Genomic DNA, 261,062 nt, shown 5'->3' with positions numbered 1-261,062 from the left:
AGCTGTAGAACTCCTCCCACGCACTTATTACAAGCTAAGGACTAGATTGTAGGACAAGAGAGTCCTGCAGGATGGTATCGGCTAGGGCCAAGAAGGAACGAGTTCCAAATATGCTGAAATCTGCGAGCCAGGGTGCCATCTTCAACAGTGAAACCATAGGCAAGGGTCCATAATGCATTCTTCTGCACCTTGTTGAGAAGTGCAAAATTCACCTCCCTTGAAGCTTAGGGTCTCTGGGGTTCCAGTGGTTAACTTTCTTATTATTGTGTGTGTGTGCGTGCGTGTGTGCGCGTGCTCGCGTGTATGTAGTGTGTCCAGCATGTGTGTGCACACGCAAGCCTGTGTGCATGTTCCTGGGTGTCTGGGAAGTGATGTTGGGGTGAGTCTATGGGCCATCAGTGGGTCAGAGCTGTTATGTGGTTCCGAATTTATCGAAGTCAGTGGAGCATTTCAGTTTTATGATGAAGGCTTTGTTAGGAAACTTCAACCGTGGCTATGGCCACTGTCCATGCATAGTCATTAGTTTTCCATTAAGTTTTAATGAAAATTCCTTTCAGCTATTTTGGGTCATAGGGTCTCAATTCAACTTGAACCTTTGATGTTTATACTGTCAAATGCCATGGCTAGTGCCGTTTAATGACTGAGCTATGGGGAAACATAAACATGCAAATGTTGTTCAGAATTCCGAGCACTTGGTTTGCCCTGCCCCCGAAGACACATTACCCAAATTCAATTTGTATTTGTTCATTTATGTGGCACATTTTTTCTGTTAGAATTGATTGACTCCTTGCTTTCCCATTTTCCGTAAACAGCAAATCATTTAGCCTACTGGTGTCAAGAGACAGATGATAGGAAATAGAGTGATTCCAATCCAGGCCTAAGCTTTGTTAAGTCAACACACTATAATCATGCTAACCTGGCAATGGGGAACAAACAGATCAATTTGAAGGGAAGGTGGTGGAAGATTTGTGTTACGACAATATCCTTCTGCCATCCTATCAATGTCATTTATTTACAATAACCAAGCACATTACAGTGAATGGTGTGTGGCTCAATTGCATAATGTAGCCCAACCCCCTGCTGGATCGCAGCATGCATAATATTACCTGCTAGGTAGTACACATGATATACACTACAGGTGTATCTGACTTCAAAGATGTTAGTTGCATTGGAGAGCAGCTTGGACAGTTAAACAACGTTCAACCTGTCGTCCCTATTTTGGGCATGCCAATATAGGTATTTATTGGCTTTTTTATATAGATCAGCTGTTTTCGCCATTTGACGCCCGACAAATTATATGGGTGTTAAGTAGTTAAAAGACAAAGACTTACAGTTTGCACCGAGAGATAAATATCTCTAATGTCAAACATTATAATGTGTTGTGCTATAAACAGATTTATCTTCATTGACATTCACATTACAGTATGTCATATTTCTGTGTGCAAACTGAGCGGCCGCTGCTTCCAGGCAGTATCTTGAATAATGACTTGTAATGTAACTCCCATGTATGCAAAGTAATGTTCCTGTCATGTTTATTTTTTTCTTCATCATGCATGAGACTCACTGCATTGCTAATGCTAATTCTACATTGGATGTAACTTTAGCAGTGTCATGCACTGTAGCTATGAACATGCTACAGTGAAGACAGGAGGATAGGAAGAAGCTCTCTGGGGCATGAATATATACACACAAATATTCTAAAATAATCACTTTACGACTGTATAGAGTTTTTGCCTGGCACATTCATAGCAGGCAGTTTCTTGACATATTTCATAACAGTTTTTTTTCTCCCAATTTAGTCATTATGCCAATTCCCAATTTCCCCTTCACGTGTATAGTTCCTGTCATTGCTAACCCCCAGTTGGTCATGTGGGAGGGGGTAGACAGCCACATGTCTCCTCTAATACTCATGAAGTCCCCAGACCTTTCTTTTCACCTGACAATGAGTTTCCCCGGAAGGGCGTAATGTATGCATGTGGAGAAACGCTATCCACGCCTCCTACAGTTCCACACGCTGTTGAACGGAAAACAAAATGGCCGGTATTATTGCTCAACTCATGTGATATTTTAAAGTTAGACTCTACTGTCCTACTAAGGCCTTGAACACGATATCAGCTGTGACTTTCTCTAGCCGTTGTTTTGAAATTGAAAAATTCTAAACATTATCCAGGGAAGAGATTTGCCCCGTTGCTATTGTTACGCGCATTCGATTAAACTGTTTCTGTCCACTACTTACAAATAGATCTGACAAGTGCTTCTAACAGTATATTAACACACACTTAGGTTATACTAGAATGATCTTTAACTAGAAGCAGTGCTCTTCCGAGCACAGGTCTCCACCAGGCCAGGCGTCCTGGTGGTGCTACTGTATAAAAGGCCAGTGTAAAAAGGGTGGCATATGTTCTTCACCTTAGACCTTTCATGGCAATCGGACGCTGCATGCATGATTTGAAGCATTGTGTTCCAAAAATGTGTTTTGCTAAAGTCTACCTGCTGGTGGCGCTATAACAGGCCAATGTGAAAAGGGAAGCATTTGTTCCTTGACATAGTGGGAATATGTGTGGCAAATTCCACGGTAATTGCAAGCTGCATTGATGATTTGAGGCATTTTGTTCAAAAACGGAGCAATCCTGCAAACTTTGGAAGCTAATATTAGCCAATCAGGATGGAATATGAAATATCAGACGGATCAGACTTGATCACATGACTATAGAGATACTGTGTACTGATTTGTGTTATTTTTGGAGAAAATCTGAACAAGTAATATCCAAAAATGTGTTTTACATAAGTCGGCCCAAAGGTGGCGCTATAAAAGACTGATGTGAAAAATGCAGGGCAAAGGTTTATCCTTAGCCTCTAGGGAGTGCGCTTACAAAGTTTGAAACTGATCGGTGGAGTTATAGGTAAAACCACAAATCTGCCTGTTATAGCGCCACCATGAGGCTGATTTCAAAATTTTTAAGTGGCATTTCTTCTTCGACCTAGTGGGAACATGTGTGCGCGATTTCATGATAATTGCACTTTGCGTTTGGGATTTGAGGCATTTTGTTCCAAACGGCTCAATCCTACAAACTTTGGAAGCCAATCTTAGCCAATCAGGATGGAATATGCAAAATCGGACAGATCCGTGTCGATCACATGACTGTCGAGATACTGCCTACCGATTTGTAGGATTTTTGGCCAAAATCTGTAGGAGTAGTGCACCGAAATGTGTTTTGCGAACATCGGCCACTAGGTGGCGCTAGAAAAGGCCCATTTGAAAAATTTAGGGCAGAGGTTCTAGATTGGCATCCAGGGAGTGTGTGTGCTCACTTTGGCAGCGTCCGGGCCAACGGCGACTGAGATTAGGTGCTCACAAACTGCGAGGACGCACGGACGGACGGACGGACGGACGGACGGACGCACGCACCCACGGACGGACACACGGACGGACGGAGGGGAAAACATACTCTCCCCCATGCCTTCGGCTGGTGGAGACAATTAGTGACAATAATCAGGAAAATATAGTTCGCACTGAATCAAAGTTAAAACTAGAAGCAGTGCTCTTCCGAGCACAGGTCTCCACCAGGCCGTGCGTCCTGGTGGTGCTACTGTATTATAGGCCAATGTAAAAAGGGTGGCATGTGTTCTTCACCTTAGATCTTTCATAGACCGTGGGCCAGGACCCCAGATATGGGGTCATCGGTACCATCTGAGGGCAATAATTCTCATAGTGATTTTTGGGAAGGTATATATCCCTAGTACTTAGAAACATGTGATAGCATTGCAGTGGTGGTAGCTGTCTGTGTGTTATCACTCCTTTTATAACAACATGCTAAAAAACAGTTTTCAAAGTCCAAATGGAACAGTGTACTTCAAACTGATGGTTCTCTCTTATTATTGATCCAATCTCTTTGAAAAATGGTTTGGATAAAGCTCAGACTATATATAGTTCAGTAAAGTTGTAAAGATTTGCATATCTAGAATTGTTCTTTATTACAGGCAGTGACAACATAGTGACTATATAATTATGACAATACTCTGTGAGCAAGGGCCCCAAATTTGGGGTCATCTGTACCTTCTGGTTGCAATGATTCTCTTAGTGATTTTTGGGAAGGTATACATCCCTAGTACTAGGGAATATGTGATAGCCTTGCATCTGTGGTAGCTTTCTGTGTGTTATCACTCCATTTATAACCATGTGCCAAAACACAGTTTTCAAAATCCGAATGAAGAATTCAACTTCAAACTGATGGTTCTCTCTTAATATTGATTCTCTCTCTTTCAAAAATGGTTGAGATACAGCTTAGACTATATATTTTTCTAAAAAGTTGTTTCCATCTCCAGAAATGTTACAGCAGTGACAACATAATGACTACTAGTACATGAGAGTTACTTTGCATTTTTTAGAAAGATGTAACACAAAAGTTTCCCAAAGATTTAAAACCATCCAAGGCAATGTTTGATGAAATTCAATAAACTAAATATAGTGTAGGTGTGTAACTAATGCATACGATAACATTCTGTTTACCATTACATACATGAATATCACCTTTTAATCCATCCATTTAACGCCTCTATCTGTTCAACCTAGATTTTTTTCCTATGATGTTTTTGTTGTTGATTTGTATTCATATGGGGACCTAGCCTGACATTAGCCAGACAGATAACATGGATTCACTCACACGTTATCAGTCTGGACTTCGGCCCATAGGCAGCAATTATGAGAAATCAGAAAATGACCGGGCCAATATCTGCATATATTCCAACTCATAATGGAGATTAGAAAGTCCACCCACATCCTCCTGGACCTTCCCCTCCTGATTGACACACACACAATTATCTTACCCTGGTCTACCTCATCCTCAAAAGTATCCTCCATATCGACATCACTCCTCATCTGTATCTTGAACATCGCATCAGCCACGATCTTCACCAGAGAAATTACAGTAGCTCAACAACAACAACAGTGATACACTTCTTTCTCTGTGCCCTAAAGTGATACTGGACCACTATAATGGACCACATCACACCAGGTCATCATTAGCAAAAATGTTATCTCCCATCCAAAGTTGACATCAGTGAGCATGGCGGTCTGCCACTTTCCACAACTTCACTTGTATATGAGCCCTCAACACATGGTGCAACATGGCAACTGGCTGTTGTTAACTTGTGGCACCTACTTCACCCAGCACATCAGGGTAGCCTGGAACGTTCCCTGTCAGCAAATGTTTTAATGCTCTCATCTTGCCTTTGCATACAAATATGAGGTTGCACAGGTCTGTTCCATCCCAATACTCCATCTGTACTTTACACTGTACTGTAGGTCCACCTGATACACCCAATACACCAACAGGACAGTTTCATCCCTGAGCATGTGTATCACACCCTTTCCAGAGATGACAGCAGTATCCATCGTTGACACTTAAGGTGTACCCGTACAACTTGCTCACCAGCCTTTGCTAATTGTTATTGCTCATCAGGATGACATCTCATTTGGGTAAAGAACATTACTATTCACAGCATTCACAACAGAGTGGGTACAATTGATGGTATTGTTGAGATGAGGGCGTGATCTTTCAGTGGGTGATGATACACCCCAATCTTTTACAACCAAGACACACTAGTCCTTCAACTTCCCCTGTTTCTGCACATTTTGGGGAAGGTATCCATTCACACACAAGCTCAGCAGACTTTTCTGATCTTCTGCTCTTCTGCTCGTCATCAGAGACAATGTTGCAGAATCCATCATAGTGCTGGCAGACCAGGTCTGGCTTACCCTCTATGCTGGCATGGAGCACAATGCACATGTATCTTCAGCAGGTACTGGGTTAGATCTCTAGCATACTGTAGTCTACATGGCCAGCAAGGAAGTAGTACTTCATCAAGTGCTCCATGAGAGAGAAGCTCACCTTGTCACCAATGGTAGATGTGAAGTGTATGGAAAATTAAGTTGTCTACCCACTGTCAGCCAGTAGGATGGAGATGATGTGCAGTCCAGGTACTGCTCTATCTGTTCAAATATCTTTGGCCCAGTTGACAGAAACCACTTTAAGAGTCCTGCGGATAAGCTACAAAAGGCCATCTTTCATTCAGGACCTATATCTGAAGTTGCCTGTCAGCCCCTCATATGCTGCAACCACATGTATTTGATCCTTGCATCAGTTTTGCACAATTACTGTACATTGTTGAAAGTCACCATGTTTCCAGCATACTTGCTACACTGTAGATTACCACAAATAACTACATGTCAATGGTGAGGTGAATACTGTACATGTCATTCCCATGTCAACCAGTCAGATCTGCTGCCTGCTTGGATGAGAAGGAATGAGATAGACCTTGACCTGAAGCAACTAAGATTGACCTGATTCTATGTGACAATGTTGATAATTTTCAATCAAAATAGGCTAATTTGTTGTTTTTACCTAATTTAGTACAATGGAACATAACCTTGTGATGAACGCCATCTTGGATTTGGCAATACATAATTAATTGCAGGTAATTTCACTGATTCAGGCACATTTCTTGAGCCCTAAAACCTAGGGTTAGATACCAAAAGCACCTTTATAGGTTGAGAAGTATTAGTATTAGTATTATATAGCCATTTTAAGCTCCTGACAGCCAACTTGGACGCCATCTTGCCATATATACATATACTCCCCCAGATTTTCAGTATGTTTTTCAGCATGCCTAGATGTACCAGAACCAATTTGAAAAACCTTCTGTAATTTTTCTGGAAGTGTTAAGAAGTATGTTTTAATATATTGACCCATCTAATTTTCGCCTAGTGTTATATAAGTAAATTGCATGATAGCACCTATACAGCTACCACTGGTGCAATGCTATCACATATTTTCTAACTCTAGACATGTATACCTTGACAAAAATCACTATGAGAATTATTGCCCTCAGATGGTACCGACCAACCCCAGTGGCTCACGGTCTATCATGGCAATCGGACGCTGCATGCATGATTTGAAGCATTGTTCCAAAAATATGTTTTGCTAAAGTCTACCTGCTGGTGGCGCTATAACAAGCCAATGTGAAAAAGGTAGCATTTGTTCCTTGACCTAGTGGGAATATGTGTGGCAAATTTCACGGTAATCGCAAGCATGGTTGATGATTTGAGGCATTTTGTTCAAAAACGGAGCAATCCTGCAAACTTTGGAAGCTAATATTAGCCAATCAGGATGGAATATGAAATATCAGACGGATCGTACTTGATCACATGACTATAGAGATACTGTGTACCGATTTGCGTGATTTTTGGATAAAATCTCAAGGAACTCTATCCAAAAATGCGTTTTACATAAGTCGGCCCAAAGGTGGCGCTATAAAAGGCTGATGTGAAAAATGCAGGGCAAAGGTTTATCCTTAGCCTCTAGGGAGTGCGCTTACAAAGTTTGAAACTGATCGGTGGAGTTATAGGTAAAACCACAAATCGGCCTGTTATAGCGCCACCATGAGGCCGATTTAAAAAACATTAAGTGGCATTTCTTTCTCGGCCTAGTGGGAATGTGTGTGTGCGATTTCATGATAATTGCACTTTGCGTTTGTGATTTGAGGCATTTTGTTCAAAACGGCTCAATCCTACAAACTTTGGAAGCCAATTTTAGCCAATCAGGATGGAATATGCAAATTCGGATAGATCCGTGTCGATCACATGACTGTCGAGATACTGCCTACCGATTTGTTGGATTTTTGGACAAAATCTGTAAGAGTAGTGCACAGAAATGTGTTTTGCGAACATCGGCCACTAGGTGGCGCTAGAAAAGGCCCATTTGAAAAATTTAGGGCAGAGGTTCTAGATTGGCATCCAGGGAATGTGTGTGCTCACTTTGGCAGCGACCGGGCCAACGGCGACTGAGATTAGGTGCTCACAAACTGCGAGGACGCACGGACGGACGGACGCACACACGGACGGACGGACGGAGGGTAAAACATACTCTCCCCCATGCCTTCGGCTGGTGGAGACAATAACAAATCACATTAGTCATTGAATAATTCAGTTATACAGACTTGAATGGCTCTCTCATACAGTTTACTTCATCATTTCTTCTCCTTGAATTCTGTTGCAGCTAACCCCCACCCACTCTTCTCTTTCCGGAGATCTCCTTGTTGGCTTCACCTGGTCAGTTGTGTATAGAAGGCCACCACAGCAGCAGTTGTCTGTTGTCTCTTCTCCACTTAGCCTTCATCTTCCACATCACAACTCCTTCCTCCTCAGCCTCTGTGAAGCCTGCCTTGACCCTTGACACCAACGTGGTGCTCCATGCCATATCTGAATGCCATCAACACTGTACTCACTACACCAAAAAGTGAAAGAAGACCATACAGTGTCGTGTGAAAACAGCTAATCTACAAGCTGATGTGGAAATAGCATTGTGAAAGTAGCCCAGCGAACAGACTTGAGAACAGGAGAGGTGCATAAATAGCACCCCTGGTGACAGTACACATTAAGTGAATTCATTTAATTCAAATAATAACAAAATTGGTCTATATTCCGATAGTACTAGTTACTATAGAGTGTTTGGTCCATATTTGGACTTCAGCCTTATCCCCTGTGTGGAGAAAAAAAAGCAGTTTCAGTTGCTCCAGCAAAACTGTTGGGTGACAGGTTTTCCTCCAATCAGGATAGAGTGGGGCCTTCCTCCAATCATGGTCAAGTGGGGTCAGGCCTTACGCACACCAAGGCCCGCCCCCACTTGATCATGATTGGAGGAACGCCCAGCTGTCACCTACATGAAAACTGAAACTTAAAGAGGTGGTGCCATAGTTTTGTTCTTTTTCTGGTTTTCATGTGTCTGTGAGGTTACTTGACAGTACTTCATTAGACCCCCTGGTATGCATGGTTGTTATGAGCAATTATTAACCTTTGAATTGTTGATTTCTTCCTGGAGGCTGACCTTGTGGGTCAAAAGTGCCGATCCAAAAACAATAATTAAATGACATCATATAATCATCCCCTCCCCTTTTACCATTCACCCAACACTGTGGAAGTGGCTAACTTCAGCTGGGTCACCACCCACCTGTGTGGCCACATAAAAACCTAATTTTAACTATTTCTGTACACGGCATGCCTTTGGAAAAAAATCCTCCTCCTAGTATAATCATAATACCTGATAATCATGTTTTAGGGGGTAAATAACTCATGGCACTACATCTTTAAGTGAAATCACTTAACCTGCCTTTAAAGAATAAAGAACCACTAGTCGATGTCATGTTTATGTAACACTTATGCAACCTGATTTTTGCTTTTTACAATGCTCCAACCACGTCCATGACACCTTTCAACAAACACAAAAACAAGCCACTTTGCCAATCCCATCAAATCAATCCTCAACCCCATCAAACATTAGGCCTCTTCTCCACAGTATGGCTCCTTTCACTTTCAGCGATAAATAAATAATTTCTTGAAGTGTCAAAAGGAAGTTCTATATGACCATTAGCAAGAATATATTTTCCCGCCCACTCATTCCTTGAGTGATTGCATTTGATTATGAACACCAGCTCTCTGCTGAGTCTGCTCAACGTTCCTGGCAGCTCATCATTAGTAGAACGTAGATGGAAATATCAGAGGTGGATGCACAGCAGGCTTATGAAAAGGAGCATATAGCTATCAAAGCTTTTCTCCACACCTCATCTCACCATGTTCACCTGTTAGCTCACATAATTGCCTCGAATTCTGTTTGTCTTTTTCATGTCATGGTTTATTCTCCAGTGTTTCAACACTGACTCCTGCTTTACCTTCTGGCTCCTGTCTTGTCGGATTTAATACAGTCAAAAAGCTATCTAAAATTCATCCATGGTTCCATTAAAAGCCTTTAGTTTGTGTACACGCTGTAATTCATCTCAGTGTCACAGCAACATTCGAGCCAGCTTGTTTTTTGGGTGGAATCTCTGAGTGAGTTCTCCCGAAAATCAAATTAAACATTCTGCTCTAGTGACTCAAAGGTTTGAGATACTACAGGACAGAATGGATTGGTATTATCATTCCTTTGTGGAGAACTGCTTTGACTTTTTGCTACATTTCTTGGTAATCATCGTTGTCAGTGAGCAATAAAAACAAGCTTAAGTTGTCAACATCCAGTCCAGTAGGATTGATAGGACAGAGTGACACCTTGTCATCATCCTTCACTGGTGAAGGGAGTGAACGCACACCCACACTGTACTACATATATAGGACCATGCAAACAGCAGACCTTGGAGGCATTGCTGACAAAAGCTTCTGTAACCAATGAAAAAGGCCTGTGTTCAAACCAAGGTCTCCCGCATGAGGGGCCAAATTGTTAAAGCTCTGCTAAGATACAGTACAATCCCTGCTTGGCCAGGGGAGATATAGCACTTATGAGTTTCAGGCGGTACTACTTGTCAACCAGTAGGTGTCCCAACCAACACCAAGGGTCTACATGTCTCAGTGGAAGAGGAGACCATCACCACAAACCACTGCAGATATGCCAGCAGTGGTGGAAAAAGAACTCCAACGTTTTACTTAAGTAGAAGTATCAATACTGCAATGTAGAAATACTCTACAATTACAGGTCCGGAATTCAAAATGTACTTGAGTAAATGTATGGAAGTGTTAGCATCAAAATGTACTTAAATGTACCAAAAGTAAAAGATACAAAATGTTTGAAAATAGCAGATCTACAAGCTCACAACCCATCGCGACGCGTAACTTGTGAGATTGTAAATCGACTATTCTCAAAAATAGCCAAGGTATGAAATAGGGCTAAAGTGGTTTATGAATGTTTTATAATATTATAATGTATACCTGCAAAGTAACTAGTAACTAAAGTTTTCAAATAAATGTAGTGGAGTAAAAGTACAATATTTGGATCTGAGATGTTGTAAAAGTATTGGAATTTGGAAATACTCAAGTAAATTACAAATACCTCAAACTTATAATACTTAAGTACATTACTTAAGTAAATGTACTTAGTACTTTACACCATATGCCAGTTATTATTGTATTAACATGCTCTACCACACAGATTGGATACAATAAGATCTTATTCATTAAAACACGTTTCAGATTACAGCTCTAACAGTGAGGATTTTACCGTGTGTATGAATGCAAGCGGGAGGTGAGCTGTGCGAGACAAAGGCAGCTCCATGTGGGAACTCTTCACATTCAGTGTTGATCGCTTATTAATGAATTCTCCTTGTGCTTTGGAGGGAGCTACGTGGTCATACAGTATTCAATGCAGACTGAGACATCTGTCTGGATACATCTTTTATAAGGAAGCCATACTTAGAGTACCAGTATGCCACCTCCAATAATATCTACCACAGAAAATAAACTTGCAAGTTTACTATGAGAAACGCCACAGCTTGTCCGTGTGTAGACGTGTACACATTTTTACGGTCTATGGGTTTGCCACTCTGATCATGCTCTGATGTCACTGTGATGTCCGGCACATCTTGTCCACGTATCCACGTATCTGTGTATCTCTGAAGGCCACGCCTGACACTGTGGTTCCCTTGACACATCACTGTGACATCACAGGTGATATCACAGGTGACATCACCTATGTAAAGGTCCATATATGGGTATTCCCCAAAATCCCTTTTACGCCCATATATGAAGATCCCTGATGTCAATATATATCACTGGCCAGATGGCCAAGACATGGCCCATATCTGTGTGGCTGGTTCAGATAGGGATCTCCATGTATGGGCATAAAATATATTGTATGTTGTGATGTCATGGGAACCACTCTAACAGAATCCCTTTTATGCCCATATATGGAGATCCCTGATGTCATCAATATTAAGCCCATATCTAACAGGATTTCATATTAGAATGCCCATATGGAGGAAGACAGCCCATATCTGTGTGGCTGGTTCAGACAGGGATTTCCATGTATGGGCATAAAAGGGATGTACTATATACAGTACATGGATCTCCATATATGGATAACTGGTCCGATATACATCACTGGCCAGATGGCCAAGAATCGGCACGACCTCCGCATGTCGCCCTGAGGCATCTTACTAGTATACCTTATGCATCTAATTCACTTCATCTGAGAGGCAAATATTGTACTTTTTTCCAAAGACTTTAGTTACAAGTTACTTTTAGATTTAGATTATTAAAACATATACATTACCAAATTAAGCCTTATTTTATACTTTACCTGTTCAAAAATGGACAGGCTATACGGTGTGTGCATTGCTGCTCGCTATCAAGCCCGGCTCTTTAGCCGAGTGGTAACGTATGTGCCATCGGCTCTATAGATCCCGGGTTCGCCTCCCGGCTGAGGCTACATTGGTGGCAGTGGTATAAATACTGTCTGTCAACCAATGAGCAGTAAGGGAGGAGAAAAACTTAAAGTCACTATATAGCGCAGCGACTGAATATAGACCAGCTTGCGATTCACACAAGCTGGTCAAATTCGGAGTACTTCTACCACAATCTGTCACAATCAGTGAGGAGAAGCTTGGCAATCATTGCAAGCTACTGTGTGAGCAGAGGTTGAGGTTTGTACCCCTGGAGGGCAGAAAAGACCTAATCAGTGGACAACATTCTCAACACCACCACTACAAACCTGATGGGTACAGCTCCAAGGCTGGGTTTCTGCACTGCAATATCTCTAAAAAGAGTTCTTTCTGTCTTTCTCTCTTTTATAGATTTTACTTTTGCATTTCTGATTTATTGTGATGAAAGTGAACAGAGAGAGGAAAAGCATAAGAGAGGGAGAGGGGGGGGGGGGGGGGAGAGAGAGGGGGGGGGGGGGGGAGAGAGAGGGGGGGGGGGGTTGACACATGCAGCAAAGAGCTTTTGAGTCGGATTCAAGCCCAGGCCAACTGGGCTGTATGTGCTCTCTGTCTGTCTGTCTGTCTGTCTGTCTGTCTGTATGTATCTCTCTTTATTTCCTACCTTCTTTACTTCTGTCATTCCTTCCTTGAGGAAGTCCTTCCTTCCAGCTCTGACATAATGTGTAAAATCTTTTGCTAACACTTTGTCTTCTCTTTTCTCATTCTCAGGGACTCATGTCAGTGCCGCCCACAGTCAACCACGTGTTTTTCTTTTCTTTTTTGTGGTGTAGCCCACTATGGATGTCTGCTCGGCTGTACAGTATGGATCTGCTATACAGCTCTATAGCACCAAATGCGAACCGACACTCCAAATCAATTTTCCAGGCCATAGATCCAAGTCTTTCATTTTAGATCATTTGTACACAGTACACACCCAAGTGTAATTAGGTGACTATTCAATCGAACAGGACTAAATTAGAGCATGTCTGATTCACTGCAAGTTGAGCATACTATGGACAGAATTCTGTTTTTGTCCCTTTCTCTCCAAAGAAAGATGTTCCCGTGCTGAACAGCTGTTGACATAACGCATTCCTCCTCCTAGACTCAGACCCATCATCTTTCGTCATGAATTCCAGCGATGGAGGTTAGATATATTGTCTACAATATCTGCCACAGAGCTGCCACAGACAGGCTTTACAGGCTTGTTTTCTAATTAGGGTCACCCTACCCAACCCTCCAATCAATAGTTTTGGATGGAGCAAATCACCAAGAAATCAATGCAATGTTTCTAATCCAATACTGTAGGATTGTGTTACGCTATTCATTTTATTACGTTTTAGAAGTCTGTGGCATAACTATAGACATCTGTAAGCGTATAATTGCAACTACTCGCTCTGAAATCTAAATACATCCCTCTCGTCAGTCCCTCCTAATTTCAACATTGGAAACCTCTGCCTGACTGCAGTGGTCCTCCTGTACATCTGTCACCTGAGATTAACTGTGGCTCGCTGCTGGATTTTACTTTTTTTTTGGTGGTATCAAAGTATTTATTTGTATCCAAGATAATTGGATTCAAGGAGGTGTTTTTTGAATATTAACTTAACCTTTTCATCAATAACCTACCCAAAGAAGTTAAAGGAATAGAGTGTTTTACAGGAATAGAAAAAGACAATATAATAAGCATAATTAAAGTCTGAATAAATTAGTATTACCTTTTCAAAGGCTAGAGATGCACAAAACGGTTGGTATTTCCCTTCCATACTTTCTTTTACAGAACTATACTGGGGGCTTTCTCTATCAGATTAGTGTAAAAGGCCTTTTGGCATGTGACCTCCCGCTGGAGTAGAAATCCCAACATCCCTTCTGAAGGGGATGGTATATTCCGTATGGAGACAATAGACTATTATGTTATTGGGTGGATTCATTTTCTCCATCGCTGCGGTCTACTGAGTGACCATGTTACTTCTCCATTTGTTGTTGTCATACCTTTTGGCCTGACCCCTTGTCCAAATGACCCTTCACTCAATTTATGCATCTTTATCCCTTTATCCCTCTTTATCTTTATCTTTAACAACCAAATAATACATTTCATCACAGATTTTGTACACAGTTAGTACATTTCATACTTCAGCATGATCAATAATGGTGATTAAATGATATTATTCAAATAATTAATTTCGTCACGTCCAGCATCTATATGAATCATTACCCGTTGATTCATAGAGTTCCCCGTTCTTGACAACGCCTGTTTTGTAATGGCCCAGTACTCATCATCGGCATCGTGCCCCCACACCCTAGTGTTTGCGTGTACTGTGTAGGTGTTCTGTGGGTGTGTGGGCGTGTGTGTATGTATTACAGCAACATCCTCTCCCCAGATGTGTTGTTCTAGCAATGCCTTTATTGATAGGACAGTAGACTGACAGGGGGGAGAGACAGGGAGTGACATGCGGCAAATGTCTTCCGGATCGGGAATCGAACCGGCGACGCCGCCAGGCATCCATGCCTATGTAGCAATGCCTAAGTGGTATGCGCCCGGACCAGCAGGCGCCCCTCTAGCAATACAATTACTGTATACAGAAAACAACATTATACATTTATGTGATTATTGTAAGCTTATAAGCAAGGTTTATGAGCCATGCTGTGCTATACTCTTTCCTACTAAGTCTAAGTTAGGAGAAAACAGGATTGAAAGGCTGATTTGAAAGCCATGTCTTTCGACACTCATTCCAGCACGTCTTGTCAGTTTGCAAAACACTTCTGACACAGCACACCGGGTCATGTCATGATGGCTCTACCAAGTGGAGGTGTGTGCTAGAGCACTGTTTCCCAAGCACTGGGTTGGGACCCATTTGTGGGTCAGGGACACATTTGTGTGTGTCCCTTAATTTCCGACATTTTAGTTTTCAATTATTATTATTTCAAAACATTTGAAATTTTACCAAATAATTCCATGAATAAATAAAAGAGAAATCTAAGAAATCCATACAGTTGAAAGCAATATTTAAAAATCAGTGACAATAACAGATCATCTATAAGCTCACAACGCAGGGCGAAGCGACGTGTTGTGAGCTTATAGGTCTGCTGTTTTCACTAGTTTGGGTCCCGGGCAAATGTCTAATTACTCTTTTGGGTCACAAGCTTAAAGGTTTGGGAACCACTGTGCTAGATCTTTGGTTGGAGGTTCAACATGTGTCTGCTCAACGACCTGGGGTTAAGGGGAGACATACACAAGGCTGCCAAGGAAGTATCGCTAGAAGTATTGCTATGAATAACAGACCATTATTGCTATGGATAACAGACTGTTGCTATGGACATACTGAAGATCTAATCAATAGACTGAGCTCTTGGATCACATTAATCCACATTGCTCAGTTTTTGCTGTAGCCTATACAACACAGTGGTCAAGTAGCGAATGAAACGCTATACAAAAATAGTTTCTGAAATAATTTGAGGTGAGTCAATGCAGTAACAGATTCTTGATCCATATTTGATTAGCACTGACTAGTTTTAATATTAAAGTGCTTTTTCTTCCAGAAGCAATTAAATATTTTTTAAATCAATAAAATCATTTCCTGTTATGTTTTTTCTCAACTTATTGAATTATTTTGGATGTGTAAAGCAGGGAAATGAACAGTGATAATGAACAGGGTAATTCGAGACCACTGCTTTGTGTCGGGGTCCTGTGTCAACCTGTTGGGGTTCATTTCTCAATAATGACCACCTTTGCTGTTCATTATCGCCTTACATAATGAGGCAGGATTTTCTAAATTGGACATGCACAAACTCCCACGTTACTACTATTTCTATGCAACAATCTGAAGTTCCTTGCATTTCTAAATAAGAAAAGTGACGCTTTCATCATCAGAAATCTGTTTCCCTGGCTTCCGTGCTGGCTACATACATACATGAATTTATCTCCTCCCATGGAATACCGGGAATTTTTGATAATAGACACGGGAGCTCCATCTTATTGGTACCATTGACAGGTCAAAATAGAAATCCATAAACCATCCGTGACAGTGCATTAAAGTGGACACGTCCCCATGATTGAGGATAGGACCCAGCCGACGGATACCCTGGGATTGTTTACAGTGGTGGGCCCCAGGAATGACTGGACGTTTATTGCTGTCTGGTCCAGCAGTATTTCAACATTGTATCTCACTCCTTGGGAGCTGTCAGCAAAAGCAGGTTCACAAAACCACACACTTCCCAGCAAGCTCTGCTTCTGCCCGCTGCAGATCAGTGTTGGAAAAAGTACTCTAATTCTTTACTGAAGTAAAAGTTTCAATACTGCAATGTAGAAGTACTCTGTTACAAGTAAAAGTCAGGGATTCAAAATGTACTTGAGTAAAAGTATGAAAGTGTTGGCATCAAAATGTACTTAAAGAGGCAGTGCCATAGTTTTGTACTTTTTCTGGTTTTCATGTGTCTAGGAAGTTGACAGTTCATTAGACCCCCTGGTGTGGTTGTTATGAGCAATTATATATTCCCTTTGTATTTGGGGTTTCGTCCTGGAAGCTGACACCTTGTGGGTCAAAAGGGCCGATCCAAAAACACAGATAAAATGACATCATATAATCATCACCCCCTCCCCTTTTACCATTCACCCAAGACTGTGGGTGTGGCTAACTTCAGCTGGGTCATCACCCACCATGACAACCAGGGATACTTAATGAACTGGTGGGTGTGGCCACATAAAAAACACATTTTTACTCTTTCTGTACACTTTTTGGAAAAAACCTTCCTCCTAGTATAATTTGGGAGTTCAATGAGAATGGAGTTTTTTTCGCAGAAATCCTCTACTGGCATGAAACCGCTCCATTCTCATTGAAATGCATTGGCGGAATGGGGAACTTTGGTGTGGGTGCAGTCTAAAGCACCAAAAGTAAAAGTACAAAAATGTTTGAAAATAGCAGATCTACAAGCTCACGCGTCACATCGCGAGGAAAGTGGTAAATGTATGTTTTTAATAATACAATTATAAATTATAATTATTATAATTATAATTTATATCTGCAAAGTAACTTCTAACTAAAGTTTTCAAATAGTGGAGTAAAGGTACAATATTTGGATCCGAGATGTGGTGGAGTAGAAGTAAAAGTATTGGAACTTAGAAATAGGCCTACTCAAGTAAAGTACAAATACCTCAAAATGTACATTACTTGCACCACTGCTGCAGATACTGTATAAAGTAAACTACAGAGATACAAAGAATGTAATTTGAGATCATCTATGGTTAATTGTACATTATAGCCTACTGTAGCATCAACATTCCTCTGTAATTTCCTTTAGATCTTTATCCACTTTCAAAGGGAGGTAAATTGTGTTAGGTCTCAGAAACAAAAGCTAAGAAGAACCCATTCGGTGCATAATTAACTCGAATGCAATTTGTAGTGGGTGGGTGCCTATTCACATTTGGTGCTGGAATTTTACATCTGAAAGCATCCCCTTTTTCTCGAATCGTGATTTTGTTGCCCAAAACATGGTTATTTTTGCAGGGATGCTTGGAGTTTTAGCGCCCTGGAGGATGCAGTGCTCTCCGGTGTGGCTAAAAACTCCTCACTCTCTCTGCTGCTCATTATCCCCTCTAATCAGAGCATAAACAGCGGGTGAAAGTGACTGACAACAGCACGAGATGGATCATATAATCCTACCCAATAGTGACTTGCCTTCCACCAGGAGTTCTTTCATCGCAGAGGATTCAATGTCAGACTGAAGGAGCCTTGCTTCCCTTTGCTGCATTTTCTGTGGTGTCTGGTGTGTGATAATTCTAAGCTCTCAATGACCCATGGTCATGCTATTCACTGTATCTAAGATATAAGCACAGTCATCTACACAGAGGGAGAACAAAAAAAAACATCTATTCTGTCCACTTTGTTTTATAGCCTGAATCTGTGTATCTGTGTTGGATAAGCATGGCATTTGTTATGGTGGGATAAACTTGGTGTTATAGTGCATAGACAAACCAATATACAAACACATGGGCATTGGGTATCAGTGTGTTTGTTTCTTCTGCTTGAGCTGAAGAAAGAGACAAATGTCATTTCAACAGGACATCATCTGACTTACTGTCAGCCCCGCTGAGAGTGGGAGGATGTGCTTATTGAATTACTGCAGTTCTGCTGTTACATTCAATAAAGAGCGAGTCAAGCTTGGATGCCAGTAGTTGGTTTGATAAATCCTTATTAAAGATGGGGTCTAGGTTGAGTTAGTGTTGTCATACATTCAACATCCGCTCACATCCTGTGGACCAACAGCACCCAATCAGGTCTTGGTGCCCGCTGTCATTAATATTGTACGGCCATTTCCCCTGCTTGGTCTTGCTTAGTCTGTGTCTATCGCATGCAATGTTCGTTTTCCAATTTCCCACAAGAATGCTTGGGTTGCTCTAACTATTTATCTAGAAAAGTACTGCCTATCAGTGTTGGGAAATTGTTCTGGGAATTAGCTCACAGCTTCCTTGATTCTCTTCCTCAGAACTGTTGAATTGGAGGTGCTGCATAACGTTTCCACTTCCCACCAATGTCTGAACACCCTTTTCCTACCAGTTTATTATTTCCGCAGCATGCAATAGAATTACATCAAAGTGAAATTAGTTTTTGATGTTTGACTACATAATTGACACCAGTTGCTAATGCAGCTTTCATATTTTGACGAAAGCTTATCTGCAATGATTTGGCATAATACTATACTTTGAAGAAAAAGAACATATAACAGGAAAGAAAACAATGCCTGCTCATTTTAAAAGCTTGGAATCAAGCTTCCGTAATCAAGGTAATACATATTTTATATATTCCATGTAATAAAGCTTGGGATGTTATTTTTATTTATATTATATACTATTTTGTAGATATGGGCCCTTCATTCGGGTATTGTATCTTTTCAGTTGTGATGTATTGATACAATTGTACATGATTTCACGTTTCAGCCATATTTAGAGAATCTTGTGAAATAAGGAAAGAAAGAAAAACTGGTATTGCTAATTTATGCTTAATTAGTTTAAGAAACATTTGCATCAGCCTGTTGCAAGGCCATTTTCTAGAGATGTTTTTCATCATAATACATAATTTAGTTGGCAGATAAAAGATGAGCAGACAGATGGCTATGTGCAGATGACATGATGAAGTCAAGCCTAGTTCCCATGCAATATGCTCTGTTATGCTTTCTCTAAAGGTGCCTGATTTTGACTCAGAAGTCTGTGACAGAAATGTCCCCAATTCGTCAAAAAGGTATAACATACCGGTAGGCCTATACTCCCTGAGTAGTCTAAGAAGTTTCAGTGCCAGCAGTATATTGACCTTGCACACATTTAGTGCTGACATCAACAAAATGCTCATTGTGTCTCTTTAAAGCACACATGCATCTGTGGAGTGTGTTACATTCTGGTATAGGCTAAAACATTTCCCCTCAGCTTTACAATAACACTCTAAAAGAGGAAGATGACTGTAGACCTACTGCTTGCAGGGCAGAGTGCATTTGAATAAATAACCTGTGACACTATGAGAAGAACCTTTACCAAAAGTGTAATGCTGAAAATTGCACATCAACAATTGCAGAGCAACTAGCTCACATGTTGGACTGGACTGCGACACGTTGTGGCGCATTGTGAGCTAGCTGATGATACTAATAATAAGCAGTATCCTAACCCTAATCTCTCAAGAGATTTCCCTCAAGAGATTTCCCTCTTTATTACAGATTTTCCCAGATTGGCACAACCCTAACCCCTAAACCAAACCCTAATCTATCCCCAAACCCTAAACCTAACCTAACCCAAAGTCTAATAGGACCCTCCCAACATAGGACCCATGGGAACATAAGAACGACCCCATTATGGTCTAGGAATGTGTTTCCTTGCATTTCATGTTGGGGATTCTTCACCTGCCTCTTATCCTGATCCCAGTTGGAAAGCAAGAAAATAGGGCAGCAGCTCCCAGGAGCAGTTTGAACAAGGCAGAGAAGTGTAGCCTACTGTGAATGAGAGTGTTAGCAGTTGGCGGTCGGCTGCTGATGATTGCGTTTCAGTCAATTATCATTGATTGTGTAAAACGATCATGAACACACAGTTATCTGTACATAATATGAAACAGGTCTGCCTCTGTGGCTAAGATAGGACACCTGAAGTAAAAACTGCATGGTGTGAGATTAACTAATTTTGCAAATTTCTTTTAACCATCCTATTATCTTTGGGAATCGACTCAATGTTTAATGTCTCTAAATGATTTGGCTTCATAGTTTGTAACCTGTAACTTTGTACACATGGGGTCAATTTCACCCCAGGATGTATTAGATGTATGAATAAATAAATGAATAAATAAATAAACAATGCATTCATCATTTGTACCATTGTTTTTTGTAAAATGGGCCCCTCCAGCACATTTTGAAAGCCAATTGGAATGGAATATGAAAACTCCGACATCAAAAAGTCTGCTTTGAAGACAAAATGGCGGAAAATGTAGTTACAGTAGGTAGCCACAGGCTTTATGGAAGTTGTGTCATGATCAAAGAAATCCAGGAGAATACTGTTTTTGATTGTACAACCTGAGGTTCAAGAGTTATAAATGGTCAATGGTTTACTTATATAGAGACTTTATCCAGGCGATTTACAATGTGCATTGCATTCACCCATTCACACACTCATTCACCGGTGGTGGAGGAAACCATGCAATTCCATTTCAATTCAAAGGAGCTTTATTGACATGAGAAAACATATGTTTACACTGCCAAAGCAAGCGTCAATATAACATTATAACATTACAAAAAAAACAGTTTCATGACAGCACAAAAATCACTGGTACAAGGTCAACTAAAAGGAGATCCTAGTAAGCTTTATGGCTTATTTACACAGGAACCACTTTATGTATCTCATATAACATCGACAGACAGACGGATAGAACATAGTATTTTACATAGGATCAAAGAAAAAGAATAAAAATAACGTAGTCATTTTACAAATCACGAGTAGCAGCCGTCTGAAGGTGACTTTTCAGACCAATTTTGAAGGCGGCTAGGGATTTGCACTCCTTTGAGGCCTGCGGTAGGGCGTTCCACATTGTGTCGTTATATCATGCAAGGCACCAACCTGCTCATCTGGAGCAGTTAGGGGTTCAGTGTCTTGCTCAAGGACACTTTGCAACATTGACTCAGGGGGAGCCCGGGATCAAACTCGGAACCTTCCGGTTCCAAGCAGCCACTCTACTTCCTGAGTCACTGCGGTGAGCCACTTAAATGCTGGAAACGCATTAAACAACATAAGTGCTCACTCACCCAATGACTACAACGGTACACAAAGCCTATCTCCTCAGATCCCAACCCCCTCCCTGTCCCCTCCCCTTCCCTTTCTAAAGCTGAGGGAAGATGACTCAGAGCAGCAGTGAAGCAGTAAGCGGTCCCATCATGTGGTTCAGACCAGCAGATGGAGCTCTGCTAACAAGTGGTTTCCAGCACAACTCCAGTCATGAGAATCACTGAAAGCTGCTCAATGGTCCGATCCAACTGCAACGTCGCTCAGAGGATTGGCAGCAGCAGATACCGTGACATCACACACACACTTGTTGTGATAGCTAGCTACACCATCATTAAACCATTTGATCTTTCCCACAGGGACTTGTCCTAATCCTTGGTAATGTGTTTTCTCATGTTTATTTTTATGTTCACACTAAAGAGTCAGGCACTGGCTGCCACCAGGGTTAATCAAACGGATATGTCTCCCCCTTTCCACCCCCTGGGTGTTGTGACATGTGTGTGACACCTGAATGGAACTGTGCATACTGCTAATAACTCTTCTGTATTGCCCTGCGTTGATGTAAATGGCCTCTCTGAGAAGAGCCTGAGGTGATGTCGTCACACTTGTCCATGGACAGCTGTGGGAATGAGTCAGAGAGGGGTGTAAATGTTTGCAGGCTGAATGTACATGTGTTCCAAACATCATCGTCATTAACATATAACATCAGTTCAGCTATAAGTTCAGGTTCAAATACGTGACTTGGTTTGAATTCAAGAAAGAGTTGTAACTAAAGTGCTACAGCAAGAATGTCTTCATACAGTACATGCTTTAGAAAGACCTGAAGTGGTACAATGTTGTTGAGTATGAATGCAGAAATTGCAGAAATAACACTTAATAACACAGATAAATGCCATGCTTTTTTTCTCCTGTAGACTGTGGATAAACAACACTGTGATAACAAATGTACAGTAAACTGGAATATATCCAACATATTTCTATTCCCACAATCCAATACAGTGTGCCACACAACAAATTTGCATGTGCTCAATTATACATACAGTGTGTGATAAACATGTGCACGTCCTCATTATGAGAGGGAATTATTTATAGCATGCTGTCCTCCTATCATTTAATGGGTCCAACATAATACAAAAAGTTCAAGGACATGGTAACTTGTCCCCCCAACAAGCTGTTGTGTGGACAAACATTTATCCTTCAAGCCTACAATTCTAATCCCTCTTAACACAACAGTATTGATTGGACTAACACATTTTTGAAACACTGTTCTTCGGTTAACAGAAATAAGCATTACAAAGGTGGCACACTGTCACAACGACTGCAGGAACAGAAGATATCCATTACATACAAAACGCTTTACTTTATCGACCTAGTCAACGCACGCACACATGCGCGCACACACAAGGAAACTAATTTGTTCGCAGGTAAAAAATACAGAAAATGTTCACACCTTTCTAATATGATTGCGACCATCAGATCGCAAGTTACTGTTACTATGAAAACCTCCACCGGTTGTCTGTCAGTCAGTCACCTTCACGTCACGTCACACTTTTGGCCCTATACTCTTATCTCCGGCACTGTTGCCCCTATCCATGCCAAACTATTGCACCACCATGAGGTTGTTAGGCCAATTTGTGTATACATGCGACCTGACGGTCGCTTATCTCCCGATTAGGGAGTCTTACTGGTACATAGTATGACAGGGGTCTTCAATGTTTTTCAGGCCAAGGACCCCTTAGTTGAGAGAGAGAGAGAGAGAGAGAGAGAGAGAGAGAGAGAGAGAGAGAGAGAGATGAAGCAGGGACCCCCACTTCATATTGGATAAATGTGTGTTTTTCAGTCTGTTTTGATTTGATCTTTTTATTTAAATGAGGTAGGCAATATAAGCTTCGGCTTCAGCCAACACCTTTTTCGGGCCATCTTTAAAGTGCTTACAGACTACTGTATACTTACTGTACTATACTGTTTGTCTAAAATGGGACTGAAATAAACTAAACAAATAAACAAAACAAAAAGGGTAACCTTAAACCCTCAATATTTGTAAATGTACTTAAATTGGCTCGCTTTTCCCCCTGTACACCAAAACCTCTTTGCTGAAAATAGCCGAGCTAATGTTCCTCCCAGAATAGGAATTCAACAGTTCAAGTCGTTAATGAAAGCAGTATGATATCAGAACCACATACAATCAGAGCCTCATGATGACATGAGAACATGATCTTCAGGATTGTAATTCATGCTGCACTGCTAGAGATTCTTAATTGAAACTTACTCCATCCAGCTAATTGAAATGTATACATGTTTCAAGAGCCTGCAAGACAAGAAGCCATTATAATTCTCTTTTTGGCCCAGGCCACCACCCATGATTTCAAATGTTTGTCCCTAGACCCTTACAGCTATTTCCTCTGTATAATAAATTGTTATTGTATAGTATAGTACATTACATATGCTGCTTTGTCATATTTGATTGTTTATTTCAGCTGCGACTAATCCTTTACCAGTGAATGGGTTTATTGAGCACACACAATGATGGCAATGTGTAAAAATGTTGTGAAAGCTAAATTACTAACGGCCAGTTACCGTCACAGATACTTTATTTGGCCATAAAATAAATCTGGGTGTGGTAATGCTGTAAAAAGAAGCAATGCTGTTGCAAAAACAACACATTGACAGGAAATAAAGTGTATGCTCTGTCATCTTAGTAGGCCGTTTGTGTGTGTGTGTGTGTGTGTGTGTGTGTGTGTGTGTGTGTGTGTGTGTGTGTGTGTGTGTGTGTGTGTGTGTGTGTGTGTGTGTGTGTGTGTGTGTGTGTGTGTGTGTGTGTGCGTGCGTGCGTGCGTGCGTTTGTGTGTGTGTCTAGGCATCTGGTTCCCTCATATAATCTGTTTATGGCTTTCTCACTTCATTAAGCGTACACAGAAACTCTTGGCTCTTGAATATGTTCATCAGATTTCACATAGTTATTTATTGCCCTTGCAACTGCAACAAACCATTTAACAAAAGTGCTACCACTGCATATTGATTATAGCTTATATTGTTTAGTTTGGAAATCCTAATGCAGTTTGATCGCTGCCTGTTTTGGCACTGCAGTCCAGTCCAGAGTCAGACTGAGGTCAGAACATTCCTGCAAGTTTAAAATTGTTGGCTGTTATAGCCTTAGTTAAGGACAGTCAAGTTACAATGTTTAACACCACAGAGGAGGTCGATCGGTCTGGGTGGTAGGCTATAGAGGTAAAACACTGGCACACCACCGCAGCGATCTAGATTCATTTCCCAGCAGGGATTGCGTCCTTGTCACTGCAGGTGCGACTCCAACTGGTTGATCAGGGTACCTGTTCCGCATGTAATGCGTGAAAGTCCACATGCATTACCTGAAATGTAAACAAGATAACTCTTGTGTTTCAGAAAGTTGGTCGGATAAGCAGATCTCCAAAAACTACAAATACCAATATATGGAGTACCCTGATGTCATCAATATGATGTCATAGTACTGACTACTACTGACATGATAGACTGGCCTGGATCAATATTTGGGTATGCCTGACACGGAACACTACACTACAATGGTTAGGTCTGCATAACTGGGTGGGCCATGCATTCCAACTTGCATCGTTCCAATTTGCAGCCCTCCCGAGTAGGCCTAAGCCCAGCTGGCACTTTGGTCTAGTGTATAGCAAATAATAAGAACAACAAAATCAATAATACTGACTGATTATTTACCAGTAAAAAGTATTTTTGGACTTGAACCATTGAAGCAGGGGGTAACCCACTTTGAAATCTTGGAAGCACTTACAGTAGCTTACATCATGGAAACTTGAAGCACTGAACCAGGGGGAAACCCACTTTGAAATCTTGGAAGCACTTAGCTCCTACCATGCGCCTTAGTCAGCAAAATGTCATTCTTACATCATTCACAGCCAATTGAGCTCTCATTAACGTCATTTGTTTAATTTCCTGGGATGACATAGGTGACGATCTTAATTAACTATCAAATCTGGACACATGATTTGGAGTAACGAGATCAAATACAAAGAAATGCATTGAAACACCCTTTAACCGCATCTAAAAGAGATGGGTGCTCCAAGGCTGTCCCATTAATTTATTATCATACATGCTTGGCAACAATGATGGCCCTGCACCAGCATAAGAACATAATGGATACTCTAGTCAGGTCGTCCATCATGGTTGTACCAATCTGAAAAATAAAATGTAATAAATAAATAGCAGTGAAGTCATGATGTGACTCGCTCATCCCCCGGTTCATGCAAGTAATTTCGCTATGGAGAATAACATTTGGTCATCTTAAAATCGTCTCATATAAGCATTGTGGTCCAAAAATAAACAACCGGTTTGCGCGATATTGTCGGGGAGGTGGCTCTGTATGGTTTATGATAGTCATTCACTCATATTTGATAAAGCCTGTTTCTAGAGAAAATGTATCTAATTCGGCGACATTAACATTAGCGTTTTCTCACCATCAGTTGATTCTAGAGATGTTACCGATAGGGATGGTCCGATCAGGTTTTTTGGAACCGATCAGCGAGCACCGATCACAAAAGTTTGATCACCCGATACCGATCAATCACCGATCCGATCAAGTTATTATTTATATTTTCTAAATGTTAATGTTTTAACTTTAATTCATTCATTCACTCATGAATTCATTTATATATTTGCCTTATAGTTATTTACCAGCATTACTATGTATTTATTATCATAGTAACGGTAACTAGAGATGTTACCGATCAATCGGCAATGGATCGGATCGGGCCAATCAAAGCGTGATCGGCGATAATCGGTGGTTTAGATCAAAAGGTAAATTCACCGATCCGATCCGATCGGTGCATCCGATCAACCAGCCGTTCAGTATGCCCACTTGAGGCCATTTTGGGGTATTGATTTCCACAGTGCTGAAGGAATAATTAGTTACTGCTATCTAACATATAATTTTCCGAATGTCTGTCTGTCTGTCTGAGTGTCTGTCTGTCTGAAACCGCGTTTCTCCTCAGTGGCTGGAGCAATTGATCTGAAATCGCATCACCATCAGCATATGAACACACCTGACATAACTGTGAAGCCCGTTTGTCACACTTTCACAAATCGTATGCTGTATAATTGCATTTTTATGGTGTATCTATATCTATTTAGCCTACAGTACCTTTTGTGACCACACATGTTAAGGGAGGGGCGCTGTTGTTCAGGCCATGCACAATCACACACAAACCCACACACACACACACACACACACACACACACACACACGGGGGGGGGGGGAGTGTGTGTGTGTGCAGGCGGGCAGGCGGGCGGGCGGGCGGGGGGGGGGGGGGGGGGGGGGGGGTGGTGGTGGTTCTGGCCCTGTTACAGATGTTGTCCAAAATCATGCAGATCGGTACACAGTATCTCTGTAGCCGTTAAATGGAACGGGTATTTCTTACATTGATGCTCCTACATATTAGCATGCAAGCACCAGTTAAAGTTACTTTCCATCCCTCATATACTGTGTGCACAGTGCACATCCCATAATCCACACACTGCACATCATTTCGGAGCTCATATCTTTGAACGGGTAAGGACTAGTGATAATAAATACATAGTAATGCTGGTAAATAACTATAAGGCAAATATATAAATGAATTCATGAGTGAATGAATGAAATAAAGTTAAAACATTAACATTTAGAAAATATAAATAATAACTTGATCGGATCGGTGATTGATCGGGATCGGGTGATCAAACTTTTGTGATCGGTGCTCGGTGATCGGTTCCAAAAAACCTGATCGGACCATCCCTAGTTGATTCTACAACTTCATATCCATATGAGTCAAACCGCTGAGATCATTTGTTTGTATATGTTTAGAACACAGTTCTTATATGACGCAATATGAAAAAAGTCTATGGGAATTCAGAATGGGGTGGAAAATCGTGAACCAGGTAGGATGGGTAAATTACGTCAGACTTCACTGCTCTAAGATAATTGGACAGAGACAAAAAACATATTTATTTTGTTTATCTATCTATACTATAATTTTGCGAATGTCTGAGTGAGTGAGTGAGTGTCTGTCTGTCTGTCTGTCTGAGTGAGTGAGTGAGTGAGTGTCTGTCTGTCTGTCTGTCTGTCTGAAACAGCGTTTCTCCTCAGTGGCTGGAGCAATTGATCTGAAATCGCATCACAATTAGCATATGAACACACCTGACATAACTGTGAAGCCCGTTTGTCACTTTCACAAATCATATGCTGTATTTTCGCATTTTTATGGTGTATCTATATCTATTTAGCCTACAGTACCTTTTGTGACCACACACCTAACATAACTGTGAAGCCCGTTTGTCACTTTCACAAATCGTATGCTGTATATTCGCATTTTTATGGTGTATCTACTATCTATTCTGCATCTAGCTTGAGGCTAATCAATTCTGCATCTAGCATGAGGCAACATGTTTAACCAGCTCTGTGTGTGTGTGTGTGCAGGCGGGTGGGCGGGCGGGGGGGGGGGGGGGGGGGGGGGGTGTGTGGGGGGAGGGGGAGGGGGGGGGGGGGGGGTTGGAACACAGTATCTCTGTAGCCATTAAACGAAACGGCTATTTCTTACATTGATGCGCCTACATATTATCATGCAAACACCAGTTAAAGTTACTTTCCATCCCTCATATACTGTGTGCACAGTGCACATCCCATAACCCACACACTGCATATCATTTCGGAGCTCATATCTTTGAACGGGTAAGGGCTAGTATGTATTAATGCAAGTACGCTTAATTTGACAAAGCCTCTCACAAAGCCCTCTAGTATCCCAAACTGACCAAAACGGTAATTACTACTTTGGAGCAAGAAGGCTGGGTGTCAATGAAGGCCTTGTGGATACAGACCACTGCTGCAGCTAACTTTGTAAAGAGCAGTTGGGAGCAGCACTGGGTGTAACATTAAGTCGCCTTATTTGTTTAAATTTAAACATCTGTCAAATATCTTTCAAATGCAACATAGAACAAACATATTCATAGCAAACAACTCATAACTTTATGCAGGTGAGCTATTGGATTTTTCCCCAAGTAGATCATATTAGAGGTCTATTCAAATGAGCCTGATAAAGTTGATGCCATATAGCTCTAGAATGCTCCAACTTGCAAAAATAAATGTGTGAAGTGCAAAGTTCTTACTGTTGCTGTTCAGAATGATTGACAAAGTTTAAGCCCAAGTGTTACAAGCAGCTCGAGACATAAAGAATCAGCATTCATAAAAAAAGGGAATACTGCTCATACCGAGATGTTGGTGAGAAGGTCAGACATCTTCCCCTTACTGACCATAATGTGAAGTTCGATAACACAATGTTCCAGATTTCAGTTAATCTCCCAGAAGATTCAAGGAGGAAGAGTTAAATGAGTTGTGGATGGTTCATCATTCTTTGCAGCCTAGCATTGAGAAATTATTATGTTACTCCAAATGCTTTTTGTCTGTATTGTTATAATTTAAATATTATATTAAGAATGTATTTATATAGTATTCACTTTCATGTCCCTAATCTAGGACAGCATTCATGCCATACTTTTTCACATCATCAGACTCTTGTACACTAATACCTATAAGAAGTGAGACTTGACTTCTGCGAGACAGATACTAATATGAAACCAGGCTTGTGAATTGAGGTTTTTGAACCAAGTGGATCATCTCTCCTTTGATGCTTGATTGTTACCTCTATTTAATTAAGACACATCTGCTAATTGTGTGTGTGTGTGTGTGTGTGTGTGTGTGTGTGTGTGTGTGTGTGTGTGTCTGTCTGTCTGCCGGTCTGTGTGTCTGTCTGTGTGTGTCTGTGTTTGATAGCGTAGTGGCCGATTGACAACCAGCTGGTGTGAGTGGTGACTGAGTGGTGGCTGAACTTATGTACTTGAGTACATATAAAGTTGAGTGGCAAACACCACATAGTATTAGCCATATTATTATGGTTGGAAGAGTCCAGGGTCCAGTCCCTATTTTGCACAGTTTTTTTTAGGTACTACCAATTACTCCCACCTGGGGACGACAGATGTCAACTGACTTATTTATTGTGCATTGTTCATGTAAAAAAAAAAAAAAAAAAAAAAAAAGGAAATAAATAATTATTATAGGACATTCAGTACATACCGCTGTCCATTGAGTGCCACACCCAATCCACCCACACCCACCTGTGAACTGGCCGGGCCAGGGGGGGCGGCCCAGGAAATAGGTCATCGCCCTGACTACCATGCCAAATTTTGTGTCCCTGTTAGAATCTGTTTCGCCTAGCGGGTGCAACAAGCTTGAAACTGCAAGCCCCAAAACAGTTTGACTCGTAGAGGAATGTACCTCTCAGTGGAATGTCAAAATATTCTGTACCTCCCAGTGTCCCTCGCCCTTCCATTAATGTTGGCGGGGTAAATACTTTTATTTTGATTCAGGGTTGGCATAGACTGTGAAAGGGAATTGCTGCTACAAAATACCGTAGACGCGTTGTTTGCAGCGTGAAATCTTACCTTTTGTGGGCAGGCAGGTTGCCCACAGCAGTACACGTTGAAAAACCCTGGTTTCCGTTTACTGTTCATTGCTCAGATCCGGTCTAAAGCACAGCTACTGTATCCGCTAGTTTGCACAGTATCATACATGCACGCACAATGGACGTTTCTGTATCCGCTCCGGACCGGACATGCAACCAGCAAAGTGAAATTATCACACAGTCTACGCCATTTGTTCTCAAAGTGGGGCCCGGGGACCCTTAGGGGTCCTTGATGGAGTTCCAGGGGGTCCTCAGCTAAATAAATGATAAGAACAAATGGACCCTTATGGTTCTGTTAAATTAGCATTGATTTGACTGTATACATTGGGCCCCAATGTATGGGGTCCCAGAGATAGACATGTCATTAAAGGAGGGGGTCCTGCCCAATGCATGTCAAACTGGGCCTGGGGACCTGGGGGGCACTGCTAGTGCGAGAGCCATACAAATCTTCTCTTATGGGGTTCCCTGGCATATCTTTTCAAATGGGGGTCCGCGGGCTAATAAGTGTCAATGTGGGTGGGGGTCCTTGAAATGAAACACAGTTTGAGAAGCACTGACTGTTCTGAGAAAGGTAACTGATTCTGACAGGACACTAGATTTGGCACAACACCGTGTTGTTGCTCCTCCCACTCCTCCATTGTGTTTACTGGCTGGGAGTGACGGGACGGGACAGGACATCGAAACAATAATCCAACCACCATCGAAACTTTTCACTGTTGGTGGCCTAAACGGTATCCGCTATTTATTTGGAGTTTTGGGGATTTATTCTTCTTCTTTGTAAAGTGCGACCCCCCCAACGAGCCCACGAATACAGCAACATACGCGAAGCAAAGCAACAAGTTTACAGAATCAAACTTTGAGGTAAGTAAGTTCAGGAAGGAATTCCCTTGAAATTCCACCCATTCCACCATTTTGAACTTTTCCAACAGTTCCAGTGGAATGCCTTTTTGTTTTTATATCATTGTAATATATTATGGTAGGGCGGCAAACTATCTTTGTTTTTGACCAAATTAACATTTAAATAAATGTTAAACCGTAAAAGGACGCAAGAAGCCAAGTTGGGCGAAGTTAACGCTGAATGCTAAAGTATACCTCGTCAGTTTCGCTCGACAAAAATGACGTATTTATTTTCAACTGAAAAGTGTCTGTGATTTTACACGTATATTGAGAATAGTCATTCTAGTTGAAAATACGTTGTTTTCCCGCAACGACGTGAACGCGCGACGACGTATAATAGCCATAGGTTGAGGTAATAATTACTATTAGCAGTGTTTGCTAAATTAGCATGCGTAGCTTGAAAGAGCCAACTTAACTTCACGTTATCAACGTGAGTTGTTTACAGATGAAAATGATGTCTTTCGGCAAAGTTAATCAAAACGACAAAGTGTCGCTCTTCATTCAACCCACAACATTTACTAATATTAGATGGGGAGTGGACACAGTGGTCGAAAAAAGTACTCATATGTTTTACTTAAGTAAAAGTATAAATACTTTAATGTAGAGATACTGTTACAAGTAAAAGTCTGGAATTCAAAACGTAATTGAGTAAAAGTACAAACTTATTGGCATCAAAATGTGCGTAATCTATATAGAGCTGAAGTGGTTAATGTAGGTTTAGTAATGAAACCTAATAAGTAACTAGTAACTAAAGTTTTCAAATAATTGTAGTGGAGTAAACGTACAATATTTGCCTCTGAGAAGTAGTGGAGTAGATTTAAAGTATAAATTGAAAATACTCAAGTAAAGTACAAATACCTAAAAAATGTACTTAAATACTGTATTTAAGTAAATGTGCTTAGTTACTTTACACCACTGGGAGTGAGTGTTGATGAACATATCAGGTAGTTGGCACTACTAGTCCCCCCAGATACCTCGCCCTGGGCGACTTGGCTTCGAGTCCTGAAAAATACTTAAATTGTCTTTTCAATTTTCAGGGCTGAATTTAAACCACAATCCCCAAAACAGGTTTTCTTCATGGACCGATTCCCTAGTTTTGAAATTCACCAGGCTACACTCAGAAACTCCCAAATCTCCCATTCGCTTTTCACTTATATCCCTTTACATAGGCTAAATGTTTTTTAAAATGTCTAAGCTATAACTCAACGAAACATTTAGCGCAGTAGCTGTTCTGAGGTCATCCATGCTTCCAGGTCATTCTGGGATTAAAACTCAGTCGGACATCAGCTTGGCCTGAGACCAACAATGGCCTATTTCTACTAAACTGCTATTGAGTTGACCAGCTATTCTGCTGCTGCTGATAATTGTAATATGTTATAAATCTAACCGTGGTGATTTAATTTGATATACAAATGAGTGTGTGTATATGAGAACAAAGGGGTTCCACGGCACACCTCAGCCTACACGGCTAGTCTGGTGCATCACAGGAGCAGGGACAGACGAATGCAGAGGAGAGAGACTCTGGAGCTGCTCAGACAGTTTAGGCCTTTTATTCAGGTGCTAGTACAAAAAATACTGACTTGACTGACGTTTCTGACATCTTCCTCAGAGTCATGATGACGTGGACTCTGAGGAAGATGCAGCAGTAGCATCGAAACGTCAGTCAAGTCAGTATTTTTTGTACTAGCACCTGAATAAAAGGCCTAAACTGTCTGAGCTGCTCCAGTGTCTCTCTCTCCTCTGCGTGCGAATGTGTGTATGTTTTGTGTTAGGTTTTCTTGTATTGTAGGTTACTGTGACAAAACATATATGAGTTGCGTAATGGCAGTTTACATCAGCTGTGAGTAACTTGCATGAAAGTCTCTTGAGCTTGTGGTTTCAGTCCTTGACTGCCACGCCCTCCTCTGACTTACTCACACTGGTGGATCTTTTTGGCGTTGGTCAATCTATTATAAATATGCAAAGTTTGCAAACTACCGGTATATTATCTACTTGGCAGTTTTAGTGTATTTTGTTTGAGTAGTGTATAAAAGTACTTGTACATGGTCATGTACGATGTTGCAGGTGGCCAACCTTAATGTATATCAACATTTGCACAGGTATCTTTTGAATTTGGAATTGCGGATTTGTTATTTTGAAGTATTTATGTTAGCTTGACTATGTACTGTAGGGTAAGAGCTAGGTCGAGTGTTACCGGCACATTATAGCTGACCAACTTCTCAGATGAATCTGCTCGGCCCTCAGGGCTTGCTGATTATCCGTGCCCCTCAATGTGTGATGGCTAATCAATAGAGTTGCAGTTGCTGCCTGAAAAGGAAAATCGAAATTAGGCCAGAGTGTTACTGTGCTCTGCTTATGACTGTCAATCAAAAAGTGACTCGGGCAGCTCGGTCTCTACAGAGGAGCCAAATATTATACATATTTACACCCTCTGACCATCCATGATTACCCAGATTACCTCATCCAATTCCTGGATGAGGTAATATGGGTTGGCCCTCATTTGCAAAAATACTGGGCTTACACCACCATAGAAGCTTAGGAATGTAAATGAGAGATATGAACCCCGGGGGCACCCTGGTGGCTCACCTGGTAAGAGCACGCGCATACCACATGAATACGGCTGAGACCTGAGGCTCTTTGCTGCATGCTTCCCTCTCTCACCTTCCTATCTCATTGTATCAAAATAAAAGCAATTTAAAAGACAAATGTTTGGCCTTGGAATGCTTGGGGGACTGCCTATGTACATGTAATGCTTATGAAAACAACAGTCTGTATTTTTTTAGACCATTGGCATTGCACTAGAGAGACTAGACAGCCATCTGTCTCTTATCTGTGCCTGATTAATAATTTTATATTCTCAACCTAACTCCCAGGATCTGTGACAACATGACGGCCATCAACACCGCCAACATCAACTTCAAGTGGGACCCAAAGAGTCTGGAGATCCGTACTTTGGCTGTAGAAAGGCTGCTGGAACCCCTTGTTACCCAGGTAATTCACATACTCTGTGCCTAGTTAAAATAAATAAATAAATGATAATACTGTACAATAAATGACCATTGATTTGTATTTCTCACCCATTGGCTGTTGGATATTAAACTTAAATCTTGATTTAACACACACACACACACACACACACACACACACACACACACACACACACACACACACACACACACACACACACACACACACACACTTTCACTGGAGAGAGCGATACACAGCATTACAAAGATGGAGCGACTGGCACATACAAGATTATTGGTGAACCATTTTGGGTAAAAAAATATATATGAAAAGGTCAAATGCAAGCTGTGCAACGGCAGTGGATTTTTGGTCATTTGATCTTGGTCAGTCAATGCGCATCATATCATATAATTTATATAACATTTTGAAATCCCTCAGCCATTGAAACCCAAAATTGTTTTATAGATAATTCATGTAGCATTACAATGTGGGCTTTTGGCAACATAAAATGTGTCAAAGAGGGACCAGTTGTAGATTTAAATCATAATCAATCACTTTAATGCCAGAAAAACATGCTTACATCAAACAGCTTTTAAGTTTTTACAGAATAATACTTTAAAAAACCCATCATACAATATCGATAAGCCAAGCTACCCTGTTTTTCGGTTATTATTATCGCTAAGCATTACGCCACATTACTCATGCTACCCGCCTTGCAAGACCACGCGTTGGTTATGACGGGCTCTCTTCCCTTGCTGTGAAAATACAATGCAAGAACAGCTGATAAAAATCCTGTCGGTGCTAGAAAAATTACTGCAACCGGCAAAACAATTAGATGAGATGTGTTTTATGCATATTTCAATGAAAAAGAATGCAGTTATTTACTTATTTTGATTTTGGACAGAGGTGTTTTATTGAAGAGTTATTGAAACGGAGGAAACATTCGTGATAACGTCAATATAAAATGCTAGTCATTTAAGTTATTGCCGTATCGATTAATTGAACACGGCTCTACCGGGGTGCCTACTGGTCCAGGCGCATACCACTTAGGCATTGCCACATAGGCATGGGATGCCTGGTGGCGGCACCAGTTTGATTCCCGATCCGGATGACCTTTGCCACATGTCGCTCCCCATCTCTCCCCCCATTTCCTGTCAGTCTACTGTCCTATCCAATAAAAGCACAAGATCCCCAAAACAAATCTTAAAAAAAGAAGAAAAAAAAAAAAGAACACAGCCCTACCATGCGCCTAGCTACCGGAGTTGCCATCATCTAAGTGAAAAGCAATTTCGCTTCCCTGGTCAACATAAAATACTCCTCCTTTGCTAACTTGATGTACTTAAAATTGCTTTTAAAAATCAACTCAATCAAGCTTTCATTTCTCTCTAAAGGTTACCACGCTGGTCAACTCGAGCAATAAAGGCCCATCTAACAAGAAGAAGGGACGCTCTAAGAAGGCTCATGTTTTGGCCGCTTCAGTCGAGACAGCTACAGCAAACTTCCTGGATAAAGGAGAGAAGATTGCGAAAGAGAGCCAGTTCCTGAAGGATGAGCTGACTGCTGCTGTGGAGGATGTCCGCAAGCAAGGTATATGGAAAACACATATTGCAATAGTGTGTGTTTTCAGGCCTTTACATGGTGCTCCCAGGGCTGTTAAATAAATCATGGACTGTGTACACTGTCTACCTCAATCGTAGAGCTTAAATGAGAATAATCAGTTGTGAGACAACTAGATTTCCTATGAGAAGATACCTTTACCTCTTAATGGAGGCCCTAATTATTCATTTAAAGTTTTTTCATGCTTGATGCTGTGCATGCTTACAGGAACCATGCTACCCTGGTGGATTGTGTGTGTTCAGCATAAGGTTGCCCCGGGGCATCTGGTCTTGTACATCACCAACCCCAATTTATTTTGTCCAGTTGTTTGGATGTTATTCTTGTGTTTTTCACCTGCTTACAAAAAGGGAGCTGTTAAACCAACATAAGGAAGGATTATAAGCTGCTTGCTGCATTCTTTTATTTCCGCACGTCTGTTAGGGACTAGGGAACTGCAGCACATGGGACAAAAGTTGCAGCGTTTTTATCTTTTTATCGCAGGTGGGATGCATGCAGCCATGCTCATCTCTCACACATACGCCTGCTCGTAGTACAGTTAAATAGTCGCAACGTTTTGTTTTTCTACTGGGAAAGTAACATTTTTGAGACACTTTGTGAGCTTGCAGTTTCTCCTGAGCTCATAAGAACCACTGCAGTGTGTGTGTGGAAGTAGAGAAGGGGAGGACAGGACAGAGGGCTCTGGCCCCGTTCAGGTGTTTAGACAAGTATCTTGTGTTGTGTTTATAGCAAACTAAAGATGGTTATGTCCCCTCTCAAATGCACACTTGCCCTGTCGGGCAACCCGAAAGCAAACTCACTTGCCCACAAGTTTTATTTACCTGCCTCGGGCAGCCGTTAGATGTGTTGTGTACCTTCCTCCACCATTCGCCAATTTGTTGTCCATCTTTGTTATATTTATATTATTATAGATTAATTGTTAACATCCCTACTCCCAATGCTCATCATATGAGGATGTCATTTTGACACACTAGACCAGTGGGTTTAGGAGCCATGACTCGGGGGTGGCTATTATCACTTGGTGAAGTCATTGTCAGAGTGTCTCTCCTATTCCCTCCCAGACATCCAGCAATTTAGATGCCAGTACGTGTGATGTGGTTACAGTTCACACACACACACACACACACACACACACACACACACACACACACACACACACACACACACACACACACACACACACAGTCCCCAGATGCTCGTCATATCAGGATGTCTTGGCACACTTCGTAGACTAGTGAGTTTAGGATCCATGACTGAAGTATGGCTGTTAACTTTGTCAGTGTCTGACTTTCCCCTCCAGACATCCAGCAATTTAGATGCCTGTACGTGTGGTCTGGGCTGAGTTTGGAGGCGGCCACAGTGTCAAGAAATGGCCTGCATTGTGTTCAATGTCCGGGAATGTCACAGTAGCTTTGGTATGCTGTCATTGCACAGGAATCCCATGTCTGTTGTTAGCTGGTGCCTAGGCTTGGCTGTCAGTTATGCCACGCTGCTCAGCCAAGCGTGCATGGACTGATAATGCGGGCATTGAGCGGGGCTAAACCCTCCCATGGATTCAGAGGGCATTTTTCACCCAGCTGTGGCTTACCAGCTGTTTAACTGGGCAAGGGAAAAAAGCCTGATATAATCGTTAGGGGCGGGTTACATATGCTAAAGCCTACATATTAGGAGGCTGCTAGATTGTTGTTTCTTCTAGACATATCTTTATTTTATTGGGATTTCTAGCGCCTGTCAACACCCCATTCCCTTGGAGCATTTTATTCATCTATCAGCCATCCCTTAAAGTAGCAGTTCTCAAACTATGGGTCCCGACCCAAAATGGGGTCACAGGAAGGTGCCGTTGGGGTCACACGTTGGCAAACAAAAATTGAATGAATATATTTGAATCAAGAAACGCTTAAAATGTGAGGTGGTTGCGACCAGCGTGAAGCGAATGGACACTCCTCTCCCTCTAACACACACTTTGGGGGGCTTTGATGGGGTTGCCAAAAAAGGGTAAGCGGAAGGCCACGTTGATGACGTCACCGCTTTTTTTTAGGGAAAAAATGAAAGAGCCACAAAGAGTTGGTCTATGGGACGAGTGGTGGAAACTGGAAAGTGACGCTGGATGGGGCTCAGGGCTTGACATTAAGGCTTGTCCTGTTGTCAGGGACAAGTAATAAAAAAATATAAAACATTTACCGTTGGACAAGTGACTCTTGGTTTCACTTTTTCTGTGACGCTCCTGGCAGCTTTGTGCTGTATGCAAACTGTGGGACTTTTAAAACCGTCACAGAGACACTGCTTTTGTCCATTCCCACCTCCTTCTGATTTTACACACCAGTAGCAAATGAAGCAATAAGCCTCAAGAGGCGAGTGGTTACCTGGTATTTTACGCCAGCTGAGAGGCGTAGGGAGACACGAGGCGCAGCCGAGTGTCGTGGAAAGAAATAACGCGCCTGGGTTTGATATAAACTGATTCAAGGTGTGGGTTATAGTCTCATATACCACAGCAACCAGCCAATCAGAATCAAGGAATGGAACTAGCCGTTTTAGAATGTATATTAATGAGGGGCAATGAAGTCAGCTCAGATGTTATGTTACGACACATTGTTGCTTCAGCCTGCTCCTGCTGTTGACTGACTGTCACTGAGTCAATGAGAGCGGGGAGGGGGGAGGAGTGCTATCCAACCGTATGTAACCAAGAGAGCGGTACACATGAACGCCACATTGGAACGAAGTCCCCGGCAAAAATAAATAAATCTTTACAAAAAACCCCCACAAAAATAGCCGCTGCTCCTTAATGCATATAGGAGAAACAATGACTCACTGCAAGATATTTGTTCTGATTATGCTCTCGCTGAGCATTTTTGGCAACACCCCCCCCCCGCCCCCCTCAAAATCTGACGCAAGATCAGGCTTTGCTCGTCGAGAATTTGCTCACTGTGTGTGAAATCCTCTGCGAGAATATAATTGCGTGATTCGGCAAGAGCTTCCAGAGCATTTCTGAATATTTAGCAGGTTTGATGTTCAGCTCTATCGCAGACTGGACTGCGATAAGCACTGCAAGAAGTGAGCATCAGTTTCAACCAGTGGGAGAACGGATCCTCCTTTTCTTGGGTGCATGTGTTTTGTGTTGTGCCTTTTTTCTTTTGTTTTCATCAAAACCAAAACAAACAGCAGAGACTATAACAGTATGGCTCCGAACGACGCAGAAAACAAAAAGATTTACAACACCATAACAAATGGACACAAGAAAAGCAGGATTGACGGGTTGACGTCTGGCAGAGACATAATCCTCAGTGTATCGTTCCAACTTTATTCTCTGGTTTTAACAGTTTCACACAACTCCCAGCAGCGCACTGAGTGCACACACCAAAACATCGCTCAACCAATCCTTGAGGATCATGCTGCTAATGTGGAGTCCCCAACGACTCCTCCCATTGGCCAGAAACACCCAACAAAAAAAAACACCCATGAGTCCAGTGAAATTTCCTAAAGTGTGTGTGATCCCTTCTCAGCGATCATGTAGTGAAAACCACAACGTTATTGTGACACACTTCCGGTTTAACAGCAGACATACAAGCTCACGTCGCGTCGCAGATCTAGCCTGTTTTGAGCTTGTAAATCACACTTGGCCTCGGCGCCGGAAGCTCGGTACAGCGTCTGCGCAATGCACTATGGGGCGTTGGAAACTCGTGGATAAGAAATTTGTTTTTTGCAACAGTAGGATAGACCATTAACCGTTAAGAGTTTAGCAGTAACCAATTTCCTAACGGTTAAATGGTAACGGTTAACTGTTGGCTATCCCTAATTGGAGCCCAAGACCACACCACATTGACACCAATTTCTGGAAATCTACATTGAGGCTTACATATAGAGAATGAGAATCTTCCCTATCAAGCTAAGACACGTACTGTACATAAAAGGGGGATTTTAAGGATCAGTATAGTAGGCATTTAAGCAGTATAGTAGGCATTTAAGCACAATGCTAATGACAATGCCATCTATCTATCCACTTTTCTGCAATTTCTTTGCTTCATCTCACATCTTCATCTCGTCCTATCTGCAACATCTCCGACTTCCACTCTAATGCTTTATTATAGTCTATCGTATTACATTGTTGCACACTCTACAAACACAAATGCAGAGTAGTGCCACATGTGAGATTGTAGGTCTGCATTGCATGTCTGCATTTTCTGCATGTGACATTGTGACACCGTTGTACACAGGATAATGCATGTTTAACTGTGCCTCTGTTGTCCCTTCTGGTTATGTGGCTTATTGTGTGATATACATTTTAATCATTTCATGCAGAGTAGTGCCACATGTTGTGAGATTGTAGGTCTGCATTGCATGTCTGCATTTTCTGCATGTGACATTGTGACACCGTTGTACACAGGATAATGCATGTTTAACTGTGCCTCTGTTGTCCCTTCTGGTTATGTGGCTTATTGTGTGATATACATTTTAATCATTTCATCATGCACTTGGTTGGCTGCAGGTGAGGCGTTAGATGGATGGAAGTTTATTAAAGCAGCAACGATCACTATCTGGCCCTGAAAATGCCTTATTGATCTGACTCACCAGGGGGAATAACAGTCTGTGGGTGGGCGTGTGCTTTTCAGATGCATGAGGTCTATCATTTGCACAAACTGCCTTTTGCGCTCGGTCAGGGACCAGCATGGTCACAATCTACACAATCTCTTTAGTGCAGATTAAGTAGTGTGCCTGCTGTGTTATTGTCAACCACTTCTTGAATTCGAATGCCCCCCAGTCAAAGATAGTAAAACACTTAAATCCTATCTTAGGTTGAAATTGATGTTTTAAAATTGGCTGGACAATGTATCACAATTTATCAACATGTCTCCCGAAAAATTAAAAATTTCAGATGGGCAAATGTCCTTGAGTGTTAAATTAATAGATGTCTTGACATTTTGTTGGCCATGTGCTGGCAGTGTGCCCTAATAGCAAAATCTAGCAAATGACAGTTTAAAGCCAGCATCCTGCAATTTTGTGTGTAAATAAAAAAATTGTCGAGATAATACTGTCTTATGTTAATGTATTATGAGTTGCGATGTTGAGAATGCACCCAATGCAATGAATAGTGAGTCTGAGCAGTGTTCACTTTTTCATTCTCTACGGAGCAGTAGATCAATTTGACAAGCCAGATTAGTTGGTTGGTCTGTCATTGGTAGACTGATTTGTGTTTCACTAATGTAGACTGAGCTGGCATGAGAATCACATTATTTAAAAGTTGAAATTTGGCAGCAACCCCCCACTCCCCCAGCAAAACTGTTGTTGTGGTGTTTACTGTCTACTTGATAATGTGAGGCTACAAACCTCATTTGTGTGCCCAGTCAACTGTGTAGGCATTTCCAGTGTAGGACAAAGCTTGTTGCCGGATGACCCAGACAGGAAGGCTTTGTCATGCCTTTGACCTCTTTTTTGGGGGGGTTATAGTTTGTTTGTGTATGCTAGCGGTACTGGTCACTGGGTGTTGGGGAGATGTGTGTGTAGTTTGTACTCTCTGACATTAGCCGTATAGGGTAAATGTGTCAGACTACCCCTCTCTCTCACATCCCCGGTCTTCTCGAATGAATTGAATCCAGCGCAATTAACTTGTAGCCTGCAACCAACTGTTGGCTGCCCACAGGTACTTTGCTATAGAGCGACTTGGGCAGTCCTTTGTGCCTGCAGCCATCAGGCTACATGACCAAACACCCAAATGTTCTGTTCTCGGAATAATGACTCAGGATTGATGACTCTTGCATTACTCTTGCACATGGACTACCGGGATGTACACTAGCACCAGGACAGTTGCCTGCTTACGTTAACTGCTGTAAATGTTTTTCTACTGACAGGTGCTCATTATATGCTTTTGCTGTTGATATACTGTATATATTTATTATCCATACACTGTGTAGGCTGGTTACATTGTACACATATCAGGCTCATATCTACTGTCAACAGTCTGCACATATGTAGCCATTCTTTGATTAAAGCTCTAATGCTCATATTACTGGTCATGGTTTTTACAGTATCCATATGCCTATATTATCCTTACATTGACTGAGTTAGCATAATGAATAAAGTATTAGCCTAATAAGGCTATATGAAAATGGCTAGATCAGTCTGGCAATCTTTCTCTCTATTATTAATTACATTTCAGTACTTTTGTACTTAAATGTCCTACTCCTATGATGACGCCTGAATTTCCCCACTGGATCAGATAAAGGTATCTATCCGTACCTGTAGTGGGTACACTTATCTTTTTTAAACATAGTCCAGACTCATGACAGAGTTGTGAGCCTGTTGGACTTGCTACAACATGGCTAGACTCATGTATATCCGGGATTGAAGGTTGCCACAGGGAATTATTCATGTCGTTTGCAGAGAGAGATGACATCTAGTTGGTGTATGGACCACATGACGGAAAGGTGGTGCAGAAGAAAGGCACTTGCATGTGAATTAGAACTTTCTAAAAATGTATTATTTTCTCCATGTTAGACGTCTGGACATAAAAGTGCATTTGAACTCTTTAGTGCATAGCTTGGCAATAGTGAAGGGCCACATACAGTACAGAGCTTAATGTGTATTAGTAGTAGTGAAATGTTTTACTTGGCCCGGTAACATTTTAAGTGGCCCTGCTGCCAAAATGTAAAGCCATTTTTGAGAAATCGACAACGATTGATTTCATCCTTAAATTGGAGCAGAGCACCAAAATACAATCTCAAATGGACAATTTAAGACCTATTTTAGTTTGCTTAATATGTAGTTCCCCCTCTACAGTGTATACATCCCACCTATTTAATGCATAAAAAGTGGATTTCCCCCATTTTTGAATAATAATGCAGTCTAAAAGGCCTTTCCATCCTAGAAGCTGTGCTGTTCCTTACACTACCAGACCAGATGAAACCATTAACACTGCCATCCTTAGAGACCTGAGCTGTCATTGGGGTCAAAACGGAAATCCACCCTTAGATTATAATATTAGCTTGCGTCCAAAGTTGACATTTTGGCCTAAGGGTTGTGCTACTAGAAAAGGTCATTGTGTCAGCCACATGTTAGGCTTCATCCTCCGGGGAACATGAATGCACTCCGCAACTTACATGGCAATCCAGACATTCGATTTTGACATCTTTGGCCTATGTTGGCGCTAGAATAAAGCCATGGGGTCACCGAAGTCAGTTGGGTTTATAGTCTCTGAGCATGAAGGTAAACATTTAACTGTGCAAATATGGCTTGGTGTAGGATATCAGCTCTTGCTTGATACACCTCAAGTGCAGTTGAGGCGCTGCCATGGATACCTGATCCCCCATGAAGGATTCGCTAAGACAAGGGCACTGCGACACAGTAAAAACATCTGGCCGTTTTACTCCGAAAGTTTACTAATGAAACCAAGTGGACCTGCTTTTCGGTGAATCCTTAGCAAACCTCGCATTGTAACGTGTTGTGAGCATTTAGTACGGTTGTACTTTAGTGTTACCATCACAGATGATTTGACTGAGAAATTTGCCCAGTTTTCCACTTTGAATATACTGGCCAACCTTTTATGACTTGTTAATCTCAGCCTTGTTCAGTTCCTCAGAGGAAGCAGAACATCAGTAGCGATAGCATGTACCAAAAATAGCATCACAGACAGTTGAATGCAAAGTTGCCCTTGGAAGCAATTGGAAAATCGACAATAAATGTTAGCTGGCTATAATGTAATCATGTAATGTAAAGTCACTGCATTGATGCAGAATCGTCCACGCCCACATTCGTGCATCTTCAAATCAATCATTTCCACACTCCTAGTTGACACTGTTGTTATCACGTGATGTTACTTATGTTTGCTACACGCCACAAAGTGTGGCTACAAGCCTTCATTGTTTACATTTATTTATATAGTCTGGCTAGACATTTCAATGGATAATATCGGACTTATACTTTATGATTGCCATCCCAAATAGTTTTGGAATGTGAACTGATGAAGACATCGAAACGTCACGTTTTTTGCCTGCCCCCTGTTATTAACTCATTCGCTGCATTTTAAAAATCTTTTTGAAGTGCCAGGATGCCCCAAGTCTCCATAGACTTCCATGTAATTCATAGTGCACAGATCATGCACGCCCATGCATAGATCATGCACCACGTGTGTGCACGCTGTTCATAGCTTTCAAACCAAAAAATCTGCTAGGAAATCCGTTCAGGCATTCATGAGATAGCAGCCGTTAGGTTTTCTTGAAATGTAAACAAACATGGCAGCCATGTTTGAAAGATGGGGTTGGAATGGGGGTCAAACATGCAATTTCGCGATCGCGATCATGCCTAGTAGCTAGAAGGAAGTCCAAAAAAAGTAAAAAGAAAAAGTTCAAATTCAATTTTTTGCAAAAACGGCCCAAAACTCGGGGAAACTCGGGCGTGGCAGCAGCGGGGTACAGGAATAACTTTACAATATTGAATTGATGTTAAATGTAAATTGTTGAAACATATGTGACATGAATAAAGACATGAATAAAGATATTGAACATTGAGTAGTTCCTACTCATCAAATGTTTCTGAAAGTAAAATGAATGGGTAATGTACTACTATCAACTGAACATTACAACTCTTTTTCTGTCTCAGGTGAATCCATGAAGTTGGCCTCAGGGGAGTTTGCAGAGGACCCCTGCTCTTCAGTGAAGAGAGGCAACATGGTCCGTGCTGCCAGGGCCCTCCTGTCAGCTGTCACTCACCTTCTGGTGCTGGCAGACATGTCTGATGTGTACAAGCTGCTGCTACAGCTCAAACTGGTGAGTCCGTCACCTTCCTTCTGAGTATTTAGGACACGTTCTCCTTAATGCTTCAGAAAATGAAACCAAACTCTCCCATCCTCAAAAGGAAAGACCTTGAATTTAGAGATGATTACCTTGCCCGGAGAGAACTTATTCGCTGTGCCTTTCAGCTTTCTTTAGCACATTAAACTTTGATTGCTCGCCTTGAATGAGAAAATGGCATGGTTTGTGAGACAACAGGGAATGGCCCTTCCTGTTCCTTTTTAGTTTCTGCATAAAATCTTATCAGTGACCAACCTGCTCTTGATGCAATCACACGTGCCCAGACAGGCACAGCCAATGAGGTCATGTGAACTATTTCAACCGGCAAGACAAGCCTCTTGTCAGAGTTCCTAAAAGGGCCAGAGGCATCCTGCATCGCCATGTTCACAACGCAAAGCTCTTGAAAAAGACTTGGTTACTCCCCCGCATTTTGAGGCTTTGAAATGCCCACAAATATGTATGGTATTACAGTTCTTGGTGTCACTTGCATGGGGATCCACCCTGTTATTCAGTTGGCTTCCAGTTAATTTAAAACATAACTGTGTAGAACCTACATATGCGTCTCACTCTGCTGCCCTATCTTATCAGAGCTCTGTTTATAGCCTTCTACTTCATTATGTTCATCTCCTGCCGTTCCCTGTCGGAGAGCACAACCAGAATGTGGAGGCCACAGGGAAATGAACCGGCTAACATCCCAACAGAACCTTGAAAAGAATGCAGACTTCTATAGTGGCGCACCATGTTTCTGTGGGCTGCAAAATACATTTGGCATTTTATTCATCTATTAATTCTCTGTGGTGACTTGCAATATGGCAACCACCTTGAAACTTTTGGTATATTTCTCTATTGACCCCATCAGATATTTCTTGAAATATTTGTTATTCCCATAAATTACTAAATATTACGTAAAAAGAATTGTTACTTGTAATGTATTTTTGTATAAAAACTAACGAGTAACAAGAACCCGCACTAAGATCATTATCCATCCATCCCATCTAAACTATTCAGGTCGAGGAGAACCTTATGAAAGTGCGTAATGCGGGAACAGAACAAGACCTGGGGATCCTGTATAAAGCCCTGAAGCCAGAAGTGGACAAGCTCAACATCATGGCTGCCAAAAGACAGCAGGTAAAGTACAGTTATCCAAAAGGAGAGGGAGAGAGAAACTGGATGAAATACAGTGGTGGGTCACAAGCGATCTGGATTAGATGAAGGGTATGTTTGAGGTGAGGGATGGGTTGCATTAGCAGGTCGTTACCGGAATAGGTGTTATCAGCTTGATTTGTCGCCGTGTATCACAGGCGGCCCACAGACAGAGCAAGTGAGAGAGGGAGAGGGAGTACTCCATGCTTTTGCAAGAAGATTAGATGCTATAAGCATGAACAATCTCCTTATTACTGGTTACAGGGAGAGGGTGGAGGCAGGATGAGTGTGTATGCTGGATGCAGCATGGGTGACAAAACCCATTATCTCAAGATGAGAATTGGCGCCTGGGATTGTCTCTATTGTATCATAAGCGGTAGTCAGCAGTGAGGTGCATTCCATGATGAATTTTCTCAGTGACACAACTGAGTAATGGGATGAGCACTGCTTCCTTTCCAGTACAGATCAACTAGGTATACAAACTTCACAATGCTAATTATTTGCATTAAACACAGGGTGTGGCACTTTTGTTAACTTTATTTTAACTGTGTTTCACTGCCCCCTTGTCTTGATTATATTTTCACCAGAGACCTTTTCAGCTAGACTTAAATATCTATCAATGCTTGCAATGGAGTAAAACAATGGCTTTGACAAAAAGATTGCTGTGGAAAACAGGAGAAGTTTGGGAACCCTTGTATTTAACATTTTAAATACTTTGTAAAGGACTCAAGGATGATGGTTTGGGAGCTGTCATTGTTGCTCACAACAACATTTTCAAACATACCAGACTACGGGTCTGAATTCCTTGCCAAGTTAAATATTGAATAGAGAGAGTGTAACACACGCATTACATTGTTTCCCAGCTTTGAAAAATCTTGCACTTTTTCAATTATGCATATGAAGTTGTGCCAAGATTTTAAGCTGACAGATGAAAGACTGCATAGTAATTGTATTTGATTGCATTCTTATGGTGACGAAAAGTGGCCAATGTGGTGCTAAAACCATTAAAATGTCAAAGGCCTTCAAAATCATTCAGAAAATGTCAAAAGAAGTCGTCTCGTGGTATTTAAGAATACAACTGGCCTTCCTAACTTGATGTGGGGTCTTAATTTGCTGAGTTCATTAAACCCTCCCTTCCTGTTCTGCATGACATAAACATAACTGTGATACACAATACACATGATAAAGATTGAAGGTGAGAAAGTCCTCAAAACCTTTATATTTCATTTTACGGCAGTGTTGCTCACTGAAAATAGATAATCTACAAGCTCAAAAGAGTCACATCATGACGCATCGACCCATTTCCCTTAAAAGGAATAAAGTTAACTGTTGGCGCCAACAAACTGTGGGCTTATCAATTCTTCAAGTGAAATCCATTTGCATTTAACAGTTGCAGGGAATTAAAATAACAAGTGACATGACCGGAATCTACAGACATCTTTTGACATTTAGTTTGAATTCACACGCATTCTCATCACATGAAATTATGGTCATCAATTGATTTGTTTTTCAGGCTCATTAGTTACTGTTTCAACTATTTAGCAACAGGAAGAAAAACTGTCAAAAGAGACTGCTTCAACTCTAAATCCCGTTTTTAAAAGGGATTAAAAGCTTTTCTGATGTATTTGAAACCATTACCCTGCTTATACATCATCTCGGTAGGTAAGAAAAAGAAACTGCCACTTGTGAATGTTATGCAAATGGAATTTGCTTAAAATTGCAATTATGTAAATTAATTTAATGGATAGCAGAAATGGCACGTACATGAGTGCATGACATAATGTGGTTCAGGCAGTAACTTTTGTTTGACAGATGTCAGGGAACCTTCATGTGTGATTATTGAAAGCGCTTGTGTTAGAGAAAGCCAACACCGTCCACTGTTTTTATACCCACATATTCTGCATTCTAAAACCTGGGACTCGGCCCAAGTTAATTTTCCTCTGTTTTCAAAACAAAGTAATTCACATGTAAACCAATCAAAGTGATTGCATCGCATTCACACACTGCTACGGTTCACGTAAGTGCTAATGTTGAGCAAGAGTTTGAACAATCGTTGACTGCCAACCCTCTCCTGCACTGCTGGTGGTATCTATGCCAAATCGAGTTGGATGGATGGAGCTCACTGTAAAATTACAATAAACATAGGAGCAGAATTTAGAAGGTGGTGAGAAGCTTTGAAACGGCTAGGGTTGAAGACGGGACACTTGCAGAAAGTTGTCATAATTTACATGTACAGTAATGAACGTAAGTAGTAAGAAAAAAAAAAGACTGCAGTTTTGCAAGCACTTTAACCAACTAAGCCCTATTCAAACATTTTTTATTTATTTTTTAACATATTTTACGTGACCAAAATTGGGACGCCTGGTTGAATGGTTAAACTAGGGCTAGTCTCAGACCTCTTGAAATTGCATAGCTCTGAATGCATAATCTAACGGTTAACCTATAACCCCCAATTAACAGATTTGGACAAGAAATTAGCTTAAAAGGCAAGTATGTTTTAATTAATGGAAGAAATGGCATTTACCAAAATGAGTGCATTAAATGTGGTTTAGATGGGTCTTTTTGTTGAGTCTCAGGCAGTAGACAGCAACATTTAATGAGAAACTTTTATTTTAGTTCTGCAGCCTGCATATTTTTTAAGCCATATATCATTTAAACTCATAAGTGCATCCTGTAGTCCTTCCAATGAAAAGTTAATCAGAATATATAGTGCCGATGTCTGAATAGTAATGTATTAAATGGCAAAGGCGTATTGTAATGTCCCGATTATGAGTGTGTAGTGTTACCCCGGGGAACAGAAACAAATCTGGGTCATCTGGTGTAAGCTTTGTCACACTAAGTGTCTCCATGAGGGCATAACAGGCTCATTTTGAATCTAAAGTATTCTGCACCCTCCTTCCCTGTGGAAATCACTTCTCTACACCTGTTCCCCTGGTGCCTGTACCTATAAAGCATTCTACTCACTTTTCACTCATCTAACCTTTTCTGATTGTCCTCTTGTTTTTACACCCCCACCACCCCCCCACTCCCTACTGGTAGGAGTTGAAGGATGTCACCCACAAGGACCAAATGGCGGCTGCCCGCGGGATACTGCAGAGGAACATCCCCATGCTCTATACGGCGTCTCGTGCGTGCCTACAGCACCCAGACGTGGCGGCCTATAAGGCTAACCGTGACCTCATCTACAAGCAGCTGCAGCATGCGGTCTCTGGCATCTCCAACGCTGCTCAGGCCACTGCCACTGAGGACTCTGCCCTAAACCAGCCAGCTGGGGGTGGAGAGCTGGCCTACGCCATCAACAACTTTGACGTAGGTTCACTGACGTTGCCTTTGACCCAGTTGCTTTCTATTCACTTGCCTTTTGCACATCACTCGCCTTTTGGCACATTACTCACCAGAACAGTGAGTGAATACACCGCAGAGGGAGACCTTATTAACCAACAAAGAACCTTTTAAGCTATGCATGGGATTTCATTTGGTCTCTAGCTCAGTATGATTATGATTCACATGGATGATGGTTTGCATTGCTTACCTTATTTGAAAGGACATAGAGGCTAAACATTTCAAAACTGCTTAAATTTGTATTTGGGCTGCCCCCTGAAAGTCGATGATTGAAATCATCCATCATCTGTTAAACCGTTATCAATATCTGATATTTTAACCCCCTTCTCAGGCTTTTAGTCATTTAATAATGACATCTCTTAAACGGATAGCTGTGATTCTTCTTGCCTTGATGGTATCTGGTCTTATCTCTACTGTTGCTGCGGGGTAATAAAGGGGAAAATCCACTCCACAGTCCCATTCAGGACGAAAACGGGTCATGCCAACTCTGAGTTGTTACAACACTGCCTTTAGAGGTTACTTGAGTATTCCTTTGCTTTTAACGGTCACTCACTACCCGTGCTCAACTGAAAACTCTGGATCTCTTTCTTTGCTGTCCGTCCTGTTTATTCCGGGCCTCAGCCCTTTTTGATAAAACCCCCGTAAATTGAACTGCATTGCTTTCAGCATGTCCTTGTAATCCAGGATTGACTCTGATTAATTGTTTTTGGGGGTGAACAAAAAGCTTTGAATTTGGCGTGGGGGCAACCATTCAACCATCTAACTGCTCATTTTAAAATGTCAGGATTTTGATTTAACAGTTTCTATGTTGCATATTATTTGGTAGATTTAGGAATCAGGATTTTTGTATATTTCAGCTACGACACCGCCACATATTTAAGTATAGATGTGTCTTTACTGAGGCATATTCCCCATCCCTAGAATGAGCATGTAAGTTATACGGTTATTTTCTCCAATATTTGATTTCCTCCCTTCGTCTGCACAAGGTAACTTAGTAAACATAGGGACAAGCAGCGTCCAAGTTTCCCTGGACATTACATGAGCAAGGTTTCCCTGCACTCAAGCCCATGTAGTATAAAGTGAATGCCGATGTCTGTCTGACAGCATTGGTGAGACTGCCGTGTATCTGCTCCCTCAGAGCATGTTTTCTCAGCAGCCGACCTCAGGGTCAACTGGCTATCAGGCTGCTCCCACACCACGCCCGACAAACTGATCTTTATCAAAGTCCTAGTGCTATGGCCCGATTTCCTCCTTGATATTGAGAATATCTTTTTGAGCGGTGGTCACAACGCTCCTATACGTGGCCGTGTGTGTGGGTCTGTCTGTCTCCGTCCGTCCGTCCGTCCGTCCGTGTCTGTCTGTATGTAGCCTAACAGTACCTTTTTTTGACCACACATGTTAAGGGAGGGGCGCTGTTGTTCAGGCCAGACCAGACACACCAGACACACACACACACACACACACACACACACACACACACACAAGGATGGATACCAGTGGCGGCCTGAGTGACATGCATTTTATTATTAATATTTTGTTTAATATTGTTTTAATATTTTTTTATAATATATATATACAGGTATATATATATATATTTGTTTTGCTGTTGCGCAGCCTCCACGACCACCGCTCAGTTCACACGGGTGTGATTTTATTATCACGATACGATTAAATAATTGCATTTACGGCCACCTTAAATGCATTGAGTAAAACATGGGTAGGACGGTTAAAAACACTACATTCTCCCTTTTAGTGAATCTTTATAATCATTACTTAATGATGAGATAAGACCTTAAGAAATAAGCCAGCTCTCCACTTAATCTTTAACACCACTAATTTCCCACACACCCATTAGTTTTCCTTGGTCATGGCAACATCTCTGTGGCTCGATAGGATGTATAGGACTCTTGCATCACAGCTAATGGTCCTCGTAATTAAGGAAAATAAATTACATAGTGATATGCCCATCCTGATATACTCTTTGCTTCAGTTTATTGTAGATAATGTACCTCCTAGGCGGTTTTTAAGTTTGGGACCGTGTTTGTGTCATGAGTACATCCACACGGAACGCAATTATGACGCGACAATGAAGATGCTTATTGTATTTTTTTTAAACGAGGGCGATTTTGAAAGGAAGCATCACCAAATGATTTGAAATATTGATGCATTTTCTGATCTGTTTATGCGTCATGCTTGTGATGTGTAATGTACCTCATTCAGAAAAGAAAATGCATCACTTTATTGGCGTGTAATATTCGTTTTCTGTTTGTACTTGTGACACAAACAATAGACGAATTTAGTTTTTTGGGGTGAATTTATTGCATACGCACAAAAACACCCCCGGTGTGTTAGTAAGTGCCTTTAATTCTAAAGAGATACTCAATGGTGCTGTGTAATGGCTGTACAGACAAATTCCACCAAGTTCGTTAAACTTTGAGAGGGGGAGGAGAATGGGCTGTTTAAAGGTCGATTTGTACCCTGTGTACTTTACTATGTACTACTTACATTACATTGTTACATTTTATATATACGAGTACAAAGTAAATCAGTAAAATTCTTTGGTTTTGGTTCATCAGCATTTTATGAGCAAAAATAATAAGAAATAATAACTACTTCTTGAAATCTGTTCATCCATAAGGCCTTTATGTGCCACAAGGAACGAATTGGATGGGCAACAGGTAAAATGTTGTCCTACAAAAAAAGCGAGAATATAGCATTGCAATGCTTTGTTGGCCGATAGATCAGCCTTTTCTATATTCTTGGAAGCAAAATTAATTGGAACATTTTGAAACTTACAAATAAGGACGCAAAATAAGTCCTTAATATGATTAAGTATAGTTGTGAAAAATGAAGAAGGAATAAAAATAGGCAATGTATGTAGATTAGTTATGGCACACCTGTTTGGTTTGATGTGTTCAATGTTAGTACGTTATTGAAAAATAATGAGTGCTTTGGATGCTAATTACATGTCTAACTGCGGTTGTGCACAGTTGCACTGAATCTGAGACAAACAGTATTCACTGCCTCCTCCATCTCTTAATGCAGCAATCAGTGGAGTTTCCTCTCTTGTATCAATTGTTATCCATCACTCAGTTTCACGCAACCCTTGGGAGCCCATTGAATGACTATAATGAACAAGGTTGTGACTTTACCAATGTATCTGGTTGAAACACTCTGGGTAAAATGCTGCAGCTTCAATGTTTGATTAAATCGAGAATGTGAAGCCTGTTCATTAGCTCAATATTGTCATTTATTATTGACAGGGGGTTAAGTGCACATTACACACACTACATACAAAAAGAAACCCAATGGAACATTGACCTGGATTTCCTGGCTATAGGAAAGGACGTTTTTGTGTCATGATATTTTCAAGATCTATTTTAAAATACATAGTTTAAAAAGTAATTATCTGTTTGTGCTGGGACAGTTATTCATTGGAAAAATGCTCAGGTCCAACTTGACCATAATGCAGTAGCTCTTAGTCTAAAGACGAATAAACATGAGTTGAGCTAATCGTTGTAAGCAGAAAAGGTATTTGTCAAGGGGTATTCCTTAAAGCAACATACTTTTATGCTTTTTACTGTTGCTTACTTAATTAACCACATCAATGTTACTAGTTTGATCATGTCATTGTCATGACATTGGTGGAACATTTCTCAAAATGTTCTGCTGTCCTCAAATTAAGATTCTTCAAAATATTAAAAACAAAGTATAAAATAGAGCTTAAATGATTCAGTAGTCTGTGCATTGACTGCCAAGGCACTGGAACTTGAGTTGATTTTAACCACATGAACCCTCTCGTCGCTATTCTAGGGGAGAACATTCAGCGAAAATAGCAGCTCTACAAGCTAACAACATGTCAAGACTAAATGTGATATTTTCGGCAATGAGATTTGGTGTTGAGGGAAAAAATGTGGACCTAGTATAGAGCCCAGGGGACCCCAGTGAACTAAGTATATAGGGTTTAAGCAGTTAAAATGCTCAGGGTTGTAAAACCTCCAGAGGTGTCTCCCTCCCAGCAGGCAGATGGCATGCCTCTGTGAAGCTTCAGCAAATGAAATATGAGGATGAAGCATAAATGTACACGAAGCAAGACAGCAGAACTACTGCCTCTCGGATCTGATGCACCATTGATTTCCTGGTGACCATGCAGAAACTTTTTTTTAAGACAGACTTTTTCCAGACCAGCTCATTTCTGATGCTCAATTTCAAGCGCAAGGCAAAATTAATGAATGAGTCACACACACGCACACATACACGTTCTGTCTATCTCTCTCTCCCTCCCTCGGGTGCCTGTTGCCATGGCGATGTGACACGCAAGCAGAACAGGTCAGGCGAGATGGAATGGAGGCGGCTGGTGATGGTTTTGATAGAGGATGGGCCACCTAATAAAGCGGAATTCTAACAACTGAATTGTTGAATATTTTACTGTAAGGCACCGATGGTTGCGCATGTGTTTTTTCTTTTCTGTCAGGGTAAGATTGCTTTCTTCTCTTGCTGCCGCAAGCAACATTGTGGTACCTTACCCTCTGCAATGCTTCTCCAGCATGTCAACTACTTCCCCCTCTCGGCGAGCTTGCCCCCGTGAAATCAGACGTAAACAAGTGTTCTCTCTCCCATCCTGCAGATATAAGGGAGCAGAATGGGTTGCGATGCAAGTACAGCACCACTGTGACTCCTCTGAAAGGGCGTAATGAAACAAGGGCTATAAAATCTAATTCATCCACAAAAGAGCATTATCTATTCATAGGCTCATCTGTTAGCAGAAATGGCTCCCATTATCTGCTGTCAAGACCAGGAGCCCACTGCATGCTGTTTTGACTCATTCCTCATTCATTTATTAACACTTTATTGCAGTATATTAGGCTATGGTAGAGTAACCAAAATGTGCTTGTACTTTAAAAAAGTTTCAGCAAAGGATATTGTTGCTGTATTAGCCTACCAGTGTCCCCTAATCTTAGGAAGATTATGTTGTCTAGAGGAGTAATGAGAATATACTTTTTGAGCGGTGGTCACACTTTCTCCATAGCGTGGCCGTGTGTGTCTGTCTGTCTGTCTGTATGTAGCCTCTGGTGTAGCCTGAGTACCCTGGGTGACCAGAGAGGTGCTGTTGAGTCTAGCCTGCCCTGAGCATCAACTGCAATACACACACACACACACACACACACACACACACACACACACACACACACACACACACACACACACACACACACACACAGGCACCCCCCCCCCCCCCCCCCCCCACCACCGCTCAGTTCACACGGGTGTGATTTTTATTAGTATGATAGACTTGACAGCATTGCTTGCTTGGCCAAGACCAGCATCCTCATTAGCTCACATCCATGTTGGGTTTAACCCCTTTTAGTGCCTTTATGACGTCTGGCCTCTTATTATAATGTCTTAGATGTACAGTACATACACATTTGGTATTTGTCGGCATTCTGTGTTTGTAAAGTGATGAAATGTAATCTTAACGTTTTCAATTAGTATGAAATAATGTCACTTGCCTTTTGGCAGTCAAGTCTTTTAAAAATACTCCCTTGATGACCTGAAAATGCATCAAAGCGGTTGTGTTTGTACTTGGCCAATGCCTTTCAAGCATGTCTGCACTTGGCTTCTTCTCTGCTGTGATATAAATGACTGGTTCCCCCAGTTACCAACCGCCAACAAATTCTTTAATAGTATAAGGGCAAAGACTGTGTGTGTGTGTGTGTGTGTAATGAGCCATTTATCCCACAACCAAATCCATCTCCTGCTGTCCATTTGAGCCAGGAAATGAAGCGAGTGGTTTCTCAGACTCCTGTTTCATCAAATCCATTTCACCGTTTCACAGATTTTGGTCACCCTCGGCCATCTCCTGAAACTGTAGACGGGAGCATATTGTCTCTTGGCCCAAGGACTTGGAAAATAAAGACAGTTTAACCTTCAAGCTCTTCCCTCTAGATTTACCAGCCAGTCTGTCAAAATCTGTCAAATCAGCTCGCTCTCTTGCCAGCTGTCTCTCTGGGCTTGAGAAGGAGTGATAGACATACTATGATGGTGGCGTCTTTTTTTCCCCCCTTTTTTTAACACACTGTAACTTTTCTCCTTTTACAGAAACAAATCATCGTGGACCCCCTGGCATTCAGCGAGGAGCGTTTCCGCCCCTCCCTGGAGGAACGTCTGGAGAGCATTATCAGCGGTGCTGCCCTAATGGCTGATTCCTCTTGTACTCGCGATGATCGCAGGGAGCGCATTGTTGCAGAGTGCAACTCTGTCCGTCAGGCTCTCCAGGACCTTCTCTCCGAGTACATGGGCAATGTAAGTACCTCCACCTCTTGTGCCGCACCTTGGTAAACTTAGTACCTACTCCCTACTTCTACTACTTTATTACTTTCCTTCCCTCAACACTGGATCCCAGTGAGTGTCCCTTTGGCTCTGTTAAAGAGGAACTACACCCTGGCTGGCAGTAAACTAATGTTGCACTAACTTCCTCAGGTTGAAACCTTCCAATTAGGTTTCACTGCTGGCATCACCTGGCCACACCATTTTGATATATTACTTGTACCGTTTAACCATTGGCACATGAAGAAAAAAATAGACCATGTTGTCCACAAGTTTTTAGTTAACTGCAACAGCTAGAAGAAGGATGAAGTAGGTTCATAAAATGACATCTCACATGATTGCTCTGTAATGCAGCCTTTAAAACAGAAAATAGGTTTATGCCATGTACGATATTATGATATCCAAAATACCAGACGATATCTAGTCAAGTCTCATATCATGATATCAATATAATATTGATATATTGGCCAGTCGTAGTGGGTTGACAACTTTACTCTGCTCATTTATTCTTTGCTTGCAGGTGCTTCATTTTTCTTTCTCGTTTCAACACCTTCCCCCACCCTCATTTTACCTCACTGGTTGAATAATGGCAGTACTTAATCTCTTAACACCTCAACTCCTTATTCCATATGTCGTCTTGTTCTTCATCACTCTCGACACCATATGGCTGAAAAGAGATTTTTTGCAGATTTCAGTACCATGCCTTCGGACAAATTATTAGGTTGGAGTTAACAATCGCAACTGTCTTCCACAGTTAGTGGAGAAACTTGGCTGTCCTTACTGAAAACTTGTTTGTCTTTTTGTCTTTTTTTCCTTTTCATTTACTGGCAATGATGAGACATTTGATTTCCATTTCCTATGCTTTGATCTGTGACTGGCCTCTGCTAGCATCACGGTCTAAAATAGGTTTGAGAACTCCTATTAGGCTGTAGGATTCATTTTCTGATTATGTTCTCAAATCTGCTGCTTTTAACCACTTAAAGGAGTAGTTCACCCCATCCCCCCCCCCCCCCTTTTCTATCAATTACTCATCCCATGAAACCTCAAAATCATGGAGATTTTTAGTTTGTCGTATTTCTAAACCAACAATTTGATGACCGGGTCATTGGTCAGTAGGAGGTTCATCAAATTATGATGATTGTGACAAACGTATACATCCCTATGAATTCAAGGCTTCATGGGGTGTGTAATTGATAGAAAATAATGTTTTGGGTGAACTCCTCCTTTAAGCCGTGGGTAACTAGATTAGGAACCAAATGACACTGGGGGCTAGTTTCCCTGGTGTCTAGCTTTGGTAAACAATCGATGATATTCACTCTTTTGGATTGTGGGCATGATTACTTTAGGTTTGCTTGGATTAATTGATCTCTTGTAACTTAAATTAATTCTGGAAATAAGTGTTTTTTCAAACTGTAGTCATCATTTTATCAATAGGTTTTTCCTCTGCATTTGTCCTATTTGTTACTATTCACTCATACCAGGATATATAAAAGTGGGAAAGACAGTCGTTGTCTTTACCACACTCCAAAACCCCTCCCAGCATACATACCACTATCTTTGACCTGAACCATACGTTTTGCCCTGCACTGTTCAATATACCTTTATGAAACAGACATTTATCATTATGCATTATGTCTGATTCCTGAAGATAATATGAGCAACCTGGATTCACTCACATGGATCTCCGTGAGTGACTCCAGGTGTTGCTTGCTAAAAACAGCCGATCCACAAGCATCATGACATGTTGCGAGCCCGTAGATGATCTATATGTGGCGGACAACACCATCGGATTAATAAATGATTAGCTGACGTGATGTTGTTCTCTCCACTCGTAGCAGGAGATCATTAAAAGTTAATTCCATGACTGTATTTTGGAACTCTTCTTGCAAGATTTAAAAGCATAACATCCTTAAATCCTTATGCAGAGATTAAAAGTCTGTTTAATTGCCGTAAACTAAACTTTGATGTTCCTTGCGACAGTAACTCCCCCTTTCCCCGCTATGTGTGAGGAATAGTGACATAAGGTGCATTATTTTGCCTTGAGCATAATAATGAGACAATTAAGCGATATACGGTAATTTTCCCCCTAACGAAAGGCAGAAAATACTGGAACGTGTCGGAATCTATTTATTTTATTACCAACACAAAATCATGTTTTTACTGTACCGAAACCGTGACCCAAAAACCTATGTTTGAACCGAACCACAAGCTAACTGAACATTATACGCACGCGCGCGCGCGCGCGCACACACACACACACACACACACACACACACACACACACACACGCACACGCACGCATCTCCACCCCCTCACCACCTTGGGGTATCAACACAGTGTAGCCACCTGCTGCGAGACCATTCTGTGGAGAATGAAGCGTTTCTCCCTCTGCATTGTATATTTATCATTCTCCCCCTATTTAAAAACAGTCACCCCTGCATAAACAGCCACAGTCAGTACCCAACAAGTTTAGTGTCTTTTCCCTGCATGCATTTGTAATGCATTTATCAAGCCATTAAGTAACAGGGATTTCCTAGTCTCACACTAATTGCTCACACCAAAATCTATTTATCATTAAATGGGCACCATTATTCTCAGAAAATGACACATTTACAAAGTTGGTGTTTACTCTGTGATCAATCTCCATTGTATTTACTTGGTTGTTTCATGGAAAGGGAGCATGCTGCGCTAAGGAAATGTGCTTTGCGTAATCGATTTAAACTGGCATGTGTCCAAGCGCCACCTAAGCTTGTACGGATCAACGGTTTCTAAAGTATTTGAACTGGGTCTGGTCTCCTGTGTGCAATTTCCAAGATTTCTACTGTCACGGTTTCAGAATTGCTGCTAGTTTAGGTCCTTAACAGCTGGAAGGTCTTGGTGAATTATCTGTTCTATGCACCCTTCTTTTTTTGTCACTGTGCTTAATTAAGTGCATGGCCATATGGACAGTGATGTACAGGCCTTAACTCCTAAGCCACTCAGCTTTCACATGAAAGTTCACTACGGTGCCTGGGTTTGTTTCATTGTGTACCTGATCTGAATTGATTTGTTTTCCAACAGCTCAAGTGCACATGTAATCACTGTAAAAATCTTTCTTAATCCTTGTAAATAAGCCAGTGGAATCATTTAAGCTGTCAGGGGGCGTGAAAGGCAATGTATCCTGTTCCATTCTGGGTATTTCCATAATGAGAAGTTAGAATGTGCCTGGCTGCCACAGCCTCCCCAAGGGATTCCTGCCAGTAAAGCACAGCTTGTTGTCTGAAGGAAGGGTTGGTGTTCAGGGAGGAGCAATGTACCTTGGCAATGTCACATTTCTTCTCAGACATGTGCTATCTCGCTGTCTTCCCGTGTTTGTCTTTCTGTCCATCTACTGTTAGGATTGTCTCACACACGTCTCTCACATGTGTCCCTCCATTCTCTGGTCCTCATTCATGTTGGCCCTTTCCTTTTGGCCTGTGACATCTGTGTTTTAACCAGCCTCTGACTCTCCTCCCTGTAATTTAACTGTGAAATTGCTTTTTGATGTTGGATGCCAGACAATGAGAGAGTGAGCCAGCCAGAGACATTATATTACTCTGGTGTAATGCCTTATTTCTCACCATCTAGCACTTAAACCATCTTGCATGATCCATATTTTGACTGTGCTGTGTCCAAAACACAAACCGCGTTTACACAGCTTTTTCAATGCTGGAATGTTGCACCATTATTCAGCCTTGTTGGTCTGTATAGAAGGTACTGACATGAATTGGGGGACGTTGTTGTTCTGCCGTTAAGTAGGCAGAGGAGGTAGTCGGGGCCAGAGCAAAGCATGTCCACGATGATCTCACTTTGGGGGGGGGGGGGGGGGGGGGGGGTGTTGTGTGTGTATCTGTGAGATATTACGCTACCTTCTGCTAGAGTTATCACCAGAATTCAGATGCTGGGATTTAATTTGGTTAAGCAATTTTTTATATTTTTGACAACTGAGTGTGTTATGCAACTTTAATATCACTATGCCCTTAAGGTAAATGTATGCTTTGAGCAACAAGTGTCAAATGACACTTCCCACTACATGTCTCACAATGTTCTGAGCATTCATACTGTATGCAACTCGCCGACAGCGTTGCCAGCAACTCTTTGTACTTGAAACTCTTAATCTTCCCAACCAGTCGCAGTACGCGACATTAGATGAAGGGTCTGCAACAATTCATTTATGTGGCACCACTTAATGTACGTGACGGTGACATGTTACAGGGCTGAGGTAGGTTTCTTTTAATACCAATACACAATTTCTGAGTGATTACCATTAAGGATATCCCACCACATTGACGTACATTTAAAGATACGTTTAGGCATTTTTTACATTTTCCTTTTTTAGATTTGTTGTTCATGTGCAACCCACTTCTGAGTTATGTCATGTAAAATCGCAAAGAGACGGCATGAATGCTCTTTGTTTTGTTCAAATGCAGTAGGAGTGAAAGTAAATCACCAGTAAAGGAAGTTGGTTTCCATGGTTGCCTTTTTGAGCTAGAGTGCATCAACCCCCCAAGCCTTGTCATTGCAGCCAGAGCTATCGTTGTCACCCTTTGTCAAGGAGCTGCCATTCAAGTAATGCACAGTGAGCATGAGGAGGAATATGGAAACCTTATTCATTCAAGTAGACATTCAAATAGATGTGGCTCCTTTAAATGGTGCCTATTCTAGACATATTACATTTTGAATGGTTGTCTTGAATGGCACTTGGGTTTTTAATGGGACTTGGGAATTGTGCCGTGGGACAAGCTTTGGAAAAAGACAATCACCTATTGAGGGTATCGAAGGAGGATTAGATGCGTTCTCTGCTTATAACAGTGCAATAACCCCATTCTGAAGTTCATCCCTCATGATGGGACTATCATGAGACATGTCATTTGACAGTGCCTCACCTAGAAATAACCTTCATGCAGAGAGCTTATTCTTTATTCATTCATATTTGCCAGTGACAAGACCTCATGATATGAGGTCACATGGCCTGTCAATACAGGCATTGCAAGTCATAGCTCACGCTTCCAGAACGCTGGCAGTTTATTTTCCATCCGCACATTGATCTTGCTCTGTGTCGCAGAACGTAGAATTACAAAGGAACAGAGTCACCGTGAAGATGGTGTTTGAGCACGACAGGGGTTTGGCCACTCCGTCGGTCAGATGAAGGAAACTGATTAGAGAGACGTGGTATGAAGTTGTCTGCCATTGAATGTCATAGTAGAGTCTCCCAGAGGTGCAGCGCAGCATAGCGAGACAGCTTGGGTCTTGACCCGGTGTATTTAACCAATAGTTGACGTGTGACAGGTACCTTGGCAGTGCCTGACAGACTAAACCCCTCCTCACCTCAACTTGATGAGGATGCCAGCGCTGTCATTTTGAGGAACAACTGCCAATTATAGATAAGGTGTTGATTGAATGTCATTCACGCCCGACAAAAAATACAGCCAATTGGCTTTTAGACAGGTATACAAAAGACATGCTTGTTCTTGAGTTAAAACTCATATGTGGTGGCCTGTGGTGATTGAAAAGGGTTTTAAATTAACGGGTGGTGTAGCCTTTGCAAGATGCTGTTGAAATTCTATCATAAGGTTTTTTTCTCACAACTGATTCTGTTGGACTGCTAACCTGTTTTCTTCCCTTCTGCTGCTTCCTCAGTCTTCACGCTACTAACTATATTCAAAACCCTTCTTACCAGTTTTCTTTTTTGCCTGCCTCTTACTCTACCTTTCCAATTGCCCCAACATTATGGGGCCTAAAGAAATTTACTTTCTAACCAGGATGACCTAGTCTTTAGATTTGAGATTATTTGTGGAGAAATTCGCTCGAGCTTTAAAAACTAAAATCTATTTTTTTTTTGCTTAACTAATGCGATCTGAATGTTAATGTGCTACTGCACCCGAGGTCTGTATTTGACTGTCCTTGCCTCTCAATAATCCTGAATGGTTGCATAGAATTTAGAATGAGTTTATTCCCGCTCTATCGTCCCTGACATCTGTGTCTTATTATCTTATTCTCAAATACATCACGCTCTGATCTCAACCTTATTTTCATTTTACATCTCATTTTCTTTAGGTACTGAATTAATTCAGAAGTTGAATAAAAGATGCATTCTCTCTGTTCTTTCTTACCGTTCGCTTCAGTTTTAAATGTCAGTTGAAAATACTTTTTTTTTTGGGGGGTCATGATGGTATGTTTTTTTCATGATCCACTTTTGAGTTGTTGCCTTTAAATGCCCAATACAAATTAAATCAAAACATAACGGTAACGGCACGGTTTTGAAGTTCAAGGAGTCTCAAGCACGTTTGCTTGATGGTGCTTAGTTGTGACATGAATGAAGAGTCCTTGGTACCTTAATTCTAGGTTTACTGTGTCATCTCTTGTCTACAGCTCAGTACAGTTTTGTGGATATGAATTAGGCTTGTGCTATTGTGCAACAGGTGATGGTTGCGTAACTTGTTTTGATGTGAGGACCTCGAATTTTCCATAATTTAACAAATTGTAAGAGCAGCATATTCAGTAGCTTGTTGAGTAGAGGCGACATGTTGCACTCCTAGTCGTCCTGCTTGTTTGCAAGGCGACACAAGTGCCATGACCAAAAGCACATAAGGCTGGGGGATACTTGAACACTCAGTACTCCTTCTGTGATGCTTCACCTTGCAGCACACACTACCATTGAAGCAGCAAGTTCATTAACACTCTACAGCAGCTCTCATTATGGAGCTGGCATAGTTTAAAGGTTAAGGAAAGCAGAAGCTGGTGAAGTTTAGTGGTTAAGGAATGGCAAAACAATTGTAGTTAGGGGTTAAGGAATGGAGAAGCTGGTGTTTAGTTGTTAAGGAATGGAGGGGTTGTAGTTTAGGTGCCAAGGAATGTAGAAGCTGGTGTAGTTACACGTCAAGGAATGTAGGAACTGGTGAAAACTGAAAAGTAATGGAGGAGTTGGTGAAACAAGTATTTGGGGATGACTTATCTCCAGGAGTGTCATTAGCGGGGCTGTTAAGGAGAACAATACTTCAGTTCTGGAAAGAAGCACCACAATTTTACAGAGTGTACCTCTTGGGTCATTCTTTAGAAAAATCACATTAGACACTTAATTTTCAAAATGTCCGCCAGTTTTAAAGATGGCCGCCTTTTCGGATATGTTTTACAGTACGCCAGCCAGTTAATATCGAATTTTCATAATATTAGAGTTGTTTTGTAGGTTTTAAAACATCCTGAGTTCATTTATTACACTTTTAAAGCAGCCAGAATAACCTTTCTGACTTTTGGTTGGGGTCTTTCCTCACCTGGGACCCCCCAGACAGACCCCTGAGCCTATTTCAGTAATCGCTCTGCTCCTGCACCAGAACAATGTTAAATTAGATCTGAAATATGCTCTGAAATAAAAAATGACTAGTAGCAAATAACAGAGGTCTTCCACGGGGGGTCCGGGACCCCTGGGGGGGTCCTCAGAGCTATTACAGGGGGCCTGCCAAATCTCGATGAGATCTTTTTTTTTTCTTTTTTTTTTTACATTTGAAACTTTGAATGTTTTTATGTATCCTGGTTTTATGTATTGTACTTTGATGGTTTATTAGTATTCTCAGTATTATTTATAATGTTTTTTGTGTTAAAACAGTTATGGTTGACAGCTGTTACTGCAGGAATTGCAATAATGAAGGTATTGCAACTTTTCACTTTGGGTGCAGAACAACATTTCCATTTATTGCACTGCACTCACACTGACAACACATACATACACACACACACACACACACACACACACACACACACACACACACACACACACACACACACACACACACACACACACACACACACATTTTAACCATTTATTTATGTCCACACAAAGGAGATGCATACAAGGACACAAATAGTATAGGTGCAGTAGAGTAACATTTACAAAATCATGGCATTATGTCTTCATGATACAATAGCAAGGCACTTGGTACTCTACGGGTATAAGTAACAGCGTCTCCGCCATATGTGGCGGCTGCCGATTATAGCGGAGACGGAACAATACTTTGCCAGCCTTTTTGCCTCTTTTTTAGGCACTCCAAGTTGTTGAAACCCTCTAACAACCAGCCTGTGGGTATGTCCTAGGCTGCCAAATATGAAAACAAATAGTCTGCACCTGTACCCCAGCTCTGAGATCGTATTTAGGAGAGGTTGGTATTTAATGACCTTGGTCATGAAAGCTTCCTCTAGGCTAGGGTCAAAGGTGCAGGCCATCTCCAATACAGACACTTCCCTGGACTCTTCATCAACCACAACAACATCTGGTGTATTAGCTGTCAAAGATGCAAACATTTCCAAGTTATCACAGAGATGAAACATGGATGGAATGACACGGGAATGTTTGTACGTACACACACACACACACACACACACACACACACACACACACACACACACACACACACACACACACACACACACCTCTTTGTTATTGTCACCCCAAAACCCTCACCTTATCCTCTTATAGAGCCCATGGTTAATTACGCCCAAAGAGATTCACTACACTACAGTAATTTCAGACATGCAGGATATATTCGTCTTCATCATCATCATCATCTTCAATGTCCAACCTAATAGTGTTGACACAGTCTCCACCATAGCATAGAGTGAAAGGCAGGTTATTTGAGCAGCTGCACCGTCCCTTACAACCTGCTTTGCAGACACATTTGATGGGCTCAAGTACTGCCTTTGGAGCAGGGAGAGCAAGAAAACTGAAACCTGGAATATACCCTCCACTCTCTGAATTCCATCTATTTTCTTCGATTGGTGGAAGCACAGGGAAATTTGTCAGGTATGATTTATCCTGCATTGTGACGGAGTTGGCACGGAGGTAATGTGGTAGCAGTGCAGCACGAGTTGGAGGTAGCATCTCACCCTCCAAGTTATTTGACAGAAATAGTTCCCATCTGAGTAATCCCAGGGTTGTTGGACCTTTTGAACTGTAAACATGGCATGCAAAATGTTCGGACTGCAATGTTGATGGAAGCTCACAATTTATAAGCTCAGGAGGAATGGCCAATGACCTTGCCAAGGTCCTTGAAGCGGTTAGTGGCTTGGTCATCATCATCATCATCATCATCATCATCATCAAGTAGGCATTGACCCATGTCTTTTTGGTGATTCCAACAAATGTTCTTCCCCAGTCAACACCTGAAAAACGCAAAGGAACCCTTGACATTTGTAACATCAACTTGAACTCACTCGAATATATCAATTTCCTTTTTTTGTACCGGAGGCAAGGACTTGATAAGGAATCGGGGTATCAGCCTCTTCATGTGTTTGCACTTCCTCAAAATCATGTCCCTTGATGAAGGTATCGTATTATGATGCCTACTTCGTCATACCTGACAAATTGCCCTGAGCTTCCATCAATTGAAAAAATAGATGGAATTCAGAGAGTGGAGGGTATGATCCAGTCAGGTTTCTTGCCATCCCTGCTGCAAAGGCAAAGCTCATCAAATGTGTTTGCAAAGCAGGTTACAAGGGACGGTGCAGCTGCTCAAACAATAACCTGCCTTGCACTCTCCTCCCTGCAAATGATATAGTGGAAACTGTCAACATTATTAGGGAGGACATGTATAGTAGTGAATTTCTTTGGGTACAATTGACCGTGAGCTCTTTAAGAGGATAGGGTGCGGGTTTTGGGGTGACGATAACAAAGAGGTGTGTGTGTTGTGTTGTCAGTGTTAGTGCAATGCAATAAATGGACATGTTAGACTGTGCGCCCAAAGTGAGAAGTTGCAATACCTTAATTCTTGCAATACCTGTGAACCTGTCTGTCTAACACACACATGTTATAAATCATACTGAGAATACTAATAAAAACAGTTTCAAATGTAAAAATATATATACATATAAAAAAAAGGAACTTCCCCATCAAGATTCGGCAGGCCTCCTGTAGTAACTCTGAGGACCCCCTAGGGGTCCGGGACCCCTGTGGAAGACCCCTGGGTATTTGCTACTACTCATTTTTGCTTTCAGAGCCCAGTTACAACAACTTTAATGCTTCAGTTATGATCTAATTTAACATTGCTCTGGAGCAGGAGCAAAGCGACTACTCAGATAAGCTCAGGGGTCTGTTTGGGGGGTCCCAGGTGAGGAAAGACCCAACCAAAAGTCAGAAAAGTTATTCTGGCTGCTTTAAAAGAGTAATAAATGAACTCACGATGTTTTAAAACCTACAAAACAACTCTAATATTATGAAAATCGGACATTAACTGGCTGGCGTACTGTTCAGAGGCAGCCATCTTGGAAACATGGCAGCCATTTTGATTTTTCAGTGTCTAACGTGTTTTATCATAGGAACAACCCCTAAGGAGTACTTGTGAAAAGTTTTAGGTTTCTTTCCACTTGTGAAGTATTTTAGTGCAAAAATGCATTTACCTGCCCCGCTACATGTACTTGTCTGAGGGCAGCAACTGTTCTGCAGTCATATAGTAATTCTATGCAATGAATGCCATGGCTTGTGTTTATTAATCTACAGCCTTCTGTTATAGCAGAAGTGGACATCTTGTTATGCAATCCAATAAAAGAACAAACATTGTCCTTGCAGATTCTTCCTACAGGTATGACAAGAATTCTTTATCGACGTGTTCATGAATATCTATGCTAGTTTAGAATCCTGGCAAGAGTTGCACGCTGGTCTCTGCTGAATTGCCTCCGTAGGAAACCAAAGTCATTTTAATTCAAGGCTTTTATTACAATGTGGTGTGATTTCCATGACACAGTAGGCACACATGGCTCATTGATTGATTTGACTGCTTAGCATAATGCAAGGCAGCATGGAATTGTGAGTGGGTGACTGGCATGTTAGGTAGGTTGGTCCCGAAGGGTGCGACGGTTCAGATTTCTAGCAAATGTGTCACATTGTTGCGGACACGCCAAATAATTGGTTACAGTTATATCTCCCCTCTCCTCTCTGAGACATTGGAAAAGGTGCCTTGGTACTGTATTGTGACAGTAATCTCGTGAGACAAGGTGGCCTAGTCAGCCAGTCATGGGGGGTGCAGTCAGTGTTTGCCCCAGCACTGACACATGGCGTGACCTTAATTATTCCATATTGTCGTGACAGTTTCACATGGCACATGTTGAGTCAAACCTCTTCTGACACATTTTATTAATAATGTATAGAAGTTACCAACATCTGTAGGTGTTTTGTTACACAAGAACGGCTGATGCTGAGATGCTTTGACATATTAAGCCACTGACATTTAAAAGACTTAAACTTGAAGTCATACATTAGCTTTCAGCAGCGAACGGGCGTTGCTGAACACTGCCACCTCATTCAGAAAACAATTTAGGGGGACACACAGAAGGGGTGGGGGGAGTAAACATTTTTGCCACAATATCACTGGGGCTTGTAAGACCAATGCACACAGACAAGTTTGTAGTGTAGTAGACACATCATTAATAATAACTTCCACAATGGGATGTTGCTGTCTTGTCAGGAATGGTAATGCTATTGTCTACATGAGGCCTTCACACAAAGACAAACGTTCTAGTAGAAACATTATTATTAATAAGTTCTATAATGGGATGGTACTTGTCAGGAATGGTAATGTTATTGTCTGCATGATGGCTTAAGTCTGAACTGATTCAAAAACTAGAGATTTTCTCTGAAGTACATGAACCACCACAATGCAATTATTTGTCCAAGTCACAAGATTTGACGCAATTAAAAACTCAAGCAAACCATCCAACAGTTTCATACCGAAGCGATTGAAATATTTTTTGGTGTTTGACAAAAAATATATAAAACTAAGTCGTAGAACAATGTTGTGGCATTGCACAGCTCTGCATACTGCTCTCAATCTGGCCCACAAAGTTCTCAAATAAAAACAAAATAACCCCCAGAAAGATCTACATTCTAAAAGCCAGCATTTGTTAATGGTTTTGATGTATATGTATATATTTAAAACATAATGTGTTTGATAATGTGAGTGATGCAGTACAGCTGTAAAATAATAAACTACCCCATTGTCGGTCTACCAAATTCATGCAGTTTTAACCCAATTCAGCACCGTGTTTCAAGTTTAATTTAATTGTCTGTGTGGCCCTTTGCTCACTTTATCGAAGTCTATATGGCCCTCTGGAAACCAAATGCTGCCCAACCCTGCACTGGACAGTAGTTTTCCTAGCTCATTCTTTTCTTTAATACCTTTTCTCAATGGCAAGCTTCTGCTGCTCTCTCTTTGCCCTTTTCTCACATGCTCCTGCCTCTCTCCCCCCATGGATCTACGTTTGAGTCTCGCTTTACATCTTTCTCCTTGTCTTTCCATCTCTTCTGTCCCTCTTGTGTCCTGCTCTCTGTGTCCTGCTCTCTCCACAGCATGCCTTCTAAAGAGAGCAGATCTACAAGCTCACAATGTGTCACGTTGCAATGTGTTGTGAGCTTGTCGATTGGTTTTCAGTACACGACACCCGCACTTAACTAAGTATAAATCAGGATTTACTCTCTTCCCTCTTCTGACTCTGTATTCTGCCTCGGGCATCTACACTAACTGACAGACGGTTCTGTTTCATCCTTGTCCCTCTCTGCTCATACGGTTGCCTGCCTCAATGTGTTTAACTTCAGCGGATAATCTACCTTGCGCACCTGAAAACTCCCATATGGCTTTTGTCTCTCGGCTAACGTGTTGGCAGCCAATGAAAGATGATTAGCTTCAAGGTAACGTGGTTGGGACCGCTTCTTATTTGAAGTGGACACTGATTTGGCACTTGACAGCGCGTTCTGATTGACTTGCTCTTCACCTACTCTGAAAAAATATAATACTTGCTACTGAGCTCTCAATGTCCAGAGGGAGAGATTATAGCCTAGCCCTGGTCTCGGGGCTGGGTAGGGAACTGTGAAAATGGCTCAAAATAGATTTTAGCCATTGGTTCCTTCCTGCCTGTGGTTGTGTGAAGTGGAAGGGAGTTCAAAGGGGAGATGCCTAATGCAAATTCAGAGTGAGCACTTCAATTTATCTAGTTGTAATCTCATCTAAATCCATAATTAAAGCAAATTACTCCACACACAATGTATCAAGGACAAGATTTAATGTCCCAGAGGCTTTCCATGTATTTACAACCTCCATAAAACACTTGTCTGTCACTAACGGGCTGTCAGATCACATTTCCACAGACATCGTCTGTGACCTCTTCCTCTTGATGTCTAGCCCAGTGGTTCCCAATTTTTTTTATTGGAGCCCCTCTACTTACATCGGACAAAATCAGGGACCCCCCACACACGGGCTATGCACGCAGACACTTGTTTTTCCAGATCACTTAAGTGTTAACCATTTAAGCTATTTACTTCTCCTGTGCCAAATAGCGAAAATGGCAGATCTACAAGCTCACAGCTTTTTACAATATAATGTCATGCCGAAAATAGGGATGTCAGGTATTTCAGGGAAGCAGTGCACTTAAATAGTGTTGCATGTGGGTGTTGGCTATGTTCAGGTTAATAGATTATTTATGAGAAGTTGGACTGATACCACATTGAGAACATACAGGCAGAAATCAAGTTATAATTTTGTGCAAACATGATTAAATGTTGGACTACCTCCAAACAGACAAGGCCTCAAGCCTCCCCCCTCCCCCTGTAAAGTACCTCACTGTGGCTCTGCCCCCATTGTGAAATGGCAAAAACAGTGCAAGGTGTTGTTTGAGTTTGAGGATTGGCTATCTTTGGTATCTTTTAAAATTCTTGATAACGCCATGATGATATTTGTAATGACATGCTCAAATTAGTGATGCCAAGTTGCAAACTGGTTAAACTGGTACAATAACCTTATGAAGTTGAATTGAAATTAGTATTTAAAAAAATATATATAAATAAATAAACTCCCCTTTCCAAGTGGCGCCCCCTTGTGACCCCACTTTAAAGACCTTTAGTATACTATGTGACCAGCAGTCAAACAGGCTCTCTTTGTCCAGGCTCACTTGTTTCTCCTGAAATTGCTTTTTGTGCACACATGGCAAATGTGATGCCACATCACACATTCTTCTTAGTCCTGCATCATGGCTCTTCTGTGAATGAGAGAGGGAAAACCTCATCTGGTTTCTGTGGAACAGAGCACAGGTGCCTCTGAATAACAGTGCTCACCTTCATTGCATTGGGGCAGGTGTATTTAGTCTGAAACCTCTTGGGTTTTAACCCTTTTATCCCCCTTTACCGCAAAACATCCCGATGTCAAAATCTGATCTTGTCAGCTGGGTAGCGCCGTAGCAGCGTTACACTGAGAGGTACTGTTGAGGCTAAATGATAATCCTGGATTGCAAAATGATATCCCTGAACCTGCAATGGCTAACACTATAGGCAACATGTAATCTCTCTACAAGGAAGTGAGATTATACAGAATGAGCTGAAAAGGTACACTCGGTAGAGCTGAAGCTTCTGCCATGAGTCACGCCCCACCTCCCCCAATGTTCCCTGTCTGGGGCATGCAAGGGCAATGTTTTTGAGTTGTATGCCTGTCTGAAAATGCATGGGGCAACTATGAAAGTGCGATTCTAAAACATTTGGGGTGCCAAAAACAGTTCATGCCAACTTTGTCTCAGGAGTGAGATAAGTTGCTTTTTCTGGTCTATAGCCACACAGGGATGTGTATCCTATGGCATGGAGGGACAATTGTTCTGTCATTCATAAAAAAAAAAAAAGAAAACGAGAGTTGTCATCAGCTGATTTGAAATATATTTGGGAATTCAGGTTGTTGGTCTGCTGGCAGTCTGTACAAGAAATATGTTGCTGATCAGCCTAATACTTTGCAAGATTAGCTGCGGACAGACACACGTAAATGCAAGATCTCCGCCTGGCGGAGATAATAGGCTATAAATATTCACACCCCATACACCTCCTGTGTCCTGTGTGGCATTTCAGCGCCCTTGGTAGTTATTGTCAATGGTTCTGACCTTATTGAAATTTACTGAGTTGCTGACGATATGCGTGGCTGGAAACGGGGCGCTGAGCTCTGTTACAGAGATTTATGTGCTGCCTCTACCTCCTGCTTTGTCACTGTTTGTTTGAAGTGGGGAGAAATGCATGCTACTAAACAGAATAGGCAAAGAACCCAGCGATTTGTTTTGTTGACATATGAGGCAGTCTGTTTGATGCTGCAGGTGGCTTTGAAGGGTCCGTCTGTTTCCTCTGATATGTTGGCTGTATATGAATAACTGGCATATACTAGTGGAGCCCTTTGATGTATTAAAACAATTTAAAAATTGGTCTCTCTGCTCACTTGACAGTTATTAGTTATTTTTGCAGAGGAAAAAAGAAGGGGTTGCATTTTATTTCGGTCAGATTGAACTAGGTATAATTAAACCCTAATTGAAAAAAAAAAAATATATAGACATGAAATGGTGAATGGATGATTAACCAAAATAGCCACAAGCGTTATGTCATACCTCAGGTACTCAGGTATGCACTGTATAACTATACGGGACTGTGTGTAAATATGTAGATATTGTTTATTTTCATTGATATCTTCGCTTTGCCCCTTCCTTTTCTCTTATGGAAAAAACAAAAACAACTTTGTGTCACAAAAACACAAAATGTCACTAGATATCACGAAGCTTCCGAGGCTCTTCAATATTAAAGCGTAAGTGAGCGACGGCAGCAGCAACAGCTAGAAATGTTAGAAACCTTGGCTTCCCATGTGTTAAGGATTGTGGACACTGAAGTGCAAGGATATTCATTATTATGAATCCATATGCCGTCTGGGGAAACTATTCCAAAAGGTGCATTATACAAAAAAAAGTATATCCGCACAGGTTTTTTCTTTTTCTCCCTAGAAAGAAATGGTTATATTCTCTCTTATTATGAATCCATAACATCCCATACTGACAATGTCCGTTATAATATAGACATCCCATAATGAAATCCAAATGACTGTACACCTGGTTTTTTCCCCCAGTGTATACATAATCCAATGGGAAGTTACTGTGTTTTGACAAGTGAAATCTACAGTGTAAACATGTCATTTCTTTTTTGGGTGGAAATGAGTTGAAGTGAAGTTTGAATCACCTGTAGCCTGTGTTGCTGAGGATCAGCAGTACCCTTCAGCTGTTGTACATTGTTTTTGAGGAAGGCTGCCAACATCCCAGACCCGTCTCACAGCAGCCCAGAGTGAGGGAGTCTATTTTTAACTGCTGCCAGATCTGGAGAACAAATTCGTTGCTCATTGCTGTTGTGTAAGACAGAGGCTCAACTTGTAAGTGATGGCAAACTGGCATGTGCTGGAAACGGAGCTCAGGTGCTCTGTGAGATTTTATGATTTAATGTGAGTAACTTGATAAAGAATTTCACCAAAGTGAATTATACTCAGTGTCTCTGGGTTAATGAATTGTGAAACGTACACAGCACGTATTTGCATAAGCGCCCCCACTTCTATAATTATAGAAGACTTCATGACCTTTCCAGAAAATCAATAAAGTACTGTGCTGCCTGTGTATTTTGCCGTAACTCTGCAAAGGCGAAGGGGCCCATGGGTGTAGGAAGCATATCCTTTTGCCTTTGAATATCCTCCTGCATTCTAAAACTTGCAGGCACTTGATAACATCTTTGAATATAATGTTACACTGTGGGTATCGCATTGAGTGCGTCTTGAGTGCGAACTGCGAATGTACCTGCATTTACTTAACTTTGGTTGGATGCTGATAATGTGCTGATAACGTTTTGTCCACGCTTTGAAAGCATCGCTAATCTCTGATTCCTCTCTACCATAATAGAATATCTGCAGACATTTGCCGAGCACCACTGTTATTTTATCCCCGCTATAATCTAAAATAGGTCTGGGTGTACGATTGAAGGAGAGTGAAAACGTGTCATTTTGTGGGGGGGATTCACGAGATTAACTAACTGATAGGTTTTAGGTTAATTGAAGGTTTTAGGTTAATTGAGATGGTAAGATGTTGTTCAAGCCACTAAAGTTATTTTATGAAAGGATTAGAATCGGCAAGGAACAAGAGATTAGCACAAAACGGTAGGTCGGAATTAACGTTTTTTGTTAACTGGGGAGAGACGCGTGAATGCAAGTTATTTTTCTTATTTTCAAGAGGAAAAAAAAACATCTACTTAGTAAGTAAAGAAGAATATTTTCAATTCTACAGATACTTAAAATAAGGTAGTCAAAATGTATGAATAAGAGAAGGACTGTTACTTACAGTTTTGTGTCCCTGAAACGGTTCAGTTTTTATCAGTGAATAACTACTGTCTGCTATAGCAAAGGAAGAACTGGTGTCATCTGATGAAACACTGTGGCCTGTGTTTGAAGCCAAATCACATCTGGGATGCTTCATGTCACATTCTGTGTGTTCTTCATTTTGCTGGTGAAATGAATCCTTGTAATGGTAAAATTTCATGATGCTATTGTGGACAACATTATGGGTGGAATTCCTCATATCTACAACTTTGGTTGGATGCTGATAAAGTGCTGATTACGTTTTGTCCACTCTTTGAAAGCATCTCTAATCTCTGATTCCTCTGTTCCATAATGGCAAGTCTGAGGACATTTTGCCAAGCACCACTGTTATTTTATCCACGCTATAATGGGGAATGGGTCTGTACGATTTGAAGGAGAGTGAAAACGTGTCATTTGGAAATGGGGGAGTCATGGGGTGATGAAAGATGAATACCTTTTTTAAGGTTTTAGGTTAATTGAGATGGTATGATGGTGTTCAACTTCAAACCACCAAAGTTATTTTACGAAAGGATTAGAATCTGCAGGGAACAAGAGATTAGCCAAAAACTGTAGAAGTTGGAATCAACGTTTTTATTAACTGGGGGCATTTTGTAAGTTAAAGGAGAATTTCGTCCTAGGAGGCTATCTTACCTTTAGAGGTACTTACCGTATTTTCTGGACTATAAGGCGCACTTAAAAGCCTTTAATTTTCTCAAAAAACTACAGTGCGCCTTATAGTCAGGTGCGCCTTATATATGAAAACAGTTTGAAAATAGACCATTCATTGACAGTGCGCCTTATAGTCAGGTGCGCCTTATAGTCCAGAAAATACTGTAACTCCTCAAATGTGGTCCAGGTGTTTTTTATTTATTTTCTTCTTTCCATAACAGTAAATTTTGTCCAACCCGATCACGGTCAGTCTCTGCTCCAAACAGGAGTGATCGGTTATATTGTTAATCCGCTTATTTCTCTCTCTTGAAAATCTATTTCTTTCGGTACGTAATGTCTCTGGTTAATCCACGGTCTAGTCTCGCATAGTCGGTCTCTTTCGCACAGGGCACTGTTATTTTGTTTACAAGATGAGCTGCGCAGACAAATGCGATTTCGAATGAGAGTTCAAAGTTCACGGCTCGTAAAAAACAATGGCGTTGCGTCGATGGGAATAGATACTGTATAGTGACTAGTGGGATTACGTACAACATTTACCGGAAAAAAGAAGAAAAAAAGAATTGAGCGAGAGAAATGAGCGCATTAACAATACAACCAATCGCTCCTGTTAAAAAGCCGAACCAGCTGTGATCAGGTAGGACAAATGGACAAAATGTTCTATTGCAAAGGAAGAACTGGTGTCATTTGGTGAGTTTTTAAAGCCAAATCACAGCTGGGATGCTTCCATGTCAAATTCCGTGTGTTCATTTCGCTCTTGAAATGAATCCTTGTAATGTTAAATTATTCATGATGCTATTGTCGACAACATGAGTGAAATGTCTCATACAGGCAGTTTAATATCTGCCATCAAATTTGAAAGGTAATTTACTCTTAGATAGTACCACTCTACTTATCCCCTATCTCACCCAGTTCAAAGGTGTTTTGCCTTTATACTGTATATTGCTTTGCTCGTCCCCATGAATGTGTGTGCGGGGGGTTGCAGATTGATTTTAAAATGACTCTGAAGTTGACTCAGTGATTGCTATACAGTTGGCATGGGTGGCTAGGACTCGGATATAAAGCACCTCCGACAAAAGGTTATATAAAGGGAGGTGGCAGAGTTCTCCATCGATTGGTGAAAAATGAAAGTGGCTTTTTATTCATTTGTGAGGTAATTCGCTTTTTCTAAAGCTTGGCAGATCCGTTGTTGCTGGTGCTCAGTACAAATGTCAACCTCAGGTCTCTTGATGCAAAGTGAATAGATTTCTTTGCTTTAGGCCTGGCTCATTGGTTCCACAATTGATGTTTGAAATGCCAGCTGGGTTGGTTTTAGAACATGTTCTGATCTAGTTGTTTTTGTTCTCATATTGTCAAACGTATTAACAATAATTGCTGTTTGTTAGTGTTTTGTAGCAATGGCCAAAAAAGAAAAAAAAAAGAAAATGCCACAACAGCAAAGTACACATCTGTGTCAAGGGCAGTCTAGGGCTTAATGTTAAGTTGTTGACACTTGACTAGTTTTGAATGATGATCTTCCCCGTATCAAAGAGTTGAGTGGGAGGTTTATGCTTTGCCCTTTGATTCTGGCATTCTTAGAACATTCTCACCAGTTGTAAGAGACATTGAGGTGGTTTTAAAGAAACATTATTATATTTTAGATGCAGACCCTTCACTGAAAATGCTTCAATTGTCCAATGGTCATGATCCTTATAAAATACAACCCAATGTTCATAATACTGTATGCTGTGAAGGGGTAGTTGCCCCTACCCCTTCACACTTCCTCAAGCAGGTCCTACCTATAGATGCAGTGTCAATAAAACATACTTTCAACCGTCCACATTCAATGTATGTATTGGATAAACAAGATTCACTATATGCAGGAGAGCCATTCATAATTATGATACTTCTAGTCCCGTAGCTGTCCATTTTACTGCAGCTCCACACAACTCATCCACTCAGATAAATTAGCATTGGAAGCTATTAAATGTCCTCATAGAGGAGGTGACATTGACCCTCTGCTCTTGAGAAGAAAGCTATTTCAGATTTATATCTTGGATACTTTAGCACCAAGTGGTCACCCGATTATTTTGACTTGGATAGATAGACTTATGTGGACTTGAAATCAACATGGTGATGTTGATTGCGACCGTCAGGTCGCAGTTACTATCAAAATCTCCACCGGCTGTCAGTCCGTCCGTCCGTCCGTCCGTCCGTCAGTCAGTAGGAGCGAGATCATTTAAATCGAGCGACCGGGTCGCTAAATCGAGCGACCGGGTCGCTAAATCACCGACCACGCCGCTAAATCGACCGACCCGGTCGCTAAATCTACCGACCTGCCTGCAGTTTTAGGTCGGTAGATTTAGCGACCCGGTTGGTACATCTAGTGACCCGGTCGGAAGATTTTGCGCCCCAGTCGGTCGATTTAGCGACCCGGTTGCTCGCTTTAGCGGCGCGGTCGGTGATTTAGCGACGCGGTCGGTGATTTAGCGACCCGGTCGGGAGGTTGCGTGGCAGGTTAGCCTAACTGAGGTAAGGTTACTGAGGTTAGGTTTAGGGTTAGGGTTAGGGTTAGGGTTAGTAGCCCGGTGGTCGGTGGAAGCGACCACCGGTCGGTGGATTTACCTACCCGGTCGCTGGATTAGCGTCCCGGTCGGTGGAATTAGCGTCCCGGTCGGTGGAATTAGCGTCCCGGTCGGTGGAATTAGCGACCCGGTCGGAGGTTTTAGCGTCCCGGTCGGTGGTTTAAGCGTCCCGGTCGGTCGATTTAGCGACCCGGTCGGTGTTTTAGCGTCCCGGTCGGTGGTTTTAGCGTCCCGGTCGGTGGTTCTAGCGTCCCGGTCTGTGGTTTTACCGTCCCAGTCGGTCGATTTAGCGACCCGGTCGCTGAAAACTACCGACCACGTCGCGACCCGGTTGTAGGTCGCTAAATGATCTCGCCCTCTCTCCCGTCAGTCAGTCTGTCAGTCACACGTCACACTTTTGCCCTTCTCATATCTCCGCTGTTGCACCGATCCATACCAAATTTTGCACACACATTCATTGGCTACCAAATCACAACCTCCACCTCCACTCATTTCTCACATGGCCCTCTTCTAGCGCCACCATGAGGCAGATTCTTGCTAAACACATTTTTGGACACTGCTCCTACAAATTTTGCCCTAAAATCACGCAAATCGGTACACACTTGGTCTACACACATGTCTTCAACATGGATCTGTCCCATATAGCGTCACCATCAGGACGATTTTTTCAAACACATTTTTGGACACTGCTCCTACAGATTTTGCCCTAAAATCACACAAATCGGGACACAGTATGTCTACACTCATGTCATCAACATGGATCTGTCCCATATAGCGCCATCATCAGGCCGATTTTTTTCAAACACATTTTTGGACACTTCTCCTACAGATTTTGCCCTGAAATTACGCAAATCGGTACACACTATCTCTACACTCATGTCATCAATATGGCTCTGTCCCATATAGCGCCACCATCAGGCTGATTTTTTCAAACACTTTTTTGGACACTGCTCTTACACATTTTTCTCTAAAATCACGCTGCGACCTGACGGTCGCTTCTCTCCCGAGTCCCGATTAGGGAGTCTTACTGGTTATTCTTAATGCTGCCCAGTGGTTGTTGGGCTACTGGCATGTTGTATTTAAAAATAGTTGTCATTCATAATTTTTTTGTTAAATTCCTCCCCACACACATTTCTGTATGTTGTCAATGCTGTTGTAGCCAACTGACTCACCTGTTAGTTAGGGGCCCCCACCGGGAGGATTTGAAACCTCCGTCCTAATCCTCTCGCCCAAAACTCCCTGCTGACAGGTGCTGCCCCAGCCTGTAGGATTATAATTACTAAATGTCACCCTCCCCGCCTGCTTTCCCTCTCCCGAACACGTTCGTATAGACACTCGAAAGTGCTGGATGCGCCACGGTGGATTTGAACACCTTATCTTCGTGGTGGTGGGCAGCTGGTTCTTACATTTTAAACAACAATTTGATTCTACCAAAAATTGATGCCTTCTAAGCCGGGACGTAATTCTGAAGTGTGTACAGTATGTGAGAGGTTTTAGCCTGAGGATTACTTTTGTTCCAAGGTGAGATGGACTCTGAATTGATCTGTGAGGAATGTGTTAGTGAGGAGACCTCATGGGGAGGCAGGCGACATCTATGCATGGTTCACAAAACACACCCACGCACTTGCACGCACACACACACAGACACACACACTTGTGTCTTTGTCCTCGGCAGATGTGCAGTTTTCCCTGACCTTGGCAACGAGAACTTATTGTGACGCATATTTATATCCCCCTTTAAAAGTTGGGAATTAAATTGCGATGGGGCAAATGGATTGTTTCATTATGATAATTGTTTAAAATAAATATATATATATATATTTTTGACACAAGTAAATGTTATTTATGTATAGCCAAAATAATGTGTGAATAGCTCCCTCATGGACAGTTCCTGATTGGAACCAGTGTGCAGTATGTTCAGCACAGACTAAAGCGTAATGCAGTATACATAGCATTTCAGTCCTGCTTTAGTCACAGGGACGGTATAGAATTATCATATACTTTACATCAATGTCTTTGGAGAACAGTAACAATTGTAATATTAAAGATTATGAAATCAGCCCTGAATAGAATTAATTTGCCTTTTATTAAAATGAGAAATGGTAAGACCTAGATTAGCTTTAAGATAAGACTCAGAGAAGCAATGAAGCAGTTGCTTAGAAGACGGCAAGGGACGTGCCTAATACCTGGGAGCCACTGGGCAGACTATCTGATGTTCTCAAAGAACCTTAAAATAACACGTGATCCCGTTTCAGTTTTGAGGACACTTAACACCTCTGTCTGATAAGGCTTACATTATTTAGGCTGTGGACAAGCATGGTCAATGTACATGAAATCAAATTAAATGTAGAAAAAAAGTATAAAGCATTAATATACTATTAATTGTGTGTTCCGGGCATAACTCGGGCGCCTTCCAACCGAATGGCCTCACACATATGATCCGGGTGTGTGCAGAGCAGCATGAATTCGATTCATGAGTTTTATCTCTCTGTCGTCCTCAGACGAGCCTTCCATCGTCGCTTTATGACTAACTAATAAACCATGAATGTCTTTATCTGTCTGATGGCAGGTCTGCAGAGGACATCATCTTCCAGTATAACATTAACATTTTAAAATGTTAAATATTTCAAAAATGATATAAAGCATATTGTGGATAATATTTGGGTATTTACTTCTTGGCCTATTGGCACTATGTACAAAAGAATTGCTGAAAATCGGTGCAGTGGTTTGCAAGGTTAGCTGTGGATAACCGGAAGACACTGATTCTCTTCTAGACAGCCCGGCCACTATAGTGTCGCAGCATCAAAATTTGATATTGAAGTTTCAATGGTAATCATAGAGAATAATACCAAGAATCAAATCATTAGTCGTGCTGCTGTTCTGCTCCACTAATAATGGTATGATGTGAAATTTGACTCCACACTATTTGGAAACATAATAGGCAAAATTTACATAATGCTGCTCCTACAAGGACCTTTTATTGTATTTAATAAAAATCCTGGAAAATAACTAAACTGTTTCCTCACAAATAAACAAGGTTAGGCCAAGATTAATCGTTTCTGAACCGCTTTTCCTCAAGTAAATTAACTCTTCAACAAAATGTTTATCAGCTAAAATGGAAGGGAAACGGGCCTGGATGTTGTGGTAAAATAAGATTTGTGAACTGCTGTGATTTATCTGCTGACATATATTTTATGACTTGCATAGCTTACATTCATTAAAATGAAAGTTCCTGTTCTTTTGTGAGTAAATACTCCTATTTTTCTGTTGATTACAATATGATTCAAGTAATGTAATATAGACATAATTTAATTCTGCAATTTTGTGGCACTTTAGTTTTAACTGCATTCTGCTGCTGTTTGAATGACGGGAAATATTGCCTACTGTGGAGGCTTCAGCAGGGATCTTCAGAACTAGTTAATATGATGCGTTGCGTTGTAATATAAGTGAATAGTTTTGTGTGAAACTATTGACATTTTGATGTCACAATGTCAACAATGTGATGTCACAACAGCCTATAGGCATTGACTATAGGCGTTACTCACTCACTCACTCACAGAAGTACGGACAAGATGTGACGGTTTTCATAGTCAACTGCAACCTAGGGTCCCTAGTTGCTAGAGTAGTTGCAGTATGTTGTGAGCTATAGCTGTAAACTTTTTGTTTGCCCCGCCAAAGAAGAAAAATGAGAGATGCCCGTTTACCAACAACCTGTCTCTGTGTTTACTTTCATATGGAAGCATGGCAGCGTTCAAGCTACATTGTCAATGGGTATGATACAGACTAGGTCAATGGGTACGACACAGAATAGTTTCAGAAGAATGTCCACAGATCAATTTGATGAATTGAAAGACACACTGGAACCCTACATAAAAAAGCGCACTGTCATGCATAGTGCTGCCATTGATTTATCTGAGACTGGCATGAGTAATTGTGTGTGCTCGCAAATTCACTGCGCTCAATACTACACCACAGCCACCTTTTTGACTTTGAAGTATTATGTAAAAATATCTCACAATAACTTCCACCTTCGTGTTCGCTTGTATCTCTTCAGTTTTCAATGTTTTTGGTTTAGCTAGAAATTGATTGTTTAATGCAGCTGGGTAACTGACAGTGATTACAACTCCCAACTTCAAACACCGGTACTGGTTGAATATTAATTGTTAATTTTAGTCGCAAAGCCTGCAATTGTGGATAATTATACCACAGTATAAAGCCAGCCACCAGTATTAACTTATTAGTTGGTGATTCGACTTTTGTGTTTAAATACAAATTATCTCAGTCTTTGATGTTTAGGGCTATAATAGTTTACCTTTTCAACACACAAAATGGAATAAGCTAATAGGGTGGAAGCACTATTGTTTTGGAAACTTGCAGAGGCTGATGTTCTAGAAATGGCTTCCTTGCCGTTATTATGACAGATATTACCATTATTAAGTGCTCAGTGGTTAGCGAGGTATTGCCTCTGGTGCTGAGTTGACGCTGGCAACAAATGGCTCAGTGGAAGATGGATGCCACCTGTCAAACTTGGCACACTCGCCTCCCCCGCTCAGGAGGAGTAAATACCTGATGGACAGGAAGTAAATACCTGATAAACAAAGAGTAAATACCTGATGGACAAGAAGTAAATGCCTGATGGACAAGGAGTAAATACTTGATGGACAAGTCCTTGGCTTCTGTTGTCAGTCTTTTTGCAGACATGCACACATCAGGATTCTTCACTCGTATCCTTGTACAAGCCTGGGACGTGTTTTGCAAAAATGGCCATTTGAATTTATGAAACTTGTAATAAGCTGTTGTGATACTCTGCTGGACATATAAACAATGCAGACTTCTTGGACTGGGCTCAAGTGTGCCTTGAGAGTTTGTTTACATTTTAAGAAAATGAATTCTGAATTTAATTTCTTAAAAGCAAGCAAGGTCTCTTATTGGAACAGCATTTCACTTTTCATTACATGCACATTCGTGGAAGTTCAGGAACACTTTAATATTGAGCGCCCTGGGATTCTAGTGTCAACATGTTTTATTTATGTCTTTCCCCCAGTTTTCAATTTTGGTAATTTAAAACCAACATGATTTAATCATTCTTGTTTGTAGTTTTTCATCTAAATGTTCAAAACAATGAAAACATTTTCTGACTGCAAACCAATGAAGGTCTAGTTCTAGTAGTTCTATATTTGCATCATATATTTAAAAAAAATAGCTCTTTCTTTATATACATGCTCAGAACGTCCCGCGCAGATGTTGGCACATCCCAAGTTTCTATGCTTTTGGCTTCTCCAGTATAATGAGACATTTATTGTTTTGAGTAGTAAATACAAGTGGGAGGTATTTGATGAGATCCTAGACGAATATGTCGTTTCTAGTAAACATTTCTAGATTTATTGGTGACATAATGAATGCCTGAGGCTTACTTGGTCTCTCAGTCCTTGAACCCGTCAGGTCTCCAGGGAACTCGAGTCCATATCAGGGACCTCATCAGTTTAGTATCTATCTTCTGTTCGAGGGTACAGACTGCAGGTTTATTACTAAAGCTTGCTTCCCATTGGCCTGATCAGAGCAATTCAAATGGGCTTGGTCCTTACAGGTGGGCAGGGGCGTGAGCTCAGATTTATTGCATGCTCTGTGCGCTTCTGCCTTATTACTGCAGACAGCTCCACATAAATTGCCTTCAGATAGATCGTACTTCTCTGGAAACTTGTCTATCTAAAGGTTAGAGGTTTTTAATCGGGTTTCCTCCCAACTTGATATGTGTGTTGGGATCTTTCAGCTCAATTTTCCTGCAGTAAATTATGGGTTCTGCATTGGGACTGCATCTCTTACTCTGGATCGCATCCAGTTTGTAATGTAGGTGAGAATTAAGACGGCCTTGCATTGTTGGTTGGCAGCAGAGTGGAACCGGCCTTCCTTGATAATTTTGCAACATGCTGTTTAGCTTATACAGCAGTCCAATTTTATGACCACCTCCACTGTAATTGAAACCTCAAATAACCTCTTGCTTTAGTTGAGAACTGTACAAAGCAGTAGTTTTAGCAAAGTACATGCCATTAATACTATTGCACTCTGAGATTTAATAGCTTTGTGAGGATTTGCAAGTTTTAATTATATTATAGAATTTAAATATTTTAATGGCGTCACAGTACTGCAAACTTGTCGTCTCCTAATGGACTAAATTAGCATTCTCTTTGTGAGAATTCCTGATAGCTCATTGATTTGGCCGTTCAGTATAATGCATCATGGAAGTGAAACTGCCAGAAGAAGTAAGGAAGCACATTTATAGGTAGTTTCAGCTAAAGCAGTAGGATAATGAATTGCTTTGTCAGACGAACTCAGGATGGCTAATGAAGATTATTCTGAATGTACATCAATGTTGTTTCCTTGTGGGCAGTATAGAAGATATGCTATAGGTATCATTTCAATGTAATGTTCAGTTCTAAAATGTGTTTTCTTCTAGTGTAGATTTCCTCTGCATTCTTAATTACAACTAAATTAACACATTCCTTATTGCATATTCTTATACAATATTACAATATGTACAGTACTTGCACACTCGTACATCATTTATTTAGAACTAGCCTTTGTCAAATATTTACCACATAGTTACTCTGCAAACACTATTTCACGTTTAAACAAATGTGGTCTTTCTCCAACTGTGTGATTCTGGTAGGTCAGTTGCTATAATGCAGAAAGTTGTCATGGTCATGAATAGACTGGATTAAATTGAAATGTCATTAACCATCTAAACGTGTAAACTGGGTAAATGAAATTTCAAAGCCACTCAATACACATTATGCAGTGCAATGGGCAAGGAATTACCATCCAGCATGACAGTCTTTGCTTCTCATTTATAGCATGAATATAAACTTGAGAAATGTTTTTTCCATCAACAATTATGTTAGGAGTGCAGTTAGCTTTCAGAAAAGTCCAGCGTCCTTGTTACGCAGTTGAACCACACATTCACAACTTTTTGGAGATTTCCTTTGGAGTGTGATTCACACATATGTACAGGCTTCTTGGTTCTGACTAATAAAGCAAAAGGGGTGTACAAAGTCTACAAAGCTAAACACAAAAAGGCACCACTTATACCAAATGTATCCTTCCACATTCTTTCAAATTGTCTTGTAAGTGCAACCCCAGCCATTGTATCGTTTGTCAGCATCTTTGATCAGAGGATGAAAGACAACTACCTTTGGCCAGCTACTGAAAATAACAGACACTTCTTTTTTATTCAGCTTGATTTCTGTGAGCTCTTGGGAAGAATGATTCCGCTCTAACGTTACCCCTGAGTCTCAGACCATTTAATCAAAGACAACAGGGAAGAAAAGGACTCTTTCATCTTTTGTTAACATTACAACTACATTTATATTGGAAGCTAAATGAACACTCAACACCCCTCAGGATATGTCAGACAGGTTTTGTTTGGTAATTGGCTTCACAAACTATAGTAATTTTACACTTTGTAATTAGAAATTGTAGGAGAGAAAGTGGTACCTTATTTTCTGTTCATATTAAGGTCACGTGGGATGTTTTTTTCTAAATTAGATAGGGATATGGTTGTCTTAAGAAAATGTGAACATGAAAACAGAAGCCACATACAGTACTACAGCTCCTAAGTTATTTATTTATTCACGTTTCAGCATATTTGCCTTTTCTCAACATGAATAAGCATAACTGTTTTAGGAACAACTACACATTGTAGTGTGCAGATGTATTAATTCACTTTAGCTGATCTTTTTCTGTCCTGCGCTTGATAATCATACTGTCACTGAGGTTGACAAATAGGCAAAACAAGTAAATTATCTGCATTGGCAGATATTTATTATTATCCTGACAACATGACCGTGGATGTACATGTTCTATGCCTGCCTAGCATGTCCCAGGCTTATTGGTGGTAGGAGAGTAGGCGTTCAAGAAGCCATTGGTCTGGAAAGTGGTTGCAACTCCATAAATCTTAGTCCTTTCACACCAATTCCTTTTTCAGTATTTTTCTCCCTCCTTTCCTTGATAAAACCCCACAGGCAGTACATCTGTTATCTGTTGTTGTCTATTACTTTAGGTCACTTCTGACCATTTTGCAGGGACTGTTGCCCTAGTTGATCTGTATGTGGTTCAGTGATAAATGTCCCTTCAGCAAATGCTTTATCTAGTTGTAAGTCCCACACCAGTAATGTTTTGTGTAGCCCTATTTAAGACTCGGCCTGTGACTTAGATTAAACATTAAAGCAAATAGAAAAGAGGAATTCACCAGTTATTCTGCTTATTCATAGTCTGAAAGCAAAATATATTTATAATAATAACCTAACCTGGAGGTATTCACCAGGGCATGAAAATGAAATGTTTTACATGCAGTTTAAGTGCCGGGTTAGATGGGTGACTAATGCTGTAGATAGCCTTTGGATAGTTAAAGTCAGTTGTAGAGCCTACACAATTGGCCTCTTTGGACTAGTGTGGGTTTGGAAGAAATGGCAAACTGCTACATGGTGTGAACAGAATGCCAATTGTATGTTAGCAGTTCAGTTTTTCTGGAAGAAACATTAGTGATATCTTCAATGGCTGAATGGACACAGCACTTAGCAGCATGTTTCAAACCTCTGTGTGTGAATTGGGGCAGTGTTATATGCACATTCTGAAAGGTCTTCATTCACAGGAAGAATGCACGGAAATGAGACATGTAAGCCTCCAGCAAAGCTGCAATGTAATTCTTCTAATTTCTGTTTTGTTTAAATCGTATGTCAGCGGTTTAGATAATCATTTTAAACTACTGTCAATCATTTTGTATTCATCTTGGTTCCAGCAACACCATTGGACCCTTGGGGCTTGGGATGTCTATCAGAAATGTCCCAACATTTGATGAGAATTATTCAGGCAGTATGTACCGTAATCTTGGTTTATAAGGCAAGGAAAGTGCCAGAGCTGCATTAATAATGAATTATTTGCTCTAGATAGGCATCCCCACAACATTTGGTTTGTGCAATTTTGTGCAATCTTTTACTTTTAGCGGAATTTAGATTATATTTAACAGGATTTAGAATATAGAATGTGAAATTGCTGACACATAACGAGTGTCACTGGTTTAGACCATGTATTGGTGAAGCTAAGGGAATATAGACTGTCTAGAGCCTTTAATTTTCAATTAAAAACACTTGAGTGTTGGATAAACCAAGATAACAGGTTGTACCAGATAATTAAATAGCTTGTCCCATATGATTAGTATTTACTCTGTTGACATTACAATTAGAAGTGACACAAGCAAATAATCCCCTTAATTCTTCAGTACTCCGTAAACCTATTATCATCAACATTATGTGAAGTATGAGGTCATGAGGTAATCGATACATATCTTATCAATATCAAGTTCACCAGAAGTTGGGTTCAACAAGTAACCAATTAACAATTACTTCGTTAGCATAATTGGCTATTATTTAAAGGACCAAACAGAGGCGGGAGCATCCATCAGTTAATAAACACTCATTATATTGTAACCATTTTATTTAAAAAATATATGTTTTAAGGGGGAAAAGATATTTTTTTCCATTTTGCCACATCTTAGCCACTATACATATATGAAATTGTACATATTACAATACAAAAGGAACAGGGAAGAGAAAAGCATTCATTTTGCACAAAGAAGTTGGGTAAGAGAGGTTTCTCTCTTTGTCAATTTTTTCTTTTTCTTTTTTTATTGTTAGGCAGGGTGGGGAGCAGGGCTAAAGTATGACAAGAGGAACCAAAAAACAGTGGACAAAAAGCCAGAGTGCAAAGGGATGCATATTTCTACAAATTGTGTGGATTTCTCAGTCACTTAGTACAAGCCTTATCTTAAACAGTGAGATGTCAAATGATTGACATAATTAAAAAAAAAGAAAAAGAAAATCCACATACATCCCCCCATTCTTCCCATTTTCAGGAACGAGGCATCTCCACAATGTTTTCTGAATGACATTAATAAAAAATCAAATCAGTTTTTGACTGTTGAACATGCAACACAGTTTGGGAGGGCAATAGTAAAAACTGTGCAAAGCTGTAGGAAAACAAAATGGCAGACGATGTGGAAGTGCTTGGCCTTTAACACGGTCGATAATAGCATATTTTTTGTTCTTGAATTCAAACAAGATGTAGAACAACTGCTTTGGATTTACACTGAAACATTTTTTCATAGTGTGGTTGAACGCTTCGACTGCAACTGAACTGCTACACTTTGAATAGCTACACCAGCCCTCTACATTTACACCCCTTTTTTTAAAGCCTTGTCTGATGTCATTCCGCAGAGGTTTGCCAGTACTCTTCAGGGTGGAAGTTATCATTTTTGGGAATATGTAGTGAGATGCATTAACATTTAACAAGACATTTGATGTTTGATATCAAATTGAAATCACGCAGAAATCCCATAAAAAGAAATGTTCACCACAGATGATACTGCAGAAGATACTTGGAGCACGCACTCTCCAAGACACCAGTCTATGCCTTGCATCCTAATTTTGTGTAGTCAGGCAGATCCCAGCAGTCTCTTTCTTGTAGATGACTTGGCAGTGCTCACTTGTTTCATAAAATGAGCAAACTCTATACTCTTATCACTCTTGTCAGCATCATGCCTCATTCTAAATGCTCGACTCAGACCTTTACTCTTGACTATTTATTATTATTATCATCATTATTATTATCATTATTATAGTTTTCAGTTGTATTACGTTAAAGTATCTGCTGGCAAGTAGTGAAATGAGTGTTGTTGCTACTTTGTCAATTTGACGTTTAAGTCCCTGCATTTCAAGCCCAAGGTGCTGCCTGTCAATATTTGTCATTCCTTTCCCCCCTCCCTGCCTGTCTTGGCCTTATGGAATACCATTAATTGGCCGGAAGGACGCTCATTGGCTTCGATAAGCCAGGACATTACCCCACGGCTGCCCCTCTCCATCGTCCCATCAATTCCCCTCGTTTCCTCTCCCTTTCACCCTGCCCCCACTGCCCCAACTGAACACAAAGAACTGCGGAGCTGCAGCGGCGGCTTTAGTCTGATGCTAATGCACATCCTCCCCCTGCTGCATACAAATGTGTCTGACCCAGCCTCCCTGTTTGCTTATCACAGGAGCTGCATTTGCTCCCTGGGGGAGCCTCCACAGTTTAACTTTACACTGCTGATGCTCCCAATCCGTCCGACTGTCCTTTTCCACCAAAGGCATATGTCAACTTGATGCCTCTCTGACAAGAATGAGATTGTGAAACAAAGGTAGATGTTCTTGCCGGCTGTGGAGGATGTTTCTGCTAGAATTATTTCTGAGCGGCTGGCGAAGCTAAATCTTGCTGGATCAATGGTGTGGGTGACAGAATATCAGATTCTTTTTGCCTGGCCTTAATTGGTTCAATCTTGAGCCCGTCAGACCTGATTAGAGTCTATGCAGTAAAGAGGCTGCTCCAGGCCTGGGCTCCTGGGAAAGGTTTATTTTTAGATCAAGACTGTCTTCTTTCTGGATTTTTTGCTTTTCATTATCCATTTAGTCAGTGCCTTCACATTTACAAATGTTTCTAACCTTTGTTGTTGTATGTTGACAGGTTGTGAGTAAGTTAACAATGCTTACTAAGTTGAGCTGTCATAAATACTACTGTCACAGTGTGTATGGCAATTCAGAGCTGAGGAAACCACATACTGGTCATCATGTGTCACACACGATGGCCAGTGCGTGGTTTTCTCAGCTGCTGAAAGATAGTTTTCATTTATCTAAGTCTCAGGTGAGGAAGACATCCAGACATTGTGGTATACTGGACATGAACCTTACATGAACAGTGCTTAGGTTATTCATTTGATGGAAAGTGATGGATTTGGCCTAATTAAATTAAATTTGGAAATGGGTGCCATGATGGGTGTTTAGTGAACAGAACTCCAGGGCCCTGCTCTCATCAGGAGAGGATTTTCTTTATTTGTAATTGTAACATGATTACCAAACAAAGTTGACATTTAATTTTCACTTCAGATCGTGGGAGATAATAAAGTTTATATTACTCTCAAAACATCTTAATTAAAAACGAAAACCAAACATTTTATATAATTATCCAATTTGTCCAAAGTGATTGTGATTGGGCTACAGTGTCTATGGTGCATCTTATAAACTCAGATACATGCTTGTTTACTTTTTAACAGGAAACAAGACATACATTTTTAAATCTGATTTCTCCACCAATAATTAATGTTCCTTTAGCAGAGGACATTTTGGATAAATATTTACTCTGTGCTGCAGAATATAGTGACAATGTGGAGACAAATCTCACAGTTTACAATTTTACCCATTCAAAATGATTGCCCCTGCCTGATAAGAACAACCTTGCATTCATAGAAAAATAAATTTGTGAATATCTCTACATCGTCCCTTAACTGTCAAATCCTCCATCAGTCTGTCGGCATTCAATAACTCTCATATATCCTCGAAGCTCACTTGTAGAAATTATGATTTTTATATAAACTGGAAAAAAATCAAAAAAAGAAACCCTGTATCATCTGAAATGGTCAAATGGCAAACCATAAGCTCTAGGAATAAATAGGAGTTCATACTTCACACTCTTTATAAGGCAGTTGCTGACACTTGCACTGCCCATAGCCGTTGATGATGACGAGTGCCCCTTCCTCATGGCTGGGCTCGTACTCATTATATGGTACCTGTGTAGCCAGGTCTGCCATAGGCTGCCGTTGCTGGGTCCTCATCTGTCTGCGGTTCTGAATAGCCGAGCAGTGGCGTATCCGGCGCAGGGTGGGAGGGCAACACCTCCGTGAGATGTACACAATGAAAATTATGAGAAAGAAGGAAAAGAGCAGAGCCATTGTTCCCATGATGACTCTGTGAGTGAGAACGGTATTGTCCGTCTCAGAGAAGTCATCTGTGACAGCTGCCTCTTCAAGTGAGGTGGTAGTCGCTGTCGGAGCAGCACGTGGGGTTTGAGTCGTCGACGTTGTGATGGTGGTGACTGTAGTAAAGCTCCCAAAATCCTCTGCATAGTCCTGCGTTGGGGTCATAATTCCAAACAGGGAGCTGGTGACCTCTGGGGTCGTCGTAGCGTCCGTGGTCGTGATAATGGTCTGTACAGCTGGCGCTGAAAAATTCTGGCAAAGCTGGAATCCGTAAACGGCATCCAGTATCTCCTCGCCCTGGGCATATTCAGGACTGTGGCAAAGAATGGAATGTTCCCAGCGTCCCTTGAAGGTGCTCAGCCAAGTGGCCAGAGAGCAGATCCGTTTGGTACATTCCCAGAGGTTGCTAGAAAGCCCCACGGTGCCCAGAGACCGCCACATATCCATGACCTGGGCATCCAGGCTGGTCAACTTGTTGTTATCCAACAGCAGAACCTTAATGTTTGGCAGCGTTTCAAACACATCTGCCGTCAAGACACGAATCTCATTCCCCGTTAGGTCCAGCTTCTCTAGCGTGGTCCAGGTCCACTCCATGCCACATGTCAGATTGCTGATCTTATTCCACTGCAGATATAGAAACTGGAGGGTGACCAAGCGTGGGAAATGGGCCAAGTTGATCTTGGTTAGCTGATTGTGCTCCAAATGGAGCTCTCTGAGCTTAATGAGCCCAGCAAAGCCATTCCGTGCCAGGCTCCGGAGGCGATTGTTACTCAAGCCCAGGTATTCCAGGCTGCGACAGTCCCAAAAAGCCCGAACAGGGGTGGTGCGAAGTGAATTAGAGCGCAAGTGGAGAATCTGGAGCTTCCTTAGCCCATGGAACAGTTCTGGTTCCAACGCTGTCATCTGATTGAAGGACAGGTCCAGGATCTGTAGATTAATGAGGTGGATGAAGGTTGTGTTCGGCAGCTTGGTGATGCGATTAGAGCTCAGGTTGAGGTCCTTCAGCTTGTAGAGCCCTTGAAAAGCATCCTCCTGCACTGTAGTAATCTGGTTGTGGTCCAGATGGAGCCAGGTAAGCTGGCTGAAGCCATAGAATTGGTCCGGGCTTAGTTCGGTGATGCTGTTGTGGCGTAGAGATAGCCCCAGGGCCCCCTTGTCCACGCCATCTGGGGGTGCCTGGAGCCCCTGGGTGTCGCAGTAGAACTGCAGGTCCTCACAGCGGCATTTCTGAGGGCAGGTTGTGCACGACGCAGGAGGCAGCAGACACATCAGTAGCATGCTGATCACACACAGACACAGTGCCACTGGTGCACTTCCCACCAATGGCCACCTTGAATGGAAACCTGAGTGGGTTCAAAGATAAGAAAATGAACTGTGGGGCGGGAAAGCTAATCTATGCAGAACACTTATTGCTTATGTTTGGCAGGATGTTTTTTTTTTTTTTTTTTTTTTTTTTTAGCATTGCTCTCTCACCCCCTCCCTCATAAGTACACCTTTTTATATGAATTGTATCACATTTACAACTGCTCTCGTGCATCATAAACGTACGTGTGTGTGTGTGTGTGTGTGTGTGTGTGTGTGTGTGTGTGTGTGTGTGTGTGTGTGTGTGTGTGTGTGTGTGTGTGTGTGTGTGTGTGTGTGTGTGTGTGTGTGTGTGTGTGTGTGTGTGTGTGTGTGTGTGTGTATAAATTAAACATTGTTTTTCTAAGAGCGTGTATTATTGAAAGATCAGTTAAATATGCACCCTTGTTAAATTAAATGCTAAAAACATGGAGTTTGACCAGCTTATTGTGTTCAATGACATGTCATAGCATTTGATCAAACATGTTCTGTGGGTTGCTGTCATTCCAGTCATTGCCTATCGTTTTCATATTTGTCATGCATTAACCCTTCATTGCTTTGTCCTTTTCGGAGTTAATCATAGTTTATTTCGATTGATTATAGCTATTCATCAATCTTTTTAGAGGTTATGCACGTCCGTTATAAAATGCGCTTCCTATTATGAATTCAGAAATTCCTAACTTGGGTGTTGGCGAGGGTAAAATCAAGGACAATTGAACTAAATTGATGTGGCTCAATAGCCTTTTAGTCTTCAGCCTCCCTCCCTCTCACTCTTATTCCCTATTCAGGTCCAGACCTGCCAAATAAAGAGGGTAACTTACCCATTCTTTTGTGCACATCGGAGGCTGCATTCAACTGTCCTTTTCCGCAGACTCTTGGAGCAGCCAGATGGAACAAAAATCCAGTGGGAAAAAACCCTTTTGAGTAAATACAAAAGGAATCAGGCTCTTCTGAAATGAAGCAATACTGAGCCCTCCCAACTGAAATGAAATCCTAAATTCCATGTCCCAAGATGTTGTTTATTCCTTTCTGTCCCCTTTTTTGTCCTTTTAATCCTAGATTAAAGAAAAGGATGCATCCTTTTTTCCCTTCCTCCCTGGAATCCTTAATTTTTCGAAGTTGATCAGTTGCATCCCAAACGACCTCGGCGTCGAGACCCCCCCTCCCCTCCTTCCTTTTCACTCCCTCAGTTTCCTTTCCACTGCAATGTCGTCAGCTCAATTGGTTAATTGAAGATCAAGCTTCCCCCTTCATGGCTGGGGGTCCTTAAACCCTAACTTGTTGATGGCAGCCAGAGAGACCCTGCTCGCTCGCTCGCTCGCGTCGCCAGATCAGCCTCAGCATAGCCTCTGCAGCGCAGTACACGGAGCCCGTCGTCTGCTAGCAGAGACGCAGAGGAAGAGAAAATAGCAGAGCGGAGAGCCGCTGATGTTATTCTGTGCTCTTTGTTGCAGCCACTCTCTGCTACAGAGTGGTGGCAGCCTGGCGTCGATCATAAGCACAGTTTCTCTCTCTCTCGCTCGCTCTCTTTTCCCTTTCCCTCCCTCCCTCACTCTCACACACACTCACTTGCTCTCTGCCTTGTACGCGGTGCTTGTGTGCCTCTACCCACCCACAGCCCCCATCCCCACCTCCCTCCTGGCTCGTCACCATCAGAATATTGATATCTCCAACGTGTTGCGGCAGCTCACTATTGAAATTAACCATGGCTGTAAATCTGAGCCTCGCCTCACCTCTGCCTCTGTCTGCTGTTTACATATATGGACAAGCCACATAAACAACGTAAAATTATTAAAGCAAAATGGTCTTTTCACGAGAGACTGGACAACATAAAATTAAATGTGTGGGGGGGGGGGTCTGATGGCCAGGGTTGAGCAAGGGTGCACTGCAATGCCTTTCCTCTCAAACAGGAGCAGGTTTATTATAGAAATGCAAACATAGAAAGTCTGGTTGGTATCCATAATTTACATGTTCTGAGTGCAGTGCTTTTTAATTTGTGAGCATTAGCATGTGATGTATATGACCTGCTGCTTTAAAGTTGAATGGTAAGAATGCACAGTGGGCTTTGAGCAACCATTTGGCTCACAAACATGAGGTAAAAAGTGTTAATTCAACCACGGTAATTTTCTGAGTTATGCATAGAGAAATTCCATTTAGTTATGGTTGACTCATGGTGCTCTTCAGAGTTTCACTCCAAGAATAACTATCTATTTCTTTGGGTGGGAATGGAGAGTTGCTGCCCTTCATGAAATATTGAATTGAAGGGTGGATTCCTATTGGAGTTAATTTTAAGAGTCAACAGCCTGTAGCAGCAGTCTGCTTGACCGTGCATTGTAGTAATCTTGCCAGCAAGTTTCCTGTGCAAAATATTTACAGCACACCACATTTTGAACAAATTCATATTAGAAGTAATTCTGTTAAATTAAGCCTTAAGTTCATCTGAGCAAAATGTACTCAAAACAACAACTTAAAGAAAACAAACCAGATTCTTTTCTCCTAAATGTAATTACATAATCATGTCTTGGAGTGAGATAGCACATGCATTCTGTCTGTGACTTTCCAGTTGACCCGCTGTTTCACATCCTCCACATGTAGGCCCTTATTTCCCACCAGGACCTATCTGCAGAGTGTAAGAAAAGAAAATAACCACTTGTCTTAGTCATTAGTCATATTGGATACTCCGTGGATTCGGCCCATGTTAAATTTCTGATAAATGTTAGAGCACTGCTTAGTCATTATGTAGCTAAATTCTGATTGGACCTCCACCTGGTGTAGGGTCGATGTCACCAAGCTCAATATTACGATCATTTGGCCCACAGAGGACACTTTATTTTCATTCACATGATTCTCCCACAATCCAGGGGACTGGTGGTACAGTTGAAAAGGGGCCTTCCTAAATTCTGCCTTAGGAAGCCAGAGGGAGAGAGGGGGCGAGAGAGAGACTATCTAGTATTATAAAAGATGCTACAGCAAAGCCCCAACCATAAAAATAGGCACCTGAAGAAAACCTGGCGTGAAAATGAAATGAAATACAGGCAAACCATGAATGAAATGTGATGGAGAGAGCTGAGTGGACTAGAGTGATCCCACAGCACTGCATCCAACCAGCAAAAAATCGCAGAGGATTAGTACCGATGGAGCTCTCTGGCCTCTAACCATGTGTTACACCCCCCTTCCCCTCCCCTCCCCTCCCCAGTCCTTCAATGGGTAGAGGTTAGTAGCGGCTGGGAGCTGGTCCATGTCAGCACCATATTGGGAGTATTTCACAGGCTGCTTTGATGCCACTGGCATTACCACCTCCCTCTCCTTCTTCGCCTTTCCTTCGCATCTGATTTTCCTCTGATTTTGATTGTTTGCTCTCGTGTGTCTCTTCCCATCCTTCCTAAATGATTTACATTTTACTTTGTCTCTGACGCGGTGGAGAGACTATGATTAAACTGCTCTCTGCATCTAGTTGGGGCATGTGATCCTTGGTTGCCCCCTCTCTGTGTAAATGCCTCGGAATATGCAATAGTATAGTGTTAGACATGTACTGTAGGGCCATGATGCTGGGGCGTTGTTTGACTCAAGTACATTTTTCACATGAGAGAAGACAGATGGGAGGCAGGATATGTGGGGGAGGATATTATCATCTGAATCATAATTACTGATTCTGGACACTTTGTTGTCACATCAACTTTGTTACATTAAATCACTACATTTAGGCTAAACTGTCCATATAGAGAACAGTAGGACATTTCAGGATGTACTACGCAACTTGATCTTGAATAATTTGCTATTGGTGTCACCTTCCTCCTATACCAACCCCCTGCCATTATTCAGACCACTAAGTACCCTACTATTAGCCTATTATTGTCCTCTATGCTATTGTGCTCTTTTAAGTAGCTAAATAGATTTCTGTCCCATGTTTGTTTTAGCCAAACAGTTTTCATTTTTCAGCGTACATTTAATCTCACCGCTGGGACTTAGGCTCATTATAACGTTAGTACCTGTGTTATGTGGGGAATCCAGTGCAAACAGGTTGGAACTAAAACATCTGTTGTTAAGAGATACAGTACATATGGATTAAATGTGTTGATTTGAAATGCTGTTCTGTGTGTAAATGTAGTTTAGCCCGATTTCATACAAAATCACTCAACACACAGGACACAAAGCGTCAATATGCCCATGGCATCGTGATAAAATGTACTCTTCGTTATAAGGGAAAGTAAGTTGACAGAATGCCACCCACTCAACACTTCTTTCTCATCTCCATTTCAGGCTGGCAGGAAGGACAGGAGTGATGCCCTCAACACTGCCATTGACAGGATGACAAAGAAAACCAGGGACCTTCGCAGACAGGTTTGTCTCTTTTCTTATCTCTCCATCTGTCGAAACCAACCCCACTCCCTTCCCCGGTCCACGGAAAGGTTAATACTAGCAGACATAAGACCCCATAGATTTTTATGCGCTGGGCCATTAATGTAGAAATATGTTGTTTTCCTTGGTGAAACGAGAGGACTTGATTTTCTTCTGAAGTGTGGCTAGCTACTATAGCAGTCTAGCAGCCTTCCCTTATATAATTCAGCAGTCCACATGGCAAGAAACCTGAGTGTCTGCTTAACCCCTGATAGTGTAATGGAGCATGTTTACAGTCTGAGGTAAAAAAATCGAACCTCTGTTCGAAGTGGAGCTGTGTGTGTGTGTGTGTGTGTGTGTGTGTGTGTGTGTGTGTGTGTGTGTGTGTGTGTGTGTGTGTGTGTGTGTGTGTGTGTGTGTGTGTGTGTGTGTGTGTGTGTGTGTGTGTGTGTGTGTGTGTGTGTGTGTGTGTGTTGCAGTTGATGCTCAGGGCAGGCTAGACTCAACAGCACCTCTCTGGTCACCCAGGGTAGTCAGGCTACACCAGAGGCTACATACAGACACACATACATACACGGATACACCGCCACGTATAGGGAGCTTGTGTTCCACACAGCTCCAAAAAAGAAATCACACCCGTGTGAACTTAGCGGTGGAGGCTGTGCACCGCTGGCTGAGTGCTGCATGGGTTGAGGTATATGTATGTAGTAGAAGTAAGTCTCTAAACTAAAGGGCTAGTGAAATGTGTGTGTGGGGGGGGGGGGGGGTGGCTTGTTGGTTTAAGAAAAAAGAATGTTGCCTGATGAGAGAATCATGTGTGTGTGTGCGAGAGAGTGTGAGGGTGAGTGTGCCTGGCCTGCTCAACAGCGCCCCTCCCTTAACGTGTGTGCGTGTGGTCAGTAGAGGTATTGCCATGATACGGACACTGCCCCACACACACACACACACACACACACACACACACACACACACACAATATTTTAACATTGCCTTTTCGTTTCTCTACACAGCTGCGTAAAGCAGTCATGGACCACGTCTCCGACTCATTCCTGGAGACCAACGTTCCTCTTTTGGTCCTGATCGAAGCCGCCAAGAATGGCAACGAGAAGGAAGTTAAGGAGTACGCCCAGGTGTTCCGTGAACATGCCAACAAGCTGATTGAGGTACTGCAGTTGAACACGCTGACGTTACCTTATAGACAGTGGGCTTCTTGTACCACATAGCAGCCTCCGTCAGGTTCTTTTCTCAAACAGATGCCCTATTGAGATGCAGCTTTTCCATCTGAAGGGTTAGCGCTGTGTCTTATTATCTTATTTAATTTGTTGTGGGTAAGGAAAAGAAATGCATTTCTATGGTTTAGTTGGAAGCAACACATTTCCACCTCCATCTTTTTCTTCCTTCCATCTCTCTCCCTGTCTCTTATCTGTTTCACTCTCTCACTCTGTCTTGCTGTGAATTGAAGTGGCTGCAAGCAGATGCTGTTGTGCTATTGAGAGCAGACAAACACTCCATTGGTATGGATGGTCACAGCTCTGAATCAAATTTTAAATCCAGTCAAACTAAGGAGCAAAACATCACAGTCAAGGTTAAGTGCTGTATTGAGGAGGGGGCCGTGTTTTCAATTTCTCAGCGGTGTAACATCTTGTATGTGACTGCAGTAGGGGATGCAACTCTAACAATGATATTTAGAAAGATCATGTCTTCTTTTACAAAGCCTGTTGCATCGTGCCATTAACCGCTGGCTGTGCTCATTTCCTTAATAGAGGTGACACTCTTTGGAATGGCCATGCCTTTTAAATCTCCACTGCCGTGAACACAAAGTAAGAGGCGGAAAGTAGAAGCAAGAGTGACAGACCAGTGACAAGCTGACAGAAACATTAACTGTCCTCATTAGTGGTCTTTCAATCCCTCCCCTGAGTGCCTGTGTCACAGCGTCATAGGCTGACATTTGGAAATGACCTCTCCCCACAGGCGACTGGCCCCGGAGTGTCGCTGTGGGTGTGTGAGGCAGAGACAGAACGGTGTGAGAAACCACTGAGACATCAGAGTAAAAGGGGACCACATTGGGGAATGGTCCCCAGACCTTCTCCTGGGGGCCTAGGTGTCATAAATGGCATTCGAAAATGACATGAACGGACTCCCTGTAGCGCTTTTCTTCTGAGCAATGATTAACTTTGACACCACTTAGCAAGGCCAGAGGGAGGCTAAGATGTACAGCTTGCATCTCTCCAAGTCCCAAGATGGATTATATTAAACATGGATGATGTTTGTTAACACCAAACAAATAGTAACTATAATTGCATATTATAAAACCAGCAAATTGGAGTCTTTGAGATATGACAGGGCAATTGTTGTTTGTGTCCATAGATTCACAAGGGAATTAAATACAATCTGACATTTTAGCATCAGAAATTTACAACCTCACCTGACTGAATTTTATGTTTACGGTATATTAATTCTTTGCATTTATTTTATTCATTGTGCATATTTTTCTTCCAGCAGGACGAAGCTGATGGTTAGCTCATAGCCCCCCCCCCCTCACATTTTACATCACAAGAAAAGTTAATATCCATGTTCATCTTTGCATGAAACCAGTGTGTGTAATGCAGTGTCACATCTTATCTGTCAGTGAGCCATCTGTCAAGCAGGTGTCTGAGAGCCTTTATTCAAGTTAACATAATTATCATCAAAAGCATGCAATGGTTATTTATCTGAATTAATGTGCTTGTAGTTAAAGCAGTGGTTCTCAAAGTGAGGTCCGGTGACCCCCAGGGTTCCAACTTCCTTGCAGGGGCTCCAGGCGGTCTCCAATGAAAAGTTTGTACAGCATCAAAATCAGTTCAACCACTTTAAACCTATATACATTGGCTACTTGAAAATGGACCATCTACAAGCTCTATAATTTTTTTTTTCTATAAATACATTTTAAAACATTTTAACACAAATCTTGTACGGTTGTCCCTGACACAACATATTTGTCCACAGACATATTAATTTGGGGGTCCGACTCCTTGACATTAAAACATTTTATAACCACTGAGTTAAAAGAGCACACAGGCATATTTAAAGCTAGAGCCATATATGGAATCTGTGTGTGTGTGTCTCTGTCTGTCACATAGTTTGTCCTCTGCCTTACTCAGCTTCAGACTGATTGGTATTAAGTACAATTAGTACTTGGTGTGTGTGTCTAATATGAACCTGAGGTGTGCTGTGACAATTCGGATGGACAAAAAGTTTCTAAGAACCGAAAAACAACGAATATCTGCGGTTCTGAAGAACCGTGTGTTGGGGAGATTTTTCTGGATAGGTTTTCCAGTACGTTTTTTTTCCCTTTTTTTTTAGAGATGTTACCGATCAATCGGCAATGGATCGGATCGGGACGATCAAAGCGTGATCGGCGATAATCGGTGGTTTAGATCAAAAGGTAAATTCACCGATCCGATCGGATCGGTGCATCCGATCAACCAGCCGTTCAGTATGCCCACTTGAGGCCATTTTGGGGTATTGATTTCCACAGTGCTGAAGGAATAATTAGTTACTGCTATGATAATAAATACATAGTAATGCTAGTAAATAACTATAAGGCAAATATATAAATGAATTCATGAGTGAATGAATGAATTAAAGTTAAAACATTAACATTTAGAAAATATAAATAATAACTTGATCGGATCGGTCATTGATCGGGATCGGGTGATCAAACTTTTGTGATCGGTGCTCGGTGATCGGTTCCAAAAAACCTGATCGGACCATCCCTACTTTTTTTTCTTTTCCCCATAGTCACACAAACTTTACCAAACTAGCCTAATAATTGAGCCAGCGTTGGCCAAACATCCTTGGGCCGTTAAAGAGACGTGGACGTTTTAATTAAAATAGTGAAATCAATCTTTTCTTCTGGAAATATTTTCAGCTTGACTAACGACATTAAAGTTAAGTGTTGGATTACCTAATTACCATGATGAATTCATTTTAAGAAGTACATTTTATTTTTTCCCCCTGTAGCCAAGGTATGGCAGCTGCCATACCTTGCCATACCCAATTGAAGCCTCTGATACAAACATGGTTACTAATGTATACTACACCCTTTAACTCGTGTTACATATGCCTGTATCATAAAATTATACTATTCCAATAACTCAACAAGCAAAGCAATGTTATAAATGGTGGTATATGTAGTGTTTCAGGAATACTTACAGAAGGCACATCTTTGTTTTTGACCATCTTGAGAAGATTAAATTGGATTTCCAAATTATTGCATCATATAATTTAAAAGCCCCTCTCAAGTTAATTGAAAATAAGACACTGTCTGGTAGTTCGGCGGTCTGAAAGCAGGATAAATGTGGACACTTATTCCAACATTAGAGGCTTTTATCCTTAATAGAGGATAGTAAACAAATCCCTACTTATCTGCCTCCCCAAATCTTTACCTTTAAGATTTGTTGTGCAGCTCAGGAAACTGTGGACCCACAACAAAATCGGTCACCGTGAACTAGGTTCAAACCATGTAAGCCTTTTATAAATCTTGGACCCTGTTCTCATCTGTGTGCAACAGATACAGGTGTCACACTCCTTCCAAAGGAAATTAATAACTTGAGGTAAATTTCTGCATTGTGTGATGTACAGTAGGGGTGCAACAGTTAATTGATTATGTAAAAAATAATAATAATAATTATATAATTATGATGTGAAGCTGATTTGATCAATGCTAGCGGTCACCTCTCGGATTGTTAGCAATGACACACACACACACACACACACACACACACACACACACACACACACACACACACACAAATCTTTTCAGATCATTGGGGTCAATTGCTGTCCATTAATAATTACTTGTTGGCTTTTATTAGACTTTTATTGCACTTAACACATAGTCGGTGTAGTTGTCATCTCCTGCGTGTGTGTGTGTGTGTGTGAGAGAGACAAACAGAGCAGAGGAGGAGAGTAGGAGGAGACTGCATAAATATGCTTAGTTGTGTATGGGACTGTGGGTGTCACACTCCGACAATAGCTGATCTACAAGCTGCGACACGTTGTGAGCTTGTAGATAAGCTGTTTTCTAAATACAAGAAATATACATCAGACATGCATACGTATATATCAAACATACATTAACCCAGAGAAATTGAAAGTTAGTTACGTATAGGGGTTCCCGGTCTAAATGGGTTAAATCAATTAAAAAATTGTGAATTTGATTAGTCGATTTTATTTTATTTATTTGGTTTAAGCAACCAAATAAATAAAGGCCAAGCCGATATAACTAACGTCCAAGCTCTGCTTCCACGTTAGAATCGTAAATATTGCAATGATTGCTGCTGTCACTGCTGACGACTCAGTTCAGTGCTTAGCCTGTAGCTATGGAAGAGCTCAGACATTTTACAGTATGCAGACGTTTTTACCTATTGATTTGCCTGACATATCCAACATTAACGTAAGAAAAATGAACACTATATAGGCAAGCGAGGGGCTCTGTATATTGCATAGGCATCCTCTTATTTGCTTAGTTTCTCACTCTAGAGAGGTTATTAATTCACATGTCTTGCTTAAGAAATCCTGCCTTATATTCCAAGGCATGATATTTATATTTAGAAACATTTTCCAATGTTTAACTACGATCAGACACAAGCACACTGTTGGGAACTTTAACCTCTCTGTGCCTAGACCGAACCTTCTGCCTGGGATCAATATATTTATGAAGTCATATATATATATATATATATATATAAATGTATGTATGTATGTATGTATGTATGTATGTACATTAGGCTTGTCACCAGGGGTGAGATGCCATGGGCTTGTGCAATTTAAAAAAAAAAAAATCTTTAAAGAAAAATACAGAACTTCTTGAGGTAGATGGTAGTGCACTTTTTAAAGGCCTGCCTTTGATGTTTTCACATTACAAATAGGCCTTTAAAATAACTAGGAATAAGCCAAATTTGGATACACATAAAAGTAACGTTGGTGTAAACCAACGAGAGAGGTAAAAAGTTAAAAACTGAGTATTGATATTATCAATACTATGGAAAAGTCATATTGAAAATCGATACTTTTCGATAAATCAACTGGTCTTTACCGTGAGCCAAATAACATTTGTTAAAAACAATTCTTCCATTGTAGGATATTGATTTGTAGTTACAGACTACACTTAATATCATCAAGGTGGCTCTCCTTAAGGCCATGCCACCTCACGTTTGCTTCTACAGTACTTGCATGATTCACTTAAGCCTTTTGCTTGGAATCATAATTTATACTTGGGTAAATGCCAGTGTAACCAAGTATAAATCAGGCGTTATGTAACTTGTCTATGTAGAGTTTGGCCATATTGCGCTAACCAGCAGAGTCAGTGTCCATCTAAGCCAAGGACTTCCTGCAGTACCAGAAAATAACACTTGTTGTACGTTTGTGTTTCCATCTTGTAATTTCAGTCTGTCAGTATCAGAATTAATATTATTCTAAGAGTGGGAAGCCTTCTTTTGCTGCAACACAGTGGAACATCCAGGGATAAGCAGTATATTACACCCACTAAGGATGTTACATTTTTACCATGAGAAATTGTCCTGATTAAGAAACGTGGCATTTCTTTATTTAAAAGCATTGCATATGCTTATGTCAACTTTGGAGGTCTTTCTATCACCACAGTAGCATCCCCTGATTACAATAAATGCTTCCCATTGTAAAGGCTTTGTCCTTGCAAAGTATGTACCACTGAAATGCTGCACATTCCATCTGCCTTTGCTTTGAGGAGAATGGTGGCAAATCTTACCTGTCCATTTCCCGACATATGTTCATAGATCCAAAAGTTTATTTGAAAAATTGGTCGTTCCCTTTCCATTATACAGGGATACAAAATAAAATTGCGGTCCAAATCGTTGCTGTCGGTTGAAAATCTTGTATGTCCAAAACTATTACTTTCAGGAAATGGAGAAAAAAGAACCTGTGTTCCAATGAATCCAATGTAGTTATTATTTAGCCCCAAGCGTGTTAATACTTTTATTGATAGACAACCGCTTTCAGCCTGGCGGAAATGGATCTACAAGCTCACTACGTTGGGAGCTTGTAGATCGGATGTTTTCGCTACTTTTGCATGCCGTTATCTTACTATGATTAATGATGGATAGTATAAAAAAAATTGAATACATTTTTGGAGAAAGACAATGTGAAAAATGGAGATGCAAGGTTTCTGCCCGATGGCGACAAAATGCACCATCTTAGAAATAGGCTGGGAAAAATAGGCTGAGCTTAGTTCTGTTGGCTCAAAGCCATGTTGTTAAAGGTTCCAGTCTGCTGGGGAAGAGGTGGAGAGATTTTAGCACTGACTGAGCAGAGGAAGGTGCCATGTGTGCAGCCTTTAAAGCGATAGGCAGACAGAGAACCTTTTTTTTTAGATACATCCACATTTAAATCACCGTTCTTGGAAGAAGAAGAAAAATGTCTGCTTCACCTGACGAGACGATGACATGTCTGTAGAGATGCAGTGGGTTAAATCTGAAATGCAGAATTGTGTATCTCTTGACATTCTCAGGATGCTGTGCCAACCAACAGTGTTGGTATTAGACAGATGCCACTTTATATTTAAAACAAGTTGCTTGAACACGCATTCTGTTAACACTTTGACTGCCACAATGTTAAGGGTTTTAAGGGTAAAACCCTTGCCACCATAGACGGCCATTCATTTTTGACGGAATAAATTGAAAATGGTAGGATGTACGAAAATTGAAAAAAATTTCAGAGAATATAGAGTCGGAACCTTAGCTTTCACCATAAAAATTTCGTCCTGCTGTGGTGTTCTGCTGTGGAGAAACCTGAGGGAGAGCGAAAGCTGTACAGATGAAAAAGGAGCATCAGAAATTTACTTTCTGAGATAATTGAGGTCAAAGGAAAAAAACCTTCAGAAGCCCTAGAAACAAATTGGTAAATGGTACAAGAACACACAGTACCTCTAAATGAAGAACAGGGTGCAGGCCATAATAATGTAAAAAAAAAAGTTAAAAAAAGTTGTACCGTGGTCTAGTTATAAGGCAGGAAAGTGGAAGAAGCCAGGAGACTGACAGAGGCTCTTTTTTCATCTTCCCAGGATGAAGGAGAGACAGAGTAGAATCCACTGTGTTTTGACCTGGGATTTTTTATTCAAGCCTTCAGTTAGACATCAGACATCTCAAAAATAAAGATAAAAACTCTGATAAAGATAACAAAAAAAAACTTTACATTGCTGTTTCACTTCAGTATTGTAGATGTGTTCCATTGCAATCATCATTTTAGTCACTTCAAACTAAAACGGTCAAACTACCCTGAGCAATTCAAAGTCATAATACATAAAATTAAATAAAAATTGATGTACATTCATAGGGAAATGTTTGTATTGACAAAGTCAAGCCAACTGCGACAAACTTCACCATGTTAGAATCCAGACCAGGCAACTGCAAGTAAGAGTAATTATGAAAAAAAAAAAACATAATTACCATAAGGTATATATAATTATTTGCTATACATTTTATATACACAGGTACATATATTTCCAAAATAGCAGATCTACAAGCTCATAGCCCGGCACCGCGCTATGAGCTTGTAGATCTGCCATTTACATATGATGCCTAATAGCCGATCTACAAGCTCATATAGCCCAGCAAGGCACTATGAGCTTAGTATTTTCATGGCTCTCCTTTTAGTAGACCTTGTACCAGTGAACTGTACCGTCATGAAACTGTACCTTTTCCTATGCAAACTTCTAATAAAGTCTTCAATCAATCAATCAATCAATCAATCCCTTCTTTGTATTTACCTACTGTATGTTTTTATACTGTTTTTTATTTCCCCCTTTTTTCCTGACTATATCTACTGCATAGTACTGTGTTCTATCCGTCTGTCATTCAATGTTATATGAGATACTGCAATGGTTTACTATGGAAATAAGCCTAGTCTTTTCATGGATCTCATGATCTCCTTTTAGTAGACCTTGTACCAGTGAACTGGTACAAGGTCTGACCAATCCATCTCGCTGGATTGGTCAGACTGCGACGTTTGCGAGTGACTTATAGTGGTTGTTTTGCTGGGATGTGTTTGTTTTGCACTAAATGGAGCATCTGTCCTCCTTTCTCACCAAGCTAAGCTAAAGAGGCGTCAATTGGGTATGGCAAGCTATGGCAGCTGCCATACCTTGGCTACAGGGGGAATATAATAAAATGTACTGTAATCGTGCCTGTTGTAAAGGTATGTAACATGACTGGTGTCTTGCACGCGAGCCTCGCGCGCGTGAAAGACACCAGTCAAGTTGCCATAACTTAGCTTTTTCTGAACTGACGCCGCTGAGCTAAACGCCCTGCTCGATCGGTGGTCCGCGCGCGGACCACCTGTTGTGATCCGAGATGAGCATAATCATCTCTCATCTCATGCTTGCTCTCGGAGCGACGTCGCGACCCCCCAAACACGCCAATACACCACTGTATGTATCAATCAATCAATCTAGCAACAACCACTTACTTTATATTGCAGTTCTTTTCGCTGCGACGCCGCGGCTCGGTGGTCCCTGGTGGCCTGGTCGATGAACCATGACGATCCAGTAAAACTTTTCAGATCACATGTAACGGCTGTAGAAGTAGTCCTCAGTAGTATAGTAAAGCACTAAACTAAACCCCCCCCCCCCAAACACATGGCTGCTGCTTCTTTTCGCTGCGACGCCGCGGCTCGGTGGTCCCTGGTGGCCTGGTCGATGAACCATGACGATCCAGTAAAACTTTTCAGATGTAGAAGTAGTCCTCAGTAGTATAGTAAAGCACTAAACTAAACCCCCCCCCAAACACTGCTGCTTCTTGCCAAAGTTGCCGTCCATCCAGCAATCCCAGGCCTGGGGAGGACGGTCATGTACCAAATCACCATGGTAACACAAGGTAACACAAGCTGATTGGCCACACAATGGTAACCATGGTGATTTTAGTCATTCCAGGGCCCAGGACGGCTGAATCCAAGCGTCAGTGATACATATGCTCCTAATCTTGTGTTAATTAAAAAAAAGACATTCCGGCGTCATATGACGCCGGTGGCAGCGCGGGGGGTGTAAAAGCCTGACGTCATATGACCTCCGTGGCGGTCAAAGTGTTAAGTCTCGTGAGCTTAGAGCGACTATATCCGCATACACGGCAAGCAAACCAACCTGTTTTAGAAACATTTCAAACACGTGGGCTTATCTGTTTCAGCCTAGGAGAAACACAGGAAGTGGTGGGCCACCATCAAACGGTTTTCACTCCCTTCCAGCCTACAGCACCCCATGGTTATTAAAGGCCTACTGTCCTGCCTTCAGTGGGAATATGTTGTGAGCACACTGAAAGACACATGTCAAATGCTACCTACCACACACATGGATTGGCAAACATACAGTACTTGATCATACACTCAGTTGCCAAGAGATGGATATCATTACTGACTTTATATGCATATTGGGTCAAATTCACATTGTATCTTCTAGTTGAAAATCTGTTATTTTCGGCACAGTGGGACACCGCTCTTAGGTCCCTCTCCTACCTAACTGGCACATCGGCCACAGACTGCAGGTGGCAATTAAGTTGGTGTCTGTCTCTCAATCATGTATCTCAGCCAAGGAGATATACAGACTGCATGCAAAGCAGGGCAATATCAACACCATGATAATAGGGTTTGCCACCCTTTGAGCAGCTGCACCTGCCCCTATAGACATGTGCAGGCATGTACAAATGTACACAGGCATGTACAAATGTACACACGCATGCACACACCGTCTACAAGATGGCTGCAAGCTACAATTTGTGTGGGCGTTTTGTCCACACATCTCTTGACTCTTGAGTCTTCTGCCCCTCTGAGTGCCAAATGTTCAGGTTAAAAGTTCCGGGCACCGGGAAGTGCCCATCTCTCCTCAGAAGGACTCCTGTCCTTCTCCTGTGACTGACTTGTGCTTGGACATTTCGAATAAATGCATTTACACACTAGGGGGCAGGGGCATGACAAATATGCAATACAGAAATGATAAAACACTCACCAGTGAATATTTTCCATGAAATCTATTTGTATAGTTGATGCCTCATTCATACATGTCTTTAGTCACGTGCGAAAGCTCAGAAAAATGGAGCATGTTGGGGATAATAACTAGTTACACTATCGCGCAATATTCATGTTGTGGTGCATGGACTGTGAATGAAGCTGTGGGTTCCTCGCTTCACCTCCAACCCTGGGTCTTATCCATAGTGAGCTGTACAGCCCATGGTGCAGTATACTGTAGCTCCCTGCCTGCCACCTCGTTCACATGCCAACAAATGTGCTGTAAAGGCAGCTGGCATCTGGTAGCATGCTGAATGGAAATGTGCATGATTCCATGGAGGAATGTGACAGCTCAGTGCTCTGTATGGCAAATGTTAAAAGGATAGACTTAGTAGGGGATTATATTATGGGGAACATTTTTATTGAGCTATTGAGAAACTTTCATTTTCTTTGCATTGTCACAACATTATTTTGTGTCGGTTACAAACGTTCACGTTCGGTAAGACTATCGGTAAGGTAAGCTGTCATTTTTAAATGAATGGCTTCATAAAATATGGTTCATGCCTGGTTATGACTTATAGTAATTATGTTCACATTAGTGATTGACTGTAGAGTGATGGAAATAATCATCAAAAAGGTTTAATAGATGGAATCAATACGATTTGAATTAAAACCTGGAACTGGCCTCCATTAAAAGAAAGCTATGCATGTTTCAATTATAATTGACCTGTTGTGAACAAACTTATGGACCAAATTGATTTCCAATTCAATATCCACTGGTGTACCGTTCCCATCGTGTGTTAATTTAAATGGATGCATTTTGATAGATTTTGCACTGAATCAACTGCGTTAACTGTTGACTGGATGGTATGATCAATGGCAAGGCAAAATGAGTCAGTCATATACCCAGGGGCAGTGCAGGCATGGGTAGGCCTGTCACAATCTTTATATTACTACCTGTAGTATAAAAATATGTCCTTATATTGATGACATTGGGACGGGGATCTCCATATATGGGCATAAAACTTGGGACGGGGATCTCCATATATGGGCATAAAACAATGTTAATTAGTAAAGCCAAGCTGGGCCTTGGCGAGTTAGGGCCTGGGTTTGATGCCTGGGGTTCTCAATATATGGGCATAAAAGGGATTTTGTTTCTGGGAATGACCATATGGATTTTTTTATTTTATCTGATCCTTTATTAATATGGTAATATGTATCCATATACATACAATATATTTTATGCCCATACATGGAGATTCCTATCTGAACCAGCCACACAGTTATGGGCCATGCCTTTGCCATCTGGCCAGTGATGTATATCGATGACATCATGGATCTTCATATATGGGCATAAAAGGGATACCCATATATGGACTTTTACATATGTGATGTCACAGTGACAAGGGAACCATCCCATGGACTGTAAAAAGTTGTACTTACTGACTGACTGACTGACAAGCTGCGACATTTCTCATGGTATACTGCGACGTTCGGTCGCAAAAATTGGCATAAAGGAGGACTTGCCGGCCGGACCACGTTGTCACGGTCATGTCACTATGACGTGTTCCCAATGCAGCTATACCCAAATATGGAGTATGTATTCTAACTCAATTTGGGCGACAGATACAGAGATCTCCATATAGGGGTATTTGTTCAGATCGGTGTTGCAATGTAGGTGGCTCCAACTCTAGTGCTAATTATTACATAATTATCTAACTAAGTCTAAACACATGACTCACATGACTTTGTACCTTTAAGGCTGCCATTGAGAAGCGTCTGTGTCCGATAGTTTGTTGTGTGGTGTGCACTGCGCAAGTTGGTGCTAATCAGGTATTAGTCGAGTCACTCGATTCAGTATGTTGAACCGGTGGCAGAGATCACCGGAAAGTGAGAGCATTTCACTTGCATTTACACCTAAAATATATGCTGTATATGCCAACCAGAAAATAGTTTAAACAGCACCCACTAAGAGTAAAAGAGCGAGGCAAAGTGTGTGTGAGAGAGCGCACTCATTTCTGGTGAAAGAGTGTCATGATTGATCAGATGACAGACACCTTTTATTTGTAATGGTGGATATCACTCCTGTAGTGAGTTTTGTGCCCATAACAAAAACAGAAAGACATGCTCAATCTACTGGCGGTAGGAAAGGACTCAATCCTTAATGTTCTTTTTTTGTGTGTGTGTGTTTTCCACCTTAAAAAATGTAAAGGTGGAAAGTGGGAGTTTTTATTTATTATGGTATGGAGAGTTATTTCCTCTTGCAGGAACAGAACAGCACCAGCCACCGATAGTCAGCTGTAGTCTGTGCAGTGTGTTTCACCCAATCTGACCCCCCGAAGTTCGGGGACATCAGCCACTATATATTCTCTTTGAAATCACTGTGTAGAGCAGAGCAGCTCCACGCCTTGTATGTGTGTCTCAAACTATAGAAAAATTTTACGCTGCAAGAGATGAGCACACCATAAGGAAAACAAATGTTTTGTTGGAGCCACGTGTCTGGCACTGCGTCACGCGTGATTTCCACGTCAAACAGGACAAGGGGCCTCGAGTTGGTCAGGCCATTCGTGTTTGTATCTTCCAAACATGAATATCACAGAGGAAGTGATGTAGAGAGCCAGACACATAATCTGAATGTGGGCTGATGGTAGTCATGGAGATCATGGGGGTGAAAAGACTACAGTGCTAGTTTGTCTTTATATAAACATAATCTCCACACCCCCTCTCTGTTTCTGTCGTCACTGAAATTGCTCCCCTGTGGTGCATTCATGTCTGTTTGCATCGTTGTACAGGACACTGTATATGTTTACATCAAAGGTTCACTTGCACCCTGGCATAAGTGCTCAAGTCAGGATACAGGTTTTTAATGGTTCCGCACGATTCTCCAGAGAGGGAGTGAGGGATGGATGCTCACTGAAGGGTGGAGGAGGAGGAAAGGATTTTCTTCAGTCCTTTAACCACTTGAACCCTCAATACTTTGACTTTTGGCTCTGAACTTGGTCTGCTCTTTGCCAAAAATAGCTGATCTCACAACGGGCGTTGTGAGCTTGTAGATCAGCTATTGTTCCCCTCAGAATAGGATTTCTATGGTTCATATGGTTAACATATACTCTGCCATGAATCAAAATTTCTGATCATCTTTCGGATCAGACTTCTAGACTTATCTTACCTTTAAACGTGTACGATGGTGCACAGATCATGCAAGGATCATGCACCATGCGTTTGCAAAATCCGATTGGAAATCTGTCCAGGCATTCATGAGATAGAGGCTATGATGTTTTCTTCATATGTAAACAAACATGGCCGTCAAGTTTGAAAGATCAAGTAATTCCGGGGTCGAACATGCATTTCCGGTTGGCGATCACTGCCGAAACCGGAAGTAGGAAGTCAGAAGTTTAAGGGGGGGAGCTGTAGTAACTCTGACCCCCTAGGGGTCCTGGAGACCCCTGCTTTAGAGAGACTCCTGCTGCCAACGTTGTGTTAAGTAGCAGTGTCCCAAACTACAGTGTTTAACCACTTACCGGTAACTTATACTTTTGTCATACTGCAAATAGCAAAAATAGCCGATCTACAATTTCACAACACATCAAAATGCTGCCCATTTTCAGCTTGTAGATCTGCCACTTTCACTACTACATAATAATAGTATTTGATAAATATTTACCCACAATGACATGTCCAGAATAAAGTGGTTTTAAGTCACTTTCCCTCTGCTTTTTAGTTTTGCTTTTGCAATTCCAAAAACTACACAAAATAGCTGTGGGGGTCAGCATTTTGGCCTTTTTTCCCCTCCATTGTGTACTCGCCCTTTTGACTAAAGCATCTTAAAATCCTAAGCATTCAGACTCTGTTCTTTGTTTTTTATTTATATTTGTTTGGCCAAGAAATGTCGATCTTTAAATCCTGACCTAAATCTGGTGACCATAAGTGGATACATAATGTTACACTACCTCTGGTGAATGCAAAAATGTTTAGAAATTGCAGCGTGGGGGAGCTTGATTTGTTGGTCAATACAACAAAATTTACTCTCAAACTATAAATGTTGGCAGCAGAGAACGGCACTTGCTTAGCTCAGCATTCTGGCTCTCACCGGGCCGCTGGCTTTTTGAGAGTGTCAGGAATATTTGCCTCTCTGATTCTAGGAGGGTAATGGTGCTGTGGCAGCCTGGTGATTTAATCATCGGGAAGAAGCTCTGTCCTGGACTGTCAGCATCCAGTGCTGTATGAATTGTGAGAAATTAACTATTATCGTTTATTTAAAGAAGGAAGGGGGAAAAACACTTAGTAATTTGACAGCTTAGCTTTTATTTACGTCACATTCCTCTCCTTTCTCTCTTGCTTCTCTCTCCCGCCGTGGTGTCATACCGTATCATTTTAGCAGCTTTATGAATTAATCCCTGGCGCTGGGTTTTGTGTCCCACAAGGATTGATGGCGTTGCAGGGCTGCCCCATTTATAAAGAAACGCTAGAATGCTATTCTATGCTATTCTATTTTTACATATTTTTGTTTGTTCTTCTCTCTCCATCGCAGGAATATGCACATACTGACAAAATGCCTGTATGAAGCAGGTCTGTCAAACTCTCATGCTGTGCCTGACCAGTGTGATCTTTGTGTTTAGGTGGCCAACCTGGCGTGCTCCATCTCCAACAATGAGGAGGGAGTGAAGTTGGTCCGGATGGCAGCCTCCCAGCTGGAGACCCTCTGCCCTCAGGTATCTGATGCTAAGTCCAACCTCCTCGTTTGTTTCACTTCTATTCTTCTCCACCCAGAATGTCCCCCTAGACCCTTTGAGCGCCACTCTTTCATTGAGTCGATGCCCAGCCAGCACCCTTCCCCCATTTCCACAGTACTGTGCCAACCTCCATGCCTGGCCAGACCCCTGCAGCTCCACAGCACAGAAGTCACATGTTCTGCCAGCTCTCATACTCCCATAAACGCTACCGACAACAATCAACTATGGCATCTGTTTTTTAGGGTTTTTTAATTCCTCTGCCACGGTCCTCATATTCTTAACTTAATGGAAAAAGCAATGGGTATGTCAAATAGAGTAGTTCACTAAAAGCCTGAATGATCTGGAGTCTTATTGGCTCTAAGGGCGGTATTGAGCTTATCGTTACCCTGCCAGCCTCAGTCCCTCATCTCCCAACCCCTCTCCAGAATTCCACCGCTGCTTTTCTTTTTAATCGCACCTAATGACTCTCATTCATTCTCAGCTTTGATATCCACAGATGTATTTCCCCGCTGCAAAAACAAAAAAGCCATTCAAACAAGCAGCCATTCATGCCTTCACAACATTCTCTTTTCCTAATCAGTTCCCGTGATGACTTGGCTTCACGCCGCAGTCCAAACACAGGGGGTCGCGCAATCAACCTTTGCTAATGTTGTGGCTGTGGGCGCTGCCGTAATGGGGCTTTAATTGTTGTAATTGGGGTGCTTGCAGGTGATTAATGCAGCGTTGGCCCTGGCTGCCAAGCCCAACAGTAAGGTGGCCCAGGACAACATGGACCTGTTCAAGGAGTCGTGGGAGAAGCAGGTCCGTGTTCTCACCGACGCTGTTGACGACATCACATCCATTGACGACTTCCTCTGTGTGTCTGGTAAGTGGGACTTGCTCATAAGTTGCAGCCATACATGACACACATCCGGTGGCAGCTAACGGATGTTCTAAAGGTGAAAGCAGGAAATCTAAATCACAGGATCGCCTGCGCTATTGGACACCATTTAGATGAATATGCGCCAAAGCATTTAAGAGCATTGATTAAGAGAGCAGCAGTATTTGTCCTCCCTTGATGAGAACCATGTATGCTACATAGGCTGATTGGTCTTCACAAGCCAGACAAAGGCACTGACGTTGTCTGATATTGACATCCTGTCACATGTGTTAACACACACAAAACGGCCCGTCATTGCATGGCCTTAAAGAGTTCTCATTGAGCATTAAGCAGAGTGACTCCCTTCACCTCCAGTCAAGGGCGGACAGCAGTTTACACTGCGGACATTTGCATTTTTACAGGCTCCCTCCCCATTAATAAGCCGTCCGAGTGATTGTCTTCATTCTTCTCCCCTCTGCCCTTGTGCTTCCTATTAGCCATCTTAAGCCGGGGACAATGAAAACACAGCATGAAGGATGAGAATTTGCAGCTTCAACTTGCTGTAGCTGTTGTTTGTTGGCACAGTAGTTGTCCACGTCCTTGTTTTGGGGGGCTTCCAATTCAGGGAGTGAAAACACATCTGCATAAAGAGAAAATAAGATAGACGTGGTTGTCCAGTATGAGATTTTTCTTGGACACAGACACATACGGTTTATCTGCTGTTAAAAATGCATGGACACAGTGCATACATAAAGTACAGTACATAAACAGACTGCGCACAAATTGCACACTGCCCATTGAACATCATCAGTGATTGCTGGGGTGTTAAGGTTGCTTTGCAAGCACACTGCAGGTTTTTCCTGCACAAACACTAGTCAGGAGCCTGCCCTCTTTTCTAATGTTGTCGGTGCATCTGGGAAGAGTTGGTTTGCTTATTTGTAGAAATTAAATCTTAAAGCTCTAAAAGAAAAATAAATGAGTAACTGGTTTGTTGTTTTTGTGTCCCCAGAGAACCACATCCTGGAGGATGTGAATAAGTGTGTGATTGCGCTGCAGGAGAAGGATGTGGACGGTTTGGATCGCACTGCCGGGGCCATCCGAGGCCGCGCTGCCAGAGTGGTTCACGTGGTCACCTCAGAAATGGACAACTACGAGCCTGGAGTCTACACTGAGAAGGTCCTGGAGGCCACCAAGCTCCTCACTAACACAGGTACCAAAGAAACAGAGCTAGCATGCCGATAGGAAAATGCAACTGGAAACTGAGAGGAAGCCTGTTTTTTGTTATAATTTATTTGGGGTTTATCACAGTATACTTTAGATTGCTATGTTGAAAGGAAACCAACAAACCCAGAAGCCCTATACTGGGATCAATCTCTTCTATAAAAACCCTTTATAGTCCACAAGCTTCACTTGCAAGCTTTAGTTGTTTTTCATATTTTTTTCCTCACTTTCTGAGAAATGAAGCGCTTTATGTGTTTCTCTATGTTGCACTTTATGCTAAAAGCTAGTGAGCTCAGTGAAAGTAATGGGTGCTAGAATCAAAATGGAATACAGCAGATGAAACTAGAAGATAATGGGCTCTCCTGGGACACAAAATATCAGCCCAGTGTGATGAATGTTGAAGAGGGTCAAAAGTGGGTTTATACTGCCCTCCCTTTCTGTTAGCTATTTCCCTCTATAAGGGCCTCATCTACAGACTGGTTGATGTTATGTTTGACTCTGTATAAGTCTAATTTATGCTTTGTTCCACGACCCTTTTGAAACATGTAATTTCTGTCAAGCAACAACTATTGAAAGGTTCAAAGGACAAAAGTATATATTAGCCTAGAGCGTGCATGACTATTGAAAGGTGAGAGAATCACAATGATTGTTTACTAGATACATTTCATGTACTGGAGCTGATTTTAGTTTTGTAAGGGATGTTGAACAGCGAGTCATTATCAAGAAATAATCCCAGAAAGGGAGATGCAGGACCGCGAAGTGGATGGGGAATTGAATTGAAATTGAATTGATTTTTTTTTTTTTTTTTTTTTTCTCCTTATGTCAGATGATAATTAAATTGGATGGTTTATGAGCAGAATTTTTTGTTTTTGTTGTCAAACTACACATTTTTTAATCTGGGATGTATGACATATCATTTGTATATAAGCCCTGCCAAGCCATGTGGCACATAGGACAGGAGCCTATCTCCTGTTTCTGTAGCGTGAAGTGGCTTGATGTCCCAGTACTTCCCCCAGCCATGATGTACAAGTACATCCCCTAGCAATGATGTACAAGTAGACCCCTGGACATGACACTAGTATGTGATAGGGACTTACTCCCAATCCAACCATTGATGCGGAGTGCCAAGCAGGGAGACATTGGATTATGAACCGGCTAGGGAATCAAAACCGAGGTCAGGGCGGATACTTTATGTAAAATATATAAATCATAATAAATGTTGTAAGATGTCATGTCTTTTTCGTTATGAATCTTTATGATTTGTATGATGCCTTGATCTGCATAACATATTGTGCTTGTGCTCATGATGACTTAGAGACACAGCCTTCATAGAAAATGTTACCAAACCTTTTTGCTGGTACATGGACACAGTTTTGTATTTATTTTTTTCTCCTTGCCTCTGCTCTCCTCGTCACTGCAACTCTGGTGCGTCCATGGCCCTGCTGCTGAGGCCCAGCTAAATGTTAAATACTGAATGAGAAGTAGCATTAATGCAAACGTAGTCGACATCCCTCTGGGGCAGCCATTATATCATCCATGAGGCAAAATACATTGCCTTTGGGACAGCTTTGTAAAACATTGAAATGGAAAGCTGCTATGTATCATGCTAAATGAAGGCTGTAACCTCCCTCACACATTGACTAGTGGCCTTGTTTTATTTCCAGAATCCCACAACTAGTGTTAGTTGTGGCATTTTATTACTTAACCCCACCCCCACACAACTCCTCAACTTCCGATCCATAATACGCAGAAGATTGAATATATGAAGTTATGAACATATGCCAATTGTGAGAGCTTGTTATTACCACCACACTTGGCTGTATAAGGCGCTCTACAGACGGACAGCGGTTGCCGCCGGGGCTCCCGCTTGGATCTGCGGGGACCGCACCGCGGTGATACACAAACACACTCGCTCTGCGAGTAAACGCTGCGCGGTATTTCACAAAGATGAACACAATCCATCTCTCGCCGCCCGCGTACGCATGCACAAACGAGCACGCTCGCGGGGATTTTCACGGGACTGCGCCCGCTCTCCTCGCCGCCCCAAAACTTCGCTGCGCGGCTGAAAAAGCCGCCCGCCTCCCATTGAAAATGAATTGCTAGGAGGCGGTGACCGCGTACCGTGTGCAATCCCCTTTAACTGTTCAGAGGCTAATCTTTTTTAGTTTTTCACTTATACACCAAGGAATCTTGGATTTTCAACCACAGTTGGGATTTTGACTGCTTCTCAAGAGCCTGCCTCTTATGTATGTCTGTGTTGGTAATTTTATGTCAGAAAGCCTGAGATAGCCTATCAACTTGGGGAATGTCGTGAGCATGGATTAGAGCAGTAAGCTCTCATACAGCCGGATTGTAGGGTTTTATGCATGGTGCTTTCTCTGTCCGTCCAGATTCTTTCATATGTTTATGAATAATATTCTATGTAATGCCTGACTCTAGAGTGAGAGACGAGTAGCGACACGTTTACAGAACACATAGAAACAGTCTGTGGCCTCCATTGTCTTTTGACTGTTTATTTTGTCTGTGCACCCACCCACATCGACACGTGTTGGAGTGAAAACTCAATTGACGTAATTTCTCTCGCTCGGTCGCTTTCTCACTCATATTTTCTGTCTCTTCCATGCCTGCAGTTATGCCACGGTTTACTGAGCAGGTTGAAGCCGCAGTGGAGGCCCTGAGTGCAAACCCCTCCCAGCCCGTGGATGAGAACGAGTTCATCGACGCGTCCCGTCTTGTGTATGACGGTGTCCGCGACATACGCAAGGCTGTCCTCATGATAAGGGTGAGTCAATACCCCAACGTGTTCATTCATAGTTCCCACCTGTCGCCATGCTGTCACTACTATTAGGAGTGTCGCTATTGTGAAAACAACCCCCGAAGGACCAATCAAATGAATAAAGGGAGCATAGGCATGCATGAACCAGGCCTTCTTAGACTAAAACCCCCTCAGTTTGGAAGGATTCCAAACTGTCAGGAATAAATAATGTTCCTTTACGTTCATATTGTGCGCTTCAAGTTTATAGAAAGCCTTGCCTTCAGCATCACATATCCCTGATCACATTAAGAAGCTCTGCTTCCTTGAGAGCACTATAAGTCACATAAGATTTATTCACCTTGCATTGCTCTTATTTGAGCTAGGTTATTTAAAACAATTTAAACTGATGGACCCTGCTCTGCGCGGAACATTGAATTAGACCTTGTACTGAATGCTGTAGCTGAATGCTGTAGTCTGCTCTTGAAGTTATATATGGCGGTGCACTGGCCGCACGCACCATATGGTTATCATTTAATAATATGCGTGTGTGACTCTGTGTGCATGTGTAACTAACAGCAGCTAACGATGAACTTGTCTCAGGCAAGTGCCGACCTAATTGACCAGACTTGCAATACAGTGTAAAGGCAGCCTTAGTTGTCTGTGGGGTAATGGCCTTTGCCTGAGCAGAACTATAACGGAGACAGATGGTAGCTTGGTGCCACTCAAGCGTTACCCAATTGACTGACAATGAGCTGACAACAAACCCTCTCCAGCCATAAAGACAGACAGATCGCTCTTAAATGTTTTATTGTGCAACTAGGTTAAACGCTTTAACTCTACTTATTTTAACCACTTTCAAGCTGGAGTCCATAGTTTGGACATGTCATTATAGGGAGCTATTTTAAAGTGGATTTATGTGGATTATATCCGCAATAACAAAATGTTTTTCTTTGTTGTGCAGCTAGGTTACAATGATCAGTGGCCATCAGGTTTTCAGTTCCCACAATAAATTATTTTATGAAAAAGCCAGTATAAAGTATCCAATGAAGTATTTATTCATTGGAGTTACACCATGCTAGTTTATTATACCATCATCTGTCTTTTTTATTTTCTTTTCTCTTTTTTTTCGGAACTGGAACCATTTAGTCTTGACAACACATTGGGTGTAGACAATAGTGTTCCCAAACTGTACTTGGTCTCCCCATTAATAATGCTTCTCAGACTTGGACAAACAGCAAACGAGAGCGGAGCCATTATGCAGTATTTGCATTATAATAAGTAATTGATTTAAGACGAAGGTTTTAATTAGCATTCTTTAGCTGGGAGTGCGAGTCGGAGACCAGCATTCAATTTCCCCCTCTGCCCCACTCCACTCTTGTTATCCAGATTGATTAAGCCGTTAACACAGGGCCCCCAGGGCTGGCTGAACGCTACCTGGTGGCTGTGTGTTTGGGTGGGGGTGCGTGGTGGCTCAACACAACATTGGATTTATGAGAAGCCCTCGCTACTTATGAATCTATCAGTGGTTCAATCTCTAATCGACTCGGAGCAGGCGATCAATGAGGATCTCTGAATATTATTACCATTATATCTTTTTTGTGCACATTCAGAGAGGTTCACGCATTTCCCAGGTGAATGCTTGGCCTTTAGGATCGTCTGTGAGGAGTGATCGCCACAGGTTCCGTAGCGATTATTCAGCAAGTTAGCTAGTGTGTTTCAGCACTTTCTGTACAGAAGCCTGAACTTCCTCTTGGCTGCTCTGAGGTAATATTGGCTGTGTGTGTGTGTGTGTGTGTGTGTGTGTGTGCGCGTGTGTGCGTGCGTGTGCGTGTGTGCGCACGCACAGGTACACAGAGTTTGGAACGCAAGTATATCTGATGCATTTGCTTTGATCTAAAAGCGCTTTTCAAAATCCCAGGCATGACCGAGCTGCCCCACAGTGGCACACTCCTCCACACCAAACCAGGCATGTCCAGCTCGACAGTCTGACTGAATATGAAAGCCTGCAAATCAGCCAAGCTAAAAGCTCTGTGAAACAAAAGCTCTGGAGGGCACGCTCGCGCGCACACACACTCATCTTTATTGCACCCTTTGTGCACGTGCCACACAGTGCGTTTGCTCTTGAATGGGAACAGACAAGTGTGTGGTTGGGGCTACTTAAGATGGACAGAGTCTTTAACCTCTGTAAGTGGAGCACTGGCAGCCCTTGTCGAGCGTCCCCTGGGCGCGTGACAGGCAGGCAGACCCTTCCTCCCACCTACAGCGACACAAGAGGAAATGTCTCCCAGAAATCAAAGAAAGTGTCTCGGTGCTCTGCCGCTGACAGCTCGGATACACGGGGCAGCTGTAGCTACCAGGGATTCCTAACACTACTTGACTTTGAACAGCCCAAGGTGATATCTTTGCATTCGGTGTCCTACAAAGAAAATATGGCCTTTCTGCAGCTCCACACGGAGTGGATGGGGTCGGTATGTCACGAGAAGAAAAAGATGGAGGCTATGTACAGTTGGTATAAAAGTTGGTCTACCTCTGTCCGAGTGTCCGTACCATGGCAACCGATAGTTGGAGAACGCCACGATAAGCCTGAGGCCTACTGTACATTCCACAATCCTCAGTTGTCCTCTGCAGGCTATATCTTTCACCTTTACATTCCCATAGGGCAGCCAACCTTGGGCTGTCATTTTCTGAGCCTCCCAGTGCTCCCGCATTCTCAGTAGCTCAGGTCACATCAGGTGACATCTCTGCACTACTGTACAGCTTTGTCGGAGTTGAAAGAGATGCCCATGTGTCACTTTTTGTCTGTATCTCAAACCCATAACCCTGCTTTCCCCCCCTCTGGGGGAAAAAACGTGAGCTTCTCCATGTTCCATAAGGCTGCATATGGTTTGTTCAAAGACCTTGGGCTATTTTTAGAAGTGAAGTTTTCCAAATCCATTACAGACAGGAGGCATAGAGACAGTCGGATAAGCACAAGTAGCGGCACACGCATGATAATGCACTTTTATCTGTCCGCCACATCTTCCCGCTGTGCGTATCGCCACCAAATGCATTTCCTTGTCAGTCGGGTTTTGTGTTTTGCTTTGAGCATACCCTACCGAGTTGGCTTCTTTTGCATACTAATATATGGAAAGAATGCTGCTCTGGGCTCGCTTTGCATTCGGTACATGACTCGGGGAGCCGTTAAGGATCAGGGATATGGTGGCAGCACACTATAAGAGCACTACTCTACAGATAGCAGCAACAGATGGAGCTCTGATTGAACCGTTATACTCCCAATATTCTTCCTTCTAGCTCGTAGCTCTATGGCCCCTCTCAAAATGCACAGGCAGCACATTACACTTGATTTACAAATTCATTTAAGAGTTTACAGTTTCCCCATACGAGACTATGGGGGAAGAAGACATTCATCTGATGCTGCCATACTTGGCAGCGCCTCTGCATTTTGTCATAGATCATAAGCAGGCTGGTTATTTAACAGTGTTCTAATGGCTCTCTCACACTGACACTGAGTTTTTTTTTGTTCTCTGTATTCTTCCCTCCATACAACTTATTTTCTTTCTTTCAACCCTGTCCCCCTTTTCTCTGTTTTCCGCCTCCTTCCTTCCCTGTCCCACTCACTTTTCTTTCACCTGACTTTTCCTGCTATTTTCCCTCTTCCTCTGTGTCCTGGCAGACTCCGGAGGAGCTGGACGACTCTGACTTTGAGACTGAGGACTTTGATGTTCGCAGCAGGACCAGTGTGCAGACAGAGGACGACCAACTTATTGCCGGCCAGAGCGCCAGGGTGAGTCTACTGCTTCAGCCCCCATCTGCAGGCCCTAATCCCTGGAGTGCCCCATAACATACAAAACATAACGCTGCTTGTGAATACATGTCCAGAGAGAGAAACAAAAATCTTTCTGAATGAATAATCTATTTTCCTCACCGAAAGCACTAAAGGAAGGAGTCATACGTTTTGGATTTGTGTCATTTAGGATATTGGTTTCTTCAATGGCCCAATGAGCAGATTAGTACTTGTATTATTAGGTGGTCAAACACTAACTCATAAGCCTCCCTTACATGCCTGACTTGAATTGACTATTACACATTCAGCTGAAGTGAATTAATGCGGCATATTTGATATTTGCCATTTAGGAAAATGTAATCACTTGCCGCACTGGGTAATATTGCTTCATATTGTTGCATGTCAACATCAGCAGCAAAGGCAGCGGTTTGCAAACGCCAGTGTACAGATATGGTGTGTATTGTGTAATTTAATATTGAAACAGCTACTTGAGTACTTCTAGAGTTACACAGTTACTCATAATTTTATCTTCCACAGAGCCGTTTGACATGTATTCCCTGACCATGCCATACTGTAACAGAGTACACATTTTAGTACTTCTGACAGTGCATTAACATTCAGCAATGGTTCCTGTCAACAGAACATTCAGGTTAATGTGGGCCCAAAACCTCTGATCCCTTCTCTCTCACTCGCTCTGGCTCTCCCTCTCTTGCGCGTCCCCCCTCTTTCTCTCTCCTCTCTCCTCTCTCTCCTTCTCACACTCTCACTCACTCACTCACTCACACACACACACACACACACACACACACACACACACACACACACACACACAGGCTCTCCCGTCTCCTCATCTCCCCCTCTCTCTCCCTGTCAGCCCTGCCTCATTCCGCAAATATTTACAACTTGTGTTGAGTTGGCCTGGAACCATGGTTAATGTCACTCTCAGATTCATATTAAGAGCCTCTCATGTAGCTCCAATAAACAGGCCTCTTATGCTGTTCCCAAATGCCCTCCATCTCTCCATCTATTTCCGTGTTGCAGTCGGTCTTGTTCCTCACTGAATTCTACTTGAATCCAGAACCTTCTTTAAGATCTAATGTCCAAATGCTGTGCTTTCTGGCAAGCATAGAAAGTACGATTTGCTTAGTACTGCACATTATATAGTTTGTTTTCCCGTAAACATGGCTTAACAATTGCTTGAAACTTGTGATTCATGCCAAGTGTTTCCTGAAACCCAGGGCAATTGAGTATATAATAAATCAGGTGTACTTCCTCATGTCTCCAGACAAAAATATTAAAGAGCTCCCTGGTGGGTTTTTGAAATAAATTGTGTGACAGTCTGCATTAGTGGTAAATGGGTCGGCATTACTTTTTCCGATCACCATTATCATTCTTTTCCTGCGTGGCTGGTAATTTGCTCTGTAATTGGAATGTTCGAGAAGCATTGTTACCAAGTGGAGCGGTGTTGTAAAGCCATTTTTTACTGTATTGAATTCATTTAAATTGTTTTTTGTAAGTGGGAATTCCAGCCCGACTTTGCTGGCATATTGGAATCCCTCTGAAGAGCCTCTCGTCAAACATGAATAGGTCTCATGGTTGGCCCTCTTCCTTGAAGAAGTCTAGTGGAGTGTGACTGGAAGCTCCTCTGCCGCCGTGCTCGTTAGTTCTGTTGTCTAGGGTGGTAGTTGTACAACGATGAGCTTAACGAACCCGCGGTCTTGTCATTGTGTCTTTGTTCCCATTATCGCCGGGAATAGTCTGACACTCCTCACGGAGTAGCTTTAACCTCCCCTAACCTCACGTCCAGCTATAACTCTTAATTATCCGTACGTCTATTAGAATGAGCCAGGATGAATTCTTCTCAAATGTTCATCCCATGTATTAAACAAAGTGGTCCCTCGTTAGATTTGAATGCCTACGCCATTTGTTCAGTTGGCCTTCCTAAGATCGGCTGACTATTGTATTAAATGGAAGTCCTTCAGCCTAACCTCAGGGAGCTGCTTCCGTTAAGCTTAGGAGGCCCCAAGGACAGTAACTATTTACATGGGTTAGATTGAATATCCTCTCTGGTGTGTATGCACCTAGTCTGGATTCCTTGGATCATTGCCTGAAAGTCCAACTAGCCGGGGAGCCACTGTGCCAAAATGAGAGAAGACCTGTGATGTCATGACATACTCCACATTTTAGTTTTTCCTATTAATTTGGTCAATAAGGTACACAGAATGAGAAGCCTGCTCTGCATGAAACACTGCGAAAAAACGTTTCCCATTGACTTCACTATACTGGAAAAAAACACACCAAAAAAAGTAGCATGTGAGGGGTCAAACTAAGGGTTCTTCATGATTCTGAATCCATTGCAAGCATTTGTTTTGCATGAAAAACATTCCTTGGGCTAGATTTCAGCCTCTCAAACCTGTGAAAAGTGATGAGTCATCACTTTTCACCTTTATTTTGGTCAGTTTTCTAGCCCAGGGAATGTTTTTCATGCAAAACAAATGCTTGCAATGGATTCAGAATCATCAAGAACCCCTAGTTTGACCCCTCACATGCTACTTAAAGCATATTTTGTTGGTGTGTTTCTTTCCTGTATATTGAAGTCGAGGGAGTGAAAATACAAATGGCCATAACTTTTTTTCGCAGAGTTTCCGGCAGAGCAGGCCTCTCATTCTGTGTACCTTAACTCACTGAACGCCATAAACGTCTTATACGTCTTTGGACCTCGGTGCCATAAACGTCTTTTACGTCTTTTTAATTAATCAAAAGTTTTATCATTTTTTCATAATTGTAATTTCAAAAAAATCGCTCTAGAAGTTGGCCATATGCCTCCGTGACCTGAGCGATACGGCCGATTTGACTGTAGCACCAGTGTAACACAGTCCGGCGGAAAATCGGTATAGCCGAAGATTGGTTCCGGCCGTTTAAATGTTATCTAAAACGTTCGTTTATACACTTTCCCGTGCATCCCTGACGAACTATAAGTACTCAAAAAACGCAGAATTCTCAGGATTCCAGCGGTGCCATCCATTCTTCTCTACCTATCCTTGATCGCGATCGCCAGGGTTCCGAAGTGTGTAGCATGCTAGCTAAAAGGCCTGGCCAAAATGTAAACAACAGGCCCAAAACCAAAAAAAAGATGGACGTCTTCTTCCTTCTTCTGTTAGTTGATCAGATAGTAGGAGACCACCCTCTGGTGGTTTTCAAATGGTATTGCACTCCAGATTGCACACAGGGCCCATCACAGCACACACATATGATGATGATCAAGACATCTTACACATGTTCTATTGAAGCCCAAATCTAATGATAGGATATATATATATAAATATACATGTTTTCCTTTGTAAGAGGGGTAGTGTGGCTTTCGATAGAAGCATAGATTTATATATGTAATTTAAGTACAAAATATGATTTTGGCCCCCATAAAAAGGCAAAATTAAGCAAAATGGCTGGCACCAGTTTTGTAGATTTTGAATAAAGGGTGGCATTCACTGAGTTAATGACCAAATGAATAGAAACTAGACCAGGTCAACCTGGTTGTGCCAGACCCCCTGTCTGTCATCATCATTTATGACATCATGCCTTTTGTAGGCATGTCATCATCATGTCATCATCATATATACCCTTTATATAGAAAAGGGACAGACCGACATTTGCTTATGTAGGCCTACCCATTTCATGGGTCTGGCAAAAACAAAAATAAAAAGTATGTCATGACGTCACAGGTAAAACCCTATTCTTTGAGCTTTTGGGCCTGTGGCTCCCCGGCTAAACTGGCTGTTGGGTTAGTTGTCCTTGAATTTCTGCCACAACAGGATGTATAGAAAAAAGTGATAAACACGTTCTCACAGGATATTAAAGCACCACAAAATAAATGTTCTTTCATTGATTTTCTTCTAATGGCCTGCTGTGTGGAGCAAAATAAATGTATGTTTTTTTTTTCTTTTAGTTTTTTCCACCCATTTGACCAACGTCCTCACTCTGGAGCTGGCAGGAGACACTGCATCATATAATATGTTGCTCTGTGGCTCAGTAGAAAGGGTTGTGAACCCAACCTTTGCAGGAGGAAATGAAACCTCTAATGATTACATAGCCCCCCACTTAACCAGGACCAATCAGGGAAATGGTCACCCCAGCCGCTTGCTTTTGATGGCATTTATCTACAGGGAAAAGACAGCCCTCTGCCGACAGTCTCGGCTAAACATTTCTTCCAGTAGATTAAAGCCACCCCACTGCTTGTAATGACATTGTGCTACGCATAAAAGATTAATATAAATTTAGGAGACATGCACCACAATACTAAATTGCTGTAATCCACCATGCACCATGCTCTCCCAGAGGCAAAACGGCCTGGGATCTGTGGATGCTAGCAGCTGTGGGGATGTAAACAGAGCTAGCTCTGAAATGGCCCAGGACCTACCTTAACCCCACACATTTCTCCTATCAATCCCTCCTCCCAGGCCATCATGGCCCAGCTGCCCCAGGAGCAGAAGGCCAAGATCGCCGAGCAGGTGGCAAGCTTCCAGGAGGAGAAGAGCAAGCTGGATGCCGAGGTGTCCAAGTGGGACGACAGCGGCAATGACATCATCGTGCTGGCCAAGCAGATGTGCATGATTATGATGGAGATGACAGACTTTACCAGGTGAGTTCAGACCACAGATTGCTTCCCTACCTTGCACCTGGTGTGTGGGTGCGTGTATGTGTGCATGTGTGTGGCCAACCTGAAAGGATTTGTGCTATTTTTCTGCCTAGCTATAAGCGACCTAATTGATTTCCTGCATTATTATTTATAGCTAGTCATGGGTTGCCACAGAAGACAGTTTTGGATGAGGAGATCATAGTCGGTATGCGTTGGTGACGTATCCATGGTGATGTGTTCACCTCACTGATCTGCATGTGGCGTCACATTGATATTGCCATGGCGACAACATTCCTGCGGACAGAATGCGTCAAACATAATCGCCCAGCATGCTCATCTTTTGTTTCCCAACATTCACTCATATGTGCAGTATTTTATGTACCCAGTTGAATGCTGCTGTTCATGCATCAATGCTCTTTATCTTTCCACAGCAGTACTGTAGGTATGGTTTTTCCTTTGTTGATTTCTTTTTTTCTTTTTTTACTGTGTTCTTTTTTCTGTACAGCCATAAGCTATATGTCACGCTTCCTCCCTTTGTCTCTGCTATCTGCATAGAGCTTCGCATCTAAAATGTTAAATGGGCAGGCTCTGCAAGCAGACCTGCTACTGAGGTGACTACATTCACCTCCTCGCTTCATTCTCTACACAGCATCCCCCATTAGAATGCCAATTTATACACTGCCCACCGCCCCACACCCCTGTTCCCCACCTTCAGCCTCCCTCTTACTGTTCCCACTATCCCTGCCCCATCACTCACAGCTGTCACTCACTGTTAGCGCTCTGTGTTACCCATTCTAGGGTGGCAGCTATCACTTATTTTCTTTACAATGATATCGATTACTTTTTCATTAATCGTATAATCTTGAATAATCTTCAAAACAAATATAATATTCTAATCGAGTAAAATCTGTCTGATTTGATTCCTTAGGCCCTGATCTTATAGCATTTCTACACTTCATGTGAGATTGAAGATATGCCATTTTAATATTCTTGAACTTACAAAAGTTCAATGGGGTCACGGCAACCAAACTTGCAATTTCCAATTGCATCTTTCTAGTTTAAATTGATGTCAGAATGTGTGCCCTCCCTGTCAGACATAACCATAAACAAACCCGGCCGATACACCCATATATAGTCATGCCATTATGATTCAGACATAACCATAAACAAACCCATACGCGCCCATAGGCATATATGGAGTTCCGGTTGTTCAGAGCCACTGATCCAACCACTGTCATATAATGGTCATGTGCATTTAATGGTCATGTGTATGCATGGGACAGACAGATTTGGAACTCGGCGCATGCATCAGCAAGGACTCAAGGGAGTGTGTTCCCGCTGCCGAGCAGTTTGGATAGGCGGTTGTACATATTTAGGTATATATATATAGATATCCAGTTGTCCAGAACCACTGGTCCAACTGATATACCAATATATGGGCATATACGGATGACATCAGGGATCTGGGCATAAAATGGACATGGACTGACAGATATGGACATCTCCATCTATGGGCATAAAAAAGACACGGGTAGACTGATACAGCGATCTCCATATATGGGCAAAAAAGGGGACAGACAGATGGGAACTACATGTACTCTGACAAAGCCCCCGTAACTATGACTCATTCGTATTGGCGGTGCGACGTACTGTAGGTGTCCATAACCTCTAGTATATAATGGCAGTTCTTCAGAGAGAAAGGTCAAATTTCTTTCTTTGGCTGGCAGAGGAGTCAGAACTTTGCTTGTCTAAATGTGACAGAAGGTAAGGTATCTGGCACATTACCTGAGAATCCCTGCCATCTGTGGGGGGGTGTGTGTGTGTGTGTGTGTGTGTGTGTGTGTGTGTGTGTGTGTGTGTGTGTGTGTCTGCTTTAGAATGAGTCAATGGGGGCGAGAAATGTCCGTCTGTCTCACCATGATAGTCTGTTTATTTGTTTGAATATGTAAACCTGCCAACACATTTTTCATAACACAAAAGCATTTTAACAAAAGTTTTACACTAAAATAAAATAAGAACATAATAAAAAAGGGATTCTACCACTTTTTGTGGTCACATGTTCAGATACTTTCAGATACTGGATTCTGATTGGCTTAAAACAGTGGTAAATCAGTCAACAACCTTGAGTTGGCTCATGGACCCCGCCCATTGTTGTGTTGCAGTTGTAACATTTCCAAGATAAATGTAAATGCACCTTTTCAGGAAGTGTGTCAATAACAGTGAATCGACATCATGACAGGTAGCCTAGGGTATGATTTCTTTTTTGTTTTGTTTGTTTGTTTTTGGCCAGTGAATGTGGCTGCAATCATTGTTGTTTGAGACTATATGCTGTGGCGGAAGTATATGTGTATTCTGAAACAATTAATGATTGTAACTAAATAACCTTACAAGTTACAACTGTGTTTTCTTTCATTTATATGGTAGAAGTGGTAGAAAAGCAATTTACCATTCGAGGGTCGTGGGTTGTTTGGCACTCGGCCTCGCCTCGTGCCACAACCCTGAAACAGTGGTAAATCAGCCAACAACCCACTCCCTCTCATGGTAAATGGCTTACTTTTCTGATGTCTTGTATCTAAAGCATTATTAATAGACCATGTACCTTTCCCTGATCTCCAACCCTTTGTCATGTTTTGTCAGAGCTGTAATTGAGTCGATCTGACCAATATACCTACTGTATATACAGTATGGGCATGCGTGACCCCCATGCGCAAATCTGCGTTGGCAACAGTTTATGTTGTGTCTTGCGTCAGTGCATGTTATGTTTGTGACGTCCACGTTCCACCAGTTTCCATATATGGGCATGTTAATGTTTTTTAACAAAGAGAGAAAACTATTAACGAGCTGTGCTTTTGGCTAAATAACTACTTTAGATCCAATGAAACACAGGTTATTTGTTCCTGAGAAGTAACAGTCTAGGTCTAGGACATACAAGGTTTCCGCTCGACATTGACTATATATATACACACTGTAGTGCTACATGCGTGCTCGCAGTATGTGTATGCACGTACAGGTTTCCACTTTCAGTCTGTGGGCGTATTGTAGAAGAGGAAACCAAGTATGGTATGCATATACTAAAGCAATAAGCCACAAGAGGCGAGTGGTTACCGGGGCAGTATACACCGGCTGAGAGGCGTTGGGAAACACGAGGCGCAGCCGAGTGTTTCCGACCCTCTCAGCCGGTGTATACTCCCCTGGTAACCACAAGCCTCGCGTGGCTTATTGCTTTTCTAAAACGGTCACAATATTGCAACATGAAAATCATAGCATTGCATTATTTAAAGAAAAAAGTACACTTCTCCGCCACCAGGAAGAGACATTTCCTTGCGTTTACCAGCAGGAACGGGACTTACGGAAGCCAGTGTGTGTTTACAAAGTCACGTCATTCTTTTTGCCAAAAAAATAGGGAAACAACACTTGTGTTAGATCAGTCTCATGTTAAGAACCATATTCGATCCATACACATGTTTATTTTCATCCAGATTTAGCTGCTATGTATCACATCAAAAACGCTAGCATAGCAACCTAAGCTAAACAGCCGAGTGGTGCCTGGAGAATAGAGGGCGCTTGTTGCCTTTACAAGCCCCGCCCGGAACCATTCAGTCACTGTCCTCATGCGGGTGGTGCTTAGAAGCACCCGCACGGCAGGATTTGAGAGGAAATCAAACGCTCGCTTTTCTAGTTCAGCCTCACGGCACAGTGGAAAGAAATAACGCACCTGGCTTTGATATAAACTGATTCAAGGTATGGGTTACAGTCTCAGGTATACCATAGCACCCAGCCAATCAGAATCAAGGAATGGAACTAGCCGTTTTAGAAAGAACCATATTGCTTTTTGTCTGACAGGCTATTTGTCGAATGTTCAGCATTGTGTGTGCAACAATGGTGTCTGATTGTCTCTGGTGTACGCCACCCATGTGGTACTCAATACATTTGTTCAGCGTTGGGGGGTGTGTATACAGTGTGCGCGTGTGTGCCTGTGTGACATGTGAGGGCATTTTTACTAGCTGTGTGTGTTCGTGTCTGGCCTTGCTTGTGTGTGACTGGCTGTGCCTTTTTAAAGTGAAGTGAATTACTCAGAGGACATCTTGTGCTTAGCTCTGAGTCACCGTGGTAACAACGCCCCAACCGCTGCAGCTCCATCTTCATCTTCTTAAATGAGACGAAGACGTGCAGGTACAACAACAGAAGGCTTCGGTGGAGGAGGTCAGAGTGCTGAAACGCAACTTTAGACCTGTGCTGAATTGCACAAATTGTGCGATGATCCATGCTCCCTTGAAGGATCAAGAGGAAATAACTGCAAAGCAGTCTCTCCTTTTGGACCTGTTGTGCTGCATGTTAATTTCATGCAAATTATGCTTTGTCCAATCTCAAACGCTGCACCGTTCATGTATTTTTATTAGAATCCACATACGGGGGTGTACACACACACACACACACACACACACACACACACACACACACACACACACACACACACACGTATATTGGTTTTGACGCTACGGTTCATTCTTTGTTTTGCTCGTACACCAGAGACGGCAGCGTACACAGTTATGATCTGTCACGTATCGCTCAACGTGCAGTTCACAAGCTTCAGTGTCCCCTTACAGTGTTAATGTATATATACATGTACACACACATGTTTGAACTTGCACAATGGTTATACCAGCCGATTGGCTTATGGTCTACAGAGCCAGCTACAGGGAGCAAGAGCCACTGACAAACTAACTTTTTTATGCATGTAGAAAGTAACCTTTTCATGGTTTCAGCCTCCAATGTAGTATTGCTGAAATAATCACCCTTACGTCTAAGTCTTGACGGTGTAAACCAATACCACAGTTGAATTGTGTCATACCAATGTCAGTTAGCCTACAACCTCTAAGACACTTAACCACCAAGGTGTCCATGTGTAGCATTTAAGGAGTTAAAATTGGAAGAAATTGAGGATTGTTTACACAGTGGAGTTGCCACAGAGAAGAATCATTGTGACATTGTCAGGAATTCATGGTAACGCGACCCACACACTGCTGTCAGGTATTTCATAGCCAATGTTTAGATTTTGTTTTTGTCTTTCTGACTGGCTGTCTTGACTGACTGGGTTCAACAAAGCAATTTCTTTTCAGTGCCATTAATGTGACTATACCTAGAATCTTATGTTAAGTCATTTCATAATCTATTTGAATGAATGAATTATATGGAAAACATGACTGTCAGATGATATTTGTGTATTAGTAATTTAGTACATATTTTACATCATTACATTTTAAATGAATGTATGATTAACATTGGCTGCCTGTAAACACTTACACATGTGTGCATGACTTGTTTGCCTGTCTTCACATCATGTCTGCACTCTCACGTGTCACAGTAGCGCCTAGAAGGTCACACGCTGGCTAATTCAGCCCACACCCAAATTATTGCCCCCTCAACCTTGAGCTGGCACATAGCTGAACCAAGGTTAATGCTGTATGGGGAAAATTGATCGGCGGCCTCTCGCCAGCCTTATTATGAGCAGCAAGAGGGAGATCCGTGTTGACTTCCACTATGTGTACGGCCGTGCAGTGGCTTCTCATGAATAAGGCATGCGTGGCTTGAAAGCATACAACATATTCAGGAACCTGCTGTCTTGGACTGCTCGGCACCGTGGAGGACTAGATCTGACGTGTCTTACTCCCATCTGGAGACCCGTGCCTGTCACTAGACCTGACAGCCCGCAGCCCCACATCCACATATTCAATGCATTATGAAAATCAGTTAAGGGTAAATCAGGATATCCTGTTGTGAACCCCTCAGGCCCCCCTCCCCCTTTCTTTCTCTCTCCCCCCTATAGCAAAACAATCCTCTTTGCTATACAGGCATTGCAGGGAATGAAAAGTCGATCTGACAGTTAACAGCCGTGATTCCCAACTCTGGTCCTCAGGAACCCTGTTACCTCTGGATTTGTATCATGCTGGGTCTAACAAGTCCACGTTGACGATGACGACACGGGGTGAACGCTATTAGATTCCTGGTAGTATGGAAAACATTAGCCTGGCATGGCCAGATGAATGTCACTGCGTAGATATTAGTCTGGAATCTCTGTTTGGAACCTGTGTTCCCAAGAATTAAAAACAAACCCTCTGGTGATAAACCTGCACTACATTTGCATACCTGGCCCTGATTGGTCCCTCACTACTTTGGAGGGAGTAAAATCCAATCATAACTGAGCGGTGCCAGACCAAATCTGCCAAGGGATTTTTTTGCAATGGCAGACTCCTCTGGTTTCTGGTGTGGTTGTGCCCATGCCGATTAACAATGACATTGACGACTGCCACCGTCTCCGCCTCTGTATAGATGTTTCTTGGAGCCATTTAAAGGACAACTTCGTTTTTTTAAGTAGTGTTACTGTAAACTGTTACTATAGTAATAAAGAAATCGCCGGCTTATTTTGTCCAAAAATACATATTTAGCCACTTGATGGCTAAATGGCAAACGAAGCAGTAAATGAGAACATTTTAACTCTTATCTTTTCTTTTCACTAATTTTCTCTAAAATATGAACCTTTGTTGGAAAACAAAGTTGTCCTTTAAGAGTAACCATCCTCCCAGAAAATACATTGAAAATTCTCTCTTACCCGTTCAAAGATATGAGCTCCAAAATGATGTGCAGTGTGTGGGTTATGGGGGTGCACACAGTATATGAGGGATGGAAAGTAACTTTAACTGGTGCTTGCATGATGTAGGAGCATCAATGTAAGAAACCCGTTTCGTTTAATGGCTACAGAGATACTGTTCCCCCCCAGCCCGCCCGCCCGCCCGCCCGCCTGCATACACACCCGCCTGCCTGCACACACACACACACACACACACACACACACACACACACACACACACACACACACACACACACACACACACACACACAAAGAGCTGGTTAAACATGTTGCCTCATGCTAGATGCAGAATAGATGTGCCTCATGCTAGATGCAGAATAGATAGTAGATACACCATAAAAATGCTAATATACAGCATACGATTTGTGAAAGTGACAAACGGGCTTCACAGTTATGTCAGGTGTGTTCATATGCTGATGGTGATGCGATTTCAGATCAATTGCTCCAGCCACTGAGGAGAAACGCTGTTAGACAGACAGACACTCACTCACTCACTCACTCACTCAGACATTCGCAAAATTATAGTATAGATTGTATAATTGTCCATTTAAACACATCAGAATAGTCTGACTAATCAAAACTGAAAGTATGAAATTCAACAAACAGACTTATAGCCTACTATGGTATTTGAAATACTCAAATTACGCAAAATGTAGAGGGGTGGTCACTGGTCACACACCGATAAATGCTGTGCAATTTTATAGAACCAGCGTTGACATGGTGAGCTGGTTTCATAAGTTGGGTTTAACCCCATCTTTCACTGTCCTTGTTTTTGGAGCAACCTGATAATGGATGGCTGGGGTAAGCCTTTGCCAACAACACTAGCCACAGCCCTGTCTTGGTGCTATAGTAGCTATCAGCCTCGGGAGGGTGGTAACATAAAACAGAGGAAAGTACAAACTCATCATATTGTTGTTCGTTGCAATGTTGTTGTTTTTTGTTGTTGAATGTTTAATGGACCACAATGGACACAAGCCTTTGGCTTTTTTGTGTGTCATCCATTTGGCGTTTAACGCTTTGTACTGCTGTACAAAGAGTTAACATATTCTATCAATCAATCAATGTTTGGCCAGGCTGTTGGAACAGGTATTGGTGATCCCGAATACTGACAATAAATTAGGGATGGTCCGATCAGGTTTTTTGGAACCGATCACCGAGCACAGATCACAAAAGTTTGATCACCCGATACCGATCAATCACCGATCCGATCAAGTTATTATTTATATTTTCTAAATGTTAATGTTTTAACTTTAATTCATTAATTCACTCATGAATTCATTTATATATTTGCCTTATAGTTATTTACCAGCATTACTATGTATTTATTATCATAGCAGTAACTAATTATTCCTTCAGCACTGTGGAAATCAATACCCCAAAATGGCCTCAAGTGGGCATACTGAACGGCTGGTTGATCGGATGCACCGATCGGATCGGATCGGTGAATTTACCTTTTGATCTAAAACACCGATTATCGCCGATCACGCTTTGATCGGCCCGATCCGATCCATTGCCGATTGATCGGTAACATCTCTAGACGGAATATAGAGATAATTGGGCACTTTGCCTCCCATGGAGACCATTTAGTCATGCTTTAAGGGTTGTGTTTACATTGAATCAAGCTAAAACTCTGCTTTCTAGACGGTTACTGATTTAAAATCTTTTCAAACTCATCCCAAACACCCAGCTGGAGTCTCCGGGGGGCAGGTCCCTGCGGACCTCCTACAGTAGTTGTGTGGCGTGACGCATGGCCTCCTCCACGGAGAACCCTGACACTGGCTTCACAGCCTGGCAGCAGAGGGAGAGCAAGAGAGGGAAGGGGTTAGACATGGGTGGGGGAGGGAAGGGAGAGGGGAGAACACAAAATTCCATCTGTTGTGGGTTGGATGGCTCGTTCTTTAGCCTGGAGAGAGCAGCTTTGAATCCAATTTGTGCCTCTTGCCAACTGTGTCCCCGAGTCCCTTGTGGGGACACTAAGCTGGCAAATGGCTGGTGAGTTTTATACTGTGGGTTGTGTCTATAGTGAGCCCGGCCGCGTTTTAGGAGCCTGGTTTTGAGGAGGAAGATGGGAGGTGCCGCATTAGAACAAATGAGCCAAAACCATTAGGTTGAGCTGGACATTCCATTTTATCTCTGCTTTTCTTCTTTCTGTTCTCCCTTTTACTCCTGCAGTCCACAGAGCAAAATAGAACAGATGAATAGGGTAATGTGGTTTATTTAGTGTTGTTTGGACCATCTGGAGCTGCTCAGACCATATCACCACACATTTTCACTTTCTGGCCTTTTGAATAAAGCTGGTTGAGCCCTCTTCAGTGGAGGAGACTATAAACAGGTTAACAAATTTGGATAAGACAGGAGTCGGCACGTGGCAATGGCTGTAGCTCTAAGCACATTGAATTGCCTTGTTGAAATGTGTTATACAAATAAAGTTGCCTTGCCTTGCCTCTGTTTTTATGATGGCCTTTAGGCTGAAGGCTGCGACCCCTGAACTTAAAAGGCTTATAAAATGCTCATGATTCAGGTGATAGTGTGTTGTGTGTGTGTAAGCTTGTGTGTGGGTGTGTATTTCAGTTTCCCTGGCCTTCCTTTACCCCATAAATTAACCCTGTATACCTGTCTGATCGGGGGGGAAAAACAACCATTAAAAACATGGCAAATCCACGGCCAAGACGCTGCTGTTGCATATTGAATGAGGCTGCAGTAGATCAAAAACAAGCAGTGATCTCTCTGTTGTCTCCCCAGGGGGAAAGGACCACTGAAGAACACGTCTGATGTCATCAGCGCTGCTAAGAAAATTGCAGAGGCAGGATCAAGAATGGACAAGCTGGGCCGCACTATCGCCGACCAAGTAAGTCCAAAGTCAAACACCACCCCCCATTGATGTAGACATTGCAACAGACATAAGGAATATTAAAACAATGCCACACTGACACTGATGTTGTGCACATGCTGATGAAAATTAGCTTTTGTTATTAATGAGATATAAATAATTAAAGATTTAAAAGTCTTTTGAAGAAGGGCTTGTTTTCAGTCTTTGTCTCACTCGACTATGACAAACTTTGACACACATTTTTAACATCAATGTAATAAACACCCCAAAAACACCTCAGATTCACTACAACATCAATGTAATAAAAACATCTGCATCGTTACCCAAGCGGAATGTGTACATTTCATAATTCTACCAGCATTAGCAATCCTAAACCATAGTCTAATTTCATATAGTTTTATCATTCTGCCATGAAACCATGGTGGATGTATTGCTGAGTATCTTGTATCGTTATCTGCTGATTCGTCTGGATAACTACAGGGGGGAAAAAAAGAAAGAAATCGCTATTGTGAGTGCGGCTTCGGTAGATGCCTATGGCTTCTTCCAAACACTCCTTCCTAATGTGCTCTCATTTTGTCCTTTTCCTGCTTACATACCACAGTTTATACTACACTAGAGCACGCCTTATTGAACATGTCTACTTCACTCTACTGCACATGGAGCCAATCGAATCATCTGTGTTACTGCCAGAAGTACTGTAGTATCTGTTTATAAATAGTGACAGGGAATAACATCCACTGAAAGTGGTTCCTAGATGTATAATGTGCTGTGAAAAGTGGAGTTGTTGTCCCAGATGCTACTGTGTGAAGATGAAGACATTTGGGCTTGTGGAGCTAAGCTACTTGATTGACTGAAAATGAGACATCTGTGTGTTCGCTACAGTAACAATATCATGATGATGTGAGTATTTGGAAAAACTGGGGAGAATTATGCTTGCATCAGTCAGCTCATTGAACTTGGTTACTTAATAGGACATCAATGTTTTTCATGTTTTTAATTGCTGATGAAGCTTAATCTGTAGTATTGGGTGATCACCATAATATGGTAACCCAACAGCTTGGCCTATTCTTCACTTGATCACAAACGGGCCATTAGATTGATGTTGTGAGGTCAATCTAAGTATTGTGGAGTCTTCGACATCTCATGGTCGATTATAGCACAAAAATCATTACACACCTCCAGCAAATCTTTATCTTTCATGCTGTTATTTATCATTATTATATACCATTTTATCAGTGAACCAAGTCAAATTCTCCATGATGCCCAGAGAACATCGTGAAGCCATTTAATTAAAATGACCTCCTAGAAAACCAGCAGCTTTCCAAGTGGTCCATATCCATTCTGCATTAACTACCCACCACCCCCTCCCCTCCTCTAATCGTACCACCAACTCACTCAACCCCAGTTCCCCATTTCATCACATTTCCCTTATCCCACACTAGGCGCATTGACATGGGAAAACACATATTCAATTATCCATGGCCTCGTATTTCACTTAAATACTCACACTGTACCACTCCTCAGGGACACACTGTACGTGATTTATTCCCCAACTTATTCATGGGCCACCTCCAGTGCAGAAAAGGGTCTCTGAGACTGCTTCTGCAGTATGTGCAGGCAGAAATAGCAAAAATGCACCATTGTACGACTAAGTATAAAATAGGGTATAAGTTGTTAAACCGTGAAGGAGTTTAACCGGGAGGTAACGTTGTTGTCAGTTGGAGGTTGACGTGGTCTTCCACTGTCAGGCTGCAGTTCTCCTCCGTGATGGAGAGATCTATTTACTGTGGGATGCATGTGGGAAGATGAAAACTGTTTTCAGATGTTTGCTGTAAGGATTTTTGATTTCACTACTACGGGTCTGTTGACAGCTCGGCTGACTCCCATGTTAGCAAAATGTATCATCGTACCCTCCTAAAGCATCATTATAAAGTAATGAGTTCATTCAAAGGCTTCAGAGTGCTTCAAGGCAAACTAACGAGACATGGATTTTGAGGCTTTGTAGCAGTCTTAAACAATTCAGTTAGAATCTATTATCTCGTACCACTATTAAGTATCAGTTTCCAGAGTGCCAGTTTGCACACATACCAGGCATTAGTTAATAATTCATTCATGAATGATGTAGTTTTGTTTTTGCCCCTACCAATTGTTTGTGTAAGTAGGAGAGACATGGTTAGCACTAGGCCACTTTTGAAATATTTATCACGCGCTTTTGAAACATGCCTCAAACATGCAAGGGGAGTCGCAAGGACCCACGTTTGAATCCGACTCCCTTCATATGTCTTTCTCTCTGACCTCGGGTTCCTGTCTCCATACACTCTACCAAATGAAAAGCCTAAAAATAAATTTCCCACAATGCAATTGTAAAAGTTAAGTGCCATGGGTCTTAGCTAATTAGGGCCTTGGCTTACAGGACAATTCTGCAATGAGTGCTCTCTGCCTCATAATATGACATAATGAGCTGCCAGCCTTCCAGAACCCCTCACTTTTGATATTTTATTTAAGTTGCTGTCAGATCTGTTATATAGTAGTCCTAGGTCTATCATGAAGTAAAACTCTTACCTGCCCTGACCTAGTTGCGTGTGAAGGGAACTGTCCGTTCTTTTTTTTTTTCTTCTTCGTAATGCCTCGAAGTGGCTTCAGAAGCTGCTTATTCACTTTAAGACGAATATAGTATTATACGTAAACCGATGGGAAAGGTGCATCGTGCCCAGGTTTCTGTGCACGCCCCTGCATATCTGCATGTTGGCTTGGTAGCCTTTTCCAATTTAGCTACATGCATGTGTGTAGCAACATTTAATTTAGGCTCGTGAACCCCCCCATGCCCCCCCTTCTCTGAGCCTATTTGTACAGTAGCTGCTTATTGCTGTATCGGTTTGATGTGTCTGTGTACACTATTAGGGGATTTGGGGGTTTGAAGCACTCAAAGTATGAATAAATGAAGAGCTTTGGCTGTTGGAACCACAGGGGCTTGCCAAGAAGAACTGAGGACCCCTCCAGCATCTGAACACATCCAGCTGTCCCTGTTTAGTCCATACCCCAGTGAAGACCAGGCGACTGCTGTATGCTCATAACTTATCAGCACTCCAGTACAGATGTGGGGTGGGGGGTGTTGTGGGAGGCTGGGTTCGGGAGAACACAGGGGTAATGTGCATGAAGCAACGGGAAGTCTCCTGAAAGCTGGATCCATTAAGAGTGATACTCCTTTAATTAGCAACGTAATTACCAGGTGCCAGCTTTTTTATTATAATTATATTTAGGTAGGTGGTTTATTTTTAGACATCCTTCCAACAAAGCTGGATGCATCAACCACTTAAAACATACATCTACAAGCTCACAACGCATCGCGACATCAGCTTGTAGAACATCGAGTTTTGAAGATTTGTGAGAATCTGCGAATGTTTTTGCCTATGAAGACATGCCCAAAATAGGGACGCCGCGGTTGAAAGTGCTTAAGAGTGCTTCTCCTTTAATTAGCAGCGTAATTACCAGGTGGCAGCTTTTTTCTTTTTTTCCCCCCTCTTTCTTTTTTATTTTTATTTACATACTGTAGGTGGTTTATATTTAGAGGCGTATCTTCAACAAAGCATGAGACGCCAGGGGCCCAGTTCCAGAAAACATGAAGCATATAGTAACAGTAGAGTGAATCACCTCCTAGATGAACATGTAATGTCAGAGAAGGACCAGGGAGCCTGGGCAACGCTGCTGATTAACCTAGGCATATTAATCACCCCCCCCCCCCCCCCCCCCCCCCCCCCCCACCACCACCCCCCCACACACAGAGACACGCACGCACAACTCTGGCCTGGAGGTTCCACCAGAGCAGCTCTCTTCATTTTTTTCACCCACGTGGGCAGATGGTTCCACGCCCGATAGCAAGTTCTCCTCAGTCACAGGAACACTGGCACAGAGCCACGGTGGACAAGAATAGTGTTTTGCAAACGTGCAGGTGGAAAGTGGTCTGGCTTTTGTGTTTCCAAAATGTTTTTAAGTGTGGTGTAAGAGAGCCTGTATTAAAAATTTACAGAAATGAGTGTAGCGCAGAGATGAGCTGCAGGATTTAGGTCAGCGCTGTACAAAGGTCTGCACTGCAGTTTATTAAGAATTTATGGTCCTCCCTCCGCAGGGCACCTTATGAGAATGCCATCTGAGCGGCCTGGTAAACAAATAATGCTTTGTAATTGAGATTTATAATGCAAATGTGTGAGCCACACTGTGGCCCATAAATTCCCTCCCGCCTGCACTGCACGTTTGCACACCCACGTTGTTCGTGAACACACAAACGCAGCTGCACGCACACACACGTACACACATAAAATAAGCCTTGCATATTTAGAGAATGGCCATGTGGTTGCCGTGTGTCTTCAGTGCACAAGCTTTATTCTCATGATGTATACCGACATGCATAGTGTACTTCTCCAATTTGCATTCAATCAGTGTAGATTTATGGTGATCCATGGGCTGTGGTGCTGGTTGCAGTCTAATCCGGGCTCTGGCCCCGGACGCTTTATGGCAGACAGGGCTGTAAATTTCCGACTGCGGCGGAGGAGCAGAATCACCCAGAGAGCCCACAAATTCTCAGCTCAGCAGTTCAAGGGTCAAGGCCCAGGCGGCCTCCTTTTTTGGGCACGGTTGGAGGCTATTTATCTGCCACTTCAGTATTGTTTTGTAAAACACGTCATTATGCTAATTTCTATTGCAGAAATGTTTTAATTTTTCAATTTTTAAGCAGGTCAGCAGGAAGTAAGCGGACTTGGCAGTCAGCTCTCTGGAACGCTGGCGCCGGGCCCAGCGACAGAATAAGGCAGGGTTCATTACAGGAAGGAGCAAATATTGTCCTGAGGCAGTGTGGTGTCTGTAGTACGTTAAGAACTACCGTTGGAAGTTGTGTATTTGCATATTATACATATAGTTTGATATAGATTATTACACATCGGTTGATGTTTGGGTTTTTTCATACAGCGTTGGAAGAGACAAGATAAAAGAAAAGGACTTGCTGTAAGTGGATGTATGCTGTAGCTATACATCACTGTAAAAAAGATTAACGGTGTGGCTCTGTAGGAGGCTAGCCATCTATAAGGGGTTCTGTGTGTCTGTCTGGGTGTTTGTCCAGAGATATTCTCATAAACTACTGGACCAAAGTTCTTGTGCACAATGCCAGTAGGTCAAATAAATAGACTGGTAAACCATCCCTTTGCATTATCATGCGTCTTCTGCAGACCAGTCTGGCCCCAAGCACTGGGTGGATTGGACAAGCCAATCAGCGTCTGTCAATCACAGGGCCCTGAGCACAAATGATAATGTGAATTAATTTGACCGGGATGGTTTACCAGGCTATCAAATACGGTATTTTATAATCATGTAACCCTTTGCATTTTATAATGTAAGTCAATGGGGCTAGGATGTGGCTGAATACTTTCCCAGATGTTGAGTGATATGTCACAGATGCAATTTGGCCTGGTCCACGTAGGAGCCAAGCCCAGTCTTCCACTGTCAATTATTAAACCCAGTCTTGTTTCATTCAGTGTGAAAAAATATTACTCTTTTTAAAAACATTTTTATTTTACTCTTTGTGAAGCCCGTCGGCTTTGTTGTCAATATGGAACAAATTACGAGAGCTGTGTGCATAGTGATGAAGGAAGCAAAATGTGATGTTAACAGGTACATCAGTTTCCGACTTGCACGGCTCCGAGTAGGCCGCCAGTCTAGTATATATAAATCTACAAAAAGAAAGAAGTGAAACAAACATCTTGTCAACTTGTACCTTGTTAGGGACTTTTTTTACTTTTAAGTCTAGTCAGGACCATGCCACCCATCTCACAGCTCCAGTGCAGATTTTTGCCCATCTTTACCCTTGCCACTTATAAAATATCTGACGCCCAAATTTGACTGTTTGAAGATGTTAAGTCACAGATGCACTATGACTATATGAATATGTGCCCAATAGACCCGGCAGAAGCCAAAATCTAAATGTCAAACTAGTACCAAAAGTATGAATGTTTCAACATGTCTATTTGAACCTGCTCTTTTTGTAGCTGCCCTGTTGAGATATGAGTTAGTTCGAAGTACCTCAATGAAGTGCCTGACTGACAGCTGCTGCATAGCCATTAAAAATTGATGAAGGCCATTTAATTGGTCCCTGTGGTTACCTCTAAAGTCAGTATTTTTTTGGCTTGCCCCCAGCACGATCTTCTCCCATCATACCCACTCGGCCTGTCCATTTCACTGTCACATTAACATCCCAGAGTGTCATTGTTATCGAATTAGCCTCCACGCAAATCTGGAGCATCGTTTTCCAGCAGATGTGTTGAGGGCGAGATCTTGGCTCTCACCAGTCTGCTTCAAATGAGCCTTGATTGATCGCTCTTAGCTGTGATGGTTTTATATTTAGCCGGCCACAGTAACAGGAGCAGACAAATGAAATGGAATGTAAGGCACATTAACTATGAAGTACATTAACCAGCCTATACACAGAAAATATACCAGCATCCTCGTAAAGTTCATTAGAGGTCTCTGTCTCTTCTGATTAAGCTTTATCCTGCATTAAAGCTCTTACCAGGTTTTTTTTTATTGCCCCTCTTTCTCTCTGTGTTCTCTGTCCTCTCTCTGTCTCCTCCTTTATGTACATTATATTTTGTTTCAATACTTAAATGAACAAGCATGCCATGTACCTCTCATCATGTCTCCTTTCTCTTTGACCTCTTTGACCAGTGCCGATTATGGATGAGGAGCTGGACACTTTTAAATCACTGACGTCACCAGCTAGCTTGATTGATTTCTTTGATTGAACACTTTATTGAAAAAGCATTAAAAAATATAAAGACACCAAAGCCCCAGTCTTTTTCCCCCATTGTGGTTCTAGTCCTACCTGCAAAGTAAGACAGGCTTTACTGTAGTTTCAGATACAACTACCGGTATTCTTTTTTTTAAGGATCTATAGTATACAGATCTTCATCTATTTCATTTATGTGTTTTTGTTTCTCAAAACAAACAGCTGAAAACACAATGCATACACAGTTACACACCACAATTCAAGTTTTAACTTGAAGGCCGTGGATGCCATATACACATCGTGTTTTGGTGGTCTGTGCCCCTGCGTCAACGCTCGGAAATAGAACCGTGCTCTGAAAGACACGTCGGCAGGTTTTGATGCGCCCACTTGACGCCTCCAGTGTGACAACGGCCGTTAAAAACAATGGGTGCGTTTCTTGACATGAGTGTCTGACGCTTTCCATCTGTCAGCCCCAATAGGCCGAAACGGCACAGGCCACCAAAATACAATATGTATATGGCATCCTGGCATATTTTTTGGGCATTTCTGCTTTATTTTTGACAGTGAGTGAGAGAGAGACAGGGAAAACAGGAGAGGGGGTGACATGAGGTAAAGAGTCTTTGGGTCGGATTCAAACCAGGGCCAGCTGTGGGAAGGACTATACCATTATACCGTATATATGTAGTATGAACTCGTACAAGGTCAGCCTCTGTGCGGTCTATTTTTTTCAACCAGGTTGGTCTCATTGAGGTCGAATCTTACAAACAAATTCTATTACTTGAGTACTTGTACATGTCCAACATATGATCATACTTCACCTCATGTGATGTTTTTCTGTGACCGTCTTTGAAAGAGCATTCCGACTGGATTGATGGCTTCCTATCCTGTCTCCTCACCCTGTCCGCAGGATGTCTTTTTCTGCCTCAGAATAACAAGAGCCCTGGCTGTCCAGTGCATCATTATCGCTATCTGCCTAAAGTCCACCCGCATCTCAGTCTTACTGTTTTCCCCTGCTGGCAGGGAGCACATGGTACCCCGTGTCCCAGCACGACCCCCGTGGTCTATTTTAGAGGTGTGACTGAAGATCAAGCTGCCCTGTGGTTTGTTTGGCCGGGAGGCGCTCAAGTACAGCTCATCTCCCCTCGTACAAACGACAGTGTCTGACACTGCATCCACAGCAGTCTTATATGTCACTGCAGTAAAGACACAGGGTGAAGCCTGAGGACTGCGACACTAGGTGTTGAGCTCGTTTCATTCTCTAGGCTATGAAAATCTATACCACAGCCCTAGTAGAAGGATTGGCAAATATCCTAAATGGTGATGATTTTCAGCGGATATATGTCTTGTTAATAGTGACAGGGGAACAAGATGGGGTGTTAGAAAATTAAGTTACGGTATGATTAATGAGGTGAAGATCTATACCTCTGTTACATATGCTTAAGAATAAAGACGTTTTTTTAATAATCTCCTACTCCACCTCCCGCCTGTTTAATTATGTTAAGCTGTGACCAAGCAGCTAGTAACGCCACTCGCTTGGGCAGTGCATCATTTTCAAGTGTTGCCATGATGCAAAGCCACTGATACTACAATCTCATGGTTGGCTCAGAGGGCATGCAACATTAACAATTTAGCACCTTCATCTATATAAAAAAACATGATGGGACTTTTTAAATGTAATGTATGTACATTTTTACCCACGTAGCAGCTTGTAATAAATTATGTTCTTGTTTTAACGATTTTATTTATTTTTACATTAACTCAGTCGGTGCCATATTTAAAGTGGGATGACCTCTTATATTGCCGGTTCGCCAACAAAGGGTTAAAAAAATAGTGTGCACGCTGGTGCACACATTCGTGCACAGATCATGCACTGTGCATGTGCATGCTTTTCACAGCTTTCAAACAAAAAAATCCGCTTGGAAATCCGTTCAGGCATTCAGGAGAAAGGAGCCCTTATGTTTTCTTCAAATGTAAACAAACATGGCTGCCATGTTTGAAAGATGGGGTTGGTATGGGGGTTAAACATGCAATTTCGCGATCGCGATCATGCCTAGTACACTGTTGGAGGTCCAAATTTATTATTTAAAAAAAAAAGACGTTCAGAAGACGTCTGGCAGGGAGGTCCATAGTGAAAAAGACGTTTTAAAGACGTTTTTATCATAGAAACTTCTTTTTTGGCAGGGTATGAGTTAAGGTTGTTAAATGACATTCATATTATTAGTCACATGACAATTAAATGGTAAATGCACTGCATTTATATAATTAACGACGGACATGATGGGAGTTTTTAAATGTAATGTATGTACATCTTTACCCACGTAGCAGCTTGTAATAAATTATGTTCTTGTTTTAACGATTTTATTTATTTTTACATTAAGGTCCTTAAATGACATTCATGTTATTAGTCAACTGGCAATTAAATGGTAAATGCACTGCATTTATATAATTAATGACGGAAACGCCTTTACAGTATGTCACGCATGGTACAGATGCACACACCGTTGGAGGCGACCATGCAAGGCACTAACCTGCTATTCATAAGCAGTTAGGGGTTCAGTGTCTTGCTCAAGGACACTTAATGGGCATGCAGCCAGGAGGAGCCGGGGATTGGACTGGGAACCTTCTGGCTCCCAGACTGACGCTCTACCTCCTGAGACGCTGCAGCAGTTGTTGCTGTTGGTCTGTTTTACCTAAATCCATCCCCGATAACCAGTCCAGACTGAAGAAAATTAACTTTTTATATTTATATTCTTTCCACGGTCCAGTCTTGTATCAATGTGCCGGAATTAAATCAGTGAGCTGATCCTCTCCAATGATTCAAAACTTGATGTCGGCTTTACATCAAAAGGATGTGGGCAGTATATCTTTCAACATCAGCAGCTTTATCCCACAAACGTACTGATCAAAACAGCGCAGCGTTCTTCCCTTTAGACTCTCCGTGAGCTGATAGTAAGGCTATCACATTTCTCTCATGACAAGAAGCTGAAAACAAATCAAACTTAGCCAAAAAACACCTCCCCCGGGTTTCTCTCCTGGTGCTTCCTAAACAGGCTTGCGGCCGCGGTGTATTAGAATGCTCGGGTGTCAGTAGATATTGGAAAGTGGCATTTCCTCTGGGTGATGTGTCCTGAAAGGTCACAGCAGTGGGCAGCAGCAGCATCATCATCATCAGTGCAATGGTTCTCTCACTGCCTCTGTTGCATTTAATAGGATTCAGCTGAGCTGCATGGCATTTGCAATGATGAGACCTGACCTTACTGATGATCAGTTCTATCATGGACATTACCGACACGTACTGTAGCGCTGTGAAATCCTTTTGTTCAACATCTGCCACTTTCTCTTTTCATCTGCCCCCTTTCCTCACTCCGCTTTCTCTTTTGTGGACACAAGGACAAAATGTGTTTCCCCCCGATGCTAATTCAAAAATAGCTATAGTTACTGTATAACTTAAAGTTGGAATTATATTTGTTGTCTTACTTTAGAATGAATTATGGCATGAAAGATCATATTCTACTGCTCACACACAGACATGCGCTCATGAGTTTCAGGCAGTACCACTTTGTCAACCTGTAGGTGCCCTACCTGACACCAGGGTCTACATTTCTCAGTGGAAGAGTAGGGAGACCACCTCCAAACTAAGATTTGCAAGTTATATAACTTTACCATACAGATTGGTTTAAATCACCTTTTATTAATTTAAATTACTTCCGAATTGTAGCTTTAACAATGACACCCGCCCGTATTGAATTGAATGAGCCTCATGCATTTGGAGAAAATTCACCAAAAGTCAACCATGTCAGGCGTTGTTACTTAAAAGATTTAATTAACAGATTACTAGAGCAACAGTCACACATGATGCCTTTCTGTTCAACCTTCCCATGCGTGCTGATGCTTTTGAAAACGCAGCGAATGTCAACAAAGACACATAACGCGGCCTCCCCAAGACCTGTGATATTTCACCTCCTTATCTCAGGTTCCTTGTAACGAGGTGGTTCACCTTTTTTATCGGTTTCACTTGAAAAGATCTCCGGAGGTGCGAGATGAAAGCCTCTCGTGGCTCTCTGCTCTTGGCAGCAGCTGACCCAGCAAGGTGAGTCCACTTAAGGGCTCGATATACCTCGTTCCGTGCTGTGTCGCACACCAAAAATGACAGATCTACAAGCTCACATCTCGTCTGCACTGTGATGCGATGTGAGCTTAATGATCTGCTATCTTGTGTGCGATACCAGCACGCAACTAAAGATAAATTGTCTTTAATAACCAGTAGTGCGGTGCATGGGAGTGCCGTGGGAGCTATATAGTCAGGAGTGTGAGGGACACTTCAGTGATCTGCACTGGGACAGAACCACCACAGAGCCTTTGATGATGGGCTCTAATGATAGAAGTCTCCATTATAAGACAGAGGGTCAGTCATAAAAGAAAAACTCTTGCAAGTGATGACCCCCTTTCTTTTCTCACATGAGAGATTATGTGCTATGAAATATAAGAGCATTGTTAAAATGGCATAATGGCTAAATTACTTCATCTTTTTGACTTGCCAGGAACATTAGGGTAACATTACAATTACGATTTAGGCTTTTAGCGGCCACTCTTACTTATACCTGCCAACATGAGGCTGTGAAAAAGAGGGAGATCTTTGTCTGCAAATGGCCTTGTCTCAATGCCCCAGCCCCAATATAACCTACAGATTAATATAATAAATAAAGTCAATTTTTAATAAAGTAAAATTAATTTGAATTGGTCTCAAATTCATACATAACATAAATTCATACAGAACAATTTTTATGAATAACAATTACTATTGTTAGTTTTTGCTTCTTTTTTTGCAGCAATGTTAAGGAGCGTAATCTGACTAATTTAAATCTTGTCTATACTCTGTAGTACAGTACTATCGCTGTAGGTCTTATTTCATATGCTTTTATTATCATGTTTTTATTGTATTTTCATGTATGTACCCAGTGCATCCTAAGTGACAAATAAAGTGAATCTGAATCTGAATCTGAGATATAACTATACAATATTGAATCTTATCCAAAACAACTTATGAAATGCAAGTGGTCGATTTAAATGGAGTGCTAAGAAAGCAAGCGCTACAAAGAAGCACTTGGCTAGACATCAAACCTAACATCTATCTAAATAACATACTTGGCATCTGTTAACAACCCACAGCATACAGTACATCTAAGTAACATACATACAGTAGCATCCTCAGCAGCATCCTCAGCAGTCCCACATATAGCAGTCCTGTAAGTGAAGCGAAACCTACTTGTATCTGAATAGCATAACTAGCATCTATCTAAATGGGCAACAAAAACGGAAACAAACATGCAGGTTGAACTGACCTTAAATTGTGAAATATAGCACTAATCACTTGGGGGTAATCAGTTTTTTTTCTCTGCAGCGTTCTACTTCTTATGCTTAATTGTATGCTCCATCATACAACAGTGTCACACACAGTGTCACATGCAGATGTACAAGCTAACTAGCAACACGTTGCCACTCTGAACTCGTGAGCTCAGCAATTTTGAGTGCATGACTGTATTAAAACTGTTCTGTCTCATCGTGAATCTTTGGTCTGAACTACACATACATGCCTTAGACATAATAAATAAATAAATAAGACACCCTCACATGAAGTGTGTGTTGCCTCCATGTTGGAGAAAATATTTTCTGCACTGATATTTTTGTTCCATAGTGAGTGTACAATTTATATATATATACTGGATGTCAGCTAAAGAATCGGCAGCGTAGGACACAAGCCCAAGTTAGCCACCACGCGCAGGACTGCCATTCGTCAGCGATGCAAGCGTCTTTATGTGAAGAGGTGTCCTTGTCTCTTCTCTGTGCAACTCATGTATTCACATGTCACAGATAGTCAGAGCAGCCTTGCAGTATTTCCTGTGAATGCTGAGTGAAGCAGCTGAGATGAGCGTGAGCACAAGTGATGCTTTCACAGAGCCACTGATCTCAGCCATCTCAATACTTCCCCGAGCCCTCATTAGCATGCCTGCTGCATCCAGCCTCAGCCCAGCTCGCTGCTGCTGCTGCTGCTGTTAACTGCGTGCACACGCACACCTACACACACCATGTCCATATCAAGCCCCCCCCCCCCCAATACACACCGCATAATTTATACACCATCCCACATCGGTGTTGCTTGCAGACGAGAACTGATCTTCTTTCTAACAATGGCACCAAGACGTCGTCGGCAAGCAAAACCTTCATACTGCTATTTGTACTCTGTCCTTTATTTACTCCATACTCTACCCCTCCACATCTTCCTCTTACAGACTACTCATTCCTCTCTTCCCGTTACATTTTCTTTACCCTCTTTTACTCCTCCTATCCCTCGTTCTTTTTCTCTGGTCTCACAGCCATGTATTAAGTCCTCCTCTATCACGATCATTCCCTCCAGCACTCTTATCACCCCCACTCCCCCCCACCCCACCTCTTCTGTCATACCCTCCTTTGCTCTCCTGTAATAGGATGTCAACTCTTCACCTCTCCTTACTCCCTACTTAACGAGTCCTTCTTTTAATCAGCAGCCCACGGTGCTGATAGAACTGATATACTCCATTTTATCACTGTTGTCTCAGGGTGTCTCTCTCTCTTCCCCCCTCTGTACACACACACGCGCGCACATATACATATATATAATTACTTTGTCTACTGTGCAATATGCTGTACAAGACTATTAAGTCAGTCGTGGAGTTTATGTTCACATGTGTTGATGAGGCATAGAATTCTGTTCTGGTAGCCTGGCAGCAGACATTGCACATCGTTGTTCATCTATCCATGTTCACAGCCCGTTAATGTTTGCTGTGTGTGTGTGTGTGTGTGTGTGTGTGTGTGTGTGTACACAGTTGAGCATGCAGGGGAAGTGCGTGCGTGTGTGCGCACACACTTGCGCACAAGCATCTTCAGCAGAGTGCTTCAGACTTCTCACCAGGGACACCACTGATGCGCTCAGCAGGATTAGGGTTTAATCATAACTCCCAGCCTATTTCATGTGTCCAAAAATCACAACCCCAAAACCCCTATTTCAGTTCACTTCTCCCTTACCATGGGGAACGAGTAGACAGGGGGTGAGGTCCCTGGCGCTCGGTTAACTACTGCACATAAATGCTTGTAATAGTAGAAGGTCATAATATTCTCGTCATTGCGGGAGGGATATTTCTTTCATTTATTCACCATGAGCCAGTGAAATTGTAATCATGCTTCCTCTGAATGCTATACACATACACGCCCTGGATTTGAGCACACATACCCTCATACTGTACACACAAAACTGTAGTTTTAGCATTCACCTTTAGCCTCTTCTTCGTCTTTAGATTTAACGGCTACCAACCAGAGGAACCTACATTCAAACAATCTACCGGCAAACAGCGTTATACAGTAATAAGCACTTTGCGCACACACACACACACACACACACACACACACACACACACACACACACACACACACACACACACACACACACGACACACACAGGTTTAGTGATATTAGATGAAGTCAGGCTATAAGCCCAGTAGCCTGTGATTGTTAAAAGGACACCTTGATTGCTCTTAAGCCCTTGGTGACTACAATATGCCCACGTAAAGATTTATCTTTAAGGGTCCATTTTTAAACTCGTAATGAAGCTGCAGAGCCCTGTCACTGTGTTTACATCCCTCACCTTATGAACGCTATAGAAGGCTAATTGTCAGGCAGACAGGCAGGTACTGTAGGTTGGCAGGGGGCTCGTTTAGCAAACTGAGTAAGGGATTGAAAGTGATGTTCCAACGGCGGAGACTTGGTCTAATTATGACGCGACATAGCACCGCTCTAGAGAAGAAGTGCAACTCTCATTAAGCTGAGCACAGAATGTGCAGAATGAATTGAACTCTATTGTATACATTATCTAAAGCAGCGGTTCTCAAAGTAGATTTCGGGGACTCTCTAGGTTCCTTAATGTGTGTCTAAATTGACCCTTACTGTAACTTTGACAGTGTACAAATTGAACCGAATGGACGCGTTGGGGTCCCCAAAGTTAAGGGGAGACCTTCAAATGTAAAAGTTTAAGAACCACTGATCTAAAGTGATATTGTAGATTTATAACTGCGGCACTATTTTGTTTGTTGGTGCAAGTCGCCATTTATGGGCATATACTCATGACGGCATAAAGGGACACGGGCAGACGGGTACTCTGATGCTACAATGGGTATCACATACTGTAGCTAGGTGTGAGCCATGCATTCCCAACTTGCATCGTTCCCCAATTGTATCCTTCCATACAAGTGGGGAGTAGGCCAGTGCACAACCGGTCTAGCACTTAAAGGAGCTATAGTCAACTTTTTCTTCTATTCTTTTATATGGATTGATAAGGCATGTAAACAAAGTCAGTCTGACAACGGCCAAAATGATTATTTTATCATTACTTTATGCTTTTTGTGGTAATTTTTTAATAGAAACACATATGAAGCTTACGGTAATCTTTTTTATAAAATATTTTCAACATTATTTTTATTTTAGTGTCCGTTTTTCGAGACAAAGTTGACTATAGACTTTCAGTAATATATATATATATATTTAATATTTATTATTATCTTAACTTGTTGAGTGCCGATCCCGAACTAGTTTGGCTTTATTTCAATCCAATACAATTTATTTTTTTATTAATTCACTTACCCTGAGCTGCTTGTAGAGTCGTGGGTGGTCCTGGCTCGTCCTACGCTAGCCAGCTAGCCATTTAGCATGGTCCGACGATATATTCCATTAAAAATGGTTTAAAATACATTTTTGAGCCCCCCAATGTTCACCGAATGTTCAGCGCCGCTTCCGGAACGTAGTCCAGTGTGCCGATCCCGAATTAGTTCGGCTTTTTTAATAAAATGAATAAAATGATCCGAGGCCTTCTGAAGCCTGTGCCTAAATTTTCAAGCAGGGTGTTCCAAATCCGGGCGCCCCCGGCCGGCCGTTACCCGCGAACGCCGCCGCGAATCGCCGCCGAATCCAATGAAACACCACATCTTTGAAGGGCCATATCTCTGGATTGTGTTTTTAGGGACGCGGCGCGAGGTTTATTTACGGCGAAATCGCCGAAAAATGATCTTTAAAATGACAAAATGCGAATAGCTAATCTTTAGCCATTATCATCCGGGACCTTTCCATGACGTGCACGAACGTGAGCACGCGCGTCACTGCAACGTGAGTCCCCGGATGCTAAAGCGCTCGCCTATGGGAGAAAGCCTGGCATTCTATGGCGCCATCTAGGGGCTGGCACTGGAAGCGTTAAGAATGTGATAAATACAAAAAATATTATTGAACTCAAGTCTCCATGGCTCGAGTAATCAATAGAAAATAAGTCATTTTGGGGGTGAAGTACTCCTTTAACACCTATTGGCAAAGTCTATAGTGCAGGTCCAGTGTAAACATATGGCAGATAACTGCTATATCCCATATAGTGGCTGTTGAGAGGAAGTTGACTGGAAAAAAGAATGATGGTGTCTGAATGACAAGCATTTTTGCTCTGATTTGCATAATGCGTGCCATTTCAAGTATGCTTTAATTTATTTGTCATTAATGCATCTCATTAATTTTGATGCATTTTGTTCTCTGTTCTCCACCATTTATTTACCTGACCTCTACAATGCTGTTTTTAGTTTTGCTGAGTGCCACTACGCCTCGATGGCAATGCGAACCAGAGAGATGCAGCCTACTTAGCATTGCAGCTGCAGTATTCTAATTGTGTTTTTTATTTAGATTCTTTTAGTTTCAGACATTTTAAAGCATATCTTATCCACATTGTTTCCTTTGAGAATGAATTATGCATATGGAAGCTTCTCTGAGTGTTTCTCCAGCCCTCAGCAGTTTATTTGCGCTTTTACCTAAAGCTCATTGTTTAAATTGCTGGAATGGAGGGTATTCCAACAATTCCATATGAACCGTCCCCTCTCAACTGGCATACTGGCAGTTGGGAAGCTGGCTTTGTTTAATTATTGTGAGGACAGTCATGGCATATTTTGAAAGGAATGTCTGTTTTTGTGTGTTTTTGTTTTGTTGAGTAAGTTTGTGAAGCTCGACTCCAGAAAGCACCTTTAATGTTCCCTCAACCTAATTGACTGACAGTAGTGTTTGCCTTTCAATTGAATTTGCATTTGGTGCGACTTTTCGTGGTACATAACTCAGTGAATGTATGAGAATATGTGGGTGTTTTTCATTCATCTTGGCTCTGAACACAGTCTTAATGTGGGTGTCCATCTACCCTAACTGTCACAGCACCATGACTCAATGTGACAAACTGGGGGTGGGGGGATGCATGGATTCAAATTCTCAGACTGATTTCAGTCACTTTGATTCTATAGGGTCCAGCATGTCTTTCTCTTGGCTAAAGCTGGGCATAAACTGCACGATTTTTGAAATGTTGGTGCTCCTTTCTGTTCCACAAATCACTGATTGGTACTTGGCCTAGAAAAACTTTCAGTCCTCAGAATCCCTGATCAACATGACAAACTGGATGTGGGGGGTGGGAACCAGTAATTGTAATGGCATAGTTGAACTGTAATCTGAAAGTAATCTTCACAGTGAATATATTGGATCTACGCACATACACATGTTAAAAACCCTTGTGTGTCTCTTTTATTTCCCTGTCTCTTAGTGTCCAGACCATGTGTCCTGTAAGCAGGACCTACTGGCTTACCTTCAACGCATTGCCCTGTATTGCCACCAGCTCAACATCTGCAGTAAGGTCAAGGCAGAGGTGCAGAACCTGGGAGGAGAACTGGTTGTGTCTGGGGTAAGTGCAACACTTTTCTCATCTCCTGCTGAGATTGTCTGTGGCTCTCAAGTTCTCTGTCATCAGAGGGTGCCAGAGCTCCTGAAGAGCAACACAGTGCTCCAGTGATGGGTCTCACATTGATATAGGACTTGCTACAAGTGCAGGTGTTAGAAAGTTGAACTTGGCTTCTAAGTGGAAACTAAATCAAAGAAAAGGCATATTCTACATTCTTCTCCTAGCAAGTTTATTCACTAGTAGTTTCAGGCTAGAATGATTAATGTGAGTTGAATGTCTAGACTGTTTCCTAAAACAATTTTATCAGCCCACACACATTTATGGTGTGTGCCAAATAAATTAAAAATGCAAATGTTTAATGACCAAGGCAAATCATTGTGATTAGGTAATAATTCATACTGTGGCATGTCATATTTGCAGATTATATTTCATATCTAGTACAGAAACCATAATCAGTCTTTAGGAAGCGCTAGTGTTGCCCGAACTCTTTACAGTGGCTTAAGATAACACAGTGCTAGAGGATATTTACATACAGACAACATTGGAAGCGACTTATCTACTTTCTCGTGGAATTGTTGCTGGTCACATGTACTGCGCAGTGTGTGAAGATAAGTGTTTCCCTTCTAGACTGGGAAAAGAACCTGGTCTTACACCATAAACATATTGTCAGAGGATAAATTAGGATTACCTTTTCACATAGTTGTGCTTTTCTCACACCTGTTAATGCTCCATGCAAATACTATAATGTGATGTGATGCTTTTCCATTAGAAACCCAGGAGCAAAAATAGATAGACTAGAGCTGGTCACATACACAGCTAAATGTGTTAATGTCATTCTCTAGTCTGAGGGCTGAAAACTGTCATACTTGAGCAATTTTCCCCATGAATTCCATGCAACACTAATTACATCTTCCTTTAGTCGTAGATGTGGTGTAAATTAGTGAGTGAGGTAGGTAGTTCGGTTGAATTGTAAATAACCCACAAATCGGTTGGTTAAAAACATTTGAGGATAAAAAAACACATTCTATTGTGATCCTCGCACAAAGGTAAAAAACAATTTACATAACAAAATCTCAAACAATGACAATTTATAATAAATAAAAACGTATCTAACAGCCAGCAAAGGTTTTATTAGATATTTAAACATTCTCAAATAAGTCATTTTTAAATTGCTGTGTCCAAGCTTGTTGACAAGCACCTATGTATGTAAACGATCTCTTTCCAACAAGACTTTTTGTGCGCTCAACATCCTGGTAACGTCGTCTGTAGTCTTTCCAACACGCTCTTCTGTCTGCTCTCCTCTGTCAGGTGGACAGTGCCATGTCCCTGATCCAGGCTGCCAAAAACCTGATGAACACAGTCGTGTCCACTGTTAAGGCCTCCTACGTGGCCTCCACAAAGTACCAGAAGGACAAGGGCATGCAGTCCCTCAACATGCCGGCCATCTCCTGGAGGATGAAAGCCCCGGAGAAGAAACCCCTGGTGAAGAGAGAGAAGCCTGACGACAACACGACCAACCGAGTCAAGAGGTCCTCTCACAAGAAGCATGTGAACCCTGTGCAGGCGCTCAGCGAGTTCAAGGCCATGGATAGCATCTAGATCAGCCTGTGTCAAAGTCACAGCAGACAGGCAAGATATATATATGTTAGCCAATATTCCTTTTTATGTAGATTTATAATGTTCAGTCGTTCAGAAAGACGAGGGTTAAGAAGCAAATGTTACTCCTTCGCGTTGTCAACATAATTTTTTGATTTGCAGTTGCTTTACAGAGGAATTATAAGATAATGACAACTATAGTCCAACTCTCTCTCATGAGGCTCTCATAAGGGAGTTCCCTTTGTCGAGCATTAAGTATAAAAAAGGCAGTTAGAGGAATTAACTGGACAAAGATGTATTTCACCTTCTCCCTTTTGTCTGTGATACGTCTATGAAAGAAAGAGATGCTCTTTCATCGATACTGTAAGAAATTATTCCAGGAAGCTTTTGATTTGATCTTTTGTGTGTTTTTGTATTTTATAAATCTATTTGGGTCACTTTGCTATCCCACTTGGTTCATATGAGATGGCATTATATCTTGTAATGTTTAGTGCAGATATCAACTATGCAAAAGCTCGACTGCCTTATTTTTGCTCAAGCAATAATTGTAGTGATATCTTTTGATGTGCAGAGCTAACTCTAGGGAGATTTTTAGATTTTAGGTAAGAAACCAAAGTCAACATTTGTCTGTGTATCCTTGCATTTTTATATCTCTATACAATGTATTTTGCTATACCACTACAGAATTCAAATAACACTGATTTCTCCTTTAACATTATACTATTTTTGAGTATGCTGCATCTAAGGATACTGTGGTCCTCTTGGACCTCTGGATGAGTAGATAGTTTTCATTAAATATGCCCCAACTAGATTTGTCCTTTCATGTCGACTGAATGCAACAAGCCAAAGGTGAGTCTTCTGAACCTCCTGTTTTTGAGTCACACTACTTTCATACCATTGTCACAAGGGCCTGCATTCTATGCTTACAGCCCATACAGGCACACAGTGGGTGAGACCTTGTAAATGAGCACTCAACCCCATCCTCTCTATCCATCCGAGAGTCACAGTACCCAGTGGACCAAACCACCATGACTAGTCTGCGTGTCAGCGCTCTCCAAAGCCGACAAGCTCCATTTGCTGTCACTGAGACACACGGGCACCCCTCCGGAATCTAAGCATGCGTCCAAATTTAGGGATCAATATTTTTCTCTCCTTCTGTACAGCATAGATAGGGGTGAGTGGACAGAGGAAGAATGTTGACAGGCTTTTAGCTGCAGGTTTACTGTGATTCCTCCTCCATTCAAGCAGCAAGCCTTAAGCTTCAAAATTGATCTTAATGTTTGTTTATGCAAAATTGCGCCATTGTTAACGTTAATACATAGTGAAAGTAACCAATATACAAGCTCACATGTATCGTATTGTGAGTGTACAGATATATTTTCGCTATTTTAGTAACAAATTTTTCTTTTTTTTTCCTTTTCTTTCTTTTTCTTTTTATTATTATATAAAAATGTCCCCAAAATATCAAAATCAGGTTTGGTATCGTTAAAGTGATTAAAAACAAGTGCAAATGGATAAATATTGCTCCTAAATGCTAGTTATTTTCTGGGTCTATAGCGATCTACTGCGCAGTGATGTCTTTCAAACTCCGGCGCTTTGGTTGACATTTTCTGTGGTTGCTGTTGTTGCTTGTTTTGTGTCTGTAAACTGTGGAATGGGTATGTACTCTAAGGTATATGACAGATGGAAGATATATTTTTTTCCTGCTTGTTGCGTTGTTGGCTTTCAAGCAAGTCAGGAGTGTTTTTTGTGTGACTAGAGTGGAAATATTTTTCCCTGAGTTAGGTCTCTTTGCTGTGGAGTGTACGGTTTGAACGTGGAGTGTGGATAATACTTTGCTGTGGACATTTCTTCATCGGGAGCTGACTTTTTACTGCACACTGTTTTACATATTCATGCACCTGCTTTATTTCTTAATAAATGGGGTGAATTCATGTTGGTGTTTTTTTTATCTGATTTGTACTGTTGAACTGTAAGTAATCAGTTTTTTCTTTCTCCCATACTGACTATCATGATTTGGTGTGAGTCTCAAGGCTACACCTACAGTATGTGTGGCTGAAATAAGGGGGTTGGCTGCTGGAGAAGGCTGCTCCTAGAGTACAATTTTCATTCTCAAAGGTAATGAAGAGGCTCGGTTCAGCAGCATGAACTGCAGCCTATGCATAATGAAGGATGTACATACCTCCCTTATAGGTATTTTTTTATTGACTCTGGGGTTATGTGTGCACTTTATGGTCCTTCTACGCACACCGCAATAAAACCAACCTGAGCCCCATGTGATTGGGCCATGTGTGTATTTCCACAAAGCAGCATAGCTTCACACATGCCTACACTCATTACTGGTGTATTCGCAGGTTGACCTTTTTCTCACAACATTAGCAAGAAATAAAATGGATCTGAGTGGTGGAAGTGGAGATGGAGCAGGATATGAGCAGCTACAGTAGATGTATGACGCTACAATGCACTAGAAATTGACCCTTTTTCCAGTCATCTTTGAGCCCCAACGGGCAACAGCGGGACCGTATCTCTGAAGGCTTTGCTGACACAGAATACAGTCTGTTTTCAAGAGACAATTCAAGACTGATGTGATATACAATGTTGACAGTAGAGAAAAGCACTTCACACCCCCCACACAGCCACCATCACCCCCACAGCGTCTTCCAGTTTGTTCGCGTTCATGTTTTTCTGCGTGTCAATCAAAAACCCCTGCTGTGGCATGATGTGATTGAATGAAGTATGATCAATCACACTGGTGGGGTTTGACAGTTTAATCAATAGCGGAAGTTTTCGCAAAGATTCCCATTATTTCATATATGGTGGAGTAGTATGTTGGGGGGGATAGGGGAGACTCATGGCTGTCTAAGCTTAACATAACCAGGCAGGGAGGGACAGCTCTCTGAAGTATTGGCCCTCAACCAGGTGTGAAAGGATCGGCAATAAACACTTTGCCGGACTGACAAGCTTCCCAGTGCAGTGGTGGACTTTCCACATGGATAGGCATGGCAGGGTGTATAAGTATAAATATGTTAAATATGACAAATCAGCCTGCACATGTACTGTATGCACTGCACGCACCAGAGAAATGTACCATTCGCACCCCAACCCCCCAGTGCAGTAATGGCAAATAATGCAGTTCTTCTTGGCACAATGTCAATAGACCTGCACAGGAATACAAAATAAAGACTCAGTGAAGCATGGGAAATGAGATAATGTTCATATTGATCACCGCTTACAAATGTATGAGTGCCGTTAATTTCCTTTCCAACGCTGGTTTGAAGTTAAATCATTTGAGGTGAAATTATTTTTTAAATGGACCAAAGCTGCTGTTTGTTTCCATCTCTTTAGATCAGTTAACATCCAGCATATAGACACTGAAATGGCATCCCTGCCCTTTCAATATTTACCTACTGTAAGACATGAGAAACATTTTTCATCAACTCTTCATTCATTTCCTGTGACCTCATGTTAACTGCTACGTTTTGTAAGGGTTGGTTTTTAAGGCTGAACAAGTGTCCTAAAGCCACAGCCAATAATCATACTCGCACACGACAGGGAAATATAGTGTGGGTTTTCCCAACCCTGAGTGTGACATAAGCAAAAACACCATTGTATTTGAATAAGCTCACTAGGCAGAATGCAGTTTTGTGGAAGCAGACTTCCCAAAGGCTCTCTAGTGAAATAGTTACTGAATTTACTGTATGTGTCTTTTGTGCTTTTAGTGGCACAGTAATGGCTAGTTTATAGTCAGTCATAGAGTGATGGAGAGGGTTCAACAGCAGAAGTCCAAATCATTTGATCGTCTTTTAATTCACCTCAGATAGTTGCATTGATTCGGATGTGATAATGTATTGTGAGCTTGTAAATCGGCTATTTTCAACAAAGATATTTTGCATAGAGGGGGAAAAAGAGGCGACCAAGTAGACCCCTGGGGGACTCCGGTCGATAAAGTATATATAGTCTTTAAGTCGTTAAATGGAGCCTTTTATTGTGAATGCTGACTCCTTGTTGGCTCGTCGTTGTGAGCCTGCCAGTGGCCAGTCATGGTGACCAAAGGATTCTTTTAGCACTGCACAGGGAAATGGGAATCCTATATTAATACACAAAGTACTCCACACCCAATATCCGTCTATAATTCACCAAATCCCTGCGTGTCATTCTGTCCGGGTCTTGGCTCAGTGTCCCACCAAACGGTCTCAGATTATACTTTTCTTTAGTGAATAACGTGTTTTGTCCAATCTTGATGGTAGGTTTAGGGAATGTTCATGCATTATAACTTTGGTTATATTTGGTCTCCCTGCTCTTCTATTGAGACATTTATAACGTGTCTGTTTTGATACAACTTTTGACATTATATCCAGTTTTCTTGTTTGACACCTGAAGGTCACTCATAATCCTGCCCTGAGAAAGCAGACAGGCAGGCTCTATTGGCTCTGGTAACAATTCTGTACTTGCACATGAGACGGGGCAGAACAGGGAAGTTGCATAGTGCAGCTTTAATACTATAACTAACACAACTGCAGTGGCTGTAATCAGTGGTGTAAAGTAACTAAGTATATTTACGTAAGTACTGTACTTGAGTATTTCCAATACTTTTTCTTCTACTCCACTACATCTCAGATCCAAATATTGTACTTTTATTCACTACATTTATTTGAAAAAGATAGTCACTAGTTACTTTGCACATAATACATTATTATAATATGAAACATACAGTTCCGCTTTAGCCCTATTCATACCTTGGCTATTTTAAAGTAGACGATATGCAGGCGTCTCATCACGACACTTGAGATTGTAGATCTGTTATTTTCAAACATTTTGTACTTTTACTTTTGGTACTTTAAGTACTTTTTGATGCCAATACTTTCTTACTTTTATTCAAGTACGTTCAGAATTCCGGACTTTTACTTGTAACAGAGTACATCTACATAGCAGTATTGATATTTTACTTAAGTAAAGAATGTGAGTACTTTTCCCACCACTGGATAGGACCAGTACTGCCCATTGGCCCTCATTTATCGTATAACGTGGTGCAGACCATATTGTTGGCGTACGGCGAGATATACGCAATTGTCTGCATTTAGCATTGCAACGTGACGTTTGCGTACGGTAGGATCAGATCTCACGTCAACTTCTGAGGTGGTGTAGGATTGGTCTACACCACTTTGTTCCATCGTAGTCAGAAAAGCAGCATTGTAGGCATCTGAACATTATGTATGTATTATGTATTATTAACTCCAAAATGTATCCAACACACTCATAAATAATTCCTGTGAAAATATATAACATTTGATAGAAGCATACATCATGGACATGCATGCTGATTTTATTTTATAAGTGCCAATGACAAGCAATTAAAATCTAGCAAATGGATACAATCTAACATCGCTTATTTGCAATGTTACAAGTAGGTGCTTAATGATTCACCCATTTAAACAAGTGCTTTAACAGTTATTCAGATAAGATTGCCAATCTGGCTCTAGGATATACGAGAGCATTTTCGGGTGTCGGGACCGCAGCACTGCTAATTAAATCTCGTTGTGGGCCGTGGAGTCTCTAAATGTATTCAGTAGCTACTGTACACTACTTGGATAAAAACCCCACGCTCCACCTGTGCCCCCAGCGCATCATCTTCACACCGCGGATTTATTTTTGCCACTGGGAGATCAGAGTTAGAACCATCCCCTCCATATAAAATAGCAGATATACAAGCTTGCAGCGCGGCACTCAACACCAGTCAGCCTTCATCCATAAATGCTTATAGCCTAATTCAGGGGTCTTCAACATTTTCAGGCCAAGGACCCCTTAGCTGAGAGAGTGATGAAGCAGGGACCCCCATTGTTTCATCGTTTGACAGCACAATCATCAGTGTATTTTGAATTCATGTCAATTTGTGTTTTCAGATATTTAACCTCTTGAACTGTCAATACTTAATACATTTTCCCCTCTACACCAAACCTCTTTGCCGAAAATAGATCTCCATAGATCTCAGAATATGGACGTTAGGGTTCAAGTGGTTAATATAAAAAGGACGAAAAAAGTCTCCATCAAACAAAGATTTCAAGGACCTCCTGTAGTAACTCTGAGGACCCCTAGGGGTCCCGGACCCCCTGTTGAAGACCCCTGGCCTAATTCATTCTTCAACCACTGCATTCAGATGACTACCTTAGTTGCTATCTGTCATTAACATGGGTCATGGCCATGGGGAATTATGATTGCTTGTAACCAAATGAACGTGCACTGTTTGCGCACGGCATGTCGGTAATGGTTTAAATTAATATCCAAACGTGACTTGTGTGATTCATGTAGGCTGCAGTGCTAGCATCCTTGTCAAAGATTGTACCGTTCTGGTTAATCCCACATTCCCACTGCCAAAGACTGCTGCTACCAAAATTCTGCGTCTTCCAAGTGTGTGTGGAGTCTGTCAAACACGGACATGAAGGCATGTTTTTCCTATTGGCTTTCCTTACGTAGCTAGTTATTATTCCGGTTGTCCTGGTCATAAAATCGGGGCGTTTTGAGAATATTTAAAGGTGTGATATAAATGACGCTATAGGTTTCAGCTAGCAACGCTGAGATCAAATGTACGCCAGGATTGGCTGTTTAGGATGCGTTAATGAATGCTACTTCAACGTTACCTTACACCAATATTTGGGGAAAACAATGTGCAGTTTTTTACACTCCATTGTGCTCTGACCAATGGTCTTTTTGTCTTGTTCAGCAGTCGTGCAACAGGGGACCCAGGTTCAAATCCTGTGTAGAAAATAAGTTATATGGACTGCAGCGTTAATCAACCCAGCACTTCACACTTAGCAAGCAGCTCCTCCCAGCAAAACTCTTCATCGCTGCTTATTAAGCTGCAAATGTGATTAAACTCCTCATGAAATTAAATTATTATTTCCCACTCGTGCTGTTTAAAATAATTAAATATTCCTGTTCAGTGCAAATCAAACTGGTGTGTGAAAAACAAGCTCAGGCATAGTTTTCTTTTCTATTTCAGTTTATTTTTTTGCATAAAAATAGTGAATGTAAATGTAGTCCAAGGAGATGTATGCAAATCCAACATAAAAAAAAACAGGTGCAGGATAAAAAATATAATGGTACTTGAGAAAAGATAGGATAACCGCACAGTGTTTTGTTATGCCCCCAAAGTGAATTTGCACAGTACAACGTTTTGACCAAAATGGTCTTCGCTGGGTACATCACATGGCGAAGACCATTTTGTTTCGAAACGTTGTACTGAATAAATTCACTTTGGGAGCATAACAAAACAGTGTGCGGATATCCTGCCGGTTCTCAGATAAATGTAAATGTAAATGTTCCAGAAATAACAACGCCCAGTGAGATCTGTGCGTTTGCCTGCATGTATTGTCCCACTCAACAAAATGTCTCGGTCGTCACCTAGCAAGATCTCCAACATCGGTTCTACGTGAAATGTATTTCCCAAAGAGTTTTAAAATCTTTCAGACAGCTGGATGGTGTGGTGTAATCCAGTGAAATGTTGCCGATCTTCCAAAGAAGCGCCTTCAGTTTGAAGTCACTTTTGTAATCATCTCTCAAGGAATCATAAAAAAAGCCAGTAAAAAGTAATAGAATCAGCAGAGTGGCACAGACACTCGTAATTATGTTAAAAACTCCTTCAACAAAGGAAGCTTAGAAGCAGCTTAATACTATAAGCTTTGCAGCGTGGGCCACTGTCATTGTATTGCAAACGCATGGCTGTTGCCCTATATGCGTGTGCTTGTCCGGGACGATTTGTGTCATGTAATTAGATGTAAAATGCTTTTTAGCTTGGGTCTTTAATTGCCTTCCAGCGAGAGTGATTTGTGGCCGTCAAGTTCCTCATGGACACGGCACTATGGTGTTGTCTTCGGTCAAGGCCAAGCAACTAAATCCAGTTTCCAGAGCAGGACACATTCGATTTTTCAGCTGTCTTCATGTGGATGTGATCTCTGCAACCCTGAGGACAAACGTCTTTTAATGTATACACTATACCCTGCTTTGATCAAATTAATTCACTGCCACTCACTTGCGGTGCTAAACTTGAAATTCACCCTGACAGCTATTTAAACGGAACCCGATATTAAACATTCAGTCAAACGGTTTTGCATAAGGGCAATCCTATGGCGTTATGTCGCATCGCTGACTACCAGTCATCCCATATGTATTCCGGGTACCCACTTTAGCAGGCACTGTATTTTAATGGCTGACATCTCAGGGCTGCAATTCAAGTGTGATTTATATCTTCTCAAGTCATCAGTTAGAATCAGATCCAAGGATCTGACTGGGTGCTCACAGGGCAGGGACGGCTAATAGAGAGGGCAGGGTTGGAAATCCTTGCCTCTGCTTTTGATATCCTTCCTGTTCCGTTTTCTATGTCCGTGGAGATGTGTTTTATTGCTGCTTCTGGTCTGACTGATATTGCATACTGTACATGCATTTCCTTTTGGGTAATGTAGATTGTTGGTAGACCTAATAGACCAGTGGTTCTCAACCTGTGGGTCGGGACACCCAGGGGGGTCCCCACATTATTTTGGGGGGTCCCCAGATGATTAACTTCCCCAGTTAATATATGGTTATTTTGGGGGTCATGGCCTCAAAAGGTTGAGAACCACTGTAATAGACCACTTAAGTTTGACGTCGCTGCCGCTAGATGGTGCTATTACCCACGCTCACATTGTTATTATGTGTATTGATATCCCCATAGGCCAGTCTTAGATCGCCTCATATAATTGATTGATTGATTGAAGAATTTATTAGAAGTTTGCAATAGAAAAAAGTACAGTTTCATGACAGTACAAATCACTGGTACAAGGTCAACTAAAAGGAGATCCTAGAAAGCCGAGGCTTATTTCCACAGGAACCACACTTTAAGTATCTCATATAACATTGAAAGACAGACGGATAGAACATAGTACTTTATCTAGGATAATATCAGTTTCAAAAGCATAACATCAAATACAAAAGGCAGAATACAAAGAAAAGGGGGGGGGAGCATGGGGGCTTAGTCTATTTACAAGTCACGGAACTGTGTTCCAAAAATAAACACACCACATCTGCGATTTTACTGGTATGGATAATGAAGCATCGACTAAAGGTGGAAATGTACACATTTGCCCAAAGAGTAACACAATAAACGCTAGAAACGAGTCAAACTAAACCCAACGACTACATTTACCATGAACGCGGCAGGTAGGGAACAGCGATTTCAAACCTGGACGTATCCCGGAAGTGTAGTTTCAGACCTATTCCGGCAGAATTAACTCAATTTTCTCCAGAAGCAGGCTATATCAAATATGAATGACTATCATAAATGTTGCAGGGACAACCCCCCCCCCCCCCCCCCCCCAACAGAAATGCCCGGGTGATTTGTTTATTTTTGGAACACCGTTCTTATGAGGCAATTTCCTTGCACAATACATTTCCTTGCACAAAAAATAACAATGTGAACCCGGGTAATAGCGCCATCTAGCAGCATGACGTCAGGACTTCGGAGCTCGATGTGAGATTTTATGTTTTATATTTATCAATTTAATAATGAAAAGGAGTAAACCGCATTAAACCTGGAAGGGGGTAGGGTTGCAAGAGAGACTTGTGCTATAGTCAGGGGTTTTAATAGAAATTTCAGTCAAAGGTGTTGGATGTGAGGCAGGGAAGGTTATAGGGGGACAAGAGAGAGATGTCAGGGCTCTGCATTGGTAGGCTGTCTACGTCTCATCCTTAAACCAATTTTCTTCCGCAGGACTCTCTGGGGATCAGTTCGGATTTGCGCCGTTTCCTCCCTCGGAGCAGGGTTACCCAGTGTTTACCCCTGCCTTTTACAATTAGTTCTCGCTCCCGGCTGCAGCATTAATCATACCATACGGCATATTCTCTCGCCTTTTGGAGGTTGAGGGAATGTTCCCTGGGTTAGGGGGACAATTAGATGACCGTTTAGAGAGACAGAGTGTGTGTGTGTGTGTGTGTGTGTGTGTGTGTGTGTGTGTGTGTGTGTGTGTGTGTGTGTGTGTGTGTGTGTGTGTGTGTGTGTGTGTGTGTGTGTGTGTGTGTGTGTGTGTGTGTGTGTGTGTGTGTGTGTGTGGGGGGCGGGGGTGCACGTTAGAGAGTGAGTGAGTCCTTGTCTATAAAAGGGCTTCCATAGTTCAGATGAAAATATAAATTTACAACATTTTTGACAAACAATACAAGTATTTATCTGCATGGCTCATGGCCAGAGCAGGGAATAATTTAGTTATTGAAGTAAAAAAAACCTCTGCCTTAAAAAGCATAGCAGGAAGTGAGCAGGAATGGTTGGCAATGTAGTAACTGTACAAAGGCAAATAACCAGCAGCACAATCTAATAGAGTCCTCTTGATGACAAAAGCTGGCCCTCGCAAGATCACGGTTGCCTCGCGTGAGTGGGCGTGCGTCCTTCGCTGCTCTTTACATTATGTCAGTGGAAAGCCACTACAATCACTTAATGTACTCCACTGGCTCGCTCCACGCATGGGCTTTAATCGAAGACCATGCCCATGCTTATTATTTTATTGGTGTTCTTTATAGGTGAGCATCGCGATGGTTCTCAAATGCACCTGGTCATTTGTGACTAATTGGGGCGATAGTTTGCTTGACCGCAATGAGGTGCGTTTGTTCAGTGTGGGCGTATGGCTACAAGACAGGTCAAGCATCTCTGACCACAGGATAAAGACAGTTGCAAAATGGCTGGCCTCTACTTCAGCTAGTACAACACAACTAAGTAGGAAGGGAATGTTTGTGAGTGGGTGGATGCTGTCAGTGGGAGCATCTCTGAGAGAGGGATGATTTGCCATGCAGCATGTGAATGCAGCAGCTACAAACACAACATTGCATCAAGATCACCTCCATGCAGCATGTGAATGCAGCAGCTACAAACACAACATTGCATCAAGATCACCTCCATGCAGCATGTGAATGCAGCAGCTACAAACACAACATTGCATCAAGATCACCTCCATGCAGCATGTGAATGCAGCAGCTACAAACACAACATTGCATCAAGATCACCTAGAGAGTTGGTAGCAACTGTAGCTGGGTGATGTGGACAAAATCAAACACCACCATGGTTTTTTCTTTCTTCTTTTTTTTACCAAATACCTCGATTAACTCTTTAATCCCGAACATGTTTGGGATATTTCAATCCAAAACAATTTTTTATTTGCTATTTTACTTACCCCGAGCTGCTTGGAGCAACGTGGGTGGTCCCGGCTCGCCCAGCGCTCACCAACGAGAGACGCTAGATGCTCCGACGATTTATTCCATTGAAAATGGTTTAAAATAAAGTTTAGAGCCCCCCAAAAAAAACCTCGGTACCGGTACCGGTACCGGGACGTATTCCAGGGTGCCTATCCCGAACATGTCCGGGACATTTAATAAAATGAATTATTTAATCGGAGGCCTCAACAAAGCCCCGGTCTAGACGTCCATCCATGGCCGGGACTTAGACTCGGCCATCCACGGGCCGTAGTCGCGCTAACGGCCGCATCGCGCCGCATCGCGCCGCATCGCGCCGCCCAATCCAATAATAAATCACATCTTTAGACAGGATTTTCTCCGGATTGTGTTCCCAGACCCAAAGAGAAAGTTTTTTGCGGCTGAAATAGCTTTAGATCGGGCTTCTAAATGGGTTAGCATTTTGGCTACGTGTCAGCTAGCTTCCTCCTCTCGTCACCCATAGCAGTGACTGGAGTGAAAACACAAGCCAGTTGGGAGAGGGTCGACGAAAGCTATAAAGAAGGTCTATGGATAAATTTCTGGCACTCTAGCGCCCCTTGTGGCCGGCGGCACTGTATGAGTTAATATTATATTGTAGGGATTTCTAAGCTTTCCCCAAATATTGACAGTAATGTCATCAGTCATCTGTAATGCCTATAGAATAACTAAGTAGTTAAAGGCAAATAAGAGAACAGTCATGTCAGTTCTGAAAAGTAAAATGCAGCTTTTAAAACTGGGAAAAGATGAAGTTTTGCCATATCTCTATCACAATATCCAAAATCTCAAGACAATAACTACATTCATCACAATATCTATAATATTGATCTATTGCCCAGCCCTGCAAGGAACATGCATGCACGCCAGGTGATTTGTTAACCTAGAAGAGGAATGTCTTTTGTAACATGGCCAACATGGAGAGTTGTAAAGTCGAATAAAACCAAATACAAAATCGCCCAGTGGTCCCTTTGTTTCCCCAACGGCGCCATGCTGCTGATAATATCGTATGTTTATTAATTATGCGCGTCCCGAGGGAGACACCCTAATGACAATGTCAAGAGGATGGCACGCATCTCATTACTCAGACAGGACTTAATCCCCAGCAGTCTGTGGAAGAAAACTCCCTCTCTAAATCTGGGATTGTTTACGCCATATTTTCCTCCCTACAAATAAATCTTCCCCTGCCGCCTATAATGGTGTCCATCCTCGCTGCGCTGGTCTAATTCCACTGCCTCTGAGTCATTATTCACCCTGTTTTTATTCCAAACGAGTGGTGTTAATATGGTGTCCAGCGCAGCACTCAGGTCTGTGGTGGGGGTTTTAACACGTTAGGTTTATTTCAATCCTTGTGATGAGAACAGTAGTGCCGCCCAGGGGCGTCACAAGGTGGAGGGCCCTTAATTATTTCATACTTTAGCTATTGAAACATAGCAGATCAACAAGCTCACAGCGTGGCACTCGGTGCCGCGATGCAAGCTTGTAGATCTGCTGTTTTTGAAAAGTCGTGAAAATGTGTGCAAATCTTTGAATATACAGTATGAATTTTTAAAGCGCACATTTGTAACTAAAAGTTTGCTTCTGTGGGGTCCCTGGAACTAAATATTTTGAGATGGGGGTCTGTGGCCAAATACGTATTATTTTGGGGGTCCTTCACATGAAAAGGTTTGAGCATCACTGACATAGAAACATAGGTTTCTCAAATAACCTTAGAAGGATTTGCAGATCTACAAGCTCGCTGCGCAGCACTCGGTGCCGCGCTGTGAGCTTGGATATCTGCTATTTTTCAGTAGTTAAAGCACAAAATAATGCGTTCCCAGTCTAAATGGGTTAAACCCCTCCCCCTATGAAGAACATTCATGGGTGGCCTGCAGTGAATCCTTGTACCCGGGGCCCAGAATTTGGTGCGACACCCCTGCTTGTGATGAGAACAGTGCTGCCGCTGCATCATGGGGCGAACTAATATAATGAGAGACAGGATTGACCTTCAGAAGAAGAATGTGCCGCACGGAGAGGCCACAACCCTTTTATTTGGTGTCTCTTATGGGGGTGATTTAGAATAGTGCATTACAATGACAAGTGACGTTGTTATTCTGGTGTCAGTTTCCATGTTATTGCTGTCGTGTACGTTTTAATGTATGTAACCCAAATGGCGCTGTGTGTGTGCGCGGGGACACGACACGCTTATACTGGCCGGGAAATATGCTGAGTTAATCAACCTTTCATTGTAATGAGCTGTTGTGTAGGCCAACATAATTAAAAGTGATGTTAAATTATTTCTCCGCAGTGAGGGTATCGTGAACTCGACCCGGCACTAGTCTCTCCCCCACGTCTGATTGTTCTTTGGAGAACCGGGCAGCGTGCAAATTATTTGTGTCTCTGTATTTATTTGTCTTAATGTTGCTGGGATGTTCAATAAGCAGTAAACAGCTCTATATTCCCATAGGTTACCATTGCTATAGTGCAGTGGTTCTCAAAGTGGATTCCTTTAGGGGGGGTCTAAATTGACCCATACAAGTCTGTAACTCTGACAGTGTACAAATGGAACCAAATGAACCCTAACGGGTTAATTTGGTTCCATTTGTACACTGTCAGAGTTAAGGGGAGACCTTGAAATTTGAAAGTTTGAGAAACACTGCTATGGTGTTTTTTCAGCAACAAACCCATCTCCCAGTCTCTCCAGTGCTTTAGTGAACACCAACAACAGAAAATGCATTTTCAGTTCGGCATATCAATTTCATCCAATCATCATACAGGATAAACAAGTGAAATTGGAAGTGATGAAACATAAAAGACAAAATTGCAGCGTGAATGCAGTTCGTTCTCCCCAGGTTGGCAGAGGGAGAGTAGTGCCCTGGATTACACTTAGCAATTGGCACTGGGTGAAAAAATGGGTTGCAAAAATATCGTGGGATAAAAATGTATAGGGGGAAAAAATAGAGACAACATTGGACTGGAATGTAAACTGATTAATGGCTTAGTGTGGCCGCCATGGTAACAGCTGCATGCTGAACCAATGCCCGACTTCACTGTCTGACATCACTGACTGACATCACGGAACACCATATATGGGCATAAATGGGTGAAACAGACTGAATGCTGACGTCACTGATATTAAACAGTGTCGCCACCATGGTAACAGCCGCATGCTGCAACAATGCCCAAATAATGTCTGTATGACTTGATGAAACAAGAGATCAAATTTGGAGATGACTGACATCACTATGGTGCCCACATTTGGAGACATCACAGACTAGCCTGGACACGGAACACCATATATGGGCATAAAAGAGAGACAGAAAGACAGAGATAAGAGAACTCCATATAATGTATGGGCATGAAAGGGACACAGACAGACAGACTGACACAAAGGGTACTGCACAAGTGGACGTCAATGGTGACTATTCTGCCCAACGGGCACCGGTCTGCAGGGGCGTCACTAGCAATTCTGGGCCCCTAGGCCAGAAATCTGTATGGGCCCCCCCATGCAAGCGGAGAACCGGCCAACCGGGAACACTTTGTTACTGTTTGAATGACATGTCTCACAATGATACGGTAGCCGTGATCGCCTCAGCAATCGTGTTCACCTTATTTGTCAAATTGTAACACCATTTACCATTTTTGTCTACTTTTAGTTTTACTCTTGTAGCCTAAGCAGGATATAAACAAACATGTAGTGTCTGGTGTAACAATTTGACAATGCTAGCTCTTGAAACAAAGTCCAGGAATTTTAACTTGATCTAACCATGATCACTACACATAATCATCCATTACATGCACACTCAGATACAGCTACTGTATTATTAATACAGTATAATCCACAACAGTCCCATGAAATAAAAAGTGCAGACCACCATCATCACCAGCAAGTGAATGAGACACCAGAACTCTGACTTGAGCCCAGCCTCCCATGCAAGCCAATATAAAACAGTATAACAATAAAACACTACATTGTATTTTTAGTAGCAGCTTAAATATGTGCAGGTGTTGTGCAGAATATACAATCACTAATCAATAGCAGCAGTGCTCAAGCAAATGCACATGAGGCAGCATATAGGCTATACATAGGAAGTAGAATAGGAGAAAAGATAAGCAGTATAGGACTATTCAGATTGGGTGAAGTATGAACATGATTAGCCTACATGCAAAAATGAGTCTGCATGCAATCAGAACTTTGGCTAGTTAGCTAAACTATGGAAAACAAGGGTTGGATATAATGATCTGAGAATACATCTACTGTATAACAGGCTAGATCATATAAGGCTATATGAGAATGGCATAACAGGACATTCGTGTGTGTACTGTGTCTGTGTGTATGCACATACATTGTTTTAACAGCAAAGTCAGTCAGTGTGTTTAATCTACAGCAAGATCCTGTGAACATTTTGGGAGTTCACAAAACAATAATAGCCTACTGTGACTGACTGAAACAAAAATATTGTGATGCCTAGATTGTTATTTTTGTATGACATAATCATATGACTACTAGATAGATGATGGGATATTATACAATTATTGTTATTACTAGGGACATCCAGCAGTTTGTCTTGTTTCTCCAGCAGAGTTTCTAGTGTCTCCATCTATCTCTCTGGAAGAGGTTGCACATGAACTCTGCAGCGGCCGCACTGAGGCGCTCAAACACAAACACTCTGACATTAATCCTCACACCACTTGACACTATTACCATACTTTAGATAACTAGTCATTGTTGCAACAAACCAAACCATTTTTCACTTTGATTTGGGAACCTACATACATTCATAACATGATGCGATTGTGATCAACTGATCATGTCACTAGTTTGGGAGTGCTTCCTTCCAGAACTTAGCAAACAGGTGTTTCGTTCGAAACACTTGCGTTTGTGCTTAAAACGTTATCCATGCTTATTGCTTAATGGTGTTGGATAAAGAAGGAAGAAGGAAGAGGGGAGAAGATTTTCTGTTGCATGCTTACCCACAGACATCAGCTGCTTCCTTGAGTGTAAACAGTCAAGCTCTCCTCTCAGTTTACAGTAATGAAACATGCTGCTCTATGTCACATTACGTCTTTTTTTCTCTCTCTCCCTGTCTCTGTTCAATGCGTGTTGTGTGTGGAAGAAGCCGGGGGAGGGTGGAGCGAACAGAACCTGAAAGTTGATCTTATGTTTGCAGTCTTTTTTTTCTTTTTTTCTCCCTCTCCCTGTCTCTGTTCAATGCATGCTGTTGTGTGCTGAAGAAGCTGCTTTACAGTCAGGACCGGGGGAGGGTGGGGCGAACAGAACGTGAGAGTTGATCTTATGTTTGCAGGGCCAATGAAAAGACTTTTCCATTTACTTCAGATGATCATAATTATCCTGTAGAGCACACCTAAGTTTCACAACCATAACATGATGCAAGCGGACGCACAAACCGCAAAGCTACTATAGGTCTCAAAACAACGTGAAAGCAGGAGAAACCATTTTAGCTTTGTAAGGGGTGAGTATATAATATAGGGACCCTCAATTATTTAAATTGTATCGCTCATTGGTTTTATTCCAGCAGTAATTTTAAGTTTTTAGACACAAATGATAAACATCATAATAATAATTATTATTATTGGGGGAAAAAGAGTTTTAATCCAGACTTTTCGAGGGCCTCTGGCACCTTGGGCCCCCTTACCTCAGTCTAACTTTCCTACCCCTAGCTACGCCACTGCCGGTCTGGGTTCTCCAACATTACTTCTGAGACTCCTCAGGGACATTCAATCCCTCATATACTGTGCACTCATACTATACTGTGCACAGGACTAGTTTTATTTTTTAAATCTTAAATATTTGGAATATACCCCCCCCCCCACACACACACACACAATATTTACAAGAGGCTTTACAGAAAAACAAGCCCAAAGCCGCTTATAATAAGCGGACTTGGCAACGCTGATCCTGTTCTCTCAAGGGCCCAGTTCTCCTGATGCCATTTCAGTCATGGCGCTCACTTGGAAAAGCCGCGTAATCGCACCCGGGACATTTACCTTGCCCCGAGGACACTGCCCCTAACATGAATTTGGCTCGTATTGATTTTGTCCCCTCTTTAATAATATCCTTCACCCAGGGGGAGTCAATCGGGCTGATTGTCACTCCCTATATCGGATGAAGCAAAGTATGGTAAAATGAGGCAGTGCTTTAGAAGAGGGCCTCAGGAGTGTCTGCTTTTCTCTCATTGTGATTGCTCTGTGCTGCTGGAAGGGGTTTGTAATCTTCCATATAATGGAAGATGGTTCAATATGTAACTAGAGGCGAGGAGTATCCTTTAATTCTTCACAGAGTGAACTTGTCGAGGCATCGCGGAGAGCAAACACACACTCAAGCACATTTCTATCCAATTTTTCTCTGAGATTGATTCTGCTGCACAGAAATAGGCTTCGGATGAAGGAGTGTATTGCAGTGTGATTCAGCCTCATTAAAACACTCCACATTGGTTCTTGCATGATATTGCAGATGTTTCCCCAATTTCGGCGCAATCAATATGCCTTTCCCCCCCCCCCCCCCCGTAAACACTATTACATAATGCAAGTGGAGGAGTCAATTTGAGTAAATATTAATTTATTTAGCTCTGCAGCAATTCAGCTACAGCGATAAAGCATAATGAAAGAACTTTCAACTTTTTAATTATTTTGGCGGTTTTACTACATCTGAAAAAATTAAAAATAAAATAAAGCACCAAAACACTCTGCCATCATTCATGTCGAATTAGGGAGAAAAGGACACATTTAAGATGTGCTTTGAGAAGAATGATTAAAAATGAATCAATAATGTTTCATCCTCGTGCGTGTAGATTCATTTCAGATGCAATTACAGCGGAAGTGGTGTAATTTAGTAATCTTTATCTTGTCATATCCTCAGTCAGCTGGTACGGTAGCGACCCACTGGAACAGCCAGACTGCTGACAATGCACTCTCCGTCGAGCTGCTTTTATAATGGCATACATCAAGCCTTAAACGCTTCGGAGAAACACTCAAACATGTGCGTGTGGGTAATTTTTGTGGCCCTATAGATTCTGCCCAGACAGACACAGAGTGGAGAGTGTAGAGTAATAGGCGTGCGGCAAAATGAAGTGAAGGTCCCCCTGCTTAGGGGCAGTGGTGTAAAGTAACTAAGTACATATACAGTACTCCACTTAAGTACACTCTTGAGGCATTTTTACTTTACTTGAGCGTTTCCTACTACTTTTACTTCTACTCCACTACATCTCGGATCCAAATATTGTACTTTTAGTTTTACTCACTACATGTATGTGAAAACGTATACTTTTCAGATATAAATGATTATATTACAAAACATACATTAATCCACTTTAGCCCTATTTTATACCTATTGAAAATAAATGATCTACAAGCTCGCAACGCGTTGTGAGCTTGTAGATCTGCTATTTTCAAACATTTTGTACTTTTGGTAATTTAAGTATATTTTGATGCCAATACTTCCGTACTTTTACTCAAGTACATTTTGAATTCTGGACTGGTAACAGAGTATTTCTCCATTGCAGTATTGATACTTTTACTTAAGTAAAACATTGAGTACTATTTCCACCTCTGCTTAGATGCAGTGGTGATCTCTAGACTTGTACAATCAAAGAGATGGTGACATGTGCAGTGACTTCTGCTCCCGCCCCCGGGCAGTGCAGCTAACTTAGGAAGAGCTTAGGAATGCAGAATGCTTTAAGAAAAGAGAGTTGGTGTAAATACTTCATAGCGCACCGGGGTTCGATGCATATGAAATAAGGATAAATGTAACGGTTCACACGCTGAGCATTTGATATATGGCCCCTTTTGCATTGCTTTTAAACATGCTGTTCTTTTGAACAGCATGGTTGCGTCATATGTACATAGTACGTGTGTGTGTGTGTGTGTGTGTGTGTGTGTGTGTGTGTGTGTGTGTGTGTGTGTGTGTGTGTGTGTGTGTGTGTGTGTGTGTGTCTACTGTATATATAAGATTATACTGTATGTAAGCCGGGCTACGACTTCAGTCGTCTCGACATTTGGGCAAGGTTTCAGCCCAAGGCACCTCTCTGTTGACTTCCAGCCAGGGTAAGATTTATGTTTTTAAAAGTGAAATATTAAATAACTAGACTGCACTCTGTTGAGGTGCAACTGCAAACTTGTGCCTTGTGCACTCGTGGCCATGTATGGCCTACTTGTGCGCCAGCAGAGCGTGCTTGTATCAGGTCGCACTTGTTGGTGGTGACGTCACCGAGAATGCTGCCCGCTCATTGGCTGGACTGTCGGCCGGAAACAGACGGCACCGAACGCAGTACTTGCGCGCTCTGCTGGCGCAAGTAATAAAACATTGTGTCTATGGCCTTCCTCGGATCATAACACCACTATGGAAACTTTCAACCCAATCCGAACAGACTCTGTGTCTCTGTGTGTGTGTGTGTACCATAAAGTTATAATAAGAATAGAGAGGACACCAGATATCCCCGCCCGTCCACTTGCATTGAGTTGCTCACCCAGCGCATGAAGCGTACTTCCGTGTTTGAGACGCCTCTGAAACGTGACGTAGTGGGGCCACTGTGACGCATTTTGCGTCATAGTTTGTGTTCATGGACGCGCTGGGGCTCCAATTCATGAACGAGCACTTCCGGTATGAACGCGCGTCAATACAAAGAAGCCTAGATGCGCATTCGTGATTAGAAGCCCCAACTGCAGTACCTCAAACGGCCATCATGTCCATTTTGCTTCAGTGCTCCCCCAGGGTTCTGGGGGCTTGGTGTGTACAGTATCCTATATATTAGTACAGACACACACAGGTGACATATTAATAGGAAGACTGGAAAAGTGAGTGTTGAATCAACGATTGCATCATACAGCTGTACTGCATGATACAAAAGGCTGCGGCACGACTGGTCTTCAACCAGCCAAAATTCTCACGTCTCTCCCTTTCTACGCTCCCTCCACTGGCTCCCGGTTGTGGCCCGCACTGAATACAAAACACTGATGCTGGCTTTCAAAGCAGCCAAAGGTATGGCCCCTCCATACCTCCAAAGCCTGATCAACCCCTACAACCCCACCCGTTCACTCAGGTCAGCTAACACAGGGATGATGATAGAACCCTCGCTAAAAACCCCAGGAAAAATCCTCGTCCTAGACAATTCACCCTCCTGGCCCCCAAACTGGAATAAACTCCCTGTCACTACTACAGACTCACTCCCTAGCTTCCGCCGTGGCCTGAAGACTTACCTCTTCAGACTCCACCTAAGCCCATAGCACTTACCGTGGCACTCACCCCAACGACTATACATGAAAGCTTTTTTACTGATTAGGTGCTTGGTCTACCTCGGACTACTATTTTTCTCCAGATTTATATTTCTATGCATTTGATGTATTAATGTTGATGTATTGATGTATTACCTTGCTTATTGTAAATCGCTCTGGATTAAGCGTCTGCTAAATGCCTAAATTGTAAATTGTAACTAACATCCGATCATGCTCTGTGGCATGCAAAAGGTAATTGGACTGATTCTCTGATTTGAATATGTTCTTTTTAAGTAGTCTGGTGACATTGTTGGACAAAAATTTAAATAAATATTTGGGCCAGGTCGTGGTTAGATATTTTGTCCGCATGAATTGAGCTGGTGTCCGGTCCGGTGACAGGCCCACTGGCGGTTCATTCCGCGCTGCATAATTGGCGTGGTGCTGAACTGCATGCCCAAGGCCAGGAGCACTGGCTGGCTAATTGACCTGCTGGAAATTGTGGCCACAGGCCTCCCTTTTCCTTCCTGCATGGGCAAACACGTCCAAGGTATTCTGAGGATTCTGGCATCATATCATCAGTGGTGGAAAAAGTACTCAAATGTTTTACTTAAGTAAAAGTATCGATACTGCAATGTAGAAATGCTCTGTTACGTTAAGTAAAGGTCCAGAATTCAAAATGTACTTGAGTAAATGTACAAAGGCATTGGTATCAAGTACCAAAAGTAAAAGTAGTCATTATGCAGAATGTCCCATTTCAAGTTGTCAGACCCTAATTTCGGATATTTTCAAATGGCTGAAATGTGTATAGAACTGAAGTGGTTAATGTTGTGATAATAATCTAAATCTACAAAGTAACTAGTGACTAAAGTTTTCAAAAATATTGTAGTGGAGTGAAAGCACAATATTTGCCTCTGAGATGTAGTGGGATAAAAGTGCTGAAAATTGGAAATGCTCAAGCAAAGTTCAAATACCTCAAAATTGTACTTAAAGGGATATTACACTTTCAAAACTTTTTTTTCGTCTAATCAGGCTTGTATGAACACCCTGAACAGTTTTTAATTTGCTTCATTCAGTATTTAGATATTTGATGTAAATGTTACCACCTCCAACACGCCCAGGCCCTCTCCCCACACACACCCATTGTAACTTCAAACTGCATTTTAACCATGATAGATTCATTAAAAACACCCATTATTTTTTCTGGTGACTCATAATACCCTCCTAATACGTGAGCAGACCGTGTTTTTTCAATAACTTTTTTCTTTTATTTTTAATAATTCTTTGGGAAAATGGAAAACATTAAATACAATAATATTTTATTGAAAATAAATGAAAAAAGTTATTGAAAAAACACGGTCTGCTCACGTATTAGGAGGGTATTATGAGTCACCAGAAAAAATAATGTGTGTTTTTAATGAATCTATCATGGTTAAAATGGAGTTTGAAGTTACAATGGGTGTGTATGTGGAGAGGGCCTGGGCGTGTTGGAGCTGGTAACATTTACATCAAATATCTAAATACTGAATGAAGCAAATTAAAAACTGTTCAGGGTGTTCATACAAGCCTGATTAGACGAAAAAAAAGTTTTGAAAGTGTTATATCCCTTTAAGTACAGTACTTAAGTCAATGTACTTAGTTACTTTACACCACTGTTCCAAGGTATTCTGAGAAGCCTGGCATCATATGATGCTTATAAATAGACAGACACACACATAGTCCCCTTGTCCTACTTATTGTTTGTCGTCGACCTTTGTCCCGTTTCAGACTTGAAACTACTTGAAACTTGAGAAATGGGCGCATGTATGCATGCCGCTGTGTCCGTGTCTAATCCAGTATACCTCCCTAAGGCGTGTTATTACATTGGTGCTTCAGTGGGGAGAGAGTAGAACGGATGAGTGCTTTTTGAGTTTTGTCGGTTGACATGACAACCGCGCCCTGAAACAGGAACACAACATCTGTTCAGTCAATAATTGGTCCTCAGCTCCTTGTTAAAATGTCTCACCATAGGTTGGCTGTTTCCATCATCGCAAACAAACCTGCACGTTTGCGGCGATCGGCGAAGTTGCATTTCCCAGTAAATCAAAAATGTACCATACTTTGTGTATTTCTGTTCTACACATTCAGTGCCGCATTTGACTTGTTAACAAGTCATTTGAAATGCATTGGTTGAGTGCCATGGAATTGTAAACAAGTCAAACTTGTTTGTTTACGTGTGATGCAAGACTGATGCAAGAACTCAAATTCACATAATCCATCGGGAGATGACGTCGTCAGGAAATGTGATCTGCCGTTCACAACAATGTAATGAATTTCAGAAAAATGTATGCATCTCGGAATCTATCTCCTTGGTCAAGACAAGCCTTTTTTTTACGGTCCATAACAAAAGCACGGATGGTTGTGGTTATAATTTTTCTTTTCTGGGTGAAAAAAATAATAATCTGATTACACATAGACCATACATGGGCAACTGGCGGCCAGGGGGCCACATGTGGCCCCCACCTTCACTTAATGCGGCCCGCAGGTTAATATTGGAATACTGATATATTATTGATTTCAGCTGTTACAATTCCAAACATGCAAACATGACCCGCCTTAATTACTTCAGTCTATATTTGTATAGCTTAATGACTAGTATAATAGCATTAAAATGTATGTTCAATGTGTTTGTATTTAAGTTCATAAAGTCAACATAAGAATAACTAAATTCATTGGAAATTAAATCAAAATGTTACATTTCAGGATTCCAATTAAAAATAACAAAATATAATTCAGGGTTCCAATTCAAAACTGCGACGCGTTTTAAGCTTGTAGATCGGCTATTTTTGCGACTCTTACTGGAGATGATACGTTTTTGCTCAACAGTAACAATATATGCCAAGGGATGTGGCTCTCTGAAATGAGTGTGGAAATATAGTGGCCCTCTCAATAATCAAAGTTGCCCACCCCTGACATAGACCGATGGTGCGTTCATGGAGCCTCGGAAATAAGGTAAAAACCCTGAAAAACCATGGCAAAGGCTACTGAATTAATTATATACCGGGCAATGAATTTAATAACTCAGGTCCTTAGTTTACTTTCTGTCCTCTTCCAGACAGCACACAACACACTTTCTTAATACAATTTCAGAAATTGGGCCCATTGTGGGTAGAATAGATGCATCATCTCCTTATCCACTTTCATTTTGCCTCTGCGGCCTGCAGAGGATAGACACAACCTTCAGCTAATGAGGGAGTTAAAACGCAAGCAGAGTAGATGTAAGACTGCTTAAAAACACAACTGCCCAATTAGCCGCTCTGCCCTGGTGTAATCCAAGGCTTTGCACCACATTGCCTGTGGCTGCGCTCTTTTTTCCCCGTCTTGCTCTGGGAGTTTTGTGAAGTCCAGCGCTGTACCCCATGTGACCTGGGGGTAGCCGGGTTCGGCTGAGTTTCGCAGCCTCCCAGTCACGGCCTGACAGTGATGCATTGATGGCCATCGGCAGAAACTGACAGGTGAAAACCTAACAAACAGTCCAATGTTTCATAATATCGATCGGGTCATGTGGAGATAAAAGTGTGTTTTAACTCTGCCACATAGGGGAGTGCTGGCCCGTATTCTGAATTATAATCATAATGAATCTTTGGGTGTTTGGATGCAAGTTTGTCCAACTTTAAGTCTAACAAGCAAACTACTTCAACTTCTCCACTTCTGTAGTTTGTTCCCAGAGAAGGGTGTCAGAAAAAAAAGATACAATGAAGTTCCCAAATACTGTCTCCAATGATATGTCATAGAGCCGTATTCACATATACTGTATATACAGGTACTCACGGTGCAAATTCTGATTTATTCCTCCTGTCCTTAGTTGGCACTAGACTGTAGTAGGCAGGCTATCATGTGACAGGCACAATGTCAAGTTGCTTTTATTGCGGCTTGGCTGGCAAAAGCCCAGTAGTGTTTGAACTGGATCATAGCAGATTAGCGGATGATGAATGTATGAAACCGCAATTTCAATGTGTGTAGTTTCCACTCGCAGGGTCAAGTAAGTCCCAACACGACATGTTGAAAAAGCATCCTCCGGGATCTAAACTTTCACCTACCATTAAGAGAATTCTAATCTTAAAAAGAAAAGCGTAGAGGAGTTACAATAGATATATTCAGGGCTGCTTTCACATACAGCACATGGATTATAAGATTGTAACACTGAACACTGGGTAAAGATTAAGAGGGTCCAAGGCGCACGTCCTATAGTATTAAAAAGCCTTACAGTCTAGTTCATACTGAACCTATTAAAATACCACTATCGTGTTTAGGACACTGAACACTGGGTGTCCGTCCAAACGCTGAAAATAGAAAAGCCGTAAAAGATGTAACCGAACAATTGGAGAACTCTGAAAGAGCCATCCATCAGTGTTGGCTTGCTGACGTGTGTGGACAGACTTCAGTTCATTTCGATGAATTATGGGCTGAACCCAGCAAAATCACAAAACAGAAAAGGGGGCTCTTTCATCCGTTTTTGTGGCTGTTGCATCACATGGCTCTTTAATCTCTGCTAAATATACCAACGCTGTGAGCTGAGTGCTGCGTATTCACAGCTCACAGCACAAACCTCTGCTGCTTATCTGGAGGGTGTGCTCACTTTTCCCACCGATTTAAGGACTCTGTTCCTCTCATCTGCATTTATATAAGCAGCCATGAATGCTGGCTTTTCTTTTTTCTTTTTTTCTCCACCCAACTGGAGGAGCAGGAATAGAATTGAGATGCTACCTACTCGACAGAGGTAGCAGCTGCATAAACAATGCTGTATTTTGCATCTTCAACAGCGTTTATTCACTGGCTGTCATTTGTACGTACATTTCCGAGTCGCGCCTGCATGTGCATACTTTCTAATTATTCTGGACTGGGGCAACCATAACATAGCAATTGCAAAACCTCTTCCGTGTTAGAAACACTAATAAAAAGTCATTATTTCTCCTCTCCGTTTATTCCGAGGAATCAGGATGGGATGCAATAGCACCTGCAGTGTGTCTGCTGCATGGTTCGTCTCTCTAGAATCCCTGGCCGTGCTGCAACAATCCCTTCATCTAATTCATGATGCTAACCCATAAACAGTGACAAAGGCTTTTCAACACTTTACCGCAGACGCCTCATAAATAAAACTCATTTCATGCAAAGTAGACTCAAGGAAAATGAAGTTCACTGTTCAGTGTGTGTGGAAAACATAGACGACTGGCTATACCGTTCTATCTGAATCCCTTGTTGTGGTACCTGCTTTTTCTCAAGTCTTGTTAACGTCCTTGTTAAAAGCTCAGTCTCAGCTTGGCTGGTAAGGGGGGGGGGGGATACTGTCTACACTACAGACACACACATGCACACACACACACACACACACACACACACACACACACACACACACTCACATTTGGACATGTGCACAAAGGCAGATTCAGACAAAAGATTTAAATAAAACGGAACACCATAATCACACTTCTTACTTGCCCTAGCCTAAAGGCATGGTTCGGTTCATCGCCTTTTGTCAGAGTGCTTTCTGGGTCTCAAATAAATAGTGGCATGATGTCCCTGGGAGAGTGTCTCCTTCCTTAATTGGTGCCTTTTTCTCTTTGCTCTTGTTCGCCAGAAATCATACATCAAAGGATCTGAAAATGCCTCTTGTGTGCGGGCAGACACAAAGATCACATCACTGAGGTCGCAGAGATCACTGTGATGCTACACAAATTAGGAGTTTGGAGGAGAAAGCATCAAAACAAAGCATACCTTGAAAGACAGTTAATGGTGTGCAGTATCTATCGGTGGTGGAAGGCAGTTACCATAGTCTTGGATATAGCTTGCCTTTGATCAGTGGCATTTATTTAACACAGGAGGTCTGTGGTCTCTGGCTGGCCTGTACTGTGCCTTGCTGTAGGTCTTTCATTAATAAACGTCCAAGTCACTGCAGGTACTGTACTGTATGAAAACAATCTCGATGTGGTTTCCTGCTTGCTGTTCAGCCTTTTCAGGGGATCAATAAGGAATCAACATTCCACGAGAAAGACAGAGCGGTTGACTTCCTGACTATATCACTCAATCTTCCAAGGAATGGCTAAAGATTATACCTTTTAATATGTGCAGTTTTCCAAACAAAGTGTATAGGCCTACTGTGTGTATGTTGGATTTTTGGGTCTGATGCCGATCCCTATTTTGGAGAGTCTAAGACCACTGATTACTGATGTTTTGACTAAAGATTTAAAATACATTTGGAAAATATAGAGTTGATCAAAGTTTCTGGTGTGGGCTATATCTGGGGCGCTATGCGGTCGTCAATGTTGTGGTATTTGCCAAGTACATTTAGACATTTTGTGAAATTAGTCTTCTGCATTTACCCGTCCTAACTATTAGGATCAGTGGACACTATGAATCCACCAAAGGAGTAGTTGGGGGTTCATTCTTGCTCAGGGACACTTGAACACATACAGCGGGCTGAGCTAGTTGAGGGTCAAACCGGCGACCGAGACCGCTCTACCCACCCAACAGCTCAATGGTTAGAGTGTCCACTGTGACATTGGAAGAGGGTTCAATCAACGAGTCATACCAAAGACCATACAAATGGTATCTAATGCCTCACAGCACCAAGGGTTGGATTGGGGGCAAGTCCCTGCGACATCCAAGCATCACATCTAGGGGATATACTTGTACATCAAGTTGCCTCTCGCTATGGAAATAGGAGATAAGACTCCTGACCAATTGGCCACATGGTTAGAGAACCATTGAGTCCTGAGGCTATTTACTCACTTACACCCACTCATCTATAGCTGCCCAAAGTTGTATTCATATGCATATGCTTGCTATGTCTGAAGCACATCAACATCAACCATTTGATGTTAAGGCCAGTAGAAGGCTATAACATCTAGACAGAAGAGACAGTTACATTCATGAGGACAGCATAGCCAGTGAAAACGTGTGTGGTTCATAGAATATTCTGGTGCAAAAGGCATACGCAATTTGAACTGCCTGAATAACAGGAAATCAGACATATATAGCTGCGCCCCTTTATTAGAATGACTAGTTTGCTTATACCTTATGTCAAAGCACTGTACTGTATGTAAACAGTGTATGTGAGATGCTGAACAAGACATCAGAGTGATCAGATCAAAGAATTGCACACGAGGGGAGATCTGCATATCGACTCTTTCATCCAACATGCTCACTTTAAACAGCCAACCAGAATTCAAATGATTTACCCAAATTCAGCTGATTAATGCCCCAAATGTGATTTCAGTTCCGACTGGGTGCAGCCGACCTTAACATTACTTACTTACTTACGCCTTACACCCCTACTGGGGTATAGGCCGTCGACAAGGGACCTCCAGAGTTCACGGTCGCTGGCGTTCCTTTCTATCTGTGACCAGGTGTATCCCAGTCTCTTGGTGTCTGCCTGGAGATCCCGCCGCCAGGTGTTCTTTGGCCGGCCTCGGTTTCTCTTCCCTTGAGGGTTCCAAGTCAGAGCCTGTCTGGTGGTGTTTGACTCTGGCTTGCGCAGTGTGTGACCTTAACTCATACAGTGCCAAACGACTTTTAGATCAACTTTCTCACTATGGACTTCCCTGCCAGACGACTTAAATCGACTTTTACTTAGAAAAAAAACAAAAAAAAAAATTTTTTTTCAAAAATTTTTTTTTTCAAAAAAAAATGTTTGGACCCCATTAAATCTAGTAAACATGATTTTAATCGCGATTTTGCATGTTCCACCCCCATACAACCCCATCTTTCATACAGGATAGCCATCTTTGCTTACATAACATGTAAAACATAATGGCTATTATCTCAAGAATGCCTGAACGGATTTCCAATCTGTTTTTTTTGTTTGAAAGCTGTGAACAGCCTGCACAAACATGGTGCATGATCTGTGCATGGGCGTGCATGATCTGTGCACTATAAATTACATGGAAGTCTATGGAGAGGGCTGGCAGGGAGAACCCAAAGAAGGCATATTTAATTGGCAGTAACTGATTAACATAGTAGCATTTAAAGGCTGCAAATTCCCCCCCAAAAAGTAATTCACAAAAGATTGACAAGATTATTTTTCTCTACTTAAAAAAACAAAAACAAAACTATGGCACATTGACAGAGTGTAAGTGAAGAGGAGTGAGTTACCATTTAATCCGTTTCTGCAGTTATTTTTGTCAATAGCTGACAATCATGCTCCAGTTAAAAAACATTCTGTTAAACCTGCGAGAACACCCTGGATTGACAAAGGATGAACTAAAAACCAGCATGATGACACAAAGGCACATTGCTAAGTAACAGGAAATTGAACCTAGTTGTCTGGGTGACTAGAAGGAATCGTGTGACACAATTGGATTGGGAAGAAAAAAATATTTTATGATCAAACAAGGATAAATGGAGAGGGAAAAAAATATATTTAACAATGCCTTGAGTAGGGATCTAATATGACTTCATCCTTCACTGAAACTGATGGGTCTTTCATTACTAAGCCACATGACATTGCTATTTCAGTGATTTATTCACCAGCAAAGTATACAATTTAAGGAGAGATATGCCCTCTAATGATGTGCACAGTTTCTTTCAGCTACTAAATTATCAAGAATACCTTTTTTGATGTATTTTTATACCATTATTCTGATAAGATGCAGGAGATTTTACTCTCAATCCACAGTGATTGAGAGAGGCATGCCTGATCAACAATCCAGTTATACTGTAAACAATTTTAATCTGAGCCTGAAGTGGGCTGGCTTTCCAGGGTTAGATTTGTATTATATACATTATATACATACATACATACATACATACAGTATATATTACATACATACGTACGTACGTACGTACACACACACACACACACACACACACACACACACACACACACACACACACACACACACACACACACACATATAGTTGCCAAATACGATCCTCATAATCCCCATAAGCTTCTTTTACAGTCGCAGCACTGATGAAAATCCACACAAAGATTCCCACTTGAAGTTCACCTTGACCGTGTCCGTGCCACTTCTTGTCAAACTACAGTAACAGAGAAAATGCTCTTCAAACAGTCCTACTTCTCAGACAGTAGATGCAGACTTTCAACGTGCTTATATGGAGGGCATGCGATATGTACGCCACTTACACAGATGATGAATTTCTATGGATGTAGACGATAAGACACGTAGACTAGTGGGTTCAGTATTGCTGGATCTCAGTGCTGCCTTTGACGTTATTGATCACAATCTGCTGCTAGAAAACTCAGATGAACTTATGGTTTCCTCTGCTGTGATGTGGATAAAAAGCTACTTATCCAACAAGCCGCAGAGTCTTATTATTCAGTGCAGTGCCAGTGTACACCAATGGCATTACTTAACCACTTAAACACACCGGGGTCCAACAGGGGTCTATCGTGGGTACCCTATTTGTTTTCCCTCTACACAAACAAGGACTATTATTCATTCAGCATTTGAACCATGGACCACAATTTGATGAGATTCAGCCTCAGACCCAAAACGTAGAATATTTTGTTGTCGTTGGATAAGATTTTGTCCACAATTCCATGCTCTACATTCTGCAACTGTGTAGACTTCTTGTAAATTACAGATTTTTAACTTTAAAGTTAAAGATCTATAAGGGTCCATTTGGTTACCCCTGGAACCCCCTCAAGGACCACTGGTGGTCCCCGGACCACTGTTGAAAACCACTGCCTTACACTGAATCTATAAAATAACCAATCCTACAAGCTCACAACAAATCACAATATGATGCTTTGCGAGCTTGTAGAGCTGCTATTCTCACCGAATGTTCGGCTATTTTGACATGCTCAGAATGGGAATGCTATAAGGTTCAAATGATTGAGCGTTGGGCCATTATTGTTCGCCATTTTGCTTTGGCTTGGTTTATTTGACAATAGAAATGTACGTTAATTACCAACTTAAACCACAGATCATGTGTCCTTTGTCTAAATAAATGTTTCCCAACAAAGTTAATTGGAGCGGGAAAAATCGAGACGTAAACCATTACACCTTTGCTGTGTGAAGTCACACCTGAGTGATGGGGAACATATGTCTCATACAAGATGGTTGATTTAAGCTGTAAGGTTTAACCTGTCACCGGCACACAAAAAAATGAATGGTCATGTTTTTGTCCACTCAGGTGTGAAATTGCTGCTGTATTTGGCAGATCGGCGTGGGTTAATGTACTCTCCAAGGCCCTGGTTCTTCTCCCCACGCGCCGCGCTAGCTCACAGGAATATCACATATGGTATAATGGCTTTCACGGGCAGCCACTTCAGCGATAACAAAAGATTTGTGAGGGTGCTTTGGGCGCAGGCATGTGTTTAAAAGGGGGGAACTCGCCTGCAAACGGCCTCTGATAGATCTGGTTACAAGGCGCTAACCGCTCACCAACCCCACCGGCTCATTTGTTGCCTTTTCGCCAAGTGAAGGCGAGAGACAGCCGGACGAATTAAACACCTTTCCTGCACCTCGGGAACGATGGCATTCGTGTTCGTTTAATCACTAGGCTTGTTAGTTTTTAGAGCGAGCTACTAAAAATAGGCCAGCACCTGCCCCGTTTTGCAGTGGTCATGCTGAGTTTTGCTGTGTGAGGTCCGACCTCTGAGTTTGAGTGGTTCGTTGCCATGTAGCTGGTCTCATCTGTGGAGTGATGGCTCTGTTTTGGATTGTCTTTCATCTATAAATCATGTAATCATCTGCAGAGTGCACTGCTCTGAACCCCGCTCTGCTCTGCACTGGGGACACAATCAGCCCTAGTCGCCATGTCACGCCTGTCTTTGATAATTGTTTTATGGAAAGCTGCTGCCTCTCTCTCTGTATCTCTCTCTCTCTCCCTTTGTTTGCCTGGCTTTTTCTTTCTGTCTCTCTCTAGCACTTGATCTAGACTTTCTCTGCATTTCCCAGACTTTTCTCTGTGGCCTAATGCCTGAGTTATACTTTGATGCGTGCCGTCACTGCCGTGTCGCTCCCAGCAAATATCAGGTCTGAAAGATCACGGCGTGTCGCACTGTGAGCTTGTAGATCAACTATTTTAGGTGCAACTAAGTGGCTGAGTTCTTTGTACCAGCCCCCACCACACACACACACACACACACACCCCACCCTTGTTCGCTCGCATTCTGGCCATCCATGCATCAAAAGACTGAAAGGCTACCGCTCACAGCCAAACACCAAAGGGATAAATAGAACGCTAGGGCTGCTCTTTTATTACTTGTTTTAACTTCTGCACGCTCCTCAACCCGCTCACAACCCTCCCCCTCTGCCTCTCTCCTGCTCTCTTTTCCCCCAGCTCTCTCTGTCTCTATGTCTCTCTCTCTCTCTCTCTCTCTCTCTCTCTCTCTCTCTCTCTCTCTCTCTCTCTCGCTCATTATCAATGCTTGGTTGCACATCTTACCCAGTGTACTGTAAATGCCTTCAATAGCAATCTGGGAGGGCTGAGTGCGTTGAGATTTCCATTCTGCTTCACATTTCTCTCTGCCGGTCTCCGGGGAGGAGCCAGTCGATTGCCGGGGCTCCCCCGAGGATGGACACCATGCCCCCGGCAACATGAACAGATTAAGTCCAAGATGGAATCTCACATTTGTTGACTCTTTTCTTATACAGTATATATCGTTGTCGACGGGTGGAAACCTTGTATGTCCAAAACCGTTCGTTTTGTATTTATAATTTAAAAAAAATGCGATGCAAGGCGTTGTGTGCTTGTAGATCTGCTAGTGTCACTAGTTTTGTGCGACAGTCTTGTGTGATGAAGCAGGGCTGTACTTTACGAAAAAACATGGAGATACCAGGTTTCTGCCCGACATTGACAATATAGTCTGGTGGAAACCTTGTCCAAAACCGTTCCTTTTTTATTATTATTAAAAAGAAGAATTGCAACGCTTGCGAGTTTGTAGATCTGTCATTCTAACTACTTTTGTGCGACACTTAGAGCAAGTAGAACATTAGTTTGAAAAACATAAGACGTTGACATATGGAGATACGAGGTTATTGCCTGACAGTGACGACATATAAGTGGGAAAAGTGCATGCTGTTGCCATGAAGTGCTTGGGGCAACTTGTTGTCAATGGGCATCACTGCACATTAGCAGCAAATATGAACATTGTCTCCCGTGCAACTTGTTAATCTCGTGCTGCCGAGCAGTCAAGTTTGTCAAGTGATTTATTTTACACCCGCTTTTGTCCAAAAAGCATGCCCACTCTGCCCATGGATTGATTGGCACATTTGGCAGGCATAGTTTCACACCTGGTGTCCCTATTTTGGGATGATGTCAGTGGTGTAAAAAGTACTCAATTCTTTTACTCAAGTAAAAGTGTCAGTACCACAATGTAGAAATAATTTGTTACAAGTAAAAGTCCAGAATTAAAAATCTACTTGAGAAAACTACAAAAGGATTGGCACCAAAATGTACTTTTGTACCAAGAGTTGAAAGTAGTTTTCCCCCCTTCCCAATCTTTTGAAAATAGCTGATCTACAAGCTCACAATGCATACCATCGCGACACATTGTGAGCTTGTAGATCTGCCATTTTGATAACTTGTACATTGGCTACTTTCACCATTTGTCTAAGCGTTGGGTTCGTTTCAGATTAGGGGTTCATCGTCATGAACGAGACCAAACACGGTTTCTTTTCAACAGCGTGGTTAGCGTAACGATTGGAACTGTCAGTCATAGCGTGGCATGGGCAGGCTTTTGGATGGGGGAACCAAAACAACCCATGGAGGGTGGTATAGTGAGACAAGATGGTGGCCATTTCGTTGGCGACAAGCTGTGCATGGCTCTCTCTGAGAATTGTCAGTCTTTTTCCCTTCATCAATGTGTGCTGGCATGGAGTCTGCCTTCCCAAAGCGCCAGGCCATTGTACTGAAGGGAGCCACAATTCACTTGATTCTGTCTGGAAACCGAGCCAAGCATTCTGCCTTGATGTCTGTTAGACTTTTCACAGGCCAAAAAGTGAAAGAACCATCTGCATATCTCATCACAAAGCAGGAATTATACTTTAATCTCTCATTCATTCCAAATTGACTATTTTATTGCCACATGGACGTTTCAGGCAAGATGCCCTTCCTCAGCATGTGTAATGGCAATTTTACGTCAAGTTTGTCAAATTGCCATGGTGCACACTGAGGAAGGGTGTCTTGCCTGAAATGGCAACACGTTGGAAATGTCCACGTACGTGGCAATAAATAGGCAATTTGGACTGCTGTCCTCGCCTTCTTTATCATTATTAAACTACTTGAAAGATTCAGAACCCAGTTTTCAAGTTAGAATCGAGCGCCTTCCATCTCTTTTTCTCTTTCATTCATTGCAGTGCTGTTTTATCTTATCCATAGGTCACTTTCCATTACATTTCTTTGTTGTTATGATTTGGGTCAGGGTCCTTTTTAAATGAAAGGCCATCTTATATAAGACTTCATAAATGGCAAGGGGGAAAAGGAACTCGGACGTCTCTGAGCCTAGCTCAGTTGTGTTTCTAATGTAAATGTAAAAGAAAAATGGTATTGATTTGATTTAGCAGTTATTTGGCTGGGCCCTTGCTGCCAGTTCACAACGTAACAGCTGAAAAATAATGAGAAAGCTGTTCTCCTGCAGACAGTGGACACAGAGATAGAGAGATAGCTTCAGAGCGACAAAGTTGTGTTGTGGAAAAAGTACTCAAATGTCTTACTTGAGTAAAAGTATCAATACTGCAATGTAGAAATACTCTGTTAGGGGGACCTCACACCAAAATACCTATGAGAGTGGAATCCGCGTTCCGCCAATGCATTTCAATGAGAAGGGAGCGTTTTTTGCAGAAATCCTCTGCTGGTATGAAACCGCTTCACTCTCATTGAAATGCATTGGTGGAATGCGGATTCCACTCTCATAGGTATTTTGGTGTGAGGGCACCCTTACAAGTTAAAGTCTGGAATTCAAAATGTACTTGAGTAAAAGTATGAAAGTGTTGGCATCAAAATGTACTTAAAGTACCAAAGGTAAAAGTACACAATGTTTAAAAATAGCAGATCTACAAGCTCAAAACGCGCCGCGATGCGAGTTGCGGCGCCTTGTGAGAAAATAGGACTATAGGACTGTATGAAATAGGACTAAATTGGTTTATGTATGTTTTATAATATACATACACATCAGCAAAGTAACATTAGCTTATGAAAACTAGTGGACGAGCCCAGGAGACACACACACAAATAAATAAATTATAGTATATAATAGGCCTATATATACATTTATGTATTTATTCCAAACATTATAACATCGTTGCATATCCTTGTAGGAATTCTACAATCTGCCGTAAATGGTTTTGAATACACCGACGGCTAAAAATGACTTCCTCTAAACAAGACTCTGAGGTATCAAAAGCATCCTCCGACCACCATCCTCCTGTCAGCCAGCTTTAAAGACATGACCAGCCTCATTAGCGTCATTAGTAGCCACTTCTCTGGGCTGATTTCCCCCTAGAGTTCAACGGGAAAAAATTATTGGCAAGGAGAAACGTGCTTTAACACTATTCATGTCTACCTTATGTACCTTCCCACACGTCGAGTTTGGTGTCCGCCACAGAAACACTGTCTCGCCTCCACCAGCTTTATTTACATAAATCTGACGCCCCCCTTCTCACTATCGCACTCTTTCACTTTGGTTTTCACAGGCGGCGGCTAATTAAATCCCCATCGTAGATGTTGGGGCTGTCATTGCAGAAGATGATTTTAGTCAAATTAATTTCCCAAAAATGTAGCCTACCAAAAATGTAAAAACTACTGTAGATGTTCGGGCCGTTACCGAACATGTATGTTACTGACCAATATCTCTGAGTCATAGTGTCGTGCAGGGCTTTGTCAGAGTACCTTTTGTCTACCTGTGTCCGTTTTGTGTTCCGCTCTCCATTCCGACATGTCGCCACTCCGAAATTGACTTCTAATTGTCGGAGTGGCGACACTCCCATAGGGGTTAGGTTTAGGGTTAGGGTTAGAGATAGGGTTAGTGTCGGAATGGAGACATGTCGGAAAGGAGACATGTCGGAGTGGCGGGATGCACCCGTCCGTTTTATGCCCATATATGGAGATCTCTGTATCTATCAGTCCTTGTCCCTTTTATGCCCATATATGGTCATATGGAGATCCCTGACGTGTCATCAGTATTTGTCCCTATTTTGGAATTCCCATATATGTGCATATTTGGTGGTGTTGATGACGGGCACCACACTTGCTCGAGTCCTTGCCGCTGCGTGGGCCAAGTATGAAGTCGGTTAGTTCCATATATGCACAAGTGTATAGTGTGCTTATAATACTCCTTTGCACTTGTCTGGCATGTTTGCACTTGTCTAACCTTTTTGTGTCAGGGCTGGTATGTCTAATATCATGTACCTGCAGCTATACATCATGTACATGTTGTACCAGCTGGATATGCTGTGTATATTGTAGATATTTCTGATTTGTGCCTCTCCTTGACATGTTTTTTCTAGTGTTTTGATTTTTTTCTCCATGCTCTCCCTGTCCCCCCTTATTTTATTTTTATTTCTGAAAATAACAAAAACAATGGAGCTTACACAACAACAAATTCCACCCACTTGCACTTCTTTACACCTGTGAACCTGTGATGCGACAATAAAGTTTATTCTGATTCAGATTTATGTAACAGAGAAAACATGCTTGTTACAACTGCAAACCATTACAATTACGGTTGGTAACTCCACTATCTATTGTTTCAGCATTGAAATGAGTGTGACATTCATTTTGTTAAGCACTTATTCTTCATTAACAGGGGTGCCCCAGGGGTCTGTACTTGATCTCCTCCATTTTCCCTGGAGTCTGCACCTGATCTTCAAGCACATGACCCGTGGTGTTGTGAGCTTTTCATGGTCACCACACCAATAGAGCGTCGCAGCGGAAGTGGATTCCTGGGGTCACTTAATATTCCCCATTCATTTTCGCCATAGACTTTTACAAATATATGTATAACAATTATGTTAAGCCTCGAACCAAGCCATCCAGGATGGAGGTGAATCATGATCATATAACCTTTGATCCTATGTGAAAACATATTTTAATATTACATTATTTGACATACTACATTTAATACCCTTTGTTTAGCGATTTTCAAAATGTTCTTTTCATAGAAAAAAAGGTTATATGGTCATGATTCACCTCCATCCTGGATGGCTTGGTTCGAGGCTTAACATAATTGTTATAAATATTTTTGTAAAAGTCTATGGCGAAAATGAATGGGGAATATTAAGTGACCCCAGGAATCCACTTCCGCTGCGATGCTCTATAGGCTCGATGCACAGCAGCCATTTTGGCAAGCTTCCTTACTTCCTTCACAGGTTTAAAAATGATACAAGGTTCCTTCTGTTACATTCAAATCTAACAGAGTCAGGGTGCTTCTATTGTGTATGTTGGCTCACTGGAAACACTAAATGGAACAGAGCTTAATTAGTATTGGTAACACCTGTGAAGGACGCAGCCCAATTTCTTCCCAACATGGCTGCTGCGCATAGAGCTTATTATGACATGCCCAGAACAGGGATACTAGGTTCCAAGTGGTTAATTAAAAACTGTGGTTTTACATTCATAATATGTATAACATCGATGTAGTCAAACTCTTTAAGACCAGGACATTTTTCCAAATTGAATTGTTTGATATAACTTGTGTTTATTGCATGTTTTTTGAAGCTCCATAAAAGGAGTGAGTGGAAGGCTCTGGAGCTGAGCGGATGGCACATGCTGGTGGTTGTTTACAGTCATTCCGCCAGCCGTGTGGTCCACACTGTATCCAAGTAATTTGGAAGGCAGCGCGGATATAGAGCTGTATCCCCCAACTGGTAATTTGAAATAGGTTGAGGCTATAGAATTGGCAGGAAGAGGACAAGAAGCAACATGAGATATCAAGAGTCCAATGTTGTATTTTACCTTCTTTTTTTGGCACTAGACATTTTGCACAGTGAAGAGTGACAGGGAGGAACAGGAGGAGAGAGTAAGCGACATGAACGGTCCATGAACCAAACTTGAACCCGCGAGGCAACAAGCTTTTGTCCCAGCCTATCCCGAGCCTCCAGTCAGAGAATGTATTTGGGTTGCAGTCTTCTAGAAGTTGTTGCACATCCAGAATGTTTGACAGCACAGAAACAGCTGAACATGGTTTCATGGCTTCTGTTTTTCCAAAACATTACTCACCACCTGGAATAAGTCCCACAACTGCCAATTAGAATGGGTCATTGAGTCGAGAGTACCCACAATTCATTGCAGCAGAGAAAGTGGGCTAGGATTAGAGATGGAACTAAAATAAAGAAGTGAACGCATGAGTGAAATTCACTATAAAACAGTTTACATATAAATTATATACAGTGTGTGTGTGTGTGTGTGTGTGTGTGTGTGTGTGTGTGTGTGTGTGTGTGTGTGTGTGTGTGTGTGTGTGCGCGTGCGTGCGTGCGTGCGTGCGTGCGTGCGCGATGTGCGTTTGTGTGGGTGGGTGTAATAAAATATAAAAGCGTATGCACTATGGAAACAATATTTTGAAGTCCATGTCTATTATACTACACTATAATATAGAATATAAACATTTAATGCCTTAGAATCTTCTTATAATACGGCGTAATATATTTATAAGCACTGATCATTCTTGACAGTAATCATTAACACATTATAAAGAATCTATAAATGCATTATAATCTTGCTTATAACACTGTATAATTATTTACAAGCCATTATAATGACCATTTTAATTACCTCATAAATCATTCTAAATGCCTTATATTAACGTCTTGAATAGAGCACCAAGTCTGGCTAGAGGCCGCTATGCCCCTGGGTCACGGAGTCATTTTTTCTATTGAAAATCCCATAGATACATCTTAGATTGCATCTAAGAACGGTGTTCCAAAAATAAACAAATGATCCCAGCGATTGTACTCATATGGATATGAAGCATCAAATGGGAGCAAAAAAAACAAGATCCAAAAAGTATGATATTTTCTCCAAACACAGACGATATCAAATATAACTCAGCATCATAAACGCACATGACACAGAGTCACATACCTGACAAAATCACCAGTTCTTATATGACGCAACCTAAGGATTCTATATGGGATTTTCAATAGAAAAAATAACTCCATAACCCAGGGGATAGCAGCCTTCAGTGCACTATACCAGTAATAATAATAATAATAATAATAAAACTTTATTTGTATAGCACCTTTCATGACATGAAATGCAGCTCAAAGTGCTTTACAGAGCATAAAATGAAGCACACGTGCTTAACAGAGAAAAAGTAAAATAGAAATAAAAAATACATAAAAAAGAGATAAGTAAAATGATTACAATAAAGCAAGAAAAAATAAAAGCATAGAACATTGAAGAACAATTTCAGAGCCGTGCGGACGTCAATAGCAGCATAGGGATTAAAAAATTTAGCTAAAAGCAAGAGTAAAGAAATAGGTCTTGAGCTGTGCTTTAAAGCTATCCACCGAGGCTGCCTGTCTTAGGTGTAGTGGTAGTTTATTCCAAGCTGTCGGTCCATAGAAGCAGAAAGCTGCTTCACCATATTTTTTATATGTCATTGTTGGCACCTCAAGTAGGTCTGCACTAGAGGACCTGAGTGGGCGGGTTGGAACATATCTATGCAGGCAGTTATAGAGGTACGAAGGTGCCAGACCATTTAGAGCTTTATAAACAAGTAAAAGAATTTTAAAATCAATCCTAAAAACAACCGGGAGCCAGTGTAGCGACGCTAAAACTGGAGTAATATGTTCTCTTATCTTAGTTTTTGTTAAAACTCTGGCTGCTGCATTTTGAACAAGTTGTAATCTGTCAGTTGTTTTCTTTGGCAGACCAGAGAGAAGTGCGTTGCAGTAATCAAGCCGAGAGAAAACAAAAGCGTGGATCAGCGTTTTTGCATCGTTCAGCGACAGATAGGCTCTAATTCGCGCAATATTTCTAAGGTGAAAGAAGGCAATCTTCGTGACATGATTAATGTGTGTATTAAAATTTAATTCAGCATCAATGATCACCCCCAGGTTCTTAACAGAGGTGTTATTTTCTTTAGCCAGGTTACCAAGTCTATTTATTATTGATTCTCTCTGGGCAGTAGAACCTATTATGAGAACTTCTGTCTTGTCCTCATTTAGCTTGAGAAAGTTCTCACTCATCCAGCATTTTATGCTGGACACGCACGTCAGCAATGGGTCTAGAGCACAGGGGTCGTCCGTAGCCACCGAAAGGTACAACTGGGTGTCATCAGCATAGAAATGGAAATTCACACCGTGAGCGGAAATAAGTTCTCCCAGCGGCAGTATATAGAGGGAGAATAATAAAGGACCAAGAATCGAGCCCTGTGGAATACCAGAGCAGATGTTGTGTTTGTTTGACTCGAAGTCAGCTAGATTAACAGAGTAGCTTCTGCCTGTCAGATAAGAGCAAAACCAGGACAGAGCTGTACCTGACAGTCCTACCCAGTGTTCGAGACGTTGTATTAGAATTGTATGGTCAATTGTGTCAAAAGCCGCCGATTGGTCCAGCAGTAGGAGAACGGACACATCTTTGTTATCAGCAGCCACCCTAAGATCATTAATAACTTTTAAAAGTGCAGTTTCTGTGCTGTGTCCTTTCCTGAAGCCGGATTGGAATTTGTTGTGCACCTTATTGTTCTGCAGAAACACATCCAATTGATGAAAGATAATTTTTTCTAGGACCTTGCCCAGAAAAGGCAAATTAGAGATGGGTCGATAATTATCCAGCACGGACGGGTCAAGGTTGGGTTTTTTGAGTAAGGGTTTAACTACAGCCGTTTTCAGTGAGTCTGGAAAGACACCTGATTGTATAGAGCTGTTTACTATTTTTAGGATATCTTCAATAACACAGTCTACAACCTCTTTAAGAAACGGCGTGGGTATTGCATCCAGCGAGCAAGAAGACGATGTCATTTGCGATATGGTTTTACGAAGTTCCTCTTCATCAATTGCACAAAATGATACTAGGCTCCCCCTAGATTTATCGATGCTTTTACACATGGCACCATTAACCGCATTTGCATTTGTGACAGTATTATTCGTAATACCAGCTCGAATGTTAACAATTTTGTTGTCAAAGAAGGATGCAAACTCATTACACTTTGCTTTAGAGGCAGGGAGTGACTGCTTGTAGGACTGGGGGGGGTTTAAAAGGCGTTCAATGGTAGAGAATAAGACCCTAGCATTGTTCTTATTCTCATTAATAATTCCGGAAAAATAGGCCTGCCTAGCCAGACGCATGGTTTTATTATAGGTGGCTGTTGACGCCTTAAATATCTGTAGGTGGATAGTTAATTTATTTTTTCTCCAAGCTCGCTCTGCTCTGCGGCATTGTTTTTTGAGTGAACGTATATGATCGTTTATCCAGGGTGTTACTTTGGAATTATATTTCTTTTTAGTTTTCATAGGAGCCACTATATCCAGAGCTGACTCCAATTTAAGATTAAAACGTTGAACCATATCATTTACTGAGGGAATATCAGGAAGGCGGGGTGCACACGCAAGAAGGCTGGCAAACTCTTCTGCTGCCGAGGAACCGAAAAATCTCTTTTTTATAGTATATTCTCTATTGTTTTTTTCTAGATCAGAGACAGTCATATTAAAACACAGTAAATAGTGGTCTGATAAATCAGGCTTAGCGATAATCCTGTCCATAGAAATATTTAGCCCTTTAGAGATCACAAGATCAAGGGTGTGGCCTTGATTGTGGGTTGGCCCGGTAACATGCTGATCAAAATCAAGGGAATGCAGTAACTGTAAGAAACTCATAGCTGTAAGATCAGTAACAGTGTCCACATGCAAGTTAGTATCACCAGCAATAAGGGTTCTCTCATAGTCCGTGGAACAGATAGATAGAAGTTCAGATATTTCTGTAAGAAATAAGGCTTTGCTACATTTTGGTGGGCGATATATCGTAATCATTAGAACAGAGGATTGACTCTCAAATAAGTTGATGAAAAACTTCCAAAGGACAGGCACTTGAATTTAAAAATGTCAGAGAAAATGTATGCCAAGCCTCCGCCTCTTTTTCCTTCGCGCACTGATTGAATAAAGTGATAGTTTGGTGGGCAGGCGACGCCAAGTGCAAAAGCTCCATCGTTGCCCAGCCATGTCTCTGTTAAAAAGATTATATCTAATTTCTCTTCACAGATTATATCATTTACAGAGGAGGATTTGTTTAAAAGTGACCTGATGTTAAAAAGTGCCAGGTTTATTTTATGACATTTTACTGTACTATAGCCCCTACAGGGAATGTAAGTTAAGTTAGCTAAATTAGCAGAGCCACTGCTTATCCTGGACTCTCTATTTGAAATTACAGTAGAAATGTTGTGAGCCTGCTTAATAAAAGCGCTTGAAGGAGCATCGGGTCCAGATACGTTAGTTGCTGGGTATAATGGACCCAGCTGACATCAACGGCTAAACGTATTGTCCAGCTGGGAGGCCTGGGTCTTCTGTCGTTGTGGTCGTGGAGGGATGGGTGGGGGCGAAAACACCCAGGCCACAGATTTCTGGGGCACGGCCGGGGCAATTTCAGGCGTTTTCAGGGATGGTGGTTGTGGTGCCGGGCGTTTGTCCTGTGGTGGTTGTGCCGCCGGGCCATTGACCGTGTGTCTGGCCGGGGTCATTTTTAACGCAGTGTTAATGAGTTCATTCATTCCATTCGTGAATTCTAGAAGAGGCATTGGAGATAGGGAGAAAGAGGAGGATTGGGGTGATGGGGCGGTTGTACCCGCCCCCTCCTCTTCCTCTGTCAACTCTCCGTTGTCAGTTGCCAGTTCACTTTGCTCACTGTTCGGGCCAGCCACGGCTGAAGCAGGGAATCCACAAAACTCTTCTTCATTACTGTCCTCTTCGAACATTTCCCTGAGTGACTCCAACTCTGCATTCATTCGTCTACTCCACTCTTCAGCGGAGATGTTGTCCATATTCAGTTCCTCGTCAGGGAGGGCAGGGACAACGGTAGCTCCTCCGTTCACCATAATCAGTTCCTCGTCAGGGAGGGCAGGGACAACGGTAGCTCCTCCGTTCACCAAGGCCGTCCCCCCCCCCAGTAAGACTCCCTTATCTCCACAAATAGGGCAAAAATGTGTTTTTCCAAAATGTTCCTGATCCATGTTGATGACATGAGTGTAGACATACTGTGTAGTGATTTTCGTGATTTTAGGGCAAAATCTGTAGGAGCAGTGTCCAAAAATGTGTTTTTAAAAATCGGCCTGAAGGTGGCGCTATATGGGACAGATTCATGTTGATGGGATGAGTGTAGACATACTGTGTAGCGATTTGCGTGATTTTAGGGCAAAAACTGTAGGAGCAGTGTCCAAAAATGTGTTTTAAAAATCAGCCTGAAGGTGGCGCTAGAAGAGGGCCATGTGAGAAATGAGGGGTGGGGTCTCCGCGTTGCCTTGGCGGACGAATAGGTACCGGCCCGGCTCTCCCGGACGCTCCTAGCCCGAGTTACGGCATTTTATGTGAGCTGCAGTGGAGGGGGTCCTCCAACGGGGGGCGCCACCACTTTTGCATCCGTTCTGGAGCACCAGGAGTGGGTGGTCCCCAGGAATTCCCCGTGAGCAGCCCCGTTGGGGTGGTCATTTGGTCATTTTTGCACATTTGGTCATTGTTTACACCTGGGGGTCCCCCAGGGACCTGGGGGTCCCTGGAGCTCGGGGGGTCCTTGGAGGTTGTAGTTTGGCAGGTAAGGAGTGTGTGTGCAAAAGTTGACATGGATGGGGGCAACGGTTGTGGAGATATGAGCAGGGCAAAAGTGTGACGTGTGACGTATGACTCACGGACGGACATTTTTTTACACCTGGGGGTCCCCCAGGGACCTGGGGGTCCCTGGAGCTCCGGGGGTCCTTGGAGGTTGTAGTTTGGCAGGTAAGGAGTGTGTGTGCAAAATTTGGCATGGATGGGGGCAACGGTTGTGGAGATATGAGCAGGGCAAAAGTGTGACGTGTGACGTGTGACTGACTCACTGACGGACGGACGGACGGACAGCCGGTGGAGGTTTTGGTAGTAAATGCGACCTACGGTCGCAATAAATATTTATGATCACGCATAACTATAATTAAGAAAGCAAACAAGCAGGTTACGAAACGGGTAGGGGAACAACAGAACAAGTCTTCATGCTGCAAAACATTGAACAGGTTAATGAGTGGCAAGCAACACTTTGTAAACTTCGAAAAGGCTTTCAACTCATAAACATAAAGACATAAACAATGAGAATTGATGGAAGAAACACAGAAGGAATTCAGATCAGTGGACACGATATTGAAGAGGTAGACCAGTTCACTTACTTGGGAGCCACAGTTTGGGGAGGCGGAGGCGGTATGGATCTGAAGAACCTGAAGAATAGACTGTCAAAAGCAAGAAGTGCATTCATTGAGACTTAAAAAGACCTGGATCCCCAACGGCATCACAAGAAGAACCCAGCTAAAACTGTACAAGACGGAAGAAAAATGAACAAAGGAGACAACAAGGCAGTTGATGTGTTCCATAATAGATGCCACATAGAGTACATTGGCAATACTGAAGACCTGCTAGAAAGTGTTGAGATGAAGCCGCTGTGTGAGGAAGTGAAGCTGCGTAAATGGAAGATGATTGCACATATACTACGGCTAGGGCTGTCACGATTATGACATTTTACATGACGATTAATTGTCACTCAAATAATTGCGATTAACGATTTAATTGCGTTTTTGTCGTTGACCATTACATTTCTGTTTAGCTTTTAGGGTTTGAGGTTGCACATGGCAGATATGACACATAACCTAAATGTATAAAGAAATTACTGACATATTTGACAACTTTATACTTAAAAAATAACATTGATAGTGGAAATAGCCGATCTACAAGCTCACAATGCGTCACATTGCGACGTGTTGTGAGCTTGGAGATCTGCTATTTCCACTATTTTTGAAAATGTTTGAAAATATATGAACATTTTTCAATATAGAAACGATCATGATGATTCTGATAAAATAATTGAGATTATGTCAAATAATTGCGATTAGACGATTATGTAATAATTGTCACAGGCCTAACTACGGCAGGACCACAACAACGACTGCAACATACTGTAGCAATGACATGGGCACCAGAAGGGAAAAGAAGAAAGGGAAGACCAAATACCACCTGGAGGAGACACGTTGAGAAAGAAGGAAAAGAAGCAGGATGACAATCATGGCCTCAAGTGAGGACTGGCTGACCACAAAAAATGGAAGCGCTCTATGAAGGCCTTATGCGCCACAAGGCATGAATGGATTGGTAACAGGTAAAATAAAATAGCCGATCTACAAGCACACAGCGCCTCGCACCGCAAGGCGTTGTGTGCTTGTAGATCTGCTATTTTCACTAGTTTTGTGCAACAGTCATGTATGATGAAGCAGGGCTTTACTTTTTTTTTTTCAAAATTTTTATCCCACGATTTTTGTAACCCATTTTTTCACCCGGTGCCAATTGCCTAAGCTGTAATCCTGAGCTCTACTCTCCCTCTGCCAACCTGGGGAGGGCCCCGAACTGAGCTCATGCTTCCTTCAATGCATGAGGAGTGAGCAGGCCGCTTCTTATCACCTGACAGGGGGAGCTTCCCCGGTTGGACGTAGCGCGTGGAAGGAACACGTTATTCCAACCAGTTCCATTCCCCTCCATCAGGCGCCCCGGCTGGCCAGGGGGAGGCATTATAGAGACCAGGATTACTGCATGTTTTTGTGAGGGTATCTACCCTAGGAGACACGGGGAGAACATGCAAACTCCACACAGAAAGGCCCTTTTGCCAACCCCAAGCAGGGCTTTACTTAACGAAAAAACAAATGTGATCTTTGAGATACAAGGTTTCTGCCCGACAGTGACGATACGTTTGTGTTACAGAAAGTGTTGGCATACTAATTTATATTGATTCTACCAAATAATAATAATGATGATAATTAAGATCATGATATTACTGTTGTAGTTGTTAATGAAGCAATAAGCCACAAGAGACATGTGGTTGGCAAGAGGCAATTTGGCTGAGTGGCGTGGTGAGACGAGTGTCTCCAAACCTCTCAGCCATTATAAAATACAGGTAACCACATGCCTCGCGTGGCTTATTGCTTTTCTAAATATGGCAACAAAATCATAGACATGTACCAATTAAAACTGTTCTATGTTCTATTTTAATTCATTACAAGGTCTGCTAAAAAGTGTTCCCAGCTTTTTTGCCAACAACAAAGGTACAGATAATTGGTGCACTGTGGAACACTGTGGAAAGAAATAACGCACCTGGATTTGATATAAACCAATCCATGGGTTGCATTTGTAGTCCTACACCAGCCATGTTGAGGACCAACACAGGTGTTCTGATTGGCGTAGAATATTAGTTCTATACCAATCAGACAAATTGAAACACCTGTGTTGGTCCTCAACATGGCCGTTTAGGACTACAAATGCAACCCATGAATTCAAGGTGTGGATTATAGTCTCATATACCACAGCTATTAAAAGGGAAACCAGTCAATCAGAATCAAGGAATGGAACTAGCCGTTTTAGAATAGTACAGTACTACTAGAGGTGGAAAATACTTGAGTAAAAGTACTGAGTATTTACTCAAGAGTAGTTTTTTTGAGGAGCTGTACTTTTAAAGTAATTTTTAAATGCTCTACTTTTACTCTTACTTTTGAGTAATTTAAAAAGTATACTTGTACTCGTTACTTTTCATTTGGACAATGAGTAAGAGTAGTTTAAATTCAGTAAATAAGTAAAGTAAATTCAGGTTTTTTTACATACTGTGAAAGCAATGGGACTGCTGGTATTGTATCTTCACATTTCTTAAGTGAACAATTAAGGACTTTTTAGATCTTTTTAGTACCTCTGGTCAAAAATAGTCCAAATTGTCAAATAATAGATACCAGAATTGTGAAAATAGCAGATCTACATGCTATTTTCACAATGGAACAGATGTAGTCAAATTAATGTAATGCCAACTCCTACAATTCCAAGTGCTTGTCGGGGTGGGGGTCCGCAGTTGAAATATTATTTTGGGGGTCGCAGTCTGAAAAGGTTGAGAACCACTTACCTAAGATATGTCCTTTGTTTCATTTGCAGCACGGTTTTCTGATTAGTGTTTTTCTCTTCCTGGTCAATGACATCGCATTGGGACAGCTTAGGTAACCGTTAATGTGTAACATGATGTAATTAATGTTAAAAAAGTACTTTTACTTTTTACTCAAAGAGTAGTTTTTAAATAGGCTACTTTTTACTCTTACTTTTGAGTAATTTCCTGGACTAGTACTTTTACTCTAAAGGTCTTTGCACACTGCTGCGTTTTTCGGGCCGAATATCGGAGTGAATTTCGGAGTGTGTGAATAAAAAAATCAACCTCACGTTATGTCAATCACGTTTGCACACTGCCGCCCGTTTCGTATTTATTTTCGGACCAGGGTTGATTTTTCCAGATTTTCGCAGCTGTCGCACTGAGTCCCTTGCTCTCTCTCTCTTTCCTCTCTCTCTCCCTGGGCTATGGCTTTCGGATTTCCAAAACGCAATGAAAACACGCAGTGCAGTGTGCAACCACCTTTACTCTTACTAAAAAGGTAACAGTACTCTAAAGGTGGTTGCACACTGCACTGCGTGTTTTCGTTGCGTTTTGGAAATCCGAAAGCCGTAGGCCAGGGAGAGAGAGAGGAAAGAGAGAGAGAGCAAGGGACTCAATCGGGAAAAATCAATCCTGGTCCGAAAATAAATACGAAACGGGCGGCAGTGTGCAAACGTGATTGACATAACGTGAGGTTGATTTTTTTACGCACTCCGAAATTCACTCCGATATTCGGCCCGAAAAACGCAGCAGTGTGCAAAGACCTTTACTTTGAGTAGGATTTTTCAGTACTCTTTCCACCTCTAAGTACTACTACTAATTGCCATAATAACAGTAGTAGCATGCAATAGTGGCAGCAGTGCTCATTTTGTGCCTTCAGACGTCTGCTGCAGTCAGAGTCGGCAAACAAACAAACAGTCTGGAAAATCCAACCGTATTAATACATGAGAATGAGATTACACTTGGAGAGCTTTGCTAGTGCAACAGAAATATCAAAGACAAGCAAAGCGAGAGAGAAGCAAGGAAGTAATAGCCGCTGGATAAATTGTGCTTAATAGTGTAAAAACCTTTAAAATTAATTGAGCAGTCAGATGTTACTGCATCCTTCTTATGCATGCTTGCAGCTACAATACAGTATGCAGCAGCCTACTGTGAATGCAGATGGCTTCCTTCCCCGTCTCAATGAATGGACCCAGTATTCATGAAGTGTACTTCAGGCCACACAGCCCCGATATTGAAAAATAGATGGATTCAAGTTCTCAGTCACTATACGACTGATTTCAGTCATTTAGATTCCGTCGAGACCAACACATCTTTTATTGGCTTGTTACTTTACCACTTCTACTCTGCACTAGACAGGCTGGTAAAGTGTTGGGTAAAGCCAAACCCTGCCGTAATGACCCTTAAATATTATCTTATTTTAAGATTTAAGAATGTTTGAATTGGACAAACTAGCAATAATACATCATTACATTACATCAATCACCTTCCATAAACCTCTAATGGTCTCGTATCAAAAGCAAAGCTTAAAGTGTCAATCTGAAGAAAAAAAAACTGTGTAGAACAGATTTAGAATGATATTATCAAAACATCATATTAATTGTATTTATTGTGCTCATTGTTTGGGAAACAGAATGCTAGTGTGTGGGTGTGGGATGGGGGCTCCTTTCACACTATTCGCAACTTGCAGATTGGTACTTGACCCAACAAAAAATGTGGGACGTGAAATCTTTTGCTTGCTTTAGTCCCTGCGTTTGATGATTGCACAGAGCAGAGTGTAGAGACAGTGGACTGTAAAATGCACAATGCAGGATTTTACTGCGAACATGTTATTATGGCCTAAAACCACAATGAGAGGTAATAGGTCCTATTATCCACGGTAATCAGTTGCAATTAATATGAAGTGGATTTGCATAAAGAGCAGGCAGCATTACATGCTCACCCCTTGCCTTGTGCACAGTGCTTGAGGAAAGGTTGTGGCCTTTTAAGATTTCAAGTTGTTCAATAAAATCTGTTTAACCATTTAAGCTATATACATTGTTGTGCGATGAGTTGATAAAATTGCAGGTCTACAAACTAGACATTTTGGACATGATTGAAATGTTTGTTTTGAAAACGTTTGTCTATAATGGTATGCCCAAAATGTTGCCCAGACCATTATGCTCCGCCCCTCATCTTCATAGGGACGCCAGGTTGAAAGTGGTTACCTTTACATCTTCCAGTGATAGGATTTCAAAAAATCTTTCTTTCTTTCTTTGTTTCTTTCTTTGTTTCTTTGTTTCTTTCTTTCTTTCTATAAGTGTAAAATGGTGGTAACACTGTAAACAGGTTCAGTCAGTGTTTTCAATTATCTCTGGTCTCAATTTGGTGGGCAGTATGAGAACCAATATGAAACCAGGTCTGTGTATCTGTGAGATTGTTAGTTGACCCAATATTCAGCCAGGTCTTCATGCTTCACAGAGCGTGCGCACGCACACGCACACACACTCACACACACAGGCTGGCTGTGGAATTAGGACACGTCTACCTAGACTTTTGTGTGCACCCCAAACAGTTAAACAGTGCTACTGTGCTGGATTCAATATTATTGATTTTCATTTAATCAGACATTCATTTTCTAATATTAGACATTTAAAATGAACAAAAAACAAAACACTAAACAAGAAACACATACATCTGTCAGCATGCCTGATCAAATGGATATCAAATATTTAAATATTGAACAACAAACTAAAACCATCTGGGGTCCAGAGTAGATGTTAAAATTACCTTAGAAATTTAAGCCTTATATACTTAGTCATAATGTATAAAAGGCTATAAGGATATTAGTGTCGCATCACAAAGTGTTGTAGCTTGTAGAGCTGCAGCGCTATTCTTCTTTAAACGTAATTGATTTCTTTATTGTTTTCTCTTTGCCTTTACCCCTTTTTTTCCCCAATTTAGTTGTTATGCCAACTGATTCCTACTGAGCTACTGGCTCACCTGCCAGTGAGGAGCCCCCACCGGGAGGAGGACGTAGAGCCTCCTCCTACTCCTCTCACCCAACACTCCCTGCTGACAGGTGCCGCCCCAGCCTGTAGGAGTAAGTGTAACGACAAATTACACGGCTTCCCTCCCCTCGAACTCTTGGCAATTGTGTTTGTATAGACGCTTGACAAAGCCGTACGCACCACAGTATTCACCTTATTCCTGGCCCCGCCCCCGGCTTCCTGTTCATATCCTGAAAACATCATTTGGTTTCCTGTGTCCTCGCATTAAAGTGTCACTAAAGGCGTCCTGGGCTCTGGGCTCTGAATGAACATGTTTGCCATGTCTGCTTATAATAAACAATTTGTGTCTTTTAAAAAAAAATAATAGTGTAGTTGCTTATTGGGCTTACTTTCTAATATTTTTTAAACCAGTGGTTCCAAAATCTTTTCATATCAAGGACCCCAGATTGACATATTTGTCCACAGTCACAGACCCCCACATGAAAATATGTGGTGCCAGGGACCTCCACACAGATTTGAGTTGTTAAAAATGTTTCAAAAATATTCAAAATATTTTAGTTTTTATTTCCTCAATATCTTTTAAATAGCAAATATACAAGCTCACAATTTGTCGCAATGTGAGATATTGTGAGCTTGCTGATCTGCTATTTTCAAATGTAAATGTAAAGTAGCCTACATACTTTACATACTAGCCTAGTTAATTTTATTGGGCTTATTTTTCATAGACCTGGCCTCTTGTTTCTTTGGCAAAATCTGGCAACAGACAATTCCCTGTCACTTCCTTACTTGGGATCTCTTGTTCTTAGACTTGGGAGGAAGTGAAAAGATGTTTTTGAAGCAGCACACAGTGGAAAAACTCTCTAGCGCCCTCTGTAAAAGGCAATGGCTGCCTCCCTAGAGAGGGCCAGGAATAAGTTGAATATCGTTGTCGGGTGGAAACTCAAAATGTCCCAAAACCGTTTTTGTGTTCATCATTTTGACTAGTGAAACTAGTAAAAAGTGTTGATCTACAAGCACACAACGCCTTGCATCGCCCTTTTTCAGCACTGTTTAGATTTTTTTTAAATGACATGCCCAAAAGATTGCCCAGGTTGAAAGTGGTTATAAGGCAGGAGAGACGAGGCAAACGGGGACACTTCATCTCTGTTTTGCTGTCCCTCACATGCAATCAAGGAATGAATTGCCCCATGATCTCACACCAGTGGGCATCCTGCCAGAGAGACATAATGTTTCTTATGCAAAGCCGTAGAGGGGTTTGTAGGCAATTTCCCTGAGATGAAACAATTATTCCATCTTAATGAATTCATCCTATGGTGTGGTATGCAACATAATAGCCCTGGCTGCAGATTATGAATTTCTCAGACGCTGGCGGCAACCATTTCAAGCTCGCGAAAAGATGATTGTACCTAGACATATCCAAAGTGGCTCCACTACCAGCGTCATCGCCTGGTGTGTGTAATATCTCAGCATGTAAATTGAAAAATACTATCTCACCTGAGGAAGGCACAAATAGCCAAAATGACACTGATGAAAACATCAGCTCTGACGAACACATCTCAGAGTCAATCTTGCGACCGTAAAGATGAACACAAACCGTGTTCATCACAGGCAAACGACAGAAATGGCAATGATTATGCACTAGCTGAGACAACGCTGCATCTCACCAGTGCAATCTATCGAAGCGCTGTCCCCTGAGGCAGCCGAGTTGTACACATCACATCGGGCCATTCTCTTCCATCTTCGCGCAACGAGGTGGTAACGTGGTAATCGTCGATAAATCATATCAGTCTAAATTGAGCACTGATCTGATTGTGACTCGCTGAGTCGCTGAGGGAGACGAGAAGGTGGGAACAACTCGCACACCCACAAAAACCTACCCAACACAGATCCCACAAAATGCAATTTGATGACTTCTGCTGTCACATCTAGTTGCTTTGTCAATTTAGCACTAACATGGATGTCATACGTGCCCCAGGACAGAGACGTGGTGCACCAGCCCTGGCTGCTACAGCCAGCAGAGCATGCAAGGGACCATTTACATCTCTCACATTATACTGTTAGCACAAAAAGGGGGTTATGTTTTGCAGCTGAGCACCCTGCAGCCAAATGCTTCCACGATGGGCGCCAGGATTCAATGGGCAAGACTGAATGGGATGCTCTGACATAATGACAGTGACGTTGTAACCTTTATGATGCATTCGGCAGATAAACATTTATCTGTGGTGAGGGAGGGGAGTAGGGTTCAGACGGAAAGGAAGGAAAGAAAGAAAGAAAGAAAGAAAGAAAGAAAGAAAGAGGGGAAGAAGGGAATGTGATGCCTGCCTACAGTACACAGGGAGAGTTTTATGTGGAGACCATATGCTAAGAAATGATGGCAGAGAAGCGTCAACCTTCATTCTCCCGGTTTCTCTGCAAAGGTATCTGTGGCCTTGACAACGACATTACATGCTCACAGGGCGAGTTGTTCTCCTTCCCCCATCCCCTCCACCTCCCCCCCGCCCTCCGCTCCACATGCAGTGCTCCCCACCATGCGAAGGCTTATCCTCAGAAGCGTTATCTTCCTGCAGGACCCATAGGGAACCTAATCATGAAAGCTGTGAGTGGAAACCTGAGTGGAGTCTATTCTGCTGAGCTCCGCTCCTAGATAGCGCGCCACTACACGACACACAGAGCCGACACGTCAGACATGCCAACGCCAAACCGTTTGATCCTCGGTTCACACCAACATGGCCAGAAGGAGAAGAGAGTGCATTGCACATTAAGCCGACGCATTTCCATTCCGAAACAGTGCCTTGCGTAATCTGACTTATTGTAAGCAAACCACGGCACGCCTACTTGTAGCCTTTTGGTCTTGACTGCAGGGTAGTGGTCTGACTGCTGTTGCAATAAGGACCCATATATGTCTCTCTGATTATTCCAAGGTCTGTATTCCTACAACAGGAGGCCGCGCATCCCTGGAGGGCATGATACACATAGCCATGCCCAGGGCCCAGAGCCCTCTGGGAAGGATGAAGGCTAAGGATGCCCCCAGGGGACGTACTGTACGTATGTTGAGGTTTTCTAATCCCTGCAGGCATAGGCTGTGTCCATGTTTGATTCATCATACATACAGTTCCATATATAGATTTAAAACAGATACGGACACTAGCTACGTCTGGCCCTCCTGTAGTGTCCCAGATAGTACAGGGTCGAGACATAATGTCTGCATACTAAATTGGCTGCTCCTTGCCGATGGTGACATTTGAGCTGCTAATTATTATGTTCTATCCTGCACCGTTCCTCTCCTGGCTCTAAATCTCTCTTTGAACATCTCAGGTCGGGGGAGGGCCATTTCTCTGAGTAAGGCAAAAAAAATTGGAGTCTATTATAAATCAGAATGCAGTCTAGTAATCCTGGACATGTCATTAAAGCTCCATTGTACCTCCACAACGTGTCTCTTAGAAGCACTCTGTGATGTTTTTTGTCGAATCTGTGATTTTCACAGTCTACTTTATTATGGTCTACAAAGTGTTACCTTAAATTCGATTTGACACTTCTTTATAAACCGCAAATTAAGTTTTCTTTATCTTGTAACCTGACAGGGCCTCTGCCCACAGTCTTAAAATCGGCCTGGTGGAGACAATAAAAGAAATGAGAAAGGTGCCAACTAAAAAGTCTTACAGTCTTTCCCCCCAGATAAGTTCCTATACATAGGTGGAACAATCAGAGACTTAACCACTACACATGAACCCTATAGCGGCCTCATTCTGGGCATGTCATGTTGGGCGAAACATTCAGCGAAAATGGGTGAAGAGGGAAAAAAGGAGGGGATCGAGCATGACCCTTCGGGGGACCGAAGTATATACAGTACTGTAGGGTTTAAGTACTTAATGACAGTTACCTTTAGAGCATTGTTCAGAGGTGAGTGAAGCTTCGTACTCATCTTCTACCTGGAACACATCTGTGTCACCTAACCACTTAACCATTATTTTTCAGCTTTGGCTATTCAAAAATAGCAGATCTACAAGCCTGTAGCGCAGCACCAAGTGCCGCGCTATGAGCTTGTAGATCTGCTATTTTTTAAAAGCTGTGAAAATTTGTGCAAATCTTTGAATATATATTATTTTAAAGCGAACATTTTCAACTCAAATCTTTGCTTCTGGGGCGGTCCCTGGAACAACATATTTTGAGGTGGGGGTCCATGGTCAAATACATATATAATTCTAGGGGTCCTTGACATTAAAAACATTGAGCACCACAGATAAAGAAACAAAAATATGTTTTCCAGAAAACCATTAGGATTTAGAAGACATTTTTAGGTATTTTTCAGGGCGTAATGTGTTAATGCCAGCGCCTCCCTGTACATGATGACACTAATGTGTCCACTGCACTCTCAGGATTCTCCTTCCTCTCCCGGTTGTGAGTCCTTTGACATGGCCTGCACTGCAACATCTCCAGTCAGGGGATCAGGGGGTGAGATAGAAAACTGCAATCCAGCAGTTAAAGGTGTTTCTATCACACCTTTAATCTAGCGTTGAGCCGGGAGTCATTGCATCTTGAATTAGTTCGATTAGACAAGACCGCTCGTGAGTCTAAGTGAGAGACCTTCAGCTGACCGGTCACTGAGCAATTCCGTCTGCCTCTCTGCGATGGCCTCTTCAATCGCAAACATATATCTGTTCAATTGACCCGCATGGAGACGCCTCTTGTAATTCTGAGGAGGAGAGCTCTAAAACTCTGCTCTATAAAGAGAGCCTGCCTGCCAGACCTACAGTTTCTGTTTGACGCCCCCAAAGAAAGACACTGTGTCTCACAGTGCCACACGTTTTGTGTTGAGCAACGTGCATTTCATATGCAACAGGAGTTTGAGTCTTCAAAGGATGCTCTTTAAAAATTAAAATCTCACTTGCAAGTTTTCCTCGACACAAGAAAGAGCACCCCCATCTTATGCAAAAAAAATCTTTGAAATCTAAGATTTCGGATGCATGCATTTCAGATTTTTGCCTTGTATGCTTTTTTTCCCAGTTACAGATAGCATCATATGGATGATGAAATTACTTGCAATATATAGATTATCGCAAATATTGGGCATTGTGATATTATCGTTAGGTAGACGTGTGAGAGGCAAAACATCATGGTGCAAAAGCGTTTTCTTAAGATCTACCGACCTGTTTTTCCAGAACTATTCTTGTGCTTTGTGATTAGGCATAGCTTGAAGGGTCCTCCACCCATACAACACAACAGGACCCTACCGTTATTACCTCACACACCCTAACGTGTGTGTGATGTGCATCCTTGCTCTTATCCAGGGTGGAAACTCACTGACCAGAGCTGAACCAGAGCGAGTTCACAGTACATGTACAGTAAAAGTGTGTGCATGCTGTTTTGAGAAAGTGTTGGGAATAAATTCCTTACCAAGAACTGTCATCATCAATGTTTGTAAAGGTGTCCAGTAACACATATAACAACGTTTGAAATTCAATTACCCTAAGGGATTTTTTGACAGCTGCTGAAAGTTGGGGTCCTATTAACTTTACTGTAAAAAAAAAATAGATAAATAACATACATCTGCTTTAAGCATGTGAGGGGTCAAACCATGGGTTTTTCATTTGAATCCATTGCAAGCATTTGTTTTGCATGAAAAACACTCCTTGGGTTATAAAACGGCCCCATAACAAAAAAGAACGTTTGTGATGACCTGGAAAAGTGTCTATGACAATTTTTAGCTCAAGGAGTGTTTTTCATGCAAAAATGCTTGCAATCATGACAAAACCCTAGTTTGACCCCTACTTAAGGCCATGGTCACACCAAACTACCTAGGAGAGTAGATTCCCGATTTTGCCAATGCATTTCAATGGGAATCGAGCGGTTTGTGCAGAAATCCGCTACTGGCAGCAAACAGCTCCATCTTTTTATATTTTTCCTGTAGAGTAAAGTTAATGGGACCCCAACTTTCAACAGCTGTCAAAAATGTCCTTAGGGAAATTGAATTTCAAACTTTGTTAGATGTGTTTCTAGACAGACACCTTTACAAACACATTGGTGAAGGACTTTCTTGGTAAGAATGTATTCCCAGATTTGACATTATTTTTATGATAATCCCTGAATATAACCGACCTTTTCTTTTACTCTATGCTTAGAGTTAGTTCTGAATCTGGTAGAAGATCAGAATTACTTTCCAAATTTCTTCCTCACTGGAAAACAAGAACCAAAACCAAACTTGGATCCTATTTTGGGCATGTAATTCTGTGTAATTGTGTGTGTGTGTGTGTGTGTGTGTGTGTGTGTGTGTGTGTGTGTGTGTGTGTGTGTGTGTGTGTGTGTGTGTGTGTGTGCGTGTGCGCACACGTGCGTGTGCGTGCATGCGTGCTTGTTGTGTGTCTATTTGTTGGATTCCCATACTCTCAGTAAATATACTGAACAAACAAGATAGCACACACGAACACGCAGCCCAGAGTGAGATATACAGTACTGTAGACAGACAGATGCTCAGAAGAGAGATGCTCCACTGGCTGAAACATACTGGTGCGCTTGCAAGACTTCATCCAACAATTAGACCCTATTGTTGTTTATTTCACACAGAGAGAGATAGAGAGAGAGAGAGAGAGAGAGAGAGAGAGAGAGAGAGAGAGAGAGAGAGAGAGAAAACAAAATGGTTTCTTTCAGCCTCTGAAGTGAACCCAAAGACCATGACTCTCTAGGTCTGAGTACGGTTCGTTTCAAGTCCAAGGTTGTGATTCTAACTTGTGCATTGTGAACACAAATTGCTCCGGTTTCTGTTGCCGTTGTATTTTAGCCCTCCAGGCATGCCATATTCTGTGTGGAAGAACCTGTGTCAACCCTTTAAAATGAACTACCGGTATACTGTGAACAGTAAGAGGACCGAGGCCCATCAGAGCTGAAGTGAACCAGAAAGAAAACACTGAGTGTGTGTGTGTGTGTGTGTGTGTGTGTGTGTGTGTGTGTGTGTGTGTGTGTGTGTGTGTGTGTGTGTGTGTGTGTGTGTGTGTGTGTGTGTGTGTGTGTGTGTGTGTGTGTGTGTGAGAGAGAGTGAAAGAGAGAGAGAGAGAGAGAGAGAGAGAGAGAGAGAAGGGGGTTGTTTGTGTGTGTGGTGTGCATTGTACACTAACAATGATGCACACTGTGTTATCTCTGGTCCAGGGCATTGGAGTAACTGGCTTACACTCTGGACCAGAGCTATACAGTATGTGAGAAAACAAACGTGTGGGAGTCTAGGTGGAGAGTGTAGGTGGAGAGTGTGGGTGTTAACCATTTGAAACCCAGGCTCCCTATTTGAACGGAGGGTTGAATATGTGTATTGTGCAGCTTCTGTGTGTGAGCATGGCTGTCTATGTACAGTATGTGTGTAAAGAGAGAGAGAGAGAGAGAGAGAGAGTTAAGACCATGTGTGTGTGTGTGTGTGTGTGTGTGTGTGTGTGTGTGTGTGTGTGTGTGTGTGTGTGTGTGTGTGTGTGTGTGTGTGTGTGTGTGTGTGTGTGTGTGTACTGTATGTGTGTGTGTGTACTGTATGTGTGTTTGTGTGTTTGTATGTGTGTTTATATATGTGTATTGTCTATGTTTACAGTATGTGTATTATTGCGACCGTCAGGTCTGTCACGTCACACTTTTGCCCCTACTCTGTCTCTGGCACCGTTATTGATGCCAAACTTTGCACACACACTCCATTTTGCCCTAAAATCACTGTACACAGTATCTCTAATGTCATGTCATCAACATGGATCTGTCCCATTTCCCATATTCCCTCCTGATTGGCTATGATTGCCTACTAAAGTTTGTGTATGCGACATGACGGACGCTTATCTCCCGATTAGGGAGTCTTACTGGTAGAATATGTAAATGAAACCTACGTCAAAAATGATGCTAAGAGCGTGTGTGTGTGTGTGTGTGTGTGTGTGTGTGTGTGTGTGTGTGTGTGTGTGTGTGTGTGTGTGTGTGTGTGTGTGTGTGTGTGTGTGTGTGTGTGTGTGTATGTGTGTATATCTATATACATACAGTACTGTATACTACAGTATTTATACGCTATATAGGTTATATAGCGAGAGAGAAAGAGAGAGAGAGTGAGTTACCAAGCCCAAGCTGCTACAGTATCTTCAAGAAGGCTAAAGTAGGTAAAGATATTACATGGTGAGGTGTAGTGTGACATTTTGAAATTAAATTGCATCCTGAGACAGTATGGCATAATGTCAATGGCCTTAGGCCTAAACGTGCTATTTCTCTTTCCATTTCCCACATATGTCAGAAATGCATTTCACGGCGTGCTACCGGATAGAACTGATGTGTTAGTGACACCAAGCCCATTTTGGATGGAAAGGCACATGGGCTTCATCTTGGATGATGGTTATACAACCTTGTGACAGCTGAGACCAGATGAGGGATGCTTTCAACGCCTTGAAACCTACAGAAAAATGCTGCCAAGATGCATTCCTTGAAACCCTGGCCTGATAGCTCAGCACCCTCATCTACAAAGGTAATAATGGGGCTTGTCACTTGAGGCACTCTGAGAATGCTCTTGACCAGAAGTAGCTTATTAGTTTAGGCCTCATAAGAGCTACTGTACCAACTCAGATCAGTACTAGAATTACAATATACTTTACAAAGCACTTTGGCCAAAATACATTTCTGATCTTCTGTTTTGTTATGAACCATCCATTGATTGATTGATTGATTGAAGACTTCATTAGAAGTTTGCATAGGAAACGGTACAGTTCACTGGTACAAGGTCAACTAAAAGGAGATCCTAGAAAGCACTTGGCTTAGTTGCACAGGAAACAATTAAAGTATCCCATATAACATTGAATGACAGATGGATAGAACACAGTACTATGTAGTAGATATAGTCAGAAGAAAAGGGGAAAAATGCAAAGCAGTAAACAATAACAGTGCAAACAATATATACGGTAGATAATTACAAAGAAGCGTCAGTGGGAGGGTAAGGCTGGGCTAGGTTTGTTTTAGATAGATAGATAGATGCTTTATTTGTCCTTGCGGAAATTCTTTTTGCACCAAGCAGTCATCAGGACACAAAAACACAACACATAATACACAATACATGAATGACAAGACAAAACTCATAATTCACTGACAACAAGATACACACCACAATACATGAATGACAAGACAAACTCACAATTCACTGACAACATGATACAAAACGAGAATACCAGTCATAACATTTCATGCACGGAACTGAGCTGGGGCTTGTTTGTTCAGAAGCCCTATACTTGTAGGGACAAATGTCCTGGAAGCCCTCGCCTTCAACCCAGGTACTGTGTACCGTCGTCCTGAGGGCATAAGGTTATATTGACTGTATAATGGGTGTGTTCTATCCCTAGAAATGGCTTTGCCCTTCCTGAGCACACGGGTCTCATACATAGAGGTCATACTCTCCAGCCGTACCCCAGCTATCTTGCTGGATACATTTATGATTTTATGGAGCCTGTTCTTGTTGACCAACGATAAGGAGCCATACCAGGCAACAACCTGTTACGAACGGCTGCTGCCTGTAAGTGGTTTTTCAGGGCGATTTTAAAGCCTGTTACGTTAGGGATCTACACTCCTTTAAGGCCTTCGGTAAGGTGTTCCACATTTTGGTGGTATAGCAGGAGAACGAGTTTGAACCTTTGATTGACTTGACTCTGGGTTGAACGTGATCTGTGTTGCCTCTGTTGTTGTAATTGTGGACCTTTCAATTCATCCGGGACAGCTGCAAAGATTTCAGTTGCCAGGTCGATACAAGTCTATGTTTCAGTTCTGCACACAATTTGATAAATGTTGTCCTCAAGATTACATTTTACAAAATAAATGAGGAAGGGTTTTCTTTAAGTCAATGTTGTTGGTTCACTCATTTGATCTTATTTAATGCAGTAATTTCAGTTTGATTTAACTTTTCTCTAATCACTCATTCATTGTTGGGCATTTTGTGTCCTTGTTTTGATTCATGACAGAATTGCAATATATCACAGTCAGATTTGAAAGAAAATGTTAACTTGCTCTTCTATAACAGTTGATCTGAAACCCTCAGGGCTCTTTGAAGGGGCTCCAAATGGACCCTTAAAGGTCTGTGAAATCTCCCTCTCTCTATATGAAGTATGAAGTGATTTTTTTATACACACATACGCACGCACGCGCACACACACACACACACACACACACACACACACACACACACACACACACACACACACACACACACACACACACACACACACACACACACACACACACACACACACAGGTTGCTCTATGATGTTGTATTGACTCAGAAGTTCCCTGAGGCCATACCATCAAATAGCATCACTTATCAGTTTAGCTAGTCAACAGAAAAGCCATGGGAAGAACACTGCAGCACAATTCATCAGCAATTTATTTTCCCTCCCTGGTCATTATTGCTCCATTATTCATAAGCAGCTACAGTATAATAATGAGACCTGGCCTCTGTCTGTCTTTCATAACAACACACAATGTTGTGGAGCCACGCCAAAACACTGTGTACTGTACACATGCCATACTGATAGTGATGTATTAAGGCTGCATTGGTAATTCAATGAAAACATATTGATATTTAGAACCAACAGCCAAATTAATCTTTTAATTTCTTATATCAACATAAATCAACACGAATTCTATAGATTCTTTATAATCAACTAAATGGATTAGTCTGATTAACCACTTAACAATCATGTGTAAAAAAACTGTGAAAAATCTACAAGCTCACAACGCATAGCAGATCTACACATCGACGAATGGCAGCTCATTCCATTCTTGAGACCTTGTTAAAGTAAATGAGCATTATCCTATTTTTATCTGGCACCTTTTTGAGAGAGGATGGCCATGCATGGCCTGCTCTGGTTCTGTGTTAATGGTGGTGGTAGCCAGTGGTGGAAAAAAGTACTCACATATACTTAAGTGAAAGTATCAATATTGCAATCAGGGACGTGCTAGCCATTGGGAAAATCGTTCGGAAGTGTTCTCTCCCAAACGGCCGGTCCATTCCCAGCCGGCCCAGGCCGGCCATTAAAAAAAATGGCAGGCCCCAAAGTATATATAAGTTATGTAATTGGCCCACTGGCTTGTCTCTCGTGATCAGAAAGGGGCAATCTTTGAGTAGCAGCAGAGCTCTCTCTCTATGGCGCAGAGTAGCAGCAGCCCACAGAGCCATCATATTTGCCCTACTCGCTTCTCTATCATCTGAATAATGGCCCACTACTCCCTAGCTTCCTTGACTACTCCTAGATGGTCTACATACAACATCCTTAGACTCTCTTTATACCAGAAAAACGATGAGACCTAAAATCACAGTAACCATTCATCGGTTAGTATTTGGGGCCTCGCGCAATGAGGGCCTCTCCAACTCCTTTTCCCGGGCTTAATCAGGGGCCCAGCACGTCCCTGATTGCAATACAGAAATAGTGTTACTAGTAAAAGACCGGAATTCAAAATGTACTTGAGTAAAAGTATGAAAGTGCATCAAAATGTACTTGAAGTACCAAAAGTAAAAGTAAAAGTACAAAATATTTGAAAATAGCAGGTCTGCAAGCTCACAAGGTGTCGCGTAGGGCTAAAGTGGTTTATATAGGCTACGTTTTATAATATTATAATCTGAAAGTAACTACTAAAGTTTCCAAATAAATGTAGTGGAGTAAAAAATACAATATTTGGATCCGAGATGTAGCGGAGTAGAAGTAAAAGTAGTGGAAATTGGAAACACTCAAGTACAAACACCTAAAAAAAAGTACAGTATTTAAGTAAATGTTCTTAGTTACTCTCCACCACTGTTAGTAGCTTAGTCACTAAGCTACTACCCACTAAGCCTTAGTGGGTATAAGGCCATCATGTGAATATCAGAAGGTCACCGGTTCACCCCCTGGCCTGTCCAGTATCCGTATCCAACAGTCCCTGAGTGAGACACTTAACACCTAACAGCTCCCTCTTGAGCGCTCATTGTGACCGTTTGAACAGCCATCAGCTTGGTTGAAGCCGGAACTTCCCCTGTGAGAATAGTAATGGTCTACCTTATCCTGCTCTGACAAAGTAATTAGTGAGGTGATCTATCGTTGACTATTCTATGAGCCATTGAGAGTTTATGTTGGGACACCCTGGCCTCTAATGGTAGCCAGTCGAGCTCCAGCCGGCTCCTTCCTACGTGATCCGGAGAATGCATGCCCATTACCACGCTGTGTAACATGCTGTTTATTCTGGGATACCTGCAGCTTTTCCCAGAGTGGCTCTTGTCAGCCTGCTACCAGGCAGTGTTGTTTTGACAGCAAATCTTTATTTAGTTTTAGCCATAGTCTTTTGAATAAAATGTAATTTAGTTTTAGTCATAATTTAGTCACCTGAAAAGTATTCGTTTTAGTAAAATTTTAGTCGACTAAATATCATAAGATTTTTGGCGACTAAATCTACAGTTGATTTAGTCAACTGAAATTTTGGCAGGCCTTGATGACATTGTAATGGCTGATTTTACACTTTTTTGCGTGCTGAAAATAGCCGATCTAACAAGCTCACAACGCACCGCAGCGCAACGCGTTGTGAGCTTGTAGATCTGCTATTATCAGCATGCAACACCCGAGAGCAACCAAACATAAAATGACTCACTAGTCCCTCCCTAACGTTTTAGTCTACTTTTTATTTTGTTGACGAAATTGTCAATATATTTAGCCTTAGTTTTAGTCACCACAGCTTACTTTTTATTTGGTTTTCGTCAGTAAAAAAAACGCAGTAGACAAACATTCGTCTAGTTTTAGTCGTCAAAATCAACACTGATACCAGGCCATGCTGGCATAATCAAAGTAAGGCTGAACTAGACTGTTCGTCAGTAGCCTAAGGCAAGAATTTGACTCCGGCATTTACTTTCCCTATTACTTGCATGGCCATTTCCTCTCCTCCTAGACTCATCCAGGATACAGCCCAGGTATTTTACTGCCGTTTTTGTCTTGATAATCTTTGAGCCAGCTCAACCATGACCAACCATCGCATTCCTTCATGTTTTTTTTTACATTGGGCTACTGAGATATACTGTTTGCATATTAGTATCTTGAACAATGCCTACACATCACCAATGATGAGCTACCATGTTAACATGAGCTTTAGCTTATTGTCTCCACCAGCCGAAGGCAGGGGGAGAGTATGTTTTCGCCTCCGTCCGTGCGTCCGTCCGTCCGTCCGTGCGTCCGTCCGTCCTCCCGAGTTTGTTACCAGCTAATCTCCGGCGCCGTTGGCCCGGTCGCTGCCAAAATGAGCACACACACTCTCTGGATGCCAATTCAGAACCTCTGCCCCACATTTTTCAAATGGCCCTGTTCTAGCGCCACCATGAGGCCGATGTTTGCAAAACACATTTCTGTACACTACTCCTAGAGATTTTGTCCAAAACTCATACAAATCGGTAGACAGTATCTCTACAGTCATGTGATCGACATGGATCTGTCTGATTGTCCATATTCCATCCTGATTGGCTGAGATTGGCTTTCAAAGTTTGTAAGATTGGTCCGTTTTGGACAAAATGCCTCAAATCACAAACGCAGAGTGCAATTAACATGAAATCGCGCACTAGGCCGAGGAAGAAATGCCACTTCAAATTTCTGAAATCAGCCTCATGGTGGCGCTATAACAGGCCGATTCGTGGTTTTACCTATAACTCCACCGATCAGTTTCAAACTTTGTAAGTGCACTCCCTATAGGCCAAGGAAAAACCCTTTCTTTGCATTTTTCACATCAGCCTTTTATAGCGCCACCAGGAGGCCGACTTATGTAAGACACATTTTTGGATATTACTCCTTCCGATTTTACCCAAAATGAACACAAATCAGTACACAGTATCTCTACAGTCATATGATCAAGACGGATCTGTCCCATATTAAATATTCCACCCTGATTGGCTAAGATTGGCCTCCAAACAGGATTGCAGGATTGATCCTTTTCAAACAAAATGCCTCAAATCAAACACAGCGTGCAATTGTAATGAAATTGTGCACACACATTCGCAAAAGGCCAAGGAAGAAATTACACTACAAAATGTTCAAATCAGCCTCATGGTGGTGCCATGAAAGGTCTAGGATTGGTGAAGAACACATGCCACCCTTTTTACATTGGCCTATTATAGCACCACCAGGACGCCTGGCCTGGTGGAGACCTGTGCTCGTAAGAGCACTGCTTCTAGTTAGAATGTAATTTCAATCGATATACAGCAGTGAATATATTTCATGCTGTATCCACTTTGGTTGATAGTTATCAGATGTAAAAGGTAGCTCCAAAATGTATGTATGTATTTACAGTATACAATAGTATACAATATATCGAATACCGAACCGAATGACCCATGTACCGAACAATACAATACAATACCACTCCACATCCACATTCCCCTGGAACCCCCTCAAGGACCCCTAGGGGTCCGCAGAGCCCACTTAGAGAACCACTACCCTAGAGGTTGGGTGCCGTATTGAAATTAAAACAAAAACATACGTAGTTATAAAAATACATTTATAAATCAAGGACATTTCTGTTCATTTTTTGTATCGAAAAAGTATCGAACCGTGACACCAAAATATTGAACCGAACCGAACCGTGAATTTTGTAAACCGTTGCACCCTTAATATTTATGTTTTAATATAACATGCATAGCCTACTGCATTTTGTATTTCTGTATTTACATAACTTGTTTTCTGTATGGGTCCCGCTGTAGCACTAAATCTAAATCTGGTGGGACACAACCCCGTTAACATATGATGTGTGACAATTTACAGACTGTAATTTCAACAGATGTATTAGAAGCATAATCCTGTGGTGCTGAAATGATTATTAATTTGCCCGCATTTGTTTGTGATCAGATACTGTAATCCAATTAGCTGTAATCCATTATTCATGAACATTGCATTCAGTATACTTTGTCACACGTCAATGACAAGAAACGAGTTATCTTTCAGTTCCCATTTATGTGTCAGGATCTTAATCAGAGCAGAATTCCCTGTGAAACCATTAGAGCAGTAAACAACGATGCCAGTGGACCAGGGGCAAAAAGATGTTCTGGTCCATATGCCCAGGGGCGTCACACCAAATTCTGGGCCCTGGGTACAAGGATTCACTGCGGGCCCCCCATGAATGTTAACTATTGAAAAATAGCTGCAGCGCGGCACCGAGTGCCGCGCTGTGAGCTTGTAGATCTGCTATTTTTGAAAAATCGTGAAAATGTGTGCAAGAAACCTGTCAAGGACCCCCAAGATGATATGTATTTGGCCACGGACCCTGATCTCAAAATATTTAGTTCCAAGGAACCCCAGAAGCAAAATTTGAGTTAGAAATGTTCGCTTAAAAAATACATATATTCAAAGATTTTTACACATTTTCACAACTTTTCAAAAATAGCAGATCTACAAGCTCGCAGCGCGGCACTTGGTGCCGCGCCGCTGTGAGCTTGTATATCTGCTATTTTTCAATAGATAAAGTTATTAGGGCCCCTCCACCTTGAGCCCCAGTAACTCAGTCCCACTTTCCTACCCCTTGTGACGCCCCTGCATATGCCCTGTGTGCATGATTCCTGGGGTTGAAGACATACTTCTATATGCATTTCACCTTGTACTGTCCTTGCTTATTGTAAATCGTTCTGGATTAAGTCTAATGCCTAAATTGTAAATTGTCATCCCCAGCACATGCATGTCTTCTCAATGTGGTGTCCGGGCACCCCCACGGGTCCTTGAAGTGGTTCCAAGGATTCCCCAGCGAAAATAATTGATAGTTTAATGGGAACCAAATTGCTGCAAGAGTCAGTCTGAGAGTGTATGAGTGGAAACAAATGGAGCCGTCCATTTGGTTCAATTAGATAGATTGGGATCTCAGAAAAACAACATCAATTGCTGGTCCGTGGTCTACTAATGCATATCAAACTGGAGGTCCTTGGTTGTGAATCAATGTCATACTGTAGTACAATGCAGCAAACTGTTTCAAACTGATGTTTGAAACGGTGTTTGCAGACCTACTGGGTAATTCACTGACAGCCAGTGTTCGCATAAAATATGAATGTGTTTTCACTTCATGGTTACTTTCTCTCATTTCTGATCTACATTTTGCATCCCCACATGGGCCATTTCCCACCGAATGGCTGGCTAGGCAAGGTCCCGGAATGGTCACAGCACGCTCAGTCACACAAGCTCACCGGTGCCTTGTAAAAACTCAGCTAGCTTGACACTTTTTTCCTTTTGCTACACAGCAAATCAGAGCTCGCTCACAGGCTCTCATCATTCTTGTGCAAGCTGTTCTGTTCCCGTCGCACACCTTGGCTCAAATGTTACTGTTGCAGGAACTCACAGCTGCTGACTGCGAAGAACACTCGAAATGAACGCCACCACTGTAACACCTCATAATTATGAAGTTATAGTTTTTATTGAATTTATTCATTTGTTTTTGTTATTTTACCACAAGCAAATAAAAAGAGCTTTGGGTTACAGTTTTCTTGTGCAGTGCCATTCATGTAGCTACCGGTAGGTAAGTCGTCATCAAAGTTGTGTTTTATTTCCCTTTCTATTTTTTTTATTTTATTTATTTGGATTTTAAAGGATCCCTAAAACCATGGAACTGCAGTAATATGACTTTTAATAAATTAAGCCCTATATACATGCATTGTTGTATTACAAATAGCTGAAATATTTAATACTTAATCTAACTATTATTGACAATGTCATCTTTCCCTTGGAACACCAGGGTTGAACGTGGTACATATCCACAGTAATGTCAGACAATCAACAGTGATATATAAGACTACAGCTGGCGAGCCAGTAGTAGTAATATTTTCATAGGTTGCGAGCGGCAATGAAATCGTCGACAACGACTTGAAAGGTTAATGAGCTTTGCGTCCCAGCCCACCAGAGGAGCATTGATTACCTGTCCACTCATGTGTTCCAACAGCCTTATTCCATTACATCTATTTTTAATGTAAATTCATTTACATGTATTTTTAATCCGTTGTTATTTTTAATTTATTCAAGTCGCCGTCATATGGAGACATAAATCTTGGTCACGTGGTCATGAATAAGGAACAGATGTAAAGAACAGATTCACAGCGTAAAACGGAGATAGTATAGTCCCTACAGTAATGCAGCATGCTTCAGTGCATTTGAATGCGCATTACATCCTTTGTTTGTGTATGTATGCTACATGTAATGTGACCAAATAAAGAAACACACACACACACACACACACACACACACACACACACACACACACACACACACACACACACACACACACACACACACACACACAAGGAAGTAAATACAGTATGAAGCATGATTGGGGGGAAAAGCATGTCGCTGGGCATCACGACTCATTTACAGCTTACTGCACTGAATGCAATGTACAAACAGGAAAATACTGTAGTTAGCCTACTGTACCGTCCATAACATAGAAAAAAAGAACAAATAGTGACACGACCAGTAGTGTTTAACACGAATATCAACATGTCTGCCAAGAAATAGCTCAGAGAGTGTGTACAACAGTGCGTGGGCGTGGATACAGCATGTGTTTATACATGCATAAAACATAAATAAATAAATAAAAAGCATGGACATATTATGGCCACACATGTTTATTTTTTTATTTTTTTATCGCTGCACAGAAGCTATGAAGACATCGTGCTGTTGAGGGCTGGGAAAATAATCTTGTGCATGCAGGACAAGATCCATCATGCTGTATCAGTTCCATCCACTGGCTTTGTCCTTTAAAAGGAAACTGCTATGCTTTACAATATGTCACTATTACTGCACCATCCCAATTCCCCTTTGGGACTCCTGTCTTTAGGTTGCTGAATATAGGGCTGGCATAAGTACAGCTCTCCATGTTCCATAAGAATGAAATATTTCTGGCTCACATTGAATTTAATCTTTCTTTATTAAAAACCCCTGCAACACAGGGAAAAAAAATCTGTCTCTCTCTCCCCCAGCCTCTTGCTCTTGCGCGCGTGCCAGTATCTCTAAAAGTCATCATAAATTCCTGACAGGCACAACCCATTCCTTAAAATTTGGAATGTGATTGCTGTAGTGCAGAGATACCCAAGAATCAAATCGATCAGGCGTTGGCCGGGAGCCTAGAATCTCCCAGCGTACCATGCAGGTGAGCTACAGTGAGTACGAGTTGTGAATATGCAGCCTCAAACTTCCTATTTCCAACTTGTATGTTACCTTTTTTGGAGGCTCCTACCTGGGTCACAGACTAATGACGAGTAATCTAGCTTGTAATCAAAGCAAAATAGCTTATTATTAATTCATTATTATATTTAATTACAATAATTCCACAAATTCCTCTTACTATTTAGATCTTTAGACATTTGGGGCAGTCGTGGTAATTTCTTTGTTTGCACTGCCTTCTGTTCAAAACATTTTTCTTTCATTTCTCACTTTTATTCCTTATTAATTTGTAACTCTTGGCACACGGAGTGCCTTGTGCTTGTTCGCCATCGCCACCATCTCAGTCGCACATGTCCCAGAGCTAGGTTTTCTTGTGATGCTCAATCAAATTAGTTATTTTTCACACTAGTCATCATCAGGCTCATTAAAATACATTTATATTGCAATCAATTGCTCCATGGCTCTCTAGAAAGGGTACAAGTTATGTGCAGCCAATATTCCTTCCCTCTGAAGATTGAACTACCTTCTTATTAAAGAAACAGATCTACCCAGCCCTTGATTCATAATTTACTTCATGCTACTTGTTGAGCACTTAAATATGCATATATTGGCCAATATAGAGCCATTGTTGCCATTGTAAATGGTATATCAGTTGTATAGTGCTTCTTCTGTCGTGGAAATTAAACATGCTTGATTTATAACCTGCTGTAAGAGCAAATAATAAATCTCTAATGCAGTAATGTAACTCAATAACATCTACTTTACATTAAGAGAAATGCACCTTGGATATTTAATGTATAAATTATGAACCATGAATTATGAAAGAGGATCAGTCTATTGTCCTCCACCGTGACCAGGACTGAAGGTATGAAGCTCTTATGCTATGTTTAACCAATAATGAATGCTTAGTAAACAGGCTGCTAAATATAACTGCAGTATTCAATGGAGAATTTAGTTCATTTCATTAATATCTTGGAATAATAAGACTTGCACTGCCAAAGTCAGACGAATAATAACTCATTTGAATAATAACTCACATTTTGAATTCTGTTCTCTGGTGGGAAATATTTTGTTTTTAATGATTAGATTTATACTTCAAATATTTGTATATATATAAAGATTGGTCAGGACATACCTCATACCTATTTGGCAGAAAAAGGTCAAATGGCAGATAGATTTTTGTAAGTGATTTTCTATAATACAGTTTTGTTTAATCACTTCCAATTTCAGTTGCTTATCCTGCATGGATAAGCATCCCGGTCTGAAGATGTGTTTTCTGTTTATTAAAGAGTAGAGACTGGGAGACTCCTGTTAATTAACACACACTCTATATACTGTAGTACTACTATTGGAATATAGATCTAGGTCACACTTTGTCTAGGTCTGAAAATATCACTAACAGCACCTTTAACTGGCACCAAACATGGATTTTCGGCACAAAGACTTGTAATTGTTCATCACTGCATTATCCTACTAATAAACGGCCGAATTTCTCTCTGTCCGATGTCTGTCTGTTATACACGCATGCTGACTGATACTAAACAGTGCCCAAATCTGGAGATAACTGACATCACTGATACCGCCGCCTGTACTGCACATTCGTCGCCGCCTAACAGCCGCATGCACCGATTACGCCATGGTAACGGCCGCATGCTGAAACAGTGCCCAAATATGGAGATGACTGACATCACTGATACGTCTGGATTCTCCGACATTACTTCTGAGACTCCTACATTCAATTCCTCATACTGTGCACATGCACCATAACCGTAACTGACCATTGGAGGACATAATGTTCGAACTGAGGACTAGTTAGTTATTAGTCTGAGTGCTGTTGACTCATTAACACATATTTTATACCCATTGACTGCCCCAACCCGAGTTTCCCGAGATATCCCAGTTGGTCCATGCTGCCACGCTGATTCCAAGATATTTAAAATCCTGCTGCTGCCGATCAGCTTGAAAAGTAACGCATCCGGTTTGGAAAGGAAACAGGTTCAAAGTCAAACCGAACATCAAAAAAACTAATCTCTATTGCTCCCATGTTAGATTTAGCAGAAAAACGTCCATCTCTTTGTTTCCTAGCTTTGAGACGATTCGACACATCAACTTGCAATCTTTTGCGATCGGCCACGAACCACTTTAAAAGGTAAGAAAAGCATAAAAGAGCGTGGCAGGGAACTACCAAAGTCAAAGTTTAATGGTGGCAGTAAATTAATCATATTCATACTATGTAATTTTGTCTAGTAAATATTGTATCAACGAATGTGCATGCCACTTCATCCTTAACAAAAGTCTGTCATGAGATAACGGGCTATAATACAATGTTTTTGTTAGCAAAAGTGTTATTTTCGTATGTATCTCAAAACTCCTTGAGAGTGGTTCTCAACACTTTTCACTTTGTCAAGGGGGAGGGGATAATAAGTGTATCCTATAATTTTATGAAATGTTTGTGATCATATTGACCCCTTGCAGTATGTGATATGATTGTGTGTGATGCAGCAATAATTCATAAAAATATAATAAAATATAATGATTATTATTTTACCTAGAATGGCACCATGGATGCCAGGTTGAATGTAATTACATTTGTGACCTCCTGCATAGTTCTCGTCTAGCACATTATTTTACGAGCTTCAAAGGTATATTTTCCATTATGTTGTTCAATAACGATATACACATACTGTAGCAATTCAAAAAAGCCAACACTTTTTTTTTGTTTTAACAGTATCCGACAAAGCCCACAAATCTAGTTTTTGACATAAAATCGTATTTATTTGCAAATGGGTTTGTGCAGCATCCAACTGATTACATTTAAAGAGGCTGCACTTTTCCTCAGCTTTGCCATGGCAGAACAACCAAAGCGATCATGTAAGTAATTAACTTGACAGATCATGGCCTGTACAAAAGGGATTTGGTGTCAGCAGTGGGATGGAATACAAGCCCAGGCTCTTCTAATGGCATTTTCAAAGACAACGGCTTCCTCCCTTTTTGCATTATTAGAGATCTCTGCGCGCAAAGCTCCCCTACCTACACAGCACATGCCCCCCTTGCCTTGATGGGCGAACGAAAATGAAAATATCCCTCCTTCAAAGTCTCAAAGGAAGGTGATTTGTGACCGTGTTATTCAAATTTCAGTTAAGAGCATATTACGCTCTAATTAAACGCTACAGTGCACAGTGTTCTAGTTTGGACTTTAAATTTTTTATGCATCTCAACCCAGTGGAAAGTGCTTTAGCCTACAATACACCTGAAAGTCTCTTGGCGGCGTACAGTATACTCTAGTCAGTATACCACTTCATGTGAAAGACGGAATGTTTGTGCATACAGCATCTGTGTGCGTGTGCGCACGCGCGTGTGTGTATGAGTATGAGTATATGCCCGTATATATAACCAATGCAAATGAGCACCGATACTGCATGTGTATGTCATATCAGGGTAAAAATGATGTGCGTTGGAATATTGCTTCTACTAGTCGTTCAAATAACATTAACCCCTAACACGTGCACACGCACTCACACACAAACCCCTAACACATGCACGCACGCACACACCCCTAACACATGCATGCGCATGCATGCACGCACAACGCGAGAGTGGAGGATGCGTAGAAAAGCCACAGGGGTGCACATATAATGGAGCTGTTTTCACAGCTCAACAGGAGGCAGCAGCTATTCCAGGGGTCTGCAAATACACATATACACGGATGCCTGCACACTACACACTGCACAATATACACAGCACACATAGTTATCTAAGAAACACAAACACACGCGTGTGCGCGCACACACACACACACACACACACACACACACACACACACAGGGTGGTGTAAACATGCTCTTTTTTCCTCTTTGCTCTTTTGCCTTTTGCACTTTTCTTTTCTCATCTTTCTACATCTTATTATTATTTTTAAGATGTTGTTTGCTGTTATTATATTGTTTTCTGTTTTTATATATACCACTGCATTGTCTGAAGGATGCCAAACAAAATCAAGTTTTACTCTTATGTACCTGTATAAAAGACATAACAATAAAGTACAACCTTGAACCTTACTAACCTAACCTACTTAAAGGAGTACAGTAGTTGTAGTACTGTACTCCTTAGTAGTTGTGTTGGAGACACTTGTGTTAAGCATTTTGGGGGTGACCTTTAAGTAAGTGTAGCAATACCACAGTGTAGTCCTGTTTTCGAAATGCTACGGTACTTGAATGTTATACTGATTCATAGTTATTTTTACACCACTGCACGCACACACTCACGTACTGTACTGTACACACACTCGCACACACACACACCTATACGTTCACATAAACATGCACACAAAGAAGCACAAATTAATGTGTAGGCGGGCACATTCACTAGGCCAGCACTTAACTCTTAATTATCAAGGACAGTCTAGCCGTTAATTATTGAGAACACTCCAGACATTGCTAATGGTATTTTTGGAGAGGAAGCTTTATCTACTGTAAGAAGGTATGAGTCTAGTTTGGGAATTTGTGAAATGATTCATGATAGCCCTGTGGAGCAATTTAAATGCTGTCTGTATTTAAATCAACCCCACCATCTCCTAACCACGCCCTCCCTGCTTCTGTTGGTCGTTCATTTACTTTACAGCCAGCTGTCGTGACAGTTTTGTTGCACTGTCAAACAAAGCATTTTTCAAAGACAAACATGACAATATAATGCCGCAGTGAAGTCAAACGAATTTCAGCAAGCCATGGTATTACACATCAATTACGTCACGATGTTTGTCACATTTCCGAATATACCTTTTCATTTTAAAGGGAAGCAAGCATGGGGTTTGATTTGAATCAGAGGAATGTGAATTACACGCAAATACAGCTGTCATTTATACAGCGTGTGTGGCGGCAAGTCTGGCAACAGCACATGCTGCTTGATTGACAGCAAATCATGTTATAGCAGCTGAGCCCATGGCCAACGGGGTGTGTGTGTGTGTGTGTGTGTGTGTGTGTGTGTGTGTGTGTGTGTGTGTGTGTGTGTGTGTGTGTGTGTGTGTGTGTGTGTGTGTGTGTGTGTGTGTGTGTGTGTGTGTGTGTGTGTGTGTGTGCGCGCGCGCGCGTTCGTGTGTGCGCGTGTGTGAGTGAGAGAGACCGCGTGAGTGCACGGGTATAGGAGGTATTCATTATAACAACTGAATGGCTTTAAACAAAATTGAACACCTCAACACCAGGGTGCAATGACAGTGCTTGAAATCCTCCTCTCGGCTTTGAAACAAATGCTTTCAATTTGAGCCAATCCAAGCATCACCAAAGTGAGATGTGGCACTGCAGGAAAGCAGGGATACTGTATTTCACCATGTGTGAGTGTGTGCGTGTGTGTGTGTGCGTGTGTGTATGTGTGTGTGTGTGTGTGTGTGTGTGTGTGTGTGTGTGTGTGTGTGTGTGTGTGTGTGTGTGTGAGAGAGAGAGAGAGAGAGAGAGAGAGAGAGAGAGAGAGAGAGACACACAGAGAGAGAGAGAGAGAGAGAGAGAGAGAGAGAGAGAGAGAGAGAGAGAGAGAGTGAAAGGCTTTGGCGGGGGAGATCAGCAGAGTTGGTTGTCAGCCCCTCTGTAATGGAAAATGTATTTAAAATGGGGCATACTGGATCTCATTTTACGAATCATTAATAATAAATTGGTGCCATCAATCCTAATGATGACGGGTCCCCTATTATCAGACCAGCGTTTGGGAAACTTCTGTTGCTTTGGATCAATTACTCCCCCCACCACCACCGTCACCTCCACCACACAGCCCCCCCCCCAACCAACCCCTTCCTTTCTACCATACATAAAACATCTGTTTGAGCTCATGAAAAACGATGCTGTGGAAGGTTAAAGGAGCTCGGGGGTCTCTCCTCTCCCCCAATGGGTTTGATCTGTGACCGCGGCTGGCCTCCGGCTTCTAGCTGGATGCCATATTCAGACGCATGCTACATAAAGCTCAAGGCTACACGGTCACGTAGGGATAAGCGTATAGATGTGGCTGGGAAATAAATACATGGGAGAATGAGTTGAAGTGCCGTGACTGTATGCGCAGCAGTCTAATAGGAGAGATTACTCCCAGGACTGTGGGGGCATGATGGTTAGATGATCATGTGTCCTTGAACAACAGCCATCACTCATATTTACCGTGTTCGCCTTGTGCCACGTTTATGAGCGTGCATTGAAACACACAACAGGCGTTATCAGGATTTACTTTGATGTACACATCAACTAGAGTAGGTCACCCAGCGGGAACGGCAGTTATCAGAGAGACGCGTATAAAGCAGGTTCCCATTTATCAATAATAAACTATCTTTGGACTGACACAGGCTTCCTTTGTAATTAAATAAGGGCCTGATTCCAAATCCTGCAAATCATGCATGTCAGGGTTTTGTCAGGTCATATCAATGCTAATATGATACTCTGGGACTGATGATGTAGTACCAAGCAGTCAAACTGTGTACATTTAAATACATTAAATTTGCCATTAAACAATAAACCTAGACTTTGGACCAAAACCTCTTGGGTGTGATACTGTTGAATATTTATTATTGGGATTAAAATGTGGTGATGCAAATTAGGTTTGTATAATATCTGTTTGTTCTAATGTGGACTGGAGTAGATCATCTAAAATATTCTCCTACATTTCTTGAAAAAGACTTGAAAAGCACTGGTGCACATTTGTAGCCATCCAGCAGAAACCAGTTATTTCACTGAATAAGAACTTAAATAACAATGCGCTTGTCTTAAAATTCATGAGATTTCTGAATATTTGGACTTAAACTGCACACGCACATGAAAGGGATGACACAGTATTGTCGCTGTCAGACAGAAACCATGTATCTCCACATTGTATCTTAGTCCACATTGTATCTTAGTAGTGTGGTTGCTATAGGCAACACACTATTGCAGGGGTCTTCAACAAGGGGTCCGTGACCCCTAGGGGGTCCTCATAGTTACTAAAGGGGGTCCTCCAAATCTTTGTGTGATAGATACTTTTTTCTCCTTTTTTATATTAACCACTTGAACCCTAAGTGTCCATATTCCGAGAACTTTAGCCAAAAAATAGCAGATCTACAAGCTCACAACGCCTCGCAGCGCGAGGCGTTGTGAGCTTGGCCTGAAAACGTCCTTGGCCTGAAAACCTTGAAGACCCCTGCACTATTGTATTCGGTCAGAGAATTTTTTGCCAGCAAAGTGAACCTGCTTTTTGTAAACTTTTTTACTGATCCGTGTTGTAAGACAATATAACGTCCAATCAGACAGGATTGGACATTATATTGTCACAGATATCATAATATTTATCACAATACAGCATAATATAAATGGTTGCTATAGAGCATCGCAGCGGAAGTGGATTCCTGGGGTCACTACGTCATTCCCCATTCATTTTCGCCATAGACTTTTACAAAAATATTTATAACAATTATGTTAAGCCTCGAACCAAGCCATCCAGGATGGAGGTGAATCATGACCATATAACCTTTGATCCTATGTGAAAACATATTTTAATATTACATTATTTGATATACTACATTTAATAACTACCCTTTGTTTAGCGATTTTCAAAATGTTCTTTTCATAGACAAAAAGGTTATATGGTCATGATTCACCTCCATCCTGGATGGCTTGGTTCGAGGCTTAACATAATTGTTATAAATATTTTTGTAAAAGTCTATGGCGAAAATGAATGGGGAATGACGTAGTGACCCCAGGAATCAACTTCCGCTGCGATGCTCTATAGGCAACACACTATTGTTCTAGGTCAGGTTTTTTGCCAGCTAAGCTCCAAAAAACTAAAAGTAAACTGAAGTGTGGCCTAGATATGGCCTACATCCCAAATGTGTAGATGACTGACATCACTGATATCTCTGGGCTCTCCAACATTACTTCTGAGACTGCTACATTCAATCCCTCATATGCTCTGCACACGCCAAACTGCTCATAATTCGGAGCACATTTTGTTTGAACTGGAAAGGACTAGTATTATATTATAAATGGTAAGACTTTAGTCACAGTGGATGTCAGTGAAACCACACTTGTAATTTCCCAGAATTGCACCTGTCTATCCCTTTCATGCTCATATATGGAGATCCCTAGTGTCATCATCAGTATGTGGACTTTGCCATGGACATATCGGTCGAATCTGCGGTTCTGGACAGCCGGGTCTCCATAACATTTATTTATTTATTTATTAACCAGGGACAGTGCACATTAATCAACATGTCAGTTTTCACATCCATGTAAATGAGTTAGCCATAAGCCAATTTTCATCTCAGTCCCTGAGCAGGCTGTTAAAAGTGGTGGAAAATAGATAGACATATCAATACAGTAGAAGACAAGTAAAGATGGTACAGGCGACAGAACAATTACAGTAAAATATGAGAAATGACACCAGTGACCAATAGAGCTCATAATTATACACGATCACATGTTTGGTTTGCTTTAAGCTATCTCTTAAGGTTGAAGGTCAAATAGGTCAAATAGTTGAAGGTCAAAAAATTGTTGCCCTGCGCATGATGCTCTGCCACCGTTTTCCCTTCGCTTTATGAACTGTTTCTGTGGAGGAGGCGCAAGCACATTTAAAACTTTAAAAATTAGACAAGCAACCACATAATGTTTAAAGCTATAGGCCTATATTTGTTATAAATTGTACTTTTGAACTATATGGCAAATGTGGCAACGATTGGACTTTTGGTCAAGGGTTTTGTGACTCTATAGGCTACAGTAGGTTTCAAAGCTGTCCGATTTGTCTGTAACATATGCCTATGGGCATATCGGTCGTTGACTTGACATCGCGCCTGCACTCCTTTGAGTCCTTGTCAATGCAAGTGCTGATCGTTGAAGTTGGTTGGTCCCATATATGGGAATGACCATGTATATAATGGGCATAACGGCTAGATCGACGGTTCTCGACAACCGCGTTTCCAACCGACTTGACACTGGGTACGGCACTCCCTCAGGTCGTTGGTGACGTGCGCAGTTTGAAGGTGGTCGAACGGGCGGTTCTCGAGATACGTGAACTACAGACAGACGGACAGGGATTTCGCTTTTATTGAAAGATGTCACTTTGTTTTGTATGAGCAATGGTTACAAAAGAGGCCCCAGGAGTCTCAACAATTTTCAGATGACCAACCTGAAATGATAATAATGTCAGACACCAAACTGCAGTGTGAATCACGAGCATGATTTATTCTGACACATTTACAAATGACGAAACCTGCTGGCCCTCATGCAGAAAACTCAAGTAGAAAGAGTCACTGTTGATCAGTGAATGTATGTATGTATGTATGTATGTAAGTATGAATGTATGTATGTAGGCCAATGTATGTATGTATGTATGTATGTATGTATGTATGTATGTATGTAGGCCTATGTAGGCCTATGTAGGCCTATGTATGTAGGCCTATGTAGGCCTATGTATGTATGTATGTATGTATGTATGTATGTATGTATGTATGTAGGCCAATGTATGTATGTATGTATGTATGTATTTATGTATATGTACGTACATACAGTACCTACAGTACCTACAGTAAGTATAGCACAGATTTATGATCATGAATGGAGAACACGCAAACCATAAAAAGGCCTACTGTATGATTGATTTGCTATTTTGAGTGTGGATTTCCAAACAGAGCCAAGACCACTTTTATGTTATGCATCTGTAAGTAGTGGCGTAAAAGCACATGCCTTAAATGATAATGATTTAAATATAGGCTATGTATAAATATTAATGTTCTTCAAGGTATTAATTGGATTGGAATATCCAATCTCACGTTAACCTCATATTCAACTGAACACAAACACTTTATTACAGATGTACTGTATCAGTCAACCAAACAGAAACAAACTAATAAATATTGCTTTTAACCGTTCCAATGCAATACATTGCTAATATGTTGCTTCATACTGTTTATTTTCATTGTTCATTACATTTCTCCATTTCATACTGTGGCTGCTTTCATCTCCTAGACTAGACCTTTGAGATGAAATATGCTGATCCTTTTGAAGCATTTCTCAAGAGGGGAAAGAAGGTAGGCCTAATTACCTTCATTCATCTCCACCCGGTGGTAAATTAATATGTTCTGCCAGGCGATGCATCCTATTCGGTTAAAACTGTGCCAATGGCTGCCAAGCCACCAGAGGAAGTGCCACTCACCTTGCCGTCATGATGCACACCACTTTGTCACATTGTGACGAGGGAGAAAAAATATTTCTGCTTAAATTTGACTTGAGATGTTATTTCCACGTCGGTAGTTTGACTTACCTTCACAGGACCTGCACACTGCCTGACGCCCTTGATTATAAAGGCACAGACTGAGTACCAGCGGTGGGAGAAGTACTTATTACTTACGTAAAAGTATCAATACTGCAATGCAGAAGTACTCTGAATTAAAAATGCACTGTACTCGAGTAAAAGTATGAACGTGTTAACTAAAAGTAAAAGTACAAATTGTTTGAAAATAGCAGATTTACAGTAGGCTACAAGCTCACAACGCATCACATTCCGACACGTTGTGAGCTTGTAGATCAGCTATTTTCAAATAGCCTAGGTATAAAATAGGGCTAAAGAGGTACCGTAAATGTACGTTTTTAATATTATAATTTATATCTGCAAAGTAACTAGTAACTAAAGTTGTCAAATAATTGTAGTGGAGTAAAAGTACAATATTTGGATCCGAGATGTAGTGGAGTAGAAGTGAAAGTATTGGACATTGGAAATACTCAAGTAAGGTACAAATACCTCAAAATTGTACTTAAGCAAATCTGCTTAGTTAGTTTACACCACTGCTGAGTGCACAGATTTTCCCACTGCCTGTCTTATGCCTCGTCCCTGGGCAGTTCATATGGCAGACATACCCCCTGCAGCAACAAATGAGTCACATCTGCTTGCATGTAACAAACCACAAACCAGTCTCAATGAAACAAGGCTAGGCATCCTGTCTGCAGGCAATCTGTGACGATTTCCCCAAAAATGTCTCTATGTTGTTTTGTTGACCTCAGCCATATGGCTATTATGATCAATGATGCTAAATGCTGTTTTGAGTTGATTATAGGCTAGGGGTTCTCAAACTAAGATAACTCCAGCAGCTCACTAGCAGCTCAATGGTGCATGAACCGGTTGAACCAGGGCTAAAATGATTGACAGACAGGTCTGACCAATCCGACAAGAGGCACCCTGATTGGTTAATCATTGCAGGGCTGCATTTATCGACCAATGACCAATTGCTTTTAATTGCTTTCAGTCAACAACAAAAGGTTAACAGTTAACCCTATGTAGCCCCAAACCAGGACCACAACAGCCCTGCCAATCGGGCTCAGCCCTATTGGCACGACAGGTTGTATGTTGGTCTGGCGAGTGGGAGCCTCAGGTTTAATCCCCGCTTCTGTGCATCACTACACCTACATTATACATTATTCTCTACCCACAACAAGCCATCTGACAGTTAAAAACACCTACTATAATATGACTATAGTACGGTAAATGCGTGGAAACATGTTTCCAAATTAGGGCTTTCCATCCCGAGGTGCAATACAAATACAAGCTTGTCATTCATACTTGTCAACACCACAATGCCTGAATTCCAGAAAAATAAATCACCTCTTTGACCTTCAAACGACTTAGCTGCATTAATTATTTGAAAGCGAATAATGGTTTCATGAACAATGAAATCAAGCTGTCAGCGTATCGGGCAGCTTGAGCTATTAGCACAAGAATCTGTACAGTAAATGTCACAACACTGGAATCAACCTCCATCCAATCTTATTATGTTAGTATCTGCTTTTTTATTTATTTTTTGTCTTCAATGTACAGCGAGCGAATAATAGGGGCCTGTTGTCACTGTATTTCAGCTCAGAAGGCCTTTTGTCACATTATCTGAGATTGTCAACAGAAATGAAATGGTCGGCTAAATGTTCCTTCCGCCTAGGATCACATTAAACTGTCAAAATATAGACTCACTATTCACTAAGCACATCACATTAAATGTAAAGATGTGATTTACAAACATTAGCCTCCTCTGCAGTGCATTCTTATCAGCGCCACGTCAAAGCTTTTCCCAAAAGATGTGGAAAGGTCAGTTCAGAAGAAGCTGTGCCGTTATCTGGGGGCTGGGGTGGGGCTTTGAGGGGGCGGTGGGAGCGATTGAAAATAGGACTTTATAATCTGACACGGCTGTTGTCACGGCTACCTGTGACAAACAAACAAACCCCAGACAGTGGCACAGATTGCACTTAGCGAGCAGCTAATCAGGGCTAATCCGGCAGAAGTCATGTTCAGATGAAAAACAAGGATAGGTGGGTCAGACTGAGGCAAACACTGCAGTGTTCACCTCAAATTCAGATCGAGCTGTAACATTTTCATCCATTATTATGTGACAGCGTTTCTGCCTGAACTTACTGCATACGTGTAGCTTTCCTCAGGTTTAAATATGAAGGTCTTTGTTGGACACAGACTAGACAGGCACTGACAATAAAAGGGTTGGACAATGTTGCAGCTCTTTCCCAGGCTTTTCAACACCCACTGATTCCCTACTAACCTCTATCTCCTAACCTCTATCTCCTATCCGGGCAAAATTGCTTCTCACTTCAGTGGTGAAGGTCTGATGCACACTATGATCTGTAACTAATGGTACTTTTCTTGACCCTGCAAGGCCCATGTAGTCTATTGAATGGAACATGAAGCAAATTCCTATTCTGAATAGAGGACCACAACGGAAACAGAAGTCAGAGAAGGTCATAAAAATAGCAAAAATTGCTGATCTACAAGCTCAATGATCTGCAAATCCCCTGAAAATATACTGTCTTGCCAATGGCCATGTCAGGACAGGACATGTGAAGTTTTGAAATGGCACATCTGTATATCATTCACAATAACGTATGACCCTTACAAGAGGACAAGGGGCAGAAAAATTATGCCCACAGCATAACCCGATGACACCCCCAGACCCCCTCATTGTAAAGGGCACACATTCAGGCCTGTACTATTCTTTTTGTGTACACCACAACCACACATGCACTCACTTGTCGAGCACATGGTGAAGGATGACTCATCTGACTATATATCACCTTTTTCACATCTCTGTACAGTGAACACTGCCTATGTTTTCTGCACCACTGAACTCTCAAATGTGCATTTTCTTTGTAATGAGGGGTTTATGCCCTGCAACCCAACATCACTCTCTGTGCAGTTGTCGACAGTTCTTGCCGAGTCTGATCACATCCTGTGTTGAAATTCTCTGTCATCTGAGGAAGAGTTGCTCCACTGTTTTCCCTTACATATAGGCTACTAATAAGCATCACAGTCCTCGAATGTTCACTTTCTGACATTATTTCCAATCCTGCTTACTGATGTCTTTCCCGTAGATCAAAAATACAGATGGCACTTTAGTCACTGTTCCTATTGAAACACTAGCCAGTTGAGAAGTCTTAGAGACTGAATCTCCTGCCATCTGTGCCCAAATAACCCTGTGTTTCCTATGTATAACTTTTGCAAGGCAGAGTTACAGACACACCGTAGCATTCGAAGATTGTGTTAGTCAGAGTTGTCTGGCTAGAGAGACATTTTCACCCATCAGACTGAACTCCCCCAGATCCCAGTCTACATAGGTCTACATTGTCAACTCGGCTGTTTGGAAAAAGTACAACATTTTTATCAATGTCGAAATACTCTGTTAAGTAAAAGGGAATTCAAAATTTAGGCTACTTGAGTAATGGCACGGTCACAGTGTCACACCAAACTACCCACCACGATTATCAATGCATTTCAATGGGAATGGAGCGGTTTCCTGCCAGTAGGGGATTTCTAAAAAAAAGAAAAAAAAGAAAAAAAAAAAACGCTCCATTTTTGTTGAAATGCATTGGCGGAATCTGGAATCCATTCTCATAGGTAGTTTGGTGTGCCATAAAAGTACAAAAGTGTCGGTATCAAAATGTACTTATATAGGCCTACCAAAAGTAAAAGAAGTCCTACTCATTAGGCAAAACGTTCCATTTCATGTTTTCAAATGTATACAAATCTATTGAAAATAGCAGATCTACAAGCTTACAATACGTAAGTAAAGTACAAATACCTCAGAATTGTGCTTATTAAAGTACATTAGGTCTACTTAAGTAACCTACTTAGTTACTTTCCATCACTGCCACTCGGGTCAAACAGAGTCAGAGTGCGTTGTCTCACTAGAAAGGCTCTGCTACAACAAACGAGACTTAGAATAATTGGTAACACCTGTGTGCTTTTCTATGCTAGAGATGAGTCCACACTCCACAGCTGGTGTTGTTGGATTTTGGATGGATTTTTTTCCTTCTTCGAATGTAGCGTAGCGAATTGGACATGAGAGCTCAACAAGCCTACCACATAATACGATGTTATGCCATGCATTATTGCCATATTGGACAGGGCATTTCCCAACAGCAACATTCTACATGCAAAGCTATTTACAAAACTACCAGTCAGCAGGACCAATGCAGAACGAAGTTTCAGCCGCCAGAGTTAATTAAAAACTATCTCTGGACATGCATGAATGAAAGGGGACCAGACTCTCAAACCTCACCTATCCATAAACGGATATGCTATCAACATCGATAAGAACAAGGTGCCATATGTTTGCAAAAGGATTGAATTCAAACTGACAGTTGCTTGGTGAAAACAACATTGGTAAGTGTTTTGATAATATTGTGATGATGACATGGACTTGTGTAGGATATGTGTGGTTCTGAATGGCACCAGTGCCTGCCCCATTAGTTTAGATCACTGGTTGTTAAAGTGGGGTCCGGGGGACCCTCAGGGGGTCCTTCCTTGTTTTGCAGTGTTGGATATTTTCCAAACTCCAACACTTGGAAAAATAATCACCTGCACATAATTTATTGACAGAGAGTAGTTCATAACATGTCTATGGTGGATTTTTATTAAACTAAAACTTTACAGATAGGCCTAGAGGATAAAATTCACGCTTTCCATACAGCTGCAATGTTGGTGATTTTAATGTCATAAACAGATCAGGTCTTTTCTATTTGGATGTATGGGCTGTCAAGAGTTTGTATTGCAAGAGTTGCTTGAATTGTTTCTGAAACAGCCTATCAGTAGTGCTGTTTAAATATCAGCTTTTTACTTCAAACCATACGTACTGTACATTCATGCCACTGTCCATGGTGCTGAAATAGCCTACTCATCTGCAGTGGTGCTGATGAACCATTCACCAATCGTGCAGCTTGCTTGTCTGAATAAGTGACAGTTTGTGTTTAGGTTTATCAGCTATATTAAAGTTTTGAGTTTTTAATTATTATGTTTTTTAACGAAAGGGCCCTCCACGAGTGCTCCTTAAGTTTATCCACTCATTCATTCAGGTCTGTCTGTCTGTATGACACACACACACACACACACACACACACACACACTGACACACACACACACACACACACACACACACACACACACACACACACACACACACTGACACACACACACACACACACACACACACACACACACACACACACACACACACACGCACACACACAGAGTGTGTGTGTGTGTGCACACACACACACACACACACACACACACACACACACACACACACACACACACACACACACACACACACACACAACAATGCACCACCTCTCTTGGTGGCAAATGTAGAGATGTGTTGTTTGGTCTGTGTCTGTCTTGGCTGATAAAGTCTTGCCACACTGCATCTATTAAAGTAACCTACAGTACAAGTGAAGCAGATTCAGTTTTTTGGTACTTGAAGACAAGTTTGAATTAATCAGAGAAGCATCTTGCACAGTAGCTGTTTGCATGCATACCATGCACAATAGCCCATAAGCTACTCCCTATGGAACATGAAATGTTAGAACATCTCTGTTGCTTGGGAACTGCATTGATTACAGTTTTAATCGGGATTGTACAATACGCTTTCTTGTACTGTTGCTGATTTTGGACTCAAGTATGTACTAGCTTCTTTTTAATACAATTTCCACAAGTTTCCTTGCAAGCCTTCTTTTTTGAGTCAGTCATCAATCAGATATGCTTGAATCTGTGACTGAGTAAGCCTCAAAACATGGTTTGCACTGCAGAGAACACTTTTATATGGATAACTAGATTGGATATACATACCGAAGAGCTGATTACAAAATGGAATTGATTACACAGTTCTTAAGCTAAAGGTTTTATATTGGCGCCGGGGGGGGGGGGGGGGGGGGGGCATACAATATGGGCATGTACAGTACAGTACAGTACAGTAGATTTTGTACTATGAGTACACAGTATGTCTGTGCCTACAGTACAGTTGTCCTATATAATACCCTACAGTAAGTTCTTTACTACTCAATGGAAAGTCAGAATGCACAAAGGGCAAATATGGCAAGTTCATCTTAATAATATGAAAAAGATTATTTACAGTTCACAGAAATAGACATGGATAGGTACTAACTAATAAACAGGCAGTCAAACGCAATGTGGAAGGGGGGAGATAAATACAGATGGAACAATACGATTTGACGAAGAGGAAAGACAATCATGCATGTCATGCCAGTGCTTATTGGTGTTTTTGATTGAGTGGAACTCCCTTCAGATAATGTGTTAACATTTTAAGCCTGATTTATACTTCGTCCCATGCTGGCACTGTGCACTGCAGCCGATGCACAAGCCCACAACGCACCACCAGCATTGTTAACCTGAGCCTGCACATTTGGGCACCCCGATGCGTGACACCGTCACATGACGGAGAACAAATAAACAGCCAGCGGAGGGGGGCTTGTAGAGAAAGGCAGATGGCAAGCACCCTTATACAGTATCTAGAGCAGTGGTTCTCAAACTTGGGGTTGGGACCCCAAGTGTGGTCCCCAAATTATTTTGTGGGGTCCCCAGATGATTAGCTTAATGTGATTTTTTTCCCTCACTCAATGGTAAACAAACCTGCACACACTATAAGTGTATACATGGTATCTGCACATTTCTAAAGTGACAATTTAAGGACTTTCAAGACGGTTTTAATACCAAACTGGCCAACTGTCAAATATTAAGTAAGCAAGAGGCGAACATTATGAAAATAGCCGATATACAATATTTATCTGTGGCCATAAAGGGACTCAGACAGACAGGTACAGAGATCTCCATATAAGGGCAAAAAGGGACACAGACAGATAGATACAGAGATCTCCATATACGGGCGTAACATGGACGCAGACAGACAGATACAGATATCTCCATATATGGGCATAAATGGGCACAGGCAAACAGATGGTCAAAACAGGTCTTATGACAACAGGTATAATGGAGTTTGCATTAAAAGGCGGGCATTCATTCCCTATTTACATCGTTCCCGAGTTGGCCAGAGCTTCTAGTACCTACAATTCCAAGTGCTTCGAATCCCCAGTTCAAATATGTTTATTTTGGGGGTCACAGCCTAAAAAGTTTGAGAACCCCTGATCCAGAGAGAGGGAGAGAGAGGGGCAGGATTGGCATTCTCTGACAGACGGATGGATGGTCCATGATGTCATCAATATTAAGCTCATATCTGGGAATATATATATATGGACATATTGGGTCAGTCTCTGTTGTTTCAGCACGAAGTTCGCTTCTCGCCCTTAGGGTTGTCTTACTGGTAATATTGGACTAGAGGTCCTCACTACTCAATAGAGTGTGGGCCGTTATATATACACACGCATATTGGGCATAATGGTTGGCCTGGTGGTTCTTCTGGACAACCAGATCTCTAGATGGCCAACCCCGTGCACTCTCCATATATGGGCACATTAAGTTTGTGACACCCACCGTCAACCCAATGTCCACCCAACTGTCCATATGCCAGAATAGTCTCCATATATGCTAACCTCTGTGAGCTTGTGATATTACAGAGCGATATACTGTAGAACTGGATTTAGCGGCCTGAAACTGCTCTTGCTCAGCAGCATCAAATGTATTCAAAACTTAAACGAATGTTTCGGTCCCCCTGGACCTTCATCAAGAGTGTCTTCAACTGCGTAATGGAACCATCACTTGACCGTTCTTCCAGTCAATGCGCCATAACATCTTTGACATCTTGAGTTATTCTATCCTTGTTCTTAGATCAATTTGGTATTCCTGATGTGTGGCGAAAGTTAAATCCCTCAACAAAGATGGTATATTTTCTCCAGTACACGGCTCATTCGCATGCATTGATTATTATTTCATTGTCTATTACTTTTCATTCATAGCATGCAATTATGGCAGCGTTGTCATATCTGACCGTGCACCTCTTGAGCTCCTATCAAAAACGGTGCCTTTATTCCTAATTACGTGCCGTAATAAAAGATTTATTAACTTGATTAAAAAAGCAAATAGAAATATTCATGGATTACAAATATGAGCATGCAGTAATATCCGCTGGGAAGCCATTGAAGCATATTCAAGGGCAAGTAATTTCATATTTGACCAATCTAAACAAACAGCGTTTAGAGAGATCTAATTATGGGCCGTATTTCATGGTCACAGTATAAAGAGAGAGACTGTCCTTGCAGATGGGATTCAACTTACTTTTTACTGGACAGTGGCCAAGTAGAACAACAGCTGTTACCAGGCAATTGCCTCACCCCTAATTGCCTCACCAGACAATTAGGGGTGGGCGATATGGAAAAATACAATATCATATTCCGAGCTGTATCACGATACACAATCTTATCACAATTCTTTTTCATGTTGGTTTTAATAGTTCTTTTTCAAGTTACTAGTACTACTTAAAGGAGCTATAGTCAACGTTTTCTTGAAAAACGGACGCTAAAATAAAAAGCAATGTTTCGAAAATATTTTATAAAAAAGATTAAGCTTCATATATGTGTTTCTATTAAAACATGACTACAAAAAGCTTAAAACAATGATAAAACAATCATTTTGGCAATTGTCAGGCTGACTTTGTTCATTTTTAATCTTTTTTATAAAATATTTTCGACATTATTTTTATTTTAGCGTCCGTTTTTCAAGAAAAAGTTGACTATAGCTCCTTTAACGGTACAACCACCTACAAGGTAAAAAAATAAAAAAATAAAAAATAAAGAGTAAAAGACCATTTAGACCAGTGGTCCTTGAAGTGGGGTCCAAAGTGGGTTCCTTTTGGGAGGTCTAATTTGACCCTTACAAGTCTGTAACTCTGACAGTATACAAATGAAACCACCCTTACAGGTCCATTTGGTTTTATTTGTATACTGTCAGGGTTAAGGGGAGACCTTGGCATTTTAGAGTTGGAGAACTACAGATTTAGACGAAAATGCTGGTTTGAATGGATTCTGCAATGAATCTCTGTATTAACAATTCAACAGGATTTCATTTATAAGGCTCCCTAGTTGTATCACAATATATTATGATATCTCTGAAAAGGCTTAAGGTGGAGACATTGTATCGTCTCAACGATACCGGTATGTATCACCATATCGCCCACCCCTACAGGCAATGCTTGAAATTGTGGAAAAGCACAGCAAAATGTATAGCTCACCAGCTCACTCAACGCATAGTATCTCATTAGATCAGAGCTTCTCAACCTTTTCAGGCCACGACCCCCAAAATAATCATATTTTAACTGGGGACCCCCCACCCTGACGAGCACTAAGAGTTGAGGCATTATATTTTGTATAACATGGTTCTATTGTGAAAATGGCCTTGCGTTGTTGCAAGGTGTTGTGAGCATGTAGATCGGCTATTTTCACCAATGTTTAATCTGTCATTTTAGAGGTATTAAAACGTCCTTAAATTGTCATTTTAGAAATGTGCATATACACTCTATACACTTCATGTTGGTTTGTTTGGTCAAAAGCAGGCTTCATATTCTCTCTCAGGCCTACTACTGCATGCTGCATTGCAGTATCCTGTGTGGGTGTGTATATACTGTATGCATGACTTGTGGGGGTCGGGTAGGAGTTCATATGTTTCATGTGAATGTGTGGATGGATGTTATTTTTAAATGCTTCATTGAATGTGTGTGGTGGGGGAAAATACTATACTGTAGTTTATAGTTTACACAAAATGAAACATGGAAAAGCGGTATTTAGGTCAGGGTGATAACACCCCTCTGCTTTGCATCGTGGTCTTGCATAGTGTTTTTCCTCAACAATGACCTGCTCACCACTCACTATCCCAATGTTTCTCAAACTTAAATTTCAAGGTCTCCCCATAACGCTGGCACTGTACAAATGGAACCAAATGAGCCTGTCAGGGTTTCAGACTTGTACTGCACTATCCCACTTATTACACAGCTACTTAATACAACAAAACTATTTCGTTAATTTGAAAAGGTTGCTTATCGTATTTAAAAATTATTCTAGGCAATAGTTCGGCTCAAAAAACTAGGGTAGGAAGTGTTGATTAAATATTAATCAATAATTAGGTTACTGCATTTCATATTTCTCATCGCAAATGTTTTAAAAAAATATTCTTATGTGTACTGTTTGGCTATACAATTGCATCATGTGTTTGTTTACATGGCTGCCTTGTTGAATAGGGCAAAAACCAAGCACCGCGGATTGCTTAATTCATAATTTGTTTGATTCTGGTGCATTGTCTGCAGTGGTCTTATTATAAAGAGAATACTTGACCGATTAGAATCAAGCATTCAACCAAGCCGTGTAATATGTACATATAATGGTAAATAAGTAGTAGAAGAATATTTTGTGGTTTGGGTGAATGAATACAGATGAATAGCATCAGGTATTAAATGTACTGTTTTTATATGGTATGTTATCAGAGTATTCTTTTTAAGATTGTCTTTTTTTTTATATTTATGTGTCTTTTCTTATAATTTTTATGATTTACTCATAAATAGGGGCCAGGGCACCATATAGTGAATGAGACAAGACCTCAGTCTCAATGCGTTTTCCTTGTTTAAATAAAGGTAAAATGAATGATTATTGATTAATATTAAATAAATATGAATCAAGCAGTAGTAGACGGCAGCATAGACAGTTCTGATGATAAATGAGCAGTGATACTAGGTAAATAATAAACATTTAGCCAACAGTCTTGTATATGTCTTGAACCCTAGTCAACAAATGATCATTATCATGTAAATGGAGTGCACAGAAAAACAATTAAGGGCTACAAAGTAACTAGGATACCAGGTGTGTCTTCCGTCTTAACAACATGATGTCTTAATCATCATCATCATTGATTTATTTGAATTACACTGTGATCAAGCAAACCGTACGCCCATATAAACATCCAATATAAATCTCCATAGTATCACTAGCATCTATCAAAAAATAAATAAAAAAAACGGTGGTGGAAAAAGTACTCACATATTTTACCAAGTATGAAAGTGTTGACAGTATAAAATAGGGCTAAAGTGGTTTATGTATGTTATATAATATGTACATCTGCAAAGTAACTAACTAATGTTTTCAAATAAATGTATAGTAAAGTAAAAGTACAATATTTGGATCCGAGATGTAGTGGAGTAGAAGTAAAAGTATTGGAAATTGGAAATACTCAAGTAAAGTACAAAATACCTCAACATTGTAATGTACTTAAGTACATGTACTTAGTTACTTTACACCGCTGCAAAAAACAAAAATGGACGACAAGAACTGATTTCATCCTATAGGGAAAGAAAACTCGCTAGGGGGTGATGTGAAGTCTGACGAGGTGAGATTATGGTGGAAAATAGGGAGTGAGTCTGGAGCTCTCTCTGATTGTACATTGCCAAGAGCAGTGGCGTCAGTTCAGCAAAAGCTAGGGTATGGCAAAGATGGGAGTCCTCATGCATAAGAGGCATTACATTTTGTATAACACGGTTATATTGTGAAAATAGCAGATCTACATGCTCTCAACGCCTCGCGCTGCGAGGCGTTGTGAGCATGTAGATCGGCTATTTTCACAATTTCTGAAAAAAAACAAACATTTTGGACGTTTTTTACACAGGTTTCTACTGTTGCTTGGTCTGGATATGGCAGCCTGGAACGGTTGTTCAAGTGCAGCTAAACTTGGCATGTTAGTAAATGTGCCACAATTAACAATAATGCATTTCACCTGTGCAGCTGACCGGCGGAACCTGAGAATATACCATTTTGTCAAGATGGGGAGAAGTGTGGAGAATAGTTAAAGTGACCATTTTGTTACATTTTGCATAGTTATTTTACTGTAATTTAACAACATAATAACCAGCGCAGATAGACAACGAGACATTCATGGATTTCCCCCCCTGGACCCAGGGTACGGCAGCTGCATACTTCTGCCATACCCAATTGACGCCCCTGGCCAAGAGTCCATGTGCAGGTCCTATTGAAGGCCTAGATATAGGTTTGGTTGTGGAGTCTGATGGCTGCAGTGCTGGCACAAAGAATCGCTTTGTGGTTTCGCCATGGAGGAGAGTGGAACAAGTCCCATTCTCTTGCCTACTTTCACTTTCCATTTCCTGGTTGTTACACAGCTGATCGCCGGGCCGGTGACTGCAGGGAAAAGGAGATTAATTGAACTGAGCTCCCAACCCGTTCTTTCATCACAGAAGGGACCTGTAGTGCAAGCTGCTCGTTTATTTCCACCTTTTTTCCACGTATAAGGCTTTGATTTTACAGACCGCGATCAACCATAAATATCACTTTGACAGCCCAAGATCGCGGTCAGAATCAGGTGTCAGCTGTCTCCAAATATCCCCAGAGAGAAAATGTGAGCAAATGGGAAATGGTCACAGAAAACATGATAGATAGATGGATATACGGAGATAAATATAACGCACGCACACGCACACGCGCACACACACACACACACACACACACACACACACACACACACACACACACACACACACACACACACACACACACACACACACACACACACATACATATGTCGTTGTGGTGTTAGGCCAACAGGGATGTCCCTATGTTGGTCTGGCTCACTTGATAGTCCTACTGCATGGTCCCAAGTGGACCTCCACACAGATCTGCTGGCTCCTATGCCCATGATAGGTGCTTGTGGGCTGACATACCGGTAGGTAGTGAGGAGAGTTGGACCCCGGTAGTGTCAGGCAGACCGGGATATCCCTATGTCATACTAGCTCACAGGAGAGTCTAGTTGTTTGGGTGTCTAAGTAATTATTACCAGGGGTTACCAGTTCCCTTCTCCCCTCTCCAAAACAAGAGTCTGAGCATTAGGTGAATATGCGGAAAGCAATGCTTGTCTGTCCTATAGCAGCAGGGACATGGCCCCTTATGGGCTTGGAGGTTGGTTACACTACGGTAATATGGAGGAGAATGGAGCAAAGGGCGTCATGGGCTGTTCACTTTTCCCCACATCTATTAAAAAGCACCAGTAAAAAAGTAACAAGGAAAGGTAAACCCTATCCCTGCCAAACTCCGCCACCACCCATGCCAAGACGCTGTAGGCTCTGCACTGATCTCGACACCCTCTCCAGGCCCATAAGGGGCCATGCCTCTTCACTATATCTACTAGGACTACTGTATATCCCTATACACACGGCCCAGGTCAGTCCCCAAATCTGGAGCTTATCAAATCTACATGGGGGAGAGGGGACAACCAGCTGTCAGGGGTTCCCTTTTACAAGTGAAGAAGTGTCTTGTTAAGTAATTTGTTCCAAATTGTTTGTAATATCCCCTATTAAATGAATATGGCAATGAATTCCCCATAATACAATTGTAGCTGGGCATATCCCAGCGTATTTGGTTTCCACACCCCTAAATAACATGTATCATGTATGTCATAAATTAATAGGATTTGCCTTCAGCAATTCATCCGAAATTCTGCCTATTGTTGAAAGACTGAACATGCTCTCATAAAAATGGAAAAAAATTAAAATGGAAAGATTAAGAATGAATAATAATAATGAAGACACTGTAATGTTAGTTATTAATGTAGATATGGGCAGTGGAGACAAAAATGGTAATGCTATTTTGACACTTGTACGTAATTGCGTAGGCCTCTTCTGACTATTCTTGTGGAAATTCGCTGATAGTGATAGCGGAAGAAATATTGCTCCTTATTATAACCGTATTCACATTTTTCTACTCACAGAATTCCTTACATTTATAGATGTGAATCTCACTGTCAGATGCCACTGTTTCAGCAGCTACTGTGAATACCTTATAACTTGATGCCTGGACTTTTGCTATATGGTTTATTTTTTGGCATGTGCTTTAAAAAAAACAGTGCATTCAAAGGAATACAGTACTTTTGCTCTGGCTATACTTCCTAGGTTACATATACAGTAACACGACAAACGGCATACAATAACAGTGTGCCATTTTTTTGTAATTGTATTTTCCTGGTTGCATACTGTACTTGAGACCACAACTTTATACATTTCATGTCAGTTATGAAATATGTTTTTTTATAGTTGCTTTAAACAAACACAGGGGTTAAAGCAAAAAAAAATCCAGAGACGGAAATTTATTTTATTATTTATTTTACAACTAATGCTGTGAGGTGGGGAACATAGAGCGGGGAACATAGAACCTGGGGAACATAGGGTGGACCCCGTCCGAGCCTTATTGTCGCTGACTGAACCGATGCCACGCGTGGGTAATGTTATGAGAAAGAAACACTGCGATGCAGTGGAGAAATCTCCGCCTATTGCCATGAACAGTGAACACCAATCATTCATGATACGTTGCTTTCGGTACCAATGAAACACCACCCCGAAGTATTTCATTAGCATCTGTATGGATCACTTTTGTGAGTGACAAATAAATCCCCTAAAATCTCTGATTTGCAAACATAACAAGTGTTCCTTTGCTTATTTTAATGCAGAGAACGTAAGCAAACCATATACTGTAGGAAGCAAACGCGTATTGTCAATTACTGCTGCCCCCTGTAAACACATATTTAGATAGTATAGCCTACCTGCTGTTTACATGTAAAACTCCAGTGACTTCATCTTTTGACACTGCCATCCATAGAGTGACGTCTCATTCCTTTGCAGCATGATATAATAACACCACCACTCATCTATTGGAATTCAGCATAGGTCCAAAAAGTTTAACAAACTTCCAAACGGTGTACATCGTTTAATTAAGGTTTTCTATCATACTGTAAATATGAACTTTAGCCAAACTATTGCGAGTAATCCAAGTGTTGTTTTGTTTATCCAACAGCATGCATTGTCGCAGTTAGCTTACAGCAGCAACAACAAGTAGCTACAGAGGCATTTCCTCTCAGTGTAGGGCGGATTTCAAAATAAGAGCCTGACGTAATCTGATCAAGTCAAGTCAAGTCACGTCAACTGGTTTTATTTTTAAGTCTACTTACAGGAAGTAGTTGATCTAAATTAGAACTACATGACACACCAGCAAGTCTACCGCTTTTTTTTCTTTTTTTGCGAATCTTCTCTGATCTCATAAATAGCCCCTAGGGAATCCTCAAGACGGAAATCCGTCCCCAGGACGGAGGACTTTAACCCCTGCAAACAGTACTGTCAGTATTTCTTTCTCTCTTCTCCATGCCTGTTTGCAGGAATCCTGCCATGAGAAACACATTCAAGAAAGGATTTGGAATTGAATACGTACCAGGACAGTACACCAGCAAAGCGAAGTAGAGGTCTGGGCAGTTCCGAAAATGATGGACCCAAAACAAACAGGTTAGTTTCAAGACGGTGGATGATAGCTGCTGCTGTGCTCACGCACCTTTATATCTTGCATCAGGCATTATGTAGATATTTGTTTGAGGTGGTCTGCCTAATCTTCCATTGAGAAATGTCAAACCTGGTTTCAGTTAGGACCCCTACTGGTTGCCAATGTCATGTCAATATACAGCACACCAGAATGGACACCATGTGCCACCATCTTTATTTTAGTTTGGTCACAATAGCATGCACTGTACCTTCTACATCAGGAGAGGAAGACAATGTACATAAGTACTAACATAATATATTGTAACTGTAATTCAGTGATTCCCAAACACTGGGTCTGGACCCATTTGTGGGTCGCATGCCCATTTATATGTACATACAGTATGAATACATAGGACTATATATATATATATATATATATATATTTATATATATATATATATATATATATATATATATATATATATATATATATATACACACACACACACACACACACACACACACACACACACACACACACACACACACACACATACAATTCATTTTTCTAACTTCTGGAACTCAAATAAAAACTTGCTTGTATCTGCTATTTTCACCAGTTTGGTTCCCGGGGAGACATCACTCTTTTGGGATCTCGAGCTACTGTAAAACGTTTGGGAGTCGCTACTGTAACTCATCAGGCGCTCTGAAACCCAAACTGTCAGAGCACCACAATAAATACATGCCTAACTATCTTTCACTATGTATTTGGATGTCGGCTCTTCTCAGGCCAATGTGACGGTTGGCAGCGATGTGTATTTTCGATATGGGATGATCTGTCGGCTCTGCATGTGCATAAGGTGGCATACACGTTTCCTGTTCCACTTCAGTGTCCCATAGCTTTGTGTGTTTGCCTCCGTAGTAGATTTGAACGGGAAACACCAAATGATACATTCACTTGAGTTTTACTGTTCAAATCTGTTGCCGAGCAAATCAAATGGTAATGGAATATGAACCACAAGAGTTAGCGGGTACAGCACCTCCTGGAAACCTGGGACTACAGTTATGCAACCAGAGCCTATGTCTGCCACGGCTTATTGTCAACTTTGCAATCGAGATTGTTGGCACCTGCCTCAGTGATGTTAATAGGTTTTTAATGTAATGAGTCCCGGGACCCAAGGAGGGTCTTTCGGATGAGTCCCAGGGATATTTTATGGGTCCCACAAAAATTCAACGCGTCATGTCATTTTTGACAAAGTGCAGCATTTAACTTGAATTGGTTATTATATGGTTATGTTCATGTTACGTAGAAATGTGTCTGAAAGAAATGAACCACAATTCCAAATCTTACAATTTTAATACTTCCAATAGTCATGTGACGGTTTGATTTTTTTTAATACCGAACCGGTAATATCGGATGTTGACCACTTGGGGGTGCAGATAGAAGCTTTTACAGAGTCTTCATAATCAACAGTCACCTGTTATTTTATATACATCGATAATATATAGATCTTCTCAGTGAGATGTCTCCTGTTTGTACTGTTACTGCTTCTATGGAATGGGGGAAATGGTCTCTGCCGTGCTTGTGTTTGCTCTGCTGTACAGAGAACCAGTGGACTGGGTCAAAAGGGATTGCTTGTAGATCGGCTACTTTTGTTTTGAACGGTTGTTCATAGAGGGACGTGCCGCCCCTCTATGGATGCGGGAGGGCAAGGCACAGGCGGCCGCGGTGGTCCGCTGCCCCGGCGGACCTCCAAAGGGACGGCGCCGCCACGAAAACACTATAATCAATCAAACAGTTAGGCAGCCTAGGCTACATACATACTATCTCAGATAGCATACATGCTAGGCTAGCTTGCTTCCTCCGTGTTGTAGTTGAGCCAATAAAGGTTATTTGACCATGTTCACCACGACGTTAATCGTCGCTATTGTTGTAAAGACGCAATGAAGACCTGTGTGGCTTCTAACACGTTGTCCAATGTCCACCACATCTATAAACAATAGCGCGTGTATCCAGTTGTTATTGAATGAAGAGGATGAAGAGGACAGGGGGAGAGGGGGAAAGGCGGCGGGGTCGCTGTCTGAGCAGTGAGCAGTGAGCACGTCACGTTTCTGCGACGTGCCTTGCCATACACGTTCTGTGGGGGAACCCTTTTTGATGTATCACCTAACACCCTGTGCCACTATGGTCAGAGAGCGGCCCGGTGCTACGCTAAAACTCAGGCACCCATTGAATTCTGTGACCATGCACGGGACACACAAAATGGCGTTCAAAACACACTGTCGTTAGTTCTAGCGTCTGTTTTAAGACTTTCTACGCGGATTTCATTTGTGTTAACATAGCGTAAAGTAGCATGCCTTCACCCATGAACAATGGTGGCGTCTGTGGACTTTTTAAAATATATTTTTTTTCGCGACGTGGTAAATTATTTTCACGTGGACTCCAATGGAGGCGATGCGTCCGTGGGACCCCAGAACACTGACGTGAATGCGTCTCTAGGCAACGTGAATGCGTCAGAGACGCGGGACGCGCACGTAATGACGTCACTGCTGCCTTGTTTTCAAGTGATACAAAAAGTTATGCATGTAAAATAAAGAAAGTCCGTTGAGAATGAAACATACATACTGTAACTACCTACCCCCACTCCCAGCCCATTCAATCAACTGTAGCACTAACCACTTCAGAACATTCTGATGGATTGCTCTCTGGTGCGTGTCATCCTGCTTATTTGCTTGTTTATCCACATTTCGCAGTCTGCCTGGAAATCTACACTGGGAAGAATATAGATTTCACACCCCACTGTATGCTCATATGCACATCTATGGAAATCTGGTTGTCCAGAACAGCCAATCTGACCGATATACCCATAAGGGCATACAGTATATGGTAAAGGTACATCATACCTTGATAAAGCTGTGGTAGGTAAAATGACTGTTCAGTTTATGAAATTGATTCAGTAATAACATTGGCTGATGATGAGCAGTTTACATTTGAGATTTCTTTGGCGGGGGATGGGGGGGGGGGGGGGGGGGGGCTTTTACGCCTTTATTGGTAGGACAGTAGACTGACAGGAAATGGGGAGTGACATGCAGCAAAAGTCATCGGTAACGTTGTTTAAAAATGATTTATACTAGTGAAAATAGCCGATCACAACGAGGCTTTGTGTGCTTGTAGATCTGCTATTTTTACTAGTTGTGTTCAACAATCTTATATGATTGTCAGGGCTTTAATTTACGAACAAAACGTGCACATTTGAAACTTGGAGATACAAGGTTTCTGCTGGACAGTGACAATAAGCTTAGGCAACTTGAAGCCCCCTTACGCTTCACAGGCTGACTAAGCATCTACCAATTCTGTAGAATTGTGCTTTTGACCAAAAAAGTGAGAGATTTACAACCTGTAGCTAATATCCTAATAAATTCATTCCCTTCTACCCCTTTGTGGTGCAGAGGCTGGAGGTTTGACTTATTAAAAGGGTGAATATTCAATTTGCAAAGATAGGATCTTATTCGGCAAAAAAAGCAATATTGATAGGGCTGGGGTACACGCTCTTATCCAAACACGAATGAATTAATCACGACTCCCCAGAGTATGCACAGCGCTCTGCAGCAAACATCTGTAGCATAAATTACTCAGCTGCCATCACATCATGTCTGCCCTCAAATAAACAGGAGAATTAATGGTTTTCTGTGTGCAATAAACGCAGAAACTGTAGCAACTGACCCGAAATAAGGCTAAGGGAGGGTTGGAGGGTGTTCATTTTAATTAAGAAAAAATGTTTTCTAACGTTGTAATTTCACCTGTGGTGACAAAAACTGGGCTTTCCTTTATCTCAAAGCCTTAATTGGCCAAAGTCAAAGTATACAACAGGGCAGTATAATTTAATGTAACACTGGGCACATCTTCGGTACTGTAGTAAACTGTACCACAGGGCTGTGGTACAGTGGACCAAAAGCAATACCGTAAATCAGTTGAAGTACTGCAGAAAAAGTGTCAGTTTGACTGATATAAGAGATCGGCTGCAATAATCTTACCTTTTGTTAGATATAAACTCATAAATGACATACACGGCATAAATGACATACACGGGGGCACTTTGTCGCAGTTGGTAGCGCTGTCGCCTCACTGCTAGAAGGGCCTGGATTCTATTCCCGCTGGGGGTGTGTTCTCTCCTCCACATCATCAGTGCCCATACCTTAGGTGGGGTTGGCAAAAGAGCCTGTTCTGTACGGAGTTTGCATGTTCACCCCATGTTCCCTAGTATAGGTACCCTCACAAAAAAACATGCAGTAATCCTCGTCTCTATACTTCCTCTCCCTGGCCAGCCGGGGCGCCTGATGGAGGGGAAAGGAACTGGTTGTAATAACGTGTTAATTCCACACGCTACGTCCTATCAGGGAAATTCCCCCCTGTCAGGTGATAAGAAACGGCTTTGACTCCTCATGCATACTGTAAAAGCATGAGGTCAGTCCGTTGTTCTCCCCTGTGTCACTCACAATTGACACAGGGCTCTATTTTGATGAGCATAAGTACCAGCACTTATGCCTTAACTTAAAGGCCTGTCCATACTGTCTCCGACCACAGAACGTTTCGTCGGAAAGGTCAGGTTCAACTGCAAAATGACGTCACTCGCATCTTAAAAGCATTACCCGAGTTCGGAAAGCTGCACGTCGGAAAGTCGGAACTCTCTGACAAAAAGTTTTGGTGGTCGGAGACGGTATGGACAGTTGAGGCATAAGAGTTGGTACTTAAGACAAGTTACAAAAATGGGTTACAAAAATCGTGGGATAAAAAATGTATAAATGACATACAGTACATGACATACAGTTTGACTCTAAACATGGCCCTGTGCACATCTAACATTTTGCATCAAAGCAAATGATTGGTTAAAATAACATGTCTTTTGACATGGTTAATGTTTTGAAAACTCAATGTCTGCGATTTGACGTGGCTGATCTCCTGAGACAACAACATCAGAAGACTTCAGGTGCACTGGGACGAGGTTCTTCATACTGCCATAATTATTCTCTGCAATGTTCTACAACAGCTTCATCTCTTTGATATCTTTTGATCTGAATTGGCCTTCAGAAAAGATAGCGTTCATTAGCAGTCAGGGAGCATATCCAAAAGCAAGACGAAAGCTAAAGGTGACATGTTGTTGGCTGTGATTTGACTTACATATGAGTGAAGCATATACGGTGCAAGATATCTCACAGAGATGGAGGACAAGCAATACTTTCGAGTCATCATAACATGGCAGGTAATAACCTTCTGTATAATTTCTTCGTCAGTACTTATGGCTGTCACTGCAGGTGCTGTATGGCCTGTTTGATTTTCAGTTGCGCTCTGCAATTGAGTTGTCTCTGGTTGCGTTTTGAAGTCGGGGGAACTTCTATCGAAGCGTTGGGAATAAGATTGCTGGGCATGTCCGCCATGCACCTGATCTCTAGCTGTCAAAATGAAATTTGACCTTCAGTGGTGGTGAATTACCCTGCGTGTGAGCACTGGAGCTGCAGGGTTCTGCTGAGGTCATTAGGAATCTGGAGCCGTATTCCTGCTGCTTTATCACAGAGAGAGATGAATCTCTCAAGTGATAAATATTCTATCGGGCTTCAGTCTCTCTCAAGGAGAAGCGTATAATACAACCCACGCTCAGTCTCCAGTCTTTTATGAACCCACCTCACAATGCTCACATTCATACATTTGGAAGCAATGTTTTTTTTCCCCAACAAATTATTTCCCCTTATTTGTTAGCTGTTGACCTGCGAAGAAAAGCCAAAGTATATATATTTCCCCAAATATTATCCACGGTATCTACGTTACCATAGATACTCAGTTTGTGCACTGGTGGTGGCTGAGCATTTACAGTAGGTCGCAAATGTCACTTTTAAACGGCATGAAAGATGCTCTGTCATTTGCTCAAGGCCCACTGCTGGACATGGGTAATTGATCCAGGGAAAACTGTGTTGGACTGAAAATGTCTCCCTTTGCTGCCTGGTTTGTGATGACATTGATTGTTTATTTATATACAGCATACTGTATATCTATGAGTATATCATATAGATCAGTGGTTCTTGAACTTTTTCATGTTGAGGACCCCTAGCCTCACATAGCCAGACAATATCACATGCATGGATATAAATCTGGTTCTTATTTTTCTTCTTCCAAGGGCAGTTACAAAAAGATTCAAACAGACTCTATTGGTTAGACCTACAGTAGAACCAATCAGAGTAGCGCAGCCGGTGACAAGCCTGCCGTACATTTGCATACTGGGCCCTGGTTGGTTCCTCACGACTTGTGAGCTGTGAAATATTTGAATAACTGAGCGGGGCCAGACCTAATCTGCCGAGGGCAATTTTTCTTTGCAATGGCCTTCGTCTGGCTACGCGAGGCTAGAGGACCCCCAACTTGTATTTGGCCGTGGACCCCCATCTGAAAATATTTTGTGCCATTCAACATTTGAAAATAGTGAGCTTGTAGATCGGCTATTTTCAAATAGCCAATGTACTGTATGGGTTAAAGTGGGTTAACAGATTTTGATGCTACATTAACTACCTTCTGGGATACCCTCAAGGACCACTGATATACAGTATAAGCTTACATGTATGTTACATACATTTGTACTGTTATGAGGCAAAAGACAAACAGTTTATCGTGCAAGCAGCAAATGAAGACCAAGACCTCAGTTTTTGAAGGCAGTAACATTACTATTTATCAGCAAATGTGTTTGACACCGGTACCGGTACAGCTGGCGCTAAACGGCAGGCGCAGAGCGAGGTCTGTGCAGCGCCTCACAGATGCCGGCGCCCTGTAGTTGGACATACTGTATGCATGGCACGCTGTGGCGAAATCCCCGGCGGTCCAATAAAAACGAGAAATGAAGTAGGAGGGAAGTGTGGGAAATGCAGGATAAACTTGTTTAGTCAGTTTCTGTTTCAATATGTCATTGATGATGATGATACATATTTATATTGAGTTGGGCTGTTTATTGCAGCAGAGATCAGTTACGTGACGAAATGGCAATTGCATTTTCACAACAATAACATTAACTTCCCAATTTCCACCAGATTAGAATACATTTCTTCTCTCTTTAGAAAACCTATTTAGTCTATCCAGTACTTATTCCTCCTTATTAACGGCTGACACCTGTGTTCACCTGAACTGTGTGTGCGTGCGTGCGTGCGTGTGTGTGTGCGTGCGTGCGTGTGTGCGTGCGTGCGTGCGTGCGTGCGTGCGTGCGTGCGTGCGTGTAATTAGGATTAGTAATTATCCGTATAATTGTATTTCTTCAAACAAAACTGTTTATTTTGGTTACATACCTAAAGCCTTCTAGAAATCACTGAAATAAACAATTGAGCTCGGCCATTTCACTCATATGCATGTGAAGCATCAACAAAAAGTACTCATTCATCCAAAGAAGAATGAGATATCAAATTCAAAATCATAAATGACCCATACCTGGGCTGATAAAACTAGTCCTTACCCGTTCAGAGAGATGTGCTTTTTCCCCTTTTCTTTTTGTTTCTTTTTTTGTAAAGTCTTGAACCTTTTTCCTGTGAAGCACATTGAACTGAACCTGTCTGAATTGTGCTACTGTATATAAATAAAACTTGATTGATTGATTGACAGACAGAGTTTGGGTTATGGGGTCTGCACAGTATGAGGAATGGAAAGCAGCTTTAGCTGGTGTTTGCATGAGGCAATTGTAGATTAACTTTAACCCATGGAGGACTCAGAGTGGTATGAATTGAGACAGACAGTGTTGATAAATGTGTAGAAGGATTGCTTTGCTATAATTGTGAATATAGACAGTTGTAAAGTAAAAATGGAATAACAGTACATCACACTTTGAAATGAAATTATAGCATCACTACCAATAGTATATTTATGATGAATAAAAAATAATGTAACATAAAAATTATGTGAATAGCTTGACTGGCAATGAAGTATGGGGATTATGTATGCGTTAATATGTATTTGTATACATTGGTCGTTTGGGTGCGTTTGGTGTTGTCCTCCTCATTGAGTAGCACGCTTCTGAGTTGCAGGGGGTTGGCAACTGTGCTTGCTGCCACATAGTTATTCCATACCGGTTCGAAGATATGAGACAGTTACAACACTCACACAAACACTATGTTTCACTTCTGCTAAAAGTACATTTGTGCAATTTATGGAATTTCTTTTTTATGGAATTGTTTTAATTTTCTTAATGAAAGTCTTTGGAAAAATGGTTTGAATTTATTTTTCACGTATGAAAAAAAGGGGGGGGGGGGGGGCGCATACCACTTAGGCAATGCCACATAGGCATGGATGCCTGGCGGTGTCACCGGTTCGATTCCCGATCCAGACGACCTTTGCCGCATGTCACTCCTCGTCTCTCCCCCCATTTCCAGTCAGTCTACTGTCTTATCAATAAAGGCATAAAAGCACAAAAACAAATCTTTAAAAAAAAAAGAGGGGGATATTCACTCACGACCCACAAAAATTGGTTCGCGACCCACAATTGTGTCCACACCCACCGCTTTTAGAGCTCGAACTGCTCCTTGAGATGTCTTGTATTCAAAGTTGAGGTTGGTGCTACAGGACAGGCCGTGGGGTCATCAGAATCATCCTCTGAGAAGCATGAAGGTGCACAGTCAATTCGGTGATCCAGCCAATATATAGTGTTCACAATACTGCACTACTTTTGGGTGCAATAAATTGTTGTCGGGTGGAAACCTTGTATGTCCAAAACCTTCCTTTTTTGGTTATTATTTTAAAAAACGATTTAAAGTAGTGAACATCCATCCATCCATCCATCCATCCATCCATCCATCCATCTTCAACCGCTTATCCGGAATCGGGTCGTGGAACATAGCCGATCTATTTTCACTAGTTTTGTGTGACAGTCTTGTATGATGAAGCAGAGCTTTACTTTGGAGATACGAAGTTTATGCCCAACAGTGATGAAATGCTTTGACGTAAACAGTGTGCAAGTGTTTTTTGTTGTTGTCTTTCCACAATATGTTTGGGACCAAAGCATTGGACATATACTAGCTGCCACTGCCGTCATCCACTGCTAGAACGGCAACAATTGCAGTGCAGGAAAATCGAAGTGAACACTAAATGGTGCAATGACATTTTGGCTGCAATTTTCTGAAGATCAAACAGGGTTCTCTCCCCGTTGAATAGAATCGAGTGCATTGCTTGTCGTAGTCGCTCAGTTATGGCTTCTTCAGGGAAAATAACATGTCTGCATTTGTGGAGACGGAAGAATGGACTCGTGGCTTGTAATTTGGGCCCTATCCCTTCAGAAATAATATTGCATGCCCACAGACTGCCTTTCCGCGTCTTTATTTCCCATGACAGCGCAGCGCAAGAGGATGGAGCATTGACGGGCCGCGGATTAAAATAGGCTTGTAGGTGTTTTCCTCCCGTCAGTCTGCTTTATGTAACAGTCATCTATAAACAAACACATTTTTTTCTCTCCATTATTATATATATAGTCTAGTGTTTCCTTCGCAACATTGCTGTTGTTTTTAAGTGAGGTCTTGAGTCATCCTGAACTCCTGTCTGGGTGTTCCTCTAGGGGCCGCCACGACCTTGTCAAGCGCCCAGGTCAGAAGGTTCTTTTTGTTTCTATTAAAACCCATTTGGATTAGAATTATTTTTTACTTTAACTATTGAAAAATAGCAGATATACGAGCTCACAGCGAGGCACCGAGTGCCGCAATGTGAGCTTCTAGATCTGCTATTTTTGAAAAATCTTGAGTTCTTTTTGCAAGTCTTTGAAATATTTTTTTAAAAGCAAACATTTGTAACTCAAATATTTTCTTCTGGGTGGTCCCTGGAACAACATATTTTGAGATGGGGGTCCGCGGCCACATACATGTAATTTTGGGGGTCCTTGACATAAAAAGGTTTGAGAACCACTGATTTAGAAAGATTTAGAAGATATTTATAGAATCGGTCAAAAATATTCAAAGACTTCAAAAATAGCACAACAACATCACATATTGTTGTCAGATTGTCGAAAGGACAACAGATCACACATGGATGGATAGGGGATGGAGACAGAAGGTCAGGAGCTCAATGCTTAAGCCCAAAATAGAAGATCTACAACCTCACAACTTGTGCGCTTGTCATACGACAAGGCATAAATCAGGCTGAAGAGTTCATTCAAGATATGTATTTATCATGTTACATGATAGCAACATTGCAAGTAGTTATATTATTGTACTTTGAGCTTCTTCAACAGTTTGGATAAAATTAAAATGTACATTTAAATTAAACTAGTCCTGTGCCCGGGGGTGTGCTATGAGGGATTGAATGTAGGAGTCTCAGAAGGAATAGAGGAGAACACAGACCGGTGCCCGCTGGGCAGAATAGTCACTCACTGTCCAGTTGTGCAATACCCATTGTATCTGTCTGTCTGTCTGGCTGGCACTCCTTTATGCCCATATATGATGTTCCGTGTCCAGGCCAGTATGTGACGTCATCTCCAAATTTGTGCACTGTAGTGATGTCAGTGTGCGATGTCAGTCAGTGATGTCAGTTGGGCTTTGTTGATGTCAGTTGGGCATTGTTACCATGGTGGCGAAAGCATGCAGACAGACAGTCAGACGGCGGACGGCGGACAGACATTCGCTAAAGATTTATAGTTAGATAATAATGTAAGATAAAATATTAGTAGTAATGGGAATAAAAATCACACAATATCAATACAAATAGCCAAATATTAACATCATGTGTAGGTTAAGGAACCTTTTCCGTGTAAAACTGTAATCCTGTACATCAGGGTTTTTCAACTGACTTTGCCCAAGAGACCACCATCCTGACTAAGCGCAAACTGGGGACCACCACTATTGTCAGGTGGGTCCATCATCCCTGGACCTCAAAATATTATTATTAAACTTGCTACTATAAAAGGAAAAACACTTTTTCTGTTGACATGCGAAGAAAAAAGAAATCTGAAATGCATGGCCAGGGACCACCTGCAATACTTCCGTGGACTACCAGTGGTCCACGGACCACGAGTTGAAAACCCATGTTGTACATTATATAATACAAAGCTATGTGTATGAATAGTACAGTCACGTAAGTGTGGCTGTCTGATCAAACAAGTTAACACATCGGGTGCCCAGAATTATTCGACGTTTAATTTGCTGGCGTCCTTGCTAAGTTCATTGTTCACCTGAGCCGTGCACCCTAGACGAATGTTTATGTGAACTACTTTTGACGAGTGCTCCTCTTCTCTCTTCCTGAAAGCCCATGGCAACCCGCCATTTTACCTACCTTCGAAGTACTGGCGAGAAAAGTAATCAGAGTAAATGTAATCCAAGTATGTCCTGTTTATTTCGCGAAAATCTTTTCTTTCAGTCAGGACCGTTTTTATCAATTCTAAGCCACAGTGTTTGTGTTACGGCCGGTAGAAGAGGCTGCCGTTTTGAGAAAAAAAAGAAAAAAGGAAGAGAATCCGGAGAAAACAGCATTTTTGTGCAGCCGCTAAACAGGAAGTCAACGAGACAGACAGCACGTCCGGGTGACGTAATTTCGCGCTGCATGTTGGGAAATGGAGTTTGTTTCATCACCGCGGTAGCCAAGTGCAGTAGCTACAGTACAGTATAGTTTACTGTACAACGCGTCGAACACGTCGTCGCGTTGTACACATCAAAGAGATTGGCGCGTGGGCACCACGTGGGCGTTTAATGTGTTAATATGACGGATCACAAAAACCACTGGTTGACGACGTCAAACAAACGGAGGGCGACCGTCGACTCAGTGATCTCTGATGCGACGGCTGCCAACTGTAGCTCGGTTTGTCCCGGCTCAATATTTACACAGCTGTGTGTCTGCCCTGGAGTCCATCAACACAGGTAGCATAGTGGTCCACCCCTCTTCCCACAGTGGGTCACTGCAACTTAATATGCCTAGAATTATGTAATGCTTTAACTATTGAAAAATAGCAGATATACAAGATCACAACTTCTAGATCTGCTATTTTTGGAGAAAAAAAAGTCTTTGAATAACGAACATTTGTAACTGAAATATTTGCTTCTGGGGGTCCCTGGAACAACATATTTTGAGATCAGGGATCGGTGGCCAAATACATGTATCTTTGGGGGTCCTTGACATGAAAAAGTTTGAGAACCACTAATTTAGAAGAAGGACTTAGAAGACATTTATAGAATCGGGTCAAAAATATTCAAAGACTTGCACAATTTTCCTAAAATAGCAGATCTACAAGCTCGCAGCGCAACACTCGGTGCCGAGCTGAGCTTGTATATCTGCTATTTTTTAATAGTTAAAGCATAAAATAATGGTTAAAGTGGTCTAAAGTGCCACAGATTTGCGCTCAGGCCCAAGAGAGGGGCCATCACAGCCCGACGTGCCACAGAGACCCTGCTGTCTGCCCGTAGGGTGGGGCTGCGTGAGCACGGCTAAAGGTCACGTGCAGAACAAGCATTTTCTCTCTTAACTAACCGGTGATTCATCAGTGAAGTACATTTACTCAAGTACAGTTTTGAGTTACTTTTACTGGAATATTATACTTTTACTTCTACTCCACTACATCTCAGAGGCAAGTATTGTACTTTTACGCCACTACAATTATTTGAAAACTTTAGTTACCAATTACTTTGGCCCTGTTTTATACTGAGGCTATTTGAAAATAGACTTGTTACAAGCTATCTACAAGCCCTGCTATTTTCAAAGTAAAAGTTTAAATTGGTATATTCTGATACCAATACATTCATACTTTTACTCAAGTATATTTTGAATTATGGACTTTTACCTTACGTAACAGAGTATTTCTATGTTGCAGTATTGATACTTTTACTTAAGTGAGTCCATTTTCCACCACAGTGATTCATCACAGGAGAAAACGTCCACGTGATCTTTTGATTCCCCTTCATCTCTGCCATGCCACCATGGTGTGTACACACTGTATTTACAGCACAGGCATCAACCGTCTACAGCATGTTCCTATTATTGTTTCGATTGAATATTCATGAGGAACAATGCTGATGGTTTAGTGGAGTGGAGAAAGCCGCAGCTCCCCCTAGCAAAAGACCTAATTATTATGTAATAGAAAAAGACGCAAATTGTTCATTCCATACTCATTCTCTGACTCAATTTAGTCATTACCTCAAACAACTCTTTATAGAATCAAAACAAATCCATACGTTTACGCATGGATGATGAACAATAGACCATGGATGTAATGTAACCCTGGTTCACTGAAGAAAGGAGTACAACAGCAATACAACAGTGTTTACATGTATTAGAACTGACAAACGGTACGATGTGTAGGTTAAGGTTAGGAAACGCCTCACTTCAGTTAAGGTCAAGTAACTAGTCCTGACAGTAGTTGGGCAATAACAAGAGGTTGGAGAGGGGATTTGCATCATGGGTAGACGTTTGACGTTGCAGGAGTTAATATCGTCGTTGTCGGGTGGAAACCTTGTATGTCCAAAACCGTTTGTTTTGTATTTATCATTTTAAAAATGATTTAAAATAGTGAAAATAGCAGATCTACATGCACACAACGCCCAGATCTGCTATTTTCACTAGTCTTGTGCGACAGTCTTGTATGATGAAGCAGGGTTTTACTTAACGAAAAAATTTACAAATTTGAAACTTGGAGATATAAGGTTTCTGCCCGACAGTGATGATATTCTCTTTGTGTCACATGTGTTGCATGTTGTGAGCTACATATGTTGCCATTTCCTCTGGGATGTGATTAGTACAGTATCTATCAAACCATTTATTTAATATTTATCTAGTCAAACATTAGGGCATGCATACAGCACTGTGCAAAAGAATCAGTGCTGTAGGTCACACTGAAATTCTCAAGGGTAGACATGCATATTTACACACTTGTGTGTGTATATAATTTGCTGTGTGTGTGTGTGTGTGTGTGTGTGTGTGTGTGTGTGTGTGTGTGTGTGTGTGTGTGTGTGTGTGTGTGTGTGTGTGTGTGTGTGTGTGTGTGTGTGTGTGTGTGTGTGTGAAGAATAACCTTTTGTTTTGTTTTGGAAGAACTTCAAATCTTTTTTTTTCTGTTGCCAACCGTAGATCGCAGACTGGAGAAATTCATTTTGTCAGACTGTCAACTTATTATAAACTTGGAAGAATGCATAAAATATTGCATATATATAGCTTTTTGCCTTACGTTACCAGCCCAGGAAGTCCCATTCAGATGAAAACTATATTTTTCAAGAGATCTTTCACACATACACACACATTGTGTGAAAATAGATTTATTTTTTTAAGAAGAAGAAGAAGGAGAAGAAGAAGAAGACCTTTAAATTCTTTCTCTTTCTCTGTTTATAACCGTAGACTGGAGAAATTCACTTTGGCAGACTGTTGTGCAATTTATTCTAAACTTGGAAGAATGCATAAAATATGACATAATACTGTACATAGTTTTCTACCTTTATTTTACCAGGAAGTCCCATTTAGATCAAAAATCTCTCTTTCAAGAGAGATGAATGAAATGAAGCATGTTCACAGTTGATATTAGGTGGCATAGTTCCGGAAGACTGTCTTTGTTTGACTGAGTGAGCTGGGATTTGTCTTGCCATATATTCATGTATCCTCTACAGTTGATAAAGAGAGGAGTGGTTCATAACCTCTGCCAGTTAATGCTTAGTGAGAAATGTTTTATTTAGTGACGGAAGAAATCGTCACGCATTGTACCTAGAGTTGTGCCATTGTGCGCTGGGAGAGTACTTCATATTTAACGAGACTAAAGTAATTATATCATTTCTTGATGGGGCCGAAGCCTTATTTGCGTAAACGATGAAGTATGAAACCCTCCAGGGCTGAAAGCCTGCTCTCTGCTGTGAGCATTTGCTCAATCTCCATGGCATCTGTCACATTCAGCCTTCTAAAGCTTGCACGTCCATTTGTAAGACGAGTTGCTGTGTATCTGAAAGTGGACTTGCTCAAATAAGGCATCGCAAATGAACCCTCAATGCTTTATTCACTTTCACACTGCTCTGCTGTGGGTCTACTTTGAATCGTAATGAAACTATGTATCTGCTGTGTTTGGCTATTGCAGTTCATTGTGAGGATCGCACTCGAGCCAATGTCCTTGGTTATACACTTGGCTTTGAAGCCATTGAGCCAGATTGTAGCACGCAATCATTTGCAGATTGGTTTTTCGATCTGTACAGTTCTTTTCCCTGATCTCTGATGTGTGCTATTGTGTACTTGGAGTTGATGACTGTGAACCAAAAGAGAGCATGTACACTTTAAGGAATATAAAGCTCATTGTAGAATAGATGTCAACATAGTTATGAAGTATGGACGTTTCATAATATGTTCTCTGACTGATGGACATGTTTTAGCAGCCAGAAGGCCCATCAAAGTTTAGCATAAACATTTATGAAAATAATATTAATTTACTCTCTGTTCTGGTTCTGTTCTTCATGCTCTCCCATTCATTTGTACTGTTGGAAGGGTAACACTAGTGTAACACTGTTTGTTTCTAAAGACCATAAATCTGTCACATTTCTTTTTCTTGCTCAAATTACTCACGGTTTTAACTGCAGCATCTTTTACTCAACTATAAATGGTAATTTATTTGAAGAAAAAATGCAGCACTCAGAAATAGTGCTGCTATAGCAACTCACCTTGGGAGCGGGCACTAAAGTAGATCCCTCAGGCCTGTTCAAATATGTTTGGCCAGTCAGCGTGGTTACGTCCCAGGCCATCTGATGTAGCTCCACTGAAAGCCATAACTCAATCGCCTCACTTCAGCACCCTAAGGCCTGTGTTCAAGGTCACATTGAGCCTCTGGATAAAGAAGTATACGCAACCACACCGGTGCTCGGTGGTATTGTACTTGGGAGACACACTGTACTCAAGGAGCTGTCTTATACTTTTATTTCTTGTAAAAGAAAAGTTGGTGGCTCAGTCAGTACTTGGTGTGTGTTGTTTACATGCACACACAATCCTCGTGTCATGGTTTCGTTTTCCACATGAAGCATCCCTATTCCACCTACTGCATGGCATACAGTAGGTGAACATTCAGCAAAAATCGGCAAACGTTCTGCAAAAATAGCATATCTATAAAGCTCACAACAATGCATGTTCAGCTTGTAGAAAGAGTTTTGGTGCAGAGGGAAAAAATGACGGTAAATAAGTACAGACCCCTGGGCGACCCTGGTCGGTTTCATTACTCTGTATGTAGAGAGAGAGACAGAGACAGAGAGAGAGAGAGAAATGAAACATATACACTTTGTTCGAAGCAATGTCACTTTATTGAATCTACTGGATGGAGTATTTTAGGCGCGGGTTCAGGGAGGGGAATCGAAGCATGTATGGGTCAGTTACAACGAAGGACAGAAGAATATGGTG

General features: G+C 41.7%; 2 protein-coding genes across 2 annotated transcripts; one reads left to right on the top strand and one right to left on the bottom strand.

Annotated features, from left to right (window-relative positions):
• The first annotated feature begins 30,651 nt into the window (after positions 1–30,651).
• Positions 30,652–153,532, top strand: ctnna1 (catenin (cadherin-associated protein), alpha 1). Its single transcript, XM_080746408.1, has 18 exons — positions 30,652–30,846; positions 33,756–33,873; positions 35,241–35,436; positions 44,053–44,219; positions 45,252–45,371; positions 48,426–48,695; positions 54,828–55,031; positions 93,902–93,982; positions 94,990–95,142; positions 109,609–109,701; positions 110,431–110,587; positions 111,591–111,791; positions 114,433–114,584; positions 118,231–118,341; positions 122,799–122,980; positions 132,369–132,474; positions 149,868–150,005; positions 151,311–153,532. The coding sequence occupies exons 2-18, from the start codon at positions 33,769–33,771 to the stop codon at positions 151,599–151,601; spliced, it is 2,727 nt and encodes a 908-aa protein (XP_080602534.1). The 5' UTR covers positions 30,652–30,846; positions 33,756–33,768; the 3' UTR covers positions 151,602–153,532.
• lrrtm2 (leucine rich repeat transmembrane neuronal 2) lies at positions 88,001–91,348 on the bottom strand (the record flags this gene model as incomplete). Its single annotated transcript, XM_080746101.1, has 4 exons — positions 88,001–89,643; positions 90,463–90,513; positions 90,943–91,021; positions 91,211–91,348. 4 exons carry the CDS (start codon positions 91,346–91,348, stop codon positions 88,001–88,003), a joined length of 1,911 nt encoding a protein of 636 aa, XP_080602227.1.
• Positions 153,533–261,062: the final 107,530 nt, after the last annotated feature.

The sequence above is a fragment of the Nannobrachium achirus genome, assembly GCF_963921795.1.
Source record: "Nannobrachium achirus genome assembly, chromosome: 17".
Taxonomy (NCBI): domain Eukaryota; kingdom Metazoa; phylum Chordata; class Actinopteri; order Myctophiformes; family Myctophidae; genus Nannobrachium; species Nannobrachium achirus.
Note: the sequence above shows the minus strand (reverse complement) of the source record. Positions and strands in the feature narration are given on the sequence as shown.

Excerpts from the sequence above, each read along its gene's own strand:
- ctnna1 (XM_080746408.1), top strand. The coding sequence starts at position 33,769 with ATGACGGCCATCAACACCGCCAACATCAACTTCAAGTGGGACCCAAAG. Across the intron at positions 44,220-45,251 it reads TGCTGCTACAGCTCAAACTG|GTCGAGGAGAACCTTATGAA; the intron begins GTGAGTCCGTCA and ends TAAACTATTCAG. Across the intron at positions 110,588-111,590 it reads CGACTTCCTCTGTGTGTCTG|AGAACCACATCCTGGAGGAT; the intron begins GTAAGTGGGACT and ends TTGTGTCCCCAG.